Below are 208,208 nucleotides of genomic sequence, written 5' to 3'. Positions count from 1 at the left end.
ACACCGGAGCATCCTCAGGATGTGGACTCTACGAACAACGTCCGTTAAGTGCCGCCAACGGCCAAAACACCGCCTTTTATACACTATCGAGCCCCGCTACTATCCCCACTACCCCCACTACTCTCACTAGTACCCCCGAACATATTAATAAGCGGTGACGTAGTCAAGCAAGTTTGGTCATTCAACAATGCAAATCTGTTATTTTTCTTTTCTTTTATGATCTCTAATTGTTCCAACACGCTCAGCCGAAAGCCTTTATCGCATTTATGTAAAACTTCATAGGAATGGCCATTGGGCACAGTATGATTACTATCTAAAAGATGTTTAGCAAAATGTGACTTATCAGGATGACCATTTCTATAAGCCGCGATATGTTCTTTATACCGAGTCTCGAAGCTGCGTCCAGTTTGACCCACGTATACACTATCGCATTCAGGACAATCGATCTTATAGACACCGGATTGATATTTTTTTTTATCAATCTGGTCTTTATTATGACACAAATGATGTTTTAAAGTATTATTTGTCCTGAATGCGACATGCATATCGTTGCTTTTCATTATTTTGGATAAGCGTGCAGATACCTCTCCCATGTAGGTCAAACTGGACTTATATCTAACTATCTCTTTATCAATAGGACCTGCGTACAAAAACTTAACCAGTTCTTTCTTGTTTTTATTTTTCAAAATATTATTAATGATTTTTGGACTATATCCGTTGGATATCGCAATTTGGAAAATAATATTAAGCTCGTTAATTAATAATATTAAGCGTGTTGGAACAATTAGAGATCATAAAAGAAAAGAAAAATAACAGATTTGCATTGTTCAATGACCAAACTTGCTTGACTACGTCACCGCTTATTAATATGTTCGGGGGTACTAGTGAGAGTAGTGGGGGTAGTGGGGATAGTAGCGGGGCTCGATAGTGTATAAAAGGCGGTGTTTTGGCCGTTGGCGGCACTTAACGGACGTTGTTCGTAGAGTCCACATCCTGAGGATGCTCCGGTGTTGGGGCGAAACGCGCGTCGAGGTTTTCAACCTGCATGGTGGTGAGGGGCCTTGCACGGATTTGCCAACATTATTGCTTGTGTGGTGGTGGTGTTTGCAAGTTCTTGCATGCGAGTGTACGCATAGGCAGTGTGGGAGGAGGGAGGTGCTGTACGCATGCCTATGCGTACACTCACTCATTTACTTAAAAAGGTGGAAGTTGTTTTCGCGGAATATTGCTAAAATAATAACAAACTAAATTTAAACTATGGATTTCCGCAAAGTAACGCCTGATTCCATTAACTATTTAAAATCGGTGAGCATGACCGATCAGGCACGACTCTACATTAAGTTAACAAAATTACATCGTGTAGCCGCTCAAAATGTTTGGTTCAATCAACAATGCAAACGTCTAAATGTTGTTCCTAATTACATTAATGTAAGAACCAACACGCACAGCCGAGCCTCCAATATTGCTATCAAAAAAGCCGAGACCATCTGGCTTAACGAAGAGTCACGTCACTGGTTTACCGTTAGAGATAATTTAAAATTACATCTCAAAGTTCTTTATACCGAGCTCTCTTTTAAATTACATAATATCGAATTCGATCGCTTAGATGAAAAAGCACGCCATTTCGCAGCAATCGAAGTGCACGCTAAATATTTAAGTCAAAGAAAAAAGCTTCAGACTTTGGTCAATAAAAACAGGATGGTCCAATCACGTACAGAATCCAGGTCTGAACCTTTTTCCTTCCACCCTCGCGTCAAAAACTTAACCAGCGTACAATTTGCCAAGGATGAGATGACACTTTTGGAAAAGGGTCTTAAATATAATATCACTCCTAATATTAATCAGAATGCTTTGGAAATGCTTGCAGTGGATTCGGAAATAACTGCCGTAGTTAATAAGAAAGATAACATGGTTAAGGGCTTACTAGCCAACGAAATCAAAGGTACTCCTTCCGGTTCTTCTTTTAACCCCGAAAGAGTGGCTTTGAGGTCATTAAAACAAACAATAGATAATAATAACTTAGTAATATCGAAAGCGGATAAGGGTAACACAGTAGTAGTGATGGAGCGCGACGATTATTTGGACAGAGTAAATGACGTGATTCAGGGTGAACAATTTCTAAGGGTTCCTTCTGACCCAACAAACAAGTTTTTAGCTAAGCTTAAATTAGCCATTAATAACAATCAATATTTCTTTCAAACTGAATCATCAAAGAAAAAACTCATCCCAATGAATCCTCGCGCACCATCACTGTACGGCTTGCCAAAGATTCACAAAACTGATATTCCCATGCGTCCAGTTGTCTCATACATAGGTGCACCAGCATACGAGCTGGCAAAGTCACTAAATCTACACTACTATTATAAAGAGGAAAGATTTGATTTTTTGTTTGTTTGTTTGTTTGTTTGAGTCGAATAGGCTCCGAAACTACTGGACCGATTTGAAAAATTCTTTTACCATTGGAATCCTGCATTATTTCTGCTGAACATAGGCTAATTTTTATTTTGGAAAAATATAAGGTTCCGTAAGATATTTGGGATTTTCGGACGCAAGGTTTAAAAAATCAACCAGAAAAGTTACTTATTTTGCGTACGCTGCCTAAACTATAAAAGATAGAGGCATAAAATGTTCTAAGTAATTATAGATCTTTTAAATATCTACAAAAAAGTCCGCGACACACTATACCTATCTATGTTGAGTGAGGCACAATAACCATTTTTTTATTAAAAAATCTAGAATTTTTTTTGGACTATATTTAAATGCGTTTATTTAAATCATGCTATTGACCCTTATCAAAATAAATTATTTCATCACTAAGTACAGTTAATGTAGATAATATTTGGTCTTTGAATGATTAAAATTGGACGTTTGGTTTTAATGTTATGGCGAAATTAAAATATTACGATTTCTGCTGCACGTTGCGAATTGGGCGTCAAGGCGCGATGCGCGGGTTTGCGTGCGGTAGGGGAGAGATTTAATTATTATCAGTGCCACAGACTCGCCCGGAGAGTCCACGTAAATATTACCTCGATCGTGGGAATCGCAGACACAATAGATTTTCAATAGTTATGCGACAGCCGGGTGCTGCTTTATTGATTTGATATAGACTATCGTGCTTCATTATTATAATCCTAATTTCAAAAAAGCTTTAAAAGTTATGACTACGAAAGTAATATTTTTAGAACTTTTTAAAATAAGTTTTGAATGACTATTATTTTTGATTGCTATTATAATTAATTAATTTCTTTAACTATAAATCTCCAATAGCGGCAGCCGGCTGCCAGCATAACAATTGAAGATCTATTGTGTCTGCGATACCCACGATGCCGATGCACGATGGAAGTATTAATGCATATTTTTTAATCCACACTATTTCTGCTGAATATAGGCTATATTTAATGAGAGAAAAAAGGGAACCGTATTAAGTGTTAATAATTGTGTGAAAAATCTACCAAAATATTCCTTCTTGCTTATCCATACTAATATTATAAATGCGAAAGTATCTCTGTCTGTCTGTCTGTCTGTCTGTCTGTCTGTCTGTCTTGCTTTCACGCCAAAACTACTGAACCGATTGCAATGAAATTTTGTACACAGTTATTCTAGAGTCTGAGAAAGGACATAGGCTACATTTTGATGTGGGAAAATATCTTATTTCCATGAAAATATCGATGAAAATGAATTCGCATTGCGCGTGGCCAGCGCTCATCCCGGGGGTCCTGGGTTCGAGTCCCGCAGGCGGAACAAAAAGTTTTCAATGTTCCTGGGTCTTGGATGTGTATTAAAATAAAATTTCAAAAATCTTAAACATATTTTATGTATAATATTATAAAAAATCCAGAAATATATCGATGCAATGAACATTTTAGTTCTAATACGATTCAGCAGATGGCGTTTTAATTTTTACTTTATTGTAACATAGAACTAATCATACTTATTAGTTAGTATGTTTTTGTTTATCTATACTATAATATTATAAATGCGAAAGTATCTCTGTCTGTCTGTCTGTCTCGCTTTCACGCCAAAACTACTGAACCGATTGTAATGAAATTTTGTACACAGATAGTCTAAAGCCTGAGAAAGGACATAGGCTACTTTTTAACTGGAAAAAGGGGTTGTAAGGGGGTGAAAATTCGTAAATTTGGTCAAATTAAGTTAGTTCCAAAAACTCAAAATAGATGGCGCCAAGAGTCCCCTAGATCGCGCTATCGCTTGCTCATGCGTATTTCTATAAGAGGTGGTACCATGTTGAAATGCGTTTTTCGATTCTTTCGATTGTTATAAGTACACGTTATTAACTAATAACTCACCTACCAACTTAGATATCAAATTCAAAAACAACAGCGCCAAAACTACTGAACCGATTGTAATGAAATTTTGTACACAGATAGTCTAAAGCCTGAGAAAGGACATAGGCTACTTCTTACTGGAAAAAGGGGTTGTAAGGGGGTGTTTATGCGTAAATTTGTTCAAATTAAGTTAGTTCCAAAAACTGGAACAGATGGCGCCAAGAGTCGCCTAGATCGCGCTATCGCTTGCTCATATGTATTTCTATAAGAGGTGGTACCATGTTGAGTTAATATTTGCGATTCTTTCGATTGTTGTACATGTTATTAAATAACTCACCTACCAACATAGATATCAGAAACAGTCTACCAATAATAAATAGTTTATGGGCATTGGGCAAAGCTAAGGTTGTGTAATGCATTATGCAGCTAAGTTGTGTAACGCTAAATAAGCTTTAAAATTTGGTATAAAAAAGTTTAATTAAGTTAAAAAAAATCATATTATGTGCACACTACACGGCTGTTTTGGGTATTTTGATTTAAGGGGTACCAGGGTTTTAAAAAGCTTTTGACACCAATTTTGTTGACACCGCGCGCTATAAACTGAAGTCCACGCGGACGAAGTCGCGGCAACAGCTAGTTTCATAATAAAAGAAAAGCTCTCATTTCGGCCACCTTATGCCATAAAAAATAGTCTACAATTAGTCAACAAAATTAAAGATGTGACTTTGCCACCTCGTTGCAAATTAGTTTCACTTGACGTCGATAGTTTATTCACTAATGTTCCATGTAAGGAAACATTGGGTATTTTAAGGAATGCTCTAGAAAAACGTTTACCTCCTGGTGAAAGTAATGAATTGCTTACTCTTACTAAAACATGCATGGAACAAAATTACTTTCGATTTAACGGCGAATTCTTTGTTCAAGAAGACGGTCTAGCTATGGGTTCACCTTTAAGTCCTTTGATGGCCGAAATATTTATGGACGATTTTGAACAAAGAAATATCGTCGTTAATAAAAGTATTTTATATTACTTTAGATATGTAGATGATTGTTTTCTTTGTTGGACGGGTACACAGAGACAACTGGACGTATTTGTAAAAGAACTAAATAAAAAACATATTAAAATTAAATTCAAATTAGAATGTGAAGATAATAACACTCTACATTTTCTCGATTTATCTATTACTAGAGTTAATAATAAACACAGTTTTGGAATCTTTCGCAAGCCGACATATACTAATACTACTATTCATGCATCGTCATGTCATCCTTGGCAACACAAACTCGCGGCCTTTCATAGTTACGTTCATAGATTATTATCAATCCCTCTTAGTAAAGATAATTATCAAAATGAGCTTAATATTATTTTCCAAATTGCGATATCCAACGGATATAGTCCAAAAATCATTAATAATATTTTGAAAAATAAAAACAAGAAAGAACTGGTTAAGTTTTTGTACGCAGGTCCTATTGATAAAGAGATAGTTAGATATAAGTCCAGTTTGACCTACATGGGAGAGGTATCTGCACGCTTATCCAAAATAATGAAAAGCAACGATATGCATGTCGCATTCAGGACAAATAATACTTTAAAACATCATTTGTGTCATAATAAAGACCAGATTGATAAAAAAAATATCAATCCGGTGTCTATAAGATCGATTGTCCTGAATGCGATAGTGTATACGTGGGTCAAACTGGACGCAGCTTCGAGACTCGGTATAAAGAACATATCGCGGCTTATAGAAATGGTCATCCTGATAAGTCACATTTTGCTAAACATCTTTTAGATAGTAATCATACTGTGCCCGATGGCCATTCCTATGAAGTTTTACATAAATGCGATAAAGGCTTTCGGCTGAGCGTGTTGGAACAATTAGAGATCATAAAAGAAAAGAAAAATAACAGATTTGCATTGTTGAATGACCAAACTTGCTTGACTACGTCACCGCTTATTAATATGTTCGGGGGTACTAGTGAGAGTAGTGGGGGTAGTGGGGATAGTAGCGGGGCTCGATAGTGTATAAAAGGCGGTGTTTTGGCCGTTGGCGGCACTTAACGGACGTTGTTCGTAGAGTCCACATCCTGAGGATGCTCCGGTGTTGGGGCGAAACGCGCGTCGAGGTTTTCAACCTGCATGGTGGTGAGGGGCCTTGCACGGATTTGCCAACATTATTGCTTGTGTGGTGGTGGTGTTTGCAAGTTCTTGCATGCGAGTGTACGCATAGGCAGTGTGGGAGGAGGGAGGTGCTGTACGCATGCCTATGCGTACACTCACTCATTTACTTAAAAAGGTGGAAGTTGTTTTCGCGGAATATTGCTAAAATAATAACAAACTAAATTTAAACTATGGATTTCCGCAAAGTAACGCCTGATTCCATTAACTATTTATGTAAAAAGTTTGATGCAATATCTGAACCCCTCTTTTTCCCCCTTAGAGGGGTGGGGGAAAATTTTATACACCAGAATTTAAGTTGGAATATACAGTAAATAATATGAAGTAAGTCCATTGAAGAAAAAAGTTTGATACAAAATCTGACCCCCTGTTTAGTCCCCTTAGAGAGGTGGGGGGGAGCGAAATTTATACACCAGATGTTAAGTTGAAAGAAGACAAATATATCTGTGAAAACCGTATTCAAATCGGATCAGTAGTTTTCGTGTTAAAGAAAAAAGTTTGGTACAAAATCTTACCCCCTCTTTTGACCCATTTGAGAGGTGGGGGGGAAAATTTTTATACACCAGATGTTAAGTTGGAAGAAGACAAATATATCTGCGAAAACCATATTCAAATTGGATCAGTAGTTTTTATGTTAAAAAAAAAGTTTGATACAATATCTGACCCCCTCTTCCGCCCCCTTAAAGGGGTGGGGGAAAAATTTTATACACCAGATGCTAAATTGGAAAAAAACAGTTAATAATATGAAGTTAGTCCATTGAAGAAAAAAATTTGATACAAAATTTGACCCCCTCTTTGGTCCCCTTAGAGGGGTGAGGGGGGAAAAATTTATACACCAGATATTAAGTTGGAAAAAGATAAATATATCTGCGAAAACCGTATTTAAATCGGATCAGTAGTTTTCGTATTAAAGAAAAAAGTTTGGTACAAAATCTTACCTCCTCTTTTGACCCCTTAGAGAGGTGGGGGGAAAAATTTTTGTACACCAGATGTTAAGTTGGAAGAAGACAAATATATCTGCGAAAACCGCATTCAAATCAGATCAGTAATTTTCGTGTGATGCTGGAACAAACATACAGACAGACAGACAGACAGACAGACAAAAAACTAACCACAGTTTTGGCTTCTATAGCGATGTAGTAACAGCCCCCGCTTATTATTTTTTGGATATCTTTAATGTACAGAATTGTCATTTCTACAGTTTTATATGTATAGATATTAAAGTACACATTTCATTAAGGACTTTGAGAAAAAATCAAGTACCTACCTATTGCCATTATTGATATAGAGCAAAAAAGGCCCAAAAAATCACGTTTGTTGTATGGGAGCCCCCCTTAAATATTAATTTTATTTTGTTTTTAGTACTTATTTGTTGTTTTAGCGGCAACAGATATACACAATCTGTCAAAATTTCAGAATTCTAGCTATAGCGATTCTTGAGTTACAGCCTAGAGACAGACGGACAGACGGACAGACATCGAAGTCTCAGTAATAGGGTCCCGTTTTTACCCTTTGGGTACGGAACCCTAAAGACTACGTAATCCATCCACACCGATAATATGTAAAATGTAAATTCCCCAGACACTATCATTAGCTCAAAAAAATATTGTATTCTTAATTGCGAAATATTTTGCATGACTGCTAAATAAAAATTAAGTAAAATTATTGTGGAATTATGAAGGTCTTAAGTTCATACCTGACTACTGGCTAAGTTATCTAGTTTAAATTTTAATACAGGAATGTCAATAAGTAAATAGAAGACCAAGTAAAAATTTTTTTATTCATCAATAATAAAAAATCAATACCATAAAATATGTACTACATATTTTAGGACCAATAGGACAATTATAAGACCATAGAATTTTATCTTGTATCTTTAAACGAGCAATTCTTGTATAATATAAATAATTGGAATCTCGGAATCGGCTCCAACGATTTTCATGAAATTTAGTACCTATATGGGGTTTCGGGGGCGATAAATCGATCTAGCTAGGAATAATTTTTAGAAAATGTCATTTTATTCGTGTTTTATAGAATACCGAGCAAAGCTCGGTCAAATAGCTAGTCTTATATCTTTAAACGAGCAATTCTATATATATTTTTAAAACTAGCAATTCTTGTATATAAGTATAAGTAATTTACTAAACGTAAGAGAGCCATGCTTCGGAACGAATGGGCTGGCTCGACCGGATAAATATCACGTTCTCACAGAAAACCGGCGTGGAACAGCGCTTGCACTGTGTTTCGCCGAGTGAGTGAGTTTACCGGAGGCCCAATCCCCTCCCCTATTCCCTTACCTTCCCATCCCTACCCTCCCCTATTACCCTATTCCCTATTAAAATGCCGACAACGCACCTGCAGCTCTTCTGATGCTGCGAGTGTCCATAGGCGACGGAAGTTGCTTTCCATCAGGTGGCCCGTTTGCTCGTTTGCCCCCTTATATCATTTTAAAAAATTGGAATCTCGGAATCGGCTCCAACGATTTTCATGAAATTTAGTATATAGGGGGTTTCAGGGGCGATAAATCGATCTAGCTAGGAATCATTTTTAAAAAATGACATTTTATTCGTGTTTTATCGAATACCGAGCAAAGCCCGGTCAAATAGCTAGTACTTAAATATTTAAAACAGTAGATATGTTTAAATAGTCCGGGTTCCGTATTTAACAATTTTTTTTTTCAATCTTTATTATTAATATAAACCTGTATTATAGTACTCTGTGTATAAACTATCAAGCTCTAGTTTAAACAAAAGTCAGCTCGTTAGGGTTCCGTGTTAGGGTTCTGTAATCAACAAAACTTGGTTGACTACGGATCCCTAACTAGCTGTTTTTTTGTAATTGTGTTATAAATTGTAAATGTATTGGGTTAATAGTTATATACTATACCACTTCAAGATTTTTCGCAAATAAAATTGTTTTTCGTCTTATCAAAATGACTCACAAAAATTAGCTTGATAGTAATAAAAAAAATGTTGTTCTACGGAACCCGGACTATAAGCATTTACATACAAAAACATATTAATATTTAGCAATTAGCACCATTATTTCAGATTTAAGTATAGGCACAGAATATTTTTTAATCTAGATAATAAAAGAGATAGATAATAAAAGTTATCTATAGCTATAGATGTCTACACTCTATTAAGTATAGATTGTAGAATTTTTAGACTGTATACAGTCTACATATTCTACAATACGTAAAGACAGTCGTATAATCTACAGTCTACGTTATAAATAATATAATTATTATACTTTCGTTAATATTTAACATAATTAATTATATTACAATACAGCTTATTCATATCCATAGAACTAAATTAGACTGGATAATATAATGAGTTTAAAGTAATAAATGCCAAGTGCTTCGGTAAACAACCTAATTTACATTTTGAGTGTATTAGTTTTATACCTAACTTAAGTTGTATATCGTACTAACTACAATTTTACTTAGGTACAACAAGATTTTCGAGAGCTCATGTTAGTTTTCATTGTGACTTCTTACTCCGAGGATGTAAACTTTTATTTGTAACTTTTACAAAAATAATTTGCGTTTTTTATGAAACTCACAATGATATTAAAATTTTTAAAAGATGTTCGTTAATTATCTAATTCCTTTGTAGTTTTTGTAAGAAATATACGCATCCAGTCCATGTACGATGCCAACCACAACGCCTATGTACTGAAAACAAAATGAAAATGTTTTGATCATACAATAATGTAACTAGATTTTTTTCAATATTTTTTCCTTCTTGTAAAGTCAAACTTTAAACTCTGTTAAACGCGTCCAAACTCTATCAAAATCCTTGAAGCGGCAAACGTGCTAAGCGATACAAAAACTAATGAAGGTACGAACATGGTACGAACAGTACATAATCAGACTTAGCAGGGTTCCGATCTTCAGGCATTTCTTAGATCATATCCAAGGTATGATCTTATAAACACAAAATGTTATATTTTCCAACAAGATTTTGTAAAAATCTGAACAACTCTTGTCCTTGAAATCATACTTGGTTTAGATTGAAGAAGATTCTGAATAGGATTCTTCCAAATAAAGGTTCCAGGTCTTTTTTAAACCCCCGCCCCCTCCCCCCTTCCCAGACGGGTCCTGGAACGTCAGATTGAAGAAGAATCTGAATGGGATTCTTCCAAATAAAGGTTCCAGTTTTTTTTTAAACCCCCCAGACGGGTCCCCGCACGAATCCTTCATTCACGAATTCCTTCGACAACTCATACTGTAACTTACATAGACAGCGGTCATCGCGGGGTAGGCGGCGTACATGTTGACGAGCGCGTACCGCGGGTACAAGTAGATGTTGACGGCCACACCCATATAAGATGAGGCAGACAGATACATGAAACATGCCACTGCGTTGAAAACCCACTCCTGAAAATATAATTAAAACAAATTTAGAAAATCCCCTAATCAAGCAGTACCTAAATAAAATGAAAACTAGCTGATTATGATAAATGGATAAAATAGAAACACAGAAGGTGACCTTTCTGATCATTAGTTTGGGAGCTACGTCGTCATAGTAAAAGGAGGGGAAGTAAGTTATCTTCATACAAAGGCACCGCGCGCGGCTTGTATGTGTGCGCCATAGTATCAATGCGTCGCCACGTACGGCACACAACAAAATCTCGGCGGTACTTGGTACTACTAATATATATTCTGTGGCGGTACCAGCCTCTAAAACTGGCCGAGATTTTGTTGTGTGCCGTACGTGGCGACGCATTGATACTATGGCGCACACATACAAGCCGCGCGCGGTGCCTTTGTATGAAGATAACTTACTTCCCCTCCTTTTACTATGACGTCGTGGTCGCGGACTTTAAGAGGAGTCCACACCGCCGTTTTTCCATACAAACGTTGTCCCCTGTTTCCTCCCTGGATAATGCCGGTAGAGTTATGATTTTTTTCCTGAATATCTATGGTCACTATTAGCATGTCCCTATGTTTTCTTTTTTTTCATAATTTTATTATTAAAAAAGATAAGAACGTCCAAAAATCCAAAAAAATGGCCAGATTTTCCTCTGTTTTCAAACACCCAGAAAACAAAACTGGCTAGAATATACAAAAAAATAAAACATAGGAACACAGTTCAAGCCTTGCTTTTATTCTTAATGAAAAAAGTACTTAAATCGGTTAAGTTTTGGAGAAGGAATCAGCGGACAACGAATCGAAGATTTTCTGTTCTTTTATTAGAACTTTTGTCGTATTGTCTCTATCGCGCTCTGCGGTGGTAGACTTGAGATTGGTGAGACAGCAATACATTTTCAAATACCTATTTTCAATTTCTCTCGCCCCTGGTGTATCCTATTAAGAGAGTTTTAATTTTAACGAACTTAATATTGCTGTCACGACTCACGCTTGAGCAGTAATCGCTGAGCCACAGATGTATTGTTACATAATATAACATACTCTAATATTTTACATTTACATACCCAGAAACAGTACTTGAAAAATACTCACAAATATAGACTGTCGAATAAGCTGCTGGGTGTTGGAAGAGACCACGTAGCAGAAGATGAGCAGCGAGGTAGTCAACACACATGCTGCGGCTGTCGTCAAGAACCCGTGGTACGCCGAACCCATGCTGCTCGCCTCGGACATACCATACTTCACCAGTAGACTCTGGCATAGGCTGCCGAGCAACTGGAATTATATAGGAGGTCAATATTTAGTTAGTACTAATATGCCTATTAGAGTGTCGCATTATTTTTAAGTTAATTATTCACTGTTAAAATAAGTTAAAATACTAAGGCTGGTATAAATAGTCAGTACTTAAGATGCGATCCGGTCTCAAGACGCGGTTCGGCTCTGTGATTGGTCCAAATTTTGACAGCTAACCAATCACAGAGCCTGAACTGTGTCTTGAGACCGAGATGCATCTTGAGTACTGACTATTTATACCAGCCTTAGTTTGTGAAGGAGGGCCTGGAGCTTATACAGGCTTAAGCTTAGGCTATAGGCTTAGTTTGGGCTCCACGTCTCCCACAAATTGTAACTTTTGGGAGAAAATAATAAATAATATTAGGTTGACGATGTGTGGTATACATTGACATGAAATTCTATGTTGTCATAATGGTTAACTTGAGTTCTGTTACTCTGAGGCCTGAGCGTCTTTATCAGACGTATTTAAAATCAATAAGATAACTTAAATAAAAAAATAAGAATTTTGGTCCAATGAAGTTATTTTGCGGGCAACATCATAAGCAGTATATTTTGTCAGTTGACGAAGTCAGCATAATGTTATACTCGTATATTACTAGCTGTCCCGGCAAAGGTTGTTGTGACACGAGAATTTTATATATTAGATTTGATTTGTGGTAAATTTTCTAACCCTCGCTTTGCTTGTTTGGCTACCTATATAATATTATGCCTGTTATAAAGTTCCTATGTTATCGATATAAAAAAATCTTTAGCTAGTATCTACTGCGTTGTTACTTGTTTATGAACATTTTCAAATTACCATTCAACTGTCACATGTAAAGTAATCACACTATCTACAAGACATAATATTAATTACTGCTATTTTATAGGTACCATTTAAATGTCAATACTCCTGATAGAGCTGTAGGATTTTACTACTATCGCAATAATATAGATAAACTATTATAATCGACTTAAGAGTATTTACTTATTTATCTAACAAATCCGATACACTGATTTATTAAACATCGATAAAACATATTATAATTTTAAAGTGGAAAATATTAAAACGTCATTTCCTTTTTAAGGCAAACTGCTCAGTCGTTGGTAGTAATCCTATTTATAGACATGTTATGCTAAGTACTCACATACGGTTTTGCTCGATCGAGCAATAACGTCGAGCAAAACCCGCGGCTCGGGCTTTCGTCCACACATTCAGCATTGCACGATAGTTTTATTCTAAATCTATATATTTAATTCCATCAAGCCGGCTCGATACGAGCCTTAGAGCGGCTCGATGCGAGCCTTCGAGCTGTCAGTTTTGCGGTCCACACAGTAATTATTACTCATTTGGAGTAAAACTATCGAGCAAAACCGCATGTGAGTACTTAGCATAAGATTATATATTTGGAACGCCAATCATTATTATTTATTATTGGCGTCCTATTAGGATAGGAGTCAGGACTTTCTGTAGTATGAACTCATAAAACTGCCATTAATTTGGTGTTTGACTTTAATTCCCATTTTTTAAATTTATTATACATACTGATACTTATTGTTATTAAAATTTATACAAGTTTTAAACAATATTTTAGTATTATTGAGCATTAACTATATACAACATTTAAAATAGACAAAAATATTCATTCTTCCTCGGAAATCAAAGTTCTCTTTACGTTTTTGCACTCTACTTATCAACAGTGCTAAATTATTGCGTATAAATTCTCAATAATTACTAATTTTCTAAAACAAAATTTGCATAATATTTAAGGTACAATAATAACTTTATTGTACACATGCATTAGATATTATAAACATGAAAATTACATTTTTACTTTTTTATTTTTATGATAACAACGGTTTGAAAAGGTAGAGTCCTGAAAACTTTCAATAGTCTTTTACAGGCTATAATAGTAAGCAGTTACTTACAAATTCAGCGACTTTGATAACTCCATGTTGTGTGGTCAAGTAGCCGAAGTTGATGCATTCGCAGCATCTACAGCAGCAGCACTTTATCCCTTGTCCGCCAACACCACTGGGGGCCACTCGCACTATGGTAGGACCACGAGTCATCATGAAGACAACACTTATTTTGTTTCTTTTAAACTTTTTTCTTCTTACTTCTTTTAAACTTCCAAAACGTTTACTCGCACCAAACGACCGGCACCAACGACCCAGACAGGAAACTCCGGGATAGTTCAAAATGTTTTAAACGTTACTCATAACAAATATTTTTAGCCGTTTCGCACTAACAAAAGTTCATTGTCCGGACTGAAAAACAGGCCATGAAACTAATTTTCCCGATTAACCTATATAATGTTTGTCTAGTTTTAACTCCCGAAGTAGGTTAAACTTTCACTTTTATTCTACTGAATGGATGTCTCTGGACTGTAGTTGAGAGTGTTTTGAATGTGTCCCACTCTTTGTCGCGGTAGGTTAAAAATAGTTGCGCACGCGTCGCGGAGGGTGCCGTCTATTTCGGGGTTAATGTTTACCGTTTCCTTAGCGCTTACTTTTTATTGTAAATGGGCACTTTTTAAAGTGGTAGTTAACGGTCAGTTATCTATACATCTATATACACATAAATAAAATGGGAGTGTCTGTTTGTAATATTGAAAGAACCGTTTTTTACTACATGCATATGAATTTATATAGGGTACAGACACCAAAACAATATTTTTTTACAATTTTTGTCTGTATGTCTGTCTGTCTGTCTGTTTGTTCCGGCTAATCTCTGAAATGGCTGGAGCGATTTTGACGGGACTTTTTAGGCACATAGCTGATGTAGTAAGGAATAACTTAGGCTACTTTTTAACCGACTTCCGAAAAGTAGGAGGATATATTTTACTTTTTTTATAAAGGAACCTTAAAAAGGGGATTTTTTTTCACTTTTTTATTATCTTATTATATTTGTTATCACATTTTGCTGACGCGGACGAAGTCGCGGGCAACAGCTAGTACATAATAGGAGTATCTTGTACAGGCGTGTACGCTACCATAATATGTGCAATGTGTGCAATGCACACGGGCGCCATCCTCTAGGGGCGCCAAAACCAAGGTCCCAAAAAATTTGCCTAAAGGGGCGCTAAAATCCTTTTTTTGCACACAGGCGCCAGTAGCCCTTACCGGGGCCCTGATGTTGTACTCGTAAGAGACGCTGTCAAAAGAAAGCGTGCAATGAGAAGAAGGTACGAATATTAAATTGGGATTTCTAACATCAGTTGTTGTTAAAAACCGAAAACATATTCAAGGTGTAAGCCGTGTAACAAAACTAAGTGATAATGCTTTAGGGTGTGTACATGTTCCATATATATAGTTCACTGTGAAAGTAGCAGCTATGAAAGATGAAATTTTTCACTTTTGTATGAGCAAGCGCCTCAGAGTCACGAGTTTCCCCATAAAAACTTTCAACGCTGCAAATTTTACAGGGAACTCTCACGTACGTACACACCCTAAAGTACTATCACTTAGTTTTGTAACACCCTGCATATGTATGTATAATAATTTTGCAGAAACAACAAAGAAATAAGTATAAAAATTTATTTTCCATCAAATCTTCATACATTATAAAAGTTTTACAAAAGCTTCAGTAAAAATACATAATACAGCTGTAGACATTATATTATTATTACAACTACATATTTGTAGGCACCAGTAGTCCTAGCACGGCCACCAGTAGAAATGCGAAAGTATGGACAAACTGTGGACATAAACTTAAGGTAGCATTCCGATCTTTTATCGTTCCCAAAAATTCAATTAAAATGCCACTTTATGACAGACTATAGTCCTAAAAATTCAAATAATATCCTACTCTATGACGCATACTATAGTCTGTCATAAAGTGGTATTTTAACTGAATTTTTGTCGGTCGCGATTGGCCGCGGTAAAGATCGGAATGGCACCTTTAGTTTATGTCCACAGTTTGTCTATACTTTCGCATTTCTACTGGTGGCCGTGCTAGGGCTACAGGTACATAATATAAAATGCAAAAGCCTTATTGTAAACAAATACAAGAATAGGACTAAAATAACTTTCTATTATTTCGAAGATGTTTCTTTATTCCTGTCACTGAGATTCTATCACTCTAGCTTAGAGGCTTCACCCGCACATGGCTAGAGTCAGACGCATTGACCTGCTGATTCCCCTGGACTAGGCCAACTATTGCGAGAAAGCGTATGGTTGCCCAAGCGCGTATGCGCCATACGGATGTTAAAAGTCTTTTTCTGGCAATATTATAATATTCGAGGAGTGGTTACTTCACTCTGAAAGTACTACAATATGAATCATCTATTTATGTATAAGAAATTTTAATAGATAGAAGATTTTAATAGAAGATAGCAACAAGCCCTGACACACTTAGGGGGATGAGGAAAAAAAATATGAATCATCCATGACAATGGATGTAAATGTGCCCTTCTAAAAATGGCCTTGTTGCTGTTTAATAAAATATAGCCCTAAGATCTAAAGTCTAGACTTCTAGAGTCTAGAGCAGTTTATAAACGTAGGTCAGATTCATTACAGGATATCAAAACGTAAATACAAATACCTAAAATCACAATTTCAAATTTCTGTTAGAGAAAGATTTTCAACTTTTATCTTGACTAGAGTCATCTAATTAAGCACGACAGTGTTGACAAACACAGTCATAATCACGGTAATAACATATAGAAACACTCACTTCACTCAGAAACATAGTGAACATATTAACTTTATTGTTAATATGTTCAAATTAATACTTACCTCAAAAAAAAAGTAAATATATAGGTCTACCAGAATCTGATGGCAAGTTGAGTGGTGTGAAGCGTCCATAGATATTATTATTATAAAAATATAACATGTGTTATTACTTTATTAGTTATTTATTACGTAAGATATAAATTAAAATTTAATCAAATGATTTTACCGCATTATAACTTACTTATATTAACATAATTAAAACAAACAGGTAATGAAGAATAAGTTGACTAAAATAAATAAATTCTATAAAAATCAAAAACGATACGACCTATATAATAACAATTAGTATTAAATTGTGTTACAAATATATATTAATTAAGTATATTATATCTCTATTATTTCTAGAATATTTACGTTATTGATCGGCATGACATATTGTGTGGAAGTCAGTTTGTAAGTAGGTATATTTCAACTTCTCTAATAATATCTTAATAACTTTTTATCGTTAATTATTAAGTATACATTATATCTAAATTTATCTTTTAAGGCAGCTTTTCACGGAACATAGATTAAATTTTAAATGTTGTTCTTATCTAAACATCGTTACAAAATAGTACAAAAGCCTTTATAATTCTTAAGTCGGCTGTACACTCTTGTCGAGAGCTCTCGGGCGAGAGTCTCGTGCGAGAGCCCCTTGCCCGAATGCGATCATGTACATTCTCGCTTAGTTTAATCGCAGTTATGAACCATTCACCATGCATCGAAAGATATCATTGTAATCCAAAGATCTATAATCATATTTAATTTTATTTCTCACAGATAATGACTGATAATGACGTTTATTATTGTTATTTTTCTGTTCTGCACTGTCTAGCGGCGCGACTAGTAGTGAAAAACGCGAGAGTGTACAGTAATGCGCTCGCTTTCCTCACGAGGCCCTTTGTCTCGGGCGCAAAATACCGACACCGGACCGAGAGGGTCTGAGACAGGCGAGACGAGGCGAGCGCACCCATTTCCACTCTCGCACTCGGGCTGCCTCGCTGTGTCTAGGCGAGAGTGTACAGCCGACATTACAGTTTTTATTGCTACTTCTAGAAAAGGTTAAAAAAGTCCTGTTCGTCCACAAAAAGGTATGAAAATACGAAATTACAAAACATTTCCTTCATTACGCGTCCAAATTTAGTACGACTATTTTGAATCATTTTAATAGCACAGATCTCATAAAAGGCTTACAAATCTTAAAACTATGTTTCTTATGTTTATTATTAGGATTAAATTTAAAATGTTCGATGACGATTAGCTAAGAATGTGCTCAGTAGGAACAGTCCCGCCATCACCAGACCCATAATCTGAAACAAGAGACAATTTTTAAAGAAAAATTCTTAAATAATCTCATAACAAACGAAATTTTAACACTTCTTAAAATCTATTGTCTTCTGTAGTCTGTTGCTTATCGTCGCTGAGAAAAATAAAAAAATATGCGTTTGTGCGTTTAAACTTCAAACGCCCGTAGGCCGTACAGGAAATTCGATAAAGAAGTAAATGCAGGTGTGAGCATATTTAACTCTTTTATCAGGTGTGATAAAAGAGGTTAATAAGCTCAGAATCTAGATTAGTATCCCCCATAGTTGCTGTCTGAGCCACGGACTACAGTTTGCAGTGCCAGACCGTGAGCTTACGAGGCCCTGGGCTGAAAATACTAAGGGCCACAATATTTTAACTGTCAGTTCGTAGTACCAACACCTAAATTGTAATAATAAACCTTGATCGTAGGATTCTTAGGCACACCAACAAAAATTTAATAAAATTGTGAATTTTTTCGCATTATCGTCTATTTTTGACTTGACTTTGCTGGGGGCGGAGGCCCATAAACTCATGGGGCCCTGGGCTTAAGCCCAAATAGCCATAAGGTAGATCCGGCCCTGACGGTATGTAACTATTAAGAATTAGCTGCACGCCCCATACCCGCATGCTCGAAGTACGAGTATATTAACAAAACTCAGTGATCATTCTTTAGTTTGTATACAGTGTGTAACAAAAATAAGTGATAATACTTTAGGGTGTGTACGTGTTCCTTGTAGAGAGTTCACTGTGAAAGTAGCAGCTCTGAAAGACGATTTTTTTTTTCACTTTTGTATGGGCAAGGGCCCGAGCGTCACGAGTTTCCCCATACAAAAGTGAATCACTTATTTTTACACCCTGTATATGACGTACATGTGTCCCATAAATCGAGAATAACTTTTAAGACTATTTTATAGCTAAATTATTAATTCTTTCAAGAATAACTTTTTAATTTTTTTTCTTATATAATTTAGAAACAGAGAAATCAAAAATAACTCTTTCAGCGCTGCTACTTTCACAGTCTATATGAAGGGCATAATACATATTTAATTTTTTACCTTAGATAATATACTCTATTGACTAAGTATTATAGAAGTAATATCTCTATTTTACTGAAACTGATATTTTTTACTATACAATGTGTAACAAAAATAAGTGATAATACTTTAGGGTGTGTACGTGTTCCTTGTAGTGAGTTCACTGTGAAAGTAGCAGCGCTGAAAGAGGATTTTTTTTTTTACTTTTGTATGGGCAAGGGCCCGAGCGTCACGAGTTTCCCCATACAAAAGTGAAAAAAAAATTGGTCTTTCAGCGCTGCTACTTTCACAGTGAACTCTCTACAAGGAACACGTACACACTCTAAAGTATTATCACTTATTTTTGTTACACACTGTATACTCTACTTACCGCAGCAGCGAGGTAGGGCTCGTAGTCGTCCCGGTAGCTCCTCTTGCGGTGGTTGACCTCGATGATGAGCGTGAGGCCGGCCGCCAGGTACAGCACGAAGCCCAGACCGTGGTAGATTATCTCCTGAAATTGATAGTATTATAGGTTAAACTAAAATATTATAAAGTGGAGCGTAACTAACAGCGCACACTTCTGATACGCGCTTTCGAAGTTTCTAAAACCGGTACGACATAATAGGTACACAATACACATCTGAAATTATTACAGAGACCTTCGGCCTGACCAAACATAGCAAGTAGCAAGTTCTCCTTCCTTCGTTCGTCGTTGAGGCTAGCCACTACAATATTTCTACTTCATTAGATATCGTTACTACATTTATAGATTTAGGGCCTGTTTCACCACTTCCTGATAAGGCTATCCACCAATTAACTTGACAGATCAAGTATAGAGAATCTGTCAAAAAAGTTGTGAATAGCCTATTAGACACTTTATCAGAAAGTGGTAAAACAGGTCCTTAAAGTCTTTGATATATTGTCTGCATAGCATATAAAAATACCAGCGTTAGGCTGCGTTTCCACCGGAGCTGAGCGGAGCTGTGTTGCGAGGAATGTGTTTTTGAGAACCAATAGCATCGCCGCGCTGAGCGATGATGTCAATGAAGCAAATTGCTTTTCAAAAACACAATCCTCGCAAGTCGCAACACAGCTCCGCTCAGCTCTGGTGGAAAGGCACTAGGCAGCCTTATCGTGGCGTTGTTTGTTGTCATTTGGATTAGACGCAAATGACAGCAGATGAACAGTAGGTACAATTTATAATATGTAAAACTAATATTAATGTCCTTACGTAAATAGTTTTGGACATAACAGACGCCGTCGCCGCGGAGACGACGTAAGATAATAGCAGACAGAATGTGCCGATGAGGAAGGAGACTGCGACCAGCAGGTAGAACAGCTCAGGGGTGGCCATCATGCGTGACGTCGTGGAGAAGTAGTGGGCCACCACGCCCACGCACGCCGCGCCCAGAATCTGGAGAAACATACAAAAGAACAGTAATTTAAGTGTCTAAACACACCATGCCGACGATACGCGGCCGAAGTTCCGTGGCCGATATTACGTTCCGACTTCCGACGCATTCGGCTGATATGACACACGAGAGCCGAGATTACGCGGCAGAAATTCAGTTGCGTAACTTTGTCCGAGTATTCAGTGTCTCGAACGCCGTCGAATTGACGGTGAAAAAAAATATTACCGCCGAATCGCTGCCGAACTTACGCTTGACCGAAGTTAGGCTGTACGCTATAACGCGACATGGTTTCGACATGGTGTGTCATCGGTTATTTAAAATACATTGCTGGCGTATTCATGCCGAGCTTCGGCAGCGTATCTTTTATCATGATGTTTTTAGACACTTCAAACATCCAAAAACGCGAACGCGTTGACACGAACCTAACGACAGAAGATAAATTCCATCAAGTAGTTCAGGCTGTATAGCGTGCAAACAATCATACTGAGTACTGACTATCAGAGAAGCTGATAAGTAGGCAGATGGCGGATCTAAGTAATTTGGTCGCGAGTCAAGTCAATCATCCGACTGATCACCGACCGCCGACCAAATGACCGTCCGTCAACTGCCTAGGAATCAATTTCCTCGATGGTACATACATACACTCGAAAAACATAACCCTCTTTCTAGAACAGTCGGGTAAAAAGATAAGTCGTCTTTAAGTCCGCTTTCGAATGCAAAGACAGGGTACCTACATAAGTACTTATTCGTGCTCCTTGCCTCGCTTTCTTGCTTAGGAATATAGAATTATTATATATTTTTATTAATTCGTTTCTAAAAAATAAATATTAATTACCTTCGCCATGTTTTCAATTTAAATTCAATGTCACACGCGATTTAATTAAACCTTAAAATAAAACGCAAAATGTATAACTGAACCATGACGCAAGGTTTGAATGTAATGTTCTAGGAAATTATGAACGTGGTAGAAAACGGCAATGAAAACGAGTAAGTATATTATCCGGTTTGTGAATAAAGATGAACTCAATAAATTAACGTTTAATATTATATTATACTCTGACCTTGATGAACCGTTTAACTTCGTATCACTTCCCTTCTAATAATATAAAAATAAATATTCCCTGGACTTCTACGAATATTTTAAGACTAGAGCCAAATCGGTTCAGCCGTTCTTGAGTTTTAGCGAGACTAAATTAAAAATATTTTTTATAAAGATTGATGACTTTGATACACTTTGATAAACATTAAATATAATGGAAAAAACTAGACCTTTGCATTCATTGTGGATGATTTATACAGTACTTTCAGAGCGAAGTAACCACTCTTCAAATACTGTAGTGCCTGGGACAAGATTTTTAAATGACCGTATGGTTGCCCAAGCGCATACGGCACTCTCGCAACACTAGTCCAGAGGAAAGCACTAGTTACTAGTCAATACGTCTGAGACCAACTATGTGCGGGTTTCCTCACGATGTTTTCCTTCACCGTATGAGCTTTTCCGCATTATGTACTTGAGATCAGAAAATGTCTCATTGGTACACACCCGGGATCAAACCTGCACCCTCTAGGAGTGCGAACCAAAGGCGGAGTACTATTTAAAATAATATTCTGTGCCAAAGGTCTACCCATTAGGCCACAGACGCTCTAAAAAATATAATAATGTAACAAACTTCGATCAAATAATATATAACATTAGGAGTGAGCACACTGAGACGGGTCGTGCCGGGGCTCATCGCAAAAATCCGCCTCCATACAATTTGTATGGAAGCGGATGCGCGTATCGCACACTGTGTCGGGGCGCAGCGGATTTCCGCTTCCATACAAATTGTATGGAGGCGGATTTTGCGATGAGCCCCGGCATGCTGAGCCCCGGAGACGTAGGTCTGAAATTCTTATAAGTACCTGTAAAACAGGTACTTAACCTGTAAAATCTATTGCAGTAGGCGTAACAAAAACAAAGTCTAGCTCATGTTTAGCGTTTGTCTTGTAAACATCCGCTTCCAAATTTCAATGTTTTTTGTATCGCAGTTTGATCTTTTTTTTACGGCAAAAGCAAAATATTATGTAAACTGTATAATACCTAAGCGCTGATTTTCATTATTAGTATAAGTTCCTAAGTTGTTTTAAATCAGAATAATATTATTCTAAAAGACAAGTTACTAAATTAATAAAATTATTAAGTGGACATATTTTTCAAAGTATATACTACTCAAAAGAGTAATTCTCCGAGGCCCCTCAAAATGTGGTCACACGCTCTTTACTACTACCCTAATAAACATACAGCCTTAGGACCAAACACACGTTATTCCTCATTTATTTAAGTATCTGATTTCAATAAAAAACATCTATAATTATTTATAGTTTTTGTTTAATGGTTAATTCAATGTCGAAATCGGGGGCAAAATCGGTGTTCTCCGCGTGTCACACTCTGTTCGCGCTTACGGAAAGCTTTAATAACTTTTGTATTCTATTCATTAGCATAGAGTGTGATACATCAAAATAATCTAGATTAACTGGGCTACCTAATTCCTAAAATAAAATAATGTTATACCTTAAGTTAATAGGCATAATTACGTCTGTGTCACACGATTTTGCTAGTTTCACGAGCGGGTAATAAAACTGCATCTATCTTCCAAACGCGACGACTTGTGGTTACACGTTTTAGCTGCACCAACGCTCAGTGTCTTTCCAGCATCAGTACAGGGGACTCAAACCCTCGTTGCTTCAAAACAAAGAAAATATAAGATAAGATATTCCTTAAAAATTATGTGGTCGCTGTAGTCACGTAACTTTTGCGAGCATGTTTTGAATGATAATAATTTATCATTATGACACTCATATCAAATTAAGGAATAAGTTATATGATCGAGATTATTTCCTACTTTGTTTGTTTATTTAATAATAATAATAATAATCTTTATTGTACACCACAAACATATACAGTTTTAAAATATACAACAGTAAATTAAAAGCACAATTTTGGCGGCCTTATCGCTGAAAGCGATGTCTTCCAGGCAACCATCAAAACGTTTAAGAAAGTATCACATCAAGAAACGAACGATAATTAGGGTGGACAAACAAGTAAACATTAGCATAAAACACATTTACATAGATTGTTGATTCATATTGTTGGTAAGATAGAACTCTTTGAGTTGTCGTTTGAAAATGCTCAGAGATGGCGCTTTCCTTACACTATTGGGTAATGAATTCCAAAGTTTAACCGCAACGGACGCAAAAGAATTACCATAGTATTTAGTCTTTTGAGTTGGTATATTTAGTTTGTAAGCTAGACGAGCATTCTCATTCTCAGACGAGAATGTAAATATCTCCTTGAGATAGGGTGGAGCCATAGGGTCAAAAAGCACATTGTACAATAGATGCAGCACATGAGTATTCCTACGGAAACGGATCGGGAGCCACTTCAATTTAGTCCTGAACTCCGAGACATGGTCGTATTTGCGTAGTCCAAAAATGAAACGTATGCAAAAGTTTTGAACACGTTCCAGTCTGTTTAGCTGGTCTTCGGTTAGATTTATGTAACTTACGTCAGCATAATCCAAAATTGAGAGCAGTAAAGTCTGAGCAAGCATAACTTTAGTTGGTATAGGCAGTAGATTCTTAAGACGTTTTAGGGACGCAGAAGCCGCAAAAACTTTTTTACAAACCGAATCAATCTGACATGAGGACAACGTTGTATCGAAAAGCACACCCAGATTCTTAACCGAATTAGAGTAATTTATCTTTGTGTTATTCATCACGACATTAGGAATATCAGACTGATCAAGTCTGTGCAACATGCCCTGGCTACCAATCAAAATGGCTTGAGTTTTATTAAGATTCAGCTGTAGACCGTGATTCCTTGCCCAATCCCAAATGTGTGACAGGTCTTCATTTACCCGGTGGCGGGAGCCATTAGGGGCTAAGACATGAATTATTTACCTATTACTTTAATCATAATTCTAAAAAATGTAAAATTTTCGTAACTTTCGTGGCACAATTTTCGTGGATTTTCACCCATGAAAGTTACCTAATGACCTACGAAAGCTACGTAGGCTGTTTTGTACACCATTTTCCTATGTGAATTGGCTATAGTATAGTATTTCCAGCTATGGTTTTGGTACCCAGAACGAATTATTCACTCTACAAGCTTTTTTTGAAAAACAAAACATCCTACGTAGCTTAAAGGTATTTGCATTTATTTAAAGATAACTCGAAAATAAAAAAATCCCACGAAAGTGACGCGGAGAATAATTTTTGAAGAATCACTCATAAAATGTAAAGTCAAAGTGTGATGCAAGCTTGATCTTATGGCATTTACGCAACAAAAATTTGGGTTACACCGATCCCGATTCACAAATAGCCTCTTATAACAATCTTGAGCACAGAATTCACTCCGACTCAACAGAATACGACTTTGTTATTAATAAAATTCTCATAAAAATGTAGCAAGTTGTTAGAATAGTCAATGTGTAGCATTATTATCGGTAACCCGAAAGCGCCCGTTGAACTAGGTACATTCTACTATCTATTTGCAGGGTGATTATAATATTATGTTCAGCTAATGTTCAGCTGTATCATTGTATGTACCCGCTTGAAATAAGTAGTGTATGATCTCCATGGTATGGATGGATGAATGATGGTATACCCTCTTTTATCAGATAAAAACTATAAAGTACAACTGTCGAGAAAGAAGTAGACGATGAAAAAATTTTCTAAAGGAAGGAATTGAAAAAACAAGATGAAAAAGCCTCTATTGCATCCATTCCTTCATCTTGTTTTTCCACGGAAGACGTTTGTGCACTCAAAATATTATCACCCTGACACATTTTATTTCATTTACTTTTTTATACTTTTTGTGTGATTTACAAAAATATGTTTGGTGTCTACTCTTTTTTGTCAAGCAATATTTAAGGTGGCTCACCAGTTCAGCCAGTTTGAGCAGGCCCGGCAGCGTACCGAGGTAGCCGGTGTTGAGGAACAGCACGCTGCCCGACGTCGTCGTCGTCGTCCGCGTTATCGTCACCGAGTGAGACATCTTGGATCCTGAAATTTGTGGCATAAAATTTAAGAAACAAGTCTAAGGAAAGAATTATGCTACTGAACTAACTATATTTTCTGCAATTGTAAATATAAAAATTACAAAGGAAGAATACACTACGAAAAAGACTTCTTTTTTAGACTTTTCGTCTTTGAGAATCTTTGTTAGACTTTATGTACAGTTTTTAGTAGGTACTTTTGATTTTAGAGCCTAATAATTAATAAAGGATACTTGCAACTGTTACATTATCTCAGAAAAAAATGGTTTAAATTACAAATATATTGGCAAGCCAAGATTAATTATAATATTTATTATTTAATTAAAAAACAGACTACAATAAAAACGAAATCGAAAGCTTTTCGAATTTGGAATGCAGGACGTGTTGAGTCGTAATTCTTAAAATGGTCCTCTAGGTTATCTGGTGAGTCGCTGTTTATATCCAAGGTTTGTGGGTCGAGGCCGCCAACAACCGCGAAATACAATAGCTTCGCCCTAAATCGCACGCTTTTACTGATGTATCCTCCAGGATATTTCAGCAAAACATAGTCGAAATATTTATATTAAAACTTAACCCTCTAAAATAGCAGAGAAACAGACTAACAGTGAAGAGCCACTCAACCGATTTTAATAATATTTCGCATGTAATTACGAGTTAACGGGAAGGACATAGGATATTTAAAAAAAATGTACAGTTCCCACGTGGTAATTGAGGCTCAGCGAAGTTGTGGCACAGAATATTATATAAGAATTAGTACCTTCTGGTTGTGGGCAACATTTTGTTCTTAAAGAATAAACGGAAGGAAACTAAAGCCTATGAGGCTATGACATCATTCTCGGTGGCACAAGTTGGTCACCTCGACGAAGTGCGTGAAGAAAATTAAACATTTTAAGGACATTAACTAACAACACTAACATGACTATTAACTTTTTAGAATTCCTATATTAATCTCTAGTAAATTTGCCTATCATATTCACTTAACAAAACGGAAAATACACACAGAATTCGATCAAAGAAACAGAAATTATATTCACACGCGCTTAAGAGGAAAATCGGTTTCATCTCGCCTGAAAAGCTCCACTCAAGGACGTCTGAAGAACTCAGTTATTCATTCGTCGAACTCAATTGTAAGTGCCGATATAAATACTGAAATTATGCACACCTCTTAACCACACCTTGATTTTTATTTTCGGAATGTACAATTAGTTGTTTTATTAAAGTTAATAAGACTTTATGATTATAGGTAAAAGGCTGTACATTGTCTAAAGATCTTTAAGACATAGAAATTATAACATACATAAAGATTAAAGAGTATAAAACAATAATTACAGTCATATACTGCAATATTATTTGCATAGTTATTTATTTCAAGAATAATTTCAAATCTATTCAATACTTTTTAGATCAAACATTAACACTGCAATATAAAATCATAAATATGGAAATTATTTTTTCATAGTAAGATTTTATTGTAATATTATAAAATAAACTTACAATTCGTGAACAGCGGGTGGAAAATGAGTCAGCGGTGTTTGGAAAACGTGCGTGGTAACGGCAGGACGCCCGCTACAGAACTGCAAGTGACGAAATCGCGAGTGTTGCCGACTATCAACTGTATTTTTGCTACGGAAATTGGAAAATATATTTTTTTAAATGAAATAAGGGGGCAAACGAGCAAACGGGTCCCCTGATGGAAAACAACTTCCGTCGCCCATGGACACTCACAGCATCAGAAGAGCTGCAGGTGCGTTGCCGGCCTTTTAAGAGGGAATAGGGTAATAGGGGAGGGTAGGGAAGGGAAGGGAATAGGGGAGGGTAGGGAAGGAAATAGGGTAGGGGATTGGGCCTCCGGTTAACTCACTCATTTTCACGCCGGTTTTCTGTGAGAACGTGGTATTTCTCCGGTCGAGCTGGCCCGGACTGTGTGTGTGTGTGACTATTTGTAACTGTATATTAGAATTATGATTATTATGAATATTATGATTTTTAACAGTTGGGTTATAGTATCAGAATATTTCAACTCACCTACAGCGGGTGCCATTATAAAGCATTTACTAATAATTCATAAAAATTTAGTATTTTAATTATTTTTACGAAGCTTGTAAAACTTATAGATTAGGTACGTACCTAATCTGTAAGTTTTACAAGCTTTGCTTCATTCATTTCGCTTTCAGTTTTGATTCCTTGTTTTTAGATTTCAGATGATCCTTAAAGTACGTTCGTACCGTACCTTCGTACCATCTGAACAGGACGTTGGTTCCTCTCATGTTTTCAAAATACTTAAAGCATTAACGGGTAAACATAACAGTGAAGTTGGCAACTACAGCTATGACTCACTTGTTGATCTGCGCATGCGTACACAATAATATCGTCACCTCAGAGCACAGGAGCCAGCCGACGAAGAAAATAAATAATATAATGCACTTATTTTTAATCAATACACTGATAATGGCATACTAAATTTTGTTAGGTAGAAGCTAATAGGTACGTCTGTGTCCTAAATTCTTATAATACGAGCTTTTGAAAGATAGTGAGAGATTAAGTTATATTTTTTTATTATTTACTTCCAATTTCTATACACAAAAGACCTCTGACTCATTTTAATCAAAATGATATTTTTAAACAGTAGGTATACCTTAATATTATGTAGTACTTAGTAGGTTATACTAATTTATAGTTTGGGTGTATCCTTCACTGCTCGAAGCGATTGCATTTAAAGGTGGATGACATCATGTCTGAGTACGACATGGGCACACAGCGCGTAGGATTACGAAACTCGACGTATAATTTTTAATAGCATGTTTGATGCTTATATCATCGTTACTAAAAATATATTAATGATTAATACCGATTAATCGATTCCTGTTTTATAGCGTGCTTGTAGATTGATGTAGAAAACCTAGTGAAGGCGTAGAGAGGGCTGGTGGGTAAATATTGTGTGTCGTCCTTCGTCCTTACTTGTTCTGTAAAAATATTTATACTTAAGTATCTTTTTTTACTACGACAAATGCCTGCGAATATGTAGAGCTGGATGCACCCGAAAGTACTTGTACTATTATCTACGAGCTTTTGCCCGCGGCTTCGCTCGCGTTAAGAAGTATTATTATATACAAACTTTCATCCCCTATTTGAACCCCTTGGGGTTGGAATTTATCAAAATCCTTTCTTAGCGGATGCCTACGTCATAACATCTACCTGCATGCCAAATTTCAGCCCGATCCGTCCAGTGGTTTTGGCTGTGAGATGATAGATCACTATGTCAATCAGTCAGTCAGTCACCTTTGAGTTTTATATATATAGATTCTGTGCCGAAAGGATGGTAAGTTGGCGCAGTATTAGTTACTATCACAATGGTCACGTTAGTACTTAGTCTACTTGTACTAATATGTATTATAGGTATTACCCACTAAAATTCGGCGGTAGGTACTCCAACAGCATCGTCCTTGCCGAAGCTAGGGCGACGCGACGTAATAATAGATATTTAATTTCATTGTATGCGTCCCATGATAGCTCTTTATAGAGCCGTAAAATTCGTAATTCAAAATGAAGAGAAGTAAACACAATAGTCAATGTACCACACTACTCTACCTAATTTTAAAGCTGTGGCGATTATTTGTATGTATTTATATACAAAGTAATAAACAGCTTGATTGTTTAATCATCTTAAATTTTACAAAATAAGTGTTTTATGTTCTTTAAAACATTTATTTTCCGAGACTCTACCTGCTCTCCTCCATATTTGATCACTGCAATATGAATCATAATAACTACATAGTGATGTAGTTATTATGATTCATATTTTTGTTGGTTTACTGAGTTTAGGATTGGTTTACTGAGTGCAGTAAACCTTGTTTTTGATAAGGTTTATTTAGGTTTTGGTACTTGCAATGTATGCGTTTATTTTATAACTTCTAAGGTAGAGTTAGGTCTTCACTGACACCCGACACCTTTGTATAGAGAAATTATTATTATATTGGACTCAGATTTACTTGAAAATCCAAAGCTGGTGCAAGGTAATCTCTACCAAAAAACGAGGCCAGGCAATTTCAATTTTAAAATATGGCAATCTTTTCCATATAAAAAGCGACATATTTTCTACGTGACGCGTTGATAACTTCACCTACAGAGGAATTATTAAAACAAAATTAATTGTTAACATATATTTTATAAACTTTTTACAAATTAGTTTAATTAAGCTATTGTGTATATTAATTTCCAAGAGTTTAATAAAATAATATATTATTCATTTTGCAACAACACTTCATTTTAGCTTCTTACATCTGTAGTATAAAATACAACTGCGCTAGACGTCACTCTAGCCTTTGAGTTATTAAAACTATTATAATACAATGTTTATATGGAAATTCGTGTGCATATGTTTGCTTCACAACCGCAAAAATATGAAGATATGCTATTTTAAAACAGTAGGTAAAGGTACAAACTAATTTCGAATGATTACAAACAAATAAATGTCTTTTTAAAAACAAATTTTCGTTCGGTTGCGATAAATTTCACCTGGCCTAATTCAGCCGATAATTTGCAAAGAGCCTGACGAGTGCTTCGGTGCTTACATAAAACGTAGACATTAGAAAAGATAATTCGTTACTTTCACTTCACTAGCGACAATATTAAACAATACAACTGACCATAACTACAAACATAACCCACGTAAAACTAGATCTGAAACAGTCACACTATAGAACAATCTTAGAACGAACAATAAATAAGCGACGACCGCCGCATTCGGTCGGAGACTTATCTACACAGTCTATGGCCTTTAAAAAAATAAAGTCAACCATCTCGTCTCATAAAATTTACAAAACGTAACATTAAGGTAAATTCGAATGAATGACTGAGAAAGAAATGAGTTTCTGTATGTATATTAGTGGGGTGTGAGTTCACGAGGTGGTGGTGATGGTGGTGCTCTTGTGGTCCTTGTACAGCAGGAACGAGCTTGCTGCGTACGCCAGCGTGTTGAAGATACCGAACACCTGCAACGAAATACATCATAGAGTATAATAATAATAATAGCTATGGAGGCTAGTGTTACAGGTACCAGACAACGGAAATATATTTAATACTTTTATATTATAAGTACATAATATATTTCAGATTTTTATTATATCATATATTTAGTACACATCCAAGACCCAGGAACATTGAACATTTTTGTTTCATCGGCGGGATTCGAACCCGCGACCCCCGGCTTGCGCTACCAACGCGCCACCAACTGAGCCACAGAGATCGTCAGCGGTCAGAGTATGGTAACTACATTTATTGCTACTGGCCAATCGTGTTGGTCGTCCATCCTACTGATAGGGTCTGAGTGCTCTTGTGTATTGCGCCCACACTAGGGCACTATAAAATGACTCCTGCGTAACTGGCTTGATTTTAATTAAACTGACCACCGTCACCGAAACCGGTATGGGAGTATTATTGCTACTGATGGAACTTTAGCTTTTCGGAAATGGTATGTAGCAGTTTACAGTCAGAGAGGTGTATAGTAGAGAACTTTTAAATTTAGTAATAACAAATTACATTTTACTGCACCCAAACCTCGATGAGTGACATCTATTTATCTCTACGCCTGCGTAGCTAGCACGGGGTTTCCCAGTCGATTCTTCGGAAGAAAGTAATGGCAGTTTCTTTCCCATGTCTACATATCTTATTCCCGAGCATGGCCCCACCCATCGACTTGAGTTTCAGTGGACAAAGACAAGAAACTCTTTCCATAGCAACCAAAGCAACGGCAATTATTATTTTTTTGACATTTAGTTTCTTGGTTCTTTTTTTTTAATTATGGCACCTCAGCATGGCGGCAAATTAAAAAAATCGACGTGTAGCAACCTTGTCTATAGCCGGAATTATAGTTTTGATCTACGAAATACGAATAATAAAAACTAAGGCACTTTATTGTTCGTAGTTTGTGTTCGTAGTTTGTGTAGCTATACATCGATTTTTTGAATTTGCCACCATTTATTCGACACTGGCCATGGTTTTATAGCCAAGTGCCATAATAAAAATAAAAACAGAATCAAGAAACTAAATGTCAAAAGCGGATCGTCATGCTTGACATATAGATTTTCAAAAGCGAAAGATATCGAGATACGAAAGAAACTTTTACTCCAATGTTTTTCCGGTAAAACTGTCAAAATTAAGTTTCTTTCGTTTGTCTACGTGCTTGTGCTAGCTATGCTGGTGCAAAATATTTGTTGTCAAATGCAGCTTAGAAACCAGACAGTACACTTTCAAATGTTGGTCAGATCAGCTAATGCATAGAGTCAAACTTCTGACTCTACACGCCCGTACACAAAGCACTATTCAAACTCTACGTCTTAGTTTAAAATTGTGCCTTGCCCGTTTCATGAATGATTATAAAATATATTATGTAAGTATATTGCCATCCCACCATTGTCATGTAACCAAGACATAATTTGGTCTGACCATCTGTTCACTAGTAGCCTAGTGACAATTATTATGACACATCAATCAGGAAAAATCTAGGAGTAATTCGGTAGTATGCACTCTAAAATGATAATAATAATTAGTTCATTCTACGAGAGTAAGAACTTCGGTACTATCACAAGTATTCATGGCGTAACGCCTCCGTGGTCCAGTGGTTTAAAGCGCGGCTCTTTACTTTACTCGAGGGTCGTGGGTTCGATTCCCGCGTTTGAAACATGCTAAGTTTGGTTAGGACAATGCAGGCTGATCACCTGACATCTGACAAGTAAGATGACCCATGCGTCAGATGGGCATGTAAAAAGTCGGTCCTGCGCCTGATCTCTCGCTAGTCGTGTCGGTCTTCCGTCCCACTGGGTTATGAGAGTAAAGGAATAGAGAGTGCCCTTGTGTACTTCGCAGTTCGCACACACTTGGGCACTATAAAATTACTCCTGCGTAACTGGCCTGGTTTCAATAAAACTGGCCACCGTCACCGAAACCGGTGTGGGTCATGACTCATGACGTATTACGAGTAGGTATCTAAATTATATTTGGCTTCTTTAAAAATAATATATTTTGTTAATCACCAAACTAGGTACCCATAATCTATATTATACCATTCAAGATCCCTAATACAAGAGCTACTGTTACTAAATTGGAGAGAATAAGTGAGATTTATATTTAAAGAGAACACTTTAAATGTACCTGTTACTTATTAGATAAAGCAATTACATTTTAAACGATTATGATATAATTTCATCTATTTCAGAACCCAAATAAGAACATTTTTGTGTGTTTAGTTGATTGATATCTTCGTTACAATGCTCAGCCGTGCGCGACCTAGCGGCTTGCACCGCATGCTCGCTCCTCGCTCATATAAAAACACTACACAAGAAGGAAATGATATAATCTGACTGACACATAACGGATAAGAAAAATAGTCGACAAAGTTTAATTAGTTAACATTTATATTAATTGCCATTCGAAAGTTTATAACAAATTGGATATCACTAATCGCTTTAGCAGTTATTAGTTAAAGCCGTTTAGCGTCACGTGAACAAAAAGGTGACCTCTACAAAAAGTTAGACATTTTTTTTTAAATAAATATTGATCGATTTTAATTTTCAACTTAATTTAATTAAGTTTATACTACTTTTCATTTATCTTAATTTTTTATTATTGATTTTTCATAGAGAGTACGCGAGTTCAACCCCACTCTAATAAACGCAACAACTGGTTGTGTTCATAATATTACGAATAGATTTATGGGATAAAAAAACGAGGCCAAAAAAATAGAGCTATCGCGGTGGTTACTATGCAATGGCTTGTGTTGTGGCACTATGGCACTATTTGGGATCAATTCGACATTTATTGAAAGAACAACATTGATGATATTAAAATAACTGCCGTAGAACGGTTTTTCCGTCAAATATAATGCCATATCCACATATCTTTAGCTTCTTGGCTCAGGCATTACTGGATTACTATCCTTACACCTTTGTGGTAGTTATACTAAGAGGTTATAGCAGTTAATAAGAGTGATATGACCTAATTTAAATTTATATATCAACTAGCTAAAAGCTGAGCCTTGTGGGGCTCGTTTTTCTGTATGGTAATAATCTTAAGGCAGTTTTTTTATATATTTTAATAGTAACCAAACCTTGACTGACCGATGATATATCTACATATAAATAAAAATTACTATGTTAAAGCACAAATCAATAGGCGTGATAGTTTTTCTGTAAAGTGTACCGCTGTCCAATAGCCCTGACAAATGCGAAAGTATGTCTGTCTGTCTGTTTACTTTTCAGTTTTCACGTCCAAACCGCTTAACCGATTTTGCTATTGGGAAAGGCCATAGGATTCTTTTTAATGTTAAAAAAGTCCTAATCCTATATCCTATGATATAAAAAGTTTTTATCCCGGAAAAAATTTACGATTGCGGTTTTGGAGTTGCGAGTTTAATCTTAGTGAATTATATATCATGTTCACAAAGAATAATACTTATATTATGCAGGTATATATACTTATATTATTTATTACATCAGATGAGCGCGGTGCATGCGCGGTTTGTGGGTGCAACACCAGTATCGATAGTCTATCTATAATATATATATATATATATATATATATATATATATATATATATATATATATATATATATATATATATATATATATATATATATATATATATATATATATATATATATATGTATGTATGTATATATATGTATATATATATACATATATATGTATATATATATATATTTTTGTTCTACTTTAATTACACACACAAATTATATTTTTATGTATATATTATAACGCTTATATTATTATTTACAGTCAATGTTATCTATTTTATTTATGTTTATAATATTTATTAACTATCTTACACACAACCCATACATTTACTACACATAATATTATAATTATTTATTGTGTGCCTCAAGAGTCAAGACGTAGTCTGTCCAACGCCGACAAAATGGGTCCACAGAATATCAGGGACTGTGGAGCCCACAGTCATGAACCTGAGTGGATTCCACTTCAATAGTTTGGGCATTACACCACCAACCAATTCGTATCTGGCGCCTTGCTTAATGCATTATTATGTTTTGTTTTATGGTTATTATTATTTATTTATTTTTTTTCTCTTGCATTGTTGTTGTTGTTTTTTTTTTTTTTTTTTTTGTATTTCTGATTACTATCAAGCTACTTGTATTGTGTGGTGTTTTTAAATTTAAATGTACAGAACTTTGTGTAATGTCCAGATTACTGAATAAACGTTTATTTATTTATTTATTTATTTATTTATTTAGGTATCATAGTTCATACTCACAGCGGCGGCGACGTTTCTGGGGTAGCTGCCGTAGACGGTGACGAACATCAAGATGAACGCGATGAAGTAGAACAACGTCTCTATACACGTGCTGATGAACTCCTGAAATTACATACAAATTCATTTATTAACTTCAGAAAAATCTCGGACAAAGAAATGTCATGGATAATGTGATGTAAATTATGAACATTATAGGAAAACTATTTTACTCTCAAATGAGCACCATGTCATTAGCTTATTGTAAATTTTGAATATATGTACCTAATGTACAGAAATTACAAAACTGGTTAGGACAGGGGTAACTCAAAAGCATTATGCTATAGTAAAATTAGAATCTACAGGGGTAAAGTAAGAAGCTAAACCTGTTTGCTGTTATTGAATAAAAAGGGGGTCTCCTAAGTGTGCTCTGCACATTTGATTATTTTGATACAACTTCAGACAAGTAGGTAAAATGTAGACTACACAAAAATCTTTTCAAGCCAGAGTCATGTCAACTTAGAGACTCTACAGTCTACAGGACTCTGAAGTGATCCTTCTATTACTTATAGAAATCATAGAAATAAATAGTAGTTAATTAATATAACACACTATATGGGTCAGGCCACAACACGCTATGTTGCGTCGCATCGTAAAAATCTACATTGCTTTGCAATTATTGTTTTTACGATTCGAGTTTCGACGCCCACATAAGGAGTGAGCACACTGAGACGGGCCGTGCCGGGGATCAGCGTGCCGGGGCTCATCGCAAAAATCCGCCTCCATACAATTTGTATGGAAGCGGAAATCCGCTGCGCCCCGACACAGTGTGCGATCCGCGCATCCGCTTCCATACAAATTGTATGGAGGCGGATTTTTGCGATGAGCCCCGGCACGCTGAGCCCCGGCACGGCCCGTCTCAGTGTGCTCACTCCTATAATATTGTGACTTGTGACCTACCCTCAAATTACAAAAACATGATAACTTACAGAGAGTATCCAGTTGATTGGTATCTTCAGCGCTTCCCGTACGCCGAACAGGTAGACCAGACTCCACATGAGCGTGGTGATGAACGACGTCACAGCAACGAACACGTACCACGACGATGCCCACGGCGTGCCCAGAGCCATACATAGTATACCCAAAATCTGGAAATACAACATTAAACTTTTTAGAACATGGGTTTTTAGAACAAGCGAGCTGAATTATAGAATCTGAACACTTTTGATGCATTACATCAGCTTGCAAAAAATAGCTACTTACTTAAAAATTTAATTTTAAATTTGAAGATATTTGGTAAGAAAATCAATTGATTTTTCTAATACACACAATATATAATATGTAAGAGAATGTATTTTGGAGGAAAAAGCACTAGATTCTACCTAGAGTTCATCGCACGAAGATTGCTACGTACATATTTTATCTAAATTAAAATATCAAGTCCAGAAAAAAAGCAGGTCATTTACCGAGGCGTAATACCTAGGGTTCAAACGCGGAGGTCACAACCATCGATCGACCTTGAAGGCCACCACACCCATCCATACCGATCAATCACACTATCATTATTTATTACTAAATAGAATTGAAGGATACGAACCTTCTTGGAATAGTGACTTAATGGTCAGTTCTGGAACATTCAAGAGACTTTTTGTATAATAGTTTTTAGGAAAAGCCATCAAAACATCATAGGACTCTACAAATCATAAGGTAAAGTACCTACATAATAGTATGCATATAAGGAATACTGTAATTTTATATTGTACTATAATAATAAACATATTAATTTGCGATTCATATCGTTTAGAATAAGAGCCTTATTAAGGTATCATAAAATAATATTTATTATCCGCCGTTCTGTTGCTTTAGTACTGCATTATTTCTCTTATTACTTATCGTCTCAGAGTATCTAAGGCTGTAAATGTAGGTTAGATTAGATTAACAAATCTAGTAATCTAGGTGACTTATTACAATTTCCTAGTAAATACAGTCTAAAATATTATTATAATTAGTCAGCAAGCCGCTGTTGATATCACAAAACAAATACAGGTGTGCGATATCGAATATCGCAGCAATAGACGAATGTTTTTAAGAAAACGACAAGGAAATGAACATTGAATCGCCTGATCATGAGTGGCCACAAGTGCGTTGGCAGTTCTTTTGCCTCTCTCTTGAGCCTCCGGTAACCTAATTACTCGGTAAACAAATCGCGTTATATCACGCCGCGGTTTTCGATGAGGCCGATATATCCGCTCGAGATGCTACGTAACGACTAACGTTATGTCTTCGGAACCGTGTCGTTTCCTTTCAATTTATTATTTAATATTTTAAACCAAAATATATTTCAACATAATAGCTGCTCCCTTATCATCTTATGTTCGATCAAAGAGCTGAGTTGGCAGAGAACAAACAGAGAATTATTTTTAATTGAAAACTATAAATTGAACAATAGGTAATATAATGTATTAAAGCAAGGAATTTACGATTAAAATTACTACTGTAAGTACTCTATTTTAACAACATATACAGCATAATTTATACAGCATAATTTTGATTTATTATGTACTCAACAGGTCTAGGTACCTAATCCTGGTATCAATTGAACATTAGAACTTGAATTGTCATAAAATAATATGCTACAAACACTAAACAGCGAAATCTTCAAAATAAGATTTCACTGTTTCTCATTAATTTGATGGATGGATGAATTAATCAATTAAACAACATAATATCTGAATCACTTCCTAACATAATATCACTAAAGCTCCATCTAAAATGATTAGTACATGCAATAGGTATGACAAGGTCAGTTTGTCTAGCGGTAGTCCTCTAGCGGCCCACAACGGTGTTCGCGTCTTGCCGACCGGTTCCCGCGAGAGAACATCAACTGTCGCGCAGGTGTACAAATTACTCGCTCCATTGAACCTACTTTTTTGGAGGAAGATCTCCTCGCTACGTCTGGTAGCCTGGTAGAATATTAAACTTCACCGAGCAATCGACTATTATATTCAGAAAGAAGACGACCTGATGAGCACAGCAAATAAGATGCAAAGTTCTCTATTTTTAACCGACTTCTACAACAGTCATTGTCCAATTTATACTCGTACTTAACAATATTCGCCTTCAATCTTCGTTTTCTAAAGAGTTTAGCAGTCAGTTAAAGTTATTTAATTATTTTAATTACTAACTGTTCAAGTGCAACTCAAAACGAAAGAGGTTGAAGGAGGTCAAAAAAAGATGTCACGTGTGATGCGCGTAGCGTTTGTGAAAGTGGCGTACGCGACGCACACGTTCAAGCCGTTCCGAGTTATTTCACTTCCAGGTTTATACAATGATACTTATACCACTGGCATAAGGGTGAATTCAGACGTAAAAAGGCTGTAGCTTCAAAGCCGCGTATGACCGCGGCCGCCATACCCGCAATGGGATCACTCCGCGCGCCACAGCGTGCCATGTCGCCGGATTTCCGACACCGACGTGGAATACTGATAAGATAATGGAGACTAATTGTGCCGAAATCATAAAAGCGAAAGTGCTGTGAATAGCCTTAATTTTACTAGTATGTACTTATTTCAACTTTTGTAGAGTTTGCTGTAAATAGACCTGCGGGGCTAAAATGGTCACATTTAGCAATTCCTCTCAATCAATTCAGCAAATGAATCGTCAAAACTGTGAAACTGACAAATGTCAAATCAGTACAAGAATACAGAAATGAATTGCAAGCAGAGTTGCATTTTGCGATTTTAGAAAAATGAATCGTATTATGATTCATATCATGATACTTCAAAGCGACCATTTTAGCCCCGCTGGTAGATTGTCTGCTACTCTACCTTGGACGTTAGTAACCGAAAGTATTATCAGTAGAAAGATGAGTATCCCTTATTTTCTAATCCATCTCATCCAAAAAAGGGGACACGAAGGAATGGACCGCGATGGGAAGATACCCATAAAGAACGGTAGTCGACAAGAAATAATTATAACATTGAAGTAGCAGGGCTGTAGCTAGAGTCAAATTTGAGGTAGGGCAGGCGGCAGCATTGGTTACAGGTAGGCGGAAGTAAAAAATATCATAATAATTGATTGAATGCGAGTTTCTTACGCTGGTTCTTCTCGTCGGGTTAGTTCCCGAACCGGAAGTAGGCCTCATGTAGACGTTCAGAGAACATTTGCAAAAATTGATTGAATGCGAGTTTCTTACGCTGGTTCTTCTCGCCGGGTTAGTTCCCGAACCGGAAGTAGGCCTCATGTAGACGTTCAGAGAACATTTGCAAAAATTTATTCTGAATAAAAAAGTTTGAGTTTGAGTTTGAATTTTCTTGGGTTTTGATATTTTTAAGGTGGGGCATTGTGATTTTATTGCCTCCCAATGCCCCTCCTCTAGCTACGACCGTGTGAAGTAGGCTCAAAGAGTTATGCTAAAATTAAAGACCAAGGCTTGCTCTCAGCTTCATTAACAGTTTTAAAGTTTACTGCAACACCTTATTTATTTAATGCCAATTCGCAAATATAGGACATTCGTATGAGTATTGAGTAGTGTTTAAAAACAAGTTACAAAACGATTACTAAAGTACAAGGTGTTAACCATTGTACGTGACGATTCGTCTTATCCGTGACTAAGTATTTTCCTGTACGACGTTATACAACACGCTCATATTTAAAACGAGTTTTGCAAATTACTACTACGTAGTATTATACCAAGTAGGCACTTTTCTTTTTCAGAATTCGTTAAATGTCGAGGAAGTTGAACATTGACACAAAACATCCAAAAGCTGGCTCAACTACAGCTACAGCCTTTTGACATAACGTAACCAATTCACTAATCAGTCATCCCTTTGCTTTGGTACAACCATAGATAAAGTATTGGTGCAACTCTTTAAAGTGGATTTTTCACTGTCAAAAAAGTTACAGAACACTATAAAAACAAACGTTATTTCTGAATAAGTACCTGTTGCTAATTTAATGGTTACGAGTAAAAAGCGAGATAATCATCTTCAAAGTGCTAAAATCTTGTGAAGTGAAATTATGATGAGGTAACTTGCATTCGGGTTACTGGGTGCGACCGAAAACGACGCGCGCGCTCGCCGATATAACGCCAGCGCAGCGTGGTGTATGATTACAGAGAAGTCAGCAAAAACATCCAGCAGCTTCGTTATCGGAACGTATCAAATGTCAAATAATAATAATAATATCTATGGACGCTTCACACCACGTCAGTCTGGCCCCGTGCTAAGTACCAGAACGACTTGTGTTACGGGTACCAGACAACGGAAATATATTTAATACTTTTATAATTTATACTATACATTTAATTAAGATTTTTATTATATGATACATATATATAATACACATCCATGACCCAGGAACTTTGAAAACTTTTTTGTTCCCTCGACGGGATTCGAACCCGCGATCCCAGATTGAGCTACCAACAGCCCACCAACTGAGCCACAGACTTCGTCTGAAATATAAATCTAAATAGAAGCTGCCATTATAATTATAGGAAATAATACGCAAAGGTAGCATAGGGCGTTACTAGCACATACAGTAAATAATCCTAAGAGCCTGTTTCACGACATACTGATAAGCGCCGAATAGGCTATCCAGCACTTAACTTGACTGATACAGTATGGAGAATCTGTCAAAAAAGCTGTGAATAGCCTATTTGGCACTTTATCAGAAATTGGTGAAACAAGCCCTTGATGTTGTACCTACACGTTATATCTGAATTTTAACAGAGACGTTGTCAAAAGTTAAACAAAACTTTTTGTTTACTGTCTATGCTGATGCTGCACTTTAGCCTGAAAGCAGGCTGTAATACTAATACATCCTAAAATACTATTTAATAATTTACGTGAGCTGTCGTTATTTTAATCATTATGATTATTGACACACTGTATTTAAAAGTGATTTACTTTTATTAACTTTACAAGTAGGCAATGTCTATAATAGAATGTTTCCGCTTAGTGCATATTTTATTGAACGTTTAAATCCGTTGACCGTTACTATAAATTTACTATAGTAATTACTTATTAATACTTATAAGTATTATTTGTTTATAGTGATCTCCATTTTGCATAATTTCTTCATTTATCATCATTCAATTCAATTCAATCATTGGATATTTCAAAAAAGTAACATAATGTTAAATGAAACTAAGATTTTTCCTCATTCGTCTTCGATAACCAACAGCTAAGCTCTAGACTTCTTTTTAAAATATGTTTATGGAAAAATGTATAAAATCCTGTGCTACCACTTATAGAATCTATTTTCTAGCAGGTATTAGAAGAAGAAAGTTTAGAAGAAAGTTAATAATTTTATCCATCTAATAAGCGATTATGTGCTAATTTATTACCTGAGAATTAAATAAAAATATTAACTCTGTCGTTTATTGCACAACTAGCGACCCGCCCCGGCGTCGCACGGGTATAAAATAATATATAGCCACTGAAAAAATGATTAAAATCGATTGCCTATGATCCTTCACGTGGTCTACTTCTTATCTGAGCCTAACATAAAAATTGCTCCAGTAGTTCGCGAGATAAGCCCTTTCAAATAATTTCCCCAGTTTTTTTCCACATTCTCCTATTAGTCTTAGCGTGATAAAATATAGCCTATATCCTTCCTCGATAAATGGGCTATCTAACACTGAAAGAATTTTTCAAATCGGACCAGTAGTTCCTGAGATTAGCGCGTTCAAGTTAGCCCTTTCAAATAATTTTCCCCGTTTTTTCCACATTTTCCTCTATTTCTTCGCTCCTATTAGTTTTAGCGTGATAAAATATAGCCTATAGCCTTTCTCGATAAATGGGCTATCTAACACTGAAAGAACCATCAAAATCCGTTGCGTAGTTTTAAAGATTAAAGGGAACAAAGGGACATGAGAGAAAAAAGCGACTTTGTTTTATAATATTTGTATAGAAGATGCACTATACAAGTATACAGTGCATCTTTTACAGTCTACCGCATTAAAACTTTTTTATCCAATTATTAATTCTGATTTCTGCTTATTTATCTCTGTTGTGATACGTCATACACAGATCCATACTACTATTATAAATGCGAAAGTGTGTCTGTCTATTACCTCTTCAAGCCCAAACCGCTGAACCGATTTAGCTGAAACTTGGTATACTTCGAGTCTCGGGAAAGGACATAAGATACTTTTTATCACGGATAAACGGTTCCCGCGCGAATTAACGAGTTTTGGGCGTCATCTATAAGTTGTTTATGAAATATAAAGAATTCGGGTAAATCCAGCGGAAAGCAATCAGCGATAGCACAATCAGCGGATTTGTTATCGTCACATGTGTTATCTAGGTACGTCATACGTGGACCGTGGTGTTCTTGGTGCTATTTTTACATGACATATGGGCAGGCGGCGGTCTCGCTAGGGAGAGGTCGTCGACCCCGCTTCCCGTTACCACACCTCAACTCTTCCGTATCACCCTACCCATGTATTGTTGATACAATAATGAGCCGCTCTCATTACACCCGAACTCATTGTTTCTAGCAGCCAAATTTTGCAATGTTTAATTGGGTTGATCATGTGAGATTGCATATTTGAATTTCCGTTTTTAACGGACTTCAAAAAATTAGTTTATTACTTCGATCACAGTTTCCAGGAAATGCTATTGTATTCTATTGTTGTCGCGATCACCGGTGCTCTTATGGGGCTTGAAGAATTATTTTAATATTTATTTAAATTATTTAAGATTTACTTTCGCTGGTAATTCCAAAATCTAGTCCTCGGAGTGAACCTACTTTTCATTTCAACGGTAGAATCTCGTAAAAGATATTCACGAGGTCAGACATCGATCATCCAGAAAATGTTGTTAAATCTAAGAAGTAAGAATGTAATAATTTTCATTGATTAATATCTCCGTCGCCTTTAGTTTGAGTGGCAATTTACAATGATTTTAGTTGGGGCAAATGACGCAATCGTCTGAATCGAAACATTCTGTGGCTTCCAGTTCGTTAGCTAAATCGCCTACCTCATTGAGGGGGCAAAAACCTGTTTCATAGCATTTTATGTCTAATTATGTTCGTATCTAGCCCATGATAGATAACGACAGTGGAATTCCGACGAAACATGGAATTATAACATGATCATTGAAACTACATAGTACAATTCAAATGAAACCACAAGTCTACGTTTACGTTCAAGCAGAAATAGGAACCTGTTACCAGGCTATCATACCATTATGAATTATAATGGTTAGCTTAAGCTTCTGTTGACCCCCCCAACATATTATCCCAAAAATAAAATTGCGTCTTCTAGTAAATGCAAAGCTCATGTAACATTTCAATGGACTAACAGTCACAAAGGTTTGTCACTCACCGCATATGTACTTTAGGCTCAAACTGGGCCCTGTTAATATCTTTAATGAGTTCTATTTACAGGTGAACTTCTAATAGTAATGCGATCATTATCTTATAATTATTGTTTGTCGAGACTCGAGAGCAAGCCAGTTCGAAGAATTGCCATTGTGTGAAGTTGGTCGAGAAGATAATCGTTCGACCTATTGTGTTTGTGTACTCCTCTAACTTGAAAATGTGTTAAAGTTATATTATTAGGTTATATTTGTTGTGACTTGTGAGTATAAACATTACAATAATTAAGGAATGAAAGTTTAAAAAATTACGTTAAAAATCCAACTTTAACGTTACCAACAGAGTTAAATTTTATTAGAGTTAAACCTTTGAATTCACCAAAGACTTTATAATACTTTACCAAAGAAGATAAGAAGTATGCAAAGTGCAAACATACATAAGAAATGTTATTGTGTTGTTTTTGAGTCGCAAAATTTTCTGTTACATTTTCTTGAAAGATTGCATGTTAAATTACAAATTAGGTTTTGAAGAATGCATACACAATTTAAGTTTTTAAAAGTGCAACAAGTTAACCTAGCCCAAGGCATAAACAATGTATAGAGTTATAGACAATCCTTGTTCTAATAAGGTAAGAAGGAAGCTATATCCTCAAAGGATGATCCGTGATGACTGATGATGTACGTTGAATATTAAGTAATAGTCTTACATTTATTATCGAGACTGAACTGCAGATACTTGATGATAACCAAAATTGGAATTTGATACCAAAATTTGGAAATGTTTAATTTGTATACTTTGTACATAAATTACTAATGACTGCCAGTTCAAGATTGCTCGTTAAAAATAGAAAGTTGAGTAAACTATATCGATTATGTATGTGAATTAAACCGTAGCGGCATTACGCACTTTGTTATTGCATCAGTAGAAACTAAATCAATATATTTTTATTACAAATAAATAACTAATAAAGCAAAATCACTGTGTTAAGGAAGAAGTGTAAAGCTGTTACATGCTCTTAACTCAGCTGTATGATATGTAGTATGTAGTACAGACTACATATCATACAGCTGAGTTAAGAGGTTATTGAGGTACAGACTCTGTACCTCAATAAACTTCAAACGAAAACGCAGAAAAGAAATGGCTCTACCTACCGCTGCGCTGGCTTCAAACTTACCTCTTTATTTTAAACTGAGCCTTCATACTAGACAAAGATGAAAGAAACTTGTTGCTAAAAAGTAAGAAAATTTAAATAATGAATAATAATTGCTTGCGTGATATTCGGTCACCGAAATTACTGGACTAGGGCGCAGAATGCAGATATAGAGATGAGTGATGACTATATACATTATGTCCGTACATGGTGTATAATTCCTATTGCAGGAAAGTTCTCGGTTTCTTCGAGAATTCTGCGCGAATGCAGTCGCGAGAAACGCTTAGTATAAAGCTTTAAACGGTACAGGATGTGCCCTAAGATAGAATGTAGAGTTCTTGCGGCTACCGGCGGTAATGAACTTACATTGCATCTCTACAATTATCATTTAAAACGGAACTCGCGTGAATGGAGCAAGCTTTAATTACCTGAATTCCTCCTTAATGGGATAAGTAGAAGTAGGGAGCACCAGTGCAAGTGGCGGGGCAGAGGTCGTGTGCCGAACCTCAGTTAAGATGGCGCGTCTATCTCGTTCTTCTAATTAATTTATTCGAGCCACAATTGGCATGACGTGTTCAACTCTTGTGTCTATGACCCATTTCTCGCCATGGTACCAGGGGTGTGTTCTTAAGTCCCATCAGTAGTACTAATGCATTCTTTAAAGGGAAAATTACGCAACAGTCGGAGCAGAGGGCGCTACTAGTACATATTATAGTAAACAACTCGACTAAATCCGACATGTTGCACACGTCATGTCAGACTATTGACTTAAACGTTGTCAAACGCAGAACAAAACTATGTACAAATAGTATTACTTTCAATGCTGATGCTGCCTCTAGTGTGAAAACTGCAAAGCATTGCAGTAATTTGGTATCGGGTCACGCTTGGCACGGCATAATATTTGAAGGCACGGGCCAGAATACTGTTTACAGTTTAGGAACACACCCCATGTAAAGAGCGGTCCCGAAATAACCCGTTGTTGCTGTACGACGGTTATAAACGATTGTAAACGTGAATAAAAACGCGTGACATAATACCCACATCGAGCTGCACGCAGCATGACACAATATCAACGATTTAAAAAAAGAAACACCAACGGTAGTATTAGTATTCATAATATTATACATAGTTACATTAAAATTTGTAGTAAATTAAGCTCGTTATATCAATACTAAACTTTAAGTGCGGTATAATATGGTGTTAAAAATAGTCTCTTAGTGTCAACCAATCCCACATTAGCCCTGCTCCAGTGGAGGTAGTTCCAAAAATATCGTGACACATTTTTAGTGAATCATGTTTGTTTAACAACACTAACTTTTAAATACTTTTTATATTTATTCAATGTAACTTCTATTGAAATATATTCCGGCTAAGAGATTAGTCTTTAAAATGTAGAGTCTCACAGCTCACTCTTACCTTTTTGTACGTATAACAAAATATGTTTTCACTTTTTTCGTGAGGTAACGTCATTGTTTTTTACTTCACTCATGCGCGTGTTTTGCATAACTTCGCTATTGAATGTTCTCCGTAGCCCAGATGTCGCAAAAACGCACCACAATAGCTACGGTTACAGTTTCGACATGTTGTTTAGTTTTCGTAATATGTGAAAACAATGCTATCTCAACACTTCGAGGCACAACCGTTAGAATCCATAAAACATATTGTTTACGTAAATGCTGCTAACTAGTAGCCGAAAATATACCATAAGTGAGGGGTAAAGTACTTATTATATTTAGACGGATGGATGGATCCAAATGTGTTTAACTGTTTACCTTATCATTAAATGATTATAGGATTAATAAAACTTAGCGGCAATTTGACTTGATCAAAGTGTAAGCACTAAGCTTTTATGTACTTAGATTTTGAGTTTGTAAAAACCATAACATTTACTTAATCTAATTACATAATTAAAACGACGCAATCTTATTTTCCGAATCAATATTTGCTTTTGCTAGGATTGCAGCTAACTTATATGTATTATTTTCAAATCTAAGAACGAAATTTAAACTCTACATTCTACAAACAGGGGCGGATACTTAAAGGCTTTTTGGGCTGCAGCCCAGGGCCCCGCGAATACATCCGAACTGAAACCAATAGACGATATTGTCAATAATAAAAATTATCTAGAATTTAAAAAAAGCCTATCATAAGCTTGACAACATTGGTTGCGATCAATCAACCTGTGTGCGCATTTATCAAACGGAAAAGGGAATGAGACATTTTCTTATTTTTATTAAATTTGATTATCAAAATGTCAATTAGTTGAGTAATTAGGTAGCGCTCCTAAGCAGTATTAGCCCAGGGCCCCACATATTCAAGATCCGCCCCTATCTACAAACAAAATTCAAGTAAAATCTTTTGAATGGCTGAAGCGTCTACTACTAATTTCATTTAATTTGGATATTTTAGAATATTTCGAAAACTGCTAGATAACCTTTCCAGTTCATTATCAAGGCCAGAGCCCAGTCAACCGGAACATTTAAATAATATTTAAAAAAAATATTTTTAATATTTATAGTTCAAAGCGTCCGTGGTCCGCGTCGCATCTAAAACTCAACTTTTAACATAGATATATGTAATATCTTGTAAAAATGTGTGCGATAAAGAAAAGGTTTTTTTTTAGTTCTATGATCACTTATCTAACTCAAAGAGTTCTTTCTTGATTTGAAAATCCAACATAAAAATGAGATATATCTCGCACTCCCTTTCATAGCTTTTAATATGTCCATAGTCCACACTATGCGCTTTCGTCTTCAAGTTTCGTCATCTTCTTTCATTCAACTTTTGTTTTGGTGCATTCAATAATTGAATGCGTCAATGAACGCAACGCCAATATTGTCATTTTTGTTTTTAGGGTACGGTCAGATGGCATGCGTCGCGGGCATGCCTCACGTTCGCTATTGACTGCGCTATAACGCATGCCCTTGACGAACAGAAAAAGGCAGAGTGTGGACAAAGCTAATAGAGTTTGGCTTAGAGTGAGGTATGTTTGACTACAAACACGATCTCCTCGCAGGTTTCTTCGCGATATAATGATGTGAAATGATGAGAAAACGCTAAGCAAACAGCCGAGTCACCGATAGTCGCTATAACCCGCCTGCCCACAGCCATACTAATGTGTTGCCAGAACTACTTTCATTTCTACGCCGGCTTTCACCGATGTTGTTTTAAATACAAAATCGAATAGTAACATAATATTATATTTGCCAAATTACAAGATTCGTTCGTGTGTTTGTAAAAATTCACGAAGTTGCTGATCAAGTAAGTTCACTATGGATTAGATGACTAATTAAAGAGTAAAAAACACAAATTTTAAGAATAAGAATAAGAATGGATTTATTTTTAGCATCACACAATACATCATAATGTAAGTATACAGTCTGAGTCTCCTAAGTTATTTTCATAACTTAGAGACATGATAGTTTGTATGTAACGTACAATAATTTACTTTCCTGCGCATGTTAAATTGAAAATTTTCGCCGATTGTAAAAACATGCCTGCTCTACAAAGTTACGACAAAGTGGGTATTTGACGCCACTATACTAGTTATTAATTATTACTTATTACCTATACCAGGAGTAGATTGTACGTAAACTATAGAAGGAAATATCCTTATTTGTTTTAACCAGCGAGCTGGAGGACATTGATAAACTTTTTTGATAAAATATGGAGAATAATAACTTAGCACGAGTCACGACGTTAGACACTTTAATAATTTGTTTTCTGTGCTAGTCTCTACACCGACCGTACCTTAGATTACATCAATATTTAGTTATTTATTAGTATTAATTAACTTTGTAAAACACGTATGTTATTGTTTACCTCGCTGCTTATTCGATACAAGAACAATATTTTATCACTTCTTTGTGAACAAGTTGGTCGTGTCGTTTTAATGGCATTCTAATTAACGTCTCTACTACTAATGTTATGTGGCCATTAAAACACAATCGTAAGTATTCAAGAACATCATAATTCATAATATAATCATAATAAAAATATTTCTAGCAACTCTGACTCATCACAATGATTTAAAACAATTGTAACAAATAAACATTATTCAAATTTAATAACAATTGAAATTTAAATTGCGGGTTCAACAATAAAATTAGCTGTGCTGAATCCCCTAAACTTTTGACACAAATTATATAATATTTTAGTAGTTATAGTACCTATGGGGTAAAAACTACAAGGTAGGTTATGAGTACGCTCGGAACGTAGTGTAAATCTTACGTCATAAATATTAATACAAACGCTTAAATCATTCATCAGCACCGAACGATTGATCAGAGATATATTTAGATACAAAATACAATATAATAATATATATTTAATTAATTTACATATACAATTCTGTTAAGCATTCAGATCTAGTCTTCAATCGGAATACCTAAAACTAGTTTATGAATTATGAGTACCATTTTGGCTCTATTTCTTGAAGATTTTGTCTCAATATTTTGAAGTTTTTGTTTGATACTATGAAAAAAAATTTAATCGCTACCACGTAAATTGTCACAGTAAAAAATAATTCTGGTCCTTCGAGACAGTTAACTCCAAAAAGTTGATTACGCCACAAAAATGGAAACTCTACGAAATGCTAACAAATAGTCTCAAATTACAGTTCAATAGATATTTCTACCCCGTATCGACCGCAAATAATTATTTCGACCTTCTAAGGACTTTCGTGACTCACGTGTTGTAACCTATACACCAAGGACTAAGTACGTCGAGTCATCCTATAATAAATTACTCACTAACATAACATGAATACTATTAATCATTTTACACTTTACTAAAAATAGCTGTTTTGTAATTTGTAGTACTCTCCCTTCATCAAGGTTTTGAACAACCGTGACGAAAAAAGAGTCAATAAAAAAGATACATACAGCCGAACGTATAACCTCCTCCTTTTTGGAAGTCGGTAAAAATATCCTCTCTCAATGATAAGGATCATTGAGAGAGGGTTTGAAAATAAACGAAAAAAAAGTTTATATAGAATAAAGGAAGGCCTTTATTTTATATTAAAAACGTAAATAAACATAAATCAAAAACAATTTCATTTCTGTAACACAATTACTGCCGGGAAGGAAACTAACTTTCGCTTTTGATCAGTTTTTATGTTATATGTCGTCTCACGGTTTCACATTTACAAATTACTAAATGCTCTATGTTGATACAAAATCAATATTTGTTCTTTACAAGCGTGTATTGTACATATACAGCTTGTAATATTACATAAAATTACTAGTTTAGGAGGTAAACACTCTTTTTTTGCCTTGGTTGCAACAAAAACAAAAGTTTTTCGTTGATGCTACAGCCACCTGTTTGTAAGTCTCACAAAGTAAACATATTTACCAGAAATCAAAAAGAGGTTAACAAGGTAGACAATGAAGAGAAGTCATTGAAGAAAAACAATGAAGATTTTAGCGTTCAAACTTCACACGTCGCAAGAAAACTGTCGATGCAGAACCTTCAAGTGGCTGTAATTACTGAGTTCGAGTCCTCAATCCTTACAATATAATTAAAGACATGAGTGGATAAAGTCGGTAACTAACATTTTACAACATAAGAGCAAAAACTCACTCCTTCTCTGCTCTCTCTTGAACAAACCTTGTAATTTACCTATTTCATCATATTATTTATTATATCTGGCGAGTGGCTGTATAATATATTATATTTATATAATCCACCTTTTTCATTTCAAATCATTTTCCGATCCGAAAACCTCCATTTATGCAATAAGAAACCTCAATTTTCAAATTTTAGTTACCCGCTTCTCCCACTCATATTTTCAATTATTGACTTGTAAATATACCTTTATAGTAATATCCATTATTACGTCAGGCCGGTAAGTAGTCAAGAACGGTCTAAGCAATCTGGCCTTGCAGTCCTGAATAGCTTGAGTTGACCTTTCATCTAATGACCTTGAGGACATTTTGAACTATGACTACAAATCCTTTGAAATATATTCCTTATGCTAATACGCCGATAATTATAATAGGAATTAGGGACCACCAGGCAGTAAACTATACTTACCTTTGATACCCTACGGCCTACCTACCTATAATAATAATCAAAATAAAATTCAATAACTACATATTATCATCAACGTAGGTCTATAATACGAAACAAAAGAATTTTGTAGAGAACAAAACACATACGATGCAAAATAATTATAGTAAGAATTTAATACTTTTAAGTGAAGGGCACCGAAACGCTGAATAGACAAATGGAACTTTATACTCGCGGTGGGTAAGTAGATACGTGATACCGTTAGCATAATATTATTGGCATTGTAATATTTGATAGAATGGTCCTTCATAAATCATAATCCTGGATACTAATTACTTACTTTATTTAATATTATAAATGTGAAAGTGTGTCTGTCTGTTACCTCTTGACGTCCAAACCGCTGAACCGATTTTGCTAGAGTTTGGCATGGAGATACTTTGAGTCTTGGGAAAGGACATAGGATAGGATACTTTTTGTCCCGGAAAAATGTACGGTTCCCGCGCGATAAATGAATTTTGGCGCAAAGGAGTTGCGGGCATTCTCTAGTGTCCTAATAAGTTAGTGTATAAAGGTATACCTTTATAACGCTATAAATAGTAATATAGTAATATAAATTGTGCATAATATACCTAGGTAGTGACTGCAACTGAGTAAGTATCTATTTTCAAATATAAGTATTGGTCATTATTAAAATATAGACAGATCAAAGAGCTCTACAATTTCTAAAATCAACAAACTAGTGAGGCCAGTTTTCACATGTGTTAGTCAAGATCTTGATTCTTGGCATAATACCTGGATTAGGTATAAAGTTGAGTAGATACACTGTTTTGGATATAACAATATTATCTCACAACTCACAAGCAACAGATATGAGATAACACAAGAGATACGCTGTGAAGTGAAGGTCATTATTTGTGATTACAATGATTCATTGTTTTATCAAGGAAAACATTTTATGGCAATGACCATCGCTATCAGCGTTGCCAGTCGTTCCGATTTTGGCGGGACGTCCCGATTTTTGCATCAAAATTAAATGTCCCGCGTGGGACAGGCTCAGTCCCGCTTTTCGGGGGTAAGCCCGAACGTACGTGCACTGTGCAGCGTACTGAGAAAGAAAGGGGCGTAATGAAGATAAGAGTGTGGGAGCCGGGAGCTAGAGAGGTGGATTTTCTTTGGCTACTTTAACTATCTATTGTCAGGTTAACGTTATTTTAACGCAAATAAAATGATAAAAATTCAAAAAACTTTTGATTTAATACCTTTTTTACCAAATAAAAAGCGGGACAAATCCCGCTTTTTCACTCAAAAAGTTCCAAAGTCCCGACTTAGCACAAAAAAAAATCTGGCAACGTATCGTAAGGGTTCTGAGTTTTACTTAAATTCTGACTAATACAATATGTAATCCTGAAAGGCAAGGATACACGGAGTCATAGGCGATGATATCAGCTTGAATTTTGACGTAGGCGACAGATTCTCGCCTTGTTCGTGTATGTAAAGGCATTTCAGTCAGTATTTTGTTTAGCTATGAGTTATGGCTTTACCTGTATACAATAATAGTCGGAACATACAAACGTGAAATTAAATCTTACAATGTATATTTGATACTCATTGCTTTACAGTTTTTACGGCTTGCTCCATGTCATGAGACAAGCTGGTTTACTAAACAAACACGAAATCATTATAATTATTTTATGTAAGTATTTTGATGTTTGCTATTATTTTTGCTATTAAGAGCCCATGCTGTCCCACTGCTGAGCAAAGGCCAATTTAACATTACGAAAATTAATAAAATATAATAGCTCTGGTGTTCCAAACTCTTTAAAACAGGACTTTTTTTACAATAATTACACATGTACGAAAAATAAATCAAAATCCTGAATTAAAATTCACAAGTAATATAGCAGCATGATTTAAATAAACATTATTAGGTAGATATATTAAAGTAACTTTTGTACCTTTAAAGTCAATAGTTTAGAATTTAGATAAATATTATTGTCTATTAAGTAACAGGAATAAAACTGTAAAATATAAGTGCCGTAATGGCTATGGTAGAGTCTAGCGAAGTAATGCAAGTAACTGTTTATGTTACTACTTACTCTATAACATTTATTGAGGTAGAGGAACTAACATTCCACAATAGAAAAAATAACAAGTATCTATTATATCTACTATTACTTAGTAATGTTGTCAATTATTAAATTACCAATTTTAACAAATCAATTTTAGCTATGCAATGTTGTAAGAAAGTTACGACGTTTCTCTACCTGTTTTATTTCGGTATCTTTTTTGTTAGTATTGTCTTCGTACTTCGTAGCCTTTACTTTTTATTTAAAAGTTTGGGGAAGAGTAATTTAAATAGGGTAGAGCCATGAGAGAGCTGGCTAGACATGTTACAAACATAGTTAAGCAACTTTATGATATTTGCAGATTTCTGTGTGCCATTTGAAGTTAAAATATAAAATATATACACCTTTTTATTTCGCAAGACATTTTTGGTACTAAGATCCGCAATAAACACGTAGACAAGCGATGATTCTGTGACCTTGTCGTGTTTGAGTAACCAATCATACTATAATCATAAAAATGACGTCAAAATTATAAAATTATGCTTTTAAGGCTGCGCGGTATCAATGGAGTCGTGTAGGTAGCGCCTCCGCATATTTTCGTAACCGACAGAGCCGAGGCTCTACAAAACTCACACCACCTACTGACCCCTATACGCGCGGCAAGAAAGCTTTCTTACAATACGACATTTTGAAATTCCCCTCATTAACATTATGCAAATACACCGAGAACTATAGGTGGAGTCTCGAGTGCCTTTTCTGAAGTTGTAAATATAACGCATTAAATGCAAGGAGCGTCATACGTAATCAAGGACAAAATCACAGTAAACTCTAGAATAGAACAATACACCACTCGATGTCACACATTTCAAAGTTTAAAATTATCTACAAACGATAGATACGATTCTATATTTTATCACCGGTATTTTAAAATTATTCTGGTAGAAAATAATCGTAATTCGTAGCTTTCGTAGAGACGAAGCAACTTTAAACTTACCAATTGGACGACTTTGAGTAGGCCAGGCTGCGTCATGAAATATTCGACATTAAATTTGATCCAAGCCAGTGCACCGCCCTGCTGCTGCGGCGGCGGCGCCTGCTGGTTGTTGTGGTCCACGGTCACGACCGTCTCGGGAGCCATCATCCTCTGGGTTCGGTGAGATTGGGGGAAGCGGAAATAGAGTTAGCACGAGCACTGTCACTTAGGATTAGCACAACAGGAGCGTGTTATACATTTTCGTCGGAGCGAGCGTGGTATAGTTCGGGCGGCGCGCGACTGTGGAATGACGAGTGACGCTGGCGGCGCGCGGCGGCCGGCTTGCAGAGTATGTCGTCGCGCTACGCGGCCCGCGGCATCGGCTACGAGGGGACGGACCACGGTCCACGGGCTAGCGCTAGCCGCTAGCTCCTCGTAAACTTGCAGTTATTTCGAGCGCCCGTTTGCCTAGATTCGCGATTATTACGAGTCCTGTGTTTAAATAGATGTATGTCACGGACTATTCCTCAATATTTACAACTATTTTTATATCACTTTCTTAGATGCATAGGAACGTAGTAATGAGGCTCGCCTTGCCACAAAAAGGAGCTACAAATGCGTTGAATATCGACGCTCCTTAATTCATCAAGCCCCATACGGTCACCGGTGGGCGGTGACCGAGACACAATAGAAATTTGTCTCGTTTTTCCACGATCGACGGGTATTCCAATTGTAGTTTTACAAATTTCTCGTAGGCTGCGACCAAAGAAAATACTGAAAAAAAGCTGAGCGTAGCTTTGGAAGTCGAAACAAATTATTATCTCTTTTAGGTAGGTACAGTCACCGATAGGCGATAACAACATTCTAAGTACTTATATCTTGAATAAGGACGTGCCTCCAGTCGATATCCAAGCTTAGAATACCTATTTATGTCAACGACCGAGGCCAGGGTGTGCCCGCGCTTACTTACAAGTTGCCTTCAAACTTGGTGATTGTGTAATAAATATTTCGAACGCCAATAGCTTGTCGATACCTGGCCATAATCAATACCTACATTGTACATGATTGTACCTACCAGTTACCACATACATGCTGACCAATAAGTACAATCTACATACTGCCAGACTACATTTTATTTTGTCTACTTGGCATTTTTTGTAATGAACTTTGATCAAGGCGAGTCACAAAATTTCAAATTAAATATCCAAATTGATATGAAATTTTGTGTTTCATTTCATATACCTATTTGAGACCATAGTTGAACGTAGAACCTAAATAGACTTATGAAATTGATTAGTTCTGAAATATTAATTTCAGAAAATGAACCAACCAACAATTATTAGCGATTCAAGAGGAAATAGGTACCTAATACCATAGAGTAATAAATATAAATTTCATCGTTAGTATAAGGACATTGCATTTACTAATCCGCTGTTAAATTTTTACTGTGGGACATAAGTATTTTGACAGTCTGTTTAATTTTCTAAGGTCCGTTAAGTAATGCCTTGTTAGGATTTAACAAACAGTGGTTGGTGAAATTGGGTCTAAAGCTTTTTTATAAATTTTCTTACTGCCACTAAATTATAATACAGAACACTATGTTTCGTTACACAACAGAATGTATTTGCTTATATAAAACTTACAGGCGTTATATTATTTTTCTATTTTAAGTCTTCGCAAGTTATTATTCATTATGACTAGAATTTTCACATTTTAAATTACCAATATATTGAAAATCTAGTTTGATCTCGATCTAAAACATCTAGCTCCATTCCTCGTAATCTTTTAAATACAACACTGGATCAAACAAGGAACTACTATGTAGTATGTTGCAGCAACATTAATTTAGTTCTTGATCCAGTCGCTTTTTCATCAAACTACAAAGTGTTATTCTCATGAAATGTAAATTTACAATTGTACAAAGTATATTTCAATCCTATTTTCAATTTGCTGCTAGAGAGAAAGCGTTTTATGTCTATTTTTTATAGGAAATGGTTCTTTAAAACATAGGGAATACTACTCAAAGATCAAAGCAGAGGGCGCCACTAGCATTTACAGTAAACAATTCGACAAAAATCTTACATGTTGCACATTTATTGTCATATCAAAATATTGATAGAAACATTGTCAAACATCAAACAAAACTTGATATTTACTGTTTATGCTGGTGCTACTTTCAGCGTGAAAACACTGCTGTAATAGTTGTAGGAAAATAAACAAAGAAAGAAGCTGTAATATCGTAATCTTTCTTTAAATCAGTGGTCCCCAACCATTTCTTCACACGGGCCACAAACATGTTTTTTTATCTTGGTGTTGCGGGCCGCAACAAAAAATTTTTAGGGTAAAAAAATATTAAGTTCTTCAATATTAACAATTTAAAAGTGGAAAAAATTCACGACTTTACATCATTTTGCCGGGTGGGCGTTAATTTCAAAATGATAAATTATCACGCGGGCCACAGGCTACAGCACAGATAAAGTCCCGGCGCGACGGGCCGCAGGTTGGGGATATGGCAATATCTCGTATCTTGTAGTGTAATTGTTCAGTAATCAGCATTCAGCATAAATATGTTGAATGCTGATTACTGAAGTTGCTAAAAACTAACACTAACACATGTTTTAGTGTAAGTGTTAGTTTTTAGTATAATTGTATGTATGTTAGTCTATAAGGTATTTATAATATGGGCCAAGATGCCTAAGTTAAATAAAAAAAATAAAGACTGAAGTAGAGATCAATATTAACAGCATTAAGGTGTCAAGTTTTTAAAAATCGTTAAATTGTATGTTTATATTCTTTAGTACCTGTATCTAATTATCTAGAGCTAATTACAATTATTTCATCTCATTTAATTCTACATTTATCTAAGTATATTCTACTGCTAGGAACTTAACTAAGTAAATGAATGCTATACATACATAAAGTAATAAATGAAACAAAATATACTTTTTCATTTATATTGAGTTAAGATTAGAAAAAGAAGCCTAGGATCTTGCCTCCAAGATGTTTCCTTCTCGCTTCTTCGTGGTCCATGATGCCGCCGCTCGTGGTGAGAACTAGGTATCTGAAAAGATAGAAGGAACTTGTTAAAAAATTGAAAAAAATATTTTAAAACTTAATGCATTTAAAGTATTTTGTCATCAACAACATGTACAATGTTACCTATAAAGCAACATCAAATTATGTCATTGTGTTTTACTTTAGCACAACATATCAAATGACGACCAACAAGAGCTATTGGCGATCCGCGGTAGTTGTGCGTATATTGTAAAAAGACTGGCATTTTGACACCGAATACCAATTTCAAAGTTCTTTTAATTTTTGTTACTATAGTTACCCTTTATTTATAAAGAACAAAATAACTGTTACTTTTACCACAGAATACATATTAGTAACAATAGAAGATCCACTTGCGAAACCCATTTAAAGAATGGAGGACCTTCCCTACGGAGATTCTGTAATTTACCATATTTAAAGCCTTATAAACTCATAATTTAAAAGCTACAAAGTTATAATAAAAATACAGCAATAATCTTCAGTATATCAACATTCTTTTCCCCGTTTTAAATTTTCTATTTTTGTTTATTATACTCATGATATCAGCTTCCAAAATAAAACCAATTTATTAAAATTCAAGCATACATTCAGCATCTCCTTAGGATTTACAAATTAATTTAAAACACACGCCAATAGATCGACAAGATCGACAATACCACTACATATTCCCCATTTTAATTTTTTTTTTAGGATAATTGAAGAGCTGGCAAACAAAACCGGACAAGTCCACCAGTGTGCAAAAATATTTTTTCTTTCGAATCGTCTTGTCTTGACCCATCTGCATCAATTCCTGTTAATTATTTCATTAAATAATTAACAGGAATTGATGCAGTTAATAAGGCTTTAAAAAATCAATATTCGAACAAAAACGGATTAATTCAGTAGTAGTAGTAGTAGTTTTATACGTGGGAGAGCCATGCTCCGGCACGAATGGGCCGGCTCGACCGGAGAAATACCACGTTCTCACAGAAAACCGGCGTGAAACAGCGCTTGCGCTGTGTTTCGCCGAGTGAGTGAGTTTACCGGAGGCCCAATCCCCTACCCTATTCCCTTCCCTTTCCATCCTTACCCTCCCCTTACCCTGTTCCCTCTTAAAAGGCCGGCAACGCACTTGCAGCTCTTCTGATGCTGCGAGTGTCCATGGGCGACGGAAGTTGCTTTCCATCAGGTGACCCACTTGCTCGTTTGCCCCCTTATTTCATAAAAAAAAAAAAAAAACTTGTGGACTAATCCGGTTTTGTTCACCAGCTTCATAATTTTGAACTAAGATAAGTAAAAAAACAATAAGGTTTTGGTGCGATCTCGGCAACGCGGCAAATGTATGGCCAAGGTTGTTTGCTCAGGGGACGAACTTAACGACTCATGCTACGAATTACGATACTATTAAGTTCAAATTCAGACCGCACAGTGCTAAGTGCCTACGATTATATTCACCTACAAGTGCGCTCTCTTTCTATTGCATAGCACATATTACGAAATCAAGGTTGTCACCTTTTAGGAAATAAAATAATCTTTTTTTAATTGCTTTAAGTACGAATAGCAAAGGAAAACTTTCTGGCGTCAACCATTAGGGCGACTAGAGCAGCCCAGATTACTCTCTTCACTTAAACGTGTTTTTATGTGGTAGTGTTCAATAGGTACACAAGTGTTTCGCTAGATGGTTAATTAATAAATTACCCGTCTTTTGGATTGGTAAAACAGTACGCCAGGCGACACCATAATTATGAAAAAAATTGTTTACAAACACTAGTCAAGTGCGTTGAAAAGTTTTGAAGTCTGTGAGTGCCTTCTTTAAAATGTAAGTAAAAATGTATTTATTATATGATTGTATTAGGTATATATATTGAAATAATCCTAAAGAATCATTATTTAAGAATATCTACAAATTATAAGCATCCACAGTCAAATAAGATGCTTATAAATCGACAAGCAAAAACTTTGCCAATAAGAGTTAGTATTACTCACTCGCTAGGACAAAAACATTAATACAACTTATTTACAATACAGCACTCCTATCTTCAAGAACTATTATTTAAACTCCTTGGCTAGGGCAAACACAATATTATGATTTATTGTTAATTCATGAAACTACACTACGGACTACCAAAGTAATTTAACAAGAAAAGCTACTGAAGAGAAATGCAGCATCATTAAAGTAGTACATCTACTCTTATACCTATACTAGCTGCCCCGGTGAACTTCGTGTCACTTTAAAACCTTCCCTGGACTTCTACGAATATTTTAAGACTAAAATCAGCCCAATCCGTCCAGCCGTTTTCGAGTTTTAGCGCGACTAACATTTGTAAATCCATTTTTATATATATAGATCAAAATAATTTAGACCTGCAGTTGATGCTGCACTTATTGTAGACAAACTTTAACATAAATCCATGTTTTATGCTTGTATAACCTAAAAACTGCCTAAGCTTTATGCCTAGGTATATAATAATTTTATTTGGTTTAGGCATACCACAGAATAAGCTTAAATACTAGAGTAGTAAATTATTTAAGATAAGTAGAAAGATATTTACCCAAACTGTCGAGATGGAAGAAGGTTGGTCCATCTTTCAATATCATTGATGGGGACATCAAACCTGGGTGAGATAACACCACATTTGTTTAGTCTTCCTGAGAGGTTCACAACTATTTTTCCAGCTCTGTGGTCGTCGACGATCTCAAACTCTCCAATGTAGCCGTGCTTCATCATCACTGTGAGGAATTTGACAATAACTTTGGAGCAAGGCCTGATAAGCACTTGCCTCTTTCCTCTCTTCTCGGCATTGTGAATGGATTTTAGGGCATCACTCAATACGTTCATACGCACCATGGCTGCTGTAATGATAAAATACAACGAATGTTGACATAAATAGGTTAGGAAACTATACACACGGGGAAATGTCACATAGAACTTTATTTGAAGATTACCACTTTCTTATACGAATTTTCACAGAAATATTATAAAAACTAGAAAACAACTATAACGTATTTAATTCATAACAATTTCCCTGATCACGTATATCTGTAAAAACAGCGATTACCTAGGATTTAAATCCCGCAACAACCCGAAATGACTGAGTAGTCAAAAAGAAAGATTTTTTTTTTCAATCGCAATCAATCATCTGGGTCCATAGACATTTTTTTTTTATAAGTACTAAGTAACGGCAATGAAATTAGACATAGTTCAAATGTCTTGAGCTTGAGCAATAATAAAAAGGAACCAGATTTTTCAAATAATATGATATGCAACATAAATTTGTTTTTATCTTATGTATTATTTCCTTTGTTTTATTTTATATATTTTTAGAAAAAAAATAAGATTAATGTATATGTGTGGTGATATATGTGGTGATTTTACAAATATTTTTTTTAATAAAAGAATATTATAATACAAACATTATTTATGTAAGCAATGAGCCAATGAAACCTCAAACCTAAATTTTTAATGTTATTTTACGTACTAAAATAAATAAAGATGTTAAAATTTTCAGTCAATATCATTATTATTAAAATAAAAATAATATTCTTGTCTCTGCTCAAGAACTGTCAAACAAATGTCATTGAGCGTATGTCAAAAATAGCAACTGTCAATAATGTCAAGAAAGTTCATTGTTTGTCTGTGACACTGGGTACGCACGCGTTTTGTTAGCGTCCTTCAAGTTGAATGAAGTGATTGTGAAACAAAGTTAAGAAACTTTCAAAGTTGTTTAAAAGTTTATATTTCCAAGAAAATGTGAATAAATAACAACTTTTGAGTGTAATATACACCTTAACTCTTCTCATTTTGGTGATTACAATAATGTAGAAGGTATACTTGGGCATTTAAAAGTTGATTGAACTTTTGTAAGTCGTATGTTTGAAATCGAGCAATTCCCACAGGTGTTATTCAATGTTGTGACCACATAAAACCCTAGCAACGATTTTTGAATAAGTAGAAGGCGTGTTTCTTAGAGTAAAATGTCTAAATACAAACGAAAAAGTTAAGTGTTATAAAAATAACAGATTCGAAACTGAAACAAGTAACGTTTTATGGTGGAATGGAAGAAATGGAGCGACTGTTCAAGATGTATTTGAACAAACTTTGTGTGTATTTCATGGTTTTACTGTATTTGGTGGAAATAGCATCACCTGCAGACACTGGTAAGTTTATATGTAAGCAGTATTTATTTATTTTTTAATTAACACTGTGCATGTAATTTTTTGTTTGACACAAAAATATCTTGCTTAGTGATGCAGTGTTGTAAAACTAAAAATGGGCCCCCAAAATGGTTTTGTTGGGCTAGTAAACATGCTTAGCCCAAACATTATACAATATAATAAACTTATCTTTTTTAATGTCTTTATTATTATAAAATTCACTAAATGGATATATGTACCGATTTTGATAATTCCTTTTATATTGTGTTTGTTAGTGTTGGAGAATAAATTTTAAAATTACCTACCTGGAAAATTTAGTAACATTTCACCTCCATTTAGAATTTGTTCTGATGATGTAACTACACTACTATTGACAATTTTAACTATAGATAGGAGTTTTATATAAATTTGGCTATTATTATTCAGTTTCTATATTGAATAACGTAAGTAAGTTAACGTAAGTAAGTCCTTAAATATACAGGTGAAGAAAACAGAATCGCCAGGGCTCCTGCTACCATATGTGCAATGTGTGCAATGCACACTGGCGCCATCCTCTAGGGGCGCCAAAACCAAGGACCCAAAAAATTTGCCTAAAGGGTCGCCAAAATCCTTATTTTGCACCAGGCGCCAGTAGCCCTTATGGGGGCCCTGATAATAGCCTTAGCATTGTCCAGCAATAGTTAATAATATGAACATCAAGAACAGACAAAAATAATTTTCTTATATTGAATTCAAGTAAGATTCTCAATTTGAGCATTGCATTTAATTAACAGAATGAAAATTTTTTTTACTGACAGTGTTTTTGCATACAAAGATACTGTAAGAAATCTACGCAAGTGGTCAAACTTGCGTAGATTTCTTACAGTATTTTTGTATGCAAAAACACTGTCAGTAAAAAAAATTTTCATTCCGTTAATTAAATGCAATGCTCAAATTGAGAATCTTACTTGAATTCAATATAAGAAAATTATTTACAAGTTTGACCCCTTGCCATATTAAATATGGCAAGGGGTCAAACTTGCCATATTTAATATAGCTGTAAGGAATCTACACAAGTTTGACCCCTTGCCATATTAAATATGGCAAGGGGTCAAACTTGCGTAGATTCCTTGCAGTATTTTTGTATGCAAAAACACTGTCAGTAAAAATAATTTTCAATCTGTTAATTAAATGCAATTTATCACTCATCTACCAATATGTGGATAATTTAACCTGTCCCAAATACTATAATACTTATAGGGTGGTTATTTCCCTCTAAGAATATGTTTACAAATAAGTTTTTACATAGAAAATAAAATTATAATAAACTGGAAATACCAAAAAATAAAAGTTAATAATATGACATTTGAACATTCAGAAACATCCATAAAGGTGTGTTGTGAAGTGTCTGTTGGCCACAAGTTAATCAAAATCTTAAATGAAGTTTGGGTACTTTGAGTGGTACTATAATATTCAACAATGAATTAACATTGTTATCTACGTAAGACGGGCAATTTGCTTATGCATGTTGCGGGCAATGGGACCTCATGGACACGTGGAATACATTTGCAATTAACAACCCCTTACAGTCCATGTATTATTATCACAATCGCACCATAATGTTCATTGTATAATAATATTGCAAAAGTGTTTACTGTTACATCTTTACCAAACTTATTTTGATCTTCCTTCTCTTCACACTCACGCCCGTCTTTCATATGCCAGGTGAAAAAGGACGACGCGGAATCATCGCCAAGTCAAAGTCAAAACTAGCAGTTTAGCAACTTCACAATTTTTTTCTATCGAGAAAATTGTTTCGTGAGTAATCGTGTTTTTGAGTAGCATAGTCACTAGTGTTAGTCCTGAAGTTTGCTGCATCTTAATTTAACATTCAGTTTTTCAATTCTTAAAAATTACAAATACCAAATTATTGAGTACAAACTCGTTTCAATTTAAACCAAATGCATTTATAACTAAATGCTCAAAGATGATCCAAAATTCGTTGAAGCGAATACTAACAAATATTATGCACATTGCACAGTCGTGGAGCTACAGCAATAAGGTTGAAAATTGAAAAGTTGGATCTAGATAATATAGCGTAAGCACTATATGCACTACCAACTCATGCGCGATGTAATTAAATCCCGCTATCTTCCCAGAATCTAGTACTTTTGTTGTACTATCTCAGCTGATAGCTCATAAAACTGATTATAATGCTATCACAATTCAATTTGTCCGCAACAATGATCAATCTATATGACATTAAATTAATTGACCGAGGAGGAGCCCGGGAAACGTTATATTTTGATGTTGTACCTCTGTAGTCGAACAAAAAAAATCGGCCAAGTTCCAGTCGGACTCGCGCACGAAGGTACCATTTCGTGCCGTTACAAAGCAAAAATAGGCTAAAAATAGTGTTTTTTGTATTGGAGCCCCCTTAAATTTTTATTTTATTTTAATATTATTATGAAATATTAAAGTACACATTATTGATATAGAGCGAAAAAGGCCGAAAAAATCAGGTTTGTTGTATGGGAGCGCCCCTTAAATATTAATTATATTTTGTTTTCAGTATTTGTTGTTTTAGCGGCAACAGATATACCTACAGTGTACACAGTCTGTGAAAATTTCAGAAGTCTAGCTAAAGCGGTTCTTAAGATACAGCCTGGAGACAGACAGACGGACAGACAACGAAGTCTTAGTAATAGGGTTTCCGTTTTTACCCTTTGGGTAGTGGGTACGGAACCCCAAAAATAATCAGCTTACAGAAATTAAGAAAAAAAAAAACGTCCGAATTGTCGGCCTTACTGCTGAAAGCCGTTTCTTCTAGGCAACCAAAAGCAGTATAATGTATGTAACATATCTACGAATATGGTTATATCTCTAAAATATTGATGAAAAATAGACTGGTTTAAAAAAAACAATACCTAGCTACATGACATAATAGAGGTCAATGAAATATACTTATTCTAGAATCTAGCTCAAATTCAGCTCCTAAGTTCCATTGAAAGGAACTATTCCGGAGAGCGGCACGGGAACTCGTTTTCACGTCGCGAATCACGATAACTTCGGCCCAAGAAACGATGACCCGCCGCGATGGACCAATACCGTTGAATTCCGAACACATTCTTCATTTGAAATTTTTAAAACATCCAGCAGGTTTAGGGTTAGCACAGTAGAAAAGCAAAAGAATAGATATACTGACAGTGGTAGAGATAAAATACTTGAGAATATATCCTTTGGCGATCTGTCTACTCTTCCGTAGAAAGAAACCTTAGAAATGGTAGCAATTTTTAAAATTTCCACAATATCTGATTTTGGCCACGCGCCAAAACAGCCTTGTAAGTGCTTGTAAGTATATTTTTTTACTCAATCATCATATTGAGTAAAAAATATACCACACACCAAAAGGAAACGTAATGTTTATCGAACCAAAGTAAACGCTGTAAATTTAAATGGTACAAATAACTTTATTCCTATCTCAAGCTTATTATATTAAAATATGTGACCTCCGAAATACTCTTAAAGCACGTATATTTGCAAGCTCACACGCATGAATATATTCTATATATTTACTTCTATACTATATATATACTTCTGTGACCGTACGAAGCTTTTAGGTAAATACCTGGGCGTTGACGTTGAAATGACGTTTTGCCTCGGGACGTATTTCAAATGTCGAAGCTGTACTAACAAGCAAGATAGATATCGAACTTGTTTGCTGGTCCTGATGGAAAATGCTAAAATGCTACAAAAATCCGAATGAATTCTTTAAACAATCTAAAAAGCTTTCATAGATGGTATAGAAATAGTTGTAGAGTTCCTAAAGTTGAATGTTCAAATTGGTTATTAGTTTCTCTCTTTTTTCGACATTTATTACAGCTATACTCCACTCGGGCTAACTTGTCGCTAGCGGTCATTGACTCCCTGTCAAAAACTTGTCATTTTCCATATAAACCGCGATTGACAATGAAGTGTCAGATATTGTTTATCGTGGTTTTATATGGAAAATTACAAGTTTTTGACAGGGAGTCAACGACAAGCTAGCCCGAGTGGAGTATAGTAAGCCGACAGCCCGACAACAATTACATTAATAGTAATGTTGTACTCGTAATAATTATGAATTCTGTGTGACACTGGTAGTAACAAATCTGAATCGAGGCCTGCACCCGAGGTAATGACTTGATGAGCGATCGATAAGATAATATGTATTTTACTAAGACCTATGGTCACTAGGAGATTGTGTAAGAATTATTACTAGGAGACTAAATATTTAGTCTGTTATGAGTTTATGACATACGAGCTTTTGCCCGCGGCTTCGCTCGCGTTAAGAAGTATTATTATATACAAACTTTCATCCCCTATTTGAATCCCTTGGGGTTGGAATTTATCAAAATCCTTTCTTAGCCTACGTTATAACATCTACCTGCATGCCAAATTTAAGCCCGATCCGTCCAGTGGTTTGGGCTGTGCGTTGATAGATCACTATGTCAATCAGTCAGTCACCTTTGAGTTTTATATATATAGATTTAAGATTAGTCTTCTCCTCTTCAAACCTGCTCTATCTTTAAAGATAATGTAGGTTTGAATCTCACTCCACTTTGATGGATTTAACGAAATGTTATACTGAATTACTAAGGGGATAAATACGATCATTAAATATAATTAACTTATAGTAGAGTTCATAAATATCTTAATAATTGATTTAAAAAAAATGTATTTTGTACTAGCCTGGCACAGAATAGATAATAGTGCAAGTACTAGCTACAGTTAGTTGTACTATTTTATTTATTCTGTGCTACAGTAAACCGAGTGCCTCTTTACAATAATTTTTGATTGATTGATTTGAATAAATCTCTATATTATTATAACTATATTATTATAATTGTAATATTTTATAAAGACACAATATTTTAACCGTTCGGGTTAAAAAAACCAAACCAGAAACGAGTCGACAATTCGAGAAATACATTCAATACGTTATCCTTTTCGCATTGGTAGGCATGTTGGGAGACTACTTTCTGTCTGAATAACTCTCTCAGGGGGTTTCGAGTATGTGAACAGGAGCGGTCTCAAAGAAATGCATTCATAAGCACGCACACGAGTGCCGCAGACCCGGCAGACCTATATTGAATGTGTGCACTAGTGTGCAGACGATCGCTATTCGCTAATATTTTGTTCGGTAACGGTACTTCGGTTTTCGTTTAACATCACGTAACTGAATAACTGCCTTGTAAGGAGAACTTGAACTGATTTTGTAAGTCATCAGAGAGAGTTTTGTAGACTAAGGGCCTGTTTCACCACTTTCTGATAAATTGCCTAATAGGCTATTCACAAATTTTTTGACAGATTCTCCATACTTGATCTGTCAAGTTAATTGGTCCGGATGGGCTTATTTGACAGATTCTCCATACTCTGTCAAGTTATGTGGTAGATAGCCTTATCAGGAAGTGGTGAAACAGCCCCTTATTATCACTTTATTATTTTAGTTGAGAAATTAAGTCACATATAGCCTGTCAAAAAAGTAAAGAAATTAAAAACTGGCAACATCGTAGTGTGATCCCTTTTTTCTTGATTGATTTGAAAGGGATGGCACTACGATGTTGCCACTTTTTAATTTCTTCACTTTTTTGACAGACTATAATTTATTATCATGTTAGTACAGTTGAAGACAGATCCGGGAACCTAACCGTACTTATTAGTAAAATTAAGGTCGGAAAGTGTTAACACGATCTTTTCATTCTGTAGTGTAGCGTTTTGCGAAATACTTCTCTACGTGTACATCAAGGTGTTGGCTGTTTACTCTGTAAGTTTATGTCAACTTTCTTATCACAGTTTACTGCCAGGATCGATCGCGCTATTTGCAGCGACGTTGAAAGCACAGGGCGATCGAATCACAACTCGTAACTCGCACGTCGCTCGTAAAGATGGATGCGATACCCGTCACCTGATACAAATTTAAAAAGGTAGCGGACAATGTGGGCCGAGATAAAAACCATTAGCTATTAACGTTACTCAGAGTCGGGACTCGGGAGTGAGTTTTAAAAGCGAAAGCCTGTGGCGACCGGCGCGCGTCGTCGGTAAACATCGTCATAAAAACTCGCGTCACAGAAACCCTAAACGGTGTGCGCTCTAAGAAGCAGCTGCAGGAACTCTTGTATGGAGTTATTAATATTAAAGCGTGCGGCGGCCGAGCAAATACGTCCAAAGTACGTTTTTTCCTACTTACCATAAAAATGTTTCGAAACAAAAGTTGCGTTACGCACTCTCTCGGAGAAGGCCGAGATAAGTGAGTGACTGTTTGACCCCGGCCTATCTGAAATTGTAGCAGCAAATAAGGAAGCGTTCGTTAAGAGGTAACGGTTCTTGACGAAGTTGATATAGGCCAATTTGTGCCCGATATTATACCACAAACATTACTATAATGCTAATCAAAATCGTTTTGATCCGCTCCTCTTCGTAATAGTCACCGATTGGAGCCGAAGCTTTAGATCTTTTCAGATCAGGTTAAGGGAGATCGCAGACGACACACTTTTTGTGTGATCGAGTCTGCGGCGCACATACAATCTGCATGGCCATTGGCCGCGCCTTGCCGACTGTATGTGCGCCGCAGACTCGATCACACAAAAAGTGTGCCGTCTGCGATCTCCCTTCAGGCCTGTTAACTTCAGACTAACCCTTGATCAATGTACCTACACCTATGTATCATTATTAAATAAACTTTTTAGTATGTAGCTTTAGAATAATACATACCGAAATATATTTTTATTGGGTATCAACAGTTTTTATCGAATCGAAATAGTGTGCTCGTAAAAATTTAAGCTGTAAAAAGTATATCTGTGACGAAAATACCGACGCAATAAAAACGCCGTGCTGATGAGACAATTCTAACCAGAATACACCTGTGCAATATTTAAGAATTGCCGGTACGGAAAATAACTTCCGTTTTTTTCGTCGGCCATCAAAATATTTTCAAACGTTCGGGCTCTCTGTTATCCCGAGCTCGGCGAAACATTCGTTGGTATTATAAACACGTACCAAAATATTAGTTTTAAACATTTTTTTATGTTTTAAAATTGTAGAGTTTGCGATCAAAGCCCACGCAAACCTAAACGCCGTTATTAATCGCACATTAAACAATACAGAGCACGCGGGGATAATGTTATGAGAACTTAAATTGGAATAATCACAACAATGAAGACGCACAAAGCGTATGCGAGGGCCGGAGCCATAGTTCTGAAGTCCCCTTCAGTTTAATGGGAATTCTATGGCATAGTCATCGATTGGGGCTATAAGTTTCATTTAACTATGTTAGTACATTATAGGAATTGAATGTTATTAATTAGCTATTTAGATGTACTTAATATCAGCGCGAATTAGACGTGGTTTTTCTTGCCCAAAGAGATACTAATTATAATGATGCCTCGACTTCAATGCTCAAAAAATAATGCGACAGAAACAGAAATGTGATTGACAATAATGTAAATATATCCTTGGGCGGGAAAAACTTAACTATAGTTGCCAGCCCTAAATTAAAACAAAATAGAGAAAACCCAAATATCAACGGCATTAGTTCCTAATACCATCGGCGCCCAGTGGCCAGACAGATCGCCTCGAGGGAGAGCCTGCGACTTGCGACGTGTGGTTAAAGCCACCGCGAATTGAGTCGAAACTTCCACGTTACGTTAATCTTTCTCGGGAAATAACCACATTAGGGTACAGATTTTATCTAAAAATCTGTACCCTAATGTAGTTTTTTACCTCTCCTCCCCTCTCACCTTCTCTTATCGAAACTCAATAACTTTTTCCGAGTGTACATAAAATCAATCATTTATCGCCATAAGTCTCGGTACATTGAAATTTCATAAACACACTCGCGAATTTAAATTAACTTTTTAAACAGCCGTTTAATATTAATTACGAACGAACAAAAGTTCCGTATAATACGCAAAGCTTTTGGCAAGAACTCACGTACGTTAATTATGTTTAGACATTTGTAAACCATTATAACGTTAAGGCCCGAAGTTATGACGTTGACGTCACAAGTTCTGCTAATCTCTAATTATAAAGTTGCCTCCAAAACTAAGAGGACTCCTATGTGGATTGCTTCGTCGTCGGCTTTAAATCGCACACGAAAATAAGCTTTCAGCTACTTAACTACGCAGGTAATTGTAGTTGCCAAAAGTAGTTAAAATCTGGTAACTTTACGTATGATAGAGACAGTTTGAGCGTCCATTCATAATTGGGAAGATCCACATTTTTATTTGCTGGCTCACCGGAACTGACTGCCTGTTCTTTCGTAGTGTTTACGCAGTAAGTTTACCCCTTATTAACTAAATTGCCTTCCTGCCTCGTGCAGTTCCTGTGAGTCCTACTTGTGAGGTCGTGAACAAGTGACACGAATAAGGGATCGATTATTGTCTATTTTTACCCCCGGTTGTCGGGTCGGCGGTGGGCTAGCTGCTACAAAGGACATCATGAACAATGCACCCTGAAAGCTTTTTAATGCTTCAATCACTTAATGTTTGATGACACCCAATTTCTATTGACTGAAATATTAATGATGCGTTTCAATTTTTCATCGTGTCACCTATCGCCATAACATTAATTGAAAAACGGATATTTTCGTAATTCAGGACAACCTATGTTTGATTTGGATAGCCAATGTCGATATAGAAAAATGCCATGATAAACCATATTATATGGCAGTCAATGTTGACTCCGATTGACTGTTCATGGTAAACCATGTTTTTGTAGAGTAGTAAAAGCAACTTTTTTTGGGTTTCAAAGTCGCGACGTCCTTTTATCCTTCTAAATTGAAACACACCTGTCGTAATCGAGTTCGTTGAGTCGTTGTAAAAACGACAGGTACAGCAACTTTGAGGGTTGCCTTTTTCGGAGTGTCATGAGCCATGGCATCTCTATGTAGCGGTGTCCCGTGTAAGGTCTACTGGAACAGGTTTCTATGAACGGTACAACGATTCACCTTTGTTCGTTTTTCACTTAATTTCCCCCAAGCATAAGGTTATCAACTAAAAATAGATCGTATTTTCGTTCGGGCGCACTGTAAGTTTATTTTTCACATTTTCGAGGTTTCGCACGTGTTTTCAGTTAATATGGTCTATTGAGTTGTTTAAGCGGGATGCGAATGCTTTCGCGAGAGCACTCCTGAGTCCTGATAATATGATTAAAGAATTTTTTATTGATATAAAATGATAAACATTTAAAACTCGCTTTTAAGAGTCGACTTTTATAAAGAAAAACGTATATTTTGTTGCTTGCCGCTTTTTGTTTAGATAACATAAAGATAAATAATAAAGTTTTATAAGCGCTTTTAGTCGTCTTATAAGAAAAAGTATCGTAAATGGATTCATTATGAAACAATGTCGTTTCTAAACTTATTGACCTCTCTTTATTGCCACTTGAGGTCAGCGCCAGAGAGAGATAGCTTGAGTCATTCGTTAATAAACTGAACGTACAGCTACATGAAAGACCGACTTCATTCGAATTTCGGACTCACTGTCAGGAAAGAAAGTTTGTACTTTAATCCTTCGATCGCGGATTCTTGGAAATCTATTGTTATTCTATTGTTGTCGTGGTCGCCGGTGTCCTTATGAAGGTTGAGAGGCGAGTCAATCCTGTATATTTTTTTCCGGTAACGGATACGAATATTTTTTTAAACGTATTTTTTATGAAGAGGGTTTTGGGGTAGAAAAATCGAGCTAGGTGTTATCCCTGGAAAACCACCCATTTTTTCTTATATTTTAGGTTTTTTGTTTCTTTGAACGGAGTAAAGCTCGTATCGTAGGTTCCAGTTAATATTCACAACGCTGAAGGCAAAAAGTTCAAACAATAATTGAACCCTAGAATTTTTGTGCAAACTATTCCGGTAAGGCAAAATACCTTGAATATCTCGAATAATCGCGTAACTCGGGCCACAAAAAGTATGAAACAGCTCTTACGGTTCAATGCAAAAGTGAATAATTGCAGTTTAATGTTATAGTACAGCAGTGGGTATGTCGGTCTGTCCGCCATTGAGCTGGGACCGGTTACGGTGTGCGGTCATGCTGCACATCGACGCCCTTTGCGAGCTAGTTCGATTACTAACGTTTATTTAATGTATTGCTCAATACTACCTCTATATAGTAGTACATTTCAATAAATATCTCAATAGATCGTTATGACTTACTTAACGTTGCCCTCAACTCAGTAGCTTAGCTTATTAGTTCCTATTTATAATGTACGGATAACCAACTCCCTTAGTAATGAAAAAAATAACTCTGTACACATAATATTATGTATATTAAATTTATGGTACGATGTTTTGGGTTTATATACGTTGTACGTTAGAAAGGTCGCTTGTATAATATTATAAGCCTTCTTATGCGCATATTCTATATAGCTATGGTATTTTTTTGTATTTGGTAGTGATAACAGAAAACAAAAAAAATATATATCCACAGCCGAACATATAACCTCCACGTTTTTTGGAAGTCGGTTAAAAATACCTTAAGTAGTTTAATCACAGGTTTAATATAGCGCCCGCAGATGCAGTAAAAACATACACGGCTAAAAGTCAAGAGCACATAATATATTGTCATAATTTTTTCCTAATCTATAATTAATATGATTGTTATCATGCAAACGTAACGATTTTGCATTCTCTATTTGTAGAGTTGAAAAGTAAAATTTAGGCACCTACTTATTGAACTGCTTAAGTTTTGCTATTTAAAAAACTTTTCTGCCACTTCAGATGATTTTCCGAGAATAACTGCAAAAAATTGTTTTGTTTTATGCATTAGTAATAGCTCAACAGACGCTAGACATTAGTCTACCAGCTGAAAAGCGATGACACAACTGTTGAGTAAAATAAAAACAGGTAAAAACATTTTACTTTTAAGGTGAGACCGCACTACGCGGCAGCGACGACGCATTTCACCTTCCATAGAACAGACTTTTTGCAAACGTGAATCTGACATTTTATAAACGTCAGTTCTATGGAACGTGAAGTGTCGCGTCGTGTCGTGTCGCTTAGTGCGGTCTCGCTATTAGGGTCAGATGTCAGAACCATTTAAAACACGTTTTCTTAAATTTACACGTTGAAGTGACAGATTTGCCGTCCGCGACGTAGAGACTGTTCCAGTTTTGACTGCTTATTTAAAAATTAATCGCTTCGCCTCACCATGTTGCAATGTAAACAGACCCTTAGAGTCACTAAGGAATCAAGAGGTGCCCATTAAGTTTAGCGGCTGCAAAAGCCTAGGAAAGGAGTGCGTGCCTTAGTGCCTAATGTCTGGTGACTAACGAACGCTCTTGTTGAACACGCGTCCTTTTACACTCGATTTGGTGATATTTTTAATCCCACAACGATCTCGGTAATAGTAGCCGGTTTGCAACCAGGTCAGGAGTGATTTTATAGTTCCTAAATGTGGGATTTCTTGAGAGATCAGATGCGGGACCGAGTGACCATCCGTGATCCGACCAAAGACATCTGAAGGATCATCTTTCAATCAAGCGATCAGATTTATTGTTGTTTCCAACTTCCAACAATAAAAATCAGTTTTCTATTGCGGGAGTATGAGTCCCGGAGGAAGGAGTCGAGAACCACGTTGAAACCACTGCACCACAAAGCCGCTAATTTAGTTATTTAGCGATAAAAACCACAATAAGCAGTAAACGTTCCCGAATCGGCTGCTAGTTAGCATCGTGCTCTGCAACTGTTTACTCATGCTATAAAGCGTTTATCAATTACTGTTGGGAACGAGCTGAAACGGCGATTCAACATTTACGCTCCACAACCGGGTCAAAGGTATAACTATTTCGCCATATTATTTAATGCCAATCAAAAGTTTTCAGCTACAGAATGCCGTAAATATGAATTTAGTTTGAACCGATAGATCATGTCGGGAGCGAACGCTCCAGCGGCTCCGGTTATTTTGATGGAAAAATGAGAGCAACTACGGTTTGCCGATGAATTTTAAGGAATCATCAATTTTCTACCTTCTCCGAAGCTCGGCTGTTTAAATAGAAGTAACTTTTCAAACCCTGTAAAACAAATATTTTTGAAAAAAGAAATGAATGTTTTTTTTAGAACGCTATTGGTTTCTCCTAATTGCAAAAGCTACGTACGGGCTTAATACCTGTTTTTCGGTCATTTATCGTCGATCAGTCGTTAAACTGTAATCAGATGAGTGAATGGTTAGTTGTATTCGTAAGGAGGCCACCGCCTCTTTCTCTAAGCACGTGGTTCTTATTAGGCTTTCAAGTCTCATCGGCAACAGCGACTAACATTTACCTATTTTTATTATTGATCTATGTAACGAGGTGTTCCACTAACAAAATATTTAGCGCAAAGCTGCTAACATCCCGGTTTAATCATAAATGCACTCTCTAAGCTCAGGTGCAATTAAGCTTTTGCTTCCATAGTGCTTCCGAAACTAAAGAAGCTGTCGTAAGTTCAATTTGTGCTTAGATGCACATCATTTTAGAAAATATTAGTACCTATTATTTTATCATAGAATGTCAATGTTAGTTATGTACCTAATTGAAATGTTTATTACCTCGTACTATGTGTATATATGTGTATGTATATGTGTATATGTATGTACCTAACTAAGTTTTAAACAGGAGACAAGGGAGACGCCGGGTAGGGCTTCTGTGTAAAATTGGAATAGACGTACGCAACCGAAAGGTTTCCCTGACCAATAAGTGGCGAGTAGGGTTGTCAAAAATACTAAAAATAATATATTACATTACACACTTTTAAATATTGAGTTGAAAACTTGTAGATTATTATGATGATTAAAGTAAAATAATGATTGACATTCTTTATAATAACTTGATTAAGTTATTATTGAGAATCCGTTGTACAGCCCTATTTAGCTTAGAATAGTATAATTGATGATAAATCATAGCATCTTTTGTTAACTATTAATTGATTATAACTAGCGACACATTAAATTATTTATAAGTTCTGAAGAACCGCCGCGTCTTACGACGGAAAGTCAATACTTTATGATCAACATCGAAAAGAAAAAAAAACTTGCAAGTGCGAGTCGGACTCGCTCATGAAGGAGGAAGGATAGAGCAAAAATTGGCCAAAAATTGAGTTTTTTTTTTGTATGGGAGTAGGCACTTAATTTTTTATTTTATTTTAATATTTTTATAAATTAATAAAGTACACATATAATCAAGGATAAGCTCACCGGTGAGCGAGACACTATAGAATAACAAAAGATTTCCAAGAATCCGCGATCAAAAGATTAAAATATATTAATTTTATTTTGTTTTTAGTATTTGTTGTTATAACGGCAACAGAAATTACACAATCTGTGAAAATTTCAGAAAACTCAAGAACCGCTATAGCTAGACTTCTGAAATTTTCACAGATTGTGTGTATCTGTTGCCGCTATAACAACAAATAGGTACTAAAATTCTAGATACAGACAGACAGACACACGGACAGACATCGAATTCTCAGTAATAGGGTCCCGTTTTTACCTTTTGGATACAGAACCCAAAATGTCTTAGATGTACTACCTACATAGGTAGGTATATCAGAGTTCAAACACAAAGTAAATAATAATAGAGTCAAGTGCTAAAAGCGGACAAGTCAAGTGGACTGCCTTTTGCTGCTACAATACAATTCATTACCCGACTGTCAAAGAGGGGACATATAATGTATTTGCATTTTTAATTATTCACGCACTTTTTACCGCGTGCGCCAACCCTAGGGGAGTGCGGGTGTGGTCAGCTCGGCTTACAGAGCAGCTGGCCCGCCGTTACTAGTGGTTCATGTAATTATGTATATTTATGAGGCATTTCTTCAAAGGATCACCACGTTATTCTTGTATTTTCAAATCAATGGTTACCTGAATCTGGGACTACTAGACTACTTTTTCCCTGGAAATCCATTTGAAGACCACGATTTTAAATTTAAAAACACTTTTTAACAGATTATGTTAAAAACAAAGTTTCGAATACAATAAAAAGTAAGTTCAAAATGGGCTTTGAAAACTCAAATACGTTCCACAAAGTATTGTTTTTAGCTTTTCAATTTTAGAAGCCGTGTTAATATTTAATTATGTAGAGTTATTTTTGGTCGTCCTTTATACAGCGTGTCCGAAATACTCTCTCATTTCTACGTTACGTAAGTGGTGGTCGGTGTGGTTTGCCCAAGAAGATTCAGTGTTGGAGAGTTCGGGTCTAGAGATACCTACAATTAAAATTATTTAAACAGAAACATAAAACGGTTTTAGTACCTAGGTCGCAACCCTCGCAACTTACCTTGACAAATTTTCAAAGAAATTTAATTAAGAAATGTCGATACCTACCTAATGTATGTAATATATAGGTCTACCAGGATCTGATGGCATTTTTGACAGCAGATTTTCAAAAATATCCTTGATCATTGGATATTTTTTTATATTTGCATTTTAACACACAGAATCAGCCGCTATGCGAAAAAAAAGGATCCAAATATTTTATTACAATTACACCGGTATTGCTAGAGTCAATTTATTTTCTCACTTTTTGCCATCAGATTGTGGTAGACCTATACATTTTTTTGTAATATAAATTCAACAATATTTTCTGGGCTATGTAGTCTTTTTTTGTTTTTGTAAGCTGTTGCCTACTGTTGCATAAATTAATATACTAAATTTCGTAGAGTACCTACCTACTTACCTAAAATCGATGTAGATTTTTATTTTTATTATTAATACCTATTAATTATTATTAATTAATTGTTATGCTTAGATGTTAGTTGATTCTTAAATTTATCCTTAACTGGATTTATGTAAAGCCTTATTAAGTAACAGAATATATTGTAACTGTGTATAATATTTAACTAAATAAATAATATTCTGTTGGAAATGAATGGAATTTATAATAATTAATAACTAATTAAAGGCATAAAAAGATTTTTGAATTTACACAATTTCTATTAATTAATGAAACGAGATAATTAATAAATTGATATATATCCGGTTAATAATGGAATAAAGTGAAAAGAAAGTTCAATTATTATTTATTTGTACAGGTATATTATAAAAGCTTAAAGCAGTTTAGTAGGATATCGATAAGTGAAAGTCACACAAATCACAATAATTTAATTTAAAAACGGTTCGTAACTAAGTAACTACCTTTTTGTAATAAAATTTTAAAACACCTATCACCTATATCACATAATATTATGCAATAATACGTTTTCAAAGATTTTGTTAATTATACAAAATCTTCGAAAATGTATTAAGTACTACATATTATCATATACACATTTCGATCGATATAATATGACAACGGTAAAAAGTTATACAATATGCATATTAAATTCCGCATATCTTATGCAATTATTGTCGAATATCGAGTTGCATATTTACGCCGGTATGGAAATATTATTCAATCGCTAGTGAGGTGAGGTTTCCCAGCCAGCTACTAGCATGTCGGCCGGCCAGACGTGCCGAGGCCGTGAGTCACGTAGCGGATATGCTTACGTTAAAATTCATGTATGAATGTGGATGTATCAACTTTAAAAACTCTATTACTTATTCGGACGTTCGACATCAATCGCCCGTGTTACACAGTACTAGCACTTGTCGGATTAAACTGTTCACTAGCGCCTTTAATGTCGTGTCATATTTGAAACACTTTGTATGTATTGTTGTATCGTATTATTTGTACCCAATAGTCAACACTCAACATTATACTCTATCCTACTAATATTATAATAGCTCAGTCAACAAAGTAGTTGTAGAATGCGTGAGCGGGAACCTAAGCAATTTCTGCAGGAACTTATTCAGGGTAGCTAAGGGCAAAACATTCTAAAAGTCCTGACGTCTAGGAGGTGAGCCGGAGGGACGGGGGTCGACAAAGGTCTCAATTTTTGGTTTTTCGCCAATAACAAAAAACTATGCGTTGTAGTCTCTCCCGGCTTACCTCCTAGATGTCAGAACTTTTAGTATGTTTGTCCCTGATCACCCTGAATAAGTTCCAGCAGAAATCGCTTAAGTTCCCGCTCACGCCCCTCTTTTGAGTCATTTGTTAACCGGACTATAAAGGCGAAAGTTTGGATGTATGTATGGATGTTTGTTACTCTTTCACACAAAAACTACTGAACGAATTTTAATGAAAACTTACAATAATATAGCTTACGAGCAAACGGTCACCTGATGGAAAGCAACTTCCGTCGCCCATGGACACATCAGAAGAGCTGCAGGTGCGTTGCCGGTCTTTTAAGAGGGAATAGGGTAATAGGGGAGGGTATGGAAGGGAAGGGAATAGGGGAGGGTAGGGAAGGGAAGGGAATAGGGGAGGGTAGGGAAGGGAATAGGGTAGGGGATTGTGCCTCCGGTAAACTCACTCACTCGGCGAAACACAGCGCAAGCGCTGTTTCACGCGGGTTTTCTGTGAGAACGTGGTATTTCTCCGGTCGAGCCGGCCCATTCGTGCCGAAGCATGGCTCTCCCACGTATAAATAGTAATAAAGTCTATAATATTGCAAAATATACAAGATTCTTACAAGCCAAAAGTTTTTAATTTTTAACGAATGAAAGTTACTCCTTGCGAGTGAATTCACATTACAAAGTGTGAGGTTAAAATGATAGATAATGTGAAATTATTCTGACTCATGACCCTCATACGTTCCACTGGTGAACACGGGTTTCCTCCTCGAAATCGGAAGGCATATTATAGCACATAATTTACCTAGTCATTGACCCAGAGCGAGTTAACTCGCTTTAGATTTATTAAAATATGCGCGAGATTCGGCAACTTCGTTACTATGTTTCCTCCGAAATTAAACAGTGTGAAGTTGTCACTCTCATAAAAGCGCTTCCTTTCTTTGTATTTTGTCTGCCAACATTAACGTCAGAGATAGTTTATGCATAATTTCGGCGTTGTTTAATTAAATAAAACGCGACTTTAATAATTCAGGATGCAATAACATTATGTTTTCAGTAGCGACAAAATGCCAGCTCGTATGAAATTAACTTAATCAAAAGGTCGTTTTACTTCCCATCACCCATGGGACTTGTCTACGCGGCATCTCGCATTTCAGCCATATTTTTAACCTTACTCCCGTTGCACGTAATCTTCTAAACTCCTAACATAAATAATAAATGTTAATGTTAAATTCTAACCCAGTTTCGTGTGGGTTAACTGAATTTTTAAATGGAATCCTGTCAATTTATTTATCATGTTTATTTTGCTAAATAGAGTCTGTAGGACACTTTAAAAATAAACGTATCTACTATCTATGTATATTACGTTTTTAAATCAGTAGGTACGAAATATACGTATTCGAAATATTCACTATAAATCCCGGGTTGAGATGATTTTTCTTTTGGGGTAAAACTTTTAAATGTGTCACACTTAAAGGTATAAACCCGTACGTGTAGTAGAGAATAAAATATTGAAAAGCATTTATTACCAGGTTGCGTGTGTAGTAGAGAAACAAAAGTGCATGTAATTTTTCTCACGTGCAGTCACGACAGTACAAAAACAGGAAAAAACCCTGTGACATATCGGCTACCGTATAATTTAAAGGCCAGGAAATATACTTTTTTAAAACTTAAATAATTATTATTAGTTAAGACATTTGAATAATTACTCCAGCAATTAAATATACAATGTGTCCCGACACCGGTGTCCGATCCTTTAATGGCATGATCTATGGCATATTTTATCGACAAATTGGCCCTCAAATTTTATCTCTCTCTCACGGTTGTAAAATGGCAGCCATTTTAGTTTTTCTCGGGCTTTCACACTAATTTGACCAGTACTTCTCATGTAAATATCCTATGAAGATAAAAAAGGTCTCATTTGATAGCTAAACTTGTGGACTACGCTTACACAGGCAATATGTTATAAATTTCTTGGAATGAAACATAAAAAAACCAAAGTTTAAGAAAAAAAATTGTGTATTTTTTAATTAATGGCTTTTTGTGAAAAATCTAGCACATTAAACTGTTCTTTTTTATTTTAAAAAGATAGAAGAGGTTTTTATCTTAAATAAATTCTTTACTTCAATGCTCAGATTAGTACGAATCCCGAGATTTTTTTTTTCAAAAGTTAGAATATATTTGAATTATAAATATTTGAAAGCCAATTTGTCACTAAAATATGCCATAAATCATGAGTTCGATTTTTTTTCTCCAACTTTTGAAAAAAAAAATTTTTCTCTGGCTTCATACTAATCTAACCTATACTTCATAGGAAAATCGTCATAACTTCTAAACTATCTGACTTAGAGCATTGAAGTAAAGAATTTATTTAAGATAAAAACCTCCTCTATTTTTTTTAATCAAAAAAGAACCAGTTTAATGTGCTAGATTTTTTACAAAAAGCTATTAATTAAAAAAATACACATTTTTTTTCGTAAACTTTGGTTTTTCTATGTTTAATTCCACGAAATTTATAGCATATTGTCTGTGTAAGCGTAGTCCACAAGTTTAGCTATCAAATGAGACCTTTTTTATCTTCATAGGATATTTACGTGAAAAGTACTGGTCGGATTGGCTGCCATTTTACTACCGTGAGAGAGAGAAAATATTTGAGGGCCAATTTGTCGATAAAATATGCCATAGATCATGATATTAAAGGATCCGACACCGGTGTCGGGACACATTGTATGTATTATGTTTCAGACTTGTAAAACAGAATGTTTCGCGAGTTAAAATTTGGCACGACTCTCGAGCCCTTGTACCACCTCTTCACGTTGACCCGGGATGAATGGACAAGCGAACATGTAGAGCCATATTGGTCCATGATTTCCGATGGTCGATGTCGATTGTGCAAATGTGCAAGCTGTAGACAGCTTTGAAATCATGGCCCAACGTGAAGGACATGTTTTATGTTTATGGGGCTATTTTACAAAAGTATTATTTACGCTACGCATACCTAATAATAATATCAGCCCCTTTAGCATGGCCGCAGTAGAAATGCGAAAGTATAGAAACACTGTGAAGATAAACTGAAGTCTATCTCCACAGCAACTATAGTCTATGTCATAAAGTAGGATTTTATTTGATTTTTTTGACTATAGTCTATGTCATAAAGTGGAATTTGTTTGAATTTAATGATCGGAACGGTACGTCTTCAGTTTATCTCCACAGTATTTCTATATTTTCGCATTTCTACTGTAGCCGTGCTAAAGGGGCTGATATTGTTTATATTCTATTTTTATAAGTAGCTAACGAATCTTTGATTGTTATAGAGGCTTCATAATAAAAAGTTAATTATAATTTACGAAAAATGATATTACCTCGAATTGGTATAGTATAAACTGTACTACACTTTCTTACTAGACGTTATACATTTATAAGTCTGGCTGGTATAAACTTATTTTGTGTTACCATTTTTATGTTTCCCATTTCATTAGGAGACTATGGGCCTATTATTTCGGAGGATAACGATATGACCCTTGATAAGATTGCCAGTAACGTCGAAGGCGAAGGACCTAATGTCTAGGTCTTAGCGAGAAAGTCCAAGTATTTTCTTGGTCAAAATAATATTTTACGAGTATTAAAGACATTTTTCCAATATTTAATATCACGTTGTCCACCTTTCCTATCGAGGCTGTTATCGTTGCAATTTTAGGGCCTTTAAACATCGACAGAGGGAAGTCGGGGAGCGAAAGGGGAGGGGAGGAGTAAAGTTAATGAATATCAATATCATGAATGATACCATTTAACAACAAACATCTGCGCGCCGGATCTTTGTTTGAAATTAATTTCGGTTAACGACTACTCCTCCGAACTGGGCCGAACTGACGTTTTTCACTCACAACGGCACAAACATTTTCTTAATCTAACTTTATTATTTTATGGATCTAGTTTAATCAGAGTTTTAATAGATGCCGTTTTGTAGGTATTCCGTGTCTAATTATCGCCGTTTTAACTTTTAATTATCGTGTGGGTGGCATCGGACGACAGTAAATTGTACGTTATTAATAAATAAGATATGTACATAGTTCACTTGTTTACTTCATGATTTATGATTATGCTTATTTTCGAGAGAGGGCAATAAACGCATAAGGGCTTCCGCAAGCACACATCACGGGAAGGAGGAGTGCAACCTTAAAAGTGTATTGAATATTTTAAAGAGAGCTCCTTCGGTAGGACGCCTTTACAGAACGAAATTGTCGCTCCGAAAGCTTTCATTTGTATTACAAAATAAGCTGCTGCGAGCGATCCTTCTAAATTATAAATTCTTTTAGTTTTGGTCGCACTAAAAAGCGTCGTAAAACAACTGAAACTTGATGGATGTAATAACCACACAAAACAAAGGCATCTTAGAGGAATGTATTATTTTTACTAAAAGACACCGGTCTAACCGCTAGGACTCCGGCTTAGTGTAGCTCGAAGGTGCGGTTTCGCCCTACGAGCCACGCTCGTCGCTGGGATTATATTATGCGGTTTGGTAAACTGTCGCAACGGTGCAAAAACTTTACTAACTTCGCTTCATCCCTTTTCACGCATTAGCCCTAACTCCTAAGTAGCTAAACCCTAGTTCAGAATTATTTTTATTCCGGTTTATTTATTGGTAGGCGCTAGATTAAAAATTGTCGCAACGAGTAATCAGAGAAATTGATGCATAGAGATGGCGGAATTTCGGTCGGGTTATGTCAAGTCCAGCCAGACAGATCGCGACTAACATTGAATTGATGTAACGAGACCAAATTATATAGGTCCGCCAAATGCCTATAAAACAGTTTCTCTGATGGTGATGGAACTTTAATCCCTTTAAACTTTGTCTCATCCCTTGGTATGCTAAGATCTAACATCTAAGTATGTAGAACACTTATTCAGAACTATTTTAATATGAATTATTATTTATTGGTAAGTTGTTAATTTACGTAAAGGCAGACAGATCCTAGATGCCTTTGGTAGAAACTTGGACAATAGGCAGAACTTAAATACTTTAACAGTTCGGCGGCTCGCCTGGACATTGGCAGGCGGCCAGAATCTCCGGCGCTATGAAAGGAGCGCTTCAGGTGTATAGGTCGGAAGGACTGGAGTGTTTCTATTATGAAATACTCATGTTCCCCGAACAGCACTCAGCGTAGATATTTTAAATAAAATCTCTTAAACTTTTGGCGCGCGTTCACGTCGCGTTTTTTACGAAATAAAACAATTGAAATATGTTCGCTTATTCTACTTTGGAAAGTTATTTGTTATTCACGCAAAGCATAGCGACCTTCTAAAGGGTTTCTTTCTAAGAAATATACAAGGTGTCAGTTAGGCAGAGTAAATCTCTCATTTTACCCCTAAAGTCGCTCAAACTTTTCTTTATCGCGTTGCTTGACTTGCGTCTAGAGTCATGCTAAGTCTGCAGTAACATTGTCCTTGAGCAACTCAAAAGTGACATACACGGAAAAGTCTATAAATAGTTAGCAAAGTAATAGCGGGTCTACATTATTGTATTGCGGGACTGTATAATGTATAATATTGTATATCCACTGGATAGGAATAATGTAAACCCGCTTTAAAGGAATGCGATTGTACGCATTTATAAGTGACACTTGGAAATTGGAATAAAGATTATAGAGTATAGACTATTGACGACTTACTAGCTTACTTGTTGCTGTCACCATTATCCGTTATTGTTATCTTTGTCGTCGCAAAAACATAAGTCTCATGTTTCTATAAGGAAAGTAAGGCGGTGTTTACCTTTCCTATCTATTGTTATTTTCTCATCGACCGAGAGATTATTTTAATAAAGTACACCCTGATTTAGATTTATCTGCCCCTATAAAAGTTATCGCAAATCCATTTCGTAGGATGTTTGTTTTTGGTGGGATATTTTCGTGACTATGGAATGATTTGTTTTGGTAGATTACTATGGCGTGGGCGGTGATTTCCATATCTCTTGCCAAGCTTCCCTTGTCTTTTGCATTAAGATCACCCGAATCCCTCTAAAGAGAGCTAGCATTCGCCACTGATAGATTACCTACCCGCAGCAGTTAGAAGTGCTGACTTCACCCTCTATGACTTCTAATGCCAGTAAACAGTCATTATTGCATATCAGATATCTGGACAGAATTATTTGTTTGTACTATTTGTAGTGTATAATATTTATTTTGTAGTGCAGTTTCAATAATAAGGTACGCTCACAAGTGACCATTCGCTATGCAAATGTGTATTAATTACAAATCACTATTGTATTGTTGCACACAAGTCCCGGCCGACGATTTGAGAGGCCGATAAGTGACCCGCGAGCTTTTACACCACACGGAAACACGCGACGGCCGACGACACGAGCACGACACGTTTATGGTTTTTATAAGAGCCTTTATTAATCTTTCTACACTTAATGAGGTACTGACCTACATTAAACTTATAAATACCTCTAGAGTGAGAGCTGTTATATGAACAATCGTATATCAGGTGGAGTCCTTGTTATGCGAGGGAAACAAACTAATGAAGCAATAAGAAAAGTAAGTTTGTGTGGACCGAGCCTAATGCGGCTTTTCTATGTGGCCTAAGGGCTTATGATGGACCAATACGACTGAAAAGAAAATTAAAAGCATATTATAGTACTTACATGGAGACATTTTCGTCTATGATTATTGATTACCCATGATCGACTTCGATAAAAAAACAGTTTTGCATGATATCAATCATTGTTATCCCAACTTTAACGTGACTTTAGGATTACTTTAATGGCGCCGAATTAAAATGTCACTGAAGTTTGTAAGTAGGTTACAAGATTACTACAGTTTACTCGCGGATCGCTATCTTATCAGTAGATTAGGTACTGCAGGCGTGTCACCTAGTATAGTGTCATCATAGTACGACCTACTTGTATGGGTTATCCGCAACCTGTTTATAGAACATGTACTAATAATAACAACAAAAGAAGCAGAGGGTGACGACCTAATTGCCCACTTAATGAAAGGCCTGTATCAAAGCATAGAAGAGGCCTATTATAATCGGTAACCCAGGTCGATACAGCTCAATTATACGTCCACAATATGAGAATAACTGAAATATGGTAGGGTAACAGAATGCCGAAAGCGACTGTGTACTGTGTAGTCCAGTACCTAGAATCTACATTTCAAATATCGCCAACAAACTGATATGCAGTTTGGCGGTTTTTAGAATAAGAAAACAAGTTTGTAAAATACTTGAATAAATACATAAAAAAAGAAGTTTCCTGGAGAGGAGGAGTTCCCTAAATGTCTAACTAGAATCTAGACTGTCTACCTTCCTGCAATTAAGGGAAATTAGTGGGATGGACAAGTACGTAGGTGTTATGCGCCAACTGATTTATTGCACACATGGATCCAACAACAATTATGAATGAGCCTCATTTGTGTTTTTCGCGACAAATGGAGCTGAACAGCATATATTTTATGAGGCCTATTTAAAAGATTAAGTAACGACTAACGTCCCTTTAAGAGTGGCCTAATTATTGCTTTTTACACCTTTCAGGTGGTTTCCATTAGAAAAGAAAAAAACCGGCCAAGTGCGTGTCGGGCCACGCGCAATATAGGGCTCCGTAGTACCGCTAGTTTTTGAAAATGTTTGTATGGTCAATGAATGTACATTTATAACGTGTTTTACACTACTAACAACATCATCTCAGTTACTTTCAAAGAAAAGTTCCTTTATACTTCGCCGAATACATTTTTTTTTAGTTGATCAACTATTACCTACTCAATAACTTATGAAGTCTTCTTAGCCGTGATAGCTTTCCTTTTAAATTCAGCATATTTCCTACTCCCGTGAATCATTTCCAGAAACAACCGTTTAGCTGGAGAAGGGGGGACACTGGACTTTTTTCCACTTTAAAACTTAATATTTCACAAATGGATCCCTAAATCAGAAAATGATCTATGAATACCCATAATACTTAAAAAAAAAACCTATCCAACGACACCCCACACGATGGGATGGGCGCGAAAAAAAATATTCATCCCCGCTTCATATTATGTACTGTGTAGTCCCAGGTACCATAAAAATATTTTTTAAGATTTTATGTACCATTTTGTCGGCATCATTAAATTACAGCTTTGTAGGAATTGTAGGTCTTATAGTCTGTAAACAAAACCGCGGACAGACAGACGGACGGACGGACAGACGGATAGACAGACGGACGGACAGACCGAAACTATAAGGGTTGGGATTGACACAATGTGTAACTAAGTGAGTCAGTATGTTAGCAAAAGATGATTGTCTGGATCTGGAATTTACCGTAGCGAATTGTAAAAATGCGTCACCAACATTTAATTTTGATTTATCTTACATCTGATATTGTCATCAAACTGATGCGTGATAAAGACATTTAGGTAGAAAAAAATATAATTATTGTCTTAAGACGTAGGTACTTTTAGGGTCAATTTATACTAGCATAGAGTTGAAGCGCGAAGCGAATTACCAAAACTTAACATAACAAATTCAACCTTAACTCCAAAGCGTTAACGCACACATTACATGATACATCTGAGAATTTATAAAGGCCGCGCATTCGCGCGAATTCGCGCGGATACGCCCGACTAACGCTGATTGGTCTCGCAGAAGTATCTAAAGAGTTTGCGTTACGCTCTGGAGTTAAGGTTGAATTTTCTATTTTCAGTTTTTGGGAATTCGCTTTGATGCGCTTTGACTTTGCGCTGGTATAAATTGAACCATAATCTTTAAATTTGGATTAGTTTGTATTGGAATAATATCTTTTTTTAACTGTAAGTGTAACATTTATTTTTTTGCGTAAACGACTATATATGTATATTTTAGTAGTAGATCGTATGTCTTAAATATTCTTTATTAAATTTTCTACCTTTATAATTGGCATTAGGCTCCTGTTAGAAGTAATACAGTCTATACTTCTATAGCATTTAGCAATAAAGCTCATCTGCGAGTTGAGTCCGGCGGCCGGCGGCGGCGCGGTCGCATTTGAAATAATATTTTCAAATCTAGATAAATTGTCGGTGGTTATTGCTCGGTATTCAGTTATTTGAATCAGAACTCGGAGTGTTCATAACTTTCCCCGGTTATTGTACTTCGCTTTTTTGTTAGACGGAACAATATTGGTACAATTATACTCCACAAAAATTCCGCCCAACTTTCAGGCAGAGGGAGTCAAGTAGATACTTTATGGAATGAGAACTTCCGAACATAGGGCTGACATTTCTGTAGATGCTACAAAAAGTTTGTATTTTAAATATCTGTATTATCTAATTAGTGAATATTGAGTAGCATACATTCACTATTAGTGAATATTGATAACAAATTGTTGATAGTGAAAAAGATAAAACTGGGGTAATTACATTGGTGAAAGATGTGAGACCGACAAAGTCTACCCCAAAACGGAAGCTTGTGGTGAAATCTTAGAGTTCCGGTAGCGCGAGGAAACCTTAAAATATTTTTAAGGAAGAAGGAGAATTAAAAACGTTTTTACGTCCAAAAATATGAATGCCAAAGGGATTTGATTATAAATTCAGAATTTATAAATTTAGAAATACCGAGAAAGAAGGCAACATTGACAAAGATAAGAAATGGAAAATGTTAATATTTTTCGTTACCGTAAAGTTTATTATGTTTACTTTGGGAAATGTGGGAATATAAAATACATCATCATTATTAGAGGTATCAGGAGAACTTTGTTTGGCAATACTTGGAAGTTTGGAACTTAGCGATCGAATAATATTTGTGAATGAATATCAGTAAGGAAAACATTGGAAAACGAAATTATTGTTGTTTGCTTTTTGGTAACATTCTTTAAACTTTTTTTTGAGTACTCAATTTAAATTTTGTACTATTTACATAATACTCTGACTTATTTATAAAATCTTAACATAATCAGAAGTGTATAATCTTCGGTTACAAAGAAATACAGTGACCCAAATCTCTTATAAAAAAATAGTAAAATTGTAAACACAAAGTGAAGAAAACGCGTGTTACCGCACGGGGAATGCATCTGGCCCACGTCCCGATCAATCAATAGTTAACTAAACATATTCCCGCCTTCCGTTCCTGCCATTATTTACGGCCTAATTAATTATAAATATCTTTATAACGCCGCACAATATGCCCAGTTGAATTGAAACTATGTTGCTTTACGATTCCCTGACTTGTTTCTTACTTTGTGCTCTACTTGTCTTGAGTTGAAGCGGAGACGAGTTTGAGTATAAATATAGATATTAGCGTCATAAGAATCCATTGTATATAATATTATAAATGCGAAAGTGTGTCTGTCAGTCTATCTGTCAGTTACCTCGCCTAAACCGCTGAACCGATTTTGCTGGGTATGGAAATACCTTTTTTTTACGAAATAAGGGGGCAAACGAGTAAAACGGGTCACAAGGAACTTCCGTCGCCCATGGACACTCACAGCATCAAAAAGCTACAGGTGCGTTGCCGGCTTTTTAAGAGGGAATAGTGTAATAAACTCACACACGTTGGTCTGTCAACTGCCTAGGAATCAATTTCCTCGATGGTACATCTACTCCGAGGTATATTTTAAATCAGCCGATAAGCACTTGGGATAAGCCTTGAAATAACTTGATACCTTCCAATAAATCTAGCTTCTAAGTCTTAGGGGGTATAAATCCATGCTGTTATCCGATCTATACGTAACAATTACCAGTAAAAACGTGCGGAAATCCAACCTCTAATCCGGCCTCTCTATCCGCTCTATGTCAATTAGGCGGTGGTAAGAAACGTGTGAGGTTGTGAACATCTCAAGCCTTCCTTTTTGTTGATTCCTCGTTTCCTCTAAACGTCACAAAGCGAAAGGTAAGTGATTGTTATTGGGTCTGTTACATAATTGCAAATAATAATACGTCCGCCTTTATTGTATGATAAACATCATCTTCATCTATGTGTACGAAATCGATTCCTAGGCAGATCGCGGACATTCTTTATTTTACCGGGTTGTGTCAAATTAAAATCAGTCTCGACCATAAAGTTAATATACCTAGCGGAATAGAGCAACAATCTCGAGCTGTCAAACGAAACCGAAATTGGTTTCATTTGTGTGTAAAAATATGTGTACGTATACACTTACACAAGCATGATTGAACATGATTTCTATGAGATTAAATTGTCAACGTGCGGCACGTGCCGACTGGACGTCAAAAAAAGAGTGCTGCTGACATGTATCACACGTCTCTTTTTACCACGCAGTGTTACTGATAGTGACATCTCTCTTGCTCAGGCCTTTGTTACTCTATTCCGCTAGGTATAGATATTAACTTTATGGTCTCGACTCTCGATCTGTCAACTCGACGATAACCCGTCCAAATAACGTAGATCCGCCATCTGCCTATGAATTAATATCTCTAATAGTACATTTTTTTGCTATTTTTATAGTACGGTATCTCTTCTTTGTTTTAGAAATACGGTCAGTCCGGTTCGTTATTTTCTTGAAAACCCTTTCTTATTGGGTCCTAACTATTGGCTGCCAATGCGGGGTACGTTTCACCGTTTTTATATCAATGGTTCTCTACCCTCACAAGCCACGGATCTCAAACCAATCTACAGGGCTTATAAATATATAATTTGTCCCTATTGCCGAAGAAAAGATCTTAAATTTATGTGGAAATATAAAACTGTTTGATAAAATTAGTCAAGAATTTTAGTGCTAATAAGAGCTAATAGACGTAGAGGAGTTTGATGATTTCACACAGTAAAAGTCTCAAAATATAATTTAAAAATCTAAAGTTGTTGCTAGAAAAGCTAATAAGGTGTAGTAAGAGCTATTCAAATTAACGAATGACATTTTATATAAGGTTTGATTCGCTGTTAGAACTTTAGTAGACTGTAGAGTTCGCTGTTTTAATATCTCCCTTACTTTTTAATAAGCTACCAACAAAATGACGTCATTCATCCATGAAAGTATTACAACACTGAGTTCGTAGAACCGATAACATTATCTTTAGTAGCAACCTTTTAGACGATAATACAATTAGTAGAGTAAAAGGCATACAAGTATAAGGTCGAGGTTAATCCGCCGACCACAACTATTGCAATGTTGAATAGATACCAAAGCACTCCTAATATAATATTCTCAACAGTGTAAAGTTAGAAACTAAGATCAGCATAATGTGCATAGAATATGTATCATCGGAGGAATTGATTCACGAGGTGTACCTTTATTTGGCCGGGTTATGTCAAGTTAATTTTAGTTTTGGTCAGGTTAGGTACGAAAAAAAAAGGTTGGGTATGACATGGCCAGTTTGTGAAAATGATATTTATCGAGGAAATAAAAGGCTTTATTATTTATTATTATTATGACATGGCCAGCCTGAATTACGCACGTCATTTGTCTTTAATTACATTTTTTTGGTTTAACAAAAATGTTTTACTTATTTATAAGTTATATCACTTAAGGGTGGGTTGCACCAGAGGCGTGGTTATAGTTACAGTTATGGTTATAGTTAAGGCTAACTTTAACCTTAACTTTGACTACAGAATTTGACAGGTGACAGCTGGTCCGACAAGGCTTTAAATGAACGTAGGCGGGGGGGCTGCTGGTAAAGGAGAACTGTCAAAAATGACGTTTATGTATGATGACAGCGTTAGTTCCTTTTTCCGCCACGTTCATTTAAAGCCTTGTCGAGCTCAAGGTTATCGTCAAATATGGCGTCCATTATTGACTTTAACCAAAGATTTGACATTTTGCATTGTAGTTAAAGCTATAGTTAAAGTAAGTTGGTGCAACCCACCCTAAGAATTTTACTTCAGTGTTGAGCATAACTTGAAAAGATCGTGGAATTAAAAAAACACGGTTTCAATGATACAAAAAATATGATTCACAAATGACTCATATTTATACATAAACCTATAATGCTACGACAGTATATATTATGTCTATGTATTTATATATCCTAATATCCTTGAATTATCTTACAACATTTACAACAGTCAACAGGTACATTAGAAACTATAATTCATTTGATGTAAATGAATTTAGATTCATAACATGCAAATCTGACTCCCAAATCTAAATTTTTATCAAAGTTTGACCGGAAGTGTGACACAGTCACACAGATAATCAGATAAAAGCGTGCATATTGACAATATACATAATTTTTTTTAATAATTTTAATTGGCTACGTTCGCACAAAGTTAATATGTTAATAAAAAATTAAGAGATCTCTTTCTCTCTTAATTTTTATTAACATATTTCCTTTGTGCGAAAGTAGATGATTCATGATAGTGACAACCAGTGACGCGGAGGTGGAGGCCTATAACTCCTCTCCTATTGCCTCTTAAATTATTAATATTATCGCCATATTCGCCATACAAATGTTTTCTCTAAATACACTACCGATAGAAACAACTCATGAGCCTGCGTATAAACAAAATGAAAACGTAACAATGACCAGATGAAAGCTCATACAATAAAGATGGACTTAACAATCGTTAAATGATCGTCAATACAGTTAATTGATTTGTGTTGCATCAAGCGATCGCAGCGCCTATTCAGATGGAGACACATACAGCTTATTAACGGTCCGCCGGCCAGCCTGAATTGAAGACGAGACTTCAAATTGATCGCATTTTTTACTCTTACTGGTCCGTCTGAGTGACTCATGTTGCATGTAGGACGATCGACACGTAAAATATGCGCTTAGAGTTCCGCTAAGAAATTACTTTGTGGGAAAGGTTGTATTGGTGTCGATGTTTGCGGAGTTAAAACTCGTTTTAGTTACAAAAACTTTTTTTAATAAGACAAGATAAGGGGATCTTATCTAAGCTTATACAATTTTTTCTAAGACTTAATAGAGGTATATTATGTGCTTATTTAGAATTAGTGCCAACTGCCAAACGTTTCTTGTTTCATGTTTTATTCTCCATTTGGCCGAATGCGGCCTATATTATTTAACTTACTTCTTTCAAAGCTGCGAAAGAAAGAGGCGGAGGATAAGAATAAAAATTAAAATGTAAAGTAACTTGCCTTTGTTATAAAATTCATTTTACGATCGCCGCCCATTGTAACATTAAAGTGCCTTATTTAAATTTGGTTTTATAATGATCTTTCCAGAATTTAAGATATTAGAAGAGACAATAATCCTTTATGTTTTGTAACAAAATGATAAATTGTGTCTTCTTTGCAGCGCAAATGCAGCCTCCGCGGTTCTTGATGCAGCCCTCATCATCCAACAGCATCGTCAGGGAGGGCACCACGAAGATCCTGCAGTGCTCAGCGAATGGTAAGAAATATAAGCGAAATACAGTATAAATAAGAACTATGTGACACCTAGCTCTTGTTATTAGATATTGGTCATTCGAGGTCGTTGTTACGTAAAGTCTTAAAGGCGATTTAGGCCAACTAGAGATCGCCCAATGGTCGAAATTCGACCTTACTTGCAACGACATTAGGACTACTACCTATATTTTGTAAAAAATATTGACTTCATCATAGTTTTTTTCAATTCTCAGACTCAGCTGATCTCAGACTGGCCGTTTAAGCATTGTCTAATAGTATCTAAAATTAAATAAAAAAAACAATAATCAATTTTTAATTGGTAAACTTGTTGTCAACAGACTTCAACCATAAATAAAAGAGTATAATTCGTATGTATACTGTATAGGATTGTCACTCAAAAATCTGTCATTTTTCCTAGTAGTAGTGTCGTAGTGTGTGTAACGTTTTATTTGTTAAAAATATATATGATAAAAGCATCATTTTAAAATAATATTAGCTCGATGCACTCCTTCACCATATAAACTATAACTGTGCGAAATTTCATGCACCTACGTTTCCCCCTTTTTCGTAAAAAGGGTTACTCTCGTATTAATATATAGATAGATATCTATATAATTGGTCTCAATTTGACATTGACTATGAAAAACTGTAACCGTGGATTAATGTGATTGTGCTAATAAATTCGAGGCTTTACCGAAGCTTAATTTATTAAGCTCAACATTTTTGTAGATGTATTCTCCTATAATTCCTCCATGGACATCGGACAAAGCGTACAACTCCACACACCACTCTAACTTGGATTTAATATGCCAAAACTACATTTGGAGTCCAATTGAATTTATGAATAAAATTATAACATGCAAAAGTTTTTCAGTAAATTCAAATATTTTAAAAACTACTTTCTGTTTGGAAATCAAAAAATTAAAAAAAATATTTATTGTGGAGGCAGGAGGATCTTTGGTCTTCTAGTTTTATCGGAACTGCAAAGCGTGCAGGTGGACACGAAATTCCATTTCTTATCCCAATCAACCATCTAAAAGTTTTATTGGAAAGAGCGCATTCTGCCTTATTTCGCTTAGGGGTTTTAAGGACTGTTTCCTTGCAGGCAGGGCCGGTTTAAGCACTACCAGCGCCCTGGATGAGATTTCTTCGGCGACCAGGGTGCTGATAGTGCTGAAAAAATTTTCGTTTGCCTTCAGCGCCTTTATCCGGCGCCCTGGGCGGTCGCAAAAATCGCCCCCCACCTAACGCCCCTACTGCTTGCAGGTATACCGCAACCTTTGTATCGATGGCTCAAGAACGGCGTGGCGTTAGGCGAGTACTCGTCGGAGCTGTTCTTCAAAATCCATAACACGCAGCGGCAAGATGCTGGCGCCTACCAGTGTATCGCCAAAAACGACGTCGGCGCCGTATTTAGTGAAAAGAACCACATTGTCGTTGCATGTAAGTTGGACCCTGTAGAGCAGGGTTCACCAAATGGCGGACCGCGGTCCGCATTCGGACCGTCGCGCCGACCCATTGTGTGCGGACCAAGCATGTTCGAAGATGAACTTCGTCAAAAATTAATTTCGGTCTCGACATACTGATGAACATGTAGCAGCAAAAATTGTCACTTTTGTCATTGATACAAACAAATACCTTTGTAATTTCGTAATTGCATTTGTATAAGTTTTTTTTTAATGTGTGGACTTAAAACGGGCCCCGAGCGAAACTAATTGGTGACCCCTGCTGTAGAGTAAAATATGTATTACGGATTAATAGTAAAACAGGGCAAAATAAATTTGTATTAGGATTAAATTTGTATTAACACGTATGAAATAATTAAGCCACACAAAAGCGAATGGTATGTTTAATTGGAAAATTCCAAATTGAAAACTCGATAGATATCTGAAATATCAATTTATTGTTAATCTAAGTGAATATATTCTAAATCTATTTCAACTTTAACAGATATGGGGGTATTCGAGAATACCGTTGAAACGGTGGTGGAAGTGGAGTCAGGTAAAGCGGCGATCCTGGAGTTCCCACCGATAGACTCCGATCCCCCGCCCTCGGTGATCTGGCAAGACGAGAACGGCGTGAACGGCGTGCTAAAATACGACCAGAAGTACGCAATAACAGACAAACACCAGCTCGTTATATTATGTGCGTCTGAGGATGACCAGAGATCATACAGGTTTGTTTTGCGGGTTTATCGCTTTTAGTGTTGCCATCGAATGCGAAAAAACTATTAACCTACAAGCTTACATTTTCTATTTGGGTTTCCGAGTTTTATTATTTGTTGAAAATGTAGTCCGACTCCTGAGCTACAGTTTACTCTGCCCAGAATGCGATACAAATAAAAAGTCAATCAATACTCATTAACATGATTGAGAGGTGAAAATGTTGCAGGCTGAAGGCAGTGACTGCCAGACAATCCTCCTCGTCTTAAAATTGTATATTTAGAAGCAAATAATTAGACGGGCCTGTATTTACTGGTATTTGGGGCACACTAAATTAAAAGGTTAACTCTTTACAGAGTATCGGCTTTTAACTAACCTTGAATAATTTTATGGTTCCAAAACACGCAAACTGCCTTAAAAATTCGATACGCTACTTTTTGTTCGATTAATATAAGAAATGGTCTTAATGGTAATTGGTAACAGTTTTTTTAGTAAGGTCATAACTCATAATATATAGAAATACCTACTGCTTGAGATAATGTAAGGTATTTTTTATTCTAAAATTGTCATAAAACAATACCTCGTGAAAGTCTAATGGGTAGTACAGCAAGTAGCAACGACTCGGTTGCATTACTGCACTAGAATATTAAATGACCCACCGCGACACTGTGCTATTAACCAGAAGTAACTAAATATATGCACGTAATACATGAACGTTTTATATAAACAAATTATTTAAATGTTCTTTGGCTCTTTGTTTTGCATAGTACAATCCACACATCAATTTTCCTACTTAGTAATTTAACACTTTATTGTGATCAAAGATAGCGTGATACGTAATCCATTAAGTTCGGGTGCCTTTCCCAGGAGCTATCTTGGTGTAAATTAAATAACTAACCGCGAAAAGGGTAATAAACTTCAGAACACCATAAAAAGCTACGTTCCATACATGCGAACTAGATAGCTTTATAGCTTGGTGATGCCGAGTTCTTCGGTTTCCATTAGAATAATTTAACTAAAACGGTAGTTTAATGTGCATATTTATTTCAGAGCTCGAGCGATAAATACCCAGCTCGGGAAAGTGGAGAACAGCCCGTACATCAGGCTGAACGTGTACGGCGACGACAACAAGGAGATCCCGCCAGAAATCATCATCAAGCCCCAGGATACGAAGATCATAAAGGGCCAGGAGTATACCAACCTGTATTGCATAGCCAACGCCCGGCCCCTGCACGAATTGGAGACCTTATGGTTCAAGGACGGGGTCCTGATAGACCTGGCCGGCGTGCCCTACGATCTGAACGACCAGTGGAACAGAACATTGAGTCTCATATCGGCAAACTTGAACCACACCGGTCAATACTCGTGCCAGGCTCGCCTGAAAACTGGTGGTTTTGCGACCGTCAGCGCCTCCTCTATAGTGACCGTCTTCGAGAAGCCCACGATGCTCTCGACGCTGAAAACCGAAACGTTCGGCGAGTTCGGGCGCTCCATCGTCCTGGAGTGCAACGTCCAGGGAATTCCTCTGCCGGGAATCACCTGGTACAAGGACGCGAGGAAGATCGCTAGCGTCGGCGCCGACGCCGGCGAGTCCGACGACGGTGACGTGGACGACGGCGGCGGCCGATACAGGGTGGAAGTGGACAGGTCGCTCGTCATCAACGATCTTAAGATGGAGGACATGGGCATATACCAGTGCATTGCCAGCAACGAAGCAGGAGAATCTTCGATTTACACGTGGTTGAAAATCAAAAGTAAGTAGCAATTTGTGAATATAAGGTAAAACACCCAATTATTGGCACTTTATGAGTTCACACTAAGGAAAGCCCTTTTTGACAAAAAAATGACCTTTAAGACTTTAAAAATCTTATGTGCCAATAATAGGAAGACTGCTAACGATTGTGTAATGTGTCCTATTATTTTGTGCATTAAACTGATCGACTAATCCTCTATAATGTGCTACAGTGGAATCTAGGCGCCTCCGCCGCAGTCCCATGAAGTTAATACGAATGAGGACTTCGGATAAAAAAGCAAAGACTTTCAGATTTGATACCGGCAGTAAGCGATGTGCTTTATTCGTCCACTTGCACTTAGTTTTTTTTTACACCACAGAGTGATTGCTTTACTTGTCTACTTAGTTGGCAATTTCCACCTGCGTTTTCAACTTTTTTTGACAGAAATACTTTTTAAACTTCTGCATGGTTTGATTTTAGAAAAAATAGACGCGAATAGTTTTGAAAGTTTATTTATGGATTAGAAAATGCTGCCCTAAATCCTTTTAAATCACGAGCGACCCTCGGTTAACCTAATGAATGTTTTAGGAGATTTCGGCCAGTTGGACGACCTTCATACGGCTATAAAATATGGGGACAGCGAGTAAATTATTTATTCGCATTTCCCTGTAGATACATTATTGGCTACAAATTGACGTAGGGAACTCGATAGCCCCAAATAAAACAACCATTCTTTGTAACCCCATGCCATCCGCGACCTTAATGCTAATTATAATTTATAGTAACGGCCGTAATAGGGCTTATGTTACTTAAGGGTTGTCCATTAGGGCCTTTGCGAGTTTTACGCCGAATCTGGGACTCAACACTTTAAGCTTATTGTGGGTTGAGACTTAGATTTGCTTTCGTCAATTTTCGGGTTACCTTGAGTAACTTTTAGAAGTTCCTTACTTTTGTAGCAGACAGAATTGAAAATATTAATTTAATGTTATTGACGACGGTGAAATTAATAAAATACAATATATATATATATATATATATATATATATATATATATATATATATATATATATATATATATATATATATATATATATATATATATATATATATATATATATATATATATATATATATATATATATATATATATATATATATATATATATACGGGTGTAACAAAAACAAGTGATAATAATTTAGAGTGTGTACGTGTTCCTTGTAGAGAGTTCACTGTGAAAGTAGCAGCGCTGAAAGACCAAAAAATTTTTTCACTTTTGTATGGGGAAACTCGTGACGCTCGGGCCCTTACCCATACAAAGGTGAAAAAAATTTTTCGTCTTTCAGAGCTGCTATTTTCACAGTGAACTCTCTACAAGGAACACGTACGCACCCGAAAGTATTATCACTAATTTTTGTTACACACTGTATATATATATATATATATATATATATATATATATATATATATATATATATATATATATATAAATGGATTTTCAATTGTATTAGTAACGCTAAAACTCGAAAACGGCTGAACGGATTGGGCTAATTTTAGTGTTAAAATATTCGTAGAAGTCCAGGGAAGGTTTTAAAGTGACACGAAGTTCACCGGGACAGCTACTACGTTATATTTATACTCTAGGTTCCCAAACTTATTTTGCCTATTGCCCATTTTGAGCTCAAATTATGTTTTAGCGCCCCCCCATTGTTTCAATTTAAAATGCATCCAGATGAAATACATCACCCCCCCCCCCCCCCCCCCGCAAGCCTCTACACAACGCCCTTTTTTTTTCTGGGTACCACACCCGTTAGACCTTCAGCGCTCACAAGAGGGCGTTATCGTCCACTTTGGGAAAGACTGCTCTAGGTATACCAAGTATTTGTTGTAATTTTGGAGTAAAATGTTTTATAGAATTTAATCGGTATTCTCAAACCATGCATTTATTAAAGCTAGACTGAATTAAGTATTGAAATTCTTGCACATGCAGAGAACAGGCGATACGAATAATTGATTGGGCGATTGACTGCGGCGCCATACATGATACAACGGAATTCGGGAGCTGTAAATCTTGTCCGACGTACATCGGGAAGTCGTAAAAGCCGAAGGAAACCGGCGTTACAGCCGGAGGCTTTTCCAAATTTAAAAATCTCTACAATACGGAATACAGGATTTCCGATTGTTTGAATTAACTTTTACATATTTTGACCGCAAAAAATGCCAATTAATGCTCTAATGTATTATTATAGGAGCTATCAATTTGCTAGCTTCCATACATTTGACAATCGTAAAGGTAACGTTATCTTAAACGTAGAATCATTCACTCCACAGTATTGCAATTTACTATTTGAATATAAGATCTTGAATTCCTAATAATTAGCTCTTAGTCATAAAAAACCTGTTGCCGATCAACGGACTTCCATTTTAAGATTCAAAATGTCAGGTCACAATTTTGCTCATCCTCTTTGTAGACTTGCATAACATTAGAATTGTGTAATTATTAATGTAAAAATATTCGTTAACTCTACCGTTACGCATTTAATTTGGATCTTGCAAACTTACATTTTTAAGTTTCAATTTTTAACCTTATAATTATTTAATATCACAGCACATAATAATTATACTAATTCAATAAAGTAAGTAATTTAACACGATGTGTAGTTTTAATCTTGCATAAGCGGCTCTATATTTTGTGTGAATTAAAAAAAGAATATTAGGCACACATGTTGGGCATATCCAGTGAGCATATCAGTGATTTGCGTCATACTGTTAGCATAGCGTAGGTACATTATGTTTTTGTTTATTTACATTAACCATTATATTTTTTATTCATCATAGAGTTTTTCGCGCGAATGTGTCCGTCGTAAAGCAAAGTTTTCCCTCGTAAAAGCTCTTAAAAGTTTTTAAACTGCAGGAATATAAATTATCAACGTGAATATTATAATTTATAATTACTCCTGCGGACTGCAGTTCTCGGCGCGTAATTGTTTATTTTCCTCGGCCACGTCAGCCCGAACTGACTTTAATCTAGCATTTTTTTCCACGCATTATCTTAATTAATCTGCGTGCAAACAGCCGCAGTACACCTGTCAGGACTTTGTTGTGGAAAGGTGGAAAAAATGCACGGAAAATAGTATTAGCCTAATTATATAATGTGCTGTTTTAATATAGAAAATAATATCTTAGAGAATGCCTTAGCGAGATGAAGAATACTTCCGTAGTTTTCAGCAAGCGAAGCTTTTATATGGCATATTATTTATTCTCATGTAGCACCAATCTTTTACACGCGCTCGCTTTGAGTACGTTTTAAGTATCACCAACCGGTGAATGGTGATGCTCAATTTAACACGATTTAAATAATAATTTAAAAGATTGCTCGCTATTTATAAAAGCTTTGTTTGTTGCTTTTTAAAGTTTTCTACATATTACGTTTTAGTAGCTTTTATTATGAACAATTTTTTATAACTCTCACGCATGTGTTGTCCCTACACTGTTCGATTTCTTTTGTTACTAACATAAATTAAGCGATTCTTTTTTAACGAATGCAAAAATATTGGGTTCGGGTGTCGTCAATAATAAATTGATTGTTGCAGGTCCTTTACCTTTTCCTTCGCCGCGGCTTGTTTATCATTCATTGCTCAAAACCTGAATACATTTTGTTATAAATATCTGCTTCTACTCGCACGTTTTTAAAGCTCACTTTCGCCAGTGTGCCTTTGGTTATTCATAGATTGAATATCGTGTTGTCTCTCATACATGATCATTGATCATACAAGGCATTAATTTGGCAAAGCATTAGCACCTGGCACTAGCGGACCGCAAATCTATCCAACCAAAAATTTACCAAATTCGTGTAAATTTTTATGTCTTCAGAGCATACAAATTATTTAGAAATTATACTTATGTACATGTATCAGTAAAAAAGGATCGCACTTAGCTCCCGTGTTGTGTTATGTGTAGAGCTTGCACTAACTCTAGCGTGTGGCTTGTAGCGTCTCCGCCCGTAATGCAGACAGCGCCCTCCAACCTGACCGTGTTGGACGGCAAGGACGCCACCATCGCCTGCCGAGCCATCGGCGCTCCCACACCCAACGTCACATGGTATTTCAATGGTACGTATTCTAGAAGTAGTCCCTAATATCCACGACACACAAGAACGAAATTTCTCTACTACAGGCTACGTTGACCGTCGTCGAAAATTTCACCTAAACCAACACTAAATTACACATTACAAATTCAGATTCAGTTTCTAAATCTTCAATCTTATTATTTTTTCTGTAACAATCTTTATTCAATGATTACTTTAGTATTTAATTATGAAGGTTCTCTGAGTGCGGTTGTAACTTGTAAACAAGTCATCTTAGCCAATAGAAGCTCTACATAAAAAGAATACTGCAAAGAACAAACAGATACAAAGATAGACTTTTAAAGTGTATTCTATAGACAATAGGTACGAATACAAAGTGAATAGTTGGACCAAAAGTTGGATCTGATAGCCGCTGTAGAGGACTCGGCGGCGTGAATGTTCGAACATTTCGTCGCCTTAGTAGTGAAGTGAGCTATTCCACACCTAATTGAATCAAAGATAAAGACAATTGAAATAATTAAGTACCTACTAAAAATTTGTTTTTGTTCTATCTCCTCCATTTATATGCCGATTCTCACAAAATTTTGAGAGAACGTAAACATGTATGTATTAAAATTATTGAACTTTGATTTATGTGAGCTCATACATTAATTTTCAAGTTATTGAGAATATTTTGGTTAGCTCTCTTCACCACAAATTTACAAAAAATAATGTATTACACACTTCAGAAAAGTGAACGAATCTAAGCTTCTTACAATGTATTCACAACGAAAAATATTTACAAATCTGGTATGAAAGTGCAATATTTGTGAAGAGAGATAGCAAATTTATTTCGTTGTTATTGTCTGATGAAACAATAATTTTATTGTTTCGGTTTAAAGAATTTACTTCTCAAAGAACTACAGTTCACTTAAAAGAGAAAATTAAGGTAAGGTAAGGTAAGGTAAGTCAAGGTAAGGTAAGGTAAGGTAAAATAAGGTAAGGTAAGTTAAGGTAAGACAAGGTAAGGTAAGTTAAGGTATGGTAAGTTAAGGTAAGATAAGGTAAGATAAGCTATGGTATGGGGGAGCACCCCCATACAGTATGTTTCTTTTACCGTATTCCGTTCACCACCACTTATTGAAATAATAATAAGTGGTGTACAATAGGTATAAAATATAAAGATCAGATATTTTGACAAATTTTTAATCTAAAAGCTCTTTTTAATCAATCAAATAAAAAAATTATTCTCTCAGTCTTCATCACCATCCTCAGTATTTAGACATATCTTAGAAGACTTTAAACTATTCATGTAAAAATCATGATACGCAGATGGAATTGTTCCATTCATGCAGAGCTGTTGTAGATCTTGAAGTTTTTTTTTCTCAATTAGTAACTGGTTATTGTAAAGGGGTAGGACTTCATCAGTCGCTGCATGAACTTTTCTAACAGTTCTTCGGATTGTTAGTTTTTTGAACTCAGGTTGGCTTAATTGCGTCTTATAATATATAGCTGTGTTGTCATTTTTACGATATTGCAGCCACTTCACATCCAGCCATCTCATTACTTCTCCATTGTCGGCTTTATTTTTATTTATTATTTGTTTTTGACTGTACGATTTGAAATCCAAAAACTGTGAATAATGCATCTCGTTGACTTCATATTTTGGTGGATCGATTTTGGCTGTTCTTGCGACTGTGTACCATCCTTCAGGTATAAAAATGCTTAAATGTTTAGCTCGGCCTTCTATCGTGGAATGGACACTATCGCACTCCATATCGGAGTGCCCCGATTCCATGAATTTCTGGTTAATTGTGTGCAATGGTAATTCTCGAACAGCTCGCAAAAACATTGCTGATATTATGGAATTGCGGTTTTGTCCTGCTGCAGTATCTGAATAGAATGTAACTTCAATCACTGCAGGATCTAGTTTGGTAAGTAAATTCCAAAGACATGTTGCAACCTCGGATGCGCCTTTTGTGCCATTTGCTTCGTGCCACATATAGTTTATGGCTTGCTTGTCTGCTAGATTATATACTGTGAAATTATAAGTTTTTAGTTTTCTTTTATAATAAAGTTGCCCAACTTCTAAATGTGGTGTCAGTAGTATCTTTTCCATGTCCATTGTGTACGCATGGAATGTTACATCATTTTTGGCATGTTTCTTATCTTTTTTTTTATGTTCACGGGCTTCTTGTTTGCGTGTTAGATGTAGATCATATTCAGCTTTAGCTTTTAGTTGCTCATTTTCAGGTTTATTTCCGTACTGGGTGCAATAGTCGCACATATCTTTCTTTGGTCGATGGAACCCGTAATTAAACTCATTGGTAAAAATATGTATGTAATAGGAGGAGCTTACTGGTTGTATTTCATGTTCCTTGCAGAATTCAACATAGTCCTGGTATAATCGCATCTCACTTAAGCCAGAGGGTAGGTATTTTCGCTTGCTACTACTTCTACAATAATGTGAATCGGTTACAGGTATAGATTTGATATGGTTTCTAACTGCCTCTTTTCTGTCATCAGATATACGGTTTGGTGCTGGGTTTTTCCCCCTTTTATCTTCCTCCACAACACCACTTGAATCTGCCTTTCTCATCGCTGTTTGGACTTTTTTCCCTGAAATATCTAACGTGGCCAAAAAAAATTTTTTGCATACTTGATGCTTATTTCCAGACAATGTTAGTGTGTACACGCAAGTAATTTTTTTTCTTAAAATATTATTATCGCCATTGCTGTGTTCGTTAGTAACAGTTTGAGTCCGTATGTAACGCCTTTTTGGTTCATGTTTAGTAACACAACTGCTGATAAAGCTCCATCTAGATCTTTCATCGGGAAGGCTTAAATAATCATTAAATATTTTCTGCCTTTCAATCAAAGAAATCTTTTTACCACATTTATAATGGCAATTACACTGTACTTGCTGTACTGATTTTCCTCTGACTACATTTCCTTTTTGTGACAAATGCTCTTTCCCTTGAAGTCTTAACAGTTTTTGTTTATTTCTTTTCCAGGAACCCGGTCTCCGTTTACGTTTCCTTGTTAAACAAATTTCTTGCCCCTGTTCATCTACATTTACAGGCTCCTGGACCTCTACATTCTGAGGAAGGTGATTCTCTTCGATCTGCGAATGGTGAGCCTTATTATTCTCAGAGATGGGGTTCTCTGGACGACCAGCTCTATCGTTAACACTATGTTCATCACTGTCCGAATAATGCGAAGTAGAAGTGTCAGGTATGTAAACAGGGTCCGTAATAGAATCTGTACCTGAGAAGGGATCTTCATCACTGCCATTACTGTCATCTGAAGCAATAAAAATAAATAATTATCATCTCAGCCTGTAGACGGGGATTTGCCGTAACCGCCACACTTAGCAGGCGAGTTGGCGATCACAGCGTGTTAATTATTATACAAAACTGATGGAACCTTTGTGGGTTTCTTACCGCTTCACCACAGAAATGTCCCTTACGGAGCGGAAGTAGAATCAGACTAACTTACTGACAGATCTTGGACTCTTAATGTATTTTACCTACACCTGATTATTTTTATTGATGTTCTAAAAGAGGTAGGTACAGTGTATCGAATTATGACTTGAGTCAGTCAAAAAATAATTAGGTAAACAAAGATAAGTCTCCAGTTGACTTACTGTACAAAGCCTTTTTAAACCTGTAGGTACTTTAATTGGGAATAAACATCTTAATAATGTAAAACTTACTGCTTAATGTTGTATAATGCTGTATTAATACCAAAGGGCCCGTTTTTGGTTGTTGTTCTTCAATCAACTGAATTGGATGAGGATCCAGTACTTGCCCCTCATGTTCTACAACCGCAGAGAATGTAGGTGTTTGATGTATTGATTCTGACCAAGATGGTGTAGACTTAATATCTTGCACATTAGGCATTTCACTCTCTGATATATCTGCAGCTGCAAATATTACAAACAAAATTAGGTACCTATTGACAGAGAACCAACCAGTTGGATTGATGGACCAAGTTGTATGAATGCATGACATAATTTCTCCTCATCACATTTAACTATTATTATTGAACACGATGTACGCTATCCTTTATGTAAACCCCATTTTAAACCATCAAATCATGGGACAGTCACACATTTAAACATTCGTATTTAAGTAGCAAAGTTCTAACAGTGGCAATCCATAGTCTCTGCCTACCTCTCCTGTGGCGTGAGCTGTATGTATGTAATTCTAACATTGTTCGTAAATATGACGATAAAAATGAATACAGCGAAAGTTTCACAAAGTAAACAAATTGAAGATGTCCTTACCTTCAGTTTTATTGTCATTATCCCAGTTTTTTCCCAAAGCACATGCCATAAGCTTTGCAGTACGAGAACTTATCTTTGGCATGTTTGATAAGTTATTTCACTTTGCAAAACACGTTTCAAAAGATAAACACAAACAATAATACACAAGCACGCGAAACATTTGGGAGCGAAAAACCATGAACAACTAGAATGTCACTTGTCAATGCTGTCAAAAAAGGCGCTATGTCATATCTAGAGTGTTGCCAGAAATTGTACATTGGTAAGCGGTTAAAAATGGTATGTGGCATAACTCTTTTCACTACTAATTTCATGTACGAATTTTAAGATACGATTAAATAATGGTGAATAATTATAAGCTGCTAACATTCATTTACCACTTGAATTTTTGTTCCTTGTTTCAATTAACTCCTTTCACGTCTGAATGAAAAACGGACTTCTAACTGAGCTATCACTTAGATCTCTTCACCACAAGAATCTACGTTTAAAGCTGAGTATGATAGTGCTCTTAACTCAAATTCGTCAAAAGCGTGGCTTAGCTCTCTTCACCACTAAGGCGACGATTTATTGCGAATGCCTAATTTATATTGCATTCTGTGTTATTGGTTTCTCTTTGAACTGAAACCACAAATTCAAATGCATATACTGTAGGTGCAATGAATCAGTACATATTTTGCAGGATACGCGCTGTGTTGTAAAATGCTTACATTTCAAGCTTCCACATATTGATATTTCTACTGAATAGTAAATATTAGTAGTAATGTGAGTGGTAGTATTTTGTATTTGTATTTCATTATTAGTAGAAAACCGTGCTGCTTTAGTAGAAAAAGTCACTAAAATACATCTTTGTGTTTGCAGATTCACGAATAATAAATTTGTCAACGCGACTGCAAACTCTGGAGGAAGGGGATTTGTTAATTACGAGCACAACGACTGCAGACAGCGGCAAGTACACGTGCGTGCGCGCCAACGACGCCGGCAACGTCACCGCAGAGGCCTACTTGACGGTGCTCGGTAAGATACTACTGTATCTCTATACATATCTCAGGAACTGCTGGTCATATTTGAAAAATTCTTTCAGTGTTAGATAGCCCATTTATATTGAGGAAGGCTTTTATCACGCTAAGACTAATAATAGAATGTGGAAAAAACGGTTCCTCCGTTTTTATTTGAAAGGGCTTATCTCGTGAACTGCTAGAGCAATTTTTATGTTATTTGGCACAGATAAGAAGTAGACCACGTGAAGGATCATAGGCTATCGATTTTAATCATTTTTTCAGTGGCTATATATTTTGGGCGTGCGACGCCGGGGCGGGTCGCTAGTATGTACTATTATATTGTAAATGCGAAAGTAAGACGTATGTATAGATATGACTGAGAGACAGGCAGATACTATTGAGTCACGCTTGAACCACAGAACCGATTTTTGGTATGGTATGTATGGAAATACGCCTAAATAATCATTATTTTTATTTGCTAGAATATGGTAACAAGTTTGTATTTAAAAGAGATGAAAGGACATTATAATAATAATAATAATAATTAGTATTATTATTATAGTTTTTTGCAGAAAACGGTACGGACTACGGTTAAAGAGTGAACTAATTTTAGAGAAGCGAAGCTACGGGAAACATCTAGTGTTATTATAAAACATTTAAATGTAAAGCAAAGTTAATTTTATGTGCTGCCTCACGACCCATATTTTAATTTAAATTGTGCACTAAAATGTTTCATGCCTCCTAGACTACAACTGCGATTACTAATTTCGCCCTCAGTTTCCATCTGATAAAGAATTAACGGGCCTCCTTGCAACGACAAGGAACATTAAGTAGAATAATTCCCAACCATCTTAATTAAGTCTCGGTTAAGTTATTTGCATACTAGTAACTTAACCAGATTTTACCTATTGTTCAATGCGGAATATTAACAAAGCGAAAAGCTACACACATTTGCTTAATGGTTTATGGTAACGATACAAACATCCCTGAATATTTGCAGAAAGTCTCCCTCCCTCTCTCTCTGACTCTTGCTTCCAAAATAAGTGGCCTAATGTATTGCTCTATTTTTTGCTGTTTTATAGGAACAATATCTAGCTAGCTCTTGATCGCCAAACGATCCAATAGCTCGCTATAATCCATATTAGCGAGTATAGAGTCTATACTAGATAATTACCTACACTTTTACTTTTTAGGGTTCCGTAGTCAACAAGGAACCCTTATAGTTTCGGTCTGTCCGTCCGTCTGTCTGTCTGTCCGCGGTTTTGCTTAGAGACTATAGGACCTACAAAGCTGTAATTTGGCATGAATGCACATATTAATGATGCCGACAAAATGGTACATGAAATCTTAAAAAAAAATTATGTACCTTCAAGCGGGGACGAATTTTTTTTTCGCGTCCACCCCATCGTGTGGGGTGTCGTCGGAAAGGTTTTTTTATAAATATTATGACTCAATATTCATAGATCATTTTTCGATTTAGTGATCCGTTTGTGAAATAATTTAAAGAGGAAGAAATCGTTAGAGTCCAGGGCCCCCCCTTCTACCAGCTAAAAGCCACCGGCTTCTGAAAATGTGAAAAAATTCACGGGAGTAGGAATTATGCTGAATTTAAAAGGAAACTATCACGGCTTGATATAAGAAGAAGACTTCATATAAGTTATTGAGTAATAGTCGATCAACTAAAAAAAATGTATTGCGCGATGTATAAAGGAACTTTTCGTTCAAACTCCTTTGAAAGTAACTGAGATGATGTTGTTAGTAGTGTAAAACACGTTATAAATGTACATTCATTGACCATACAAAAATTGAAAAAAACTAGCGGTACTACGGAACCCTATATTGCGCGTGGCCCGACACGTACTTGGCCGGTTTTCTTTTATGTTTGTCAATTCCAGTAACTCCTTTTTTGAATACAGTTCGGACGCAAATAATCGCGCCGCCGGTGGACACGCGCGTGTTGCTGGGCCACACGGCGACGCTGCAGTGCAAGGTGTCCAGCGACCCCAACGTCAAGTACAACATCGACTGGTTCCACAACAAGCAGTGAGTAGCTATCATCATATTAATAACGTTAACTAAGGGTCAATTCAGACCGCAACGTGACGCGTAGATGCATTTCTAAAGTACCTACTGAATTGAAAGATTTCAATCACATCTTGCAAATCTGTCAAATCCATACAAAATTAGAAATTCATATCTACTTGCTCGTTGCGGTCTGAAATCTGAATTGACCCTATTTTAAAATCAGCTCAGGAAGCTCAGCTTGACAGCTTTTTTGTCGTCAATTATTTAATCATCATTTAGTGACTGACTTTTTCCATGTTGCCATATTTATCAGGTCGTTGTCCGAGGCAGTCTCTGAGACAACTTATGATCTGAAATGAAATATACGGACGAATTTCTAACTAAGGAGTCAATAATAAATCTATAAATCAAAACAGAAATTTTACTTGCGACTAGTACCCTACATACAGTATATGTTAGTCGTTAAGGTTTTTATAATATGAGCCAAGATGCCTGATTTAAATAAATAAATTTAAAAAAAAAGAATGGGTGTAATTAGCCATTAGGGCAACATTTGGGCGCGCTCAGACGTGGGTTTCGGAAAACGCGCGCGGATTATTAAAGACAGCATTGGCAGTGTGTAGACAGCCTTAACGTCGAAGGTTGCGGTTGGAAGGATCAGGACGATGCCCACCTAATTGACGTTAAAGTTAAAGTAATCTTTAGTTAAACAACATGACGTTATCTCTCCGGTTAAACGTGTCAATAAACTAGATAATAATATGATTATGATTTTTTTCTTAGTCATCTTAAAATTAATTTCTATTATAAAATAAGAGGCCATTTTTGGTGAAGTAGGTTCCTTAAAAAAATATTATTAATTGTTTCTAATTTAAAAAAAATCACGTATTCTACCGTTGATAATGGAAAAAAATCGCATATATTTATTCGTTAATTTCATTATTTTATATCTAGACTCAGTGATGAAAGTATTAATCCTTTAATCAAGCTTCATAACAAAGTTCGTAAACATGCCACTACTGCTAACCACGAACAAATAAAACAGCTGCAAAGTTCTTTTGTTTCTCTATATTCAGTGTTAATAAAAAGGTTTGCTAAGTCCCCAAAGAAAAGAAAACCTTTTTCTAATCCTAAAGGACCTTAGAAATGAATAAAAACAAGCAAGTACAAAGCAATAATTATGATGTTATTCGCAAATCGCACCATACACGACATTTATGTGAAAGCACAGCAAACTAAAATAATCTAAATCACGCTATATCGCTAATATTTTAAATTATGTATCCTGATTATACTTTTGAATCCAATATTGATACGGCATCGATGCGGTTTGGAATTTGGATGCAGGCTCTTCATCAATAATTGAAGACGTGAGTGGAAGAACACAATAACTAACATTTTGTAAAATACGGACATTTACTATTTTTTTTTCCTTTAAATTTGAGCAAACCTTGTAAGTTATCTACTTCATCACCTGCCTAAGCGCTCTTACAGACGAACGGCACGTGTCAGCGGCATGAGTCGGCGGCAGTCGACGGCAGTCGGCGGCACGTGTCGGCGGCAATCGACGGCAGTTGACGGCACGTGTCGACGGCAGTTAACGGCAGTTGACGGCAGTCGACGGCAGCCGTTGACAATTTATGACGCTTGCAGGGGACCTACCACGACCTTTCCTAAAACGATCATGTTTCCTGAAAGCTTTGTTGTAAGATTACAATAACATTACCGTACTCACTTTATAAATATAATTTTACTAAAAACAGTAAAAAATGCAAAATATTGTTAAATCCGCTGTGAAATATCAACTTTTTTAAGATCGATAGCTTGACGTTAAAGTAATTATTGCTTATCTGTCAAACGGTGTCGCTTAGTAGAGGTGGTGGTAGGCCCCCAGTTGTGACGTACCGCCTAAAGGTAAGCGGCCACAGGTCAATATCATACGCAACGGACGTCTCGCATCAAACGGATAATTTTTTCACAGTACTTCCGCTGAATCGGCAGCGTATGGATTATCGAATAGTCTAGTAAATTAATGCTCAAAAGGGGGGTGTGGATGGAATAGTCAAAAGCAGAAATTTTGACTTAGAAACTTTATTTGGACTAATTTGAAGATAAACATCTAGTCGGTAATCCGTACGCTGCCGATACAGTGGACGTACTGTAAAAAAAATATCCGTTTGATGCGAGACGTCCGTTGCGTACGATACCGACCTGTGGACCTATACCTTTACGCGCTACGTCACAACTGCAAGCGTGATAAACTGTCGACGACTGCCGCTGACTGCCGCCGACACGTGCCGCCGACTGCCGCCGACACGTGCCGTCGTCTGCCGTCGACTGCCGCCGACGCGTGCCGCTGACACGTGCCGTTCATCTGTAAGCGCTCTAATATATCTAGCTACACATAAAATGCGTAGTTTTTTTAAATAGTTTTTCTGGCCTTAAATTTAAAGTTTTTAATGTTACTTATCTTGTTCATCAACGTCTTCAATTATTACATACGATGAACTTTAAACATATCAATATCAAAACAACCAACGTTAAACAATTTGGATTGGTTAAAATTACAAAATCGGTCTTTTGTAAGAATACACTAAAGTTTGGTAGGATCCGTACTGTATAAGCTGTAATAATGATTAAAACTAGAATTGGCTGGCGAGGAGATGTATCATGGAGCTTCGAATTACGGTAGTAATTTTATTGTTCAATATTGTATAGAGGTATTGTTTTGCGAAAACAAGTCTCTATTCAGTTCGGGCGTTGTAAACCGCATCAAGATAACAGAATTGGCCGAGTGCTCACCGACCGTGGCCGGCAGCCATGGTGCACACTGTTGCTTTCTTCCAAAGGTTGCATATCGAATATCATTACCGCAAACGAAAGTGATACTCTCATTACTCATATTTGTGATGAAAGAGATACTGCTATTATTAACCTACTGAATGTTCTCTCGTTGAGCTAGCCTTTGCGGAAAAGCGTACTTCTCGCGCTATAAACATAGTGAACGTAGGCGAGAATAGTATGCTTTTCCGGGACTAAAACTGTCATGCCGAGACTCTTATAGTATATGCGTACCAAATTTCATTTAAATCGATTCAACGGTTGTGAAGCTAAGAAGACAAACATTATTTTAAATGTATACCTAAGTAACTTTTACTTTTGTATGCTAAAACTCTTATTTTGAGATATTCCAGTGTTTGGATTACCTTATGGAAGTATTACTTATTAGCCAAGATGCTAATACAAAGCAATCTATATTATTAATTATCATGTAGATAACATTCCACAATGTAATATAGCTCAACTATGTCATATGTGTCTTATGTGTTTATAGAGGTATAATAGTGGTGATCGATGATGCGTGGACGGCTTTACAGTAAATCGCGTTTATCGTGTGTTGTCCGCACTCCGAGAGTTTGTACAAACTACAAACAATTCAAGTCAATAGTCGTCGAGGCATGAAACTTGTACCATACAGGTGGATTGTGGATTTCAAAGATTTGGTTTCTTTAATTTTCACTAGTTTCTTAGCAGACAGAAGCATAAAGGTCGTAGTTGACGTCGAATGCTCGGAAACTCAGTCTGTTAATGCTGGTGTCCCTCAGGGCTGTGTGCTATCGCCTACTCTATTCATACTGCATATCAATGACATGTTACAAACCAACGGCATTCATTGCTATGCGGATGATAGTACAGGTGATGCTGTATATACCGGCTCCTCTAATATTTCTCGGCAAAATGTCACTGAGAGTCGAAACGAACTTGTGTCTAAGGTGGAGAATTCATTGGAGAAGGTCTCTGAATGGGGTAGACGTAACTTAGTCCAATTCAACCCCACCAAGACACAAGTCTGCGCGTTCACCACTAAAAAGTCACCAATGGTCGTTTATCCTCGTTTTGAGGGCACATCTTTTACCATCTCCCCTAGCATTGAGATACTTGGCGTCAACATATCGAGCGAAGTCCAGTTCAGTTCCGATATCATCTTGAGGGTAAGGCCAAATTAGCCTCGATGAAGCTTGGTGTTCTTAACAGAGCGAGACAGTACTTCAGTCCGGACCAACGCCTACAACTCTACAAGGCGCAGGTTCGGCCTCATATGGAATATTGTTCTCATCTCTGGGCAGGGGCGCCAAAATACCAACTGCTCCCTCTGGATCGTATCCAACGAAGGGCTGCTCGAATTGTTGACTGCCATAGTGTTTCAAACAGCTTGGACCCCCTGGAATTACGCCGAGATGTAGCTTCACTCTGCATCCTCTATCGGTTGTATCACGGGGAGTGCTCTGTGGAATTGTTCGGAATCATACCACCTGCAACTTTTCGCTATCGTCCCACGCGAAAAACATACCATCCTCATCACCTTGATGAGTGGCAGTCTTCCACAGTGCGTTTTTCGCGCAACTTTCTGCCGCGCACTGTAAAATTCTGGAATTAACTGTCACCAGTAGTATTTCTGGACCGATACGACCTTCAAACCTTCAAGAAAAGAGCGTATTCCCTCTTAAAAGGCCGGCAACGCACCCTGAAGTTCTTCTGATGTTGCGAGTGTCCATGGGCGACGGTAGTTGCTTACCATCAGGTGACCCGTTTGCTCGTTTGCCCCCTTATTTAATAAAAAAAAATTTGGCTATTGCCCTACTGTAGAATTGATTCGTTAAATCCACCCTGATAGGAGAGGGCGGATATATCTGAATACATAATAATTATTAGGATTACTTTATAATTTATATACGGTATAGTCATATAGTGCATACTTTATATTTTGTAAACTATCTGAGCATCTACGTCTTCAGTTTCGGACGCGGTCTAGTTAAAAATTAGATTAAAAACTGCAATAACAAAGGATCATTTCCTAAGGCCTAAGTACACTGTAATTGACCGTCCATGAGAATGTACCATCGTTGTGCATGAATAATTTAGATTTAGGTCGTGAGAAGCGGACTCGTGCAGCCTGCAGTACGGACTCCCTACGCGGGCTAATAAACGCAATTAACTCCAATAAAACTGCTTGCTATGTGATAGCACAAATTGATTTCGTAAGTGGTCAGTAACTTTTTACTAACTTTTATAACTGGCCAGTACTTTTCAGTTTTCACAAACCATTTCTTAGGTATTTTTACCACTGGTACTTTGGGGTGTAACTCAGTACAATACCTAGTTATTAAATGTTAGATAGCACGTGGCTTGGCAGTTTGACTTTATTTGAGTATTTTGTGTGATAATATAAAATTTAGTGCTCTGTTGTACATTGTTTTGATCAAAACAAGATTAAGTATTCGTATTAAATAATAATCAAGATGTTTTTGTTCAATGAAAGTCAATTTTGCGAATCTAGGGGTGCTGTATAATACTAAACACTCAATTGTTTAAATAATTGTAGGCCTCAGTGTCCCCAATTAAATTTTACTTAAACAATTAAGCGTGACCTGCGGCGCGAGCACCGCTCGAGTGTTGTTCAACAGGAGTGAAGTGACAAAAGTGCGCCGAGTTGTGTGTAAATTGAGGGGACTTTTGTCACATGAGCCTGTTTTGTAAAACGATTTTGGGTTTTAAAAAACTACTGTGGTTTACTTTAATAGAAAATTATGTTTAGGAATAAGCCACGCATAAGTTTTAAGATTGCTCCAAAAACGGAACAAGGGCGCAGTTTTAATTTTGTAGGTCTTTTTGATGGGGCTAGAAGAGAGTATAGTAGGAGATCGGTGATTAGAGAAATCGTTATTGGTAGTTGATAATAGTCTCTTACAGGTTATTAATTATTATAATATTTATTTATTTATTTAATATTGGAAAACCAACAGCTTACACTTTTTCTTAAATAGTTATAGTATAGGTAAAACAAAAAGCCAATGATAGGTTTTCACCATTAACAAAGAAGAATTAACAAACAAACATGATTTTTACAACAACAAACAAAATTCTTTAAAGAAGCTATAAGACTAAGCCTACAAAGTACAATGATGCTTAAGGAAATGGAACAGTTATATTTAAATCAATAGAATATGTACACAATATATTTTACACATTCCAGTTTCGCTAAGGCTTTCAGTTTCAGTTCATATATTATTTAGGTAATGATTATAATAATTCATGGTTATGGATAGTCGACAGAGTATTAAATAAATTGATGAAAGTATGCAGTATTCACTAAATGTCTTCGCCCGTGTAAGCTTACAGGATTGTAGTTCGCTGCTCCCTATAATCAAGTTATTGGCATGACTCACTTATCAAAGAATCTGCATTATCGATCTAGTAAAATGCGTGCTATCTACCTGTCGAGTGCCGGCAATATTAAAAATGTTGAATAATTTTGAGCAACATTTTGTAAAATGTACAATCATGATAATAAACTACATATCAAGCAGAGTTTCCAAATTACTGTAAAAATTGTATAAGCAATGCAAAGTTGATGTAAATATTACTGTAAATTCACTCTACCTAAATCTCTAGCGCGATACTTTTTATTTACCCTCTAATCTGGTAAAAACTGGACGAACTTCCACATATCCATATGAAATTACTTTAATCCCTGTCACAGAATACGTATATAATAGTACTGTACCTGTCCAGAAATTCTGTATCAAATTATTTATTATACTGATATAAAACAAAATTAAGGACTGATGATATGATATACAGTCATTATTATACATGTACGTTCTTTTTATCAAGGGACTGAAAATCAACATACACACAACTTAATAAAAAATTGTGTGTGTGTATAATATTTTAGTAATAAAATAGAATGTTATGCTATGGATAAGCTATACTTACAATATTTTGTCTGTGTCTTATACGAAAGAGACGCTTGAGACTGAGAGGCGAGGACGAAACGTTGTGTATATTTTCTATCTAATTCGTCATGTATTATATTTTTAGAAGTATGGTTTTCGAGTAATGCAAAAGCACTAATATTAAAAATCTTTGTTTAGACCGATGACGGCGGGTTCCCGTATCATGTTGTCGGCGGACGGCGTCCTGCAAGTACAGGCGGTGCGAGCCGTCGACGCGGGCGAGTACACGTGCGTCGTGACGTCACCCGGTGGCAACCACACGCGCCGGGCCCAGCTCGCCGTCATAGAACTACCCTTCAGCCCCACCAACGTCCGAGCGGAGAGGCTGGATATAGCCACCCAGAGAGCGGTCAACGTGTCGTGGACGCCCGGCTTCGATGGCAACTCGCCCGTCCAGAAGTATATCGTGCAGCGCCGCGTTGTACCTGAATTCGGTAAGTCAATGATGTCTTTGCTTGGTAGATTATAATATATAATAGTTTAAAAACTAATTGCTGTCAAGAAGTATCGCTTGGCGGTATCAACGCTTGTTATTATTGGTTACACCCAAAAACTTTAACATAAGAGCCATCATATTAACAAGAACTTCTTTAAAACCTTTTGTTTCGATTTTATCAGAACTTATTTAATTTTTTTTTGTTCAGGGCCTACACCAGATCCATTACTGAATTGGGTAACGGAACCCATGAATGTCTCTGCGAATCAACGTTGGGTGCTACTGACCAGCCTGAAAGCAGCCACTTCCTACCAGTTCCGAGTATCCGCCGTCAATACTGTTGGCGAGGGACCGCCGTCTGACCCGACGGAAGTTTTAACGCTACCCCAAGAAGGTATGTATTTATACCTATTAGCACAAAGTATGACTTACACCCAAGTAATCATGAATCTCATACTTGTTTCGAACTGTACTTAACGTCATGCTGTCTTGTTAAAAAACTGTAGGTCACAGCATACTCGCTTATGTACTTCAAACGATCATACTATACATTATACAACCATGTCATTTTCATCAGCAATATTGAAGTGTTATTCTTTCTGTAATCAAGCAGCCGGTGACTTAATATGCTGCCAAGGTAACGGGCATAAAACAATAGACACCTTTAGTAAATTTATCGTAATGCTTACTTGTAACTGTCCCATGCAAGCAACCGTGGTTATTGTAATCCATTGACGTAAATTTTGCAGTGTAAAAAACGCACGGTGCGCGCATATGTATACGTCAATGCGTCCCGTACGCAATTATTGGCGTACGTGCGTATTTTACCCCAGAAAAAAAGTTTTGCGTTAATGGTTTAGAATAATTTTGACTACTTTGTTGGTAAATATCTGCATGATCATGTGCCTGACATTTATTACGTATCGTACTCGTCTGCTATATTTTCATTTATACTTTTTTTATTACGTATCAACCAAAATTACTTCTATTATGTTACCACACATTTTTACCTTTTATTAACCTTATTTTCGCATGTACTCCTCTAAAACCCCTGATAATAATAATATTATTACAGTTATTTTAACAGAAATATATACTTTCAGCACCCTCCGGGCCACCGTTAGGTTTCATGGGATCGGCTCGATCCTCGTCCGAGATCATAACTCAGTGGCAGCCTCCTCTGGAGGAGCACAGGAACGGTCACATTCTGGGGTACGTCATAAGGTACAGACTGAAGGGATACGAGAACAGCCCGTGGACGAATCAGAACATTACAAATGAGGCCCAACGGAACTACCTTATTCAGGACTTGATAACGTGGAAGGACTACGTGGTGCAAATAGCTGCGTACAACGACAAGGGGGTGGGAGTGTTCTCGGACAGCTACACCATCAAGACGAAAGAGGGCGTGCCGGAGGCGGCGCCGGACAGCGTGCAGGCAGAGCCGCTCAACTCCACCGCCATCACCGTCACATGGCGCCCGCCTAACCCGCAGAAGATCAACGGCATTAATCAGGTGCAGTAACTGTTTTAATTATTCGAATGCAATAAACATATTGCTTGTCTAGAAATAGTATAGAAACCAATCACAACGTGACCTTTTCAGTGAAACAAAAATGTAATACAAATTATAGGTTAGGTCAGTGAAAAAAAATAGAATTCACTTTTGTATGGGGAAACTCGTGACGCTCGGGCCCTTGCCCATACAAAAGTGAAAAAAAAAATCGTCTTTCAGAGCTGCTACTTGCACAGTGAACTCTTTATAAGGAACACGTGCACACCCTAAAGTATTATCACTTATTTTTGTTACACCCTGTATATTTTATTTACCATTTATTTACCTAGAGAACAATTTTATTTACCTAGAGAACAAAAAGAAAAATGACACCATTTATATTTCAACTGTTTAAAAGTTTAGATGAAGTTCTCATTTTTAGTGAAATTGGCGTTAACAATAAAAAAAATAACATTTTTATAGGGATACAAGATCCAAGCTTGGAAATGGGACGATGCGTCAAACGAGAGCGTTGAGCAAAAGCTAGTGAGCGTGCCCCCTAACTTGCTGGACCCGCTGACGGAACAGTCCGCTGTGCTCGGCGGCCTGGACAAGTTCACAGAGTACAACGTGTCCGTGTTGTGCTTCACTGAGCCAGGCGACGGACCGAGAAGTGATTTTGTACTAGTCAGGACCAAAGAAGATAGTGAGTTTATTTTCAATACTGTTTATACGATAAAGTATATAACTTATCAGTCATCACTTATCACCATAGACTTATAATATTATACTGTCGTACTTATCACACATATAACAGTTTCGGATGCTTAATTTGGTACTACTAATTAAGCATTCTGTGGCTTAATTAAATTGTATTCGATAGTTTAACCCATCAAGCCCCATAAGCTGACGGGTGAGCGAGACACAATAGAATAACAATAGATTTCCAAAAATCCACGATCGAAGGATTAAACAACAAAGTAGAGATTTAAAGATGTAGTAGGGAATATAATAATCTGGCGCGTTAAACCCATACATTTTTAACGTCTAATTTTATAGTCAAAACTTACAATCCCAATATTATGGCTACTTAGCCTTGGGCACTTGCCCAAGCATACAATTTTGACGCGAGGTTATTTTTAGTTCCCGATGAGATAATGAACTTGCAATTCGACGACATCTCCGACCGAGCGGTGACGGTGTCGTGGGCGCCGCCGAAGAAACCCAACGGGGTTCTCATCGGATACAAACTCAAGTACCAAGTCAAAGACAACCCGGATACACTGAAAGAGGAAATAGTCCCGGCAAACATCTCTAGCATTCGAATTGAACATCTGCAGGTAATAAAATAGCTTACAGAACATCTATTGACCTACATATTAAGTTATCTTACAGTTATTTCGTTAACCAAAAAAATGTTTATCCCAGAATTTCTTGTAGTGAGAATCGGATCTTTCATAGAATGAGTTGTTAATAATAAACACTAGCTAGCACTAAACAGGCTTGAAATTAAAAAAGAATAGCAACCTAACCTTTTTTTTTGAACATGAAGAAATGCTTTACGCATCCCCGGCAAATTGGGGATATCGCCTATCGGCCGGGGTATGTGGGACTCCTGTCTACCCACTAAAACCCCATGGTGCTCCACTCATCGCTTAAGGCAGAGTTGCGGGTACGATAGAACCTACCGCAACTCTACCAGCGATCATCTACAGACCCGAAACCTACTCGGGGGACCGCGATGCGCAGGAACACCTTGAGCATCACGGCTCTCTCTCTAGGACTCGGTGCAATGGGCAGTGGTGTCCCCACACCACCGCCCCGAGATAGCAACCTAACCTAGTACTTTGCAAAACGCTAATAATGCGGTTTGTAATAAAACAATATTAATTATCTTGGTGCAGGCGAGCACGATGTACATGGTGTGGGTGAGCGCGGTGGGCGGGGCGGGGGAGGGAGGGGCGCGCGGCGCAGCGCTGCAGTCGGGCGTGGAGCCCGTGCTGCCGCGAGCGCCGCGACACCTCGCCCTGTCCAACATTGCCGCGACCTCCGTGCTGCTGCAGTTCACGCCTGGATTCGACGGCAACTCCTCGATATCGCTGTGGACCGTACAGGTATAGTTTTATTGGTAACGTGTATTTTCAAGTGGGTTATAATGAGATAATATATCGAAAAAAGGAAAAAAGCTCTTTGGTGTAGACATGTTTTATAATTGAGAGAATTGAGTAATTTGATTATAAATATTATTTTAAATTGTAGTCTGTATCTACATAGCCTTGTTACTTCTAGGCCCAGACTGCCCGCAACTCGTCTTGGTTCACCGTATACGAGATAAACGCGCCAGACGCGACATCAATATTAGTAACAGGTCTAGTGCCGTTCACGACGTATCGTCTCCGACTTATCGCAACGAACATCGTGGGGTCGTCGCCGCCTTCAGAACCCTGCAACGAGTTCCAGACGATACAGGCGCCACCAAGGCACCCACCGAAGAACGTCACAGTTCGCGCAGTTAGCGCTACTAACTTGCGAGTTCGGTGGATTGTAAGTATATAAAACCGCTGTTTAACATAATAATGTTGATTGACAAAATAGAATAAATAAAATCATCTTTATTAAACATACAAGGGACAAAACACAACCAGAGTTTATAATAAGACAAAGGAATAACAACTTAACATGCCATACTACATACAACTCTTGATACTGTCTACTGTATGCTTCTTAGGATGTATTTTGAGTTTGAGATTTCGTACATAATATGTCTAAACGAGTGAACTATACTATTTTAAAGTGATAATGACCTATAAAAATAAATGAATAAAAACATATTTATTGAACAAACAAAATAAAAACACAGCCAGAGTTTATATATTATTACAAAAATAGACAATACATCTAACACTACACTACAATCTACATACAAAATATCTAAACTTCAGTAGCTTAAATACACGTTTAAACATTAATTACTCCCTACATCGAACAGCCTCTCCAACAAACGGAATGGTACGGCAACCCCAAGGGCTACAACATAACGTACAGACGGAGCGGCGGCAACGAGACTCAGTTCAGCATCATAGACGACCACACGGCCAACTCGCACGTGCTCAACGGCCTGGAGGAGTGGTCCGTGTACGAGATACAGATGACAGCCATCAACGAAGTCGGTACCTCCGAGGCCAGCCCTACTGCCACTGAACGGACTAGGGAAGCAGGTGAGATGAAATTATTATAACTGTCTTCATGGGCGTAGCGAAGTACAGGATACTCATGTTAAAAATCACGCTCCCGCCTATGTAGAATCCTGGCTACGCCCATGACTGTCTTCGCGCTAAGAAGACAGTGAATTATGGAAAAAAAACTTATTTTAGTCGGTGAATACAGGGTGCAATTAAACCTATCGGCCAAATTTTTTTTAGGGTTTAGGTATCATTTCATCACAAGGAGAGACCATTTAACCCAAAAAATAGGGTGCTAATTTTTTACAATTACATTTTATCCCTCTTAGAATCGTTGCAGAACGGTCACTTCGCGGTGGTGGGTAGAGCGGGGCCGGTGTCGCGGGGGGTAGCGTGGGAGGCCCGGCTGCGGCACGCGCCGGCGACGCGTAGTGTCCATTAATTTTGGTGTTTTTAGGAAAACTTTCGGAAGCTATTTCTCAACATTTTAGTACTGGATGGTTATAAAAAAAACGTGTATTTTTTTTTAACAAGGATCAATATATCGAAATTTGGCCGGACTGTAACTAGATCGACTGAAAATAGTACTGAGTAATCAAATTTTTTCACATGTTTTAGTGCCATCAACTGGTCCAACGGATGTGTCAGCGAACGCCACATCGTCAACCACAGTGGTGGTGCTGTGGGGTGACATACCGGTGCAGGACCAGAACGGTCTGATCGAGGGCTACAAGGTGTGCTACGCGGCCATCGCGCCGCCGCCGCGACCGGAACACAAGAAGGTGAATTTTGCTTCTCATAATTGGCAATATTGTAATCGTTTTTGTAATATGAATTATTTTTTTAATTAACTTTACTATAACTAAGTATTTTTTTAAATTTCTGTTTTATTTATAATATGAAATTTCATTTCGTAATATTACCTGGTGTGATAAGGTCGCCCTAACGTCGCTACTGCTTGTGTAGGTGGAGTGCCAATCTATCCCGTCGAACGTGACGCACACGGTGACGCTGACGGAGCTGCGCAAGTACGTGCTGTACCAGATACAGGTGCTGGCGTACACGCGGCTCGGCGACGGCGCGCTCAGCGACCCGCCTGTCACTGTCAGGACCTTCGAAGACAGTGAGTTTCTTTTCATGATAAATATTATGAGGAGTCAACAGTATCGTAACGATAGCGAAAGCAACATGGGTTATTGACTTATGTGGCGGTTTATGTTATGTGGCGGTACCCTTTGTGGCCACCACGCATCTATCCCAAAACGTATAAAAATTATCGAGGCTTAAACTAATTTGTATTGCAATTAAAGTTTTCTGTATTGAATCTAAAAAGGTAAATGATAATGTCTGCCGTTTTTAGCTCCTGGCCCACCGTCGAACGTATCATTCCCGGACGTGACATTTACGACGGCCCGGATAATATGGGACGTGCCGGAGGACCCCAACGGAGAGATCCTAGCCTACAAGGTCACATACCATCTGAACAGCACGGCGCAGCACACGTTCTCACGAGAATTCCTACCTTCAGACAGGACGTTCCGGTTAGTATTTTCAATATCAACTGGTAGACAAAAATGAGAGGAAGGATCTCAAAACTTAGTATACACTAAACGTTTACCAACGTTTACGCGAATCAGATCTTAAGGCTTAAGCCCAAAATCCCGCACTTTATTGTGTTTGTACCAACAAACACAATAAAGTGCAAGTTTTTTGGGCGTTAACAAAGTTATTAGTTGCCTTTAGCCTGTTGGAAGTCGCGTCGCCTGCTTTTAAACCTACACATAAATATCTATTACAGCGCGACAGAGCTGCTGGCAGAGCAGTACTACGTGTTCACGGTGCGTGCACAAACACGGCTAGGGTGGGGGGCGGCGGCGCGCGCGTTGCTGCTCGCGACCGCGAACCGCGCTGCGCCCGCCCCACCCGCGCGCCCGCTCGTGCAACGCTCGCTGTTGCAGCCCCATCACATCACGTTCTCATGGACGCCCGGGGATGACGGATACGCCCCGCTCAGGTATATACATTATACACAGTTTAATTTGCATTTAATTTATGCGTTACATAATAGATTCGTCGTCTATATAAATTTACTTTTTATTACGTCATTCCTTTGTCTACTGACTTATAGCTAATTAAACTTTGATATTTCAGATACTACACAGTTCAACAAAAAGAAGATGGCGGTACGTGGCAGACGCTGCCGGAGCGTGTTGATCCGTTCGCTACCTCATACACGGTGGAGGGGCTGAAGCCGTATACGGCGTACCAGTTCCGTATCCGCGCAACCAACGACATCGGACCCAGCCGTTACAGCAACGCCACGGAGACTGTGCGTACTTTACCGGCCGGTAAGTATCAATGAGAAGAAGATATTGATTATTACAGGAATAACATAATATAATAGTCCAGACTCATAAATTATACTCCGAGACCTTAATGTAATAAACCCAGCACTAGACGTCTCTCTTTTACTGAAACACAATAACTTCCTAACTAACTCGAGCAGATAGGTAGTTACAAATGCGTGAGTGAAAAAGAAAGGTAGTTATGGGTCACTGTATATTATATTTCTACTTTATCTATAATATAATCAAACTTTAGTGTTTTTTTAATACTTTCTAAAAACCATCGCCCTCGACATAATATTATTTTGTATCATGTATGTTAGATTTGACACATATGTATGTGAATGTTAACCGGTGGTAGGCAACGTAGTTTCTTCGTTCGACTTTCAAAAAGTGTATCATGATACCCATTTTGAATAAAAAGATATATTTTTTTTTATTTTTTTTTAGAAACTACTATCTCATCTTCTCACTTGCTCATTGCTTATGAAAATATTTAAATCCAGCACCAAGTAAAGCGGTGGAGAATCTCCGCGTGGTCCCGATAACGCCGAGCAGCGTGCGCGTGCAGTGGGCGCCGCTGGAAGAGGCGCACTGGAGCGGCGACGCGGCCACCGGCGGGTACCGCGTCTACTACCAGCCGCTCACAGACTTCCCCAGCTCCCTGCAGAACACTATGAAGCAGGAGGTGCCCGGTATCAAGGTAACTTTCGTACATTTATTTCTACTTTTTTTTTACTTGAGCAGAATTTTTGCTATCGCACTTATCACGTGCTTGTAAAAAATTAAGGTGATGACACAAGCCTTGTACTAAAAAGCTAAGCTTTAACTGTTGCTGCCTTAGTTTCATATGTTGGATAAATACCTTGATAGACTAACGACCGTTCCCAATATTTGATCTATCTCTGGTTTTGCCCTACTAGAGATAGGAATAGCTCACAATTGACATAAAATATATGTCTCTAATGTCTATATGAGCTATTCCTATCTCTAGTAGGGCAAAACCAGAGATAGATCAAATATTGGGAACGGCTGTAAGACAGCTCAGAAAACGAAGCTATCTGCATTGTAAATATATTTTATATGTAAGCTATGATGACATAAAATGTATAAGTAAGGCGGATAACTTGGCATAAAATATTGTATATTCGAACATAACGATGAACTGTAGATCTCTAACGTAACAGAGCGAGGAGATGGTGCTCCGCGACCTGGCGGTGGACCGCAACTACGAGATCAGCGTGTTCGCGGCGAACTCGCAGGGGGCGGGGCCGGCGGGCACGCCCGCTGTGGTGTGGGTGGGCGAGGCCGTGCCCACCGCGCCGCCGCAGCGCGTCGCCGCCGAGCCCGTGTCGCCCACTGAGGTCGCGCTCACCTGGAGCCCGCCGCAGCTCGCGCAACAGAACGGCGACCTGCTTGGTTATAAGGTTTGCTGTTATGTATTGATACAAAAAATCTTTAATCCGATCAGCCCCCTTACTATGTAACTTGGCTAAATAAGATATTGTCACAATTTGACGTTCCACCGTTTTTAAAACACGATTTCAAAAGTTGTTATTTGTATTTTTTGACGTTTATGACTTTAACAAAGCTAATAATAGGAGGACTTAGTCCGGCCGCACATTGTCCGAAATTTCTGATACGAAACATTTGAACGTCGGCCGGACCGCCACACCGCACACTATCCGAAATTTCCTTCCGGCGAGTTCGAGCTCACTCGGCTCAGTACAAAATGTAAGAGAGAGCGCGATCCGCCAGAAACATTTGAACTGCCATCCGATCGACGTCATCTGTCATCTGTAGGCCTACTACGAAACCGTTTTGAGACTCAAACAATCGAATGAGAATGCCGCGTCCTGCTCTAACAACGTCATTTCTCGTTCGTTAGAGTAGGACGTGGCATTCTCGTACGATTGTTTGAGTCTCAAAACGGTTTCGTGGTACGGGCCCTGACACATAATGCCAGACGCCCGTCGGAACGCAATTAAAAATTTCTGCCATCCGATAGACGGCATCTGCAACTCATCCGGACCGGACGTCAGACACAAAATATATGAGCAGAAATCTGACATTATGTGTCAGATGACGTCGATCGGATGAGTACTCTGGTGTTTCGTCCCAAGGTTTTTAGGCCCAGTGGGCCCAATGACCAGATATGAATTTTTAGCATTTTATCATCTGGCGATTGGTCCCACTTTTATGATTCATTGTTTTCTGGCAAGAAATTTTGAAGTAGGGTTGGCACAAAAATAATCAGTTATAACCATAATATTGTTTTGTAAATTTAAAAAATATGTAACATAATATAGGTCACGTATTGGATATACGAGTTTTCATTATATTAAAAAAAAAAATATTTAATTCATTTATTCAAGACATTACAAAATTTTACAAGAAAACAATATGACTGTGGTTTCCCATACAAAAACCGAGAAAAGAGAGACATTCTGTTTATATACTATCCTTAAAATGCAAATTATTATTGCAACACCGCATTAACAATAAATATTAATTATTCAAAATAATAATAATTAATTACATAAATAATAACTTATTTAATATTTTATTTAAGTCAGATATAATAATTGTTAGAAGAGAATATGCCGATTAAGCCCAGCCGCACATTGTCCGTAATTTCTGATCCGAAACATATCTAACACTAAAAAATATCTAACACCTTAAAACTTATATTATTATTATTAATACCTAAACATACTGCGTCGAATCAATCAAGTTTTAAAAAAATACCTGCTCTAATAGGTACTGCGTGAAATTTTAATGGTTGTTTTCCCACAGTAATATGATTCTATCTTAGTTGTACTACGGACTTAAGCCTAAAAGTCATAAAAAAATTACTTGGCACCATTCGCCAGCTGAAAAAAAAATGTCAAAAATTCATATCTGGTGATTGGGCCCACTGGGCCCAAAAACCTTGGTTGGGACGAAACACCAGAGTACTCAATCGGATAGCAGTTCGTATGTTTCTGATTAGAAATTTCGGACAATTTGCGGCCGGCCTTATAGGCCCCAAGTTTAAAACGTAGAATCACACTATGTTAGGACTGTGCACGATGTATGCATGAAGTCAACAATAAAGTTATTTGCAGGTGTTTTACCTGATGACGGAATCGCCGGAGGAGCCGGAGCCGGACCGGCGCGTGGAAGAGGAGATCGAGGTGGTGCCCGCCACCGCCACCTCACACTCACTCGTGTTCCTCGACAAGTTTACACAGTACCGCATTCAGGTAACTTGGTTGGCCGTTTGCCTTATAAACGACAAAGAAACCATTGAGCGGGATATAAAATAGCAAACGTGTAAGACCTTAGAGTTAATAGCTTTCTCATTCAGTCTTATGTGTTTTTGCTTTTGATGTTTGGAATCAAGGGACAGCAATCCACTTATAACTCAAACGAAAGTGTAATTACAATGGTAATATATGATAAAGCTTTGATGAATCTAATAACGTTAATGTGTCCCGCTATCGTACAAGCTTTAGTTAAGACTGTAGTTCAAATAAATATTATCGTGTCAGGTGCTGGCGTTCAACCCGGCGGGCGACGGGCCGCGGTCGACCGCGGTGCTGGTGCGCACGCAGCAGGGCCTGCCCTCCGCGCCGCGCAACATCACCTTCACAGACATCACCATGAACAGCCTCGTCGTCAGCTGGGAGCCGCCGAGACGACGCAACGGCCTCATACATTCGTATCTAGTCACATACGAGACCATCGAGCAGGATGAACGTACGTTACTGAGAATTGCTTTAAATAACAATCCGTTACTTGTTAAGTTTTATTATTAGATAATCAAATAAAAGCAAACAATTTAAAAGAGTAATGCCATTATTCTTGTCATTCGTACCTTCGGTAAGACAAAGGCGTAAGTGCTAAACATTTTATGCCCTTGTCTTACCGTCTTTAGTTTTTCATCCGTCGGCACAATGTTTGTTTGTTTCGATAGTAATGTTTTATTGAGTTGATAAAATAGATGTTTGTAAGATACAAAGCTCATAAAATACGTTTGCCGTCAGGTTTCAGTAAGCAAGTGAAACAGAAGGTTTCGGAACGGCGGTTAGCGGTGGGGGGGTTGGAGGAGGAGGTGGAGTACCGGTTTGTGGTGCGCGGCGTGACAGTGGGCGCGGGGGCGGCGGCGGAGGCGCGCGCGCGGACCGGCCCACAGCCCGGCTCGCCCTCGGCGCCGCGCGCGCTACAGCTTGCCGCAGACCCCGCTGCGCTGAGACTGCGCTGGCGCAACGCCGCATCCGGACAGGGCCCCTTGCTGGGGTACTACATTGAAGCGCGGAAGAAAGGTATTAAAACGTACTTTCTGTTATTGTCATAAGTGATTAATGAATAAGAAAAGAAAACGTTTTCTTTCAATTTCTATAATGTATTATTTACTGTTAATGCAGCTAAGGAAACATGGCAGGCTTGTAAGTTTCTTTTTCTGGTTAATTCATATTGAAAAATAGACATTCGCATGCTCGAATTCTAATATCAAAATTCCGCAGACGACACGCGATGGGAGACGATAACCCGCACCAGCAACGGCCAGCTGGAGGAGTTCACGATCTCGTACCAGAGCCTGCTGCCGTCGACGGCCTACTCGTTCCGCATCATCGCGTACAATTCCTTCGGCATCAGCAACCCCACCTACAGCGACAAGGTCATCGTGACCCCCTCCAAGCTGTACCTCGAGTACGGCTACCTTCAGTACCGCCCCTTCTACCGCAGCACCTGGTTCATGGTCGCGCTCGCAGCCGCCTCCATCATCATCATCATCATGGTCATCGCAATCCTGTGCGTCAAGAGCAAGAGCTACAAGTATAGGAGTAAGTATTCGTAAATCAATTTCTAAGTGGGTGAAACGTCAGTTTTAATATGTATTTTACCCATTAATAATCCAATTGTTGTCTATCAACAAAAATGTTTAAATTATAACTTGGGAGGTATTCAGCTTCTTTCCATAATAGGCGACTTTTTTAAGTGCTAACTGTTTGTGCAGAGGAAGCGCAGAAAACTCTCGAAGAATCTCTGGGCGGGTCGGCGGAGGAGCGCGGGTCGCTGGCACTGGACCTGTATCGCGCGCGCGCCGGCTCGGCGGGCACGCTGACCGGCGCCAGCACGCTGCGCCGCAAGCCGCCCGCGCTCGCCAAGTCCCCGCCGCGCCCCTCGCCCGCCTCCGTCGCCTACCACAGCGACGAGGAGAGCCTGCGCGGCTACGACGAGAACCCCGACGACTCCTCGCTCACCGAGAAACCCTCCGAGATCAGCTCCTCCGACTCCCAGGTGATCACCATCAAGATTAGCGTCGTGTGAACGATCCTAATGCCACTAAACACGCTTTATTTTTTTCCTCGACGACCTTTCGAGCGGATCATGTGACGGTAACTATTCCTCCGAGTCTCGCTATGGCAGTCGTTTTGTCACGCTTGCATACCGACTAGCACGACGAGCCGGGGGTGCGGGTGAGCGGCGCCCGCGCCGGCCGCTCAGCCGGGCCCCCGCTAGCTCGCTATCCGCGCTGTACATACGTAGCGACATCTCGGCCCGCCGATAGATCATCTTATAATTTTGCATCTAGTTCCGTTTTTTATTTTGCAGTCGTAGCTGGGGCTATTTTTTGTTCGTTCATCGTTTATTTCGTCTGTCGACCCGATACTAATCTCGACGCGTGTTTCAGAACTCGGAGAGCGAGATGGAGAGCGTGCGCTCGGAACCGCACTCGTTCGTGAACCACTACGCCAACGTGAACGATACGTTGCGGCAGTCGTGGAAGCGGCAGCGGCCGGCGCGCGGCCCCCGCCACTATCAGAGCTACACGGACTCGGAGCCCGAGGGCAGCGCCGTGGTGAGCCTCAACGGCGGGCAGATCGTGATGAACAACATGGCGCGGTCGCGGGCGCCGCTGCCCGGCTTCTCGTCGTTCGTGTGACAGTCGGCCGGCGCTGGCGAGCTGCACATGTAGCGCGCCCCGACGCCGCCCGCGCCCGCCGCGCCGCCCTCACCGCGTGTCTTATGTCGTATCGATTCTGATGGGGCTTCCTAAATTACTACCGACCCACCCGATTTTTTTTATATTGGTAATTTTTAAGGCATAATTTTATACTATTTTACAAACGAGAAGAGTATTAGATAGCTACAAAAAAAAAATGTTATCCTAAAAAAACCTTTTCACTTCTAAAAAATTTAAGCTGTTCACTTAATTACGTCTTAACGGTTGACCCACAGATGTTTACCGCATTTATTTGTCACTAGTGCTTTGTATGTACATATCAATCGTAGCTTAGTATTAGGTACAATACTTTATACTACTTAGAAAATTGAATAAAAGTATCATTTTGTATTTAAGTAAAAAAAATCTTTAACATTTGACCAGGTAATTAATTGTTAATATGTTTAGGCAATGTTTTTAGCTATAATTCACTGTAAATAATAAAATAAAACTCGAGATCTCATGAGGTCTGCATAGTAGTACTGAATATGTGCGATACTCGTCGTGAAATGCCTGTCTTCTAGAAATATATCTTCAATCGTTATAAAGAATATTTAAAGACTTAGAAAAAGCTATATGATGAGCCCGTTATTACAAGAGGGCTTTTGCTCCTTGTCTTGTTTATATTTTTTAATTAAATGCTAGGTTACTCTAAATGTACTTAAATATTTTATCATTGACATTCCTTACTGAAACTGACCCTCACTGCCACTAGGTACTTACGTAAGACTGTATTGGTTTCTTATGTTTTCATCATAATAATTTAATACTTGCGGCCGCATGGGCGTACCCTGGAAGTCAAGTCAAGTCAGAAATAAACCTTAATTTTCCTGGCAAATGGGAATTAGAAATGTGTTACCTACTCTGTGCAAAATGAAGTGTTGGAAATTAAATATATTCTTTTCAGTCAGATTAATAAAGGATCAATATTATTTAGTGGTAAGTTTTTATTTGTATGTTTCTGTCGCATTGGGGTAAACCTGTAATGGTAGAAATAAGTATGGAAATAAATAAATATACCAGAGTCCAGACCGATTATATTATCTTCTCGAAGGTACGAGCTGCCCACCCCTAGCTGAAATCCTGGGTACGCCCATGCTTCCGGGTTATATTGCTGTTAACTTTTCAGGGAGTTTATTGGTTAGTTCTAGCCAATATTGCTATAATATTTACGATGAAGTTTTTGACATCTCATTGAAAATTCGATATTTAGATGTTAAACTAGTTAATTCTTCAATCATGATTACAATAATTAATGTAGAATATAAATTTTATTAAAATATTATGAAATGCTTTAATACCTATGTAATAGATTGTTGTTTTTAGTTATGATTAATGAGTAGTTCTTGCGATTTGTAAGTGTGAATAATTTATATTATTGATAATAATAAATTGTATAAAATAATGTTAAAAAAAACAGCTGTTAAATGAGAATTATTTTGATATGGTGGTCTTAAAATTAAGGCCCATAAAATATGACTGATAGTTTTTAGAATAATATTTTGTATATAATAATAATTAATATTTAATAAGTGATACACACCTTATGGTGTGTTCAATAATGGCACAACTATTAATTATATAACTGTGATCTATTCATCGTATTTCCTTTTAGATGAGCCCATATATAAATACTCGAGTCCGAATCGAATATGAAATTTTATAGAGATCTAAAGCAACTTGTCTCCTTTACTTTAATTGCGAACCTGTCGAAACCAGATAGCTTTATATATCTGTACGCAACTAAAAGAGACAAGTGGCGTTAGGATTCTAGCATATGTATTTTGTCCCTGTTCGATGACCAGACTATATTATAGACAAGTGTTATAATAAATAATTATTAACACATACAATGCCACCACGACTTTCTAGTAGTTCCCAGCGATGCCGCCCTATAAAAAACGCAATCATGCTATAGTTTGTCAAAAAAGTGGCAACATCGTAGTGTCATCCCTTTTTCTTAGATTGATTTGAAAGGGATGACACTACGATGTTGTCACTTTTTAATTTCTTCACTTTTTTGACAAACTATAGCTGGTGTGCTCTCGGCACTTCAGGATGAAATTACGTAGCAGGCTAGGCGTGTTCACTGATACTGTAAAGAGGTAAAATCATAAAAAGCCTTTTTTCTTAGTTAAAAATAGTTCAAAATTAGTCCTTCTTGAGTTACTGCAGATATATTTTGTTTTAGCAGTGTTTGTGGTTTTGTAGGTTTAATTATGGCAGTAAAAAGATTCTGAGGTAAGTATTTATCGTAATTTGATCAGTGAATGTCAACCTTTGGTTACTTATTTATGATTTTTTAGAGAATAGAAAATATGAGCTGGAAACAGGGGAATATGATGATGATGCGACGCTAGCAGATAGTCTCTTATCAAATAAACGTCCAAAAGTATAAGGTGTATCGATAACTCATATTTCTTATCTCAATTTGTTTTAAATCTTTTAAAAATTTCTTATCTTAATTTTTTGTGCACTTATTGTGACATGGTGGACCTTTTGACATGTTTATGAAAAATACTCGTGTTTATTTTAGAGTCGCCTAGAGTGATGAATTGTAAATCATTCGGTACCTATTGGTACCTACTTTATGATATTATGCAGGTACCTATAATAGATAGCACATTGTATTGTCAATATTTACGTATTTCAGCTTTTTATAGCATCACGGCAGGCATGACAACGTACCCAGTGCTTGTGCTTGTGCTGTTTTATGTAATTTATTATATCCGTTTTGTTCAAATTATAAAAAATACAATATTATATACTTTATTATTCGCAGTATAAATTTAATAAATTGACCAAACAATATAAAAGGTTGAGAACTCGTGTAGATGAACACGTCTGGCATGTTCGCGGCATTACATTATAAATTGTTTTCGATAACATAAAAAAAATATTAGATCATGGAACCCATTAAGAATTCATTAGCTTACGGCACAAAGATTATGCTCTAAGCGTATCAGTGAAAAACAATGTCTTATCAGGTCTTATCTTTGAGATTTGATGAAAAACTGAGATGAAAAACATGCTCGCGGCATGGAGATAAAGGTAAGTGTGGACACACTAGACGTGTTAGTGGCACTGAATGTGTTAAAGATAAGCCCATTTTGTATATAACACAAACAGCATTCTTGCAAATTGTAATATTAACATTAATTGAAAAATTCGGCTCATCGAGAAATGCTTCAAAATTGAATATGTAATGTAAGTAGGAGTAGTTTCGTTCCTTACTAAAAATAAGCAATAATATTATTATAAACACACTTGTATGGAAAAATAAAGTAATTAACATAAAAAAACAGCTTATGATAGTATTGTTAATGCCAACAATAATTACCCCAAAAACTACTGGGTAACTCGTGCCATCTCAAAACATATTTTGTTTAAGGGGCGTCCATAAATTATGTAAGGCATTTTGGGGGTGACAATTCTCACCGCTACTCTCTTGAGCTGAGTCTCGGGTCCATTTATATTTGAAATATAAATGGACCTAAAATAGAAGTAGTTGTAGTAGAAGATGAGGACATACATGTTCTTTTAAATTCATACTTAAATTGGATTATCGCTTAAGTTTAAGATCCAAGGGCAAAAAGTTCAGGGCAAATTTTACTATCTCATCGACGGGGATAGGAGAAAGTTAATTAAAAAAACCTAAGATTATTGTAAGTGTGTCACGTTTATTTATGGGCGCCTCCTAATAGTATTATTTGAGCATTTTAATCTATAAATTCAAATGGAATTAAACATTTATGATAAACATAACTACATGGTTTTTATTTCTTCCTTTCCGAATGTCAATATAAGTATGCATCTCTATTTTTTCCAACATCCAGGTTCAGTATTTTCATTCTTAGCTAGTATTCAATTTAAGTGGGAATAAAAGATAAATATTTTGATATTAAAAATTTTATTTCTTACGTACCATAAGATTTCCTTACATTAAATACTAACTATAATTACTTAGTCATATCAGCTACCACACTAGGTGATATTTAATTGTTGTATATCAACTTCTGTACGCGCTCCTCTAAAGAGACAGCTTCAAATGTAATAAAATAAAATATATAGCAATAAATACAATAAATACTTAATGTGAAATGAAGCTGATATACTCAGTGGTTTTTCTTGTATAATATACACAAATTAATTTTTTCACATTTCATAACATTGCTATACAATATACAGAAGATACAAGATCTAAATTAATATTACTTTATATAATTGTCTTTCACAATTTATTCTCTTCTATCATACTTTTTCGCTCACAATAGTTTATAATACACTGTCACTCTTATCATTGTGTAGATTCAAATAACTTTTCACGGAAATATTTTATTTTTTGCGCAAAAAATGCTTCTAATCCATCCGCACAACGATAAAATTCCGAATCCTTTGGATTAAAGTAACGACAGTTGTCAAAAATCTTAGTCATATCACCAATAAATTCACTTAAAGTACTGTAAGTCTGATCATTCACTTTTCTTTCCACTGTCTGCAAATCTGAAAAAAAAATACAAATTACGTAAACTAAAGCTAACTCATCTAAGTGTTTTTACATTTAAAATCAATAAATGAACTATTGAAATAATATCTATATAGAATAACTGATTTAATCAGTATACCTATTACCGAGAAATCTTAAAAGCATCCATTTATAAAACTTACCCATTGGTTCTTTTATCACTTTATAATATGTGGGAGCTTCTCTCGGATCAACCGGTTCCATAAAGGGCCAAGCATTTTTGTGCAGTTGTATTTGTTTTACGAGTCTCTTAAGATTTTCAAAATCTTTGGCTGTCAACTCCTTCATATTTGCATAATTTACTGAATTGTTTTTCTGACAGTTTGGACAAATGTATTCGTCGATATTGTCCGCCTCCGACTGCAATATCCCTACACAGCGACCGTGGAACCAATCCTGGCAACGGTCGCAGCAAATATAAAATCTGGAAAAGAAAAGAACAGAGTAATCAGTAACAGATGTATAAAGCATGAATGGTGAGACATGAATACATGATCAATACTTAAGGAGAGTACTCGGTACTCTATTCTCATTATAATTATGTAATAAAATTAGGTACTTAATTTTTGACCAAATTTCCCTTCCAATAAATGAATCATGGACTCTTAGTAAATTACTATGCGGCCGGTGCGGCGGCATGCACCCCGCGCCGCGCGCAACCTCTCCCGCGCGCGGTGTCCATGCGTTGGGTAAATAATTACATATTTAACTTTAAGCTACATTTACTCAGTGATCAATTGATATATTTTTTTAACCAATATAGTAGACAAATAACACGTCCTCGAGTATTGAACATGTCTCACCAGTCATGCTGTAGATAAAAAACATAAAAACGTTATATTATAACATTTGTTGTAGAAGTCAGCACTCACTGTGAGTTGTCATAGGGCTGACGACACAGACAATAGAGCTCCTGCGTCTCGGCGGCGCGACGGCACTCGGCGCACACGTACTCCTCCATGCTCTTGCTCATCTCCTCCGTTATGCCGACGCAGTCGCCGTGGAACCAGTTGCTGCAGTGCTCGCAGCCCAGGTAAAATCTATCATCGAGTGAAATATTCAGTAAAGTGCCATAATATATAGATCCTACAAGACAGAAGTATACACTCAAATTATGTTTTGTAAGTTTACTCTGTGTAAAGTAAAAAAGATGAATAAATAAAATAAAAGCTAAATATACCCTTTTTTGAGATAAATAAATACAAAAGGTGACGATAAATAGTTGTGACAAACATACTTGGTATTATCATACGGCGTGCGACAAATACAGAGCAGCTTTTCTTTCTTGGTGGCCTTCTTGTTAGAGCGCGGGGCGGCGTCGCGGCCGCCGGACGTGGTACGCCGCTTGCCGCGCACCTCCTCCTGCTTGGTGCGTTCCGCACGCGTCCGCAGCGCCAACTCCGCAGACAGCTCCTTCTGTAAATTGGCACATCGTCACTCATCTCGACACTTCAACATCGCAGAAAAATACTATCATTGACATAATTTTTATAAAACTATGATACCGACCTGTATCTCGACGCCGAGCTCCTTTTCGAGTAGGCCACGCTTTTTAATAATGTCCTTCTTGAGCATCTCCTTATGTTTGAAGAGCAGCATCTGCAGGCGCGAGTGTGTAGATGCGGCCCGGCGCCTCTCGTCGGCGGCGGAGTGCGCGGCTACGGGCGGCGGCGCAGGCGCGGGGGCGGCGCGGGGAGGCGGGGCGGCCGGGGTTCGCGGCACGTGGGGCGAAACGCGGGGCGGCGGGCGCGGTGGCGGGGTGGGCTCGGGCAGCGGGGAGAGCGGGCGCGCGGCGCGGGACCGCTTGCGCGGGCTGGCATCGGTCCACTCGTCGTCGTCGTCGTGGCGGGCGGGGCGGCGGCGCGGCGCGGGCGGCGGGGACGGTGTCCGCGACTCGGCGGAGGCTGGTCGCACCACGCGCTCGACCACCGCTTCCGGCTTCATTTGTTTCTCCTGGTACCGTTGCAGCTGAAGGAGTTTCTCCTCTATTTCCGGGTTCAAATTTTCTTGCTTCAATGCGCTCTTGATAGCTAGTAAAGGGATGTAAAGTTTAAGTAACTCAGTTAGGATTTATGGTGCTTTAATGTGTTTTAGATGTCTCTTAGTTTCTGTAGCAAGAAAAACTCCCAACTAAAATTATTGTCTAAATCAGTGATTCTCCAAGTGGTCCAGGTGGACCACCAGGGGTCCACGTGTGACTAGACGGGGGTCTACGTTGGCTCCGACAAAAAATGGGGGTCCACAATAATTGTAGGCGGGGGTCCATGTAAATTAATTTGGTTAGCCTTAGCAGTGAAGAACTTTTATGTTGGCTTGATTTCTCTTATCAGAAAGAATAGGCTAGGGATGGCGAACCCTAACTTATCAACGGGCCACTTTTCTGAATAATCACTAAAGTGTCATATACGTGCCATATTTTTTTTGTAATCCTGACGCGTAGCCTAACTAAGCGCTTTTGTAGAATAATCACTATAGTAATTTTGTGATCAGTAGTATTTTGAGCGTGCTTTGTAACAGACAAAGCACGCTCAAAATTTTATGTCACGTGCCATTGATTCGCCATCCCTGGCATGAGCGGTTTTAATTTTAATTCAATAAAAAATCAAAAGATTTCAGATTTAAAAAATTTCGCGTTCATTTTAGTGGGCTTCTAGACGATCTATTTTATTGTGCAATATCATTGAACAATTTTAAATTTATTTGACAATAACATTGAAAGGCGGCCGCACTCTATATCAACCCTAGTCAATCAATAATATTGCACAGTACGTGATATTGCTCAATAATCGATCTTCTAGGGGCCCTCTTATACTGCTGAAAAGATGCTAAAAAAAGCTATTGGTCCAGTTAGTAACTAGCTGAAGTATTATAACAGGTCCCACAGCTTTTTTTCGACTAAAAGGTTTAGGTAAAATACTTACTAGAATCTGCCACTATGTATCTGTACTTACTTTGTTGAATGTAGTCGGGAGTGAGAACAAATTTGTTATTTTGTTTGTTCTCGAGGGCGGAGTTAACGATGTCGGTTTTTGTGATATTGCCCTGAATGTCCTCGGGCTTAGACGGTATAGCCTCTTTGCAACTCGCCGCTTCCGCGACATTCTCTTCGCCGTTCAGTAAAGACTGGCGCTTCTTCTCTTCTTCGCTAGCTTCCTAAAAAGGTATAAAAATATATCTAAGGGGTGGAACTAATAAAAAACATGAAAAAATTAAAGAACAAAATAGACGTCACGCAAAATAAAAATATCCGCAGATTATCCGTTTGTGGGAATATATTACTTAGGTGTTTACATTTACATAGATATCAATTACAATGACAAACTTTAACGTTAATAAGTTACTTTTTACGTAATAATTACTACGACATTTAAATTGCCCATACACCCCCACAAACCGTTTGCAGATAATTTCAAAAAAAGGAACAAGGAAAAAATATTACATAAATTAAAAAAGGACTAGTCGAAATGAAAGTCGGCAACTTTTTTAAATAATTTATTTACGTAATATATTGCACTAGTCATTTGTTGTAAATGGAATTAAGTTTCAATGCTACCGTTACATAGTATAGTGGTGTATGAGCAATTCCTGTCAACATTTGTTCGCATATTACTTTATACGACCATAGCAGAATATTGATTTGCGCAAAATGTTTAAACTCTTTACGTTATGTTATTTTTAAAAAGCTAGTTTGTTTACTTAAAAAACGAAATAAATAATCCCAAGATTTTTATTGCACTTATTCACGAGTTACATATAAAGTAAGTAGTTTTACTTTGTAAAAACTTTACGAAAACGAATATTCTGATTAGGCAATAATTAGGGAAATCTTTATATCAAGCCATATTATACTGGGTGATTTTTCACCATCTTAGAAGAAGTGATATATTGTATTGAATCAACAACTGAACCTATATTAAACAAAAACATAACTGAATCTATATAAATAGAAAATATTAAAAACAAGATAGTTTCACCTTTCAGTTCGTACGTAAATTGATTCTGTTCGTATGAAATTGTTCGATTAGCCGAGCAGATCGCCGGGCGCACATCGCACTCGTTGCCAATGCAGAGCATTGACAAAATACTGGAAATTCATGTTCGTTCAATGTTTAAAGTAAACATAAGAAATAATTTAAGTGAATAGGTCATATTACTCCATTAAGGAGTAACCCTGAAGGAGAATAAAAATCACCCAGTATGTAGTAGTAATTATAAATTATTGTAAGATTTAATTACTCATAACTTAAATAATGCTGTCAGTCTATGTGTACATTTTTACGGTATAAATATTATGTTAAACTAATGAAATATTGCTTATACTGTCAAGGTAGGTAAAAATAGAACATTAAATGCTACAGATATTGTGGATAAAATTAAACAAAATATATATTCAATTAAACAGCAATTGTACTAACGTATTTTTGGAGAGCTTTGGCAAATTCGTTATAAAATAATGCTAACCATTAGTTTAATTTAAAGATGAATTCAGGAAATATTTTGTTAAATTTTGTTTACTAAGTCATATTATTATGTTATATTTAGTTTGTAATTTAAAAAACTAATTCGAATAAGATAATATACCCCAAAAAATGAAGCTATTGTACGTAATATATTGAATCATCGATGTTCAAGGATAGACTAGTCATAATAAATAGCACAGTTATTTACATCACTGTGAAGCAGTGAACGTCGATTTCGTGCCTATATTATGCAACTGCGGGCAGCCAATGGCTGGCCTGACCACGCCCACCTTTCGTGTGAGTACATAATACAATAATTGACGACTATTAATGTCGACTGCTAAATAAAACTCGGTCTCGATGTCAATTTGCAAGTTTTTAGAAAAGGAAAATATGTTTTGTGTCTTCATAATAATAATATGTAATTTATATTCAGTTACTAATATGCTATTAGTAACTGAAGGCTAGTACATCCTAAAACATTGAGATCTTAAATAAATCATAATTTAGACATTACTATCCATGGTATTTAATTTACATTTAGTCTTTGGTGTGTATAAACTTAGTCTATTGAATTGATATAATACATCATAAATATATTTTACACTATTATATCCCAGTCTTATCGAAATACATTACACTGAACATGCACATCTCTCTACATTTTTGACGAGTAGCGAGGGCAAAACTTTGACCAAACAAGATAGGCGAAAAATTAAATAAAAAAATAACTGTCGACTGTTTGAAGAATTATCGATTCTCATTTGGTCAAATATTGCCATAGATAGATGTCTTGTAATGTTTATTGTAAAATAATGATAATAAATTATTTCTACATGCATATTGCCTATGTTAAAGAATAACTTCTTTAATGTGAGATTAAATTAATTAACACATAAGACTTTTATTGCTTTTGTAGTTACCAAGTTCCGTATAGATTTGTAGGTGGTGTAGGGTAATGTTATTTTACGAGAAAATAGCTCAATTTATATGAAATTTTTTTACAAAAGATTAAATATTAAATTTCTCACAATCCCTTCTTTCAATGTGGACGAAATTGCAATATCTTAGCCCTCCATAAACAGAAATTGTCAAATATTATGTTATATGCTGATTCAATTAGTACGAATATGTCATTGATATCATAATACATAATGCTCATCACGCGTCAGCATTATAATAAGAAATAATTTTAATTAATTCAAACATAACAGATGTATAATAAAATGTAAAGATAATATTCGTTAGTCATTAGTCATTACCTAGAAATTTATACCCATCAAGGTTTTTAAATAACAAAACAACAATGCAACTAATTTGCCTAAAAAGAAGTCCACTAGAAGGTGTTTTTGTTCAAAAATTCAGGCATTCTCGAAAATACAAAACTTGATTAACTTTTGAGCTACCTACACTGTACTATGTTTGAGAACCCAAATTTGTTAAATAAAATATATAAATGTTTTTCTCTGATAGGTACTTGCAAGCATTAGAAAGCTACTTGAGAGTTTTAGTGGTGATTACACCATAATAATTATTAACTAGCGTTGAATTCGTTCCAAAAATATTTTACATTGTAAGGCTTCTATTTTTTCCCAATACTATTAGAAAAAGATAACAAAATTACAACACGGTAAGGTCGCACAAACTAGCCTATCGCTGCGCCCTCTTTTCGATCGACACTTCCGTAGTTTATAATATTTATAAGGCTCAATTATATCAGGAGAGTGCTGCCGTCGGCCGTTAATAGTAATATATTACCTGCGGCGCGAGGAAGGGGGCTTGCAGGGGCAGCGGCTGGAGCGTCTGGAGCGGTTGTATGGGCTGCAGCGCGTGCAGAGTGCCGGCCGCGGACGCCACCGGCGCCAGCGGCGGCGGCCCACCCGGCGACGGATGCACCGCCAGGTACATCTTCCTCGGCCCCAGCATACCCTGTTTGCCGGTCGACTCTTGCGCTAAAATATCAATTACGTCCGGTTATTATAATTACATATTGCAGTTATAAGTACTAGTAGCTTAAATAGTTAGGTGTGTTGTTATCGTGATATATACTATAGTTCACGGAATGTGTTTTATACGAACCTTTCAAAAGTTGTTGTTTGACTTGATGTTGGACGAGAGCCAGCTGTTGTGGCGATAACGAGTAGCCGTGAAGTCCTTGCAGAACTATACTCGGGCCGCTACTCGTTTGCATGACCTAAAACCGACAATAATCATACTTACAAAATATAATAAAACGTTTTAAACTTCTCTATAAGCTTCCGAAACGAACGAGATCAACGAACCTGAGCAGTGACCGTCTTTATGATAGTTCCCGGCGGTTGGCCGGCTAAAAGTCGCTTCTCCATGATCTGATCCTCGGTGAGCTGGTGTTGCGGCGGCTGCGGCGTCTGCGGCATCTGCTGCTGCGGCGTCTGCGGCTGTTGCGGTATCGCGGCCTGCACCGCGGCGACGGCCGGCCGCACCGCCGGCGCCGGCGACGCGACCGCGGCCGGACTCTGCCCGATGTGCGCCACGATCTGCGCCTGATTGTTCCCGGTGGGGCGGATCAGCACCTGCTGGCCGTTGACGGTCGCCAGCTGAATCTTGCCAGCGGCGATCTGCTGCACCAGCGCTGGGTTGTTGACGACGATTTGCTGCGTGGTGGCGGCGCGCAGGCGCGGTGCGGCGGCGCGCGGCGGGGCGGGGCGCACGGGCGCGCGCTGCAGCATCACGGTCTGTACCGGCGGGGGTCGCGGCGACAGGGAGGGGCGGGCGCCGGCCTGCACCACCACCTGTTGCGCCGCCTGCGGGCTCGGCGCCATCGCCTGCACCACGATATGCCGGCCCACTCCGGCCACCGCCTGCTGCGAGCCCGCGGTCGCACGGGGACTAGATTTTGAGTCGTCCACTGTGACCTTATTCACTTTCTCTTCGGCCGGTTTCTCCGACTCAGCCGGTTTGGAGCCGGTCGCCGCCACCAGCTGACCCGCTAAGCCCTGCTGCCCGGCCATGACTATGTGCATTTTGCCGTCCGGAAATTGTATCAGCTGCTGGCCCTCGAGGAGGCCCTTGACTGTGATTTTACCATCGGGTCCCCTGAATATTTGAACCTTTTGTGGGCCTTCCTTCTGTGGGGTGGCTGATTTTTGATTGGAGTCCGCGGTGACAGCCGTCTTCCCCGCCGGTATTGATTGGCTTATGACTCTAGTCGTTCCGTCCGCACCTTTAGTCATGATTATTCTCCTGGTTCCTATTACAGTTTTTTGACCAGTCGGTGTGGACGAATTTGTCGTCAATAATGAGGTGAGAGTACTTTTCCCTGCATTTGGAGTGTTCGGTTTCGATTTATCTGAAACAAATCAAAAGCATATATAATACATCTATAGTTAGGAGATTAATGTAAAAAATGTAAGATATAAAATTATAATAAACCTTGTGACATTTCGAGAGCCCTCTTCTGTTGGTGAGCGGCACGCTGTTCTCGTAATTGTTGTTCCATTTTATCTTTTAATTCGGAAGCATTAGCCGGTGTAGATGCAACATTTCGTTGTGGTAGTTTACCTGTAGTAGTACGTGTGACTGGCGTCATCCTTTCGGCCTTCTCTCCATATTGTCGTACTTCCCAAAGTTCAAGCTTGTCTTCATCAACCCATTCTTCAGAAACCTAGTATAATAACATTAAATATTGTACTATACACCTTAATTTTTTTTTATTGGTAAATTCAACGAGCCTCATAGATTTTAAGTTACAAAAATAGGTTTCCCTATTAAAGATAATAAATAATTAGCAAAATGTAAAAAAAAAATTTAAAAAATACCTGAGGTTCTGTGTTTTGTGGAGATTCTGCTCGTTTTCTCTTTCTCAAACCACTTCTTATTGAAGTCACTTCTCGGACAGTTTTCGGCAATTCTAGCGGTATAACCACTTTTCGGCGAAGATATTGAGTCCGCTCAGAAAACTGACCTATGTGACGATGTTTTAATAGTTCGAGTGACACTATTTCAGTATCAGTAGTCAGTTGGTGCTTGCCGTCTGCCGTCGCGGGCTTCGCCGCCATGTCGTCCCATCGTAGACACGCCCACATCACACGCAACTGCAACGCGGCGCTCGCCAACCACTGCAAGTTTACTGTGCGGTACAACCAGCACGTCTTAAATAGTGGCCTAGCGCATGGATAAGGCCACACTGCTTGGTTAGGCTTAGCACTCTGGCTGAAACCCGAGGCGCTACTGTGGCCTGCTTGCCTGCACATTCTTTTCAGTTCGTGCTTGGACAGTACCATTATGGTTTTTGCTTTGCTTTTCGTGTGGAATGTGGAACATGGTGGATACTTCACTGGCGTCCATTTTTTCTTTTTCTCCATAGTAGCATTTTGAACTTTCTTGAGATAAACTTTCCCACTGGGGTTCTCTGTGGAGTATATTCTTATCACACCAGACTCGGTGATCTCGTCCTTTACCTTTTCTTCTTTTTTCACTGTTCTACTTTGACCAAACCGTCTGTTAATGAGCGCCCGGTATTTTGGTTTTTCAGATTTTTTAGGAGTTTTGACGGAACTCACTTCATATGACGCGTCTTTTTCCTTATTATTATTGTTTGATTTACTGCGACTGCCTCTAGTTATTTTAAGTTTAGGTATTGGTGGCCGGCTAGATTCGGCATCGTCGGTTGCTTTTTCAGTATTATTTTCGTCCTGTTCGGTCAGCTCTTTCAATGGGCCAATCTCAACATCGTTTTCATCATAATTGCTGCTAGTAATGTCGATGTCCATTTCTGTTCCTACGGCTGGTACAGCTGATTCCTCGAGAGTGCTTTCAGCTTTAATTGTATTGTCTTCACCCTTCTCAATTTTGACACTAGTTTCACTGTCAGAACTAGACTTTCTTTTCACAAAAGAATCTGTATTTTTATTGTCACACTCTTGAGCACACGCAGCTGCTGATATCAAGTCTGTTAAAATGTTTTCATTCGAATTTAAACTCTTTCCTAGTAAATACTGTTCCAGAATTGACATTTTATTGTTCTCATTAGAATTAGACAGCAAACCCACATAATTATTGGAATTACCCTTCAAAAGTACTAGTAGTTTATTGAATACTTTAATTTTTTCCATACATAATGGAGAATAGCAATTTACTTTTAAAGTAGACACTGAAGAAGTTTCTAGCTTACAATCAATAGAGTAGCATTTGTAATGTTTTGTAAGTTTACTTAAATTTTGATACTGCTTCTTTAGGTCATCTACATTTTTCTCTAGTAATATATTTTTCTTATCAGTTTCATTGTTAGTATTGAGTATAGCGGACTCCGCATCTGGTTCATCATTTTCAACATCAATGCACTTTTCATCTTCAGACTTAATTTCGTTTTCTTTCTTCATTGTATTTAATGTATTTCCAATATTCTTTTCCTCTATTATCTTTAGATACGTTCGCCGAGCTAGCAAGTCGTCCAGTTTCGATTTTCTACCAATTTTTGGATAATACCTTCGGGTTGAAGAACTTAAAGACTTCTCCACATCTATCTCATCAAAATCTTCAGTCTCTTTTTCCAATTTTATGTTACGCATTGACATGGGTACTGAAATTTATTATTGTGATTGTTTATATAATGTAAAAAAAAACGTATTTTAGCTTTCATGTAGTAAAACTTTACATAAAAATTCAAAAGTACTTACATTTAGAAGTAACATCAACATCATCATTTTGGCTAGAATTTAAATATTCGTAAGTTTTTGGTTCAACAGCCAACACTTTAATGATACTTCCTTCCCTGACTCTAACTGCGATTTTTGCTGGTCCATGAGATAGACCTAATTTCTGGTTAGTGGTATGTTTTTTATATTTCCTTGTAGCAGAGTTCCATAGCCAACCCCATTGCCCATGTATTCTATATTCTTCGCCCTTTTGTTTCCACGCCTTTAAGTAAGAAAAATATAATAATAATTCCAAATCAACTATAAAAAGGTCATTGATTTAATTTATAGTCATACATACCTGATGGCGTAGTCCAAGGGAATACTTGACAAAGTTATATGCAGTTCGATACCGTTCCTCCTCCTCATCTCTTTCCTTTTTCTCTCTTTTATCCAGTTTTTTCCTTTCTTCACGCTCTGCTGCAGTTGTGCGTAAGAGTTTTACGTGACCTAGTTGCTCATGCCATGCAGGTACCCAGACTACGCTTTTAATACAGGCCTGAAAATAAAAGGAAAATCGTTGTTATGCTCAATGTTGATTATAATTATCAGAAATATTTCTATTTCAATAGTAAAACTTTGTCAAATGTCTGTGGATAAGTGAATTGGATAAAATAAGGATTTTTTAAATGTTAGTCTTCAAAATGATTGTTTTACCTGGAGGACACAAAGAGCTCTTGAAAAATCTCTAGGAACTTGACAATGTTGTACAGCTTGCACCCAAGGTTTTCTTAACAAGGACCAATTGGGATGCATAAACTGTATCACTATATTAGACTCCAATTGAAGTAACGTTTGTCGCAGAGTAGCCACTAGCAACGGCTTTGTAGCTGAAACATAATGATCAATTATAATGTTGTAATATATCACTAATACAAACAAACGCCAAAATTATATTACCATTTAGTAAACCAATCCACTTAAAGTCCTGCCCGCATGATAAAGAGAACTTATGTGAAATATAGCGTTTCTTGTCTCTTTCTTCATTTCTTTGTGGTTTATTTAGTGCCAGGGGATTACTTGTATACTGATTTATGTAGCCTTTGAAATTATTTTCGCTGCCTAACTTAAACAGATATGTTCCATTGGACATTTGACTGGACTTTTGACGCGTTACACGTTCTACAACTGAAAACAAAAATTTTAGTTTAGAAAATTTCTGACTTCAATATTTCTTACTTTGCTACAATAAGAAAATATTTTGTAAGCAATTACCATCATCATTTCTTTTTGACATTGCTGATTTCCTAGCTAAATTACTTTTAGATCTTTTAGTATCATCATCTACATCATTCATTTCAATTTCAGTTTCTTCTCTGAGCATGTCATCAGTCATTACAGTCACTTCATTTGCAACCTCCCCGTCGGAGTCCAGAGACATTGGTTTATCTTGCTTCTCAGGGCTTATTGATATCCCCTGAGATTCTGCAAATTTTTGTTCTTCCCTAATCTTTTTTCTCTTTAGTACATTAGCGTTTTCAATTTCTAAATAGGATTTCTTATTTCCCTTCGCCTGATCATACAATTTTTCAGTAACATTCATTTGTCTTATAATCTCATCTTTCATTTCGAGAAGTTCACGTACAAGAGGGGCCTCCATTTCGGCTGAGTCCAATGTCTCTAGAAGTTCTTCAAATTGATGAGATGTAGTATAGTACCACAAATCACCATTTTCAGCCTCTCTGTAATTAAAAAAACATTATTTGTCTGACTTATTCATTGATATTATAATCAAATTTTCAAGTGAGATAAAAATTTTATACAAAGAAATCATATTAACTTGGGGCATATGATTAGTGTGTTTTATTTCAAAAAAATCAAATAGTCTCTAATTCTCAGATTGTTGGACTGCTGCTAATTGCAAGAGTTTTTTGTATCAGTGTTGTATCAATATTCAGAAAATTATGTTTCCATAGCATTGTCCTTTGGTTTCTACATTGATCACTAGTTTACAATGTTATGTTAAAATTTAGGAAACCCATGTGAAATTATATGTATACTATATTTCACAAAAAAAAACATTCCTACATGCTTAAAACTTACATAAAAAGTCTTCTGGCAATAAACCAATATTTTCTTCCATGTCTATCAAATCCTAAATGTTCATGGCGACACAAAAGTCCTTGCCTTTCAGCCTCAGGCAAGCAATCAGTAACTCCAACTGTCTTGTGTTGTTTGCACAGAGCACACTGCCAATCTTCTGTTGGGACATTAATTAATGGTGGATCCACACATTCCAGATGGAATACTGCAGGGCAGGTTTCACAACATAATAGGTCACCCAATCTATGACAAACTCTACAGTGGTCATCATACTGTACTGGAACTGAAATAAAACATTAGAATGTACTATACAAAAAAAAGAATAGTTGTAATTATCATATATTGGAAAAGTTTTATACTTTGTGCAGAACTTTAGGGGTCATTGGCAGAACCCAGGATGTTTTATGAAGTTTGTTATTTAGTAAGGGCCATAACTCACTGAGACGCCATCTGGTGTCTCTACATCGCCGCAAAGCACTGGTTTTCTTAAAGTTAACTTTAAAAGATGTAGAGGTATGTCATTAGCTACGTCGCGAAGGCGTCCTGGTAAGCTATGGCTCTAAGGGTATATCATATGAAAGAGAAAATATTGTTGCTTTTGCTTTTAAAAAATCTATAATAGATTAAAATAATTTGAATGTTGCTCATTTTACCTTCGCTTATAAGATCATCACGCACTGGATTGGTAATAAGAAATTGATTGCACAAGAATTGTAATACAGCTAAACGATCTTTCACAGATGTAAAAGGATATTCACATGAATTTAATATGGTTGATACATTTTTGTCAAATGATTTATCACTCTCTACATATATCCTCAAAATTTCAGGCCATGTCATCACATCTAACAAAAATAATGTGATATTAACACTGTCCTTATGATCCAGGGGTCCAAAATGAGTTTGTTGTGCATCCTCTTCTCTTAAAAGTGCTCTCAAAAGCATAATGTGGACTTCTATCAATAAATTGCTCTGATCTTCGCAGCTCACAGCCGCGCAAAGATCTTCTAGTCTAAACGGTGATAGTCTTACTAGGTGCCTAAAGTGACGCAGCACCTCATATATCCCAACTACTTGTAAAACTAAGTTGTGAGGCATAATTAAATCATCCGAAGATGGAGGTAATTCCAAGGGTGGAATTTGTCGTTCCTGCTGCAACCACAGCGGATCTGGGCTAGGAGGTCGTAACACATTACTAGTCTTTCTTGGAGTTCCTCCGGCAGAACTACTACTGCACACTGAAAAGTCACTGTCACTTGCAGCACCATCCCCGAGGGATCCTTCCGAGCTCTCACTCGCGCGATCTTCCTCCGGCTCAGATCTATCGCTGAACTCGTCCCCGAAATCGGATCCATAGTGGTACTCCGAATCATGGTAGTCCGCAGCTTGAGGATTATACCCTCGTCGCGAGTACGAATTCGACAGGCCTCCTTTCCTGCTTTTATGCGTTTTACCTCCTCTGGATTTTCTAGCACTTCTGCTAATATCACTTCCCTGGGGTGATGAGGCTCTCGACGCAGACGGTGTACTAGCTAGAGAACCAGATCCTACATTTTGTGCTTGCAGATATTTAGGTTTCTTTAGCAAATGATATTGAAACTTTCTGTTTTTCTCGAAATTGCCTGATTTAGGGGGCCTCCCGCGTTTTTTTGTACCCCTCCCCGTCATTGTTATAACAACTGTCAATTATGAACAATTTTACACGTGCTGAATGAAAACATTCTTGTTTACAAAAACAAATCGCTGTGCCTAATCGTATTTCAGACTTATCCTAAATCTAAAGTGAACATGTTCATAACCGCCTGCCTTTCATTTAACTAGAGAGTGCACTTGTTTGATATCACTTTTCCACTGATTGTATCTAATTTAACTAAAAATATAAGGTCACACTATTCCAGTTCACAATTTTATATCAATAAGAAGGCACCAAAAACGTAATGACGCGAATTGTGAATTGGTACATGCAATTCTGAAACGCTTGATGCTTGCTTCTCATTGGTCAATTACAAGTCCGCCATGTCGTTTTTGTATCGTGGGTTATTGAATTTTTTGATATTGTTATTTATCGTAAACCACCACTGAAGTTAAATTTTTATTCAACTTATTATAGCCACAAAAATAGACTTATACAACTCGAAGTCACAGAGAACGCTACATCACATTAAAAACATAGAGACTTCTGTGATGGCACTTGGCAGCCATTTTTGATTTTCCTTGCTTGCATTATTTTTAAAATCATTACTTTTATTTTTTTCACCTAATAATGATTTAGTACAATTGCTCTAACAATGTAAAATTATCATTTGAATTTTAAATCTTTTAAACATTAAAAATAATAAGAAACCATTAAAATCTGAAAAAAGAGTATAATAAAGCGGATTAAGCTTTCTTTATTGAAAGTCATAGACAACAGACAGACAATATCATAGAGTTCAAACCATAGATTAAGGCTTCTACAGATGCCTCAGGGCCCATTCGGAGAAGTGTTCTGTGCTGTCGCTGTGGCCGGGCCCAAAACTTATTATTTAGCGGAACCACAAAACTCAACATTATATTAAATGTTAAAGCAGTGCCTGCCGTGCAGTCCTGCTGTGAATGGGCCTCTTAAAACTTATTATTGAACCACAAAATTCAACAATATCTATAGTCTGTCAAGAAAGCGAACAAATTAAAAAGTGGCAACATCATAGTGTCATCCCTTTCAAATCAATATAAGAGAAAAGGGATGACACTACGATGTTGCCACTTTTTAATTTCTTCACTTTCTTGACAGACTATAGCATTTAAATGTTCACTAAAAACCTTCATTAACACTTTTATTACCCACTTGAAATATGCAGACCGACTCCATTGTTTTGTCCTAGTAAGTAGGACATAAAGTTACACGCTTTTGACACTTATAAGTTATACATCGAAAAGGCCGTATACACGATCAACTCGTATGTCTTGGCTAGGCTGTGGAAAAGTGAACAACTAGAGTTTGGCCAACGAAAGCTGAACCAAGCAAACCGCGGCAAATTTTAAAAAAAATTATATGGTATCACATAATGTAGTAGGAAAAAAAGATTTAGATCATTTTCTGCTGATGCTAGATATTATATTACTCCAATGTGCAAAAAATTATGCACCTATAAAAGAAAAGTCTAACATAAATTATAGCCTATACTGACTTAGAAAATATATTGCTAACTAAGCCTAGTAGAATTGTTTCAAAACCGGTCGTGTTTTTAGCTAAAATTTGTAATAATAATAAATGAATATAGTGGAAAAAGTGCACGTAAAATAATTGTGTTTTATTTGTGTTTTTGTCTAATCGGTATTAACGAGAGAGTAGAATATTCGATGGGTAATTAGGTCACAATGGTATGGTGGAAACTTTCCTGTTTCTCATCCGAATCTTCGTGAAGATTTTCAATAAAAACACCATTTATTAAAATAAATAACATGTCTAGTATGAAAAATAAAAAGATCACAAGAGTATAAAATAATAATTACATTGATATGACCAAGTATCAAGATCATGAAATCGTGCAACCGCAAACCATCGACTGGCAGAATAGTGTTGCCAATCAAAATAAATGCTTGGTTCAGCTTTCGTTGGCCAGACTCTATCATCTCGAAAGACCGCAATAGCGATGGCTTGTATGTGATGAAAAAAAACGTAAATAAGGACGGTTGTAGATAAAACAGTGGTTAAAAGAAAGAAAAACATTGAGCCATTTAATCATTTTAAAAATATTGGGCCCTGATGATTTTCTCCAATATTTTAGAATGGACGAAAATTCTTTCAACGAATTATTAGAAATAGTGCGACCCTTAATTACAAAACAAGACCTTTGTTGTAATTAAGGGTTCATTTATTACTGTTGATGCGAAAAGCTGTGTCTGTGGAAGAACGTTTAATAAACTTAAAATAAATTAAATAGTTTTATTAAAATTAAGAAGGCTCTTATATTAAAAAAAAACATTTTTGCCTATTTTGTCTCTATGTACTATAATACATAGAGACAAAATAGCAAAAATGATTTTTTTATATAATATTAAAAAAAATCATTTTTGATATCAATATAATATATAATATGACAGGACGCTCACTTATAACATCTTTGTTTATCGATATCCTCGATAAAAATCAACCAAGTGTCCCATCACTATAGACCGCCATGTTTAGTTCTTGGCAATATGGCGCCGGCGACACTTTTTTGTAGTTATGTCACTTCCATCTTTCCTTATTCATTGCTCAAATCATACCTTGTTTCTTCATAAAGCCAACCCATCCTAGAGCAGAGTCACATCAACCACTTTGACATTGGCAACTCACTACGGGGCCATTTTTAAATAAGAAGAAGAAGAAGGAGTTTTGCAGGGAACGTGAAATGGTGATGTTGTGTTTTTATATTATTTTCCTAAAATTGTGCTGGGTTTTTAATGTCTAATATATTGACATTAAGATTGGACGACTATAGTAACTTAATAGTAGCAAACCTTAACCATTAGATATTCGTTATCGTGCACAAGTGTGGGAAACTGGAAAGTGATGTAATAACCATAGAGTTAGAACGTTAGAAAAGGCATTCCATACCATCGTCAGCGCGAAAATGTGTTACCCTCGAAATGAGTGAGCTCACTCATCTGTGACCAGTGCGCCTCAGGACGCGCGCGCGGTAACAGCCGGACGTGTTTAATTCATTAGTTACCGCGTTGTTTTTCGCTACATTTCGCTCCAGAATGACGTCGTGTGCCTTCCGACAGTGCAGTAACCATAGACATAATATATACTGTCGTAAAGACCACCTGACAACTCGAAAATGCGTGACCATTTTTGATCTGTCAATGTGTGCGTGTGCTAGTGATGTATATTTTACTATCGATAGTACAGTATTGTGCTATCGATAGTTTAGTCCGTTCGAGTTATTTTACCTGAGTTTCTATAAGAAATAAATAATATGCAACTTTGATAGATTTGTATTTCAAATTAGGTATCATAAATTTTAATTGGCAAAAAAAGGTGACGATTGAAAAGTAGATACACATTTTCTTTTGGAATGATTTTTCAATCGTCGGATATGTTATGACATGAGGTTCTTATAGGGGTAAATAATTTACACTTAACACATTATAAAGTTACTTATTAATTACTCAGGTAAAATCTATCTGGTAAATCAGTCCTTACATTGAAAGTAAACGTTGAAAGTAAACAACACACATAGTATATTATATTTTATTCTTAAATAAATACATATTATTAAATATCATAATATTTTATTACAATTATTTTGAACCGACTTTCAAGCAGGAGGAGTCTAGACGTTCGCCTGTGGATATATTTTTATGTATGTTCAACGATTACTCCGCCGTTTATGAACCGATTTTCAAATTTTTTCTTTTGCTGTACATTGTATTGTTCCGAGTAGGTATCATGTTCACAAAAGTGGTGGTCTGGTGATGGAAACAATGAGAAATCGAAGTGACTCCTTGATATTCAAATGGGAACATATGGTCCCAGAAAACGTTCAAAATCTTTCGATTAATAAATTTAAAAAAGTAGTCAAAGCGTTCTTTGACTACTTTTTTAAATTTATTAATCGAAAGATTTTGAAACACAAAATCACAAAATCACAAATTTTTGGCACAAAACGTTTTTTGTGCCAAAGCCAAAATGATTTCATAATTGATGGCACATCTTGGGAGTAGAATGCTGAATGACTGCTTGCAAGGCTACTTCTACATGACTTACAATTATTATGTATCTATCTATGTTTACATTGTATAATTTTTAGTTACAGCATTGTAAATTTTGTTTTAAAAGATAATTTTTGTTCTCACTTTTTTTGGTAAAAAGTGGGCGTGCGAGTTTCTTACGCCGGTTTTGATTAAAAGCAATTTTGATTTTGATTTTTTAAAACACCAACTGTAAGTATAGAAAACGTTAAGGACAGCTAAAATGAGTAAAATTATTATTTTTAAACAAAAAATTAAAACCGACTTCCAAGGCAATGACAATAGTAATATTATACTTAAATGAACTAAAAAGTATTAAATAATTCTTATTCTGTACTCAGTATAATTCTGTTCTCAATCTTCATTATTTTGCAATCGGTACCAGCTAACCTAATCGCCAGTTCTCTGACAGAATAGGTATAACAGCAACTTATATACTTAGGACTGGTACCGACTTCAAAATTATGAAGATTGAGTACAGAATAAGGATTATTTAATACTTTTTAGTTCATATAAGTATAATCTTAAATGAACTAAAAAGCATTAATTGCTTATAATTGCTTATTTTTAATAATTGCTTCAGTAACAAGTGCAACAGTATGTCAAACTTACTGGCACAAATAAAGTTGGGATAGCTCCTTTAACCAAAATAGTATTTATTCTAATTTTTCTTTAAAAATTTTCAATGAAATGTTTGCTACATATTGTTGAATTTTTCTTGGGATTCCAACCAACACTCCCAATTAATTTCAGCCATTTTCCTCTTATTAGAGGATCTTGAGGGAATCTGTAAAACAAATGATTATGATATATAAATATTAACCTTCCTCTAGTTTTAGAGTCACTCTATATTATAGTAGTTATATTATATTAGCTATATTATAATATACTATTAGTTAAAATAAGATAATATGTCCTTTTAGTCCGGCCGCACATTATCCGAATTTGTGATCACTAAAATTCGGACGCCCCGCGCCGCTCATACATTTTGACAGGTCAGAAAATCTTTTAGTATGATGGGTCTACAACAAAATGTATGAACAGAGTGCGTTCCGCCGGGCGTCCGAATTTTTCTGATCAGAAATTTCGGATAATGTGCGGCCGGGCTTAAGGTGATAAATATAAAGATAAATGATTTTTATTTTAGATTTATGTTATTGTAAAATATCGATAAGCATATCGATAAATTTGATTCAAGCACTAGCGTATATGTAAGAAATTTTGATGAAAAATTTTTCTTCAAAATTTGTGTAATATAGGAACAATAGTACCTTTAGTAACGCAAAATATGAAAGTAAAAGGGAGGATTCACAATATTTTATTTGAAATAGAGAACTAAAGACCAGAATATAGCAAAAATAAACACATCGTAGCAATTAGGACATGAAGATTAATTACGGGTGAAATGTATATTTTTCAGGATTATTCCTATGATTTACACTGCAATCACTCACAGCACAAGTTATTATTGTTATATATAATAGTATTTGTTGAAAATAACATACGATTTAAATAATAAATTGCAAATACCGAAAGGGCATAAAAACGATTGACGACTTTTGACGACCTGTCAAATAAAAGTTGTTACAATTTTCATTAGACTGCCTCTCTCTTTTCATCTTGTTATAATTCCATAAAGGATTTTCTTCTCTCTCGCACTCTTTGTTGGTCTTTAGGTATATATTATGTCTATGGGTATAACACTGTACAGACTGAATCAAGAAAATTCACATCAGTAATAACAAGGATGAGATTTGGACATTGCTTGGTGCCCTCCCACCTCCATAAGATGATGCAAAATGCCCCAAATGCTTAGAAAATGATGCTGACCTCAAACATATAATCTTTGATTGCAAAGCACTAGGTCTGGACAGAATTTTACTCTGCTCTGAAATAGATAAAATTTGTAAAGATGAAGATATAAGTGTACCCCGCCGCCCAGAAGTCAAATTACAATTTCTTCAAATGTTTATACCGTTATATATGCTCAACGATGAAAAAAGTTTAAATTGTAAATAGGTACCGTAGTGTTTTTTTTTTTTTTTTTTGTAAATAGTGCTTAGTGTGAACATTGGTGAGAGCCTGTGGTGAGAACCAACCATAGAGTATACATTATAGCAAGCTATAGAGTGCTTCTAACAAGGTATGAACTGTAAGCACGAGTGTGAACATATTTTCCTATAAGCGTCAAACGATGGCGCATGGTACATCACTAGACTTGCGTTATACGTTTGACAAGTATCTATAGAACTTCTGCTTACGATCGGCACAACGGGGAACAAGCGATGCGCGCGCTCTATAGCTTGCTAATGTATACTCTAAGGAACCAACATAGAAGAAAGACATTCCTTTTTTTTAATTTTAATCTGTATTTTGTATTATTATTGTATTTTTTTGGAGCAAAGGACTCGTTTCCAGCTCCCAATAAATTAAAAAAAAAACGTCATTTCTGCATCTGCAACACTGGACTATACTGATTTGTGAAATATGTCAAAATAGTAATCTGTGAAAAGAATATTCAATTGCCGACTGCTCAATGTTAATGCAAGAAAAATTCTTGAAATTCTAATCGACTATTGAACGCGTAAGTATTGATTAAATTCTGATCTCGTGATCTTGCTCTTCTGCTAATGCAGCTCATGCTATTTTTATCCAGTTACAGGTAATAAGAATATTTTGATAGATTACGCCTAAAAATGTATCATATGAAGACAATAGTCCCAACCGATGAACGAATAGAGCTTCCAAAATGCATGTATCGGGTTAGAAATATAATGGAAGTAAATAACATAAACGACACCGAAATTAATATATGCGAGCAGGTTACCAAGTTTCTTAAGGTTCTTTAAGTATACATTCGCTATTTGATGTGTTAAAAATAACATATTGCACGATATAACTCATAATTGTATAACCTATATTATTTACTTGTATCCATATTCACATTATAACTGTATAACCTAATATGTCCTATAATATTTACTTGTATCCATCTACTTTAGTGCTGTTTCCATATTATGTATGAGACATTTCCCTACTTTTTACATTATATTTCAGAAATCTCATAGTCCAGTGATGGAGCTGGAAGAGAGGCAAGATAAGTTACTTCTTAAACTTGATAAACTATATGAAAGGATTAAAGATATCAGCTTGCTTTGTAAATCTACACCAACACTTAAACAAAAATCTGTTAACAGAAGTGTTGAACAGGTAAATTAATAATTAATTGCATTTTTAGGGTTCCATACCCTAGGAACGCTAGACTAAAAACCAAAGATTTGACATTTTGCATTGTAGTTACAGTTAAAGTAAGTTGGTGCAACCCACCCTAAGGGTGGGTGGCACCAACTTACTTTAACTACAATGCAAAATGTCAAATCTTTGGTTAAAGTAAAAATTGGACGCCATTAAATGACGGCTTTAAATGAATGTGGCGAAAAAAGGAACTAATGCTGTCATCATACAGAACGCCATATTTGACAGTTCTCCTTTACCCGCCGACATTCATTTAAAGCCTTGATGACCAGCAACTGACATCTCTCAAATTCTGTGGTCAAAGTTAAGGTTAAAGTTAAGTTAGCTTTAACTATAACCATAACTTTGACCTTAACTGTAACTAAAACCAACCAAACCAACCAACCTAACCAAAAGTTAGCTTTAACTATAACCATAACTTTGACCTTAACTGTAACTAAAACCACGCCTCTGGTGCAACCCACCCTTTAATTGTTGTTTGGTTTACTATGCTTTGTATTAGCCCGGCCGCACATTGTCCGAATTCTGATCAGAAACAGTTGAATTTCGCCGGACCGCCACCCCGCACACTATCCGAAATATCCTTCCGGCGAGTTCGAGCTCACTCGGCTCAGTACAAAATGTAAGAGACAGCGCGGACCTTCAACTGTTTCTGATCAGAAATTTCGGACAATGTGCAGCCGGGCTTAATCTAGCATTTTTATGTTTCAGAAATTAGATAAGGAACTAGTCCTAGTACTTGACCCTGAAGTACTACCATGGTTCCTAATTGTGTTTGTCAAAGGGACTAAAGCAATAAATATGGCATGGCACATTCATTCTAATGTAGACAAGAAAAATATCGCTAAAATAAATAGTTTCATCAAGAAAAACCAACAACTTTCCAATCAAAGAGACTCTAAAACAAATGTAAGGCTGATATTTAAGAAAGGTATGTATTAATTTAGATTTGTTAATTCAACATGTCTATTAATTATTATTTTATGTTAGGAAAAATTATTATATCGACGGTTCCTACGTATAAAAGGTCATGTCCAAAATAGCAAAAATTTTTTATTGCATCATGCACTTCCATATAATGAGACGCATATTCCTACATTATTATTTTTTTTCTATCACAAGTAATTCCAAAGATAAAAAGACGTAAATGACGACAAGTTGGGAGTTTTATTAGATTTTACTGTGGTAGATGCGGACATCTATACTTACCGTCTTGTACCGCATTGGAAATTAGTCCCGCGTACATGTGCGTTTCTACCTCTAAGGTAGAGAATTATTTATAAACTTGTTATCATTTACGTTCAGTTATTATGAGATTTTTGTTTGTTTTCAGTAGGACTAGTGCCACACATTCAATCAAATTTTAACCAATATGAATATTTAAGTGTTATAAATAATCAGTGACGTGAAATAATGGCTGCAACGGAGGCTGAGGCTTCTTTTCATGATAAACAACCATCAGGGCCTTACCGGTATGGATATGGAGCAAAAAAATCTCGTTTGTTGTTCGAGGCCCCACAATAATCATTACTTTTATTTCGATTTTAATATATTTCTTTAAGCGCCAACAAAATAACGTAATTTGGTGAAAATTTCTACTATTGCGGTTCTTGATGAACCTCGGCGATAGACGGACGGACCACATATAGAAAGCGAAGTCTGATAGGTTCCCATTTTCAATTATTAAGCACGGAAACCTAAAAGCTTAAAAATATTATATTATGTTACTTTATTTAAAAAAATAAAATAAAATATATTTATGTTTGCGGCTTTGCAAGAACATTGAGAATAAGTTTTGACTGCATATTTGTTTTGCGAACAAAAGGCGTTAAATAGGCTACTTGAACTATATACAATTTCATTGAACAAATGCATATTTCTAGTAGAACTTGGCATAGGAAACCGTATTTCACCCTTATCAATTATCATCAAATAAAGTTTATGATTGATAAATAAAGTCGATTTGAAAATATGATTTTATGAAAATAGGATTTGTACTGACGAAAACGCTTTTGCGGTACTTCCGATTTGGATGTGACGTCATCAGACTCCTAATTTAATATATTTTATTTATCGCGCTCGTTATATGTAAGTTTATTTGTACATAAATAATAAGAATAAACCTAGAAAGCTTTGTAAAAAATATTTTCTTGAATAATTCAAATAAAACATCAGTTTTATATATTATCTCCATTTATTGTAGACGGGAAATGAAATGGCCAAAACTTTTCTCCAAAAGTTTTCAACATTACAAATGATTTCTAATTTCTTATTTAGTTATTTTTTAATTTTTGGGCACTTTGAGACTCGTACATTTAGCACATAAAAAAAATTTCAATAAAAAGAGTTTATACAAGACGTATGACGTCACACTATGGCGGACAGTGTTTTCGGCGCCATATATAAGGCATATTTTTCAATCAACATTTTTACGGGTTTCTACCGTGTAAAATATTAAAATATTAGTTTTTTTTTTGTGAAAATGAATGATAAAGAAGCGATTAGCATGAAGAAAAAAATTAGGTCAAGTAACCTTTTGTGTGTGTATTAAATGAAATGTAATTTATTTTATTTAACAGTTAATAAATAATCTAACATTGATTAAAAACTATAAAGAACACTCCTTGTTCGCTCGATAGACAAACTAACGACGGTAAATAAGCCCTTTCAAATAATCTTCCCCGTTTTTTTTCATTTTCTTCTGTTTCCTTGCTCGTATTTATTTTAGCGTGATAATTTATAGCCTGTAACCTTCCTCGATAAATGAGCTATCTAATACTTAAAGAATTTTCAAAATCGGACTAGTAATTCCTGCGATTAGGGCGTTCAAACAAACAAACTCTTCAGCTCAATAATATTAGAATAGATAAGATGTTCTGTGGTCAATTTGGTAGTCGCCAATTGGAATGAAACTCTATTTTGTTCCTGTGAGGAACGTGTAAGATAGTTATATCGATGCAGCTCTGTATTCAATGCATGTACTTAATATTCAATGCTCTGTACTTAATAGCAACTCAAATAATTGTATTTTCTATTTTTCTTTTTACATGCATGTATTTAAATTCACACACCATTGTCATGGTAGAATGTACAGAATCTTTTGTTATGACTCTAATACTATCTTTGTACTGCATTCTTGTGAATAAAGAATTATGAATTATGAATGGTAATGCTCAAAATAACGACCTTCATAATTATATTCTCATAATTCAATCAGAATTATATTTTACCGTCCAGACTTGTCCACTGTAGAAGTTATAACGAAGCCTCAAAGAATTTATTCATGTAAGATGCAATAAAAGTCTAAGGTCATCAAAGGTCACCTAGGGAAGGGAAATTGGAAAAGAAATTGACCTTGCTCAAGACGTATCCGAAAAGACCAAGAAGAAGAAATTATGTTTTTGTTTTACCCTTTAGTGAAAACAGAATTAGTTAATACATTGATACTAAAATTTGTAGACTTTTGAAATCTATACAGTTTAACTTATGAAATAGTTACATTTCATTAGAATTTTTCATTTTAGACCTATAGTTATTGATGACATGTCCTTTTATTCGTTCATTATAACATAGAAAAAAACTTCTTAAATTAGCAGCGTATAAAAAGATGTCTGTATTTTTAGTTTTTCTTACTGAAGAGCCAGAATTTATATTACTCATACATTATAAACTTATAAATTATGACAATAAGAATCATTTTATAAAGTGCTGAATGAATTTAGGACCTAATATAATATTTTTATTATTTCAACGTAAAAACGGACATGTACGACTTAACCGTTTTTCGAGACTGAATTTGTCTTGAATTTTCAGCGTAAAAACGGTCATCTTGTAATTTTGGCGAAAATATTGAAAATTGTTGTATATCATTCAAATCAACCAAAAACATTGTGTTAATGTTTTATGATAATCTACAGTAACATCTGAAAACCACTACTTTTGACATGTCGCTTTATACGTAGGGAACGTCGATATGTATGTATGTATGTATGTATGTATATATATATATATATATATAAGGGCGAAATTTTTTTTTGTGAATTTGGGTACGCATACCCGCTATATTTTTTCGATTTGACCCTTAAGGCTTAAATATGAAATATTATTGCAATCGGATGATGATAACCCGTGCCGACTTAGCACCAAAGTTTGAACCTGAAAGTTAGTATGGAGAAATATAGGAGAATTTAAGAACTTAATTTTAATTCAGTTAATAAAACAAATTTTTATCAGTAACTTGTATTATTCTCATAATAAACATAAACAGGGCTTTATTTTTCATATTTTCTTTTCAATGTTTGCTTTTTACAGTCCGGATACATTTGCCTGTGTTCTTGTACGCAACGTAGTAGAAATTGCTTTTGTTCCTCTTCAACAGTGACCAAGCCATGAAAGTCTTGCATTAACTTGACTGCTCTTTCGGCGGTATCGTTTACTGCTCTTAAGGTCTGTACTTTCATTTTAGCCTGTTGAAACGAAGAATTATTTGACCACAAAGAGGGAGACTCGTTAAGAAAGCTGTCATCAAGTTTTAGGCGAATAAACAAAGATTTGCTCTTGACAGAAATAAAGTCTTCGAGGCTTTTCTCGTAAAGTGGGCCACAGAGTTCTTGTTTTGATGGCATGTAGCGCTTACCATGAGCTGATGGAATTGTGTTGGATAAGTTAGCAACCATTTTAGTTTTAGTTTCTTGGTCTACATCATCATCAAAAAGAGACAAAATAGTCACCTCATCGGTCAAATACCACAGGTGCTGACAGAACTTCTGTAAAGCTGCCTTTGAGATGCTTTTGTCAACTGCTTCGTAGGCCTTCATGGCTTTTAAAAAGCAGAGGTCTTGGTAAGGAGCTTTCACTGCCAAAATACATTGTAACCAAGGTTTGACATAAGATGTGACGATGAATAGACAGACGTCGAGGAGGGCTTCTTTTTCCTTTTTTGCTATTCTGCATTGCGAGCTTAGAAATGATATTTTGAGAGAGTAAATAGCTCTTGCTATCCACCTAGCTTGGTGCATAGCGCCTGGAGGCCGGATTTTAAATTTATTTTCTGTATCACCGTCAAGAAATTTTATTGAAAGCTCTATTAATTCGCGATAGTCATCTCTAACAATATCTTTAGTTAATTCTCTCCGGTAAAACTCTAACAGTTCCTTAATCTTTGCATCACTCAGGCATGATAGCTTTTCTTTGTGACTCTCTATTCTCTCAGAATTTATGTTTTTCCAGTTTTCTCGGAATTTTTTGAACAATGGGATGTCAGGGCTCGTCGTAACTTGGTTGATTTTAGCTTCAAATACGCCTTTCAATACTAATTCATAAACATGATGCCGACAAGCACTCATATTTGCTTGTCGGCATCATGTTTATGAATTAGTATTTCTCTGTTTAATTTCTGTTCCAGGAGCACACAGGCGCCATTAATTCGACCTGTGTTTGAAGCAGTAGTATCACAACAGAGCATCTGCACTTTGTCCTCAAGATTCCAGTCCAACAGAGCATTCCAAACCGCTTCTGCTTGTTCACGACCTGAAGAGTTGTCCAATTTAGGCACAGCAAGAAGTTGTTCTTTATCATCATATGAAATAAGTATTGGAAGTCGTTCTTCTTTACATTTTCGTGAATCTAAAGCGGGTAAAAGCTTTCCGTCCCAATGAACAGTTACAGTATCTGGTACTTTGTTCTGGAAATCAGCTTTAATTGCTTCTGCGCGCTCCGTTCGCTTTTCCGTACGAATTCTTTGAATGGTCGATTTACTAATTGGAAATTCGTCAATGTTATGCCCAAGAGCTTCAATAGTTGCTTCTATAATGTAAACAGAATTCCTCATACTTATCTGACACCGATCTAATGCAGCAACCAGTTTTGGAGTTATGAAACTTTTCCTTACAGAAATATTAGACTCGGATCGTGAGCTCAAGGGTGCATGAAAAATTTCTTGTGAACTGTTTTTTTCAGAATCAGATGATGAATCTTCTTGAGGAATATAAGATGAAGTTGAAGGCGCCAGAATTGAATAGTGTTTAGCACGCCGTTTTTGCTCTTCGATGCTTCTAACGCGCGCCTTTTCTTCTTTTTCAGCCAGTTTTTTGTCTACTCCAGCTAAGTGACCAGGCCGACCTGGTTCTCTCTGTCGTTGTAAGAAGATCCTATCTTCGTCAATCTTAATTAATTGCAGCGCATCGGCATGTGCAATATTAGCATTCTTTTGCAAATCCCTCCAAACTTGGTACAAATCCACTAGTTTCTTAACGCAGTTAGGAAAAGATTTAGTTGGAATTCGTGCCTTTTCCCAATAAATAATGCACTCGCGAACAGCCAGATTCGCACTTTCACTTACACTTAAATTCACTTCACGAATATTGTAGAATAGAACTGCGAGTATTTGTCCATTTGAGGGAAGTTTTGAACCAGTAATTTGGTGTTTTACGTTCCCTGTTAAAAAAATATCCTTTTTTGAACTGCGTAACTCGACCGACATCTTGATTGTACAAAAATAATGCGTTCACTGATTAAACAAACAAGTAATAACATGAATATCGGTACGATCGCTGCCGCGCGCCTAGTAAACAAGTACCCACATGTTTCGATGTAAGTCGGCACGGGTTGCCGTGTTTCAAATGACATGAAATTTTATTACGGTAGTTTTGACATTATTCGAACAAAATAAGAGGGTATGCGTTATAAAAAAACAACTTTATTTTTTTTGGGACACCCAAATATATGTATATATATTTATATATATTAATATATATATATATATATATATATATATATATATATATATATATATATATATATATATATATATATATATATATATATATATATATATAAATAATTTGAAAATAATAATTTAAACCAAATTTTTTCAGTTGCATCAGCTGCGGAACTCATAGTGTCTTCCTTAGAAATTCCAATAATTGGTTCAGTGAATATTATGAGATACTTATGTTTAAATTTTGCTCATATTGTGCCCTATGATTATACAGACCATAATGTAGAGGGTCTTCTTGATCTAGCTTTTCTTCTAGAAAGAGCTCCAGAAAAAAGCAAAGAAAAAATACTCAACCAAATATTTTCTCAATCTAAAAACTGGATCTATAAAAATGAATTCTCCATTATTGATTTAGCAGTCTATAATGCTGTTAAACAATCACAAAGTCTTGTACGAGCTCTACCTAAACAGTGGTATGATAGTTGTGAAAAAATATGTAATATTTAAAATTAAAAATAATAAATTATAATAATGGAATTGATTATTTTGTCTTAAATCCTTGTTGACCAGAAACAGCTTTTGCTTGCAATACAGTAAGTAATTTTATTTAAATATTAATAACCTTTAATAGGCTACTTGACCTATATTCAATTTCATTGAACAAATGCATATTTCTGGTAGAACTTGGCCTAGGAAACCGTATTTCACCCTTATCATCAAATAAAAGCTTATGATTGATAAATAAAGTCGATTTGAAAATATGATTTTATGAAAATAGGATTTGTACTGACGAAAACGCTTTTGCGGTACTTCCGATTTGAATGTGACGTCATCAGACTCGTAATTTAATATCTTTTATCTATCGCGCTCGTTATATGTAAGTTTATTTGTACATAAATAATAAGAATAAGCCTAGAAAGATTTGTAAAATATATTTTTTTGAATAATTCAAATAAAACAGTTTTTATTTATCTCCATTTATTGTAGACGGGAAATGAAATGGCCAAAACTTTTCTCCAAAAGTTTTCAACATTACAAATTATTTCTAATTTCTTATTTAATTCTTTTATAATTTTTGGGCACTTTTAGACTTGTACATTTAGCACATAAAAAATGTTCAATAAAGAGAGTCTAAAATACAAAACGTATTACGTCACACTATGGCGGACAGTGTTTTCAGCGCCATTTATAACATTTTTCAATCAACATTTTTATGGGTTTCTAAATTCTAACTTTCTACTGTGTAAAATATTAAATATTAGTTTATTTTGTGAAAATGAATGTTTCAGAAGCGATTAGCATGAAGAAAAAAATTAGGTCCAGTAGCCTATCTACACTACTATTATAAAGAGGAAAGATTTGATTGTTTGTTTGTCTTGAATAGGCTCCGAAACTACTTTTGAAAGATTCTTTTACTATTGGAATCCTACATTAATTCTGCTGAACATAGGCTAAATTTTATTTTGGAAAAAAATAGGGTTCCGTAAGATATTTGGGATTTTCGGACGCAAGGTGTAAAAAATCAACCAGAAATGTTACTTTTTTCGCGTACGCTGCTTAAACTATAAAAGATAGAACCATAAAATGTTCTAAGTAATTGTATATCTTTTAAATATCTACAAAAAAGTCCGCGACACACTATACCTATCTATGTTGAGTGAGGCACAATAACCATTTTTTTATTAAAAAATCTTGAAATGTTTTTGAACTACATTTAAATGCCTTTATTTTACTCATGGCATTAATTCTTATCAAAATAAATTATTTCATTACTAAGTACATTTAATGTAGATAATATTTGGTCTTTGAATGATTAAAATTGGACGTTTGGTTTTAATGTTATGGCGAAATTAAAATATTACGATTTCTGCTGCACGTTGCGAATTGGGCGTCGTCAAGGCACTCAAGGCGCGCTGCGCGGGTGTGCTCGCCCGGAGAGTCCACGTAAATATTAATTATTATTACCTCGATCATGGGAATCGCAGACACAATAGATTTATAATATAATAGTTATGCGACAGCCGGGTGCCGCTTCATTGATGGGATAATATTATAGTGCTTCATTAATTCATTACGTTTTGAATGACTATTATTTTTGATTGCTATTATAATTAATTTCTATAATTACAAATCAAACATAACACTTAAAATATAAAAAAAAAATGTGTATAATAATTATAATATAGTAGTTACAGGCTAAATAGTGTAAACCATTTTTATGTTCTGCTTAACATAAAGATTGACTAAAAAATAAAGATTGAAAAAAAATTATTTAAAAATCAATGTCCACCCGTGCGAAGCCGGGGCGGGCCGCTAGTTAGTAAGTATAAATTTCTCCCCCAAGAGGACAGACTTCGCCTAGTTATTAATAAGCCCCCCTGGATTATACAAATTATTTTTTAAAAATTTGATCGTCAATAAGTACGAGTACCATCGAAGAAATTGATTCGTGCAGGCAGTCATTATGTCAATTCAATTTTAGTCGTTATCTGACGACTGGGTTTGACTTTGACGAAACTTGATCAAATAACGTAGGGCCGCCATCTGCCTATGAATCAACTTCTCTGATATTACTTTATAAATTTGTATTCTAACCAAACGGGCTATAATGTTGTGTTCCTAAGGCCCGTATAAATAGTCAGTACTTAAGATGCGACCCGGTCTCAAGACGCGGTTCGGCTCTGTGATTGGTCCAAATTTTGACAGCCAACCAATCACAGAGCCTTGTTTTTTTTTACGTAGAGAAATGCTGTGACGCATTCCGCAGGGGATGGGGACTCCCACTGCGGATATGTGGGACTCGCCGACCAGCACAAATTTAGCACCCCATCGAAGGATTTTTGGAATCAAAATGACCTCATCTAAACTATAAAATATAAAAAATAATCAGTTTCGGTTTATAGATGAGATGCTAAGATGCAATTTTTTTTTTGCAAAATTTAAAAAATTATTTATTAAAAAACTATAGGCGACCTAACAAAAATTATTGTGGACCTATACAGACCTAACGATAAAGAATGCAAAAATATAAAAAATAATCAGTTTCGGTTGAGATGAGGTGCTAAGATACCATTTTTTTTGCAAAATTTAAAAAATTATTTATTAAAAAACTAACTAAAAACTAACCTAACCTAACCTAACCTTTTTTTTTTTTTTTTTTTTTTCCGGAGGGGGAAATGCATTACGCATACCACCCAGGCGCAGGGGGCGACCCGAGTGGTTATGTGGGACTCCCGTAGCTAATGAGACCACGGTATACCCACTAAAACCCCCCCCCCCCAATCTTCCGCCACGCCGCATATTGACGGGGCCACAGGAACGATACACACATCTGCGACCCCGCCAGCGGCCCGAAGACTCCACGATGGGCGCACAACACATGCGCCCTCCTCCTCGGCCCCCACCAAGGCTGTAGCAGACGCCCCCCGAGTCTGCTACTTGGAGGCCATGTGGCAAATCAGGTCTGTGGCTCTGCCACCGACCACACCTCGGCCGCAGAGGATAGGGCAAGCGGCGCACCGTAATACCTACTTGCCTCTTCCTCTGCGGCCCCACCAATGCCGTTCAAACGGAACGGCCCCGCCAGCTCGCAGGGGGGGTAGGGAAAGCGGCAACCTACCACAATGCCTCTCCCCCCCGCGATCCGTCCTCGGCCGCAGAGGATAGGGCAAGCGGCGCACCGTAATACCTACTTGCCTCTTCCTCTGCGGCCCCACCTCGGTGCGCATCCGCAACCTAACCTAACCTAACCTAACCTAACCTAACGAAAATTATGGTGGACCTATACGGACCTAACGTAGACCTATCGATTAAGGTCATTTTGATTTCAAAAATCCTTTGATGGGGTGCTAAATTTGTGCAGGTGACTCGCCGCGGGTGAGGGAACCGAGTCTTGAGACCGAGATGCATCTTGAGTACCGTAATTTGTGGTGAATAGAGATCCAAGGACGAATAGGGACAAAACCAAGAACCGTTTTCAACATCAAAAATTAGTTGCCATTTCATCGCTTTTTTAATATTTTTTATAGATGACAGTAGAATTCTTTGCAGTTTTGATGGCAACACTAAACATGTGCGAAATCAGCCACAAGTTGTCAAAAAAACACTTTTCTAAATAACTCCTTGAATCGCCAGTTTGCACGTGAAGGATAACTTTGCTCTGTTATTGAAATTCTTCAGTGTATGAATGTAATTTTGTTGCAAATGTATTAGTTAAGTGTTTTGGCTGTGATACACACTAGAGGTAAGTATTATAATATATTTCTTGCAATGATATTTAGCGAATTACAAGCAGACAAATTTTTCATTGTTTTTGAGGTGAATAGCAATGGAAGAGGGGTCAATGGGGATGAAAACGAGTAGAATAGGGACGACGTATAGATGATAGGGACGCTGTAGAGGTGAATAGGAACGGCTGTGTAGGGTTGGTACTAATCATATAAAATGTTTGTTTTATTGGCGAGGTAGATTACGTAGGATAAATGGCGAAAAATAAAATAAAATACAGGTAGGTACTTACTCATAGACTTACAATTTATACAGTCTGTCAAGAAAGTGAAGAAATTAAAAAGTGGCAACATCGTAGTGTCATCCCTTTCAAATCAATCTAAGAAAAAAGGGATGACACTACGATGTTGCCACTTTTTAATTTCTTCACTTTCTTGACAGACTGTAGACATGGGACAGCCCTAGGAGATTTCCCTATTGACCTTTATCAAATCCCCAATGACCCCTGATTGTGGGTGAATAGGGATTGTATATATTGTAGTGTTTTGTGAATAATTCTCAATTTTTATTCTATTATTTTATATTTAATAATAAAGATATTGACAAGACTCAAGTAATGAAATCCTTTTTAGGATACTACTTTCTTTCAAAATTATTCACAAACTCGTTATAAAGTTGAGTTTTGTCCCTATTCACCACAAGTTACGGTAAGTACTGACTATTTATACGGGCCTAAGTATACTGAGGCTTGAATAAATAAAAAAAACGTGATTTATATTAAAAAAAAATTGAACAGTTTCAGAAAACTCTTCCTACGTCACGTTATAATTATGGATATCGGATATCATTTTTTCCAGTTAGGGATTCTGTTAAATATTTAGGCCTTCATTTGGATTCGAAATTGTCTGGTAGGTACAAGTCATATTAATAATTGTTTAAAAAAGGCGGAAAGAAATTTAAATATCCTTCGATCATTATCAGGAGTTTGGTGGGGTTCTCACCCATACGTCCAAAGGTTAATGTACAATGCTTTAATTCGTAGCCACTTGGATTATGCGTCCTTTTTATTGGAGCCATGTAGCAAATCTAGTTTAAAAATGTGTGATAAACTGCAGGCAAAATGTTTACGGATAGTCATAGGTGCAATGAAGTCTTCCCCTATTAATGCGCTTCAAGTGGAATGTGCGGAGCCTCCTTTGTCCCTACGCCGACAATATTTGTCGGACAGGTTTATATTTAAGGTCTACCAGTGGTCTCGTCACCCTCTTATTAATAAGCTGTTTTCTCTTTCACAATTTTCAACCAGCAGTTATTGGACACATAAGAATTTACCTTGTGTTGTGAAGAGCTATCAAAAGATAGTTTCTCTTCCATGTCCTGTGGCCCAATTTTCAATTAATCCGCTATTTGAAGCTGCTTTTTCCTCCCTTGTGTTTTCTCCCAATATTATTTTAAATTTACCCATAGTGAAAGGTTCCCCTGTTTCTAATAATCAATTTAATGCTGTAATAAGTGATAAATTTAAAGATTGGACGTTGATTTTTACGGACGCCTCCAAATTATCCGATACTTCTTGTGTAGGTAGTGCCGTTTGGATTCCAAAATTTAATGTTGTCCTTAATAATAAATTGCCTTCATTTTCTTCGGTTTTTAATGCAGAATCTCTAGCGATTTTTGAAGCGATTTCCTTTGTGGAATCGCACAATCTAAATAAGGCAATTATTTTGTCCGATTGTAAAAGTTCCCTGGAAGCGATTTTGTCAAACCCCTTTAGAAGTAAATTTAAATTCCCTTTAATTTTTAAAATTAGGCAGTTACTATTTAAATGCTATTGTAGCAACATACAGGTTGTACTTGCCTGGATTCCTGGTCATAGCGGGATTATAGGAAATGAATGTGTGGATCTTTATGCCAAAGAAGCTGCAAAGTCTGGTGGTTTAAGTAATTTCAAATTTTTTTGTCAGGATCTTCTTCCTCTGGCCAAGTCGCATTTGACTCTGGAGTGGAATTCCATTTGGACTGAGTCGAGTAGGGATAAAGGACGTTTTTACGCTGAAATTCAGGATTCAGTACCTAGTCGACCGTGGTTTTTTAAATATTTGAAAGCTAATAAGCCTGTTTGCTCTACTATCTGTCGGCTACGTCTGGGTCACTCGTGTAACCCGGTATTTCTAGCTAAAATAAGGGTGAGGGATAGCTCATTGTGTGAATGTGGCTTGGATGAAGGCTCTCCAGACCATATATTTTTTGCTTGCGAAAACAACATTTCATTGTACGATTACCTTCCTCCTAATATTCCTCGTCCCACTAATCTTAAATCTATTTTATCGTTAGTATATTCTCCATTTATAGACATCTTATGCTCGTTCATTGCTCATAATCACATTAGGCTCTAGTTGTAATATGAATTCTCTTCCTTTTATATTTAATATAAGTAGATTGTATTTATGTTTATGTACTCTGTGTATCTTTAAAGGCTAAGAAACAATATTTTGCTGTACTTATTTGCTTGTTCTGGTTTTTTCTGTTTCATTATTTTATCTTGTATTTGCATGGTCGCATGAAGTCATCACCCGTGCCCGCTGCATGGCAATCAGTTTACGTTATAAGTTATAACTGTTCACATTTTTCGCCTCAACTCTGACGCTGGCAACTCCTAAATAGGGAGGCTTACGCCAAAAGAAGAAGAAGAAGATCGGATATCATGCCATCTTTGATCTTACTTGATAGGTACCACCTCATACTGCGGTCTACGATACTACTGCCTGTGTGTGTATGTATGTAATGTATGTCTCTATCCATTGTTGTATTGAGTATTCTATCAAAAAAATTGCAAAATATGCTCACATAGATACTCTTTTGCATTTAATAAAAAGGTAAGTACGTAAAGTTATAATTTATCTAGAATACTAGAACTAGAATTCATCATTGTAATTAAGCCTATACTGTACTTTTACTAAATAAGTGTAAGGTACATAATATGGTTGAAGTGTCATATTTAAGTAGGTCGTAGAGTGTTTAAAGCGACACAATAATTGTCATGGTACTTAAATATATTATGATAGTAAATTATATTATATTTATAAAATACAAAAGTTACGGATTTAAACTAAACTTCAAGCTTCATCGGGAAATGGGAGTGTATAGGACAAAGCAAGTTGATTAACTGATCTAGCAAAAGGTAGAGATAAACCATAATATTATGTGTCTAGAGATAATAATATGAAAAATTAAAAAGACGGTCGGGACGGGTATTATTAAACAACATGTTAGTGTGAACACCGTTATCCTTGAAATCATCAAATGAGCCCGTCAACTTCAACCGAAATGAACAACTTTTTCTATGAGAATAATGCTTGTTCTCATACAAAAATTTGTTCATTTTGACGGGCTCATTTGATGGTTTCAAGGATAACGGTGTAGTTTTTATTAGGGTTCCGTATCCAAATACCCCAGTAGGGTTAGATTTTTTTTTTAATTAATTATAGTCAGAAAATTTTTTGCACCAGTGTTTAGAGGAGGTCACAAATAGCTTAAATTCGAAAACTCGACCAGCCACGACGTGTGCGTTAGCCGCCATATAGGTTTGAAGGTCCAATCTTTTTTTAGCTATACTTAACTCCTTTATTTTTTATTTTTTCAAGAAAATGATAAGGATCAAATTTGTCGAAAATTTGATTTTCTACAACTTTAGTTCTTATAATTTTTATTGTAAAATCAATATTTAAGGAAATAACTGCAAAAAACAAGTCAAAGTACAATTTCGACATGTTTGACCTGTATTGCGATTGATCACACTAATTAAAAACTTTCTCAAGTTCGTGACAAGTTCAAAAATCTTAATAAAATTGAAATACGGCCAACAGATTGTGAAGAGACGAAAGCTTTCATAGGACTCTTCTTTTACACTTCCGTATTCAAGTCCAATCGTGAAAAAACTATGTGTGTTGACTGCGCTGAAATTTTTCAACAAATTCTGAGTGATATTATATCATATTTTATTTTTCTTATGTTAGTCATTATTTGTTAACTCATTTAAAAGCATTTACGTTTTCTTCTTTTCCTAACAGTTCTAAAAATCTAGTGTATAAGTCAAGTCACAATTGAAATACTGAAATTAAATAGGGCCTATCTAGATGCCAAATAAATGTTGATGTTGCATATATTTTCTCCGTATTTTTATTTATATTACTCCAGAATACCTCTAAAATATTACAAATTATGAAATAATCTTAATTCATTTAAAATATATAAAGTTATAGGTAATTTGCGAATCCGTCTGTGAGACGTCACGTCACTACATATTACTCAACATAACCACGTCAGTACTTAAGGGTTTTTGTCTATCTTTGCCTGATAATGGTACGGAACCCTCATGAGTGAGTCCGACTCGCACATCGCCATTTTTAATAACTATTCAGGTGTAGGTTGTGCCGTAATTGTTAAAAGGTCTAATTCATGATCAGAAATATTCAGTTTTATCCAATCGCTTGGGTCCCGGTACATTTACCATAGGTGTAGGAGCTTAAATATTGATTTCTAAAAAAATTCATAAGGATCAAATTTGTAGGAAATTTACGGCCGTTCCCAATATTTGATCTATCTCTGATTTTGCCCTACTAGAGATAGGAATAGCTCACATTTGACATAAAATATATGTCTCTAATGTCTAATGTGAGTTATTCCTATCTCTAGTAGGGCAAAACCAGAGATAGATCAAATATTGGGAACGGCCGTTAATGATCTATCACCTACAACTTTGTTTCTACAATTATTTTCGCTGAATTTGATAATAATTGACATACAAGCGAAATTATACTTTGACTTGTTTTTTGCATTTATCTCCGTATAGCGCGCCATCGTGATGTCACCGTCCATTACCCTTATCTCTAGTACAACTTGTTTGCCCCACCACTATTTGCGTATATATAAGAGGCGTCCGCACCTCAGTAAGTCAGTCGCTCGCTAGACGGCTCCGAGTACGATTGCTCCCGTAGTCTGCTCAGAGTCCAGTGCTTTGCTTGATCGATGCCCCGCGTCATTAAGTAAAAGCTAGCTAGGAGGGATTAAGGTTGCGATGCCACGCGTCCTACCTTTTTTTTTTTTTTTTTTTCGTTGGGGAAATGCGTTTACGCATCCCCGGCAGTCTGGGGAGGGCAACCGGGGTATGTGGGACTCCCTGGGGGCGGATGGCCGCGCCCGGTCATACCCACTAAAACCCCAACGGTGTTCCTGCTCTTCCGCTTAAGGCAGAGCCACGGGATACGCGGAATACACAACCGCGACCCTGCCAGCGGATGCCTCTAAAGGCTTCAGTGCATGGCTGTTAGGCCCACACTGTCACTATGACGCGATGCGCGGAACACTTAGCGCATCGCGGCCAACTCGGGGTCTCGGTGATGTTGGGCGACGGCATCCCCACGCCATCACCTCGAGCTCCCCAGCTAAGTCGGGACGTCGGGGCCATGTCTGACCCTTTGCCTACGCCTTGGCCTCCTCCGAGGGTCGAGTGACTCCGCCTCGCGCCTACGCTCTGACTCCTCTTTCGCTGACATCACCTCCTCGGCAAATGTCGCGACGGCTCTCCAGGAATTTTCGCTGCTCAGCATCGCACGTACGATCACTGGCAGCGAGATATCATCACCAACGGCGGCTTGCAGAGCCGCTCTTTGTTCGTTCCATGCGGGACAGGCCAGCAAGGTGTGCTGTGCCGTGTCCCGTTCGTCGTCGCAATGGTGGCAGGCTGTTGTCTGCTCACGTCTGGCGATGTCGCACAGGTACCGACCGAAACACCCGTGTCCAGTCAGTACCTGTGTGAGGCGGTAAGTTAGAGCACCGCCTTCTCTGTCAGCCCACTCCCTCAGTACGGGACGCATAGCAGCTAGTAGGTCGACACTAACTGTGGACTCGTTCAGACGCGCAAGCCACTGCTCAAACGCGTGGTCTTTCGCTTGATTTCTCCACCGTCTTATGTGATCTGGCGGCGGAATATAGCCTGCCCCACGCTCAGCCTGGCAACGCCAGTAGATATCGGCCAACGATTTGGCTTCGATGTCCCATGGGACGCTGCCTGCGAGAACGCATGCTGCGTCTTTCGAGATCGTGCGGTATCCTCTTACCGCTCTGATGGCCAGTGTGCGTTGCAGTCTGACCAAGATCTGTCAGCATTTTGACGCTAGGTGTTCGGCCCAACCACGCGTCCTACCTGCGATCCCATAGTAGGGTTCCGCATGAATGTCTACAGTCTATAAATAGTAAAATATGTACATGTGTTCTTTGTATGAACCTGAAATAAACTGAGTAAAGCAGATATTGCGAGTATTATTACTAACCCTACATTTGGCGCCCAACGGAAAAGTAAACAATTTTTTTTTTTCTTCTGAAAAAGAGGGTAATAAAATATAAAAAATGACGAATAACATAGTAATGAGCGATTATCAACTTAGTCGACTGATTAAATCCATTGCGTCTGCAACAATAACAGCAAGTGAAGAACAGTTCGATAAACTAGCTCAAACATTCGTGTCAACATCTTTCGAAATGCCACGAAACAGTTTTGCAAAGTGTACCGCCCGTTTCGATGGACAAAGAAACTACGAGAAGGTGGAAGAATTTATTAACATAATTAATACTTATGAAACAATCGAAAATGTCTCAAATAAAGATGCAATTGAAGGATTATCTCTGCTGTTTACCGGCACGGCGTCTATTTGGTGGCAAGGGGTCAAAGGCGAGGTAAAAACATGGGAAACCGCTATAAAATTATTGCGTCAAGCTTTTGCGCCCCAGAGACAGCCGTACGAAATTTACTTGGAGTTGTTCGCAACAAAACAAGGAGATCAGGAGCCACTTGATACTTTCTTGTGTATGAAGCGCGCACTGTTGGCACAGCTGCCTCCAAAAAGATATAAAGAAGAGGAGCAGCTGGACTTGATTTATGGTCTCTTAAATGTTGGTCTTCGCAAGAATATTCCTCGTTCTGGAATCAAAACATTTGCAGAATTACTGAAAAAGGGTCGACATATAGAAAGCATCCAAAGAGAGTCGGCACCCCCTATACAGCAAACATCTTTTAAGCAAAAACGCTGCACCTACTGCGGTAAGCGTGGCCACTTGTCAGATGAATGCCGTAGCAGGAAGAAAGATGAGATCGAGGCCGGAAAAAGCAACATCATTAGGTGTTATGGTTGCGGAGAACCAGGTGTATACCGTAGCAAGTGCATTAAATGCAAAAACAATGAAACCCCACCAAAACCCGTTGCCTTTTTTGCTGTTCAGTCAACACTGGAAACCACCAGCAAAATACCCACGATCGAAATCTCCATTAAAGGAGAAAAAGGCTATGCGTACATGGATACCGCGGCTCGCACAAGCATAGCTAGCAAGCAGCTGTACAAAGTGTTGGTACGACAAGGTGTTTTATTTACCCAAGGATTGGCAGATATCACACTGGCGGATGGGACCATAAAGAAAAGTAATCTGTTGCTAACCACAGTTGATATCGTGATGGGCAATAGAATTCTACCTATTACATTTTCCGTCATCCCAGAAGCATCGGACAATAGGACTCTATTGAATAATTTTTTCAAAAAGAATTGACTTCTTAGAGAAATCAGGCATTATGTTGAATTTACCGCAACGCACTTGGCATTTTATTGATGACGCACACACAAAGTTTGATTTTCTTCAATTGAGAAACGACAACATTATTTTAAAAAACGCAAAGAAAATTTCATTTTCCCCGCCGAAGAATGAAGATTCATCGGATTTTTCGGATTTTATTAAATGGGCAACAAGTTTAAAAATGTTGTCACCAATTATGGACACCCCGTCACCACTGCGTGACAATAATGATGAACCATCAGAGCCCAAACGACCACGCTGGATGCTCAAGAAACTGGATACTCCGCCAAGGCCGTCGCGCCCGCGTGAACCAGCTGACATAAATTCTTATATTGATCCTCGTGTAGATTATGTTCCAATAAACCCTATAAAACTGTATTCTATTGATTTCATTTATTTAAATCCTAATGAGGGAACTCTTTTTACAAATGAAGAAAAAATAATATTCAATAACCTTTTGTCTGAATATGAAGACATATTTAAAAAGAACTCAAAACCTACTACATTTGCTAAGCATAGAATTGATACTGCAAATCATCCACCTATTAGCATTAAACCGTACAGATTATCGCCAACTCGTCAAAAACAACTTAGAATAAAAATAGATGAAATGTTAAGTGACGACATTATTGAAGAATGCGATTCCCCATGGTCAGCACCTGTAATTCTTGTACCTAAAGGTGAGAATGATGTCCGAGTTTGTGTTGATTATAGACGATTAAATGAGATCACTAAACCAGACAGATACCCACTGCCACGTATCGATGATTTATTGCATCAAGCAAAAGCTATGCCATACATGTCTACAATTGATTTACAATCTAGTTATTGGCATATTTTAGTTCATCCAGATGATCAGGACAAGACTACATTTGTCTCACCCTTTGGGACTTATCGTTTCAAACGCATGCCATTCGGTTTACGTAACGCACCAGCTACCTTTCAAAAATTAATGGATAAATTCATTCAGGGTTTGAATGCTGAGTGTGTGTTGTCTTACATAGATGACTTGATTTTAAGGTCATTAACATTTTCACAACACGTCAAGGATTTGCGTAAAGTTTTCGAGAAACTAAGAAAGTATAATTTACATGCTAATAGGAAGAAATGTAAATTTAGATGTTCTCAAGTAAAATATTTGGGTCACCTAATTGTGCCAGAAGGTATCAAAACAAATCCAGATAAAATATCAGCTATAATTAATCTCAAGGAACCTCGAACTCTGAAACAATTAATTTCATTCCTTCAAACCGCTTCTTGGTATCGAAGATTTATAAAGAATTTTGCTCAAATTGCACGACCACTAACAAATTTAACAAAAAAGAATGCATGTTGGCAGTGGAAAACAGAACAACAAGAAGCATACGATAAACTCAAAATAGCTCTCACAACCGCACCTGTGCTAAAATAAGCTAATCCAGATCAACCGTTTACCATTAAAACCGATGCAAGTCAGTATGCAATTGGAGCAGCTTTAGTTCAGGGGAGGGAGAAAACGAGCATCCCGTTGAGTATGCAAGTAGATTACTCACAGCAGCTGAATTCAATTACACTGTAACAGAAAAAGAAGCTTTAGCAATTGTCTGGGCCATATCACGATATAGAGGCTATATTGAAGGGACAAAATTCATAACAATTACTGATCATCAGCCTCTGAAATGGCTAATGGATCTTAAAACTCCAACAGGTCGACTTGCTAGATGGGCCCTACAGTTACAACAATATGAATTTAAAATTCAATATACACCGGGAAAAACAAATGTTGTGGCTGACACGTTGTCTAGACCTTCGTGCACAGATCACAATGAAAATTGTAATATATGTCGTGTAGACATAGAATTTCCTAAATTAACCGAAAAACAGCTAAGAGATGAACAAATTAAAGATGAAGATTTAAAAGATATTATAAAAACTTTAGAGGAAGAAATAGAATCAGAAAAATATGTAAATTTAACAAAGAAAGGATACGTGTTACACAAAGGTGTCCTATATTATTATACTGCAGATCAAGATGACGAAAATGCAAAACTTATGGTTCCTCGACATGAAATACCCAACATTCTGAAAGCATTTCATGATGCACCAACTGGTGGACATATGGGTGTAGACAGAACTTTGCAACGAATTACAACTAAGTTTTATTGGAAAGGCCTCCGCAAAGACATAATTAAATATATTAAAACTTGTGTCGATTGCCAAAAGTACAAGCCCTCAAATCAGAAACCTACCGGACTGTACCAATCTGCACCAAACTATCAAAGGTTCGAAGTTTTGTCAATTGATTTATTTGGTCCATTGCCAAAAGGAGAAGCTGGAGAAAAATGGATTTTCATTGTAGAGGATACCTACAACTTCTAGATGGATAGAACTATTTGCGCTTAATGAAGCTACATCAGAAAACTGTGCCAAGATATTATTAAATGAGGTATTCTTACGCTACGGCTTACCTCGAAAACTAATAAGTGATAATGGAGTTCAATTCATATCAGCAATAATGCAAAAACTAGTGTACTGTTTAGACATAGAACAGATTTATACTCCTGTCTATCACCCACAACCAAACATTGTAGAAAGGAAAAATAGAGATATGAAATCACAGATAGCTATAATGATCAAAGATAAACATCAAAATTGGCCATCGACTCTTTCGACAATACGATTTGCTATGAATACAGCGGTTTGTCGCACTACTGGCTATTCTCCGTCGTACTTAACATTCGGTCGGGAGTTAAGAACACCATATGATCTGAAATACGACCTTAGTTCAATCGTACAGTCTGAAAACTTTGTCAAAGAAATAACCCCAACATTAAGACGATTGGCACAAGATTTAGCCATCGCGAAAGAAAATATAGAAAATAATCTGGATATAAATAGACAAAACGCCAACGCAAAAAGAAGACCAGATCCAGGATACAAAGCAGGAGACTTGGTACTAGTGGAGACACATCCAATTAGCAATGTTGAGAAACACTATACTGCAAAATTTTGCCCTCGCAGAGATGGTCCCTATGTTATAATAAGAAAACATGGAACTTCCACATACGAGGTTGCTCACCCAAGTACTCCAGATAAACCGATAGGCAAATACCATACTTCAGCATTAACTACATTTCAAGGAAGGGACGAAGCTCTACCTCAACCCGTTCTTCCCATTCGTCGCAGAGGAAGGCCACGAAAATACAATGATGCTGGCACTCCTGTCGAGACGACTTCAGAGTACCAGAGGGGGAGGATATAGCGCGCCATCGTGATGTCACCGTCCATAGTCCCTTATCTCTAGTACAACTTGTTTGCCCCACCACTATTTGCGTATATATAAGAGGCGTCCGCACCTCAGTAAGTCAGTCGCTCGCTAGACGGCTCCGAGTACGATTGCTCCCGTAGTCTGCTCAGAGTCCAGTGCTTTGCTTGATCGATGCCCCGCGTCATTAAGTAAAAGCTAGCTAGGAGGGATTAAGGTTGCGATGCCACGCGTCCTACCTGCGATCCCATAGTAGGGTTCCGCATGAATGTCTACAGTCTATAAATAGTAAAATATGTACATGTGTTCTTTGTATGAACCTGAAATAAACTGAGTAAAGAAGATATTGCGAGTATTATTACTAACCCTACATCCGTAAATATTGATTTTTGAACTCAAAATGTAGAAAATTAAATTTACAACATTACATTTAAATTCCAGTAAAACTAAATGTGTAAAGTTCACTTTGCCCAATGTTAGGCAAGTCCATACCAATGTACTATTGAATGATGAGAAGATGAATTTGGTAGACACCACTGTATTCTTAGGTATAACACTTAATAGTAAATTACAGTGGGGTCCACATATTGTTAATCTTGCAGGTAGGCTCAGTTCTGCGGCATATGCAGTCAGAAAAATCAAAGAAATTTCTGATGAAGACACGGCACGATTAGTATATTTTAGTTATTTTCATAGTAGAATGACATATGGAATCCTTTTATGGGGAAACGCTGCCGACATTAATACAATATTTGTGCTGCAGAAGCGATCCATACGCTCTATTTATAAAATGTCTTCTTTGAATCTCTAAGAGATAAATTTAAAGAAATTGGTATTCTAACTGTTGCTTCTCAATACATTTTGGTTAATGTAATATATGTTAGAAAAAATATAAGTAAATTTAAAGCTAAAAGTGACATTCATTGTAGGAACACCAGAAATAAGCACAAGCTGGATTTGCCGATGATCAGACTTAGTAAAGTTAGTAAATCGTTTAAAGGTCAATGTATACACCTGTACAATAAAATCCCAGAAAACGTTCAAAATTTTTTGATTAATAAATTTAAAAAAGTAGTCAAAGAACGTTGTGTGCCAAAGCCATTATAAGGTCAATCCATACTAATATTATAAATGCGAAAGTATCTCTGTCTGTCTGTCTGTCTGTCTGTCTGTCTGTCTTGCTTTCACGCCAAAACTACTGAACCGATTGCAATGAAATTTTGTACACAGTTATTCTAGAGTCTGAGAAAGGACATAGGCTACATTTTGATGTGGGAAAATATCTTATTTCCATGAAAATATCGATGAAAATGAATTCGCATTGCGCGTGGCCAGCGCTCATCCCGGGGGTCCTGGGTTCGAGTCCCGCAGGCGGAACAAAAAGTTTTCAATGTTCCTGGGTCTTGGATGTGTATTAAAATAAAATTTCAAAAATCTTAAACATATTTTATGTATAATATTATAAAAAATCCAGAAATATATCGACGCAATGAACATTTTAGTTCTAATACGATTCAACAGATGGCGTTTTATTTTTTACTTTATTGTAACATAGAACTAATCATACTTATTAGTTAGTATGTTTTTGTTTATGGTTTTTAATACGTTAGAATATTATGTTTAATAATATAATCACTTGGTATAATAATAATCAATCTATCTTATCTTATAGAACTCCTACTGCATTTCTAATCCATACTATCCATACTAATATTATAAATGCGAAAGTATCTCTGTCTGTCTGTCTGTCTGTCTGTCTGTCTGTCTGTCTGTCTGTCTGTCTGTCTTGCTTTCACGCCAAAACTACTGAACCGATTGCAATGAAATTTTGTACACAGTTATTCTAGAGTCTGAGAAAGGACATAGGCTACATTTTGATGTGGGAAAATATCTTATTTCCATGAAAATATCGATGAAAATGAATTCGCATTGCGCGTGGCCAGCGCTCATCCCGGGGGTCCTGGGTTCGAGTCCCGCAGGCGGAACAAAAAGTTTTCAATGTTCCTGGGTCTTGGATGTGTATTAAAATAAAATTTCAAAAATCTTAAACATATTTTATGTATAATACTAGCTGTTGCCCGCGACTTCGTCCGCGTGGACTTCAGTTTATAGCGCGCGATGTCAACAAAATTGGTGTCAAAAGCTTTTATAAAAAAACCCTGGTACCCCTTAAATCAATACAGCTGTGCAGTGTGCACACAATAAGTATTTCATTTTTTTATATCAACTTTATATTTTATGCCAAATTTTAAAGCTTATTTAGCCCTCCAATTACACAACTTTACCCATAAACTATTTATCATTGATAGATTTAAGGTTACGTCACTGCACAGATAAAGTACTGACTTATTTAATACCGTAGAATAGATATAACAATCGAAAAAAATCGAAACTTAAATTTAAGATCATACCACGTCTATTAGGAAGACTTTTGAGCAAGCGTCAGCGCGATGTAGAAGACGCACGGCGCCATCTATTATGAATTGTTGGAACTAACTTAATTTGAACAAATTTACGCATTTTCACCCCCTTACAACCCTTTTTTCCAGTAAAAAAGTAGCCTATGTCCTTTCTCAGGCTTTAGACTATCTGTATACAAAATTTCATTACAATCGGTTTGGTAGTTTTGGCGTGAAAGCGAGACTGACAGACAGACAGACAGACATACAGAGATACTTTTGGCGTTTGGCGTGAAAGCGAGACTGACAGACAGACAGACAGACAGAGATACTTTCGCATTTACAATGTTAGTATAGATTATGTGCACACTGCACAGCTGTTTTTGGGTATTTTGATTAATTAAGGGCCGCGCTACACCGGAATGGCAGCGGCGAGGCGAGCACTTTCAGCGCTGCCATTCCGGTGTGGCGCGGCCCTAAGAGGGGTACCACTTACCAGGGTTTTAAAAAGTTTTTAAATTTGACACACATTTTGTTGACACCGCGCGCTATAAACTAAAGTCCACGCGGACGAAGTCGCGGGCAACAGCTAGTGATTTCATAAACGATGGCACATCTTGGGAGTAGGATGGCTCCTTGCAAGGCTACTTCTACACTATTATAATATTATGACTTACAATTATGTATGGATGTTGACATTGTATAATTTTAAGTTACAATTGTAAATTTTATTTTAAAAAGATTAATTTTTTTCTCACTTTTTTGGTAAAAAGCGGGACCCCGTGCGAGTTTCTTACGCCGGTTCTTCTCGCCGAGATAGTTCCCGAACCGGTGGTAGGCACCATTAGCATCAACGTTCTGAAAGTATTTGTTACAAATCTATTCGGAAATAAAACAATTTTTATTTTATTTTATTTTTACAACAAATTTAGTTCTTATCATTTTCGTAAAAAAATATAAATTAAAGGAGATATAGCTAAAAAAAGATTGGACCTTCAAACCAATATGGCTGCTAACGCACACGTCGTGACTGGTCGAGTTTTAGAATTTAAGCAATTTGTGACCTCCTCTAAGCACTGGTGCAAAAAAATTTTTGACTATAATTAATTTCAGATTCCGGCTAAAATCGGCTAAAATGGCAAAAAACGGAACCCTTATAGATTCGTCATGTCTGTCTGTCTGTCTGTCAGTCCGTATGTCACAGCCACTTTTCTCCGAAACTATAAGAGCTATGCTATTGAAACTTGGCAAGTCTGTGAACCGCATTAAGATTTTGATACAAAAATGGAAAAATTATTAAAAATTTTAGGGGTCCCCATAGGTAAAATTGAAACAAAAAAAATTTTTTTTCATCTAACCGCACGGTTATATAAAAAAAAATATTAAAAAAATATTTTAGAAACCTCAATATGATTTTTGAAGAGTGAAGACCTATCCATAGGATATGGGTAGGTCTTCACTCTTCAAAAATCATATTGAGGTTTCTAAAATATTTTTTTTCTAACCTGAATAGTTTACGAGAGAGACTCTTCCAAAGTGTAACGCGTGTGTCCCCCCCCCCCCCCCCCCCCCCTTCTAACTTCTAAAGTAGGGGCATGATAATTCTAAAAAAAATATATATAATGTACATTACTATAAAAACTACCAACGAAAATTGGTTTGAATGAGATCTAGCCAGTAGTTTTTTTATACGCCATAAATGGTATACCTTAATTTAACTTTCATATCAAGTGAAATATAAAAATTAATCAAAAACCTTTTAATTTCATAGAAATAAACCTTATTGCTGCTGCGGAACCCTTCATGGGCGAGTCCAACTCGCACTTGGCCGGTTTTTTATTATTCGTAGACACTATAAACTTAATCATAGGTTACTCTAAGGTCCCTGGATTACGAGAGAAGAAACAAATGCTCTTATATTATGTACTGAGTACATTCTTCCTGTCATATAAAATACATATAGTATTTTATGAAAAATACATACCTATATTATGTATATACATACAAAACAATATGATTCTTAAGCCGGCCCTTATTGATAATATAACACGTGAACACAAGTGGCAATCAAGACTTCCATTAAAGGTAGGTAGGTAGGTAGGTAGGTAATATAAAAGCATGAGTTTTCGTTATAAAATTCAGTCAGAAATAACGTATCAACATGAGAACATTAGTTTTTTTAGCCGCCTTAGGAGTTGCAACTGCAGGTAATTGCAACCTTTTATTTTTACTTTAGTAATAACTAGAGGACGCCCGCAAATCCGTTGCGCCCAAATTTGTTTATCACGCTGGAACCGTACATTTTTCCGGGATAAAAACTATCCTACCTATGCTCTCAAAGTAGCTCCATGCCAAATTTCAGCAAGATCGGTTCAGCAGTTTAAGCGTGAAGAGGTAACAGACAGACAGACACACTTTCGCGTAAGTATATAATATAAGTATGGATAAAAATTTGATATTTATTTGTACACACTTTGTACATAGTCGAAATTCGCCCACGATTATTTTAATCCTACAATTTGGAACCTATCTATATACCTTCTAAGAAGTGATTTTTTTACGGACCCCAAAAAATGTTTTGTCTTTGTATGAATGTACCCATGCTTGCGTCTTGGCCCAAAGAGGATATAAACTACGTAACACTAGGCTTTGGCCTACAAAGCCTTTTCGGAGTCCCAGGGCTTCGCGGAGCATACTTTAAGAATGGATGATCTGGGACTTAGGTATATTATATTTTGCTTTCGTTTTAGCTCCCCAGTTGCACACTTCACGAATTGTTGGCGGCTCCGATACCGATGTCGAGACATATCCTTTCATGTCGAACATGCAACGTAGCTGGTTTCTGATTTGGTGGTTTCAATCATGCGGTGGTACTCTCATTACTAGAACGTCTGTGCTTTCTGCTGCACATTGTTATTAGTAAGTACTAACTACTAAGTGATAAACAATATTTTTAAGTGTCGACCTTATTCGGATAATTATATAGTAGGTACCTACTAAGTACCTAATCTAATAATAATAATGAATAATAAAAAAATCTGGTTTTAGCGGTGATTCGTCGTCCGAATGGCGCGTTGTACTAGGAACTTCTTTGGCATCGGGCACAGACAGCATCCATTACGTGTCTAAATTAATTGTTCACAAAGATTACGATCCAAATCTTCTCGTCAACGATGTTGCAATAGTCAAGCTGGAAACCCCTGCAAGTTTGTCCAATCGCATTAATGTTGCGAGCATTGCTGGGCCACACTTCCACCTGCCGGATGACACTCAAGTCACCGCTATAGGATGGGGAACTCTATCGGTTTGTAGCTCTATTAGTAACTTCAATAAAATGTCTAGAGATTGTAATTTGTAGGATTTAATTTTTTGTAGACTTCGATCACTAATATACTAGATTATAAACTTATATCTACTAAGTATAGTATACTATAGTAGGATTAGTAGGTATAATGTAGTTAAAATAAGGCTCAATAATTTACACTACTCTCAGAGCGTTTCCCTTATCAGTTATCACATCGGTACATGGTCTCAGTAGTCCTGAGTGTCCTGACCTGCAACTTTAATAAGAAAATAACAAAAATTGATTAGGATTATACTTTCTTGTACTGTAAATTAATCCGACCGCCACATTACCTACATAATATTGCTTATCTGCTTTTTTATTCCAGTCTGGTGGTGCTTCGGTGGAGCAATTGCAGCACGTCGATCTTAATATCATAAACCAAAAAATTTGCGCTGAACGATATGCTAAGTTAAAGGAAACACCGGGATACGAAGGATGGCCAAATATTACTCCTGGAATGATCTGCTTGGGCATCCTCGATATAGGGGGCAAAGACGCTTGTCAAGGAGATTCGGGTGGACCAGTGGTATACAATAGATCAATTTCCATTGGTATAACATCATGGGGATATGGTTGTGCCCACAGCCACTATCCTGGAGTGAATACACGAGTGTCTTCCTATACCGACTGGATTGTAACAAATGCCAAATAACTACTTAATTTATTTTCTGATATTACATCTAGGTACATTATTGATGTATTACCAATTACTATCATGTCTGACAGTCTGATGTAAAATTGTTATAACATTATAAGTACATAATAATTATTATTTTAAGTAATTTATTTTATTTCTGATTGACCGACTTTCAAATAATGCATTAAGTACTTTAGTTAATGCGTTTTTTTAGTTAAAACGTTTCATTACTCATTATTTTTTAATAATGAGTAATGCAAGCAGGTTCCATTCATCATTATTTTAGTAATGAGTAATGGAGTCAGTTTCTTTTACCTACTAATTACTTTTTTAATGGCATAAAATATAAATTCTCAGTACATTTTTTGTAATGAAAAATGTATCATCTTTACATTACTCATTTTTAGGGTTCCGTACCCAAAGGGTAAAAACGGGACCCTAGTACTAAGACTTCGTTGTCTGTCCGTCTGTCCGTTTGTCTGTCTGTATGTGTTGCTGTGTTCCTATGTCTCCTGGCTGTAACACAAGAACGGTATTAACTAGAGAGATTAAATTTTCACAGATTGTATATATCTGTTGCCGCTGTAACAACAAATGCTAATTATTTTTAACAAAAAATTAAAACCCGACTTTCAAGGTAAAAACAATAATAACATCCTTATAATCTATATATATAAAAGAAAGTCGTGTTTGTTACAACACTTATAACTCGAGAACGGCTGGACCGATTGCCATGGTTTTTGATTTGTTGGATTTGTTTCCGTCCCGAATAGCAGAATACATCTTAAAAACAATGAAAACTCGATATGTGTAAAAGAAAGTCGTGTTTGTTACAACACTTATAACTCGAGAACGGCTGGACCGATTGCCATGGTTTTTGATTTGTTGGATTTGTTTCCGTCCCGAATAGCAGAATACATCTTAAAAACAATGAAAACTCGATATGTGTAATGAATAATGATTAATGAATACTTTATCATTTCAATAGATGCTGATTTGTTTATTACATGTCAAACATTTGTTGTCCAATCCTGTCAAATAGTGTAACAATTATTTTTTTTTTGGAACTTATGGCCTGGTTGCTGAGACCTTTAGCCCGGCCGCACATTGTCCGAAATTTCTGATACGAAACATTTGAACGTCGGCCGGACCGCCACACCGCACACTACGTCGGAAGCTGGCTGAACGGCAAGACTAGACGATAAAGTACGAGACGTCATCTTGCAGGAGTCAAAGGGCGAAGAAGGTCATGACAAATTTACCGGCGAAAATTACCAGCAGAGTCACCGGGAATTTTTATAATTTTGTAATTTAGAAGACAAGACTTATTTTATTACTTATTGATTATGTTTATTTTTATGAAGCATTTTTAAAATAGGTTTTGATGATTATTGCGCACATGTTGCCTCCCCCGGGAGTGTATTTATTTTTTGTAAAATGTCTACAAAGTTAGGTACTGTTATATTTGTTTGTTTTAGACATTAATTTTCGAAAAATTTTTATTAACCGAAAATAATACCTAAGATTGCCATTATTGGTTCCGCCACCAGAGCCATTGTGCTCCCTGCTTTATGGCGAAACACTAGAATCACGACATTTTCCTTCGGTTTTCCTTCCTGGCGCTATAACTCCAGAACGCACGAACCGATTTCCACGGTTTTGCATTCGTTGGAAAGGTCTTGGGCTCCGTGAGGTCTATAGAAAAAAAATCAGAAAAACCTTCAAGAGAAAAGCAGAAAAATAGGGAAAATAATTTTATGGCAAAACAACGTTTGCCGGGACAGCTAGTATGAACTAAAAAGTATTAAATAATTTTTCATAGTGCCTTTTTCCGAATTCGGCTAAAACTCAACTATTTCTGTAAGTACCTATACTACTCAATCTTCATAATTATTTTGAAGTCGGTGCCAGTTAAAAAAGTTTCAAATATTCTGGCAGACTGAAGATTCAGCCAAGTATATCTGTTACTGTTACTGTGATTGAATAGTTTAGGCGATAATCATAAAAGTTTATTGTGCGGGAACCGTACATTTTCCGGGACAAAATGAGTATTCCTTGTCCTTTCCCGAGACTCAAAGTATCTCCATACCAAATTCCATCAAAATAGTTTACGCGCAAATCATAAAAGTATATTGTGCAGCAACCGTACATTTTTCCGGGACAAAATGTATCCTATGTTCTTTTTCGGGACTCAAAGTATCTTTATACCAAATTTTGCAAAATGGGTCCAACCGTTTACGCGTGATGTCGCGACCCTCGTGGTCGCGACATCACGCGTAAACGGTTATACGTAAACGCGTAAATAATATAACGTTCCGCGCAACTTCGCCCGCGTAAATTAGATATTTCATATTTCACAGACAAATTAGTGATTAGTCCCATAGACTTAATATATTTGTAGGTTTATGGATTAGTCCACAAAAGAAATGCTTCACGCATAGATAAACTATTATAGTATAGAATATGTAGTCTTAGCCCGTCATCGCGTGGCCATTTTGTGCTTATTTTCATACAAGTAGTGTGCGTTTCTTTTCTTGAATATTTCTTTTTGTCGATTATTTCGAAGCACATTATGATACAGGAAAGAAAGTCAATTAGTTCATGATATCGATTAACTATAGTTCAAGTGACGAGAATCCGTAAACACACGTAAAAAGCTATGCAATTTTTATATCCAAATTATTAATTGATGTGACATTTTTGGCACTAATGCCTTAAATAGCACGATTATGGGATTAATAAACTTATAAATTATCTTTTTAGCTTACAAAAATACCGATTGAAAAGCCCAAAAAACGTTGTTCAAAACTTACGTATTTAATGTTAAATCCACGTGTTTGAGGCATTCTTTGGCCATTCTTATGGTTTATTATTTAGCGGAACTACAAAACTCAACAATATCTAGCATTAAATGTTCACTGAAAACCTTTACATACATTACACGCTTTTGACGCGTATACACCGATAATAAGGCTCTTTCCAGTCTATAGTACCTCAATGGCTTCACGTGGTCTACTTCTTATCTGTGCCAAATAATAGAAAAATAGCTCCTAGTTCGTGAGATAAACCTTTTCAAATAATTTCCCCCGTTTTTTCCACATTTTTCCGCGGTAATTTTAAACAAGAGTTTTTTTCTTGTAGTGTTGTCAAAATATATTTTTTTATTTTTATTTATTGGGAGCTGGAAACGAGTCCTTTGCTCTAATTGTCAAAATATTTTTTTTTTTAATATTTTATTTTACGGGCCTGGATACTGGTCCTTTTAGCCCAATCGAAATTAAATACAAGTCACAAACTATATAGAAATTAGAATGCTAACGCAAATTATTAAAGTTTTTTCTCAATATTTTTAAAAAAGCTGTAAAGCGGTCCATATAAAGTACTTTTCTGAAGTAAGTCTTTCAAAGACAAGTTGTCTATGCTTAGATGGCTGTCACTGTCACTGTCATCTTTGTCCGTTATTTCACTGATTTCACTACACAACATTAGGCGTGCGATATTATGCTTTCCACATCGAAGAACCAGATGATCAAGAGTCTCCTCTTCAACGCCGCAATCACAAAGTGAGCTATTTACCATCTTCAATTTATATAAATGAGATTTAATTTGGCAATGCCCAAATCTCATCCTGTTCATAGTAACTATGAATGATCTAGACATTTCTTTCAATTTATGGTACCACGGTTTGGCGGGCGGGACCTTTTGTATGTCATAATACCATTTTCCTTTTTCAGACGACGTTTGGGTAAAGTATGCCTTGAACAACTCTCCCAGGCAGTCTTTCATAGGAGCATGTATATCCGTATACGGTATGTGCTGTAGTTGACTGTGGTCTTCGTCTGGATCTCCTCTTGCTGCTGCATCAGCTTCTTCGTTGCCAGTTATTCCAGAGTGAGAAGGTACCCAAATGAATTTAACATTTTTACTATCAATATACATATGGTACAGAATTTGCTTAATTTTTAGTATCAAATAGTTTGTATTAAATTTTAAAACTCTATTCTTAAGTGCAGTTATAACACTTAGTGAATCAGTTAAAATCAAAAAATTGTTTTCATTAATTAAAGATATATACAACAATGCTCTATAAATAGCATAACATTCAGCAGTAAATATACTACATTGATACGCTAATTTTAAACATTTTTTAATTTTTTTCTGAGGATCATAGTAGGCTGATGTAACAATATTTAAGGTTTTTGACCCATCAGTATAAATTCTGTACTCATTATCTATAGTATCGAGAAGATCATTTTGATTACTTATTTGTTGCTCACATATTGTTACATCATGCATGTAGGCATTATATTCAATATTATACATAGGCCAATGATTTTCTCTAAATATATAATTTCCAAAATTTAAGTAAATATTTATCATAATTCTTAAAAGTTCTGGCAATTTTCTAGAAATAATGTTAGAAACATTGGTATATGGACCCACATTCATACTATTTGATGGAACTATAGGAAGAATTCTTTTTAAAAGATGATCATTTTTAGAAGCAAACACCTTTAGGCAAAATCGTTCAGCTATTTTTAACCTAATGATAGTTAGTGGAGGTATGCATGCCTCGGCCTCCATAATATGTATAGGAGTAGAGCACATTGCACCGGTTATGACTCTAAGAGCTTTATTTTGAATAACATCCAATTTTCTTAATAAGTTATAACTACAGTTGTAATATGCTAAGGTGCTGTAATCAAAGTGACTACGTACTAAACTCTTATATAACATGGATAAAGTTTTAGGGTCAGATCCCCAGTGTACTCCTGCTAAAGATCTAATTATGTTAAGACCTCCACAAGCTTTTTTAATTATTTGTTGTATATGATTTTCAAATTTTAACTTATTATCAAGATATATCCCCAAAAACTTTTTTCCGAAACCCATTTGAGACTGTTGTTGTGAAGTTTAATGTTAAATAAACTTCTTGGATCTGATTTAGAGAAAATCATGGCTGTACTTTTTTCCAAACTTATCCATAACTTTAATTTTCTAGTATAGTAATTATATACTTGTTCTAATGCCTTATTCAATATATTTACAGCAATATTTACATCCTTATGACTACTATATACAACAATATCATCCGCATACTGTAGAAATTTAACATTACAACTTATGAGATATTTACACAGCTGACTTGTGTATATGCTATACAACAGTGGCGAAATAGTGGCACCTTGCATTGTGCCTTTATATATATGTCTAGGTCCATATAATATGTTATTAAATTTGACATACATTGTTCTTTTAAATAGAAATTTAAAAATCCATTCACAGACTTTTCCGGGGACACCTATATCTATCAAGACTTCAACAAGGATAGTTGGATCAACATTATCGAACGCCCCCTGGACATCAAGAAAGGCACAAACAGTGGAAGAAAATGAATGAAATGAATCTTTAATATCCCTTAATAATGCAACATAGCTTTCTACACAACTTTTACCTTTACGAAAGCCATACTGCTCCTTCGGTAAGATATTATTCGATTCAACATACCAGTCTAGTCTCACCTTAAGCATGTATTCGAATATTTTACCAACACAAGATGACAAAGATATAGGTCTATATGAGTTACATTCATTTTCCGGCTTTTCTGGTTTGAGGATTGGTATAATACATTGTGTTTTCCATGAGTTTGGTATTTGATTGTTTGTCCATAATAAATTATAAATATCTAATAAAAATTTTTGGACATCTTTATGCATGTAACCTAATATTTTGTAAGGGATATCGTCTAAGCCTGGAGTAGTGTCTTTTCTAGATTTCAAAGCAAATTGAAATTCTTGCCACGTAAAAATATTACTCAAAAATATGCTACTAGAATTGCCTTCCTGGGAAAAATATGAATTTAATAAATTAATGTCTATATATTTTTCAGGTGGATCATCGGGTGCATACTTATCAAGAAAAGATGGAATCCATTCACTGTTTTTTGGTCTACTAACAGAAGAAGCTCTTTTAAATCTGCGGATATAATTCCAGATGACGGTAACAGGTGTTTGTCTATTGAATGATTCACAAAGGCTTCTCCAACCATTCTTTTTCTTTTCCCTTAATAACTTTTTTTTAATGGCATCTAATTTTTTATATTCTATGAAATTTTCTACAGATGGATGTTTTCTATAAAAATTTAGTGTAGCTTTGCTTTTTTTAACTGCTTCTAAGCATTCATTATCCCACCAAGGAACTGGTTTTTTTCTAATGGTTGGGGAAGTTATATTTAGTTTTGGAATACATAATTCTTTTACTGTATTTAATATTACACAAAATTTATTATAAGTAGTTAAAGGTTCATTGTGATCAATAGTGAATGACCTGAATGCCTTTTCTGTTTCAGACGCAAAGAGTTTCCAATCTGCCTTGTCATACAGAAATCTTTCTGTTGGTTGACCCACTTCAAAATCTTGTGGACGGAGTTCAATAACTGTAAAAGTGGGATAATGATAGCTGCCCATTGGATCATCACTAACACTCCAATGGCATAGAGGAGCGATTTGTGGGCTAACACAAGTAATGTCAATTGAAGATTGGCTATTACGTAAACTACCTACTGTTGTTGGAGCTCCCGAGTTAAGGATACATAGGTCACACTCATCTAATAAATCGTAAATGTCTGTACCTCGAGGCTTGGTTTGGAGACATCCAAAAGCAACATGATGAGCATTTAAATCTCCGGATAGTATTATCGGTTTTGGTAAATTATTAATAATTTGTTTAAGTTGTCTAGACTTAAACCATCCTCTTCTTGGTGGACTGTAACTACATAAGATAGACAAATTACCAATATCAGTTTTAAGAACTATAGCTGCAGATTGTAAATCTTCATAAAAAGGCAGATTGACAGTAATGTATTTGAAATTATTCCTAATGAGTATGCCAACTCCACCACGGCCATTAAGGCCATGTTGATAAATAAAATTGTAACCTGCTATTTTAAAATTATGATTTTGTTTTAAATGTGTTTCATTTAACAAACATATATCAATGTCATTTTGCTCTAAAAAAGTAATAAGAAGAGGTTTTTTACTATTAAGATTTTCAACGTTAAATTGACATATTTTGAAAAATTACTATCCATGTTTAAGGTTATTTAATAATTCTTCCTTTATTACAGATGTTGTCATTTTTTTATTACTGTTACTTAAATTTACCAATGTTGCTACTAAAGACTTTAAAATATTATCGCTTTTTAATATACCTTGCATTAATTCCTCATTAGTTATCTCACGTTTTTTAGATGGTAATGCCGGGAAATCAGTGCTGTAATGTGCCAAACTGTAAGTGTGGTCAGTGTTTTTAGTCACATTTGCGTATGCCATTTTATTTTGTTTTTCCAATATTTTCTTTTGCTTAACCGGACAATTTCTAGATATAGCAAGATGTGGTCCACCACAGTTGGCACAATGCAGTGCCTGATCATCAGGGCATTGAGAATAATGATGTTCCTTAGAACAAATCGAACATTTTTGGACACATTTACATATTTTAGCATGGTGATTAAATTTAAAGCATTTGTAGCATTGCAGCAAAGGAGGGTTATATTCATATACTTTATAATTAAAAATATCTAATGACACAGATTGAGGTAATATATTCGAGAGAAATGTAACAGAAACCGTTTGAAACGGTTTTACTTTACCATTTACTTTTTTGGTAAACCTTCTCACTCCAATAATTTCGGATGATGAAGTTAATTTTTTGAAGAGGTCTTCATTGCTTATCTTAGTTGGTACATACCGTAATACACCGATTTTTTCAATGCTCTTAGCTGGGATAAATGCTTTTAAATTATTCTTGCAATGGAAGGCTTCATTCAGTAAGTAATTATTAGCATAACTTGCCTGGGAGAATGATATTGCTATTTTATTAGCTGCTACTCGTTTTATTCCAGTCATTCCTTTGATTTCTTCTTTGAAGATGGATGTCAGTGTAAGTGGATTTTTGTTGCCGATATTGCTATCGGCCTGGGTAGATTCGGTATATACTATGTACTCCTGAGAGTGGGACTTCTCCGGGAACAAGCGTCTGTAGCCGGGTTTGCTATAGGGGATGTAAAATGACTCATCAAGAACATCCCTGTCTTTGTCAGTATCAGGCCCTCGCGGCCTTTTTCTACCGGGTTTCCCAGGGGCTGTCCCCCCAGGATCCTCCATTTCAACGTCTATTATTCCACCGTTTTGCGCTGTTTTCCTATTAAAATTCTTTATAAAAACTATTTTAAATAATTAATTTCGCAAAAGTTGAAAAAATACGCTTCTCTTTTTAAAAAGCCCGCCAACTTTTTTCTTGTCAAAATAATAGTATTTTGTGTTGCCTTTATAAAAGCAATGTTGCATTTTAAGAAAATACAAAATTTCTATTAAATTGTATGTGTTTTCAATCATATAGAAAAAACTATAGTCTGTCAAGAAAGTGAAGAAATTAAAAAGTGGCAACATTGTAGTGTCATGAGTCATCCCTTTCAAATCAATCATAGAAAAAAGGGATGACACTACGATGTTGCCACTTTTTAATTTCTTCACTTTCTTGACGGACTTACGTAAAGTTTTTCTAACTTTTGTTTCTCGCCACCCCGGAATTTCTAGTCACCCCGTTAATGACTAATTTGAGTAAATTATCATTGAAATTTGGATAATCATCGAAGAAAAATCATGGTACCTACTACCTAATAGGTAGGGACTACCTATTACGATGGACTGTGGCCAATGGCCATTACGGAGTTGTTGACACTTGACAAGTACGAAAAAAATACTTGACATTTCGTAGGCTAATTTTCACATTGAGGTTATGTTTACTGGATAATTTTGTCGAGTCAGAATTTATCATTTACCGTTTTATCACAATTGTGCTTCTTAACATAATACAAAAGAAGACAACATGTTGGTAACGTTAAAAACATTACAACAACAAACTTTCCAAATCGAAATCGATCCTGAGGAAACTGTTAAAGCATTAAAACTCAAAATTGAAGTTGAAAAGGGAAAAGAATACATGGCAGACAATCAAAAGCTTATTTATGCAGGAAAAATATTGCTCGATGACAACAAACTGCGTACGTATAATATAGACGAAAAGAAGTTTATAGTTATAATGGTGACAAAGCCAAAAGTGTCTGAAGCTCCGCCAGCGTCTACTGCATCGACTGCGACCGGTGAAAGTGCTTCAACTGACAGTGGTGATGCTAAAAGTAAAGCTGCCGAAGAAAGTAAACCTAAACCTACTCCCACTCCTGTAGAATCCGAACGCACTTCGGAGCCGCCAGCTGTTTCTACTGAACCTGATTTTGAAGCAACAGTTCAAAGCATCATGGATATGGGCTATAATAGACAACAAGTTGAACAAGCACTGCGCGCCTCCTTCAATAACCGAGAAAGAGCAGTTGAATATCTGATTACAGGCATACCAGAAGAGTTATTGCTAGAACAGGAAATTGAAGAAAACACTGATGATGATCCTCTAGGATTCCTTCGTGACCAGCCTCAGTTTCAACAGATGCGTGCTGTCATTCAGCAAAATCCAAGTTTACTTAATACAGTTTTACAGCAGATTGGTCAAAGTAACCCCGCTCTTTTACAAGCGATAAGCCAACATCAGCAGGCTTTTGTGCGAATGCTAAACGAACCAGTGAATCCATCTGATGCCAGTACTCCAGCTGTAGCTCCTGCTGCTATATCCGATGAAGCTGCTGTAGATAACCCTGTAGCACAGACTCCACAAAATGTTATTCAAGTGTCGCCCCAAGACAAAGAAGCTATTGAAAGATTAAAGGCGCTCGGTTTTCCTGAACATATGGTTATCCAAGCATACTTTGCTTGTGAAAAAAATGAGAACCTTGCAGCTAACTTCCTTTTGTCTCAAAATTTTGATGATTAAATAAGTATATTAAGTTACTTATGAATAAAAAAAATAAACTAACAAAACAATATTATAAATCTGAGGTCATTAATAATTAAAGCTAATAGTTTTCATCTTGGCTTGTTTATTTCATTTAATATCATGTATATTTGCAATTTTACATAGGCATTTATAAATAGTATATTAATTATTTCTTATGGTTTCTTTTTTGGGAATTTCAATACCATTAAAATTTGCTGGTTGCACATTAACAATTGTATTGTTGTAATAATTTACTACCTACTTGAAACACTTCTAAGAAAAAAGTTTTGCTGTTTGTAATGGCAAGTGTTTTTTGTCACCATATTAAACTTTTTCCAAAAATAAAAATACAGGAGTCAGTCTACAATTACTGTTTCTCTTTAACTGTGAAAGTTGTATATTGTGTAATTTTTTTAACTTTACTTGTTTGTGTAGACTTTTCTTTTCCTTTCCTTCTTCTTAGTATGGCACAGTAGGCTATAGGCGGAAAATGATGAAGCGTCGCCAGAGGCCATCGAGATAGATAGGTAGTTACCTTAGGGTCAATTTATACTAGCGCTGAGTTGAAGCGAAGTATCAAATCGGAACATAGCAAATCCAACCTTAACTCCAAAGCCATAACGCACACATTACATCTGAGAATTTTAAAAGGCGCGCGCGCGTCGGGCTCATCTGCGCGAATTCGCGCCCATGCGCCCGACCAACGCTGGTTGATCTCGCAGAAGTAATATGTGCGTTACATTCTAGAGTTGAGGTTGAATTTTCTGTGTACAGTTTTTGGGAATTCGCTTTGCTGCGCTTCGACTCTGCTTTATTATAAATTGACCCTAGTATAAAACCTTAAACCGCCATAGACTACGCGCACCTGGCCGCAACGCCGTCAGCGGCCACACCATATCTATTTTCGATGGCCGCCGCGACCTGACCGCTAGTGCGCTATTGCCTATTGGGCCAATAGTGCACTAGTCGCGGCGGCCATCGAGATACATACCTTATGGGAGATCGCAGACGGCACACTTATTGTGTGATCGAGTCTGCGGCGCACATACAATCTGCATGGCCGCGCCAGAGGGCCAGGGAGATCGGAGCGACGGATTTACGGTTCGCGTTCAGCCGCTGGTCTTTTGTAGTGTATTTAAATCACCAATGACCAAGATGCGCACACTAGCCGCGGCGGCCGCGCGTATTATGGAACTACAGCGTGATTTGTCACCATCGCTGAGAAGGTGCTGTATGTGCAACAATGGGCGTACCCAGGTAGGGGCGGGGATCCACGATAAAATAATCGTCAATTTTCCTGGCAAGTGGGAATTAAACACGTGTTACCTACTCTGCGCAAAATGAAGTGTTGGAAACAAAATATCTTTTCAGTCAGATTAATAAAAGTAAATTTTCGTGATTTTTTGATTCAATATTCCAGACCGACCTGCATCTTCTCGAAACAGGTATGCTGCCCCCCCTTATCTGAAATCCTGCGTACGCCCTTGTGTGCAACTGACGATCGTAGTCACAGTTTCGTTGTGGCGGCGTTACAAATCGCAATCCCTGCGGCCGGGCCGCTAGAACGCGCTCGGCCTTTATGATGTCAACATCCTGACTCCTGAGAATGCTCCGGTGTTGGGGCGAAACGCGCGTCGAGGTTTTCAACCTGCATGATGGCAGCGGCGAGGCGAGGCGAGCACTTTCAGTGTCATATTATGATTTTAAACTTTATCTTCATTATTAATCGCTTGAGAAATCGCAGCCGCCGGCGGCCGTAGAGTTCTGTGGTATTGTACGCGATATGATGCGATGGTTTACTAGGTAACTAAAAAGAGTGAAATTATTATTTTTAACAAAAAATTAAAACCGACTTCCAAGGTAAAAACAATAATAACATCCTTATAGTATGAACTAAAAAGTATTAAATATCTAATAGTGCCTTTTTCCGAATTCGGCTAAAACTCTACTATTTCTGTACTCAATCTTCATAATTTTGAAGTCGGCCAGCAAGGGCGTCGCCAGCCGATGGCGTAGGGGGGGCAAGTTGACTTTACCTACTACAGTCTACAATTCATACTTTACTCACTCTCTATAAATGAGAAAAGTAGGTATGAATTGTAGGTAAAGTCGACAGCACATGAAGCTTTTCACTTGTACTCCGAGCCTTACATTTATTACCAGATTTTAATATTATAGTGGTCGTTGTTTGCATTATATTTGGCAACTTTTTAGTCTCTAGGGGGGGGCAACTGCCCCTCCCTGCCCCCCCTTGGCGACGCCCTTGGGTACCAGACAGCTGAATCTTAAGTCTGCCAGAGATTTGAAACTTTTGGAACTGGCACCGACTTCAAAATTATGAAGATTGAGTACAGAAATAGTAGAGTTTAGCCGAATTAGGAAAAAGGCACTATTAGATAGGAAAAATTTATTAATACTTTTTAGTTCATATTATAAGGATGTTATTATTATATTTACCTTGGAAGTCGGTTTTAATTTTTTGTTAAAAAATTAAATTAAGAAATTTAAAAAAACCCCCGCCAAACAACTTAAAAAAGAAATGAAATAATATTTACTGCCTTTAAATTCAAATAATTTCTAATTTGTCTAAAGTAATATTTTAGTCCATAATTATTGTTATCACGGTGTGTCGGGGGACCGCCAAGTAAACTACAAAATAAAACCGCCAAGACGCTGATTATCTCAATTCGGTTCGCTGTGAACTGATCCCTATACTATAATGTTATGTGAAATCAAACATCTACATTAGCGGTCCCCCGACACACCTTGACAACAATTATGGACTAAAATATTACTTTAGACAAATTAGAAATTATTTGAATTTAAAGGCAGTAAGTAAATATTATTTCATTTCTTTTTAAAGTTGTTTGGCGGGGGTTTTTTTAAATTTCTTAATTTAATTTTATTTCATACTTTTTAAACTTGTGTTGGTTATAGTGCAGAATAATCATATTCTCATGATTACCATGTGATTACCATCTATCAATGTTCTTTTCAATGAGGCCGTTAATATGAGCCCAAACATGAAACCTCCATTTTGGGTTCATACGAAGCTCGGTTCCTAGGTATAGAATCCAGGTGATGCTGCAGCAGCAGCATGTAAATATTTACTGTCTATCTACATCTTACTGGTTGTCGCAATTAAAATAAGCCCAAACACGAAACCTCTGGTCTAAGTTGGCGAGGAGTTGGATATCCTATTGATTACCAGGTGATGCTGCAGTAATATGGTATATGTATATTGTATACTCACAAATGTCACGAACTAGAATGAAATATAAGACCTATCAAACGACAACAAGTTGCTAACGGCCTTTCATGAACCAGATAAACTCTGATTGTCCAGCACTGAGCAGGCTGATGATGATGAATTATAGCTAAGAACACTCTCGATCATGTCAGCTTTTAAACAAAAAAAACTAGATCAAAATCGGTCCACCCGTTTGGATGCTACGATGCCACGGACAGATACACACACAGACAAACAGACAGACACGTCAAACTTATAACACCCCTCTTTTTTTGTCGGGGGTTAAAAATAATAATTCATTAAACACACCCGAGCGTGCGCCCGCGTGTTTTAGCATAGACCTTATTTATAGATATGTTTTTTTTAATATTGTATGTATTTCTAGAGGTACGCACCATAAAATGTATAAGTAAAGAAACAAATGATTTACATCAAACAGTTAATTATTAATATTTATAAATAGCATAAGTTAACATAAAAAGCTATGTTGGTATAAACTTTATTCTTTCTAATTTAAAGGCACTTTCCACAATGTCTTACATTAACATTAAAACACCAGCGGCGACTGAACGTTTTAATTTCAAATCAAAATATATTTGTTTAAATTACAAACGAACAGTCGCAGCAGGCTATATATATAAAAATCTTATTTTTAACTTCGATCGTCTATTTAAAAATAAACATGAAAATACATTAAATTTTTACAATAAAGTATAAATTAAAACGTCCACTTAAACATTTTATTAATTTTTATACATAATTAGTACATATCTGGATAACTCATTTTCATGGTGATATGCAAAACTATCTTTTGACAAGAATAATAGGTATTTGTGTATATACAAAATAATTCAAACTTTATAAATACCTTTTATAACATATTTTAATCTATCTTTACACAATGTACATACACATCTACATATATTGTTATGTTTAAAAAGAATTGAAAATTGGTATGCTTCTAAAACTGTACATTGCAATAACATTATTGCACGAAAACTAAAGATTAACTTTGGCTTAACATTAGAACATAACGCCGCGTTATGTGAAATACATACTATACATTTATCATTGTATAGTAAAACTTTAAAACCACATAATACAATAATGTATGTCAACGATGCTACGATAATAATAATTAATGGACGGTTTTCTGCATGGAAAAATTGTTGGAATAAGCTGAGTTGTTATAGCAATTTATTACAGGAAAGGTTTTAAAATTATTGAATTTAAGGGTAACTCTATGCCCAACGCAAATTCGCCCATATAACTACAGAACGATCGTATAGTTTTTCGAGGATATGAAAATAATTTTTCTACCTTAACTTAAGCTGTAGTAACATAATAAAATATCATAATATGCCTGGAAAGTAGGTATATATTGATTTTACAAAACCTACAGATTTTAGAACCTTTCATTAAAATTTATTACAAACATATTGGGAATAGCAAATAGTTTTGACTTTGAACATTGATTCTTATTGGATAATGTAAATGCATAATGTGTAAATTCTTAATCATGATCAGATTTATAATACTTAATTAAATATTGATCATTACTTTCATTTTCATCATCAATAAGATGACAGTAATACAAACAATTTATTAAAAAACTCAAATGCAGAAAACACAATCCAATCCATACGAAATATTTAAATCGTCAGAAAATACAATTTGTTTAAAATGAAAATGTCATATAATCACCAAAAATGGCACTTTGACGATGGTCAATAAAGTAAGCAGATTTTGATAAATTATAGGGCAAACTACCCGAAGTATAGGGTAAAGGCGTTGGCTTAAAATACCAATGATTGGGTGATTTACCATATATTGAATAACAATTATAACATAACATTTAAATAAGGTGATATAAATAACACCAATCAATTTAGGTTTGCGCCATCATACTAAAATGTATATTATAATGATGTTAATTCGTTTTCTCAACAACCAGAGAGTGATAAAGAAAGTATTTCTGTATTATAAACAATTTATGGAACATGGTAGGTAACAAGTACAAAACGAAAATAAAATTAAAATGTATACATAATATTATGCAGTGGAATACTTATTTAGCAATCTGTGGTAATACTAAGTAATATTTTTCTTTTTTTTTCTTTTATGAAAAAATATATCCATACTTACCCTCTAAGTAACCATAAATCAACTTATTATACAAACAATAACACATCACTTGAAACAAAATTCCAACAATTTCAAATTATAATTCTATAAATGAATAATATTAATTGGCAGCTAGTGTCACTAGGTTCTTATAATTACAAAGTACCTGCATACTCAATGTAAATAAACTTATTTACAAAAAAAAAAAAAAGCTTGGGAAACCAGGAAAAACAACAAATAGACACTTCAATGCTCATGATGTTGCCGTCGGGTCACCTCTTGCTGTTCATTATCTGCATTTTAGAGTGCACCTCATCTCAGACAAGTTGTGTGGTACCTCAATCAGATACCGGACGAATGTGACATTGCGTGCCTCGGGCTCTCACCGGCGGAGCAGTGGCACACCTGTTTAGCCGGCTGGACCTCATTCTGTTTTTTGCTGGCAATAAAGTTCCTTGAGTGACTTCAGCTCCTCTATTAGTGCTTTATTCTGATTTTCTAAAACTGCTACTCTGTTTTCAAGACATTTTATGTATTCTTTTTTCTTGCGTCGGCATTCTCTCGCGGCTTCCCTGTTCTTTAGCAACCGAAGCTCTCTTTTACGTGTTTGATCTTCTAATATAGGTCCTGCAAACATAGTACAATTTGTTCGATTCCTCTAAAGGTTATGCTGTATGAGTGTAATGTTAGGATTCGTAACTGATCTATCATGTACGACACTCACCGGGCACATAGAACTGTCCATCCTGGTTGGCGTACTGAACTATGGCTCCACCTGCTGTCGTCCCCGACACTGCCAACGTGTGGATCCCACCTTCGGTCTGTAACGCTCCAGCTGGAATTACTATAAGACAAAAATATATGAGCATAAATATATTAAGTTTCAGGTCGCTCTTGCACTTTTCTTTTGTTATAAAGAATGATTTATTCAAGTGGGATTGGGAAATACTAAACTATAGGAGAATAGCGAAAAATAATGAATCACTACAACTACCTTAAGATTTCTGTTAACTAAACTTCCACAGTCAGGAATTGAATAGACTGAAATTCCAAAAAATACCCTGAGTTATTTCACTACTCAGTAGCATTACTATTTTGGAATAAATAAAAAACTAATGCCATACAACAAACGTAAGGTATTTTTTTAGATTCCGATACCTACCTTGTTGAAGTTGTTACTAATAAAAGTAATCAATATGACAGTACCACATCATATTAGTAGTTTTTATGAAAGCACTATGAGTTATAATATTTGATATAAAGATTGTGCTCGTTAATAGTAAAACTAGGTAGTCATTAGTGGACGAAAGTCGAAAAAGTGATCTGCATAACTGATACTTATATCACACACCATATAATTACAAAATATATTCTCACAATACGTGTTGGAACTTGGAAGGTACCTCAATTAAAGCAGATGTAGATCTACACAGGAAGAATTTTGAAACTTTTAGGAGTGAATATACTTTTGAAATTAAGCAACTTCTAGCATGCTGGTATGCAGTCAACTTCCTAAGTTTAATAAATTTGTTGATTTTTGCTTAGAAACGGTACTAAACACTTTTTCATAGGCATATTTTCTCCTAAAAGTTTGGATACTGTTTAAAAAAACATCCTGATTCCTGATAGGACAACTATACAGGTGTACATAAAATATTTTGGAGAAGGCTAATCGCATTGGCATAAGTGGAAGTTTTCAACCATGGGGATTACCGGAATTTTTCTACTGTGCACAACAAAATTTTGGAATAAAATATGGTGGTCAAGCTATATTAAGGACCATTACAACTCGCAAATCTTTAAGAGAGCCTGTTCTCTCTTAAAAGGCCGGCAGCGCACTTGCGTTTCTTCGCTCAGAGATTGAACCACAGAACTTATGTATAAAAAATGCGGCCCATTCCGCCGCGCCTTTTCATAACGCGACAATAAGTTTAGGCTCTACACTCTACAGCGCGGCGTACATAATTAAATACACACACAATCGGAAAACATAATGCTCCTGGCGCATTCGGTCAAAACATTACATACTTCTTCAAAGCACTAAAATAATTATTATTTATAAACTTTGAACGCGCATCATTGCATGACGTCATTTTAGCTGTTTCTCAGCGAGTTACGTCATTCAGAATACATTAAACGATACAAGTACCTACAGTATTATAAATCTTATGTAGAATTTGTTCAACTGAAACATATTATTGTACTTCTGTATATAATTTTTGTATTCTATTTTCTCATTTTATTTATCATATAAGTACCACACGATTTTTATAACGGGATTTTTATAAACAGGAGTAATTAATAATTATGAAAACCTGTCCTCCAACCACCTCCACATACAAATTGTAACAAAATAGTACATAATGGAAGTTAGTATGTGTAGATCAGTTAACAAAACTTATCTTTAAATTGGTGTAAGGTGATTTTTTTGCAAGTAGCATTAAATAATGTTGTACCTTATGTTTACAAACCATAGCTCTAATGATAATGTAATATTAGGGCTAATTTTCAAATGTCAGATAAGATAAACAATTTAACCCACCATACCTAAGGAATTAATTTGACTCTTTGACATTTTGGAAGGTACCTCAATTAAAAAAGAAAATTCATCAGTTAAAGTTAAGTGACAGTTAAAAAATCAGCCTTATATGAATAAACACAATATTATGTTGTCATATTCATGTTAAGTATTCAGTATTAGGTATTAGTCAACTAAAATCTGCCATTCTCCCTTTGTCTAATCAATAATCATAGAAAGCCATTCTCACATTTGTACTGATGATACAAACTTAACACAAATAGACTAATACTAAAACAGATGAAGTTTACCAAGCCAAAATGGATCTTTATTGTGATGGTGATAGTTTAGAGTTTGAACTTTGAAAGAACATGTTTCCATAATATGGTAAAAAATGTACTTGTGTATTATGTGTACATTTTTAAGGTTAGTGACAATGTTGCACACGGAAACAAGTTGTGTCAGTCGCAGCACATTAAACTGACCTGGTGCAAATGACAAAGAGGATGTCAGCGACACTTCATTCTCAGATCCTGGTTTTATTCCCATGCGATTTTCTGTAATGTCATTTCTTATTCATTTTTGAATGAACATTGTTATGGATAAGTTTACAACTTCTTATGAACAATTATTTACTTTAGATTCTTTTGTAACTATTCTAATTCTGCTTGAAATTTAATATATTGGTATACTTTTTTGTGTATTATAATATTATGTATTACAAAGAAGACCATGTTTGGAAAGTTAAAACTAAGAAATTTACATTGCGAAAATAAATAAATACTTATGTAAAATTTTTAGCCCTTTTCTATTAATAATCATTTAACAAACACCCTGTATATTACAAACACCAAAATGCATATTATGATTATGTTCTACATGTTGTGAAACTTTGTTGTTACATTATATCTTTTACTAATAATATGGCCCATTATGCTTCAAATAAATAAGAAAAGTACACTACATGAAAACAGTTAAAGCATTATCATAATTTCAATCAATCGAATTTTAAACAATGATTTGTCAAAATTTAACTTATTAAAGCACTAGTTAAATAAGAGAGGTGTTTGTGGGTTTATACAACAAGGAATGTACTATTAGAGAAGTTGATTCCTAGGCAGATGGCGGACCTAAGTAATTTAGTCGCGTTGAGTCAAACCCTTCCGACCGATCACAGCTATCATTGAGTTGACATAAGCCTACCACATGACGTAGGCACAGTATAGCAATATGACATATCCCTACAGTAGTGAAACGAATGTACTTGCGCAGAGCAACGGAGGGGTACCCGCGGGGCAGCAGGCGGCGCGGGCCCGCGTATACAAACTCGCGGAGTTTGTATACCTGCGCGCACAGGGGTAGCGCGATGTCTACGAATTTTGTATTGTAAAACGATAACTTATCTTATAAACAATGGGATATTATAATAAATGTTCAGTGTACGGATGTAAATCTGATTCAAAAAACAAAAAGGATTTAAATTTTCATAAATATCGGCTCATAGTTAACACTAATATTGTGTTGGCCTTGGCGGCATTTATTTGTTTTATTGTTTACGTTGTAAGAAGTGTAACAAGGAGAGAAACAATATAGAATAAATTAAAAATCTGTCAAATACCCTGTTACATACTAATTAGTACCTACTTAGCTAGGTACACACACCAAGTGTAACATTTTGTCCTTTGGACCGCCCTTACCGCACACGTAATATGAGTTTTGAAGTGCTTCTGTTACACCTGACGTGTGATTAATTATTGGATATTTTTTAATATTCGAAATTTCGAATGCGTCTTCATTATTTTAATCCTTCGATCGTGATTCGTGGATCCTTGGAAATCTATTGTTATCCTATTGTGTCTCGCTCACTGGTGAGCCTATGGGGCTTGATGGGTTAGTTAAATTTTTAAATAGAGAACTAAAATCATCTAAAAATAAAGTTTCACGTAAATATCTGGCAGTACGACATAATATATAAATATAACACGCTGATTAAACAGATTAAATGATAACATTTGCATTACGAGCACAATATTTTATTTTTTTTCCCGTTCCGTGGCAACCCTGGCATATCTGCTTGGTACCTACATCGGTGGCGGCATCGTGCGACGTAAAAAGGCGTTTCGTTACTGTAGGGACTAATATTGCTATACTGTGACGTAGGTCCGTCGACTGCCTATAGGAATCAATTTCCTTGATGGTACAAAGATCTTTGATGAAATACTTTACCAATAAACTACGTTTTTCAAAAATTAACCAACACATACTTAAAGAATGAACCTCGGTCAAAGAAAAAATATTGTCTGTTACATATTGAACATAATATGTCCATATTATGTTGTAATTGCAAAATATTCCAGAAGTTGTGGCACCATAACTGATACTTTGAGACTTTGCAGTTCAGATCTTTACACTATTATAGATTTATGATCTTAAATTTTATTAAAGCTACTTAATATAACTTATTCATAAAGCACATTCTTTATATCACATTTATGATAACAAATTATGATTATCTATAAATAATAAAATACAGTACTATTGCAAAAACTAACTAAATAATGCGAAAAAATACATACCAGCAATTTCAGCACCTCCCAAGTCATTAAGAATTTTCCGGTAGGATGGTCGTCTGCTTAGCATTTCTCTATATTTTTCTCTTTTTGGACTATCTTCTTCACTGCTTTCATCACTACATGACTGTCCCGGGACACCAACAAGACTGTTTGGCTCTGGTTTTATCTAAAAAGAGAGTATTTTATTTATACAAAGCCTTACATTAAATAGTATTTATTTATAATTTTAAACAAGATGAGGTTAAATTGAAAATTAGAAGTATTATTTACACAATAAGCAGAATGTAACACAATCTTAATAAAATATTAGATTTAGAAAGATAAATATTTTTAATCTTGCATTACCTGCAGAGTTTGTAATGTTCCGGGAGTTGTGTGAATGACAGAGTTAGGTTTACTAACAAGTATAACATTTCCCTTAGGTAACTGCACCGACTGAATGTTGGATGCAGTTTGAATCACAGACTGTTGATTGGGTTGTATAACTGACTGGACCTAAAAAAAACACAACACTTTAAAATATTTATGTTTTAAAAATAAATCTTCCACAAATTGTAAACAGAAGCAGAGGACTGAGTATCAGTTTACAGTTTGCAATGACTTATTGCAGAAACTGTGTAATAGCACAAGGCAAGCTAGTAACATAATTACCTGTGCAGACGGGGCTTGTGCTGGTAATGTGAGTTGCACAATGCTCGTCACTACATGAGGTGTGGTATTGGCGGACGAGCCCGCGCCCGACAGCGGGTCCGAGACGCCTCCCGCGCCACTTGTGCCGTTCTCCTCCACCATTCCGTCCATGCCCACTTGGCTCACCTAAAATGGTCAAGGTCACCATTCTACGCATCTTATGCACGACTAACACACCTTAAACTTTAAACCGTATCGATTCGGGACTAAAACTGATTGTTGTTATTGCACTGTCAATAGCCATTTCGAGATGAAGTCATCGCGTCATAACAAGAAATTTTCCTATTGCATTTATTAGCCTGTACGCATCGTTTTTTGAGAGTTCATGTTGGTGAAGTTAAAGCATTAAAGTTAAATGTTCGACAAAGCTCCCACAATAATCGACCGTGACAGACGGCAAAATGTCTTCAGTACGAGCACTCACCAGTTACGTATTCCTCGTCACCGTATATGCTGCGTCCGGAGTGGGCGAACGGGACGGTACGTAGTAGCCACGTCAACTGCGAGAAGACTCGTCACTGGCGGAGACCTATGATCTTGTATGCGTCATAACAATATGGCCGAAAATTGTCAGACGCATGCGTTCAGTCACTTACACGAAAATCGAGCTCACCTTATTAGACTTAATGTAAGACCATACAGTAACCATTTATAACATGATTCGTTGAAGCATTTTCAAGTTCATAAGATTATATTTTATCGCTGAAAAACAGAAGAAACTAGAAAAATCAAGAAAATGACAATTTTATCAGAAAAATTGACATTTACAAGTTAGTGTTGCCAATTTATATAGTCTTTGTTGCCTATTATATTACAATTAACATGTACTTAACAATAGTTCTTAAGATTATCGCTGAAAAAATTGAAAAACAAGAAACTAGAAGACTGAAAAATCAAGAAAATGACAATTTTATCAGAAAATTTGACATTTACAAGTTAGTGTTGCCAATTTATATCCTCTTTGTTGCCTAATCACAGCCGTCTTCGTTTCATTTTTTTGCAGCTTGGCAGCTGACTGTCAACTTCATAATTGAGTGTCATGTTCTAAAATACCAATAAAATACAACCTTAGGTTGGGTTGCACCAGAGGCGTGGTTATAGTTAAAGTTAAATATGGCGTCCAAACACCCCATATTCTCATACGACATCTGTCAATTTTTCCGGTTATAGTTAAGGTTAAAGTTAAAGTTAGTTGGTGCAATCCAGTCTAAGACTGGATTGCACTAACTAACTTTACTTTACCCTTTACTTTTATAAGAAACTAGTAATAATTATAACCACATGTGTAAGGTGCATTGCACAATAAAAATCTTAATCAGCCTTGAATATTTGGTACAACTCAATTTTCTCACATTTCGATGTAATTTGTTGGTACACTAAAATATGGGGAGGCTTACGCCAAAAGAAGATTTTAGAACATGACACTCACACTGACACTAATTTTTTACTTTGCGCATGCGCAATGTGCATTGAAAAACGAAACGAACACGACTATATTACACGTAGGTACCGTACTTAAAATAGTTATGATATATCGCTGAAAAACAGAAGAAACTAGAAGACTGAAGAATCAAGAAAATGACAATTTGACATTTACAAGTTAATATTGCCAATTTATATCAAAGAGAATGTAAATTGTAATTGTTTAAAGTGCGTTTCATCGAATAGTTCCTTTGCCGTCATGTTGGCATTACTGCCTGTCAATAACGTAAACACAGTAGACATGCTCTGCGAGTATTCATAAGTTTTACTGTGATATCGTGAGAAAATCATGCTTAAAACATTAAAGAGTGGTGAAAGAATGATGGTGTTAAGCGTGAAAGTGTTTTGTGAACGTGAAAAATGTAACGGGGGCCCAATAATTAATGTGAATAACTCAGGTTGCCGTCATTTAAGCTTAGTGAAATAGGGTTACCAGCATCAGTTTAATCACCCTGAAATACAGTAAAACTTATGAATACTCGCAGAGCGTGTCTACCGTGTTTACGTTATTAACATACAGGAATGCCAACATGATGGCAAAGGAACTATTTGATAAAACGCACTTCTAGTGACAAAAACTACATACATGCGTCATGCGAATGAAGTCGCGGGTAAAAGATAGTACTTATCTTATCTTAAATCTTTAAACGAGCAATTCTTGTATATATATAATTAGCATCTCGGAATCGGCTCCAACGATTTTCATGAAATTTAGTATATAGGGCGTTTCGGGGGCGATAAATCGATCTAGCTAGGAATCATTTTTATAAAATGTAATTTTATTCGTGTTTTATCGAATACCAAGCAAAGCTCGGTCAAATAGCTAGTATTATTATAATCAGAGCGAGCGAAGCGAGCCCTAGTATATCCTACAAGGCTACAACCTGTACATTTTGTGGTACACTTTATGGAAAAACTATTACGCCTATTGATTTGTGCTTTAACATAGTAATTTTTATTTACCTGTAAATACTAAATGTGTTATCATCAGTCAAAGGTGTAACGACGCGAGCCCTCACAAAGCTCGGCTTTTAGCTAGTAAATGCGAAAGTGACTTTGTTTGTTTGTTACGCCTTCACGCATAAAGTACTAAGCGGATCATCATGAAACTTTCATAGGTACACGTTGTCTGGGGTATCATGGAGATTGGAGAAGCACATAGGGTACTTTTCATCCCGGGAAAAAGAACGGTCCCCGAGGGATAGACGTTAACGATAGGATAAGCCGCAGGTGAAAGTTAGAATTATATAAAATTAGGGAATTATTAAAAGTATTTTGTGATAACATATTATTATCTTCTCTAATTTAAGGTAGCACAGTAAAGATAATGAGGCAACACTAATTTGCATTAGTGTCAAGTGTCAACATGACGGCAAAGGATGATGATTTGATGAAACCTACGAATAATAAAAACTAAGGAAAAGTAACTCCGTCAAAAAACATGCTCCACAATATTTGTCAAAAAATACAAGCGAAAGCCTTGCGTATAATCTGCGGAGCTATGAGATCATCTCCAATAAACGCACTTCAGTTGGAATGTTGCGAACCTCCTCTTCAACTCCGTCGACAATATCTGGCGGATAAATATTTTGTTCGTTGTTATCAATTTAAAAATCATCCCTTAATTCCAAAACTTAGAACTTTATTTCAACTGTGTCATAGTAATAATAAATACTGGCATCATAAATCTCATCCCTTACTTCTTACTAGTTATCGTAAATTCTTAGTAATTGACGCCCCCACTTTTCGTTCTCAAACTTTTCCATTATTTGATTCAGTATATGAAGCTCTAACGCTTGTGCCAGATATTAGACTTGACATTGGCATTCAAAAAACAGATACATATTTTGCTAACAATATATTGAAGTACATCACGAATAACAATTGGCAGGGTTACCACCACATGTATACAGATGCATCTAAGGATACTACAGATAGTTGTGTTGGAGTTGGTGTCTACCATTTACAATATAATATTGTACAAAAAGTAAAGTTTCCGCCTGAAACATCTGTTTTTACAGGAGAGTGTTACGGCCTTTTTAAGGCTGTTGAGTATATTTTACTTGGCAGGCTTAAAGAGACACTAATATTTACAGATTCTTTAAGCTCTCTGCAATCCCTGATTAAATTTCCTTTTAAATCAAAAAATTGTTATCCAATTATTGTCCAAGTTAGAAACCTTCTATATCAATGTAAACTTCAAGGCTTTTCAATAACATTTATATGGATACCGAGCCATTGCGGAATTGTTGGCAATGAAATTGCCGACAAATTGGCAAAAGAGGCTGTTTTCAGTGGTGATTTGTTCCCTTTTAATAATTATGCGCATGATTTGGCTGCTCTGGCACGGAGCTCCCTGTTGAAATCTTGGAATAAGTCGTGGGCCTTGAGTAGCCAAACAAAAGCTATACAGTATCGTAAAATTCAACCAGAGATCCCTACTAAGCCCTGGTTTTCTAAAATATTCCTCTCTAAAAATATAACAACATCAATTATTCGGATGAGACTGGGTCATATGTGCATTCCAACGCATCTTAGGAGAATTGGCGTTAAAGATGATGATTTATGTGACTGTGGAGAAGTAGGTGACTTAAACCACATTATCCTATCGTGTTCCCTCCATGATCATTCCCAACTGTATAATAAACTGTCTTTAATCCCTATTCCATTTCCTACTTCTGTAAATATACTACTTGCTTCCAATGATAAATATGTATATAATTGTATATCTAATTACTTAACATTAAATAATATTAATATTTAGAATAAGTTATATGTCATTTAGTTTATTGTAGAATTTAATTATTTACCACACTGTTTTAATTAACTTTCTTCCAAATTCCGTTTCCTTTTATTCCTTCCGCCGTTCCTTACCTTTTACCCTGTCTGTGGCACAATACGCATCCTTTGTGTCAAGTTGCCAAAATAGAAGAAAAAAAAAAAAAAAAAAATATTTGTCAAAAAAGTGTACGGAGTATAGACATAATAATTATAAACTAGCATTATAGGTTTATGGTACGGAGTATCTCTTATTAGTCTGTGGCTTACGCCAAAAGAAGAAGAAGAAGAAGAAATAAATTCGTACAAATTACAATTTACACGATGAGGAAAAGCGCGGGAACTTGCAAAAGGCGGACGCGGTATTTTTTCGGAAAATTTTAAAATTCTTTTTATCTTTAATTAGTTAATTAAATAGTGTAGTTTTAGTTTTATTTTTTCTTTCTTGTAGTTTATATTCATTTTATTTGGTAAGTTTTTATTTTATAACGTAGTTAATAAGAATATTATGGAGGAGCCCGACCCGGGGGGACCTGGTCCCCCCGTTGGTCTTTATATTACTGTATCTAATGATTCGAGCATGGATACTGACACCTCATGCTCAGTAAATACTAGAAAACGTCCAGCGATTCCTAGAAAGCGGTGCAAAAAGTGCCAGAAAAAAATTAAAAGGGACCCAAAAAAGGCTAATCCGAATATCAATTGCATGTGTCTTAGCGACACCGAAATCCACAATGTCCCTAAACAAGACGTTATTCCTGAAACGCAGACAAATATGAGTACAATTGAAAAAACCCAGGGCTTAGATTCACGGGTCGGTAGGATGCTGTATAAAGATACAGACTCTTCTCCTTATATTGTCCATATACAAAAGGTACCAAAGTCGCCTAATGAAAACATAAATTTTCACCCCATAGTGTTTGGCCATTACTTGAAAACAAATAACATTAAAAATATTGTAGATGGTAGTATTAAGAAAATAGCCAGAAACCGATTATCTGTAGCCTTTTCTTCATATAATGAAGCCAATAGTTTTATAAGTAACCCTCAATTCAATTCAGAACAATTTAAATCTTTTATTCCATCATTTCAGGTAAGTAGAATAGGATTAGTTAGAGGCATACCTGCTGATTGGTCCGATGATGATGTTATAAATAATATTACTTTACCAATTGGATGTGGTGAAATACTAAAAATTAGGAGGTTAAAGAAAAAAACAATAGTGAATGGAACCGCTCAATTTAATAACACCGAATCTGTGGTAATAACATTTGACGGACAGACGCTACCAAAGAGAGTCTTCATGTGCTATAATGCACTTCCTGTAGACTTATACATATTCCCTACAATACAGTGCTTCAATTGCTGTAGATACGGACATGTCAAAAACCAATGTCGGTCAACACCTAGATGCTTTAGGTGTGGCCAAGGGCATGCTGGTGATAGTTGCTCAGTTGAAGAGGAGTCTATTTACTGTTGTATTTGCCACGGTTCGCACATTGCAACTGATAAAAAATGCCCAGAATTCCAACGCCAAAAATCAATTAAGGAGTCAATGGCTCACAAATGTCTATCCTACTCAGAAGCTTCTAAGTTACATCCTCCCATTTCAAAATTATATTCTGACATGTTAATATCATCTACTTCTTCATCATCATCACCTGTAAATACACAAAAATCATTTTTCAACAACAATAATAATAAACAGAATTTGAATTTAATGCAACGGTCATATAAAAAAACTGTTTTCAAACAACCAAAATTGCCACAGAAACAACAAAATGGGTATGACAGACAAACACATAATAGCTTAATAAAAGATTATAATCCTCCATTAGGAGATAATGGATCTGCATATCCAGCTCCCGGTATTAACATGGATTCGATACAAGAAACAATTTTAGCATTAAACAAACTGATTACATCATTATCATCTTTATCACCGTCCAACGCTGCCATATTCACCACTGAATCACAAATTAATACCACTTCCAACAATGGACAACGTAGTCCAGTGGAATTGCCGCAGTGTGGTTAGTAAAAAACACGAAATTATTTTTTTAATTAATAAATACAAACCTATTGTTCTTTCCTTACAAGAGACATGGCTCAAGCCGGAATCACTTTTCAGGATTTCTGGCTACACTTGTCTCAGGGAAGACAGATCAGATGGGTATGGTGGTACAGCCATGCTCATCAAACACCATCAATCATTTCATCACATTCCTCTTCCATCACATCACTCTGATTTTTCAATCATCGCTGCATCTGTAAATAACATATGTTTTGTTTCACTGTATATACCTCATCCTTCATATTACATCTTCTCTGAAATAAAAAGTATTATTAGCCAATTACCACAACCAGTAGTAATTCTAGGAGACTTCAATGCACAGCATCAGTCATGGGGGAGTCACAAAGACAATCAATGGGGTTACGAAGTTTTAGATTTAATAGATTATAATAAACTGTGTATTCTCAATTCCGGCCAACCTACTCGGCGCACTGCTCCTCATGAAGGTTGTAGTGCACCAGATTTGTCAATATGTTCACCAAATCTATCATCTGTTTTTCATTGGAATGTGTTACAGTCAAGTCATGGAAGTGATCACTTTCCTATAATTCTATCATTTCCAGGTAAAGATAAAAGTAAATCGAATCAGTCTGAATCAATAAAGTATCATATTAACAATAATTCTAACTGGGATAAATTTCAAACTTCACTCAGGAATCAGTTATCTTTTCTTCCTGAAATATCATCAGAAAATGAGTCACTATGTGCTGAGGCTTTGACTGCAGCATTTATAAAAGCTGCTGATGAA

At 36.4% G+C, this 208,208-nt stretch overlaps 11 protein-coding genes and 1 long non-coding RNA gene across 33 annotated transcripts; 4 read left to right on the top strand and 8 right to left on the bottom strand.

Moving 5' to 3' along the window:
- Positions 1 to 10,004: 10,004 nt before the first annotated feature.
- LOC121731700 (protein singles bar) lies at positions 10,005 to 14,597 on the bottom strand. Its single transcript, XM_042121273.1, has 4 exons — positions 14,042 to 14,597; positions 11,933 to 12,115; positions 10,706 to 10,846; positions 10,005 to 10,141 (listed from the first exon to the last, which is right to left on the bottom strand). Exons 1-4 carry the CDS (start codon positions 14,186 to 14,188, stop codon positions 10,064 to 10,066), a joined length of 549 nt encoding a protein of 182 aa, XP_041977207.1. The 5' UTR covers positions 14,189 to 14,597; the 3' UTR covers positions 10,005 to 10,063.
- Positions 14,598 to 17,163: 2,566 nt separating this feature from the next.
- LOC121731702 lies at positions 17,164 to 27,231 on the bottom strand. Of its 2 annotated transcripts, XR_006036271.1 has the most exons (6): positions 27,092 to 27,231; positions 25,483 to 25,604; positions 20,381 to 20,563; positions 19,538 to 19,660; positions 17,859 to 18,138; positions 17,164 to 17,422 (listed from the first exon to the last, which is right to left on the bottom strand). XR_006036271.1 is itself a non-coding variant. In XM_042121275.1 (5 exons), the coding sequence occupies exons 2-5, from the start codon at positions 25,594 to 25,596 to the stop codon at positions 18,067 to 18,069; spliced, it is 492 nt and encodes a 163-aa protein (XP_041977209.1). In that variant the 5' UTR covers positions 25,597 to 25,604; positions 27,092 to 27,231; the 3' UTR covers positions 17,828 to 18,066. The 2 variants fall into 2 exon arrangements, 1 of the variants encoding a protein (XP_041977209.1); XM_042121275.1 differs by lacking the exon at positions 17,164 to 17,422 and having other exon boundaries at positions 17,828 to 18,138.
- A 2,511-nt stretch (positions 27,232 to 29,742) lies between these two features.
- Positions 29,743 to 53,714, bottom strand: LOC121731701 (CKLF-like MARVEL transmembrane domain-containing protein 4). Its single transcript, XM_042121274.1, has 4 exons — positions 53,398 to 53,714; positions 35,846 to 36,004; positions 34,881 to 34,982; positions 29,743 to 30,588 (listed from the first exon to the last, which is right to left on the bottom strand). The coding sequence occupies exons 1-4, from the start codon at positions 53,542 to 53,544 to the stop codon at positions 30,496 to 30,498; spliced, it is 501 nt and encodes a 166-aa protein (XP_041977208.1). The 5' UTR covers positions 53,545 to 53,714; the 3' UTR covers positions 29,743 to 30,495.
- A 2,602-nt stretch (positions 53,715 to 56,316) lies between these two features.
- Positions 56,317 to 59,565, bottom strand: LOC121731912 (40S ribosomal protein S15Aa). Of its 2 annotated transcripts, none has more exons than XM_042121599.1 (3): positions 59,469 to 59,565; positions 58,962 to 59,262; positions 56,317 to 56,437 (listed from the first exon to the last, which is right to left on the bottom strand). In XM_042121599.1, exons 2-3 carry the CDS (start codon positions 59,255 to 59,257, stop codon positions 56,344 to 56,346), a joined length of 390 nt encoding a protein of 129 aa, XP_041977533.1. In that variant the 5' UTR covers positions 59,258 to 59,262; positions 59,469 to 59,565; the 3' UTR covers positions 56,317 to 56,343. The 2 variants fall into 2 exon arrangements, with proteins under 2 accessions (XP_041977533.1, XP_041977534.1); XM_042121600.1 differs by lacking the exon at positions 59,469 to 59,565 and adding an exon at positions 59,356 to 59,380.
- Positions 59,566 to 60,056: 491 nt separating this feature from the next.
- Positions 60,057 to 127,124, top strand: LOC121731596 (protein sidekick). 8 transcript variants are annotated; one of them, XM_042121091.1, is made up of 32 exons: positions 60,057 to 60,567; positions 90,605 to 90,700; positions 91,963 to 92,139; positions 92,647 to 92,872; positions 93,909 to 94,612; positions 94,824 to 94,916; positions 98,582 to 98,701; positions 103,799 to 103,954; positions 105,855 to 105,981; positions 112,899 to 113,194; positions 113,405 to 113,590; positions 113,807 to 113,833; positions 114,300 to 114,712; positions 115,175 to 115,397; positions 115,835 to 116,031; positions 116,596 to 116,805; positions 116,981 to 117,235; positions 117,681 to 117,909; positions 118,492 to 118,655; positions 118,840 to 118,996; positions 119,234 to 119,414; positions 119,672 to 119,887; positions 120,025 to 120,221; positions 120,725 to 120,921; positions 121,406 to 121,645; positions 123,326 to 123,463; positions 123,752 to 123,959; positions 124,247 to 124,525; positions 124,628 to 124,648; positions 124,727 to 125,047; positions 125,221 to 125,504; positions 125,899 to 127,124. In XM_042121091.1, the coding sequence occupies exons 1-32, from the start codon at positions 60,465 to 60,467 to the stop codon at positions 126,148 to 126,150; spliced, it is 6,693 nt and encodes a 2,230-aa protein (XP_041977025.1). In that variant the 5' UTR covers positions 60,057 to 60,464; the 3' UTR covers positions 126,151 to 127,124. The 8 variants fall into 8 exon arrangements, with proteins under 8 accessions (XP_041977025.1, XP_041977029.1, XP_041977031.1 ...); XM_042121095.1 differs by lacking the exon at positions 94,824 to 94,916; XM_042121097.1 differs by lacking the exon at positions 98,582 to 98,701.
- Positions 65,758 to 70,165, bottom strand: LOC121731597. The gene is made up of 3 exons (XR_006036259.1): positions 70,086 to 70,165; positions 70,023 to 70,024; positions 65,758 to 65,769 (listed from the first exon to the last, which is right to left on the bottom strand). It is a non-coding gene; the product is annotated as an uncharacterized LOC121731597 (long non-coding RNA).
- Positions 127,125 to 130,369: 3,245 nt separating the features above from the next.
- LOC121732146 (nucleosome-remodeling factor subunit NURF301) lies at positions 130,370 to 145,233 on the bottom strand. The gene is made up of 18 exons (XM_042121969.1): positions 143,567 to 145,233; positions 142,914 to 143,196; positions 142,086 to 142,552; positions 141,771 to 141,998; positions 141,528 to 141,700; positions 141,172 to 141,369; positions 140,853 to 141,093; positions 138,993 to 140,755; positions 138,607 to 138,838; positions 137,478 to 138,523; positions 137,275 to 137,389; positions 136,954 to 137,147; positions 133,687 to 133,888; positions 132,245 to 132,765; positions 131,973 to 132,151; positions 131,608 to 131,775; positions 130,879 to 131,159; positions 130,370 to 130,713 (listed from the first exon to the last, which is right to left on the bottom strand). The coding sequence occupies exons 1-18, from the start codon at positions 144,579 to 144,581 to the stop codon at positions 130,508 to 130,510; spliced, it is 7,512 nt and encodes a 2,503-aa protein (XP_041977903.1). The 5' UTR covers positions 144,582 to 145,233; the 3' UTR covers positions 130,370 to 130,507.
- Positions 145,234 to 151,139: 5,906 nt separating this feature from the next.
- On the top strand, positions 151,140 to 159,141 carry LOC121731512 (aminoacyl tRNA synthase complex-interacting multifunctional protein 2-like). Of its 5 annotated transcripts, none has more exons than XM_042120955.1 (5): positions 151,140 to 151,218; positions 151,291 to 151,296; positions 151,692 to 151,844; positions 152,601 to 152,820; positions 158,765 to 159,141. In XM_042120955.1, exons 3-5 carry the CDS (start codon positions 151,710 to 151,712, stop codon positions 159,112 to 159,114), a joined length of 705 nt encoding a protein of 234 aa, XP_041976889.1. In that variant the 5' UTR covers positions 151,140 to 151,218; positions 151,291 to 151,296; positions 151,692 to 151,709; the 3' UTR covers positions 159,115 to 159,141. The 5 variants fall into 5 exon arrangements, with proteins under 5 accessions (XP_041976889.1, XP_041976888.1, XP_041976887.1 ...); XM_042120954.1 differs by having other exon boundaries at positions 151,291 to 151,456; XM_042120953.1 differs by having other exon boundaries at positions 151,291 to 151,474.
- Positions 159,142 to 168,278: 9,137 nt separating this feature from the next.
- LOC121731874 lies at positions 168,279 to 168,710 on the bottom strand. Its single transcript, XM_042121548.1, has one exon. It carries the CDS (start codon positions 168,708 to 168,710, stop codon positions 168,279 to 168,281), a length of 432 nt encoding a protein of 143 aa, XP_041977482.1.
- A 9,447-nt stretch (positions 168,711 to 178,157) lies between these two features.
- Positions 178,158 to 188,467, top strand: LOC121731513 (trypsin CFT-1-like). Of its 2 annotated transcripts, XM_042120959.1 has the most exons (5): positions 178,158 to 178,307; positions 178,851 to 179,019; positions 179,149 to 179,404; positions 179,772 to 180,098; positions 188,450 to 188,467. In XM_042120959.1, the coding sequence occupies exons 1-4, from the start codon at positions 178,262 to 178,264 to the stop codon at positions 180,096 to 180,098; spliced, it is 798 nt and encodes a 265-aa protein (XP_041976893.1). In that variant the 5' UTR covers positions 178,158 to 178,261; the 3' UTR covers positions 188,450 to 188,467. The 2 variants fall into 2 exon arrangements, with proteins under 2 accessions (XP_041976893.1, XP_041976892.1); XM_042120958.1 differs by lacking the exon at positions 188,450 to 188,467 and having other exon boundaries at positions 179,772 to 180,213.
- Positions 188,468 to 188,723: 256 nt separating this feature from the next.
- LOC121731814 (UV excision repair protein RAD23 homolog A) lies at positions 188,724 to 190,068 on the top strand. Its single transcript, XM_042121474.1, has one exon. The coding sequence runs from the start codon at positions 188,973 to 188,975 to the stop codon at positions 189,966 to 189,968; it is 996 nt and encodes a 331-aa protein (XP_041977408.1). The 5' UTR covers positions 188,724 to 188,972; the 3' UTR covers positions 189,969 to 190,068.
- Positions 190,069 to 194,426: 4,358 nt separating this feature from the next.
- On the bottom strand, positions 194,427 to 201,853 carry LOC121731466 (cyclic AMP response element-binding protein B). 8 transcript variants are annotated; one of them, XM_042120882.1, is made up of 7 exons: positions 201,740 to 201,853; positions 201,088 to 201,252; positions 200,782 to 200,931; positions 200,440 to 200,602; positions 198,349 to 198,420; positions 196,070 to 196,189; positions 194,427 to 195,972 (listed from the first exon to the last, which is right to left on the bottom strand). In XM_042120882.1, the coding sequence occupies exons 1-7, from the start codon at positions 201,773 to 201,775 to the stop codon at positions 195,770 to 195,772; spliced, it is 909 nt and encodes a 302-aa protein (XP_041976816.1). In that variant the 5' UTR covers positions 201,776 to 201,853; the 3' UTR covers positions 194,427 to 195,769. The 8 variants fall into 8 exon arrangements, with proteins under 8 accessions (XP_041976816.1, XP_041976818.1, XP_041976817.1 ...); XM_042120884.1 differs by having other exon boundaries at positions 194,427 to 195,957; XM_042120883.1 differs by having other exon boundaries at positions 194,427 to 195,960; positions 201,740 to 201,851.
- Between the last annotated feature and the right edge of the window lie 6,355 nt (positions 201,854 to 208,208).

Source organism: Aricia agestis, chromosome 11 (assembly GCF_905147365.1).
Source record: "Aricia agestis chromosome 11, ilAriAges1.1, whole genome shotgun sequence".
Lineage (NCBI taxonomy): Eukaryota > Metazoa > Arthropoda > Insecta > Lepidoptera > Lycaenidae > Aricia > Aricia agestis.
This window is presented reverse-complemented; position numbering and strand designations above follow the sequence as displayed.

Excerpts from the sequence above, each read along its gene's own strand:
- LOC121731814 (XM_042121474.1), top strand. The coding sequence starts at position 188,973 with ATGTTGGTAACGTTAAAAACATTACAACAACAAACTTTCCAAATCGAA.
- LOC121731596 (XM_042121091.1), top strand. The coding sequence starts at position 60,465 with ATGGAAGAAATGGAGCGACTGTTCAAGATGTATTTGAACAAACTTTGT. Across the intron at positions 117,910-118,491 it reads TGAACGGACTAGGGAAGCAG|TGCCATCAACTGGTCCAACG; the intron begins GTGAGATGAAAT and ends CACATGTTTTAG. Across the intron at positions 120,222-120,724 it reads TGTGCGTACTTTACCGGCCG|CACCAAGTAAAGCGGTGGAG; the intron begins GTAAGTATCAAT and ends ATTTAAATCCAG.
- LOC121732146 (XM_042121969.1), bottom strand. The coding sequence starts at position 144,581 with ATGACGGGGAGGGGTACAAAAAAACGCGGGAGGCCCCCTAAATCAGGC. Across the intron at positions 141,370-141,527 it reads GAGCTCTTTGTGTCCTCCAG|GCCTGTATTAAAAGCGTAGT; the intron begins GTAAAACAATCA and ends TTTTATTTTCAG. Across the intron at positions 133,889-136,953 it reads CCCCCTTCCTCGCGCCGCAG|GAAGCTAGCGAAGAAGAGAA; the intron begins GTAATATATTAC and ends ATACCTTTTTAG.
- LOC121731701 (XM_042121274.1), bottom strand. The coding sequence starts at position 53,544 with ATGATGGCTCCCGAGACGGTCGTGACCGTGGACCACAACAACCAGCAG. Across the intron at positions 34,983-35,845 it reads CAATCAACTGGATACTCTCT|GAGTTCATCAGCACGTGTAT; the intron begins GTAAGTTATCAT and ends ATGTAATTTCAG. Across the intron at positions 30,589-34,880 it reads CCAGAAACGTCGCCGCCGCT|GTGTTCGGTATCTTCAACAC; the intron begins GTGAGTATGAAC and ends ATTTCGTTGCAG.
- LOC121731912 (XM_042121599.1), bottom strand. The coding sequence starts at position 59,257 with ATGGTGCGTATGAACGTATTGAGTGATGCCCTAAAATCCATTCACAAT. Across the intron at positions 56,438-58,961 it reads CTTCCATCTCGACAGTTTGG|ATACCTAGTTCTCACCACGA; the intron begins GTAAATATCTTT and ends CTATCTTTTCAG.
- LOC121731700 (XM_042121273.1), bottom strand. The coding sequence starts at position 14,188 with ATGATGACTCGTGGTCCTACCATAGTGCGAGTGGCCCCCAGTGGTGTT. Across the intron at positions 12,116-14,041 it reads TTATCAAAGTCGCTGAATTT|TTGCTCGGCAGCCTATGCCA; the intron begins GTAAGTAACTGC and ends ATATAATTCCAG. Across the intron at positions 10,142-10,705 it reads CCGCGATGACCGCTGTCTAT|TACATAGGCGTTGTGGTTGG; the intron begins GTAAGTTACAGT and ends TTTTGTTTTCAG.
- LOC121731466 (XM_042120882.1), bottom strand. The coding sequence starts at position 201,775 with ATGGTTACTGTATGGTCTTACATTAAGTCTAATAAG. Across the intron at positions 201,253-201,739 it reads CTTACATTAAGTCTAATAAG|GTGAGCCAAGTGGGCATGGA; the intron begins GTGAGCTCGATT and ends TGACCATTTTAG. Across the intron at positions 196,190-198,348 it reads CTCTTTGTCATTTGCACCAG|TAATTCCAGCTGGAGCGTTA; the intron begins GTCAGTTTAATG and ends TTTGTCTTATAG.
- LOC121731513 (XM_042120959.1), top strand. The coding sequence starts at position 178,262 with ATGAGAACATTAGTTTTTTTAGCCGCCTTAGGAGTTGCAACTGCAG. Across the intron at positions 178,308-178,850 it reads CTTAGGAGTTGCAACTGCAG|CTCCCCAGTTGCACACTTCA; the intron begins GTAATTGCAACC and ends CTTTCGTTTTAG. Across the intron at positions 179,405-179,771 it reads TAGGATGGGGAACTCTATCG|TCTGGTGGTGCTTCGGTGGA; the intron begins GTTTGTAGCTCT and ends TTTTTATTCCAG.
- LOC121731874 (XM_042121548.1), bottom strand. The coding sequence starts at position 168,710 with ATGCGTCCCGTACTGAGGGAGTGGGCTGACAGAGAAGGCGGTGCTCTA.
- LOC121731512 (XM_042120953.1), top strand. The coding sequence starts at position 151,331 with ATGTATCATATGAAGACAATAGTCCCAACCGATGAACGAATAGAGCTT. Across the intron at positions 151,845-152,600 it reads TTAACAGAAGTGTTGAACAG|AAATTAGATAAGGAACTAGT; the intron begins GTAAATTAATAA and ends TTTATGTTTCAG. Across the intron at positions 152,821-158,764 it reads AAGGCTGATATTTAAGAAAG|TTGCATCAGCTGCGGAACTC; the intron begins GTATGTATTAAT and ends AAATTTTTTCAG.
- LOC121731702 (XM_042121275.1), bottom strand. The coding sequence starts at position 25,596 with ATGTCTCACTCGGTGACGATAACGCGGACGACGACGACGACGTCGGGC. Across the intron at positions 20,564-25,482 it reads TGCTCAAACTGGCTGAACTG|ATTCTGGGCGCGGCGTGCGT; the intron begins GTGAGCCACCTT and ends ATGTTTCTCCAG. Across the intron at positions 18,139-19,537 it reads AGCCCTACCTCGCTGCTGCG|ATTATGGGTCTGGTGATGGC; the intron begins GTAAGTAGAGTA and ends CTCTTGTTTCAG.